The sequence below is a fragment of the Paramormyrops kingsleyae genome, chromosome 6 (genome assembly GCF_048594095.1).
Source record: "Paramormyrops kingsleyae isolate MSU_618 chromosome 6, PKINGS_0.4, whole genome shotgun sequence".
NCBI classification, from domain to species: domain Eukaryota; kingdom Metazoa; phylum Chordata; class Actinopteri; order Osteoglossiformes; family Mormyridae; genus Paramormyrops; species Paramormyrops kingsleyae.
In genome coordinates this window covers 9,371,714-9,660,071 of record NC_132802.1, presented here as the reverse complement: position 1 = coordinate 9,660,071, position 288,358 = coordinate 9,371,714, and the positions used below count along the sequence as shown (strand labels likewise).

General features: G+C 41.8%; 12 protein-coding genes and 2 long non-coding RNA genes across 41 annotated transcripts; 9 read left to right on the top strand and 5 right to left on the bottom strand.

Annotated features, from left to right (window-relative positions):
- Positions 1-16,494: 16,494 nt before the first annotated feature.
- Positions 16,495-35,213, bottom strand: LOC111855709 (trypsin). Its single transcript, XM_023834956.1, has 5 exons — positions 35,065-35,213; positions 33,595-33,736; positions 32,676-32,942; positions 30,411-30,578; positions 16,495-16,815 (listed from the first exon to the last, which is right to left on the bottom strand). The coding sequence occupies exons 1-5, from the start codon at positions 35,211-35,213 to the stop codon at positions 16,495-16,497; spliced, it is 1,047 nt and encodes a 348-aa protein (XP_023690724.1).
- An 8,457-nt stretch (positions 35,214-43,670) lies between these two features.
- On the top strand, positions 43,671-54,306 carry LOC140591870 (trypsin-like). Of its 3 annotated transcripts, XM_072713608.1 has the most exons (7): positions 43,671-43,923; positions 44,383-44,442; positions 47,287-47,437; positions 47,789-47,930; positions 48,846-49,103; positions 50,678-50,853; positions 53,035-54,306. In XM_072713608.1, the coding sequence occupies exons 2-6, from the start codon at positions 44,388-44,390 to the stop codon at positions 50,834-50,836; spliced, it is 765 nt and encodes a 254-aa protein (XP_072569709.1). In that variant the 5' UTR covers positions 43,671-43,923; positions 44,383-44,387; the 3' UTR covers positions 50,837-50,853; positions 53,035-54,306. The 3 variants fall into 3 exon arrangements, with proteins under 3 accessions (XP_072569709.1, XP_072569708.1, XP_072569707.1); XM_072713607.1 differs by lacking the exon at positions 53,035-54,306 and having other exon boundaries at positions 50,678-51,656; XM_072713606.1 differs by lacking the exons at positions 50,678-50,853; positions 53,035-54,306 and having other exon boundaries at positions 48,846-50,656.
- A 5,145-nt stretch (positions 54,307-59,451) lies between these two features.
- Positions 59,452-70,280, top strand: LOC111855719 (trypsin-like). 3 transcript variants are annotated; one of them, XR_011992165.1, is made up of 6 exons: positions 59,452-60,434; positions 61,698-62,990; positions 65,863-66,013; positions 66,365-66,506; positions 67,422-68,926; positions 69,253-69,360. XR_011992165.1 is itself a non-coding variant. In XM_072713605.1 (6 exons), the coding sequence occupies exons 2-6, from the start codon at positions 62,936-62,938 to the stop codon at positions 69,409-69,411; spliced, it is 765 nt and encodes a 254-aa protein (XP_072569706.1). In that variant the 5' UTR covers positions 59,452-60,434; positions 61,698-62,935; the 3' UTR covers positions 69,412-70,280. The 3 variants fall into 3 exon arrangements, 2 of the variants coding, with proteins under 2 accessions (XP_072569706.1, XP_072569705.1); XM_072713605.1 differs by having other exon boundaries at positions 67,422-67,679; positions 69,253-70,280; XM_072713604.1 differs by lacking the exon at positions 69,253-69,360 and having other exon boundaries at positions 61,698-62,471; positions 62,931-62,990; positions 67,422-69,246.
- Positions 62,984-65,889, bottom strand: LOC111855718 (uncharacterized). The gene is made up of 2 exons (XM_023834966.2): positions 64,680-65,889; positions 62,984-64,606 (listed from the first exon to the last, which is right to left on the bottom strand). The coding sequence occupies exons 1-2, from the start codon at positions 65,317-65,319 to the stop codon at positions 64,389-64,391; spliced, it is 858 nt and encodes a 285-aa protein (XP_023690734.2). The 5' UTR covers positions 65,320-65,889; the 3' UTR covers positions 62,984-64,388.
- A 2,096-nt stretch (positions 70,281-72,376) lies between the features above and the next one.
- Positions 72,377-75,375, top strand: cdaa (cytidine deaminase a). The gene is made up of 4 exons (XM_023834968.2): positions 72,377-72,635; positions 73,673-73,784; positions 74,301-74,355; positions 74,761-75,375. Exons 1-4 carry the CDS (start codon positions 72,476-72,478, stop codon positions 74,869-74,871), a joined length of 438 nt encoding a protein of 145 aa, XP_023690736.1. The 5' UTR covers positions 72,377-72,475; the 3' UTR covers positions 74,872-75,375.
- A 38-nt stretch (positions 75,376-75,413) lies between these two features.
- On the top strand, positions 75,414-79,845 carry pink1 (PTEN induced kinase 1). Its single transcript, XM_023834965.2, has 8 exons — positions 75,414-75,884; positions 76,175-76,450; positions 76,981-77,084; positions 77,168-77,350; positions 77,572-77,735; positions 78,021-78,148; positions 78,248-78,478; positions 78,985-79,845. The coding sequence occupies exons 1-8, from the start codon at positions 75,534-75,536 to the stop codon at positions 79,264-79,266; spliced, it is 1,719 nt and encodes a 572-aa protein (XP_023690733.2). The 5' UTR covers positions 75,414-75,533; the 3' UTR covers positions 79,267-79,845.
- A 120-nt stretch (positions 79,846-79,965) lies between these two features.
- agmat (agmatinase (putative)) lies at positions 79,966-84,004 on the top strand. The gene is made up of 7 exons (XM_023835118.2): positions 79,966-80,453; positions 80,865-81,067; positions 81,460-81,508; positions 82,356-82,551; positions 83,070-83,249; positions 83,359-83,443; positions 83,555-84,004. Exons 1-7 carry the CDS (start codon positions 80,122-80,124, stop codon positions 83,626-83,628), a joined length of 1,119 nt encoding a protein of 372 aa, XP_023690886.1. The 5' UTR covers positions 79,966-80,121; the 3' UTR covers positions 83,629-84,004.
- An 820-nt stretch (positions 84,005-84,824) lies between these two features.
- On the bottom strand, positions 84,825-93,859 carry dnajc16 (DnaJ (Hsp40) homolog, subfamily C, member 16). Of its 4 annotated transcripts, none has more exons than XM_023835113.2 (15): positions 93,586-93,859; positions 92,733-92,894; positions 92,252-92,318; positions 91,499-91,829; positions 91,186-91,370; positions 90,878-90,982; positions 90,620-90,778; positions 90,330-90,460; positions 89,893-90,070; positions 89,180-89,362; positions 88,114-88,190; positions 87,888-87,968; positions 87,713-87,802; positions 87,251-87,421; positions 84,825-86,750 (listed from the first exon to the last, which is right to left on the bottom strand). In XM_023835113.2, exons 2-15 carry the CDS (start codon positions 92,885-92,887, stop codon positions 86,306-86,308), a joined length of 2,358 nt encoding a protein of 785 aa, XP_023690881.1. In that variant the 5' UTR covers positions 92,888-92,894; positions 93,586-93,859; the 3' UTR covers positions 84,825-86,305. The 4 variants fall into 4 exon arrangements, with proteins under 4 accessions (XP_023690881.1, XP_023690882.1, XP_023690880.1 ...); XM_023835114.2 differs by having other exon boundaries at positions 93,638-93,859; XM_023835112.2 differs by having other exon boundaries at positions 93,607-93,858.
- A 3,187-nt stretch (positions 93,860-97,046) lies between these two features.
- Positions 97,047-105,089, top strand: LOC111855651 (caspase-9-like). Of its 3 annotated transcripts, XM_023834856.1 has the most exons (8): positions 97,047-97,175; positions 100,698-100,759; positions 101,067-101,243; positions 101,903-101,992; positions 102,148-102,295; positions 102,859-103,032; positions 103,977-104,086; positions 104,408-105,089. In XM_023834856.1, exons 1-8 carry the CDS (start codon positions 97,124-97,126, stop codon positions 104,531-104,533), a joined length of 939 nt encoding a protein of 312 aa, XP_023690624.1. In that variant the 5' UTR covers positions 97,047-97,123; the 3' UTR covers positions 104,534-105,089. The 3 variants fall into 3 exon arrangements, with proteins under 3 accessions (XP_023690624.1, XP_072569702.1, XP_023690625.1); XM_072713601.1 differs by lacking the exon at positions 101,903-101,992; XM_023834857.1 differs by lacking the exon at positions 102,859-103,032.
- A 101-nt stretch (positions 105,090-105,190) lies between these two features.
- LOC140591869 (uncharacterized) lies at positions 105,191-108,112 on the bottom strand. The gene is made up of 2 exons (XR_011992164.1): positions 106,661-108,112; positions 105,191-105,831 (listed from the first exon to the last, which is right to left on the bottom strand). It is a non-coding gene; the product is annotated as an uncharacterized lncRNA (long non-coding RNA).
- Positions 108,113-108,979: 867 nt separating this feature from the next.
- On the top strand, positions 108,980-119,773 carry casp9 (caspase 9, apoptosis-related cysteine peptidase). Its single transcript, XM_023835359.2, has 11 exons — positions 108,980-109,139; positions 109,320-109,458; positions 110,430-110,613; positions 110,833-110,919; positions 114,219-114,265; positions 114,432-114,608; positions 115,709-115,798; positions 115,965-116,112; positions 116,924-117,112; positions 118,104-118,213; positions 119,276-119,773. Exons 2-11 carry the CDS (start codon positions 109,327-109,329, stop codon positions 119,390-119,392), a joined length of 1,281 nt encoding a protein of 426 aa, XP_023691127.1. The 5' UTR covers positions 108,980-109,139; positions 109,320-109,326; the 3' UTR covers positions 119,393-119,773.
- A 4,512-nt stretch (positions 119,774-124,285) lies between these two features.
- Positions 124,286-146,381, top strand: LOC111855646 (uncharacterized). Of its 4 annotated transcripts, none has more exons than XM_072713599.1 (16): positions 124,286-124,435; positions 125,959-126,104; positions 128,449-128,770; positions 129,172-129,308; positions 129,605-129,654; positions 130,081-130,239; positions 130,371-130,453; positions 130,860-130,926; positions 131,366-131,452; positions 132,184-132,230; positions 133,003-133,179; positions 134,155-134,244; positions 136,153-136,297; positions 138,801-138,989; positions 139,342-139,451; positions 145,698-146,381. In XM_072713599.1, exons 2-16 carry the CDS (start codon positions 125,965-125,967, stop codon positions 145,812-145,814), a joined length of 1,920 nt encoding a protein of 639 aa, XP_072569700.1. In that variant the 5' UTR covers positions 124,286-124,435; positions 125,959-125,964; the 3' UTR covers positions 145,815-146,381. The 4 variants fall into 4 exon arrangements, with proteins under 4 accessions (XP_072569700.1, XP_072569701.1, XP_072569699.1 ...); XM_072713600.1 differs by lacking the exon at positions 124,286-124,435 and adding an exon at positions 124,462-124,866 and having other exon boundaries at positions 131,366-131,398; XM_072713598.1 differs by lacking the exon at positions 124,286-124,435 and adding an exon at positions 124,462-124,866.
- A 5,299-nt stretch (positions 146,382-151,680) lies between these two features.
- LOC111855636 (uncharacterized) lies at positions 151,681-155,317 on the bottom strand. 2 transcript variants are annotated; one of them, XR_002840943.1, is made up of 4 exons: positions 155,277-155,317; positions 153,209-153,311; positions 152,315-152,397; positions 151,681-151,929 (listed from the first exon to the last, which is right to left on the bottom strand). It is a non-coding gene; the product is annotated as an uncharacterized lncRNA (long non-coding RNA). The 2 variants fall into 2 exon arrangements; XR_002840942.2 differs by lacking the exon at positions 151,681-151,929 and having other exon boundaries at positions 151,962-152,397.
- A 5,410-nt stretch (positions 155,318-160,727) lies between these two features.
- hspg2 (heparan sulfate proteoglycan 2) lies at positions 160,728-288,104 on the top strand. 15 transcript variants are annotated; one of them, XM_023834974.2, is made up of 94 exons: positions 160,729-161,221; positions 195,292-195,427; positions 195,585-195,650; positions 206,338-206,397; positions 214,642-214,751; positions 215,291-215,349; positions 215,631-215,788; positions 216,144-216,209; positions 216,968-217,099; positions 217,769-217,924; positions 218,462-218,581; positions 219,800-219,931; positions 220,015-220,159; positions 220,880-221,031; positions 221,750-221,899; positions 222,023-222,186; positions 222,670-222,849; positions 223,106-223,302; positions 223,764-223,911; positions 224,242-224,369; positions 224,697-224,783; positions 225,223-225,281; positions 225,509-225,570; positions 225,957-226,097; positions 227,987-228,160; positions 228,781-228,960; positions 229,167-229,285; positions 229,511-229,622; positions 229,999-230,112; positions 230,274-230,401; positions 231,385-231,471; positions 235,622-235,689; positions 236,324-236,391; positions 236,769-236,909; positions 237,718-237,909; positions 238,260-238,298; positions 239,629-239,733; positions 240,847-241,107; positions 241,223-241,255; positions 242,643-242,726; positions 243,175-243,267; positions 243,398-243,487; positions 243,653-243,883; positions 244,342-244,455; positions 244,555-244,682; positions 244,852-244,938; positions 245,043-245,101; positions 245,381-245,545; positions 245,777-245,887; positions 246,601-246,701; positions 246,956-247,136; positions 252,017-252,076; positions 254,714-254,836; positions 255,254-255,406; positions 255,527-255,669; positions 255,968-256,045; positions 259,524-259,707; positions 261,364-261,515; positions 262,816-262,945; positions 263,976-264,121; positions 265,408-265,537; positions 266,560-266,705; positions 268,298-268,427; positions 268,880-269,023; positions 269,583-269,717; positions 269,912-270,093; positions 270,560-270,755; positions 270,834-271,013; positions 271,339-271,599; positions 271,874-272,036; positions 272,132-272,229; positions 272,339-272,605; positions 272,781-272,893; positions 273,097-273,244; positions 273,344-273,460; positions 273,795-273,812; positions 274,741-274,825; positions 275,286-275,430; positions 275,890-275,992; positions 276,129-276,238; positions 276,605-276,713; positions 277,438-277,536; positions 277,699-277,920; positions 278,341-278,585; positions 279,094-279,265; positions 279,465-279,587; positions 280,084-280,140; positions 281,568-281,643; positions 282,001-282,079; positions 282,658-282,699; positions 283,694-283,764; positions 284,176-284,259; positions 284,750-284,853; positions 285,160-288,104. In XM_023834974.2, exons 1-94 carry the CDS (start codon positions 161,156-161,158, stop codon positions 285,330-285,332), a joined length of 11,835 nt encoding a protein of 3,944 aa, XP_023690742.2. In that variant the 5' UTR covers positions 160,729-161,155; the 3' UTR covers positions 285,333-288,104. The 15 variants fall into 15 exon arrangements, with proteins under 15 accessions (XP_023690747.2, XP_023690742.2, XP_023690743.2 ...); XM_023834975.2 differs by having other exon boundaries at positions 240,844-241,107; positions 254,717-254,836; XM_023834978.2 differs by having other exon boundaries at positions 240,844-241,107; positions 259,524-259,659.
- The last annotated feature ends 254 nt before the right edge of the window (positions 288,105-288,358 follow it).

Here is a 288,358-nt window from a genome sequence, read left to right as displayed (position 1 = left end):
GGACCTGGGAGCCAAAGTATTATGCAACTGTTTCAGCTATAGCTGTAACTACATTAGCATCATCAACGCAACGCTTAACACAGCATGCAAATCTTGGAGTGGAGGTAAAAGTTTTAAAGATCAAAACTGACAACAAATAAAAGCATATGTACCTCATAAAATCGAAATATGAACTGAATGAGACTGGTAGCGGAGAAAATCTCCTCAGTACCACTAAATGTAAGCCACATATGCCAAATGACTATATGCAAAAGAGAAAAATATTGCAAGTGAAAGGGAATGCTGAAATATAGTGCAATATGCATTCATACGACATACTGTTATGTTATTGAAGCTATTTCTTTAGTAGTTCACAATTGTTACACAGAAATCTTCAATTGTCTAAAATTAGATTTTATTAAATTAAGGTGTAATGCAAAAAAAAATACACAGATAAGAAGGTCGAAAGGAATGGAAAGTTAGCATTTACTGTCAGGGGCATAGTGAGAAATTCTGGGGCCCCTGACAAAATGTCAGCTTGGGCCCCCTGCTTTGGTTGGCACTTTCAATCTGAAGAAATATGGGTAGACAGAATTTTCAGAACAGTGGTGGGGTTTTCCTTGGTAGGATTTGTTGAGCTGGGGGCACCCCATGCTAGATTTTGAGACCCCAAAAAAATGGCGGGCCCCAGATTCTGTGAGGATATCCATGCCTTGCCGACGCCCTTGTTTACAGCTACTTTGCAGGATAGGTATCCCCTACAGACACAAAATATGAATCACCTAACAGCTTTTTCCCTGTTTTATTCTAACAATGTTTTATTCTGCAAGCTGCTTTAAATGCATATAATTAGCAAGAAAAAATCTTTCTCTCAGGTGTACTCCATCAACTCTATTATTCTTTAAATATTTTAAAAATATGAAATTATTTATCCCAAATTATAAGCAAAGCATAACAGCATTTTTCCATGTGCTCCACTGTGGTACACCCTGATTGGCAGTGTAATATAAAAGTGGAATAAGGAGGCTTCCAAAATTGCAGTGCATGGGATCATCATGCACTCTCAATTACCGATTGCTGTGACCCACTTCCCGCTGGGAATCTTAACGTTACTTTACTAGTTCCCTTCGGGTTAAACCAGGCGGCAACAGACGGCGCACATTGATTCCCTGCTGAGTTTCAAAACCGCACTTCTCCTGTCGCTATCATAATGCGCGACATTATAAAGCAAACACGGAGTGAGACATTCAATTTAAGCGCGTAATATTATTCACTGCTGCTCTCGCACGATAGTCCATCTGTCTGTCAATCCTGCAGACTATCTTGGGAGAAACATTCGCCTGATATTTTCTACAACCCAAATATAAATTCACCTACACTCATTTCCACTACAGTGAAACAGTAATCTCTTTGTATTTCTGCATTTTCTCTCTTTGAAAACTGGCACCGTACTGAATAATAATCATCCATCTATCTTCTAACCAGTTATTCAGTACAGAGCCGTGGGGTAAATAATAATAATAGTGATTATAACAATAACAATAAGAATAATATTCCACTAAGGGACATCATGATCAGTTGTTTCTGTAGTTAATACCTTCACTGAATTAGGCGTAGTTTTGTTTTTTTCAGAATAGGTCATTTCAGGTCAGTCATTTGTAATTTATTTTTGGACTTGGTTTATAGAGGTCTAGGTGACAGTTTTCTTATTTGACTCTCACAACTACACTGGGGTCAAGTTGACCACAGAGGCACACATCAGGTGATTTCTCATAGTAACATAATTACTGTAGGAGCGCATAAGAGTTAAGTAGGTTTACACAGTATTTGAGAACCATATAAATTGCGTCCTGCTCTAGATATGCATGTATTTTAAATTAAAATACACATACTATAAACACCATAAATCATCTTTGCCATGCGGATAATCACAATCTGGCTCGTCCACCGTAGCTCACTCTGAACCTGCCTCTTATCACTGGCTCCCTAACACAGACACACTTCAGGCAATTCATAATGCAAGGCTACTCACCATCTACAACCACAGACTGCAAATATGCCCTTCGAATGCAACCGTCAACCATCGGGGACAGTATATACTGAGCAGCTAGTAAACAATAAGTCATCCTTGAATAAATGAATAGCTCATTATATTGAGATGAATACCAATTATACGTATGTCATCTGTTATGACATGATGATGTCTTTTAATATCTAGATCATAAACATTTGGATGTGGATGTACAGTAAGGGCTGTTGTATTTTCATAAAGAGCTTAGTCTATTTTAGCTGAAATTGCAGTTGCAGCATAGGTGGATGGAAAACCTGGGGAGGGCTTTCCAAATTCTGATAAGATTTTATTCCCCGTAAGGAACTTAATCCTTCTCATGTGCAGTTGTGCTCATTTCAATCCCATATGCCAACAGATGGATTAAAATCTACTTTTAAATGAGATCTGCAAGCACTGAGGAACTTAATTCACTATGCATAATTTGTGCTCCTGGAAAACAGCTATTGGATTCTAACACTCATCAACATATTTATTAATACTGTTGTGATAAAATTTGTCTTAAGTTCCATTCACTCTATTGATATTACACCAAACCAGAGTTCCCCTTTATATTGAAGTCAAATATCTGTGATACAAAGTGCTTACGTGTGCTCTGTTCATAATTCTTTTTTCTTCCTTGCTGAAACAGCAATGTTATGTTTGTTTATTAAGGTTTCTTGGTGTCCTCTTTTCTTCATTCCACCCTGAAAAGTTAGTTTGCTTCTTATTAAAGCTGGCCTATTGTGATGTCATGACATTCCATTCAGCTGAGTCACAAAGCAAAGGTTTTACCACTGAATATATCAGCAACAGAAGCAGGTAGCTGGTGTAAAGAAATGTGTTGTACAAAACAGTTATAATTAGAGTATAAAGTACTGGTTTAGGAGAAGAGTCACAGCATTATGACCAGGATCAATTATACAACACCTCTTCCTCTGGTTTCAGTCTCCAGACCCCAAACTGGGGGGGAAATGGAATGAGGCTTTAAATTATAGAGGATTTAACTCATATTCAGTCTTGTGCACCAATTCATTTTGGTAAGCGTGAATTTTTCATTCACTCCAAGCTGTAAAGAATCGCATCTGGGCAGGCTGAACATCTTCCAGTGTAAACATTGACCTTTTCGCTTTTGAATTTCAACTGCCAAGACAACTCTGTCAATGCAGAAATGGAATATTCCCATATTGCTAAATTAATCCATTAAAAATTATATATATTTTACAAAACTTGAAATGTGTAATGAATAGAATGTTCTTTGGTTGCGTTTAATAAAAAATACCAGACATATAAATAATTTCAGTGCTTTAAATACAGTACTGCCTATGATATTAAAATGCATACTTATAATAGAACTTTTAGTGCATTTGCAAAAATGAGCTGCTTATGGATACTAATATGAAAACAGCAGGGTAGCCACAGCAGTTATCTCAGTCATTTGCCAGAATTAATGTAGGTGGCATCTCTCTCAGAGAGAGAACTTAGAGATGAAAACAGCACAGCTTCTGTTAATATTGAAAAATCGCTATCTGGGCTGTTGACTGCATTTTCGCTCTCCGCCAATGGCCAGTTTCAGTAAACAGCTGTTATTTGGTAAAGCGTGCCTGGCAACCACCTCCACAGACATTTGCTTTGAATCATTTTTGCATCACACGTTTGCCACCATAAATAGACACCCACATGACAACACGCTGCATTTACTCAGTACAGTGTGATCCCCAAAAGGATGTAATATGACATGCCGGCAGTAAACAGATACGTCATGGTGCAGCTGTGGGTGTATAAGATAACCTCAGCATTGCGTGAAAGTTTATGAACATTAATGTCAAGGGTCTACCTTTCTTGCTTGATAAATTAGGAGTCTTTTCTTAATAAACTTTCAGCATCTACAGCACCAACCTGGAAGCGAATAACAATGTATAGTGAAGTAGACATTCTACTGCCTATAGAGTGTCAGTTTTAGTTAAATTTCTGTACATTTCCCATCAGAATGCTGCTTTCACTCTATTTTTGTCCATAAATCCCCCTGAGTCGCCAACATTAGGGACCCATAATTGCAGGCTATTTAGCTTTTCTCTCCTGCCACCCCTTGGTCACGACGCCTCTCGCTTCACATCCGTCTTCCTTCCCGTTCGCTGTCAGGGCACGACAGCCACATCGCCGAAGGGCCGGAGCAGATATGAAGGTTTTAGGGTGAATTTTAAGTAGCATCTGATTCCCGCCTGAAAATAAGATACGGTGACATGCTAATCGGATAACGTGTTTAAAGCCTGCTAAGACCCGATGCTGATAGGGAGCGTTCAGCTCCCTGCCCATATCACGGTCTCCTCATGAGGAGGCAGCTGCTCATCAAGCTAATTAGACACCCCTATTCCACTCCCTTCTCCCCCCCTGTCCGACCTTGCAGGCAGTGCGAGGTGTTCTGGATTGCATATGAAATGTACAAGCATTATCTTCTCTGTCTTCCATCCAGCCCTCCTCCGCCCTGCTTATCCTCCCTGTTCCTGCCCCATCCGATTCAAATAAAAAATATTCAAATAAAATTATTCAAACAAAAATTTTATATCAACACTTTCAATATACCAGCTGCTTCAGACAGCAAGGGATGTCAGATATTAGCTGAATGACCCAAACATCAACATTGTTATGCCAGTCTAGCCTGAAACTTAAGATCAGAAGAATCATATTGTACTGTATATATACTGAACAGTGAATATTACACAGGCTCACAGACTTGTTGCCCCAAATCAGAAGACTTTGCTGTCTTGGGTTTAGCATATCACTTTTCTTATTAATATTAGCATAAATATATGCAATGGACCCTTTTGTACATGAGCGAGGCGGACAGTACATTACAGGAGCCTATTCAGCATGAGAGCAGCTAGGCTGAGCTTCCAGTGATTGACCAGTAACAAGTGAAAATTAGCAAATTGTAGAAAGAGCCTAGTAAGAGCCTTTCAAATCAAAGACAAGGGAAAAAATAAGAACATTCAGGATATACAAGAGACCAACTATAAGAGATCATAGATAAGCGTAGAGGCACCAAAAGGTCAGGTGAGAAAAATAGCATTTGAGTTATAGTCTAAGTCTTGGCAATACTGTACCTTAGCTACTCGTGTTTACTAAAAACTCAAACCTAACAGCCCATGAACCTTGAATAAAATCATTTTAAATTATGAAAATGTTGCATCTCTAAAATCCAGTTGTACCATATGGGAAGTCACTGCAACTGTCAGCTATATACTATACCAGTCGATGGTGTATTTCAGTCATGTCTGAGGTACGGGTCTCTCTTTCAGTCAAGACTAAGGTACGGGTCTCTCTTTCAGTCAAGACTAAGGTACGGGTCTCTCTTTCAGTCATGACTGAGGTACAGGTCTTTCTTTCAGTCATGACCAAGAGGTAACCTGTCTGAGTCTCTCACTCACCTACTGATTCACATGATGAATCATTTGCAAACATCACACCATGATGTAGATTGAACAGGTTAATAGCTGGAGGGAGAGTTGAGTTTTTTTCTGGAAGAGATGAGTCTTCAGGCATTTCTGGAAGGTTGAGCAGGATTCTGTGAGGATGTGGATGTGCAGCTCATTCTGCCGTCAAAGAACCACAAACAAAAATGGATCTCCAAGCGCATTAGCTTACTGACTGATGAGGGCGGGATGACATGTAGGTTCTGATAAGCAACTTAGTGGGTGCCAGCATCAAGGACTTTTGGCCAGTTGAATGCCATACATACTGCCAGTTTTTCAGTCATATAGTGTGATTTACTTGGTTCTTTGTCTTTTAGGTCAGTGCCCTAGTTTTTTTTTCTCTCTGGCTCTGTCTGCTATTCAGACATGCCTAGTAGGATAATATCATTCCTTCTTCACTCCAGAACCTCCTATCCGTCAGTATTTTGTCAGTATCCTGTTTGATGGGATCATTGGACAGAAAAAAATGCAGTATGGATTGGATGGTTCTTGTTTGAACATGCTATAATAAAATCGGTGTCTATCAAATAGCTGCAGTTGCATTATGACACCTATACTTAGGTCCAGTTTTACTTGCATTACATGTGCGCTTTCTTAACTTTATGTTACAATACACCTAGTAGGCATTCAGAGACAAAGAAATACATAACCACACCTTATATTTAACTTTATAGCAATATCCAGATGGGGAAATAAAAGATATCGACCTTAGCTTGCGGGAAGTTGCATCATGCACTCTGGCTCACTGCTGCAGGCAAACAGATCAAGAGTCAACAGCCGCTAGAATACAACTGTTAGCTAAACAGTGAATTAAAATGCCTTTCAGAGAGAAAGGGAGAACCTTGAATGTGAAGCAAGATCCTTTACTTAATTTGCTAGGTAGCATTTCACCCGATGGTACAAGATTGCCAGACTGGTACTTATTTTGTCACCACCTTGAGTATGGAAAGCTAAAGCCCTTGAGTGCCTAGAAGCATTTAATTTATGATTTTTTAATACCATTCTTTCCTTATCTATGACCTCACTACAAGCCAAGAAGGGAATCTGTCAATCAGAGTGCAGTTCAAGCAACTTGAAATTAAAATATTTTATAAGAAATAAGATACAATGTTCAAATGAATGTATTCACAGCATATTCAGCTAATCTCCATTAAGATTAACACTGTGAAAGCATTTATAAATGCAGATAAGCAGACTTTACAAAACAAATTAGTTAGCCTTAGATTACCTTGACCTCGCTTTCCACACATTTCATACTGTCGTATCATAAAACAACTCAAATGAGTAGAAAGTAAACCAAATGTAACAAGTAATGCATACAGTAAGATTTGCATGATACCTTTATATCAGCAGAGGCTTCTTTCTTTTAAGCTTGACTGGTCCTAACAGCAGGCTGAAATACAGTTGCAACCAACTGAACAAAGCACTAATTGCTAAGAAACCAAATAAAATTGATTTTAACATAATTATATTGCCATACGTTGCTATTGCCATCCATGACCAACATGGGACTCATGAGACAAAAATAAAACAGCGTCTGAACTCGGCCACATTTTTCTTTCTAATATAAACTGCTGCATGCATGCATGCAATCACTGTTAGTCAAGCCAAACACACCTTATGGTGATTACTGTTTCAGTATTTATTTAGAATTTTACTATTTATTGTCAGTGCTAGGAGTAGCAAATAATCATAATATCATCTAAATATGTAGCTGATAAATCAAGGATTATATGCATGTATACTATTCTTATGTCACCTATTGTAGTACAAATTCATCCACAGACTAATAAAAGCAACAATTTATGAAAATCTATCACATATCTGTGACATTATTCGCGTTAATAAATCTGAAGCACAGCTGCCATCTCCCTGCTGCTTTGTTTGTTAAGGTTATACAAAGACATGCATCAAGTAAAATAAGCCACAGCTCTGATAGACAAAGATATTTCTTTATGATGGATTAAAATATAGAGAAGTGAACTACTAATTGGAATAGAAACAGCAGCAGTCATGGTGAATGATGTATATATTTCTTTCTGTCGTATGGTTGAATATATAGAATAGATTCAACGACTTTTATGGAATCTAAGGGTTTTACAGTTTACAATCTTATTATTTTAGACTGTTGGGACACGATCCATTAGGCAAATTTGCCACTAGGTAGCTGGGATTAATAGGTTTAAGGGTTGATTAGTGGCTTGGCAGTCCTTCTGGATTGATACACGAACATCATCAGAACATTGCAGCTCATGTTTAGTATATTTCCATATGGCATTACAGTGATTGTTTTGAGCTAAGCAAGACCATCGGGATGGAATTAGCATGGACTTTGGCAGTGGAATAATGCATTTCACAAGTGCAGCATTAATTCATAATTTCACACCCTCAAGGCAAAATAGTCAAAGGATGTTGCATTTGTTTACTGGCTGAAACGGCTCTGTGAGAGAAACTTGTAACTCGCCTACATATTGAAATCACTTAATACCTTTTAATATACCCGCCATTATTATCAATTTAGCATCATGTCTGGTTAACTATTTAAAGTGGTATTTTCATTGGCCATCAGGTCTAAAAAATATTTAACAACCGTCCTTCCATCAGTCTTCTAACTGCCTGTCTTGGTCAAGTCGCAAGAATAAGTTAATCATGAATAAGTTAATCATTAATATTTTAAACCTGCAGGGAAGCCCAGGATGATCGCTGAGTGGAGTCAGCTGCTGGACGGACTTTTAATACACTTCAACAATGTCAGATCAAAGATGAATTTTACACATTCACAATAACTTCCTGTCACCTTTCAAAGCCAAAAAGTCCTATTTTCTTGACATTTTTTAAAGTGTGCTAAAGGTCTATTCAACAACTGGCCCAATTCAACACTTTGTCTAAATCTGTTTATTATCATATATGTCTGTGTATTGCCTATAGTGTGTGTTTGGATGTACCTGTATGAGTGTCTGTGCCGTATGATGGACAGGCATCCCATCCAGGATGCCCCCTTGTGCTCCTTGGGATAAACTTCAGCGCGACCCTGTATTGGAATAGAAAATATGCAGATGAATAGATGTGCACACTGGGCTTCTTTTATCTCAAATGAGAAAAACATCGGTCCTGAAATTCTATGATAACGGCCCAGCTGGTAGATTTAAGATACTGGCCTGGTTAGTCCAGTAACAGTTGTGCCGCATAAACTGTCAAACAACCCTCAACATTCAGAAACGATGTGGACAACTACATTAGTGCCGAGGTTTCAGATGTGTAGACATTCTGTAAACATTTTTTTCAAAGCAGGAATTAGATGGAAATGCTGAAAATTAGGTTCTTCTAATCTTGATGGGTTGGGTTTGTGTAGAGAGAGGACTCTTTTATTGTAAATCATCGTGTGTTAAAGGTTGCCAATATTTCTCGCCATAGATGTGGTTTGTTTGCATTGTCACACACTCAGTGCAGCTAATAAATTATTTTTTATGTGATTCATTGTCTGGCCTGGATGGAAAGAGACCAGGGCTGGATCAGCCTGGTGAGAAAAGAATCACATTTCCAATATCTGGATCTATTCGGTTATCAATCAGGCATTTATATGCCGTTCACGTACACCGCTTTGCCTGTTCAAAACCAGAGCGTTTTGAACCCATCTGCCATCACTACAACATTGGATTGTTGCCTTTCTGGCAAAAAAAAAAATGGCTGAACCTCTTGAATATTTGATGATGGTGAGGCTTGTTGGAAGGTTATGCTTGTGGAGTGCTGTGTAAACATCTTTGACTTTTTTCAGCATCGAGTTACGTGAAAATATGAGATGTATATTTAGCACATATATAATACCTTTTTTATTAGGAAATTATGATGTCTTATTGATAGTAAGCATTCCTCAAATGTCTTAAGTAAAGATGGAAATGAACCACAGGCAATGACAGAACGAAGCTCCTAAATTTCCGAGCTACATAATTGGATAAGTGAGGATTAATGCACAAGCCGTACATTATACTGTATGTTTTCAAATGCAGAACTGCATTTATTTAATATTTAATCACTGAGCACAAGTTCTGGCACAAGCACTTTTGTTGTCTAAGTGACTTTTAGCCATTTCTTTGCCGTTATAGCATCTATTAAGTTAAATTAGATAGAATTAAAGATCATGATCACAAATTGATCGTTTACTACTGTGAAAATTGATCAACATTCTACAGATTCAAGAATGTGACAGTGCTGTGGTATAATATTAATTAACTGAATGATCGATTGATTATCGACTGATTGGTTGATAAAATCGAGAGAAAAGAGGGATTAACAATTACACAAAACAGACTAGAATAAAGGTGTGCGAGGGCTAGCTTCACTGTTTGAGGACGCAGCCGTGGCGGATGAAGGCCCCAGTCACATTTTATTGTGGCCTTAAATTTTTCACAAAGCTGAGGCTGATCTCTTCTTTGTATAACTGAACTCCCTGGCATTTCGGCAATAGCGAGACCTCCTAGGGCAGCTCCCACATTAAAAGTCAGCAGGTGGAAAATGAGCAATCTGAAATCAAGGAACCCATGTGAGACATTAACATGCCGGAAAGAGTAATGGCTTGTAATTTCCTAAAGCCCACCCCTCTGCTCCAGATTCGCACCCACCCACTAGTGCACCATGGCAGAATGTAATATGTTTTCATTGCTGGCTTTGGGGCAGAGCTTGGATGATTTTCAAAAGACCCTCCCCCAACTACTTACCTAATACCAGATTCTGTAATTAAATAAAACATCTAAAATGTTTTTTGTTTATTTTCCAGCAGACATGTAGGCTCTTACTGGGCCTGTGTGAATACAACTTGCTAAATGGATAGACTGAATATACTTATTGTGTCAATAGAATGAGCCAGCCATATAGAGAAGACTAGCAATGGTGTGGCTCTGTACTCAAAGGTTACAGACTCACATTCAGGAGAGACACCACTGTTTTATCTATTTGTCATACCTAATGTGACACCTGGTGCCAAATATCAGACTTTCTAAGTGGGCAGAGTGTTAGATCAATGAGGAGACTCCACTAAGAAATGCATGAGAAGTTAAAGCAAATAGTTGAATTGTCTTGCTGGCATTTGTCCAGCATTGTGGTTTGTTTTTGGGACATGGTTACTTTATCGACCTTGCACTGCACCCCCCCCCCCCCCTTGTTGTACCCATGCCAGACCTTCAGTCCTTCTGAAAGGGGATTGGATATGTCAGATTTGCCCTTGCATTAGGACTGTGTCCACATGCCTTTCATTAGAGGCTAACAGCACAGAATTAGAGCTTTCTCATTGCATTTGTCCAAGGAAGAGTCATGGCTTCATACTATCCAGACCATAAAGTATAATTATAATGAAAAATGGAGGTGAGTTCAGAATGGCATTGTGTTTTTTTTCCATCTTTTTTTTTCCTTTGAGGCAAAATGATCTGAGGTAGAGGTCATCTGGAAAGAGGCAGGGTGTTTACAGAATGCATCATTCTCTGCATACAAGCATGTGTAACCTTGTGCTCGCTGAGAGCTTTTGGGAGTTGCATATCATTTCCCAGGGCATGAAAGATCACAGCTACCATTATTACTCATGAAAGAATGACACTCACTGGGCAAGTGAACTAACTGTCTTAACTCTTAAATTGTGATTCAGGATGCTCAGGAAAAGTCACTCATCCCACATGCATACATAACAGAATTTTGCATATTGATCCAGTACTAAAAGCCATCAGCATCAATGTTAGTGCAGACAAATAGGTTAAGACCTTCCTGCTTTGGGGACACTGTAGCACACAAACCGGAGTCTATATTATCATGGATGCGGCAGATCGTCCGATCGCTCCAGCGCCTCACAGGTTGACCTCCACTATGAAAGTGATGAGGCGAAAAATATTTGTGTTATTCTGAAGAGGCAGAAGTTCGAGGGATCAGGATAGATATATGTGACAGAGAGCTGTTTAGAGATACAAAAAAGGAAGATAACTGGGGTTGTATGTGAGTTGCGTTGATGATGATATAGGTTCTCAAGCACAGAGACATGATGATCAATAAATAATAAATAAATAAACTGGTCATTTACTTAATCCGAAGGTTTGCTCACTTTTCATTGTTTATACATTCTACATGTATAGCGTTCCTAAATTAAAATAATGTACGTGTAAAATGTATGTACTAACAGTTCTGACAATAATGTCAGCCCGGCAGCCTCTTGTATAATAACCGCCGTAGGTATGATTCATACCAGACGATGGCACGGGCCTTGTATTATTCTTCAGTTATGTTTCTCTCCATAGTTGTAGAAATATTGTCTTACACATGTCTTTGTGATTCATTACCTAAAAAAAAGTGGCATAGCCAAATATTGTATTGTACATTGTTAAAGATGTATATTTGTGTCTGTATGACCTACTGCCTAAATATGTGTGTAAATATGTGTATATGAATTAATACTGAAGCACTTCATGACTTCATACTAAACCACTAATTATCATTATTTCAGTGTGAAATTTTAAGAAACAGCACATTATTTCAGAAGCAGTAAGAAAGGGTATTGTAATGCAGACTATGGCTCATGGAATAAAATATGTGTATTGATTTGTACAATGGTGGTCTTTAACCAGTGTTATACCAGAGAATTATTATTGAGGTCTGTACATATTTTATATAATTAAATGCTTAATGGGATCATTCATCGATGATGTAGAATTGACAATGTTATGGCATAATGAAACCTCTTACCACTGCAAGCCCATTAGAGCCTATTTGACCATATTACCTCATTCATACTAGGGTATAGCCAAAACATCTTTCCAGCTCATAAATTTAAGCTTCTGAAAATGTGGCCCTTTGTCTTTCCTTGATTCAGGTACTCAGCTTGATCTTCAGCCGGCTTTAAAAACATTATTCCAGAAACAGGCTCCCTGTGAGCGGTAGAAAAGCGTATATATGCTTTTCTTATCTCTCCAGTCTCCCCTAATTGGCACATTGAGCTCAGAGAAAGAAAGCAAATTGGCAAGTTGACAGCTGTTTCAACAAACTGTAGTCTCATACCTTAGACCTAGTACCCAACCTTTCAGCAGATGGTGTTTTTTTCCAAAGCAATTAAACAGTTTATGTAAAAAAATATATACAATAATAATCTATCATCTATCTTTAACACCTAGACTCTTAAAAATTGAGGACAAATTAGAGAGAGTTGCAAAAGAGCTGACTACAGGTAATGACTAAGGGTTGTTTGGGGTATAGTTAAGCTTTGACAATGATCATTACTTCAGAAATAGCCCACAGTAGATTTCTGTAATTGGCCGACCACAGCTCAGTAGAATAATGATCGCAGCCCCCACGTGTCTGTACAGCTGTATAAATTTTCTGCACCACTGAAATCCTCCGTTTCATAATCCTCTACACATGGCCTCTGTTGCGAAAAACTTCACAGTGATCCAGAGACAGCTTTCCAGATTAAAAAATAAAAGATAAGCGAGTTGCTATGGAACAGGATAAATCAGTGCATCGCTGAATATTGCAGAATGAGTCACCACTCACTTGATCGCTTGCCGCTTCATAGTGAACACATTTTCTGACATGGAGACTGAAACAATAGCAGGAGTGACCCAGACTGCCTTTTTCATAATGCTGTGAAAAGTTTATGCTTGGTGTTCTTTGACCAGTGGCAGCAGGTGGCTAGAAATCACCGAGGAGGTAAAAAGATAATGCATTTTGCAATATTACAAGGGTGATTTTTTTTCCTGAAAGAAAAGCTGAGATGTGTTTTTGAATGACAACAAAAGTATAATAATGAATTGTTTCAAAGTTATTTGTTTCATACTTAAATCTCAAAAATTGAATCTCAAAATAATCTACTTCTCTGGATTAACCACCTCTGTAACAATACAGTAGCGTTTTTCCTCCAGATGAAAATCAGATGAGATGAGGTCTTGACAGTTAAACCAACACTCGGTTTCTGTAAACATTTGTCGCCTGTTATTTAGTGACTCATGCCTGCAAGACAGCATGTGGGCCTGTATTTTTGCAGATAACCACTGGTGTACAGAGTGGGCTGAATTTAAATGATCGGACATTTCGCGCTGAAGCTGAAGAAACTTGTTAATGCTACATTTTTCACCAACAATGGCATTAGCCTCAGCGCTAATGCATGTTTAGGCTATGGGTGGTGCTGTGAAGTCCTCAGCCATGCCATGGCTAAATTAATACTAACAGCCTGCGGTTCTTCTTCCTGGAAATTGATCTGACATTGAATCTTGATTAGTAGAGAGATCAGACAACTCAGTCTGTGTGATAATGCAAACTGTGAGGAGACAGTTTGTTTGCCCAGAAACACCCAGTATGAGGTTCAGTGGGGTTAGCCCCGTCCTTCGCAGAAAATCTCATTTGGGCCCTTGAGAATGGTCCTTAACCCCCAAACATGCTTCAGGAGTGCCAGATAAATGACCTGACCCTGCGTTCAGACTCCAAGATTTCCTCTGATTGGAAAACACTACTCTAAACATTCAGGCCAGGGACCAATGCCATGCTGAATCCTGACAGACACATTGATCAACGTGTGATTTTCACCACAGACAATGATATTTAAAAATGTAGTCAACATAGTTTTTTTCCTCAATCAGATCAGTTTGCTATGGACACAAGGCGATTCTTTCTACAGACATGTTTGTCCATGTATGGACAGAGGGATGAGCCTTGATCTGAGCTGAAGATTACTGCATGAAAGTGTACATCCATCTGCCCATCATTTTGACAGAAAGTTACAGAAATTGCCCAAGTGTGATTATACTGAAGTTTTTCTTTTCCCTATAACTGAAAGATAAGTGTGACATTTGACTTCCATAGTTCTTCCAGCTGTAATTTAAAATTCAGAAGTACATCCAAGTCCAGGAACCTTCAAATACAAAATCAATCATACGTCTGTAAAGTGGACATTGTTGCACATAGTGATTCCCTAGTTAGATTTATCAGTGTACTGAATTAACAGATAAATGTTCAAAATTTGAAAAAAAAAGTTTCACAATGTTCAAATGTTATTTCATTTTGCTATTATTATTACGTCAGGCATTACGTTTATTATTTAAAAAAAAACTAAATATATACATTTTAGATTGGACCAAGCATTACTGTATAAGGCATAATTTTGATAAAATTATAGGTAAAAATAAACAATCTTAGTTCCACTGTGCAATTATACAGACGCATAGGATTTTGCACAGTGCTAGGTATTATGATATATTGTATGTGATCAAATGTGTCTTGTTCAGAGCAGGCACAGAGTAGGGAAACAGGTAAAGGGAATTTATTAAGAGGTAACACACTCAGGAAAAACACAGCAATGTCAAAGAACATACTGGGGAAATATGCTCTAACGCTGACTTAAATACACAGAACTAATGAAACAGAACGAGAAACAACTGATGACACAGAGATTCCACACAAGATAGCGAGGGGGGTGTGGCACACAGGAGGATCATCACGAGCAAGGCATGACAGATACCCACCCACCCCCCCAGAGGTTCGCACATCAGGCGCGCCTAAAGGGAATGGAGGGACGAGACCTGGGACACGACAGCATCTGGGGAAACAAAAGCAAAAAGCATGAAACCCATGGGAATAGGGTTTCGCAAAAAAGAACAAAGACATCAACGAACCAAGGGGAACAGCAAGGGCACAAGAGACAAGCAAGACAACAAGAACCCGGACAGCAACTGATAAAATGCAGACACAAACAAGGACACCCAAGGAAACACAAGACCCAGAGACATTAAGGACGGGGACAACAGATGAACAACAGCAGAGGGCACTAAGACAAAAGGAGGCGTAAAGGGACCAAGATGGAGCAAGGGAGAACCAAACAGACGAGGAGGGAACACAGGGAAACTACCCACAGGAGGAACCAAACTGGCGGGCAAGGAGGTAAAGGGCAGGGGGAACCAGGGAGCCAGAGGGAACCCCAGTGGGCTAAAGGCGGGAGCGGCAGGGGGCACAGGCGACCGCGAGACCGGAGCTGGAGGGACCCTCGGCGACTGCAAGGTAGGAGGTGGAGGGGACTCTGAAGGGGGCGAGGAGGAAAGCACAGGGACTGCTGGAGGAGTCGAGGAGGGAGGCGAAGGGGACACCGGAGGAGGCGAGGAGGGAGTAGAAGTCACAGAAGGCGACGGTGAAGCCACAGCCGGCAAAGGCCATGAGGTGGAGCTGGGGGAACCCCAGGTGACCAACGAGGCGTTGGAGGTAGGACCGCAGGCGCCCAACAAGTCACCAGAGGGGGAATCGCAGGTGACCATTGAGCCGGAGCCAGGGGGACTGAAGGCAAACCCGGGGGCAGGGTGGGCAGGGCCCGACCCCGGAGCAGGTGTCCTCTCCCTCTGTGGGACACCGAGAGACGGGGCCCTGGCCGGGATCTTCCATGATGGGGACGGGGTTGTGACCCACCGGAGGGGTTTTTAGGGGCTGGTGTCAGGGAAATTCCTAAGGGGTCCCACTCGAACTCCTCCTCTATCTCCACCAAAGGGGGAGGAGCGGTGGTCCGATGATCAGGGACCTGGGGAAACAGGAACTGGGGCCAGCGGTTGCACCTCTGTAGCAGGTGAAGCGGCGGCGGGGAGACGAGCCTCAGGAATATGCAAAGTGGTGGCAGGAATTCGAGCCTCGGGCGCAGGCAAAGCGCCGGCGGGGAGACGAGCCTCGGGCGCAGGCAAAGCAGTGGCAGGGAGACAAGCCTTCGGGCACAGGCAAAGGGATGGTGGGGAGACGAGCCTCTGGCGCAGGCCAAGCGGCGGGGTTAACAGACGAGCCCCTGGCACAGGCAAAGCGGCAGCGGGGAGACGAGCCTCGGGCGCAGACAAAGCGGCGGCGGGGAGACGAGACTCAGGAATATGTAAAGTGGCGGCGGGGAGATGAGCTACTGGAACAGGGGCAAGGAGATGGAGAGCACCAGGAGGTGCGCTTCTGGGACGAGTTAGGAACACTGCCGGGTCTAGCACTGTGAGGTGAGTTTCCCTTGGAGCTTCAAAGACGCAAGCGGGTTTCACGTCGGGCTTTGGCAGGTTTCCTGAGGGATCCGCCCCTCTGCGATTCCTCCGCTTTTTTGTGTGATGACACGGCTGGAATCGCAGAGGGTTTGGGTAGCCCATCCGATGGGGGGAAAGGCAACCCACAGTCCAGGGCTACTTGCTTCATCATTGTCTCTGTCACCCCTCTCCTTTGCTGCCGCAAGTTGTCTCGCACCTCTTCAGCGAGGTGCGAGTCCTCGGACAGCGACTTCTCCTCCAGGATATCCCTCGTCCAGTAAGCGAGGGCTTGAGCTATGGGGTTGTCCCGGACTTCGGGCTGACCAAGCCAGTAAAATTTCCTCGGTGAGACGAAGCGTCTTTGTCCAGAGTCCGGTCATTCTGTCTTGTTTGGAGCAGGCACGGAGCAGGGATGCAGGCAAAGGGAATCATGGAATCGGGTAAACACCGGATTTATTAAGGGGTAACACACTCAGGAAAAACACAGTGACATCAATGAGGACTGGGGAAACATATTCTAACGCGGACTTAAATACACAGAACTAATGAAACACAACGAGAAACAGCTGATGACACAGGGATTCCAAATGAGGTAGCGAGGGGGGCATGGCACACAGGAGGATAGGCATGATAAAATGTATATTTTATGTACATTTTATTAATAATTATTTATTTGTGTTTTCCTGAGAACTTATGCATCAGTTACAGTGAAACTATATAATTACTGATAGATAATATATAACCATTATGTAGATTGATAAATATAAATTGCTGCAGCATTCATGTAAACATTATAGTCTTTCAGCTGATATTAACAGCACCATAGTCTTGCTCAGTTATTAGCTGAGTATGATATATGAATGACATCATTTATCTGCTTCAATATTGCTGTTATTGTTTGACATGTCAGTTATGTCAAAGAGTGTCACAGTAGTATCTTGAAATAGACCGGCATAAATTTCTCTCAAAAATTGTAATATATATTGCAATGGATCACTGCCTGATAATTTTATTCTATGATTTTTATTTTGGATTTCTTTTTAAAATGCAGCAACAAACATATTCAATGCAGTTGATTTTAGTTGCTTTTTACAAATTACTAATTTGCAACTTTCTTATTTATTAATTGCTGTTTTTATTTATTGCATAATAATTACACATCTATATACAGTACACTCACCTAAAGGATTATTAGGAACACCATACTAATGCGGTGTTTGACCCCCTTTCGCCTTCAGAACTGCCTTAATTCTACGTGGCATTGATTCAACAAGGTGCTGAAAGCATTCTTTAGAAATGTTGCCCCATATTGATAGGATAGCATCTTGCAGTTGATGGAGATTTGTGGGATGCACATCCAGGGCACGAAGCTCCCATTCCACCACATCCCAAAGATGCTCTATTGGGTTGAGATCTGGTGACTGTGGGGGCCATTTGTCATGGTTGCGGGCATCTCGGGCACGGGAACGGAAACGGGGCATGATGCACAAATAAGAGGCGGACGACCCACTTGCGGCTCCAGGAACAATAGAGGGGCTTATTAAACAAAGACAACAAAAACACAAGAAAACCAAAAAGACCACGAGGGGTCAAAACTAAAACAGGGAGGAATTTACTAGACTAAAACACACAAGGAAAACTAACTAGCACGACACTAAGGTAAACTACAATCAAGGGAAAACCAGAGACAAGACTAGACAAGGGCATAGATGACTTAGACAAACCATAGACGAGTGTAGACCTCAGAGACAATAGTCCAGACACGATGAACCAGCGGGGAACAGAACAAAGGCAGGAACTAATATAGTACAAGGGGTAATGACTAACACAGGGCAGGTGAGACTGATTAACAAGGACTAGGGAAGCAAGACACAGGTGAAACCAATTAACTCACAGAAACTAACAATCAGGGAAACTAAGAACTAACCAAGAATGCATATAATCAACACTAAGGAAGTACATAGGAATAACACAGGCAGGGGAACATGAAACAAAACCAAAACCGATTACTAAATCAGACACCAGGGTCTAACAAGCACAACGGAAAAGAACCAGGGAGCTAAATACAAAAAACAGAGAAGGCGGGATTCGAACACAAGACAAGAGGGAACTCAGGACCGAGGGGCAAACAGACAGCACATGCTAAATACATTGAGCCACGAGACCAGTGACAGGGGAGAAACAAGGACTGACGTATGGATGGGATGACCAGCACCACCTGCTGGTCAAACGGGGAAGGGGCACGGAAGGACCACAGCGGGAGGCCGACCCTGACACCATTGTAGTACAGTGAACTCATTGTCATGTTCAAGAAACCAATTTGAAATGATTCGAGCTTTGTGACATGGTGCATTATCCTGCTGGAAGTAGCCATCAGAGGATGGGTCAGGGTGGTCATAAAGGGATGGACATGGTCAGAACCAATGCTCAGGTAGACCGTGGCATTTAAACAATGCCCAATTGGCACTAAGGGGCCTAAAGTGTGCCAAGAAAACATCCCCCACACCATTACACCACCACCACCAGCCTGCACAGTGGTAACAAGGCATGATGGATCCATGTTCTCATTCTGTTTACGCCAAATTCTGACTCTACCATTTGAATGTCACAACAGAAATCGAGACTCATCAGACCAGGCAACATTTTTCCAGTCTTGAACTGTCCAATTTTGGTGAACTCGTGCAAATTTTAGCCTCTTTTTCCTATTTGTAGTGGAGATGAGTGGTACCCGGTGGGGTCTTCTGCTGTTGTAGCCCATCCGCCTCAAGGTTGTGCGTGTTGTGGCTTCACAAATGCTTTCCTGCATACCTCGGTAGTAACAAGTTTTTATTTCAGTCAAAGTTGCTCTTCTATCAGCTTGAATCAGTCGGCCCATTCTCCTCTGACCTCTAGCATCAACAAGGCATTTTCGCCCACAGGACTGCCGCATACTGGATGTTTTTCCCTTTGCACACCATTCTTTGTAAACCCTAGAAATGGTTGTGCGTGAAAATCCCAGTAACTGAGCAGATTGTGAAATACTCCGACCGGCCCGTCTGGCACCAATAACCATGCCACGCTCAAAATTGCTTAAATCACCTTTCTTTCCCATTCTGACATTCAGTTTGGAGTTCAGGAGATTGTCTTGACCAGGACCACACCCCTAAATGCATTGAAGCAACTGCCATATGATTGGTTGATTAGATAATTGCATTAATGAGAAATTGAACAGGTGTTCCTAATAATCCTTTAGGTGAGTGTATGTAAAAACAATGTAATAACTACAATCATCTGCATGTGATAGTATTGAAACTACATTTCCTATTTTATTCCTTAGATATATTAGAGGACAAACTTCTCATATACTCCTATACTGCAACAAGGTTTATACAGATAAAATAAATATTATGCGGGAAATTATACTGAAGTAACAAATGTTGGTAGTTAGGGATCTGCAGTAAAACATCACTGAAGCTCTGCGTGTTTTAATTTCTTTTAAATAAATCAAAGTTTTCTACTTAGAACTCATCCATTTGTAATAAAGATTACCAACTGTTACGGTTCATTAACAGTTTGTTGTCAGCCCTATCATGTATCCACACTTGCCCCATGACACCTATCACCAGAAACACCATCAAACAGCACATTCAAATCAGCCTTTTACATCAAACAGCATTTATATAAATCTTAGAGGCAGCTCTGCCGTCACATCATCCCCATATCCGGCCTCATTAGTACACGCTGCTGCAGTCTCACTGTCGTCACTACTCTTTCGTATTGATTTTCCACTGCTCCCTTATGGGTAATCAGGGACTCACAGGAGGTAAGAGTGACAGCAGCACTGACGTGTTCATGGCAAACAGATCACAGGAACCCCGACTGAGATTTCCGGAGGGAAAGTGGGTGCTGTTTACTATGTTGCATTCTGGGAAAATTACCCAGCTGGAGTGGATCAGTGCCTGGACTCTGGAGGCCATTGATGACTGAGCTGGGGAAGTGAAGGCCCTATCAATAATGACAGTGATTTCACCTCTGAGCAATAATCACCAAAACAGTGAGCTATAAACAGAAATGGCTCTGATAGGTATTTGGCTGCTCCCTGATGGCAGGCCAAATGTCTGCTACAGAATTGATTCTGGGAACCATTGAAAAATGTCAACAGCTTAATTTGGTCAAGATTAGGCCATATACTACAAAGTTTCTTAATTAATGGGAGAAAGACAGTCAGCAGCTTTGCCTCGACTGAACATGACCATGTAGAGGGCAGAGATCCCAGGTGTCATCCATCATTGTTTCTGTTTATTCACTTATGCAAGAACCATTTACAGTAAATGTATTCCTAATGGATTCCTTAGTTTCCTGTGTACATAAGTCAGTTATTTTTTGTTTTGTAATAGATGAAATCACACGGTGGACATTTAAGCCTTACTAGTGACTACCCTTCCAGACAAGGCAACAAAATGCTCATATACCCAATAAAAATAAAAACTCTACAGGCCAAGTGTAAATGAGAAGTCACAAATGAATGACCTTTCACCTCTGTGAGCCCTTGTGGCCTGTCAGCCTGTGTCAAGAGACTCCCAGGTAAGCATCGCTCAAAAGGCCTCCTTCTTTAATTTAATAACTGTTTCAATCCCCAGCCTCACTCAGCATCTGGGAGGTCTTTCCAGAAGTCTAAGCTGAAACTATTTCTCACGGAAGCTTCAGCCAGATATTCCCAGCAAAATGCTGACATCTTGCCCAGGTCTTCCTGGCCCTGACCTCCCCCCGATATACCCAATCAAGCTCTGCTCCTTTGTTCAAATGAGCACAGCTTGGTGGTAGGGTGATGTAGCTGATGTGCCTCTTCAATGATGCACAGGCAGGGGAAAAGTACCTTTGGGCTGATAAAAAGGGGACCAGAAGCTATGTGCCAACTATTGAGAGAATCATACTTCTCGATTTTCATGACAATATACTAGAAATATATATATCAAGATCTATATATTGTATATATATATATATATATATCAATGATCAAACCTAGGATTCAGGAGGAATAACGCTGATTCCGGCCTGGCAGTGGAACAGTGGACCAGTGGTTTGTGAAAATGTGCTAACACGCCCTACATGTGAACTGTTGATTTTAAGAAGGCAAATGATTACAAATACTATGGGAGATGCTGCAGTAATATGGGATACCACGGTTACTACTGTATGCTATTCAGTTCTTGAAAGAATGTAGTGAGAGTTGTATCCACATCCTTACGACGAGGTCAATGTTGTTTAGATTGGGTAACGGCCTATTTGCGGATGATATTGTTCTTTTGACCACAGTCCGACTTGGATCCCTGGCATACACTTGAGCAGTTCAGGGCTGGCTGTGAAGCAGCAGGGAATTAGAATTAGAACCTTCAAATCAGAGGCTATGGTGCTTGCTTGGAAAAGGGTAGGTTGGTCCGTTCAGATAAGGGGAGAGACTCTAGCCTTAGTGAAGGAGTTGACCTCAGTATTTTGTTCATGAGTGACGGTAAGAGGAAATGTTAGATTGAGAGGAAAATCACTTTGTTGGAGGCGGATGGTGCTGAAGCCAGAACTGAGTCATCAGATGAAAATAGTGGTTTAATAGTGAATCTGTGTCCTGTCCTCATGAGCGTTTGGGATGGAGCAAGTTCAGAAGTACGAGCGGCCGATACTACATCATTTTGCAGGGTTACCAGGCTCACTCTTCCTAATAGGGTCATTTGTTAATAGGAGTTAAGGTGGTTCAGGAATTCCAGAAGGATGTCTCCTAATTGGCTGCAAGGGGAGCTTTTCCAAGCACGTCCCACTGGGTAGAAACCTTGGGCCAGACATTGGACATGCAGAAGGGATTAGATATTGCAGTGAGAAAATTCTGAGATCCCCAAAATAAACTAGAGTGGCCATGAAAAGGGAAGGCTGGTATGATCTATTTGGCATCCTCACACCATAACCCTCACCAGAAGAAGCTGAATGAAGATGATGATAAGCAATTTTTTTTTTTCATTTTTAAAACAAATTGGGACTAAAAATAATTCCCATGTCAATGCATGATTCAGTTACAGTGATTCATTTTCATAAAAGAGGCTTACAGTGAATTTACTTACCACCCACCCCCCCCTGTGACATCACTGTCCTGCTGTAATTCTGAAAGTGACTATTTTGGTCCTCCCCTACTTTAAAGCATCCTGATCGGTGAATATGACTGTTTTGGAAGTACAAAAAGAATATTACTGAGATTATATTTTTTAATCATGATATATACAGTATCTCTTCCCCTTCATGCTGACCTGGTTCAGTGGTTGGAAGATAGAAAAACATATTGATCTTCCATTACCCTTAAATATTGTTATGCAATGAGTCTTAGTCATGGTCACTTTGATCAGAACACGCACACAGTGGCTGTTTTTTTCAAGACATAATGTCCCAAAACTTTATTCATCAGTTTCATTTATGGTATCCTAAGGGCTTCCTCGATAGTTTAAGATTTAACCAAAACAACACCTCAACATATTTTGATGCAACAAAATGATGGATATGCAGTTTTGCTTGTACATCTTTTTATTTATAGACTGTAATAACAATCAAAACAAACCTCATCAAAACCTAACCTTCCCTCTTATTACAGTATATAGAATTCAACAATTATGGTCCATCTATCCATTCATCCATACTTATTCTGTACAAGATTAGAGTGGGACTGGATAACCAATCAGATTGTAGATGAAGTAGGTCCAAGCAACTCGAGGAGGCAGGACCAACCAATCAGATGTCTTTGGCCCACCTCCTCTAGTTGCTTGGACCCACCTTCTCTACAATCTGATTGGTTGTCTCTCTGAACCAACTCCTACAAGCACACCAATCCTTAAGACACACACCCTCATTCAGACTACCACCAACTTTGGGCAATTTTGAGATAGCAATCAACCTAAAACACATGTCTGTGACTGCTTGAGAAAGGCAGAGTACCTGAGGGAAACCCGCAAACACAGGGAGCCCTGGAGGTGTGCAGCCTCTGTAATAACACAGGAGTCATTGCTACACCCTCTATTATTGTCCAGAAATGGCCGTACATGAAACACAAACAACATCCCCGTTGTAGGACATGAAACATGCCTCACACATCTTAGCCGTCTGTCATGTACCGGATTGAGAATATGCGGGCATTCCATTGTTGCCCTTAGCAACAAACATGAGATACCTGACGTAGGATGATGATGATGAGGACAGGCGTGACCAACAAAATGAATCACAATCAATATACATATGTCACCTGCATTTTAGATGCTTCTCTTTGGATGGACGATAAAAATTTGTCATGGAATATCAGTGTCAGAAATGAGATGGCTTGCTTTTGTAGCATGTACGGATGACTGAAAATGAGCAGAAAGCCTGTAATGTCTTTATGAGTGTTGTACCTTGATGCTCTGTTGCAAACAAAGCTGTCACAAGAATTTTTTTCCTGCTGTCTGTACAGCTATGCCATGATAATGTCACAGCAAGTCCCTGGATTAAATGTGGGCAATACAGAAAAGAAAGGAAGATCTGTACATGAATTTGTGTACCTGCATATGTTTTGAGAAAACATATTGTGTTTATGACCACTTTCCATTACAAAATGTGCTTTTCATTACAAATGAAGACATTCACAAAGCAAATAAATGAATACTTTGAATAAGCTAATTATCAATAGATGTGCAATAAATCAGATGCAAATACTGATCCAGTCTCTGTCTTCATTTTACTGGCTCCTTCCTTCATTAATTAATCAGTATGTAGCAAAAGCTATATTAACAGGTAATGTTATGTGCAGGTATTTGAAACATGATTATGTTCTTCTCAGTGTAGCACAAAGAGGAGAATGCAGCAACATTCGCTGTAAACTCTACAGTGCAAGATCATTCTCATGTAAACTAGAGTTCATTAGAAACTACTCATAGACAAGTCATGCAAAATATGTAAAAGTTGAACTGTGAATCTATTTTTCTATCTGCTTTGTCTGTAGATGAATCTGTGGATCCAACGATTAGCCTTGGGGGGGTGCAATTATTGCCTGTGTCCCCCCAAATATAATAACTCAGAGATACTAAAAATGAAGGATTAAGGCATACTGTGTCAGCAAAAGTGATGTGTCTTCCTCCCCCCCCCCAGTCGACAACTTTTACTGTCACAACACACCACCCGTCAACAACTTTTACTGTCGCCACTCATCCATCTACCCGTCCCCCCACCAAACAAAATGTACCACCTTTTATCCTTCTCCCAGCCATCAGATGTGTTCTGGCACCAATACTGTGGGGAGGGGGGAGGCTAGCAACAGACTTGGAGAGCAGTACAAATGAGAATGCCACAGAGAGAAAAAGCGACACGTCTGAGCAGAGAGAGAGAGAGAGAGAGGAAGAGACAGACAGAGGGAACGTATTTTTCAAAGTGCTCAGTTCTCCATTGAAAAGGAAGTGATCTCCAAGCAGAACAAAGTAGCCACTCTGTCAGATGGCAGCGCTAAGTTAGGAAATATCATTAAAACATGCCAGTTCCTGTCAGTCCTTCCACTGGTAAGCTCAGCACTGCCAGGTTCTGACAAGAAGCCAGGAGGGAGGGGGGAGGATGGGGGGAGGGGGGGGGGCAGAAAATCAGCAAAACTGACAGCCACAGCAAAAGGCTTTCTCTGAAATAATGCCACGTTCATTACTGCATTGTTACAGCAGAGCCGGGTGAATCTGTGTCTCTCTGCTAAACATGTGAAACAGGGAAGCATTTCCTGCTGTGTGACAACTCTGCAGTGCTTCATGTTGTCTTATGTCAGTGTGGGACTCAGAAAGAAAACATATAGGCATTTCATTATGACTCCCAGTATAAAAAAGACTGCGTCGATTCCTTTACGGATTAAACTGCTCAATATTACTGACCTTACTGGCAATTAACAGGATAATGTGTAATTAATTACCATTTTTATCGATGCCTTATGGATTTTTCTTCCTAACTCTATAATGGTAGCTTTGATAGCTGAATACGTTACACACTGGCTCTAAAAGCTCTGAAGAATACCTTCCTAACGAAAACTGGTAATTAAACTTTAACTGAGATACCTAATTAAATTTTAATATATATATTTAAAAAGCAGGTTTAATGGCATGTGGGTGGCATGGTGACTCAATGGTTAGTGCTGTGGCCTGACAACCCCCCAGTAGGGGCATTCGGTTCCTGACCCTGACAGATCTCCCTGTGCTCCCCCCCCCCCCCGGTATTCTGATTTCCTCAAATAGTCTAAAGCGGTATTTTCCAACCCAGTTCTTGGGGACTCCCATGTTTGGATGTGGACTGTCTGGGGGTCCGCAAGGACCGGGATGGGGAACACTGTTTTAAAGCAGTGCGGTTTAGGTGAGTTAGTGATACTAAATTGTTGTGACAGAGTGGCATACTGTCCTGTGCTTCCTGGCATAAATGAAGCAATGCTTTATTTGCCATTTGCACAAGTACATTACAGTGCTTATTTTCACACGTAGAATCTTAATTTCCTTTGAGACATAAACACATATACTCAGTTGAAAGTGAAGTTTGGATTCCAAGACTGGGGTCCAATCTGGCCCTGGAGCCCAACAGTGTAGGCAAAAATTATTTGCACACTGTGAAAAATGGTCAAAAAAAGACATGAAATTGAGGATATTGAACTTTAAAAATGGTATAAATGTTTCAATTATGTGTGCTATGTAAAGAAACAAGTACATTTATTCAAAACATATTCTGGAAATGTTTTCAAATTATGTAATTTATTGCCTTTTTTTGTACACCTGGCCATTCATAGAAGTGAACAAATATGTGACAGCGGGAGGAGTTCCCAGTCATAATAGACCCATAATTAATTAATAATTAGAGTCATAACACAACACATAACAGCAGATGTTCCAGATAGCCAGGTAATTGGGAGCCCTTTGTTTGTACAAGTGGCCTTGGTGGTCATTCTCCACACAAGCATTTGTAGGGTTAGTTGAGTTTCCCAACATGAGTAAAACTGCTGAAATACCAAATGCACTGAGGAAATGAGTCATAAAATTTCACAATCAATATCCTCAATTTCATTTCCATTTTTGACCATTTTTTTCCACAGTGTTCAACTAATTTTTGGCTACACTGTATATTTTGTGTTTGTATTCTACTGCCAAAGTTTAACCAGTTCAATGAAATTTACCATTAAGTCTGGACAAATTAGTTACGGGAAAATTATTAAAAATTTAGTTTTCGTTCTTGTGATTAGCTGATGCAGATTTAACTTTAATTTGCACATGGCTTTTCATCCAAATAAAAAGCTTGCATTATATTATTAAATTCCAGGTATGTTGCTCTCCAAATCAATACAGGAAGAGAGATGTGGAGCGCATGGTGATTTACAGGAGATAGTAAAATGTTTCATCATCCAAAAGCTGGACCATCTCATCCAGGAATGAGAACAAAGTTTCCTCTTTGTCTCCACAAACAGTGTTTAATAGCTGTTATAAATTTTGCCATAAATGTCACTGCAAGGTACGTTTTTGTGCCTCGAGTTTATCTGCCAAAACTGGCAGAAGTATCCCACTAGGCAATTTCTCGTAGTCTTGCCATATCGGCGGCTTTTTACAACCCTCTGAAGAGGACATGGCCTCGCTTTATTTGCGGGATTTAACGCTAAACTGTTGTGAACATTTGGGCCTGTCAGCTAAACATGAAAAACAACACTTATTAATAGATGGACACCATCCAGTCTCTACAATATGACCTTCTGAATTAAAAAAAAAAAGTCCTGAACTCATCCTGACAATAAAAACAATACAGTAAGTTCTATATAAAAAAAAACAGACTACAGATATTCCAAAGGTTACATCTGAAACACACTATATACTATAATACTTTTTTTCCCTTTAGAACATTTATTGTGTTCCATATTCTAAAAGCGGGCATATTATAATTGCAGTGTGAGATTAAGAGCGCTTGAAAGCCAGACCTGCTCTTCGGCCTTCTGCACACTTGTCTTCATCCAGAAAACGATTCTCCTAATGTAGACTTTTAACACCGTAGGGTTAGAAAAAGGTCTTAAATACTGGGAGCTGAAGGGTGCTATCTGTCTTAATGAAACAGCATAACACATGGTCAAGATTTACCAACCAACTACTATTTTACAAGGGATGCACACATTGCTTTCCTCCAAGTAATGAAATTGAACAACAAAGATGTCAAAAGAGCATTTAAAGTGGTTAGTCCCTTTTTTTTTTAATTAGGCCAGCTTTTGTCCATCACAATAGTTGGTTTTAATGAGCTGGGTAACGGGAGAATATTCTCTAGTTTCAAAAATTGCCTTTGTAAGATTGAAGCGGGCTGTACATGTTCTACCTGCACCACATCACCTCAAGATGGCCACCCTATGGTAAACACAGGCCTGTACCTCATTGTTACCCTTCCCACAATCCCATAATATTCTTGTGTGCTTTTAACTTGCATTACTGCCAAATCAGCTGTCTTTAAAAAACATATTTTTAGGACATGCACTGTTAAGTTTTTAAGCTTCTTATGATTGCCCTTCAAGCTGTTAATTTTTTCAGTCCTGTCTCATACTTCTCAAGAAGACATCAGAAGACGACAGCTAATAACCAAGCTGTGGGATTGCAGTTCCCCAAGGGAGGAGATTATCTCAAACTTAAAGCTAATGGACAATAAATTTATTTTTCACAAAGCTTAGTAGCACTCCTAAGTGAAAGACAAACGATTCATCTTTGCATTCCTTCTAAGCGTTAACTGCAACAAATGTTACGAGTGAGTGGAGATGCTTCTTATTATACATGCAGAAAGGCTGGGGGAGAGTTTCAGGTTTTTAGACCTGGAGGTTAGCTCTGTTGTCATGCTGGTTGGGCATCCTACGGCCTTGTTACTCAGCAGGAAGATATTGAAGGAGTATTAGTCCAAGGGGAAGAGTTATTTTTCAACAAAAATGTATCCCTATGGTGTTATACCTATAAGTTTACATTTATATATTATTATTTTATAATATTTAATTCAGGGAACTCATGTATGTATTTTTCATTCACTGAAGTGGACATTTTATCTAAAGAAATCGTGCCTTGTTCTTTGTGTGTGTATGTGTGTGTGGATTAGGTTTATTTTGACGTTGTGGGGACCATTTTTAAGGTCCCCACAAAGATCTGTGAATGCAGTCAAAAAGCTAAAAATGCCAGAAATTAATGGAGAGTCCCCACAAAGATATAATTACATACCTGTGTGTGTGTGTGTGCGTGTTTATGTTTGCAGGCAGCCCAGTGTGAATGGGAGCTGGGTCTCGTTTTTGGTATAGTAGTTATGTGCCCCCTTGTGGTGGCTTCAGTGTATAACAGAACATCATTTCTGTTTCCTGTTTGAGGGAAATGCTCAGAAAATTGCAGGGCTGGTTCTCACATCATGCCATTATTTTCCCAAACACTTAGTAAGGAAAACTTTTCAACTGAAGCATCATTACACAAGCATAATACATTGAAAGCTTAATGAATAGCCTTTTGTGGGCATGTAAGACATCTGATTCTAAATATGAACCCAATACAGTATAAATAAACTTAAGTCAGGCATGGACACACTACACAAACACCTGGCCTACTTCAATGCAGATTTAAATTTCATTTCTTATTCATCTGCTATGACTTTCCATTTATTACATTTGTCTTTTTAGCAAAAGATTCAGGTCCCTTGGGAATGACATTTTAGTCCATTTGCCTGGACTAAACTGATACTGTGCGCGAAGTGTAAAAGAACACATTTGCATGCCAAAAAAATGACATAAAAATCCTCTGGGACCCCTTTGGATGGAGGTCTTGAATAGGAAGTGTAACAGAATATGTCCAGCAATTTCCTTGATAAAGTCAGCCGATCATTGAGACAAAAAGAAAAAAATATATTTTTAACCAATCATCTGCCTGTAAGCTCAGTCAGGACAGTCACATGGTGCTGAATGTGGACACCATTTTATGAGGATGGCCGAGTTGGCGAAACCAGAGAGTGGGGCCATAAACTATTCATCTCATGGCCCTCTCGGGTTTGCAGGAGTCTGTTGAGATTTCTGATACTATCAGCTTTCGTTTGACACCAGGAGGTACATTAACATTAATCCACGGAGTACTGGAATCACAGCAGCTCAGGTTCTGTACCATTACAGTGTAATGGAGTGGAGACAGACAGCCATGTTCTTCCAGAGCTTTGAGTATATTCCAAGAAATCTAACTGAACAGTGACGACTATGTCATCCTAAAGTCGGGGAACTGCTTTTTAATAATTGCTTTTAAATAATAAAAATTATTTATTTTTAAATCATTTATTATATTTCAATATCCCAGATTTACGTTACAGAGGCAAGGGAAATTTTACTGCGATCCAGTGAGTTCACTATACAGAACTGTATTTACTCTGCTCTGAGGCTCCCAAAGGCGATATTATGGCCTGTATCTCTTTAATTGTTCTTTGTTCCACAGGAGTCTGACAAAGCCATCCTCTCTGCCAAATCAGGCTATGCGTGTGCGGCATTTCCACCCCCGGTGACACCAGCATGGCCTGCTGGTGACCTTCTTCAGAAGTTTCATGAACTTCTTTCCAGCTCTGGCTGAGGATTGTGCAGCAGGGAATCTCTGCTGAATAGCACAGGCACTTATAAAAAACAGTCTAAAGTGGGAAAAAGAAGAATATGGTTCAGGTTATAAAAAATAAATTAAATTTCAATTTTAAAGCATTAAAATTACAAGCCTCGAACCCTCTGTGGCATGGCTGGGATACCAAACAGATGGTTTTAAAAAATAATGAGCTGTATTAAATGTTGAATATTCAAGTATAATTTGATGCCAATGAACCAAAAGGGTGAAAATGTAGCAAATGGATGTGACACCAGAAACCTCCCTTACTGCAGCTCCTGATATAAGCTAAGATTACTGTGGTTATATACTTGCCGTAGAAGCTGTTAATAGTCTGGTCGATCCAGCTCCGATACTGGGAGACAGCAGTGTAGACGCCTGGATATTTGGCACTGGCGCAGCTGTTCCCCCAGGACACCACACCGTAGACACGGCCCTCACAGACCAGGGGTCCGCCAGAGTCGCCCTGAGACGACACCACAAATCTCTCAGAGTCACCATCTGTAAGGCCTAGGGCAGTCACCCCCAACACAGGATAGAGTTACAGACAACTCATACTTAAGAATTCCTGCTACAAAGCCTATTATACAGCATTAAAGGTTTAAGCTAAATAAAATTGTTCGTAATAACGAATTTACGTGATGCTCATGAAAATATTGCGCAACTTCAGCATCATGATCTTTTTTCCTTTTTTCTATCTAAATTGTTTTAAGAACAATTTGTTTTTATAGTAACGTCTACCTACACACTGACATACATAGATTCACTCTCTCTTCCTCTCTCTCTTCAGTATAGTACTGTACAGTATGTTGTTACTTTAATTATTACTGTATTCTTATTATTATTATTGTTATTATAATCGTTGTTATTATTATGTACTGTATTACTTTTTAGAATATTTGGAAGTGTTTTTTATGTATGTTTTGAATCAGAAGTTAAAATATATATTTTATACTGAAACAAACATTACATTTTTTGAAAACGCCAAATACGAACCATATGTACCTGTTCCGACTTACTTACAAATCCGATGTAAAGACAGACTCAGGAACAGATCTTGTTTGTAACCGGGTGACTGCCTGTATAATTAAAAAGCTACTCATACACTTAGCCCTTGGTTTACATTTTATTTACTTAGCAGATGCGTTTGTCCAAAGTTACATGCATTTTTGAGAAAGCAGCGTCAGATGGGGGTTCGGGGCCCAATACTTAAATCACTCTGCCGACCAGAGGATTTGAACCAGCAACCTACTCATACTAACAGTGTATTGTGTCATCTAAATAAATTGTGTCAACAGAGGCCTGCTATATTATCATAAACGTTCTGCTGGGTGAGGACATTGACTAGTGAATTATATCATACGATGCGACTTATACTAAGATAGTCTCATCGGCTTATAAGAGTTTTTACTTCCAAACATGGTCATACAGTTTTGAGATTTTGTGACTGGGTGGAACAGGTCCGAACCAATCCATTCAAGTTATAGATTCCATTCCAGTACTAAATATGTGTAACTTCCTGATAATCTCCCATTAAAGTCATGCTTTTGGCCTGTGATTTGCAGCTCTTGCTCCTTTCCCACTGTCCTTCACTGTATTTCCTGCTTCATGCTGTTTCAATGATGCAGCCAAGACAGAATAAATGTATCACTCCAGCCTTGCTCCACAAAGTAGTATATTCAGTAGTACACTATAAAATGTATATTATCTTGTTAATCACTGATAAAGCTCTATAATTGGTGGTATGTGTTCTTTTCAAAGTGTTTTGTCATTTTAATGTCCTGTCTTTAGTATGCTTCTGGCGAATGGCATCTATCAAATGTATCTATGATATCATGAATGAAAATGTCCTTTCATTGTGTTTCTCTAAATGACTGCTTCTTTTAAACATATTGTAAAGTTATTCATTTCATTATTCAAATAAATGCATTCATAACTACTGTTCACAATACCCTTACAGTGAACACAATGCATAATACAATGCAAAAATTTCCCCACAAGCAACCAACATATAACGAGTAAATTTCTAAAAGTCATTCAGCCCATTTTTTGTTGTTCTGGACAAGGGTTTAGATTTGAGTACGGATGGTAGGAACATGTCTGTACCAATATTGTGGGTAGTGAGTATTGTTTAGGGGGGATCAGGGTTGGTTTGGCCCCTACTATCTGAAATAAAAGCTATACCCTTGTTTTTGGAGATGAGGCCACCAAATAGCCTAAAGTCTGGCTTCCTCATTATATGCTACAGTATTGGAATCCAAAACTACTCAGTCATCATGTAAGCGATCAAAGAACTTACGTTAAATTTCTAAAGTCTTTGAGTTTTTGAAAAGCACTATATAAATAAAATGTATTATTATTATTATTATTATTATTATTATTATTACTATTATTACCATTGTTGTTATTAAGTCCTCAGAAATTTTCTTGAAAACGTATTCCGTGGACTGGATGAATTTTCTATGTTCTTCAAATGGTGAAAGAAACAAAATCATGATATATTGAGAATTAAGAGATTTTTACATTTGGACTTTTGTAAGACCAATTGTGAGTCCCCTCCTACCTTACAGGCGTCTTTTCCCCCCGCAGAGTATCCAGCACATATCATATTAGCCGTGATGTTACCCCCGAAGGACTGGCTGCTGTTGCAATGGACAGCAGAGACGATAGGAACCTTTACGGTACGGAGGGTGGCAGGGATCTGGGCCCCAGTGGAGCTGGTGTAGCCCCAGCCAGAGACCCGGCAAACTCGCCCCTCTGACACCGAGGCTCCTTGGCGTGGCAGGGGGGCCACTGTCACAAAGCTGTTTAAGTGCACGGGGACCGTTAACTGGAGAGGGGAGAGCAAGCAGGCAACTCAGGTGACATCTTCTCTGCGTCGATGGCGTTACAGCAATGTTACGACAGCATTATGACCTGCCTGGGTCAATTTCCAAGTGCAGGACACGGTCAGTAGTTTTCATTTACACTGCGATATGTGTGGATGTATTTGCATTTCACAGACTCATTCGGTCATTGTTTGCATATTATCGATCTATAAACCGGCTTCCATTTGCTGACAGGATTTGTAAATCTTTGTATTTACACTTAGCAGTGTTTTCTGTGCTTGTATTGAGTGATTCCATTCTTCTAAGGAGCACTTTTAAGCCCCTGGAGTGACTCAGATGAGTCTGACAATGAAACACTGCTGGGTTGTAAGTATGACAGCTTTGATCACAAAGTGCACCTCAATATGGTGACATGTCAGGCCATCTGTTTTGATCAATCAAAAGTTGATCCTAAGAAAGCATTACAATGTGGGTGTACATATGGCGATGCCTTCAGAATATCATGCACACAACCTGATAAAAGCCATATAACACAACCTAAGAGCAAACTACGAGTCCATGTTTCATAGCCTTCATTTCTGCGATGACCTACTTCTCATTCTCTACATTAATAAGAATGACATCTTTTCATGACCTTACAGGTTTATCTCCCACCCTTATGAGCATGATGTCTGCGTTGTTGGTGCTCTTGTTATACTCTGGATGGGGAACCAGGAAACGTGGAGTAAAGAATTGCTCTGTTCCTTCATACACTGACAGGGAATAGTCTCCTGCCACAATGACCATCTGGCTGGACCTAGGAGGAAAAAAGAGCTATTTTGTACCCCCAACCCAAATTAAATATGTAGCATTCGGCTGAACGAAACATTAAACCCTTTGTTCCTACTAAACCATTGCTCTTTTCTTTGATGTCTTTTAAGGGGAAATAATTTATTCTTGGCTGAACCAAAAGTCAGCTTTCATTTCTGAGCTGTATGTAACTGCTGGTCTTGGCTTTTGTGATCTATTAGCTCCCCTTGTTACATTTCCCCTCTGTGCATTTCCCCTCAGTACATTTCCCCTCAGTGCATTTCCCCTCAGTACATTTCCCCTCAGTACATTTCCCCTCAGTACATTTCCCCTCTGTGCATTTCCCCTCAGTACATTTCTTCTCAGTATATTTCCCCTTGGTGCATTTCCCCTCTGTGAATTTCCACTCAGTACATTTCTCATCAGTACATTTCCCCTTGATACATTTCATTTCCCCCGGGTACCTCTCCCCACAGTACATCTCCCTCGCTAGATTTTGGCACCCAATTGAGGTTCCCCACAGTACATTTGTCACAATTAACCGGTTGCAGATGCAGATAAAATTGATTTCTTTTCATACTATTTCTTTTTACAATTTGATTAACATTTTCTGAAACTCCTCTCACAACCCCCCTCCCCCACCAGTGTCTCTGCAACCCCCACTTTTTGGACCCCTGTACTGGCCTTTAAGTGGGATGAAGCTTGCAATAGATTTTGGCACAAGCCTTCTTTTGAGACACTGCAGACACATTCTCCAGAAAGGTTTCTGTGCCTGTTACTAACTAGAGTTAGGGGTCTGAAGGTGAGACAGTGAGCCCTTTAAGTATGAACATGGAAGGGGTTAAGGGCATAAAGTCATCCTTGTTTTATGTCCCCTGTGCTTCAGATGGAAGGCTGACAAATAATTTGTTGTTGAAGGAGCTACCAGAGATTCTGCTGATAGAGCTCAGTTAGATTACAGCAGGTTGTGTCTGGTGAATTTTACAGTGTTCTTTTGTGGTTTTATGAAATGGTTCTGCACAAATTTAATGAAGAGGCATATGTCTCGTGAACACCCCTTTATATATTAGTGTCACTCAAAATCTTCACTAAAATCAAGTAGACCTAGTATAATTCTATTATAAAAAGCAATGGAAGTTAATGACAAGGTTAGATACAAGCAGCAAAGCAGTGACACAGCAAATACCTTCTATTACAAGCTATATAAGCCATAACATAAGAAGTGCCAGCAAATAAATGATGTAATTCTGAAAATATTGTAAAAGCCCTAATGTAAAATATTGAATATTGAATTGCATCCACTGAAAATGCACATAAGTAAAACTTGCAGCTCACCCGATGTTACAATGTGCTGCCGTCAGCAGCCAGTACTTGTTGATTAAAGATCCCCCGCAGAAGTGCTGCCCTTTGTCATTCTGTATTGACACCATGTATTTGATGGAATGGGGTGCTGGGGCGTATCCTCCCACTATGCGGCTCTGCATGAAGTCATAGCCTGGAGCAGAAAGGGAAATGGACAACTTGGTACCCAGGCAATGTGATCGATGGTCAAGAACAAGATAATGACATCATTTTGAATCAGATTTGACTTTAAGCTAAAGACCGCATTAGCCGGACTAAACTGACTAATATCTTCTGAACAAATAAAATGAACTTTCAGCAGAATGTGAAAACATACCATTCACATTCTCCTCAATGAAAACACATACTTATTCAGTTTAAATTCAAAAGGTAATGAACTTGTTATAGGTCTGTGAAACATGTACATTAGAGCACGGTACTACTAATAAGTAAAGTTATACATAGTTTGTTCACTTCCATGAAGAGTGCCTGTGTATGGCTTGTGTAAGACACTCCTATTTATTAATGAAATCTGCAGTTTCTTTCTGGATTAACAAAGTGCCTATCTATCTATCTATCTATCTATCTATCTATCATCTATCTATCATCTATCTATCTATCTATCCCTCCTCCATCCTTAAATGTTCCTAGTTTATTCCATTACAGGCAGCAAACATATCAAACTCATTTATATTTAATAATCCATTGCTTTCACCAATAACTGTCACCCCTATTTCCCTACAGCCACATACATGAACAGTTACATCATCTCACTTTCCTCATGTCATATGTCTTTCCTTTCAAAATAGTCTTTTTAGCTTTTGAAAAAATGTTAAGGCGTTATATGGTTCTGTGGGTATAGCTCTGATCCAGCTTTTACTAAACTTTTACAACAATTAATGTCCTGTCTTGTGAGAATGTTTTCTTGGCATATTCGGCCGCCTTGGTCCCCATAGTGCAGATTGGGTCACTGTCTGCCTATCATAGTAAAAGTCACAATTTTACACACTAGATTTATAGTGACAAGAACAAAATGGACAAATGGACAAATAGCAAAAGTTAATAAAAATAGGCTTGTTTCCCCTCAGTACATTTCTGCGCTAAATTAAAACCCGGTGCTATAAAACCAAGGACCAAATATATTCACACAGTAACCAACTTACAGACAACAAAACAACGAGTCAGTATAAAATAATTTTCAACGCTCTGAACAAACACAAGAAGAGATTTCTGCAGGACAAGCTACTTTTCAATTGTGTTGTATTCCAGCACAGAGTCATATACAACAGGCTGTTCAATAGAGAAATTTAAGTTGAGAAACTAGTGACGGGCACACATACACACAAATGTACTTACAGCTGACAACAATAAGCTCCAAAAACATACATTTCAGTCCCAACAAAAGGTTCATGGTGAAACAATGGCGGAGAGCAGGTAAGTGATGCACAAAGTGTCTTTGTTGGCACTAAGATTCCTCTGAGGGAGAAAGGATCACATCAGCAAAGTGACTCGGGTTTCTTAGTTCCGATTTCCGTCTCCATGGTCACCATGCCATTGTACAATATAGGATTCATAAGGTGTCCTTTCCCACTCCAGCCTCATTCTGGCTTTGCATTACCCCCCACAGAACCTTACACCATGTTCCCTTACAGATATTTAAGAGACTCACTAAAAATAATTTACAACAACTTTCTCTTTCCTTCCCTTTTAGCACGAGCATCAAACTATAGTTACTGGTAAGAGGCTCTTATAGTGTCACATAAGGGTTTTGGTGCCACTCAGCTTCAATTCAGATGCATTGATGTTTTCTTAAAGAATTAACTCTTATTTTAAGTACAACCTCTCAATTGGAACTAGGCCTGGACTAGGCCACTCCAAACATACATAGTCTTGCTTACCTGTTTTGAAAGATATCATTCTGTTAGGCTTCAGATCATTGTCTTGTTTCACTAATGATACCACTAATGTATAGGTGGTTAATTTTAGAATTGTTTACATGATGCAGAATTTATCGTTCCTTCATTGATGGGAACTCGTTCAATGCTCTATTGCTAAGAGGTTTTTACTACGGGCTGCAGGGTTTGTCACATGATATACTGAGGCCCATATTGCCTGCAAAGTTCCACTCTTGATGAACCTTTCCAGAGAAAATGGAGGTATTTACTTGCTTCCCTCTGAGCCATTGTTCCTGTCTAGTTACTTGATGTATTGTTCAGTTACATTCTAATGGAATAATTATGAATGTTGAACGCTGGTCCCACCACCCCTCAAGGCACAAGGAAGACACACCTCCCGGCTCTTCTCTGTTCTGGCACCAAGTTGGTGGAATGAACTCCCCCTAGATGTCCGAACAGCTGAGTCACTGAATGTCTTCAAAAGACGACTTAAAACACACCTTTTCCAGAAATACCTGAATTAGCACTTCTGGCATTATACTTTCTGGCATTCCTTAAAAAAAAAAAAAAAAAAAAAAAAAAAGCACTTTTCCAACAGAGTATTAGATCGATGCTATTCATAGCCTTGGTTTTATTGAGCTAGTATCGGGAAAAATTCACTGTGGAGTCTTAAAGCACTTATGTAAGTCGCTCTGGCTAAGGGCGTCTGCCAAATGCTGTAAATGTAAATGTAAATGACAGTAGTTGAGTATGATCCCTGGATGTTGTTTCAAGCTGTTCATGTCATGTCAGGCTCAATGCCCATCTGGCCCAGGTTCGGGTGTCTTTTCCCCATCTGGCTAGTAGGTGTCGCTGGCCGTTCAGTTTGCCCTTGTGTGTTTATCCCTGCTCCACAGACGGCCTCATAGCTCTGTGGGCTGAGAGTGCGACTTTGTGGCAGGTGTGCCTTCAGTATTCATTACTTGTTTATTTTTCCCTAGCGTTTGGTATTATTTTCTATGTTTTGCTTTGTGTCTCTGTTTAAGTTCTACCCTGCCAGTGCCTTGGTTTATCATTTTGTCTGGTGTTCCTAGTCTTTCCTAGTATTGTTTGTCCTCAGTGTTTGTTTATGTTTCCTAGTCTCCAATGCTTGTTCATTGTAATACACCCCACCTGTTCCTTGTTGCTCCAAGTCCTTGTGATTGGTTATTTTGGTAAATGGTAAATGGACTGCATTTATATAGCGCTTTTTTACTACTCTTACGAGTACCAAAGTGCTTTACAGTTATGCCTCACATTCACCATCCACACTCACATCCACACACCGGTGGCAGAGGCTGCCATGCAAGGCGCCAACCAGCTCACCGGGAGCAATTTGGGGTTCAGTGTCTTGCTCAAGGACACTTCGATGGGGTCAGGAGGACCCGGGGCTCAAACCTGCAACTCTCCAGTTGCTGAACGGTAGCACTACCTCCTGCACCACCATCGCCCATTTTGCTTAAGGTTCTCACCTATCCTGCGACATGTCTCATTTATGGTGTATTTAGTGCCTGCTTCCGTTAGTTCCTTGTTGGTTCATTGTGACTGTTTTCCTTGTATGACTGTTACCCTGTGTTCTGCTGATTCCTGGTTAGTAGTATTCCCTGTAATGTATTGTAGTTCCTTCTTGCCTTTAGTATAGTGTTCTTGGTGTTGCTCCCTAACTTAATTGCTGCTTCGTCAGTTGCTTTTTACCCAGGGGCGGATCTAGAAAATTATTCATGGGGTGGCATTAAAATTATGAGGGGTGGCAACACTGAAGCAAGCATCCTTGCATGGTTTTTGTGGATTCAAGGAATGCTATTCTTTATTCGGTGTATACACTAGGGTGCACATTTTTACATTGTTCTATAAAAATGAAATGAAGGCTGATTTGTGATTGACTTGAATCTGATATCTGGATTGGAAAGTCAGATAAATTAAATGAGATAGCATGGGCGTAAATTTCATTTAACAGTAGGGGGGGACAAAAAATATAAAATTTCTCATGAGCAATTTTTGAAGGGGACACAAATAATACAGTCAAATTGTACTTATATAGATATGTCCCCACAATGAAAAACTTTGCTTCTATCATTATTATTGTAGCATGGAGACTGCGTCATTATGGTTATTTTCAAAGTTTTTCTCAGGTTCAATGACAAAGCAGATTTTTCTTCAAAACTATTTATTGCATTGTTTGTTATGTTGTTTACAGTCAAGCCATCAACATACAATAAATTTTAAACATGACTGTTTACATGCATAATAGATATTGATTATACAAAAAAAATACAGTGGGGTCAGTTCGGACGTAGCACAGTGCTCATTTAGTAAATGCACAGCTAAACAATATGCTAATTGTGGCCGTTAATGTTAAGTTAACATTATGCCAAGTCGTCACAAATAAAACAATGCATGGGAAACGGCTTTGGCGTGTTAGTTGCAGTGCACTATGCAACAAGCTATTGTAAACAAGCTAACGTTAACTAGATAAGTAATATTTTAATCGCTAATAGGCCTATAGCAGATTCGTGGAAAATAACATCGGTAATCAGCATTTTTGCCGCAACTAATTCATGAATGAGTCTGCATCAACTACATTAAAGAGAATCGCTTTATTTAAAGTGAATAAAATACCCTACTTACTGCAGTCCAACATTAATTGAGCCGCAGCCACACACCTGATTCGTGTGTGTAGAGTAGGTGAGATGACCTGGGAAAGCAGGCAGTTGGCCAAACCACTGTGAGGAAGGGGAGGGGGAACTCAACTGTTTCTAAATGCATTTTTTGCGTTTGTTTTTTTTTTCTTCTTACAGAATTATTTTAGGTATACATACATATATTTTTCATAATAGATAGTGCGATTTTTTTTTTTTATAAATATTTTTTTTTGGGGGGACAAGCCGGACAACCCTCGGATAGGGGGGGACATGTCCCCTCCGTCCCCCCCGGGATTTACGCCCATGTGAGATGGTACGTTAAATAGAACTGATTAGACATACTTGCTGTTTAGTTGTCATATAACTAGCAAGCATCTACCTCAGGCAACACTAAGACATGTTTAATTAAACATTCATTTGTTAAGTATGAAAGTAATTCAGTACCTGGTTTTGTTTCTTAACTCCAGCATATCGATGGACTGGACACGGCGTTGTTGTCATGTGACGCCACTTATCAAAGGTTCGAACAATCTTGAAGATGCAAGCTACTGAACAACATACTTTTGAAAATAGTTTACAGTTAAACTGTTAGTCATTGATATACGCGAAGATATCAAAATTAACTGCTTCGGTTTGTTAAAAATGCCGGAATTTGTCTGTGATGATCCCGCTGGTTGCACTAAATGTCTTTGATTCACTAAAACGAAGCAGTTCATAAGTTGTCGTTTGTTCGGACTACGCTTTAATAGAAAGACGATTTCGTTCTATTATTTACGGGTATATGCTATTTTTATGTCATCATAATAGAGCGTTGCTGCTGTAAATCGGTCGAGGAAACTTTTATTTTTAGAACACTGAGATACTAGTGCTGGGGTGGCAAATGGGGTGGCAAGGCTTTTTCTCAGGGTGGCAATTGCCACCCCGTGCCACCCCGGTAGATCCGCCCCTGTTTTTACCCCTCATGATCTCTTATTTTCAGTATCTTCCTTTCTGTTTGTTTTTGTTAATAAATCCATGATTTAACTGAGCCACTATGTGGATCGTCCCTCCTTTCAACATGCCCCACCATAACAGTTCCAGCATGCGTGACCAGATAAATTGTACACCTTGGTTCTGGAGAGATTGGGGAGATAAACTGCACACATTTTGCCCATTTCATATAACATGATTGTATGAAGGCCCAGAGCTGAAGAAATGACTCCTTAATGAGTCTCCAAACTATTATATATGTATTTTTAAAGACTTAACTCTTATTTTAAGTATAACCTCTCAATTGGAACTAGGCCTGGACTAGTGGTTCGAGTCTCCGCCTGGGTTACGTGTGTGGAGTTTGCATGTTCTCCCCGTGTCGTCGTGGGGTTTCCTCCGGGTACTCTGGTTTCCCCCCACAGTCCAGAGACATGCTGAGGCTAATTGGAGTTGCTAAATTGCCCATAGGTGTGCATGTGTGAGTGAATGGAGTGTGAGTGTGCCCTGCGATGGGCTGGCCCCCCGTCCTGGGATATTCCCCGCCTTGTGCCTGTGGCTTCCGGGATAGGCTCCGGAACCCCCACGACCCAGAAGGATAAGCGGGTTGGAAAATGGATGGATGGATATATATATACAGTTGAGGCCAAAACTATTAGCCTCCCAGGAATTATGGAACATTTTCCTAAACTTCTCCCCAATGTTTGCAACATTGATGAAACTTGATATAATCAAACATTCACCAGTGCTATTTAGTAGCTTTTGGTACATTTTGTAATATAAAATACATCAGCATAAAAAGACTCCAAGGAACAGGAGAGGGACTATTGTTACTCAGCATGCCAAAGACAAAGGAAATCAGTCTGGAGCTCAGAAAGAAGAGGCTCATGATAAGGGGGAAGGCTACACTCGTTTATATATATATATATATATATATATATATAATATAATATAAACGATCCATTTATTTAAAATGGAGGTGAATAATTTTATCACCTGCATGTTTGATTATCCTGGACAGGGCTGACTCTGGCTATAGGTACCATAAGTAGGCAGTTGCTTAGGGCCCCCAAATCACATCCAATGTGAAGAAAGCGAAATGGTCATCAGTTTTCTAGTTAGGGGGGGGGCTTCTAAGCAAAGCTTTGCCTGGAGCCCCTGAACATAGTGCTAAAAACCCAATAAATGTCAGAGTAAATCCATATCGTCTAAGAAAAATGTGTAAATATACTTTAAAAAGAGAGTAAATCCCTCACATTTCTGTATATTACATATAAATTAAATGACTGGACTCTTAGGGGGAGTATAAATCTTAAAAATTCGTCAAATCAATTAGTATCTACCACCCTGAAGCACACATTGGTGGGGGTGTTGTCCAGATTTGTTGTCTTCCTTAGCTTATGTCTTGAGTCACTGTACCCTGTAGTAATGACTCCTTTTAGGGCTGACTCCTCAAAAATCCCAGCCTTTACACTCATGTTCCACACCTGGGTGCTGACTGAGTGTTTTTTCTTTATTCCAGATCACCAGTCCGACCCTGAAGCCGTTTTCACAGCTATGTCTGCATAAAAAGGGGTAATGACTGCTTTGCATATAGTATAGTCATCCTGCTATATTTCTAAGCTTTTACGTTCAAAGGTTACTGAGGCAGTTTCGTCCATTCTGAAAGCCCACAATAGGATCATTTTACTGGGTGTCACGTGATCAGGATATAGGGATTTCAGTTATGCTGTTTCCTCCTACAGGGGCATGTCTTTATGTTTACAAAAAGGTAAGAAAATACCGTACAGCCACAGTGGACACAACACTACAGCCCATGACCTTCTGCAGGTCTAGAAAGTCTCAGACAAAAGTGATATCGAAAGGGGAATCCTTTCAACCCTGACTGAATTCAAATTTTTATTGTATCCCCAAACAATATCTGTTTTGGCCTTTGAATTTACCTGAAGTTAGTATTAGATTGCTTTGTTTGCAAGACCCTTTACTAAAACACCCTTCTGTTACATCCTGCCCATCACATCCACCTGACCCTCCAGTCTCCTCCCTCACGTGGCCCTGATGGGACACACCTGATGCCTCTCATTAGTCTGTGTATAAAAGTACCTGTTTGTACCATCTTCATTAGGCTGGCCTAAACCTTCTTGTTGCATGTTCCCTCTTGGTTTTCGGTCCTCCATTTTGATCCCCCTTGATCCAGTTTATTTCCAGTCTTTGTTTCGTTGAGTTCAATAAAACCCCTTTTCTTTCACCACAACACCTGCTCTTGAGTCATTCGTGGTACAACACCTGCTTCATAGTTAAGTTAACTGGTTATTCAATCTTTGTGAACAAGGCTTTGAGAAAATGTTGAGCACAGCTGGCAACTTTACTTTTTTGAATGTGTTGTTGAAGATGGTGAGCATTTTCAGATTCCATGCTGTTGCTTTTACTATTATTACTATTATCATCAACATCATCATCATCATCTCCGGCTCCACATGATCTTGTTTTTGTGGCAGTGCAAGTGAAAGGCTTGGAACGACACTTAATTTACATTCTCTTTTTCATGTAACCCAAAAAGGATCATTTAGACACACCAATTGATCAAACCTGGTCTGGACTATGGAAGGAAATGGAAGCACCCAGAGGAAACCTGCATGACAGAGGGAGACCATGAAAACTCCACTGAGCATACTGGAACCCCCAGCCCCGAAAGGGCATAGCAGCAATGCAACCCATTGACCCACCCAAGCTTAAGATTTACAAGTATCCAATATTATTTTGCCTACCTCAATTATTAATTTGTTAAATATACCAATAATGTTGGCTGTTTGTTATCTGTGTATTGTCTGTATATATAATTAGATGACAGTGTCGAAATAATACAGTTCTCACAACCAGATTCCTGCTATTGGAACTCCCATGACGCTACCTCTCATGCAAATGAACTTCCCTGTGCGATCAGTAAAGGGTATCTTACCTTAATTCATTTCTTTAAAAAAGGATGGCACAATATTGTATTTTTAAGCACACAAAATTCTTCACATGCCACAAAAAGCACTTTGTGTTGTGCGCACGGAGAAGTGTCAGATTTCTTCGTACCACTAGTCAACAATGGAAAATAAGGAGAAATCAAAGGACGGTGTTAAGTTGCTGGTGGGCATATAGTCTCTTTATCATTTAAACCTCCTTCCTATTTCTTTTGTTCCTGGAGAAGTCCATGCATTTACGGAAAGCAATAGTGTGCCAGGCAAACATAGATACCTCATCATTCTTGGGCTACTTTATAAAAGACAAGAAGTCGTCTGATGTCCCATATGTGCATGTTGTGCAATAAGGGTCCAGAATCTTAGGTGAGTTTAAATACTTTGCTGTCTTTATACTTCAACTGGTCCTTTAGCAATATATATATCTTTTTGTTTAGCAAATATGTTTATTGTTTAGAGTGCATCAGAATAAAAAAAAAAAATGAAAATTTCCAAATCTACTATCTAACAACCTTATAGTACCAATACATAATGCTCATAATTGATGTTGAACTTATATGTTGTGCTGAATTCACAATGAAACTTGGTAGAACATGATGAAATTGTTCAGGTACAAGTCCTGTTTGCCTAACATCAAGCCTAAATCAAGCACAAAAAGATCCCTAAATCATGGGGCCGGAACTTTGGATGAATTCCTAATCGAACATTAAATTTAGAAACTGTCACTATGGCAACTTCTTATTGTTAGAAGCTGTTTGAAGTAATTTTGAGACTAGTTTTTTGCATCTTTCTTTGTTTTGCAATCATTGTCTGTGCTGGGAGAAGCAAACATGACAAAGACCTTCCAGTCTGTAGTGCTGCTTGTCACAATTGTCACAATTGGAGGTAAAGACATCTCTTCCGCACACCAACACTTCGTGGGCTTTTATACATATGAAGAATTTAACAATGTTACCATGTATTAATGCTAAGATAGCCATTGTGATTTTTTTAACATTCAAAAAAATTAGATGCTTGCATCAAAAAGATGAAAATATTTTGTCTCATTGAACATACATTTCTTTTCAGATAGATATATTCTCAGATACTTCTGTTGTTTTTTTTTAATTATCCTTTCAAAAGGAATCTGTCTTAGTGCAGTAATGTGAAAAGTGAACGCACTGCATTTACATGCTCTGTGAAGATACAACTGTCACGTCTTAAGGTGAGCGAAGGGCAACAAAGACAGAACTGGGGGAGACAGGACTGAGAAACATGTATATACCATAGTAACGAGTGACTGATATAATTGAGGCATTGACATTTACCACTTGAGGATTGGGGATTGTGAACAGGACACACCTGGGAAGCAATGGAAGGGTTCTGCCGGACCTGCAGTGACCCCAGCTGACAATACTAGAGGTTGGACCAGACAGGTTGTGACAGAGCCCCCCCTCCCAAGATTTTGACTTTGGTCATAGGAGACCCTACCACAACCAGGATGGGACAGGCGGGACCAAAGACTGGACAGGACATGGCCAGATCAGAGCACACAGGACAGAGACCAGACCAAGAGGGACAGAGACCAGACCACAACGGACCCAAGAAAACAAGAAATACATAGGACTGGACTGGGTACACTGGGTAACACTGAGCACAAAGAGTGGATTCCAGGTAAGACACGAAGGGCAGAACCACAATACAGGACATACAGCAGGACTAGGGGCATAGAACTGGTAAGGGCAAGAGAACAGATCAGAAAGGCATCATGAGACACCACAAACTCCAAGACAAGTAGATGGACAAGAGAGACTGGTATGGAGAGACAGGCAGAAACACAGGACGTAGGCTGAAGGCAGACGGTGACACGAAAGGGATCCAGGACAGGGAATCAGGCAAGACCAAAGGGAATGGGGAGCGTCTGTGGAGTGTTGGCCATGGCGGGCCAAAAGTCTGGTCACAGGCGGAACAGTGGGACTGGAGGAGATCCAAGGGTTGGAAGGGCCGGAGGGCATCAAAGAGCCAGAGGGCACCAGGGGGCAGCTGGACTGAAGGGAGCTGAGGGGGCAGCCAGACCGGAGGGCACCGAGGGGGCAGCTGGGCCGGAGCTGGAGTGTGCGCCGGGTCCCATACCCTTTACCTATGCAGCAGAGCGGCCCGGGTGGGATGGGGTGCACCTATCTCCCCCTCCAGGAGATGGAGACTCAGACAGCTCCTCCCTTGGGCCCACTCTAAGTCATCTGGAAGGGTATTCTCTGGATGTACCCAATCTAACCTGGTAGCAACCAGGGAGTTGGGGCGGCAGGCTAGCGGTAACCTGCAGGGACTGAGGAGACCGCGGGCGGCGAGCCAGGAGACTGCAACACGGGAGCCGTCAGGTCACCAGGAGACGAGGCAGGAGCTGATGGGATGGCAGGAGATGAGCAGGGCACAGCGGGGCATCTGGAGGCAAGCAGGGAGCAGCCGGGGCACTGGGAGCGACCACTGACATTCCCTGCAGGACAGCAAACGAAACAGAACTGGCTTTGCAGCTCAGAACAGTATCCCAACCAGAAGCATGGTCTCACCTGGGTCAGGTTCGGGTGGCACGACTACTGCAGGGCCAGGTGTGGGCAATGTGGCCCTTCCGGGGACGGGAGCCTGGGACTTGGGCAAAGCGGCCCTCTTGGAACTGGGAGCCTGGGCAGCTCTCACTGGGCAGAACTCCGGAGGCACCAGGTCAGGCGGTGCAGCAGCTACTGGCACAACTATGTTCCTCTGCTTCTTCCTCTGGCAACTGGAAATGGCAGCCGGGGCTGTGGCAAGCTGTGGAGAGCCGGCGGGTGGAACTGCAGCGAGCTGTGGGGAGCCAGAGTGCTGAGTCATGACAAGATGCAGGGGGCCGGCAGGCTGAGTGGCCTCATGGTCGACTAGCCTCCACACATCAGCCATTAGCTGCCGGACCTTCTCCCCCTTCTGGAGATACTGATCTGGTGATCTGGGGTGAGTCCAAACAGCACCTCCCCTCGCACAGGAAGAGGGTTCTGGCCTCTGGGATCCTCCATACTGCGGGATTTCTCCTCCATGCCAGCTATTCATCCAATAGGACAAAGAAGTCCTCTGCTTGCAGGCAAGGTGGTGCCAGTGGATTCCACGGCCCTGTTGCCCTCTTGTCCCCCGGATGAAGGGCAGCCTGGAAGGCAAGGGCTGCTGTGGGAGTTCTGTCATTCAGTTGCATCCTAAGGTGAGCATAGGTGGAAGGATCCCAAGAATGCAGCCACGAATGGAGGAAAAAACCACAAAGGGGGCAACAGGGAATAATGACAGAACTGGCGTGACAGGACTGGGTAACACGTATATAACAGACTAACGAGGGACTGATACAATTCAGGTGTTGACGTTTACTATTTGAGAATTGGGGATCACGAACTGGACTCAACTGGGAAGCAAAAGGTGGGCTCCGAAGCACCAGCAGTGACCCTTGCTGGTCATACCGGGAGATGGACCAGATAGGTCGTGACAGCAACCTTTGAGGGAATCAGAAATAATCATAGCTTGTTATTTATTGAATTATATCCATAGCTCCTCAGTGAAGGATAAAACCAACAATATTATTTTTGTAAATGACTTTTTGTGTTAGAACTGGTCTTTCTACTAACCTGAATTACGTTTCCAGGTAAACTATCAACGTGGTTACTTCTAAAAACAATACATTCATCATTTAGTGGTCTTAATTTATGCAATATACGGTATCTATACTATCTTCTTCAGAAACTTATAAGCAGAGGATAATTGGAGGCCAGGTTGTGGTACCCCACTCCATTAAGTATCAGGCATCCATCCAGTATGGCAAGCAGCATTACTGTGGGGGCACCATCATCCAGCCTCAGTGGGTTTTGTCTGCCGCCCACTGCTGGAGGCCGTGAGTACTGCATGCTTAATATAGACAGACCCACAAAGGGCTTGTTTTGAAAAGGAGGACATATTAATTAAATCCCAGGGGTTTAAAATATCAGTTGGGAGAATATACCTGCCAGCATCTACAGTGGTCACACAGAATTTGTAAAATAGTGTTAAACAGTGAAAAACTACAGTAGCATATGTTTCTATGCATTTTATAGGAGATACAGTGCTTAGTATGCGACAGAGGAGATCTATTCTGATTATTGACTAACAAACATATTGTATAAAATGATTCTATAACATCTACAAGAGCATTTCATATAAAAGCACAGAAAAGATACTGACACTGATTTACCTGCATATTTCAAAGGAGTTTTTTGATCAAAGTGGTTCTGGGCGAGCATAATCTTTATGTCGCGGAGGGATTTGAACAAGAGTCCAACGTCTCAAGAATCTTCATTCATAATAACTACAACTACAAAACCTTCAACAACGACATCATGCTCATAAAGGTAAATGGTGCCACACATTGGTTTGGGTTTTGGCCGGATTATGGAAGCTTTCATGATGAGGCTATTATTTTACAGCCAGCATTGCCACCTAGAGGCAGGTGGGGTTATGACAGGATACATTGTCACTGTACTGTGCTCAAAACACAAAATTTTATCCAATATGATTGTGTTTCCTTTATTTGAAAAGATTTAACCGCCCTATGTCTACATCATTATTTTGAGAGAGAAGGCCGCCCTGGTGAAATATCTGATAGGCAATAATGACCTGAAAATTAGGCCAAGGAAGTATAGTTATGGTCTGTATGGTGGCACAGTGGTGAGTACTGTTGCTTCACATCTCTGGGATCAGGGTCTGAGTCTCCGACCCTGGCTCTGTGTGTGTGGAGTTTGCTGTTTGTATGTTCTTCCTTGTTGGGGGATTCTCTGGTTTCCCCCCATAGTCCAAAAACATTAATGAGAATAGAGTTGCTGAATGGTTTGTGTGTGTGCCTTGTCCTGGGTTATTCCCTGCCTTGCACCTAGTGATGACCAAATGAAGCTTCATCAACCATATTACCATATTCTATTTTGTTTACCTCAGTGGATGGTGTTCTGGGTTTGCACTGGGGCATGTATTGAGCCCTTTTTTGAATAGGAGAGCACCATCTAGTGGGGTCAGAAAATACAGCAAATGGTTCATGAAGTTTCATTGAAATATCACTACTTGTACCCATAGCATCTGGGATAGGCTCTGGCCCTCCACAACCTGCATAGGACAAGTGGGTATAGAAAACAGATGGAAGTATAATCCTTAAAAAAATGGATTGCAAATTATTCTCTTTCCTCATTGTTTTAAGGATGTTGTCACAATAATCTCTCCTTTTGATTCCCACTGGCTGGAATCTAACTGTGTTGCATTTCACTGTCTTTCCCCAGCTTAGTCAGCCTGCTAGGATGAATGCCAACATCGGGCTGGCAACCCTGCCTGGTGCCAACACTCCCCCACTGTCTAGGGGGGCCACCTGCAAAGTGAGCGGCTGGGGAGTGACACACGTGAACAGCTACTACCTCTCAGCAGAGCTACAAGCCGTGAACATAGAATTCATCCCTGATTGCCTAAACTACTACAACACAAGTGTGTCTGAAAATATGCTCTGTGCTGGCTCACGCTCTGGGGGCAAGGACTCCTGCCAGGTAATGACCTGTGGGTGTGAGTACACATCCCCATCCCTGGCTTCCTCATGGCAAACTGAAAAATGCAGCATTTACTGTACTCTAGAGTCTAAGGCAGTGTTCCTCAATCCGGTCCTCAGGGACCCACAGCCAGTCCACATTTTTGCTCCCTCCCAGCTCCTTACCAGGATTCCTCAAAAACGTGGACTGTCTGTGGGCCCCAGAGAACCAGACTGGGAAACACTGGTCTAAGGCAAAGACATGATCCCTTAGCTGGATTCCATATGGTGAGCAGAGTTAAGGCAAACTGGAACAGGAGTAGAGCTTTATTCTGTTCCTAGATAACTTAATAATCACCAAATACACTGCCTGGCCAAAAAAGTAATCACCATTTGAATTGAACAAATACTTAACAGCCAATGACTGGATCATTATTACAGCTCAGCAACGTTATGCAGGAGTAAAGTCAGCTGAGTACCTGAATCTACTGAATGGCCAGGTTACACCTCCATCCGTCATCAATGGATTTTTTTCTTCCCTGTTGGCATGGGCACATTCCAGGACCAGAATGCCAAGATTCTTTGGGTTTGAATTGTCAGGGTGGTTCAGGGAGCATGAGGAATTATTTTCACACATGACTTGGTCACCACAGAGTTGTGACCTTAACCCCACTGAAGGACTTTGGGATGTGCTGAAGGAGGCTTTATGGAGGTTCAACTCACTTGTCAATACAGGATCTCGGTGAGAAATTAATGCAAATCTGGATGAAAATAAAGGGTGAGATGTTGCATAAGCCTGTGGAAACAATGCCATGACAAATGTGCGCCATAATCAAAGCTAAAGGCGGTCCAACGAAAAATTCAAATGCCAACTTTTTTTTTTGGCCGGATGCTTTTGTGCACAACAGCACAAGCCTAATCACTCCAGCAAGGGTACTGTCATTCTGCTCCTTCTCCCCTTCAGGCTTGGAGGTGCTCTGATTTCTTCCTGTGTGAATAGTCCATACCTAAATTTTCGTGACTGTGGGTGTGGCTACCCTACAGTAGACTTCCATTCCTGATAGGTTCTTCCTCCATCATGTGCTTTCTGGAATTTGCTCCAGGCTTCTTGCAACCAAATAGTACAGTGTTTCTGAAGCTATGATAAACACTCCCTTTAGTGGTATGCAAAGGTATTACCCTTTGTGATGTCAGTCATAATGGTGGTATACAGAGAATCTAATATTTTCATGACAGTAGCAGGCTAAACAGCTCAGAAGGCAACAATGAGGATCGGTAAGTCTGCATCACTGGACCGTATGATGATAAACTATCTTTTTCTTCCTTCTATACACCTCCTGGTGGTTTGACTGGAGGCAGGGAAGACACAAACATCTAACATTCAACTTTACTTCTACTGTACATCTGTTTCTTGAGCATTAGCTGATCAAAGCAGAAAAAAAACTTTTGAGTTCAGTCAGAACGATGACATAAAAAGGCATTGTTTAGTAGTGATGGGCAAATGAAGCTTCACGAGCCATTTGCTGTATTTTTTGTAGGAGCTTCATAGGGAGGTATCTTCCTAACTGGAAGACTTTTGCATTTTTGCTCCTGCAGGGAGATTCTGGTGGCCCCCTGATCTGTGATGGCTTCTTCGAAGGTATTGTCTCCTGGGGCATTGGCTGTGGCAATCCCAATTTCCCAGGCGTCTACACTAAAGTAAGGAATTACATCCGCTGGATCAACTGGACCATCAGCAGTGAACCATCCAATTGAAATAATACAGAGTGGAGGTACAGTAATGCAGTGGTTCTGAAACAATGGTACCAGTGATGTTTAGCTAGTTCCCTCTAGTGTTATGAGGAGGTATCTTCCTTATTGACGTCGGTGTTAATGTGGTATACGAAGAGGCTTTCTCAGGTGGTACGTGGAGTTCAACATGTGCGAAACACTGCAGTAATGTATTTGACACTGAAAACTTACTTCCTGCCTGACCTCTGTAACTTCCAAAAGATTACGCTCATAATTCCTCAGATGCAAAGAATAATTACGGGATCCACATTATTTTGTTCATATCAGCACAAGTAACACATTCCAGCAGACTGATTTACAGATTGTATTTGCGTATTTTAGGAAGTGTATTTTAATAAAAGGTTTAACGTTTTTTAGTCCTGGCATGGGTGTAAATTACGGGGGGATGAGGAGGTTCTAACCCCACCTAATAATCAAAACTGGCCAATACACCCCCACCCCCAATAATCATGTCTCAAAATCATGGGTGAAGATCGCCCCCACTCCACCCGCTCCCACCACTCCCAATGTTCGAACCAAAGTGACGCCCTTGAGTCCTGCTATTGAAACACCAGTGCTGTGCATGTTGAAATGAGTGTGAGCAATTTCAATGCTATGAACGAAGAAATGGTATTAACCAACTGGACATTCAACTGCAGGAAGCATGTCATTGTACCACATTAAATACTTGTGACGCGGAAGCTATGAATATACATTGTAATATACAATCTGTATTCTCCAACTGCTTACTGCAACAATGGAATGTAGAAGTAGTTCATTTAAAACATTTATTAAGTCAATTTATAAGTTTGTTTTAATAAAAATAAATAAATACATAAATAAAAATTATTTAAAAACAATGGGTCATGGGTTCTTCCTTCCTGGGAAATATAGTTCTGGGCCAATGCGACCCTGCACAGAACAAGCGGGTAGGAATGGATGGATGGAGGATGGATGGATGAAGGAACTACCGTCCAACTTTTGCCAAAAGACTTTTTTGATAAACCTTTTGGGACTGTGCTATAAATGTAAGCTATATTACCAAGTATTATAAGTATAAAATAATAAGTATAAAATCCATGTACCTGTTTCAATGTTTAGCAATGACAATGTTCCAGTAGAATATTGCTGGTAATGACTTTTGTAACTATTGCATCACTAGTCTTGAATTCATGTGAAACAACAACAACAAAACTAAAAATTGTTGCCTCGCCTCTGTCAAGATTTGGGATTAAGACCGTTCCCAAGGTATCATAAAAATAATGCAATACACAATACATCACAAGTAACGAAGTACAAAACCTATTTAATCCTTGGAATGAAACACGCCGCCTCTGTAACTTCCAAAAGATTACGCTCATAATTCCTCAGATGCAAAGAATAATGATTATGATGCACCACATGTGCATCATAATGAACGCTACAGGCGGTCCAACGAAAAATTCAAATGGCAACTTTTTCTTTTGGCCGGATGCTTTTGTTCACAACAACACAAGCCTAATCACTCCAGCAAGGGCACTGTCATTCTGCTCCTTCTCCCCTTCAGGCTTGGAGGTGCTCTGATGTATTCCTGTGTGAATAGTCCATACCTAAATTATTGTGACTGTGGGTGTGGCTACCCTACAGTAGACTTCCATTCCTGATAGGTTCTTCCTCCATCATGTGCTTTCTGGAATTTGCTCCAGGCTTCTTGCAACCAAATAGTACAGTGTTTCTGAAGCTATGATAAACACTCCCTTTAGTGATATGCAAAGGTATTACTCTTTGTGATGTTAGTCATAATGGTGGTATACAGAGAATCTAATATTTTCATGACAATAGCAGGCTAAACAGCTCAGAAGGCAAAAATGAGGATCGCTAAGTCTGCATCACTGGACCGTATGATGATAAACTATCTTTTTCTTCCTTCTATACACCTCCTGGTGGTTTGACTGGAGGCAGGGAAGACACAAACATCTAACATCCAACTTTACTTCTACTGTACAAGCCATCTGTTTCTTGAGCATTAGCTGAGCAAAGCAGAAAAAAAACTTTTGAGTTCAGTCAGAATGATGACATAAAAAGGCATTGTTTAGTAGTGATGGGCAAATGAAGCTTCACGAGCCATTTGCTGTATTTTTTGTAGAAGTTTCATAGGGAGGTATCTTCCTAACTGGAAGACTTTTGCATTTTTGCTTCTGCAGGGAGATTCTGGTGGCCCCCTGATCTGTGATGGCTTTTTCGAAGGTATTGTCTCCTGGGGCATTGGCTGTGGCAATCCCAATTTCCCAGGCGTCTACACTAAAGTAAGGAATTACATCCGCTGGATCAACTGGACCATCAGCAGTGAACCATCCAACTGAAATAATACAGAGTGGAGGTACAGTAATGCAGTGGTTCTGAAACAATGGTACCAGTGATGTTTAGCTAGTTCCCTCTAGTGTTATGAGGAGGTATCTTCCTTATTGACGTCGGTGTTAATGTGGTATACGAAGAGGCTTTCTCAGGTGGTACGTGGAATTCAACAAGTGCGAAGCACTGCAGTAATGTATTTGACACTGAAAACTTACTTCCTGCCTGACCTCTGTAACTTCCAAAAGATTACGCTCATAATTCCTCAGATGCAAAGAATAATTACGGGATCCACATTATTTTGTTCATATCAGCACAAGTAACACTGTCACACCCCGCTCCATCTGCTCCTGATGTGTGCCACACCCACCTCGTTACCTCGTGTTCAGCCCTGATTGTGATCACCTGTGTCCTGTTATGTCTGGCTAGTCTTTTGTATTTAGTCCCTGTCTGAGTTAGTCTTCCCAGATTAGTCATTGATGTTGTCCGGCGTTGTGCCTGGTCTTGTCCGTGTCTGCCTGTCTGTGACCAATAAAACCACGTGTATTGGACTGAACGGCTCCGCTTGCCTGGTTCCCCGTTCGCCTGCACGCCGGATCCTGACAAACACATTCCAGCAGACTGATTTACAGATTGTATTTGCGTATTTTAGGAAGTGTATTTTAATAAAAGGTTTAACGTTTTTTAGTCCTGGTATGGGTGTAAATTATGGGGGGATGAGGAGGTTCTAACCCCACCTAATAATCAAAACTGGCCAATACACCCCCACCCCCAATAATCATGTCTCAAAATCATGGGTGAAGATCGCTCCCGCTCCACCCCCACCCGCCACTCCCAATGTTCAAACCAAAGTGATGCCCTTGAGTCCTGCTATTGAAACCCCAGTGCTGTGCATGTTGAAATGAGTGTGAGCAATTTCAATGCTATGAACGAAGAAATGGTATTAAGCAACTGGACATTCAACTGCAGGAAGCATGTCATTGTACCACATTAAATACTTGTGACGCGGAAGCTATGAATATACATTGTAATATACAATCTGTATTCTCCAACTGCTTACTGCAACAATGGAATGTAGAAGTAGTTCATTTAAAACATTTATTAAGTCAATTTATAAGTTTGTTTTAATAAAAATAAATAAATACATAAATAAAAATTATTTAAAAACAATGGGTCATGGGTTATTCTTTCCTGGGAAATATAGTTCTGGGCCAATGCGACCCTGCACAGAACAAGCGGATATGAATGGATGGATGGAGGATGGATGGATGAAGGAACTACCGTCCAACTTTTGCCAAAAGACATTTTGATAAACCTTTTGGGACTGTGCTATAAATGTAAGCTATATACCAAGTATTATAAGTATAAAATAATAAGTATAAAATCCATGTATCTCTTTCAATGTTTAGCAATGACAATGCTCCAGTAGAATATTGCTGATAATGACTTTTGTAACTATTGCATCACTAGTCTTGAATTCATGTGAAACAACAACAACAAAACTAAAAATTGTTGTCTCGCCACTGTCAAGATTTGGGATTAAGACCGTTCCCAAGGTATCATAAAAATAATGCAATACACAATACATCACAAGTAACGAAGTACAAAACCTATTTAATCCTTGGAATGAAACACGCCGCCTCTGTAACTTCCAAAAGATTACGCTCATAATTCCTCAGATGCAAAGAATAATGATTATGATGCACCACATGTGACAATAGCAGGCTAAACAGCTCAGAAGGCAAAAATGAGGATCGGTAAGTCTGCATCACTGGACCGTATGATGATAAACTATCTTTTTCTTCCTTCTATACACCTCCTGGTGGTTTGACTGGAGGCAGGGAAGACACAAACATCTAACATCCAACTTTACTTATACTGTACAAGCCATCTGTTTCTTGAGCATTAGCTGAGCAAAGCAGAAAAAAAACTTTTGAGTTCAGTCAGAATGATGACATAAAAAGGCATTGTTTAGTAGTGATGGGCAAATGAAGCTTCACGAGCCATTTGCTGTATTTTTTGTAGAAGTTTCATAGGGAGGTATCTTCCTAACTGGAAGACTTTTGCATTTTTGCTCCTGCAGGGAGATTCTGGTGGCCCCCTGATCTGTGATGGCTTCTTCGAAGGTATTGTCTCCTGGGGCATTGGCTGTGGCAATCCCAATTTCCCAGGCGTCTACACTAAAGTAAGGAATTACATCCGCTGGATCAACTGGACCATCAGCAGTGAACCATCCAACTGAAATAATACAGAGTGGAGGTACAGTAATGCAGTGGTTCTGAAACAATGGTACCAGTGATGTTTAGCTAGTTCCCTCTAGTGTTATGAGGAGGTATCTTCCTTATTGACGTCGGTGTTAATGTGGTATACGAAGAGGCTTTCTCAGGTGGTACGTGGAGTTCAACAAGTGCGAAGCACTGCAGTAATGTATTTGACACTGAAAACTTACTTCCTGCCTGACCTCTGTAACTTCCAAAAGATTACGCTCATAATTCCTCAGATGCAAAGAATAATTACGGGATCCACATTATTTTGTTCATATCAGCACAAGTAACACTGTCACGCCCCGCTCCGTCCACTCCTGATGTGTGCCACACCCACCTCGTTACCTCGTGTTCAGCCCTGATTGTGATCACCTGTGTCCTGTTATGTCTGGCTAGTCTTTTGTATTTAGTCCCTGTCTGAGTTAGTCTTCCCAGATTAGTCATTGATGTTATCCGGCGTTGTGCCTGGTCTTGTCCGTGTCTGCCCGTCTGTGACCAATAAAACCACGTGTATTGGACTGAACGGCTCCGCTTGCCTGGTTCCCCGTTCGCCTGCACGCCGGATCCTGACAAACACATTCCAGCAGACTGATTTACAGATTGTATTTGCGTATTTTAGGAAGTGTATTTTAATAAAAGGTTTAACGTTTTTTAGTCCTGGTATGGGTGTAAATTATGGGGGGATGAGGAGGTTCTAACCCCACCTAATAATCAAAACTGGCCAATACACCCCCACCCCCAATAATCATGTCTCAAAATCATGGGTGAAGATCGCTCCCGCTCCACCCCCACCCGCCACTCCCAATGTTCAAACCAAAGTGATGCCCTTGAGTCCTGCTATTGAAACCCCAGTGCTGTGCATGTTGAAATGAGTGTGAGCAATTTCAATGCTATGAACGAAGAAATTGTATTAAGCAACTGGACATTCAACTGCAGGAAGCATGTCATTGTACCACATTAAATACTTGTGACGCGGAAGCTATGAATATACATTGTAATATACAATCTGTATTCTCCAACTGCTTACTGCAACAATGGAATGTAGAAATAGTTCATTTAAAACATTTATTAAGTAAATTTATAAGTTTGTTTTAATAAAAATAAATAAATACATAAATAAAAATTATTTTAAAACAATGGGTCATGGGTTATTCCTTCCTGGGAAATATAGTTTTGGGTCAATGCGACCCTGCACAGAACAAGCGGGTATGAATGGATGGATGGAGGATGGATGGATGAAGGAACTACCGTCCAACTTTTGCCAAAAGATTTTTTTGATAAACCTTTTGGGACTGTGCTATAAATGTAAGCTAAATACCAAGTATTATAAGTATAAAATAATAAGTATAAAATCCATGTATCTCTTTCAATGTTTAGCAATGACAATGTTCCAGTAGAATATTGCTGGTAATGACTTTTGTAACTATTGCATCACTAGTCTTGAATTCATGTGAAACAAAAACAACAACAACAACAACAAAACTAAAAATTGTTGCCTCGCCACTGTCAAGATTTGGGATTAAGACGGATTCTAAGTTATCATAAAAATAATGCAATACACAATACATCACAAGTAACGAAATACAAAACCTATTTAATCCTTGGAATGAAACACCTCGCCCTCTTGCCAGAAATATAAATAGAGGTCGCCCGTCTGCTGATTTAAAACACTCTAGCAGGGCGCTGCGGTCTCTTACCGGCATACACGAATAACTTATACAGCAACACAGAACACAGCAGAATGGCAGACATGCAAGACGGTGTTACTCAGAGAGGCGTATGTGCTTGGATTGACGAGTTGATCCGCAAATCCCGTGAAGCGAAAGAATTCGCATATTGTCCCTATAGCAACTTCCATGTTGGGGCAGCCGTGATGACTCTGGATGGGACTGTGTTTACAGGTAAAGACTTGTCGTCTACTGTAGGGTTTCTGTCATTCAGGAGTGTATCTTGGTTATGAACTAATCTGATTATGTGCCGAAAGGTCTCGGGACATCTTAGGTTGAAAAATATACAGGTACAGTGTACATGACTCGGCAGTTGCATCTACATTGTTTGTTCAAGTTCCTGCTGAGCAGTTTAGATTATTTAGTAAACAGTTCTCGTTAATTATTAACTCGAATTAAAAAATAAAAATTCAAATTGTGCGGATTGTATTCCTTTTCTGTCATATTGTAGAAAGAAAATGGCTGCAATGAATTACTGTTTAAGGTCAGAGCTTATTTGACTGTCTAGCCAAAGTATTATTGAATATATATATAAAACAATATTAAATAAAAATATTCACAAATGGTGTAATGGTACAAAAGCTGCTAATCTGCTTGTTGTTTGGTTATAATAAATAGAGTGCACAGATTTAACTGGATACAACAGAATAAGGGACACCCTCCTTTTGTGTATGATAAAAACCGGGTGGACTTTAAGGACAAGACCAAGCAATGGCACATTTGGAAATTACTTACACACATGGCCGGGGAATCACTGCTTTGCCCAATAGTTATCATTTCTACGTTAATCATTTACTTGGCTCCAGACTATACAGAGTATCTACTTTGAGATGATTTCTTTGACTGAACTGGCATAATAAAAATGGTAATCGAGGAGTGTAAGGACAGCATTTGATAAGTCAAACTGTATGCAGTCCAATTTATTTGTCTGGACACGTCAAAGAAACTTCAGAGACATATATATTGTTTTATAGGGGATTTTAAAAGTAAGTCAGTGAATGGGGGAAATGAAAAATATGATAGATAATATGTTTACTTAAATAATACTGGAATGTATAGTAAGAATTCTCAATGACTTCATGTCTTACTGGAAGGGACATCAGTGCAGGCCTTTTTCATCAGTACATAAGCAAATTAGAATGACACACATAGACTTGCGATTTCCAAGAACTTTAAATATAAATTTCCTCATACATAATATACATAAATATAAATTTCCTCAACCTGATACTAAAGGTTTTTTGTGTCTTCTTCTGTAGGTTGCAATATGGAAAACGCTTGCTATAACCTAGGCATTTGTGCTGAAAGAAATGCCATTTCAACAGCGATCTCGAATGGCCACAGAAAGTTCAAGGCTATTGCTATTGCTAGGTAAAATCTTTTGAGTTTCTTGCAAAATGTTCTATTTCCATACATTGTTTTGTTAGAAGTATATTTTATTTGGTGATAAAAATAATTTCAAACAATAGTATAAAAATATTTACCAACAAAGTATAATAAAGAGCACTATAGTGACCTCCGATTTCAGTGGATACTTTTAGACAAGTAGGCAATCAAAAGTTTCATAGTAGAAATTTTCAAGCTCCTCTAGCAGTCAGTACTACAGAGACAGTAAGAGAAATATATTAGTTCCTTATAATTCACTTTCGCTATTTCACTACCAGTGATGTATCCTATTTTTCTAATTATACCTTCATGTTTTTAGTGATTCAGCTGAGTTCATTTCTCCCTGTGGAGGTTGCCGTCAGGTGATGAGAGAAGTATGTTCTGTTATTATTATTATTATTTGTGTGAAAAATAAACACAGGGTGTACTATATACCCTTATAGACACTTCTGCAGTGTTTTAGTTGTTTAACGTTCTTTTTATTCACTCTTATTTGTTGGTTACATTTTAAATGCAGGGCTGCATTCTAGAAATGCACAATTTCTACTAAGAAAGTCATAAGTATATACTTTAGTAACCACTGGTAAATGATGAACCTGTAAATAAAAACTTTGGAACATGTATGACGTCTTACACTGTCTCCTCCCCTTTTACACTCCCCCAAGTTTTATTTAGTCCAGTGCAGTTGGTAACCAATAAGTAACCACATGCAATAATAAGCACCTGTACTATTAGCTACACTTTACACCCTGGCATTATTTTTTTTTCCCCCTGCAGTTTGGTGTTGACTGGGACGTTTACCTGACCAAGCCTGATGGTTCTTATAGAAAAATGTCCGTGAAGGAGACACTACCAGCTTCATTTGGACCTGATGATCTTGAAAATTAGGGAGTGCATATAATGGCCTTTAATGCAAGTTTTGTATAATCTTCATAGCCCTCCAGAATTAAATTATTCACCAACTGCAGAAAGATCAAAATTCAGCACAAAAGAATGGCCGATACATTAGCTTTCTTTGTAATTGATAAGAAGATGGCTTAAGTTGAAGCACTGGTGCCAAATATGATGAACATTATCAATGCAGTGTGAATGAAATTTCATTTATTTGCCGTATATTTCCTATTTACTTGGCTGGCTCATAAAGCAGCAATGACAACTTGTACAAAATCAAAAATGACAAAATATTTTAATACGTTATTATTTGTTTTTATAATCAGGAAGGCCTGTAATATTTTAGCTGGGTTCAGTGTCTATAGATAATTACATTTATATTATTACGTTGTCCGTTCAGTATACCTGAATCACGCGTGCTCGTTTTCTTGTAAATGTATATTTATTGCACTGAATAAAAACAAATCAAAAAGCGCAGCTTCGTCCTTCTTTCACTTACAGGGCAAACGGACATGTTATGCCATTCCCCAACACTAGGGGGCTAGGTTGTTTACATTTTGACCTTGGTCGTGTGTTTTGATCGGTAAAAGTTGCTGCGGAAAGCGGCTTCACGGGAGGAATTTTAAGGCAACCATGTCCGTAAGAAATGTAATAAGTCGTGGGATGACATTGGCGAGGTCAGTGTTTCAGACTTGCTTTGGGAAACCGGCTGTCTGAGTAGCAGCGAAGGTCCGAGGCGAGGGCTTTCGCGTAGGCCCGCCGGTCCGCACCGTCCAGCCTCGGACTTTCCTGCCGTCTCACTACCGGCATTATCGCACGTCGCTCAGCGGCCTTGCTGCCCAGCTGCATTCCGGCAGTTTTAGGAGAATGTTTGGCTCCCCCCGGAACAGAGCCGTGTTTCTGGCTTTCGGGCTCGGTGTGGGATTAATTGAGCAGCAACTGGAGGACGACCGAAGGAGCACCGCGGCTTGTCAAGAGATCCAGGTAATGGTGCAGACTGTACACAGGCAGTACGACGGAAAAATGTTCTTATCTTTACAGATGTACTACATAGTCAAATTAAGGATAATATTTAAAAAATAAATACAATTTAAAATGAAGGATGCGACTGTATGCTGTGCATGTGATCAAATGTCAGATCGCCCTTCAAAAGACATAAATTGTATGATGCACTAATTAGTACGGTATGTGTATTGTAAAATGCTGACCTGTTAATATTAAGATTAAGTTGTGAAGATTAAAGGCTTAATACCTTCACCCCCTCCCCCAATTTAAGGCGCTATTCAGTAAGAAGACTTTCCAGAACCCTCTGAAACACTTCACCTCGGGGTATAAACTGGAGGACTATGTGATTGGAAAGCAGATCGGGAAGGGGTGCAATGCAGCCGTGTATGAGGCTGCAGCTTCCTTCGCTGTCCCCAGGGAGAGTAGGACATCCTCCCTAGTGAGGATGAAGCTGGGCAGCTACAGTGGACACAACACTACAGCCCATGACCTTCTGCAGGTCTAGAAAGTCTCAGACAAAAGTGATATCGAAAGGGGAATCCTTTCAACCCTGACTGAATTCAAATTTTTATTGTATCCCCAAACAATATCTGTTTTGGCCTTTGAATTTACCTGAAGTTAGTATTAGATTGCTTTGTTTGCAAGACCCTTTACTAAAACACCCTTCTGTTACATCCTGCCCATCACATCCACCTGACCCTCCAGTCTCCTCCCTCACGTGGCCCTGATGGGACACACCTGATGCCTCTCATTAGTCTGTGTATAAAAGTACCTGTTTGTACCATCTTCATTAGGCTGGCCTAAACCTTCTTGTTGCATGTTCCCTCTTGGTTTTCGGTCCTCCATTTTGATCCCCCTTGATCCAGTTTATTTCCAGTCTTTGTTTCGTTGAGTTCAATAAAACCCCTTTTTCTTTCACCACAACACCTGCTCTTGAGTCATTTGTGGTACAACACCTGCTTCATAGTTAAGTTAACTGGTTATTCAATCTTTGTGAACAAGGCTTTAAGAAAATGTTGAGCAAAGCTGGCAACTTTACTTTTTTGAATGTGTTGTTGAAGATGGTGAGCATTTTCAGATTCCATGCTGTTGCTTTTACTATTATTACTATTATCATCAACATCATCATCATCATCATCATCATCATCTCCGGCTCCACATGATCTTGTTTTTGTGGTAGTGCAAGTGAAAGGCTTGGAACGGCACTTAATTTACATTCTCTTTTTCATGTAACCCAAAAAGGATCATTTAGACACACAAATTGATCAAACCTGGTCTGGACTATGGAAGGAAATGGAAGCACCCAGAGGAAACCTGCATGACAGAGGGAGACCATGAAAACTCCACTGAGCATACTGGAACCCCCAGCCCCGAAAGGGCATAGCAGCAATGCAACCCATTGACCCACCCAAGCTTAAGATTTACAAGTATCCAATATTATTTTGCCTACATCAATTATTAATTTGTTAAATATACCAATAATGTTGGCTGTTTGTTATCTGTGTATTGTCTGTATATATAGAATTAGATGACAGTGTTGAAATAATACAGTTCTCACAACCAGATTCCTGCTATTGGAACTCCCATGACGCTACCTCTCATGCAAATGAACTTCCCTGTGCGATCAGTAAAGGGTATCTTACCTTAATTCATTTCTTTAAAAAAGGATGGCACAATATTGCATTTTTAAGCACACAAAATTCTTCACATGCCACAAAAAGCACTTTGTGTTATGCGCACGGAGAGGTGTCCGATTTCTTCGTACCACTAGTCAACAATGGAAAATAAGGAGAAATCAAAGGACGGTGTTAAGTTGCTGGTGGGCATATAGTCTCTTTATCATTTAAACCTCCTTCCTATTTCTTTTGTTCCTGGAGAAGTCCATGCATTTACGGAAAGCAATAGTGTGCCAGGCAAACATAGATACCTCATCATTCTTGAGCTACTTTATAAAAGACAAGAAGTCGTCTGATGTCCCATATGTGCATGTTGTGCAATAAGGGTCCAGAATCTTAGGTGAGTTTAAATACTTTGCTGTCTTTGTACTTCAACTGGTCCTTTAGCAATATATATATCTTTTTGTTTAGCAAATATGTTTATTGTTTAGAGTACATCAGAATAAAAAAAAAAAATGAAAATTTCCAAATCTACTATCTAACAACCTTATAGTACCAATACATAATGCTCATAATTGATGTTGAACTTATATGTTGTGCTGAATTCACAATGAAACTTGGTAGAACATGATGAAATTGTTCAGGTACAAGTCCTGTTTGCCTAACATCAAGCCTAAATCAAGCACAAAAAGATCCCTAAATCATGGGGCCGGAACTTTGGATGAATTCCTAATCGAACATTAAATTTAGAAACTGTCACTATGGCAACTTCCTATTGTTAGAAGCTGTTTGAAGTAATTTTGAGACTAGTTTTTTGCATCTTTCTTTGTTTTGCAATCATTGTCTGTACTGGGAGAAGCAAACATGAGAAAGACCTTCCAGTCTGTAGTGCTGCTTGTCACAATTGTCACAATTGGAGGTACAGACATCTCTTCCGCACACCAACACTTCGTGGGCTTTTATACATATGAAGAATTTAACAATGTTACCATGTATTAATGCTAAGATAGCCATTGTGATTTTTTTAACATTCAAAAGAATTAGATGCTTGCATCAAAAAGATGAAAATATTTTGTCTCATTGAACATACATTTCTTTTCAGATAGATATATTCTCAGATACTTCTGTTGTTTTTTTTAATTATCCTTTCAAAAGGAATCTGTCTTAGTGCAGTAATTTGAAAAGTGAACGCACTGCATTTACATGCTCTGTGAAGATACAACTGTCACGTCTTAAGGTGAGCGAAGGGCAACAAAGACAGAACTGGGGGAGACAGGACTGAGAAACATGTATATACCATAGTAACGAGTGACTGATATAATTGAGGCATTGACATTTACCACTTGAGGATTGGGGATCGTGAACAGGACACACCTGGGAAGCAATGGAAGGGTTCTGCCGGACCTGCAGTGACCCCAGCTGACAATACTAGAGGTTGGACCAGACAGGTTGTGACAGAGCCCCCCCTCCCAAGATTTTGACTTTGGTCATAGGAGACCCTACCACAACCAGGATGGGACAGGCGGGACCAAAGACTGGACAGGACATGGCCAGATCAGAGCACACAGGACAGAGACCAGACCAAGAGGGACAGAGACCAGACCACAACGGACCCAAGAAAACAAGAAATACATAGGACTGGACTGGGTACACTGGGTAACACTGAGCACAAAGAGTGGATTCCAGGTAAGACACGAAGGGCAGAACCACAATACAGGACATACAGCAGGACTAGGGGCATAGAACTGGTAAGGGCAAGAGAACAGATCAGAAAGGCATCATGAGACACCACAAACTCCAAGACAAGTAGATGGACAAGAGAGACTGGTATGGAGAGACAGGCAGAAACACAGGACGTAGGCTGAAGGCAGACGGTGACACGAAAGGGATCCAGGACAGGGAATCAGGCAAGACCAAAGGGAATGGGGAGCGTCTGTGGAGTGTTGGCCATGGCGGGCCAAAAGTCTGGTCACAGGCGGAACAGTGGGACTGGAGGAGATCCAAGGGTTGGAAGGGCCGGAGGGCATCAAAGAGCCAGAGGGCACCAGGGGGCAGCTGGACTGAAGGGAGCTGAGGGGGCAGCCAGACCGGAGGGCACCGAGGGGGCAGCTGGGCCGGAGCTGGAGTGTGCGCCGGGTCCCATACCCTTTACCTATGCAGCAGAGCGGCCCGGGTGGGATGGGGTGCACCTATCTCCCCCTCCAGGAGATGGAGACTCAGACAGCTCCTCCCTTGGGCCCACTCTAAGTCATCTGGAAGGGTATTCTCTGGATGTACCCAATCTAACCTGGTAGCAACCAGGGAGTCGGGCGGCAGGCTAGTGGTAACCTGCAGGGACTGAGGAGACCGCGGGCGGCGAGCCAGGAGACTGCAACACGGGAGCCGTCAGGACACCAGGAGACGAGGCAGGAGCTGATGGGATGGCAGGAGATGAGCAGGGCACAGCGGGGCAACTGGAGGCAAGCAGGGAGCAGCTGGGGCAACTGGAGGCAAGCAGGGAGCAGCCGGGGCACTGGGAGCGACCACTGACATTCCCTGCAGGACAGCAAACGAAACAGAACTGGCTTTGCAGCTCAGAGCAGTATCCCAACCAGAAGCATGGTCTCACCTGGGTCAGGTTCGGGTGGCACGACTACTGCAGGGCCAGGTGTGGGCAATGTGGCCCTTCCGGGGACGGGAGCCTGGCACTTAGGCAAAGTGGCCCTCTTGGAACTGGGAGCCTGGGCAGCTCTCACTGAGCAGAACTCCGGAGGCACCAGGTCAGGCGGTGCAGCAGCTACTGGCACAACTATGTTCCTCTGCTTCTTCCTCTGGCAACTGGAAATGGCAGCCGGGGCTGTGGCAAGCTGTGGAGAGCCGGCGGGTGGAACTGCAGCGAGCTGTGGGGAGCCAGAGTGCTGAGTCATGACAAGATGCAGGGGGCCGGCAGGCTGAGTGGCCTCATGGTCGACTAGCCTCCACACATCAGCCATTAGCTGCCGGACCTTCTCCCCCTTCTGGAGATACTGATCTGGAGATCTGGGGTGAGTCCAATCAGCACCTCCCCTCGCACAGGAAGAGGGTTCTGGCCTCTGGGATCCTCCATACTGCGGGATTTCTCCTCCATGCCAGCTATTCATCCAATAGGGCAAAGAAGTCCTCTGCTTGCAGGCAAGGTGGTGCCAGTGGATTCCACGGCCCTGTTGCCCTCTTATTCCCCGGATGAAGAGCAGCCTGGAAGGCAAGGGCTGCTGTGGGAGTTCTGTCATTCAGTTGCATCCTAAGGTGAGCATAGGTGGAAGGATCCCAAGAATGCAGCCACGAATGGAGGAAAAAACCACAAAGGGGGCAACAGGGAATAATGACAGAACTGGCGTGACAGGACTGGGTAACACGTATATAACAGACTAACGAGGGACTGATACAATTCAGGTGTTGACGTTTACTATTTGAGAATTGGGGATCACGAACTGGACTCAACTGGGAAGCAAAAGGTGGGCTCCGAAGCACCAGCAGTGACCCTTGCTGGTCATACCGGGAGATGGACCAGATAGGTCGTGACAGCAACCTTTGAGGGAATCAGAAATAATCATAGCTTGTTATTTATTGAATTATATCCATAGCTCCTCAGTGAAGGATAAAACCAACAATATTATTTTTGTAAATGACTTTTTGTGTTAGAACTGGTCTTTCTACTAACCTGAATTACGTTTCCAGGTAAACTATCAACGTGGTTACTTCTAAAAACAATACATTCATCATTTAGTGGTCTTAATTTATGCAATATACGGTATCTATACTATCTTCTTCAGAAACTTATAAGCAGAGGATAATTGGAGGCCAGGTTGTGGTACCCCACTCCATTAAGTATCAGGCATCCATCCAGTATGGCAAGCAGCATTACTGCGGGGGCACCATCATCCAGCCTCAGTGGGTTTTGTCTGCTGCCCACTGCTGGAGGCCGTGAGTACTGCGTGCTTAATATAGACAGACCCACAAAGGGCTTGTTTTGAAAAGGAGGACATATTAATTAAATCCCAGGGGTTTAAAATATCAGTTGGGAGAATTTACCTGCCAGCATCTACAGTGGTCACACAGAATTTGTAAAATAGTGTTAAACAGTGAAAAACTACAGTAGCATGTGTTTCTATGGATTTTATAGGAGATACAGTGCTTAGTATGTGACAGAGGAGATTTATTCTGATTATTGACTAACAAAATATTGTATAAAATGATTCTATAACATCTACAAGAGCATTTTCATATAAAAGCACAGAAAAGATACTGACACTGATTTACCTGCATATTTCAAAGGAGTTTTTTGATCAAAGTGGTTCTGGGCGAGCATAACCTTTATGTCGCGGAGGGATTTGAACAAGAGTTCAACGTCTCCAAAATCTTCATTCATAATAACTACAACTACAAAACCTTCAACAACGACATCATGCTCATAAAGGTAAATGGTGCCACACATTGGTTTGGGTTTTGGCCGGATTATGGAAGCTTTCATGATGAGGCTATTATTTTACAGCCAGCATTGCCACCTAGAGGCAGGTGGGGTTATGACAGGATACATTGTCACTGTACTGTGCACAAAACACAAGATTTTATCCAATATGATTGTGTTTCCTTTATTTGAAATGATTTAACCGCCCTATGTCTACATCATTATTTTGAGAGAGAAGGCCGCCCTGGTGAAATATCTGATAGGCAATAATGACCTGAAAATTAGGCCAAGGAAGTATAGTTTTGATCTGTATGGTGGCACAGTGGTGAGTACTGTTGCTTCACACCTCTGGGATCAGGGTCTGAGTCTCCGACCCTGGCTCTGTGTGTGTGGAGTTTGCTGTTTGTATGTTCTTCCTTGTTGGGGGATTCTCTGGTTTCCCCCCATAGTCCAAAAACATTAATGAGAATAGAGTTGCTGAATGGTTTGTGTGTGTGCCTTGTCCTGGGTTATTCCCTGCCTTGCACCTAGTGATGACCAAATGAAGCTTCATCAACCATATTACCATATTCTATTTTGTTTACCTCAGTGGATGGTGTTCTGGGTTTGCACTGGGGCATGTATTGAGCCCTTTTTTGAATAGGAGAGCACCATCTAGTGGGGTCAGAAAATACAGCAAATGGTTCATGAAGTTTCATTGAACTATCACTACTTGTACCCATAGCATCTGGGATAGACTCTGGCCCTCCACAACCTGCATAGGACAAGTGGGTATAGAAAACAGATGGAAGTATAATCCTTAAAAAAATGGATTGCAAATTATTCTCTTTCCTCATTGTTTTAAGGATGTTGTCACAATAATCTCTCCTTTTGATTCCCACTGGCTGGAATCTAACTGTGTTGCATTTCACTGTCTTTCCCCAGCTTAGTCAGCCTGCTAGGATGAATGCCAACATCGGGCTGGCAACCCTGCCTGGTGCCAACACTCCCCCACTGTCTAGGGGGGCCACCTGCAAAGTGAGCGGCTGGGGAGTGACACACGTGAACAGCTACTACCTCTCAGCAGAGCTACAAGCCGTGAACATAGAATTCATCCCTGATTGCCTAAACTACTACAACACAAGTGTGTCTGAAAATATGCTCTGTGCTGGCTCACGCTCTGGGGGCAAGGACTCCTGCCAGGTAATGACCTGTGGGTGTGAGTACACATCCCCATCCCTGGCTTCCTCATGGCAAACTGAAAAATGCAGCATTTACTGTACTCTAGAGTCTAAGGCAGTGTTCCTCAATCCGGTCCTCAGGGACCCACAGCCAGTCCACATTTTTGCTCCCTCCCAGCTCCTTACCAGGATTCCTCAAAAATGTGGACTGTCTGTGGGCCCCAAAGAACCAGACTGGGAAACACTGGTCTAAGGCAAAGACAAGATCCCTTAGCTGGATTCCATATGGTGAGCAGAGTTAAGGCAAACTGGAACAGGAGTAGAGCTTTATTCTGTTCCTAGATAACTTAATAATCACCAAATACACTGCCTGGCCAAAAAAGTAATCACCATTTGAATTGAACAAATACTTAACAGCCAATGACTGGATCATTATTACAGCTCAGCAACGTTATGCAGGAGTAAAGTCAGCTGAGTACCTGAATCTACTGAATGGCCAGGTTACACCTCCATCCGTCATCAATGGATTTTTTTCTTCCCTGTTGGCATGGGCACATTCCAGGACCAGAATGCCAAGATTCTTTGGGTTTGAATTGTCAGGGTGGTTCAGGGAGCATGAGGAATTATTTTCACACATGACTTGGTCACCACAGAGTTGTGACCTTAACCCCACTGAAGGACTTTGGGATGTGCTGAAGGAGGCTTTATGGAGGTTCAACTCACTTGTCAATACAGGATCTCGGTGAGAAATTAATGCAAATCTGGATGAAAATAAAGGGTGAGATGTTGCATAAGCCTGTGGAAACAATGCCATGACAAATGTGCGCCATAATCAAAGCTAAAGGCGGTCCAACGAAAAATTCAAATGCCAACTTTTTTTTTTGGCCGGATGCTTTTGTGCACAACAGCACAAGCCTAATCACTCCAGCACTGTCATTCTGCTCCTTCTCCCCTTCAGGCTTGGAGGTGCTCTGATTTCCTCCTGTGTGAATAGTCCATACCTAAATTATCGTGACTGTGGGTGTGGCTACCCTACAGTAGACTTCCATTCCTGATAGGTTCTTCCTCCATCATGTGCTTTCTGGAATTTGCTCCAGGCTTCTTGCAACCAAATAGTACAGTGTTTCTGAAGCTATGATAAACACTCCCTTTAGTGGTATGCAAAGGTATTACCCTTTGTGATGTCAGTCATAATGGTGGTATACAGAGAATCTAATATTTTCATGACAGTAGCAGGCTAAACAGCTCAGAAGGCAACAATGAGGATCGGTAAGTCTGCATCACTGGACCGTATGATGATAAACTATCTTTTTCTTCCTTCTATACACCTCCTGGTGGTTTGACTGGAGGCAGGGAAGACACAAACATCTAACATTCAACTTTACTTCTACTGTACAAGCCATCTGTTTCTTGAGCATTAGCTGAGCAAAGCAGGAAAAAAACTTTTGAGTTCAGTCAGAACGATGACATAAAAAGGCATTGTTTAGTAGTGATGGGCAAATGAAGCTTCACGAGCCATTTGCTGTATTTTTTGTAGGAGTTTCATAGGGAGGTATCGTCCTAACTGTTAGACTTTTGCATTTTTGCTCCTGCAGGGAGATTCTGGTGGCCCCCTGATCTGTGATGGCTTCTTCGAAGGTATTGTCTCCTGGGGTATTGGCTGTGGCAATCCCAATTTCCCAGGCATCTACACTAAAGTAAGGAATTACATCCGCTGGATCAACTGGACCATCAGCAGTGAACCATCCAATTGAAATAATACAGAGTGGAGGTACAGTAATGCAGTGGTTCTGAAACAATGGTACCAGTGATGTTTAGCTAGTTCCCTCTAGTGTTATGAGGAGGTATCTTCCTTATTGACGTCGGTGTTAATGTGGTATACGAAGAGGCTTTCTCAGGTGGTACGTGGAGTTCAACATGTGCGAAACACTGCAGTAATGTATTTGACACTGAAAACTTACTTCCTGCCTGACCTCTGTAACTTCCAAAAGATTACGCTCATAATTCCTCAGATGCAAAGAATAACGACGGGATCCACATTATTTTGTTCATATCAGCACAAGTAACACATTCCAGCAGACTGATTTACAGATTGTATTTGCGTATTTTAGGAAGTGTATTTTAATAAAAGGTTTAACGTTTTTTAGTCCTGGCATGGGTGTAAATTACGGGGGGATGAGGAGGTTCTAACACCACCTAATAATCAAAACTGGCCAATACACCCCCACCCCCAATAATCATGTCTCAAAATCATTGGTGAAGATCGCTCCCGCTCCACCCCCTCCCGCCACTCCCAATGTTCAAACCAAAGTGACGCCCATGAGTCCTGCTATTGAAACACCAGTGCTGTGCATGTCGAAATCAGTGTGAGCAATTTCAATGCTATGAACGAAGAAATGGTATTAAGCAACTGAACATTCAACTGCAGGAAGCATGTCATTGTACCACATTAAATACTTGTGATGCGGAAGCTATGAATATACATTGTAATATACAATCTGTATTCTCCAACTGCTTACTGCAACAATGGAATGTAGAAATAGTTCATTTAAAACATTTATTAAGTCAATTTATGTTTGTTTTAATAAAAATAAATAAATACATAAATAAAAATTATTTAAAAACAATGGGTCATGGGTTATTCCTTCCTGGGAAATATAGTTCTGGGCCAATGCGACCCTGCACAGAACAAGCGGGTATGAATGGATGGATGGAGGACGGATGGATGAAGGAACTACCGTCCAACTGTTGCCGAACGATTTTTTTGATAAACCTTTTGGGACTGTGCTATAAATGTAAGCTAAATACTATGGAAGCCCGTTTCCGCCAGGTGGTAAAAAAAATATAAGCCACGGAATCTCGCAATTGCGACTTAGTAAGTCAGAATTCCGACTTTATATCTCGCAATTGCGACTTAGTAAGTCAGAATTCTGACTTTATATCTCGCAATTGCGACTTAGTAAGTCAGAATTCTGACTTTATATCTCGCAATTGCGACTTAGTATCTCGAAACAAGTTTCTAGCTTTAATAACTTTTCACGGAAGGTGGGGTGTTTTTAATGACAGAATTGTGTTGTCCAGTACACATACAACGATGCACACCGATTATTTTTGTGCTTCAAACCATTTCGTGATTTGTGCAAAATCGTGTTAATAGCTAATATTATAGGTGCTGTCAGCTGTAATGACATGGTGGTTTAGCATTTTGGGCTCATGGCGACTGATGCACACCCCTTTGTTTCCCAGATTGCTTTACGTACAAATTTTAATTAATTTCTGAATGTTTTAATGTATCCGTATAATGTGCAATGGGACAATACATGAATGGGTTAATAACTTTAAAACTAGACAAGACAGGCACTTCTAGTGAAGTGTGCTTTGATCAGTGGACTACAGGGAACAATGCACACCCCTTGGATTTTCAGAATAACTTTCTCTCTATCAGTTATTAATTATATATTGTATCTATATTACATGGCATAGGGGTAATGCACTAAAGGGTTAATAGCTCCGAAACAAAATGAGACAGCCATGTCCTATGCAGTGTGCATGGATCAGGGGAACCTGGGGGACAATGGACACCCCTTGGATTTTCAAGATCACGTTCTCTAAAACAGCTATTAATTAATACACTGTGTGCATATTACATGCCATAAGGGCAATGCACTAAAGGGTTAATTGCTCTGAAACAAAATGAGACAGTCATGTCCTATGAAGTGTGCCTTGATCAGTGGAGTCAGGGGGCAATGCACACCCCTTGGATTTTCAAGATCACTTTCTGTCTAACAGTTTAATTATTACATCATATCCATATTACATGCCATTGCTTCATTTCATACATATTGACAGTTAATTGATAACACAAATTAATCCATAAGTAAGTTGTAAAGTGTGATTTAGGCAGTGCACCGTGGGACAAAGTAAATGTATCACAGCTGAATTGCTTGATTACGTGTTTCGTAATCGGTGTGCATCGTTGTCTGTGTACTGGACAACACGACTCTGTCATTAAAAACGCCCCACCTTATTTCCGTGAAAAGTTATTAAAGCTAGAAACTTGTTTCGAGATACTAAGTCGCAATTGCGAGATATAAAGTCAGAATTCTGACTTACTAAGTCGCAATTGCGAGATATAAAGTCGCAATTGCGAGATATAAAGTCAGAATTCTGACTTACTAAGTCGCAATTGCGAGATATAAAGTCGGAATTGCGAGATATAAAGTCGGAATTGTGACTTACTAAGTCGCAATTGCGAGATAAAAAGTCAGAATTCTGACTTAGTAAGTCGCAATTGCGAGATATAAAGTCGGAATTCTGACTTACTAAGTCGCAATTGCGAGATTCCGTGGCTTATATTTTTTTTACCACCTGGCGGAAACGGGCTTCCATAAAATACCAAGTATTATAAGTATAAAATAATAAGTATAAAATCCATGTACCTGTTTCAATGTCTAGCAATGACAATGTTCCAGTAGAATATTGCTGGTAATGACTTTTGTAACTATTCCATCACTAGTCTTGAATTCATGTGAAACAAAAACAACAACAACAAAACTAAAAATGGTTGCCTCGCCACTGTCAAGATTTGGGATTAAGACGGATTCCAAGTTATCATAAAAATAATGCAATACACAATACATCACAAGTAACGAAGTAAAAAACCTATTTAATCCTTGGAATGAAACACCCCGCCCTCTTGCCAGAAATATAAAGAGAGGTCGCCCGTCTGCTGATTTAAAACACTCTAGCAGGGCGCAGCGGTCTCTTACCGGCATACACGAATAACTTATACAGTACGGCAACACAGAACACAGCAGAATGGCAGACATGCAAGACGGTGTTACTCAGAGAAGCGGATGTGATTGGATTGACGAGTTGATCCGCAAATCCCGTGAAGCGAAACAATTCGCATATTGTCCCTATAGCAAATTCCCTGTTGGGGCAGCCCTGCTGACTCTGGATGGGAAAGTGTTTACAGGTAAATACTTGTCGTCTACTGTAGGGTTTCTCTCATTCAGGAGTGTATCTTGGTTATGAACTAATCTGATTATGTGCCGAAAGGTCTCGGGACATCTTAGGTTGAAAAATACATGACTCGGCAGTTGCATCTACATTGTTTGTTCAAGTTCCTGCTGAGCAGTTTAGATTATTTAGTAAACAGTACTCGTTAATTATTAACTCGAATTAAAAAATAAAAATTCAAATCGTGCGGATTGTATTCCTTTTCTGTCATATTGTAGAAAGAAAATGGCTGCAATGAATTACTGTTTCAGGTTTTTTTGACTGTCTAGCCAAAGTATTATTGAATATATATATAAAACAATATTAAAAAAAATATTCACAAATGGTGTAATAGTATAATTACAAAAGCTGCTAATCTGCTTGTTGTTTGGTTATAGTAAATAGAGTGCACAGATTTAACTGGATACAACAGAATAAGGGACACCCTCCTTTTGTGTATGATAAAAACCGGGTGGACTTTAAGGACAAGACCAAGCAATGGCACATTTGGAAATTACTTACACACATGGCCGGGGAATCACTGCTTTGCCCAATAGTTATCATGTCTACGTTAATCATTTACTTGGCTCCAGACTATACAGAGTATCTACTTTGAGATGATTTCTTTGACTGTACTGGCATAATAAAAATGGTAACCGAGGAGTGTAAGGACAGCATTTGATAAGTCAAACTGTATGAAGTCCAATTTATTTGTCTGGACACGTCAAAGAAACTTCAGAGACATATATATTGTTTTATAGGGGATTGTAAAAGTAAGTCAGTGAATGGGGGAAATGAAAAATATGATAGATAATATGTTTACTTAAATAATACTGGAATGTATAGTAAGAATTCTCAATGACTTCATGTTTTACTGGAAGGAACATCAGTGCAGCCTTTTTCATCAGTACATAAGCAAATTAGAATGACACACATAGACTTGCGATTTCCAAGAACTTTAAATATAAATTTTCTCATACTGAAACTAAAGGTTTTTTATGTCTTCCTCTATAGGTTGCAATATGGAAAACGCTTGCAGTACTCTAGGCATTTGTGCTGAAAGAAATGCCATTTCAACAGCGATCTCGAATGGCCACAGAAAGTTCAAGGCTATTGCTATTGCTAGGTAAAATCTTTTGAGTTTCTTGCAAAATGTTCTATTTCCATACATTGTTTTGTTAGAAGTATATTTTATTTGGTGATAAACATAATTTCAAACAATAGTATGTTTTATAAGCATTGTGGAAAATTATTTACCAACATAGTATAATAAAGAGCACTATAGTGAACTCCGATTTCAGTGGATACTTTTAGACAAGTGGACAATCAAAAGTTTCATAGTAGAAATTTTCAAGCTCCTCTCGCAGTCAGTACTACAGAGCAGGGGCGTTGCTAGAGATTTTGGGCCCCATGAAAGCATATCATATTAGGCCCCCCAGTCCAAACCAATCCAGTTATTTTCCTAATTTTTTAGGGCCCCTGTCGCTCAGGGGCCCTTGGAATCGTCCTAGCTTTCTTCCCCCTTACGGCGCCCCTGCTACAGAGACAGTAAGAGAAATATATTAGTTCCTTTTAATTCACTTTCGTTATTTCACCACCAGTGATGTATCCTCTTTTTCTAATTATACCTTCATGTTTTTAGTGATTCAGCTGAGTTCATTTCTCCCTGTGGAGGCTGCCGTCAGGTGATGAGAGAAGTATGTTCTGTTATTATTATTTTTTTTTTGTGTGAAAAATAAACACAGGGTGTACTATATACCCTTATAGACACTTCTGCAGTGTTTTAGTTGTTTAACATTCTTTTTATTCACTCTTATTTGTTGGTTACATTTTAAATGCAGGGCTGAATTCTAGAAATGCACAATTTCTACTAAGAAAGTCATAAGTATATACTTTAGTAACCACTGGTAAATGATGAACCTGTAAATAAAAACTTTGGAACATGTATGACGTCTTACACTGTCTCCTCCCCTTTTACACTCCCCCAAGTTTTATTTAGTCCAGTGCAGTTGGTAACCAATAAGTAACCACATGCAATAATAAGCACCTGTACTCTTAGCTACACTTTACACCCTGGCATTATTTCCCCCCCCCCCCTGCAGTTTGGTGCTGACTGGGACGTTTACCTGACCAAGCCTGATGGTTCTTATAGAAAAATGTCCGTGAAGGAGACACTACCAGTTTCATTTGGACCTGATGATCTTAAAAATTAGGGAGTGCATATAATGGCCTTTAATGCAAGTTTTGTATAATCTTCATAGCCCTACAGAATTAAATTATTCACCAACTGCAGAAAGAACAAAATTCAGCACAAAAGAATGGCCGATACATTAGCTTTCTTAGTAATTGATAAGAAGATGGCTTAAGTTGAAGCACTGGTGCCAAATATGATGAACATTATCAATGCAGTGTAAATGAAATTTAATTTATTTGCTGTATATTTCCTATTTACTTGGCTGGCTCATAAAGCAGCAATGACAACTTGCACAAAATCAAAAACAGCTCAGTGTCACTTTCATTTAATGAAGTAATTATATGACAAAATATTTTAATACGTTATTATTTGTTTTTATAATCAGGAAGGCCTGTAATATTTTAGCTGGGTTCAGTATCTATAGATAATTACATTTATATTATTACGTTGTCCGTTCAGTATACCTGAATCATTTCTTGTAAATGTATATTTATTGCACTGAATAAAAACAAATCAAAAAGCGCAGCTTCGTCCTTCTTTCACTTACAGGGCAAACGGACATGTTATGCCATTCCCCAACACTAGGGGGCTAACTTGTTTACATTTTGACCTTGGTCGTGTGTTTTGATCGGTAAAAGTTGCTGGGGAAAGCGGCTTCACGGGAGGAATTTTAAGGCAACCATGTCCGTAAGAAATGTAATAAATCGTGGGATGACATTGGCGAGGTCGGTGTTTCAGACTTGCTTTGGGAAACCGGCTGTCCGAGTAGCAGCGAAGGTCCGAGGCGAGGGCTTTCGCGTAGGCCCGCCGGTCCACACCGTCCAGCCTCGGACTTTCCTGCCGTCTCGCTACCGGTATTATCGCACATCGCTCAGCGGCCTTGCTGCCCAGCTGCATTCCGGCAGTTTTAGGAGAATGTTTGGCTCCCCCCGGAACAGAGCCGTGTTTCTGGCTTTCGGGCTCGGTGTGGGATTAATTGAGCAGCAACTGGAGGACGACCGAAGGAGCACCGCGGCTTGTCAAGAGATCCAGGTAATGGTGCAGACCGTACACAGGCAGTACGACGGAAAAATGTTCTTATCTTTACAGATGTACTACATAGTCAAATTAAGGATAATATTTAAAAAATAAATACAATTTAAAATGAAGGATGCGACTGTATGCTGTGCATGTGATCAAATGTCAGATCGCCTTCAAAAGACATAAATTGTATGATGCACTAATTAGTACGGTATGTGTATTGTAAATGCTGACCTGTTAATATTAAGATTAAGTTGTGAAGATTAAAGGCTTAATACCTTCACCCCCTCCCCCAATTTAAGGCGCTATTCAGTAAGAAGACTTTCCAGAACCCTCTGAAACACTTCACCTCGGGGTATAAACTGGAGGACTATGTGATTGGAAAGCAGATCGGGAAGGGGTGCAATGCAGCCGTGTATGAGGCTGCAGCTTCCTTCGCTGTCCCCAGGGAGAGTAGGACATCCTCCCTAGTGAGGATGAAGCTGGGCAGCGATGACAGGCAGGAGGATGACCGAGAACTGAGAAATTGCTCTGTGACTGACTACCCACTGGCTGTGAAGATGATGTGGAACATCGGGGTAGGTGGTGCTCTTAACATCTAATGGACGTTCTTGGATAGTCTGGCCAAGCTAACCCACACAGCTGAGATCCACGTTTTTATATCAGACCTCTGCAGTAAAGTTTGACTTCTAAGGACAAATACAAACACGTAATCTACTCTTAAAGTAATTTTTTTGATTAGGTTACTAACGAGTCGTTGTGGGGTTTCCTCCGGGTGCTCCAGTACCACCCCACAAACTAAAAACATGCTGAGGTTAATTGGAGTTACCACATGGCCCGTAGGCGTGCATGTGCTAGTAAATGGTGTGTGTGTGTGCTCTGAGGTGGGTTGACGCCCCATCCTGGGTTGTTCCCCGTTCCCTGGGTTGTTACTGAAGGCTAGCATTGTTTCACGGATGGTACCTTGAAAACTTTGCTGACTCTCACACAGTTTAATCTTCAGTGGCCACAGCATCTTAAAGCCTTATTACTTTCTGAAGGCCTCACAACTGGAGTTGTAAGTACCACACTGAGACTTTCTGCTTTTTTTCCTCCTGGTGTATTGCAGCCTGGTTCATCAAGTGATTCCATCTTGAGCGCCATGTCGCACGAACTGGTCCCAGCAGGACCTCTGGCTTTGAAAGAGAGAAATGGTGCAGCTGTGGTGGATGGGTGAGATTTTGCAGCAGTTCATGGTTTGTGCCTTCGAGCACAGAACAGCCTGGAAGGTCTGAGGACTCTCTTTGTCTTTGCAGGTATTTTGGGGATGTGCCCAGAAGGGTATCTGCTCATCCCAACGTGATCACATTGTACAGGGCATTCACAGCAGAAGTCCCTCTGTTACCTGGGGCAAAAGAGGAGTATCCCGATGTCCTGCCTACCCGACTCAACCCTGCAGGCTTAGGGAGGAACCACACCCTGTTCTTGGTCATGAAAAAGTAAGAAGATTCTGATCCTTCAGTGTAGCTATCAATAAGCTTTCAGCACATTAAGTAAAGCAGCATGTATGTAACCAGTATCACGAATCATAGTCTAGACCTTTATATGGAAAGTCATTTGGAGAGGGTCCTATATTGTGCAAAGAAGTAAATTTCATACATGTTGCGTGAACTTCAAAGAGATTGATTGGCGTTTTACATGGGCTGCTCTTTCCCTGCAGCTACCCGTGTACCTTAGGGCAGTTCTTGGAGGATTCTCTGCCCTGTGCGAGGACAGGCTCTCTGATGGTGCTTCAGCTCCTGGAGGGTGTGGACCACTTATGTCGACACGGCATCGCGCATCGGGACCTCAAGTCTGACAACATTCTCCTGGAGTTTGATTCTGGTCAGAGCCACATGATCTATGATGTCAGATGGTGTGGTCCCAATCATGATGGTGTCTTTGGCTTATTTTGTTTTGGATTCATCCTGCCAGCATTTGCATAATAATAAGACTCCCCCAACGTCTATTATGGTTTCTGCCTGTTGATTCAAGGTGCATGCTTGTTTTAATGGGGGTCAAGAGGACCCACATGACTGTGTTAATACTAAAGAACAAGATCTTGTATATTTTACTTTCATTAACTCAGTGCCTGTGTTATTATACCAGTTTCATATCTCTCTCTTGTAGGGGGCAACCCTCGCTTGGTGATTACAGATTTTGGCTGCTGTTTGGCAGAGAGGGACTGTGAGTTGAAGCTGCCCTTCAACAGCCGATGGGTGAACCGAGGGGGGAATTCTGCGCTAATGGCCCCTGAGGTTATTCACTGTCATAAATAGAGATAGTTAATAAATTGATCAACAAATTGATGCTCGAAACATCGGGCTAACACAACCGTTTCTTTATATATGTTCAAGATTGCCACGGCCATTGCTGGGCCCAGTGTTGTCATTGACTACAGCAAAGCTGATGCTTGGGCAGTTGGAGCCATTTCCTATGAGATCTTTGGGCAGCCAAATCCGTTCTACGGCCGCAACGGCCTGGACAGCAGTAGGTACCAGGAGTGGCAGCTGCCCCCGCTGCCCCATTACATGCTCACTGACACCCAAGTGGTGGTGAAGCTGCTGCTGCGTCGGAACCCCAAAAAGGTAGGTGGCCATGGGATATTAGCATTTCTTCCCACATCTTCCATATCTTTTTTCATTGGATGTCTTGTAATCTCAATGCATAGACACAAAACATTCAATAAGATATGTACACTATAGTAACTATCTGTGGGGAAAAAAATATGTTAATATTGCATTCCAGTGAAGTCGGAGGTCAGAATTTCCAAATATGTTCCAAGCTAGAGATTTTTCACATGTATATATTTTATTGCAACGTAAAACAAAGAAAAATCACTCTCTGTGGCCGTCACTTGATTATTTGTCATTGACTTTAATCGCTGCCATGTTGTCTGACGTCACAGCACCTGTTTCTCAGTTTAGTCAGGGTTCATGAAATTAGCGCACGTTTCCCAGGCGGAGATCTGACTTCAACAGGTGTTCCATAGTACCAAGTAGGAGGTCGGACATTTTTGAGTTCCGAGTTGTCGGGAACGCAGCATTAGACCTGATGTTTCTCATTAGGACTCATGGTGTTGCTTTACTTTCAGCGCCCCAGCGCCCGTGTTGCTGCCAACATGCTGCATCTTAGCTTATGGGGCGCACAATCCCTAGCCGACCGGGATATCGGCAGTACGAAGGAGATGGCTGATTGGCTGCTGTGCCGGTCCGCTGTGGCACTGCTCACGGATCGTTACCCAAACGGCAGCACTGTGGAGATGGAGCTGCAGAAGAGCTTCCTGTCCAACGTCACCCTCGAGGAGCTCCGTACCTCCATAGCGTTCCTTTTGTTTGGACGTGAAAAACACATGTTTCAGTCTGGCTTTGCTTGACTTCCACAGACGCAATTCTTTTGAATGTTTTGGATTAGCCTGCAGTAGGAGGTACCTGTGGGGCATATCCAGGATTCTGTCTCTATTAGGGCATGCACTTTAGCATTTTTCGCACAATCCTGCACATAGCAAGTGTGAAACTTGGTTAACTTGGCATAATTTCATCTATTTTCATAGAAAATGCACTATGTGAAACATTGCACACACTAATGATGTAAAAGTTTCTCATGTCAAAAGGTTATAATTTTGGAGATGAGTGGAAGCTGCAGATGCATCTAGGTAACTATTTATTTGTAATTTAGTCAGATGTGTGCAGCTGCTTGTGTTTTTGGATGTTTCTGAAGTTATCCAGAGTTTCAAATGGATTGCAACTTTCAAGCATTCATATCTATACCCTTAGCCTGCTCATAGTAGGATTCTTTACCATGTATAAATCCCGAAAGACTTGTAACACTACAGATGTATTTGAACGGGGAAAAGGCTGAGTTTTGGTTCAATTATGAATTGACTCTTGTTAAGGTGGAAGAACTGAATGGTACAAGCTTGACAATCACTGTATAAATAAATGTCTTGCGCTGATATGACTGTGGTGTATTCTTGCTTTGGAGTCTGAAGTCACCTTATCTACAAATATTACTTTCCTTGACGCATCTCCATAACAGCTGAGGCTGTCACGTGTGCGTGTTCACTGCTCCACTTACTTGCAGAAAAATACGTTTCCCATGATCTCGGCAACACCGGAGGGTTTTAACTGCTGCACTTTATTCTTCAGTCTGGACTTTGCTTCTGCTGTCGTTTAGTTGAGAAAATTTCTCCTTCGATTATCTTGTGCCGAATTTACAAAAAGAAGAAGCAATGTTTGCTATTTTGAAACATGCAAGCAAAACTTCTCCAAATTCTTTCGCACTACTAGGTTTGCGGAGGATGAAATCCCAAATGCATTGCTCACCCAAATTGACGGGAATAGTCTCTGCACGCCGGAGTGAGAGACCTGACGGGGCGGCGGAGCCCAGAAGACGGCTGTCGGCGAAAAGCTACAATGTTCCGCCCAGCGCCGAGTTTGTGGCTAGAGTTTCTGGAATTTCTACTATGGGAAAGCTGCCTTTCAAGGAGTCAGCTGAAGGTCTAGACGCTGCTTTTATCGGTGTTCCCATCGACACCGGCACTTCGAACCGTCCCGGGGCGAGGTACAGTGTCAGTCTGCCCGGAACCCGCACGATGAGTGCGCCCGTCGCAATAAGCTCCAGGACGAAACTTGCAGAGAGCCATGCACAGAATAATCATTATGCAATTGCAGCAGCATTTATTATGAATATTGTTGTTTATCTGTTTGTCGAAGTTGTTCACATCACCGTCAGTACTGTCACGTTTAAATTTCACTTAATCTCAGCAGAGTAGTTGCAATTTACTGGAAAAAAATTTGCGAATTATTGATTTCTAGAATAAAGTAAGTTTACATTGAATGTTTGCAAAGGCGAATGTCTTCTAGCTTCTATCTATATGTCTACTTTCGCAGATTTCTCTTAACTCGAAGAAATAATATGTGCAAGGACAAATTTGCGTTATACGTGTTTAATTACGCAGTGTGTGTGTTGCAGGTTTGGTCCTCGGCAAATCAGGGCGGAATCGGCCATGCTGCGCGCGTGCAACGGGGCCACCGGGGCTGCTCCTTACCAGTCGCTCGTGGTCGCCGACATTGGCGACGTAAACGTCAACATGTATGACTTAAAGGATACGTGCAAACGAATCCGTGAAGCTTACAAAAAGATTGTGGCTACTGGTTGCGTACCATTAACCATAGGTGAGATGTATATTGTGCTCAGTATATACGGAATCCTTTCAGAGACTCATATGATAATGAAATATGTGGGAGTTCACTAAGCATACATCACAATAGCACGTTGTTCCAACAGTTTGCAACTGATTCCCTGAATGAACATTATTGTTATGTCAAACTCCAGGGGTTTCAGGGAACTGTTTCATATCCTTGTTTGACCAGAGAGGAACCTGAAAATAAACAGTTATGTCACTTTGCCCAGTACTTCAGCAATTATTAACTACAGCTTGAAACCTGGGATAAAATTTTGCTAATTAAATAGATACATGAAGCTGGTAGCAGTAAATAATAGGAATAATCTTCACATGCCTGTGATGGTGCTTCTGCCTTAACCTTTACCGTATCGCTCCATGTAGGTGGCGATCACACCATATCGTACCCAATTCTCCAAGCCGTTGCTGAGAAGTAAGTGTGTAAGTGCAAGATGTAGCATCACAAGTGTGATCGTGTAGAGTAACGGCAGAGGTGTGCAGAGCGGAGACAGATCATTCAAATTAAACAAAGATTTAAGATAGAAATTGCATTCGTTCTAATTTCATGTAAAAAGCATGTAAAACAATATACAAAAGTGTGGTAATAGTTATGCACTATATAGGATTCGAATGAATTGGTAACAACGCATAATGTGATGATGCTGCATTATGCACCAACTCCACAGAATATAACAAATTTAATGATAATAATAATAATAATATGGTAATGTCGCTATATAAAATTATAATGTCGTCTATAAATTTGTAACATTTTTTGTTTATATTATTTATGTTTATTTTATTTATTTATCCTTTATTTTACCGGGAAGGTTCCACTGAGATAGAACATCTCTTCTTCCAGGAAGTCTTGGCCAAGATAGGCAGCAAATAACAAAATAAGACAAAGGTTCCATATACATACATACAGAGATGATTGATATGATTAATATGAACACAAACTAAAACACATACAAACACTCTCCAAAAATACTTAGAATTAAATTTATTTATATGAAACAATGACACTGTTCTTTAAGCTCAGAGTTTGAGATTTCTAAACACATTCAGAGAAGACAAGGAGTTTAAATTCAATATATTTTGTAATATGTTCCACTCATGGGGTGATGAGCAAGTATTAGTGCAGAATGTCAGCATTTATTGATATTGGATAGATACAAACTGGATGTAGAGGGTACTAGTATAAGATTATTAAATGACATACACTTATAATATGGAAAATGTAATGCCGTTTCCGTTCTTCATGTGTGCCTCCCTGATAGACATGGCCCAGTAGGCCTCATCCATGTGGATGCACATGCAGACACTAATGATGTTGTCCTGGGCGAGAAGATTGGACACGGGACACCATTCCGTCGCTGTGTGGAGGAAGGGCTGCTGGACTGCAAACGGGTGGCACAGATCGGCCTTCGTGGGACAAGCTACTCACCTGATGCTTACCAGTGGAGCAGAAAACAGGTTCCTCTCATTCTCTCGCACCTACAAGGATGGTTGCTGCCTCTCGATTAATATTTGCTGTGTCGTGTTCTTTACTGACATTATGCAGAGGTGGAAATTTCAGGTCCAGAAAGTACAAATCCAGACCGTGATTTAGTTTCAACCAACCAGTTGAGCATAAAGAGTCACAGTTACAGAGTACTCCACTGGTTGGTTGAAACAAAATCCTGGTCTGGATTTGTACTTTCTGGACCTGAAATTTCCACCTCTGACATTATGCCAAGACCAGGCACAGTGACTTTGTATTTCTGATCATTACCTGTTTAGTAGAGCACTAGAAAATCTTAGGTACAGGGGAATTTCAAAGATTTTTTTAAGGTTGGGGGCATAAGAGGGGCCAACCTAATCATTAGCCAATGATAAGGTTTGAGTGACAGGGGAGGGGTACTCCAGGGGCCAATCAGCTTTCAGCTTGGGTTAGTCCCCGCCCCTGTATACACCCATTATCATCTTTACTGAAACAGAGCGTCTGTGTCTAGGGGTTTCGGGTGGTGCAGGTTGAAGAGTGCTGGTTCAAGTCCTTGACTCCCCTCATGGTGGAAGTCCGGAAGCAGATGGGGGAGGGGCCAGTGTACCTCAGTTTTGACATTGACTCCTTAGACCCTGCCTTCGCACCCGGGACCGGCACGCCTGAGATCGCTGGACTCACTCCCATCCAGGTTCCAGATATTTAATAAATAGCCATCAATTGTGTTATTCAGTTTTATTGACAGAAAGCTCAAACATGCATAATCTTGTGTTTTATACTGGTTGTGTCTGCCCCCATAGGCACTTGAGATTATACGGGGTTGTCGTGGCTTGAAGCTGATTGGCTGCGACTTGGTAGAAGTATCTCCACCTTATGACACCACAGGTACTGGACGTTGGTGTAACAGCAAACCTAAAATGCAGATATGCTGTTAAATATACTCATTGGTGGTGTGTGGTAATAACTCCTGATTCCACTTGTTTCTTCTTTCTTTAGGCAACACGGCTCTGTTAGCTGCCAACCTGTTGTTTGAAATGATGTGCGTCCTTCCAAAGATAAAATACTACTGATGTCTTGTGCTTCCCCTCAGTGCAAACAAAATTAAAGTTATAAGCAAGGCCCTCATTTCTGCTAATCATCAAACTCTTCTGCAGTCCTGTTAAACACCATTGTCAGTTGCCATTTGTTGATGAAGACCCTTTATGAAAATCATTCAGATTTTGGATAAATGCATTCATTGCTTGTTATAAATTCTTGCACCACAATAACTGGAACATCTCCAGTGTATTACATATTTAATGTATGAATACAAACATTGCTGGCTGGCACGGAAAATTGCTATTGTGGAGATAAAGAGCATTTTAGATTAAGTGAAATATTGTTGCACAAATCATCATATTCCAGAATTTATATTATCCCTCACATTAAAGCTAATTCCAAAGCTGATCAGCTAATATAAATTCCTTTGTTTATTGTATGATTCTACAGCTTTGTCATAATTTAAGTATTGGAATGATGGCTGGGCGGAAAAACCTCCATTCTTTTGTAACATTACAATATCAAAATCCTGTGAGCTGTAATGTTACATATGCCTTACTCCCACTCCCAAAGCCAAAACTGGATTTTTCTAGTATAATTTCATTCCCCATTTATTTTTTTTCATACTCTGTCAGGGTTTCTGCAGGTTTTCTAAGAGTAAATTTAAGACTTTTTTTAAGACCTTTTTAAGACCAAATAAAGAAAATTTAAGGAAAAAATATCGTAGGGAAATTCATACGAATATATTATAATCATAAGAATTATGATATATTATAATCATAAGAATATACGTATTCTTCGGCCTTCCAATCGCACTACATGTCTAAATAGCGCGCTTTAGAAGAAAGGGTTCATCTGCGCATGCTTGTCAAGTTCTTCTTCGGGTTACTGACAGATGAAGCAGCACATAACGCCATCTACCGTTCAATGAATATTGAGCGATCTAAGCCATGTAGCACACAAATTACGCTTTCGCTTCTCTTTAAAATCAAAACACACGAGGAAACAATCCCTCACAAAAATTAATGCCATGATCATATGAATTTAAGACTTGCTGGTCTGATTTAAGACCTTTTCAAGGCCTTAATTCACGGAAAAGTGATTTAAGACTTAAGACTTTTTTAAGACCCGCGGAAACCCTGTCTGTATACATTTGGAACATGAAACTTTTGGTTAAACCATTCCAGTTCAGCTTTGGCATTTACCTTAAAGTTGTCAAAATAAGTAATACACCTTAAAATTCACCTTTATTATAATTACATAACATATGAAATAAATAAAACTACTTCAGTCTTTATGTACATTATTCACAACGTTTCAGAACACACAAATATAAATTATAATTTTTATTGTTGAAAATAGAGGGGATTGCTTGTTTAAAATCAGAATCTCCAATGAGCAGTAGAGCATATTTATGCCAACTTTCAGAGTACTGGGAGAAGCGGGCACAGCCTGAGGATTTACTCTGTACCCAATGCTCTCCTGCCAAATAATCCCATGTAAACTCAAGACTCCAAATCCTGCGAAAGTGCCCAGCCAATGGGACTCAAGCACAGTCGGGGTAAAACTTAACAGAAATGGATCGTGATCCTGATGTAGGAATCTGTTCCACGGCTTCAGCACAAGCATGAATTTAAGCCAAGGCCCGTTTCCACCTGGCTACTGTGTAACAAGTACATGCCGCTGTGAAGCAGGAGCTGCTGAATCAGCAAAGTACAGTTGATATTTTGGAACAGATTTACAGGAGACAACATTTCGTTACCTTGGTTACAGTATATACAAATCATACACTAGGAGAATTAACAATAGTACATTAGTGGTTATAGTGTGTTTAAACTCAGTAGCCATAAAGGTTTAAATTAATATTTGAAATGCAAGTAATCTTATTTCAAAGAACCATTTCTACTGGGCGGATCATAAGAGACATCAATGCTACATAACGCCGCTGGCCAGAAGGCGCCTGTCAGATAAGTTAGTTCAATAAGCAGAGATATGGAGAATTGGTAGCTTGGAGATGGGCTACCATGATGCATGCTAGATGATAAGGGGAAAAAAAGCTTGTGCAGTTAAATTAAATAACAAAAGCCCACACTGGTAATTTTTTTTTTTTTTCACAAAAACATTTTGAAATGAAAAAATGAGCACCAAATCATACTGAAGAAGCAGCAAAACACACACAAGAAGGCATGTTTTAAGCAGAACAAACTGCATGGGATCTGTCATCCAAGTCAAACAGACCGTGTTCTGGTATGGAGTGACCACTAGGGGGCAGAGCAGTCAAGTCCAAGGAACTAAAAAGGGAACTCACAGTGATTCCAGTGCTTTGTAAATGTGTGGATGGGCTAAGGAAGGACACAGCGTGCAGCGGGGAAACATTATAGCAAGGCAGGGACTCTAAAAAGCAGCAAAAGCACAATGGGTTGCTCCAAAGCGATCCCAACACGGGGATTGAAAACATAACATGAATGGAGGCGGCCGAAAGTGCTGTGGGCAGATGGATCGGTCCATCAGATCTCACTGGCAGCTAGTGCTGCTGCAATGGTCAATTTCGCCGTTACTGGCTGTGTCTTTGAGCAGCACGTTACAGTGAATCCCTACAGAAGCTAGGCAGAAGAGGCATCTGGCTTTCTCAAAAAAATGCCAATCCTTCCAGACACAGCAATCTTTATCTGTGGGCCTAACACAAGCACAGCCAGCCATAATGTCATTCTATTTGTTGGCTGTTATCTTCTCCAGGCCAGGCCAAGCAGGGATGTAGTACCTGGGCAAGGTTCCCTCCATCAGCCGCTCCATCCACAGGCCAAGCCGGTCCAGTTTGTGGTGGATCTGGAGGGTGGAGGTGGATCGGGACCGAGGGACAGTCTTGCGGGCAGCCTGCTCCTCTCGTGACCCGGACCTGCTCCTCCCCGCAGTAGCAGGCGCCTCCTCAGCGGACTTGCCGTCCAGGTCCTCGCCCGTATAGACGGGTTTGAAGAGGCAGAAGTACTTTTTGTGGCCATTGAGGGCCAAGACATATCCGGTGTAGTCCACCTTGTGGCCGGAATCATCCTCGTCATTATCGGCGCGCATGGCGTCCTGGGCAAATTCCAGAAGTGCGTCCATCCATTCGCTGTGCTTGTCCACATTCAGGAAGGAGAAGTGGAGTGTCAGGCTCCTGTGAGGACAGAATCCATTCGGTCATCACTGGTCACATAGTACCACAGGTCAACCAGGCAGTATCTAATGTATTTGCCCAATTTAGCTTGCTTGCATTACGGAGGAATGGACACCAATGTCAGCATGCTTTGAGATGTTTAAATATTATAAATATATTTTATTAGTGACATCATTATCAGAAAATGACTTAAAAGGGACAGAAACTTAATTTCAGACTTTTTAATTTCGACATTATATTTTATGACTTATTTTTGTTTATAGTCAACTTCCAGGACCGCTGACAGGCCCTTAGAAGGGTCATATTTTAAAATTAACAATATACCTAATAAATGCCTAATGATAAAGCTTATTTATACAGCAAGTCACGATAAATTAAATGATTTGCCAAAAAAACATGATGAAAATACCACATATCACGCTGTTGAGCCACCCTAACCCACTGCAGGGGAAACTGCTTCACCACCACAGCCAATCAGAACAATCCACCTGGCCGCTCACCCAGTAAAGGAGTACACCTCTTTGGCAAACTTGCTGAGCAGGATGTTCTTGGAGGCATTGGTGAGCACCAGGACCACGTTGATGTGCCCTGGCCTCAGCTTCACCAGATTGCTGGTGTAGGTGATGTCGGTCAACTCAGTCACCTCCACAAAGTTCTTCTTTGGAGGGCGACTACAGTGGGACAAGGGCCATCCTTATGTGGTTAAATTCGCCGGAAATTTAGAACTCTATCCTTTACATCAACATTTCAGAACGTGCAGAGATCTTGCTGGACGGTGAACAATCACACATTAACCATCAGCATGATTATTCACAGCAACATTATTCACAGATGGAAGTGGAATTTGTAGCTATTGGTAACGATGAAGAAAACATGCGACCAAAAAAATACAGACTATGATTTAGCATATAACAATGCGAGACTTTCCTTAACGGCGAGACCCGTTCACATCGTTCCCTTGCCTGGAAGTGCTGGTGTTGCCTGGTGATCCATCCTCCGATTTGGCTGAATCTTTTGCCTTCGGTTTTGACTGCTTGTCTTCGCTGGAGTCACTGAAAGCAGCGATGGATGAGGGAACGGCAAAATGAATGAGCTGGACAAGCAACATGTGGAAGCAGGAAGAGTATAAGAACTGACCTGAAAGCTTGGATGACAACTGTGCCAAATAAGATGAACAATGCAGAGAATATTAAGGATAAGAGTGGCATCATCTCTCGCCTGCAAACCAAAGACATTCTGGTTAAGAAATTCCAGATGCAAAGGGGACACTGTCCACTTACATAACATTATTACTACATCGATAAAAATAGGTAGAAGAAATTATGAATAAATAGACCTTCCTAAATTCAAGTAAAAATCTTACCAATTATTGTGAAGGAGATCATCACCAATCTGACAGAGGTAGTCATAGGCTGTATAAATCCACTGTATCAGAAACATCTGGAATTTAAAGGCACAGAGTTAGCTTTGTTAGCATTACCCACTAAAAGTCCTAATACATAAAAAAAAAAAAAACTTTTGACACGTCAGAAATAAAATGCATACATTTTCTTCTGCCCTAGAAATTCTCCACATAAATCCATTTTTACCCATCAGTCATAACATGTAGGAATGTGTCATCTATTTAATTGGCATCAATTACTCAGAATGAATCCAGAGGCTATTATTACAATGGGGAAATGTCTTGGGTATTATATCAACTACTGCTCTGTAGAAGCAGATACTGAACACATCCCTAGACAGTGATGGGCAGGGGGGGGGGGATGGGTGGCATCTGCAATGTCTGTGCCAGAAAATGTGTGACATGTTTTTTGAGTAGCTGCATCTCCATGTTGAAAAAAGCAAATTGACTGGAGCACCAAGCGTAAGAAGCCATGATGAAGCCCCCGAAAGAAGGCGGGGGGGGGGCAGGGACACGCCCTTTTACTCATGTCCGAAAGACACATCACCTTAACTGCTCTAGTAAAAACAGCTATATTATATGTTTATAAAAATATATAGATGCATGCACACACACAGGTTTGTATATCTTTGTGGGGACTCTCCATTCATTTCTATTGAGAACGCTCTAATCCCAACATGACTACCTTATCCTCTACCCAGTGCTAACCTTAATCATAAGTAACCAAACAAAATATGAGACTTTTGGCATTTTTAGTTTTATGATTGCATCCACAGATTTTTTTGGGGACCTGAAAAATGGTCAAAATAACATCAAAACAACAGGTTTTTGATCATATTGTGGGGGATATTTGGTCCCCACAATGTAATATGAACCTAATCCACACACACACATAGATGAACAATAAGCCATAACAAACCCGAGCCACTTCAGTATAGGACTGCTGTGATAATAAAACCATGTGGCCCATCTCTCACACCACCATAGATGGATCTCCTACGCAGCCATCGGCGGGTGAGGAACTTACACAGGCAAACTCGTTATTGAGCTCAGGCAACATGGCGTCGTTGTTGAGGATGGAGGGGTCCTTCTGCAGCATCTCCAGCTGCTCCAGGAGCCGATACTTGTCGTCCTCGCTGCCGTTCCAGCCGCCCATTACGGGCTTATACAGAACCTTTCCGGCTGTGTTACGTCGCTCCAGGATAACCACCTGACCCCCCCCCACAGCCCCAATCGTAGTCAGTTTGTGTTTGCACAGAGGAGGCCATTAAAAATCAAGCAGTTAGAAATGAGAGGGGGAGGACAGGGGATGGGGAACTTAGTATAAAATGTCTCCTTAATCAATTAAAGTCAAAGCTAAGTAAATTAATAGAAATTACCAACATTTAGCTCAAACATTTCCTACGTTTTGCATGGCAGCCCACAATAAGAGTGTTTAGCCCTCACGCTCCAAGGGTGATTAACTCAGTCAGAGAGAAAAGCCCTTGAAATACCATGGTCAATATACAGCTTCCGCAAAAGTATCCAGACAAGGTAAATAAATATTCCGCAAACCAATAGGGTTTCATTCCTATCTAGAAAGTATGGATTTCAAGCCAACCGCTGCCTGTGTCATTCACTGTGGGGACCAACCACAGCGAAATGAGAAAAAACATTAAATATATATGTATGTTTACAATTTTGTACATTTTGTGTAACAAATATATGTGTATCTTGTTTGGTCAGCTCCTGGTCCCTGACCTGAGGTGGAAGGTTGTCTCTGTCCTTTAGCAGAACATCACACAATGGTTGCTGCTGCCTCTGGTAGACATAAGCGAACCTCAGCACCTCCTTGGTGTTGGTGGAGGCAAATGAGAGGAACGCCTTGTTCCCCGTGACAAAGGCTTCTTCTTCTCCAGTAATCAGTAGGACACAGTACCTGTCAGATGGAGGTTAAAGACAGAAGGTAGGCGACCGTCATGGTAATGTTGCTCTACCATGCTCAGTTTAATCTGAAGAGCATCAGAACATCATAAACACAATTATCTCACGTCTGAATGAAAGAAACCGATTTGGAACATAATTGAGCTAGACCAACATGCCTTAAAGGTTTCAAACGTGAAACTAATGTTCTCAATCTTCTTCATATATTTTGTCAAGGATGACAAACAAGGTTTAGATGAATGAAAAGGTCTTACTTTCTGCGCCGATGAAACTGTTTTACAGGACAAAGTTCATCAAAGAGCTTCTGATTCACCAGGCGAGGGACAAGGAGGAACTTGTTGTTTGAGATGAACTCATCGATAATCTGCTTCTTCATCCCCTTTGACTGAAATAAACGAAAGAAAGTTTTCAAATAATGCAGCAAACGCAGCATTGTAAGGGGAAAAAAACATACATTTCCATTTAAATGCTGCATTTACATGTTATCAAAAATAAAACCACAAATAATACTAAATGACGATCAAAGTTTAAAAAGAAAATCCACCTGAATGATATCAGTTGGATTATCTGTGTTCTCCTTGAAAGCCAGCATGGTCGGAGCGTAGGTGTTAATGTTGAACTTTCTCAGCAGGTTCACCGTCTCAGTCAAACCTTGATCCACATACCCAAACTGGATGTAGTCTTTGTTGGCGAATGCAGTCAGCTACAGAAAATCATAACATATTTTGAACATTACCAGCAATGTCGCCAATACTATCAATTATAGATCAAGCTGCAAGTTCAATGCTGGATTGCTGGGTACCTTGTACAAGAGAGGGAGCACAGGAACTTGGTCAAACAACAGCACATGTGGCTTGTTGTACTCATGCCAGTTGTTCAGGAACTCTATGTAGTTCCTGTCTGTGACCTAAACAGAGATTCACAACCAAACAACAAAAACCTAGACAACATAATTCTCACCAACATAACTTGAGCAGTGCATGAAACTAAACACATTACAAGCTATATATTAGCCAAAAATAACCCAAAGATTAGTAATGTTCAGCAAATTTTCCCTAGCAATAATGTTCTAAGTAAAGATTGCTTGTATGCCGTTTCTGTAACACATACCTTTTCAACCAATCTTTGTGGAAGCAGATCTTCTATGAACTGCCTCAGATGTTCCCGTGCCACAGCATAGTGGAAGATGGTCACCTTGCCATTAATTACTCCAAGTATGGAGGGTGTCCGGTGAGCCCCAAGGTGATTAGCCAGACGTCGCTCATAACCAACATCCACAACACCAATCCCAACACCTGAAACAGACAAGCTCAAGTGGTATATAGCTATATAATGCATACAAACTCACTGAGTGCTACTGCTATAACCCTGAAAACGTACTTCACATCTGAGAAGTTTCAAATACTGCAGGAGTCTATCATACCCAGGGTGTCTAACTCCTGCACTGCTTCCTTCCAAACAGGCTCAATGTGGATGCAGCTAATGCACCAATCAGAGGTGATCTTGATCAAGTAGGGTCGTCTGAAGCTGTCCGGCACAACGTCATTCATATACTGGTTGAAGTTCAGCAAATATTTGTTATCAGCAAAGTCTCGACTAGTCTTGCCATTGAAGGGGAAGTGGAAAAACGACTCGTCGAAGTAGAAACTGTCATGGAAGTGGCGGAAACCCGGCTGCGGTTGTCCATATTGTGCATTCTCGTCCGTCTGACCATATCGGTCATAGTTTGCTCTTTTCTCCTCGTTGGATAAGATCTGGGGAATTAAGAAGATGCACAGATACACTGAACTGTGTGCACAGCAGTGACTAGCTCACTGTACTATATATTATTTTGCTTTTCTAACTTAATAATAATAATTAATACTACTACTAATAATAATTAATACTAATAATAATAATAATAATATTTGATAGTTTATTGTCCCTGTGGGGAAATTGTTTTTACACCTCCCTCAACTTGCTCTTTGTAGAGTAAGTTGTGTGCGAAGGGCAGCACCCATAGTAGCGCCGAGGGGGCTGGGGGTTAAGGGCCTGCAGACACGCTGAGGCTGGGTTTGAACCAGCGACCTTCTGATTACAGGCATACAGGCTTAGCCCACTGAGCCACACGCTGCCCCCTACTGGAGAGAAAAGATGCCACACTAACTTGAAGAGTATTAGAAAGTCAAACTATTACCTCATAAGATTTAGTAATTTTGATGAACATATCTTCAGCTTCTGGGTTTTTGTTCTTGTCAGGATGCCTTCAGAGGAAAAACCACAAACCATAAATTAAAAGTTACTGTCTGCATAATCTGCAATCTTGCAAAGCCAACTCCGAACATTTTTACAATTATTAGACAGGGTACATCATGGATGGAATGTCAGTCCATCACATGGACCACGCAAACTCAGACCATCTTAGAGATGCCAATTAGCCTAACTGCACGTCTTAGGACTACAGGGGAAATTAGAGTACTAAGAGGACAGCCTCACAACGCATGCAACATGCAAACTCCATGCACATATAGCAAAGGTGAGACTCGAACCACCCACTTGTTGGAAATGCAAGTCAACCATGCTATCAACTGAATCACCAATTTCTCTACTAGAGAACAACAAGGACAGATTCACAACACACGGCCATCGTAAAGGTATACAATGAAAACTATTCTCACCATTCTTTAGCTAGTTGCTTGTATGCTCTTTTGATTTCAGTTTGGCTGCTGCTCCGAACAACCCCAAGAATTTTGTATGGGTCAAATTCTGTCGCACTTTCCACAGTACAATACACAAGCAGCAGGAATGTGAATATGTAACTCATTCGGTCCATCTTTTCACTGTAAAAGCAAGTTTCAAAATGCAAAACAGATGAAGTATTAATTTTAGCAAGCACAACATTTTATCTGACACAGCAATCTTTAGATGTATGTTAAAGAGCAGTAAAATAACGATCGAATTAATTGCACATATTACACAAACAGCAGCAAACGTTTGATTGTAAAGGCCCGTAATATATGAACTTAAGAAACTGCATGCAGATACAATGATGTATATGTGAAAACGACAAAAGAAAAATCATAATTTGTCGACGTAAAACGATGTGATAAAGTGTCAAAACTGCAAACGTCTTTTCTGTTCAAGTTATGAGTGTGTATCAATCTAGACACTGCATCAAAATAAACTTAACAGAGGTTACCTAGAAAACTAAACAATCCTTTTAGTTTAACCATAGATATTTTAGCAAAGGAGCTGAAATTTTGACTGGCGTTCGCAAAGTCGACAGCGATAATGTTAAACGGCAAACCATCTGACTAATATAACAACAAAACACACACACGCCCTGCTCGGGTAGGATATATTCAAAATGAGCAAATATCGCATATCTGCTGTTTCATCGACCACTTCTACTAACTGGTCTCTAATATTATAACCAGTTACCTGCCCTGTCTGTTTTTCTTAGCTACGTAGCGCGAAATCAAACCGCACGGCAGTTATTTCGCCAGATCCGCTAGTCCGAAATCAACGCACCATATTTGTTAACTCACGCACCGTAAATAACATAACCTTTTATGATTCATACATCGCCAACACAACGGCTTTCGGCACGGCGATCCTATTGACAGCTACATCCAGGCTGCGCCGCAACGATCGCACTCGCGCTTCCGGTTCTGTCAACGTACGCCGGCGTCCAATGTTTACGTAAGACGCACGGCGTGTCTTCGCTATGGAAGTGCGGACCAGAGCCTGGGAGCGGAGCGGTGATCATTTCCGCTCCTCGCTCACAAGGCTGTTGGTGCCGCCCGCTCCTCTTCTCTAATTCGCACTAAGCCGCTCCGCTCAACATCACTCCTCGCTCCACTAAAATTTCCTCCCGGTCCAGTCAAAGAGGGACATACTGTATAATCTGCATGCCTAACAAATGTCATCTTAAACCGAAGCCTTATATCATAAAGAAATATGAGCAACGGCAACATTGCCACTCAGAACAGAAAATATTTATTTTTAAACAACATATAGGCAACAACGGACAGGATTGGCAATGGCATTCCACACAAAAATAGGCTTAAAAATAAAGGAATCAGTGGGCTTAATACCCTAAAGAATATACAGGCTAAGCATCCACATTTTAAATTCCTCAAATTTTTTCTGTTTGATGCTGCTGCGTCTCTCTATAAAATTAAATTTCACTGATAACGTTACGTGAAATTACTATTTACTTTACAGGCTTTTATACTTTTTACTTTATAGACTTGATATGCTACAACCATATAACTTTCTCACGTTTTGCTCTGGCTTCCGCCTGTTCGCGTAGCACTCTCATGTTTCTGAGAAAAGTGATTCCAAAGTGAATGTTTACTCACCAGTTTGCTCTACATTATTGTCATCTATACGTTTGATAAGAATATAATACACTTGCATGATCTATCAGTTTCCTACGGAAGAGGATTAAGGCCACCATGAAAATATTATTTGAATTCTGACTTTTTTCTCAGAATTCTGACTTTAATGTCAGAATTCTTCGGAAGAGGATTAGGGCCTCCATGAAAATATTATTTGAATTCTGACTTTAATGTCAGAATTCTGACTTTTTTCTCAGAATTCTTACTTTAATGTCAGAATTCTGGCTTTAATGCTTAATAATTTGTTTGCGGTTTTCAAAATTTTGAGTAATACTTTTGGCACAAAATTAACTCAATACGCTCCACTCCGCTCACATGCTTAGATACGGACAGAATGGGACGATGTAGCGGCCGAAAACAGCCAAAGTTTGAAATGTAGCGCAGTACCGCTTTGGCAACACCAAGGATAGAGTCGATTATCTTTATCTTCTGTGTGTGTGTGTGTGTGTGTGTGCGGATTAGGTTAATATTACATTGTGGAGACCAAATCAGCAAAAATTGTCATGGGGAATCCCCTCAACCCCCCACCCACCCAAGTAAAATCCATGCATGAGCTGGTCAGTGAACCTCATTACATTCGAACATGTTATACAAATTTATTTGGACTTTTAATAAAGATAATTTTAGAATGACAGACAAATTATGCAGAAGGTGGGAGCAGTAGGGATTCGATGGTGGGGGGGGGGCTTACGCGGGGAATAGGCCTACCTTGTTGTCGTTCTAACTATAGGGAACTTACATAGTTAGAACCGCACACGTGAACTGTTCCTACTATGTCAGTTGCTAATGGCAGCTTTTGGCAAATGTACCCATGAACCAAACCTATACTTGTTGTTTTGAATTTCATTACCAGCTTTTGGGTGCATTTTCTGCCTTATTTAATTCTGTAAAGAAAAAAAAGATACTCATCTTGCTCTGTTAGATTTCTAGGGTCATCAAAATGAAAACAATAAAGTGACGTTAAATGCTAGCTGCCTAAAGATTATCAAGGAAATTCCAGAAAACGGGTTCAGCGAGTACTCCCAGATTTACGGTGGCCATGAAACGTAATTTCTTTCCTGGATGACTTTGAACTTCGTTAGAGGTAACTGGGTTTCCTGTATCACAAGGTAGGGTTGTACACAAGTCACCCAAGTCACCAGTCATGAGTGCTCGATTCCAAGTCCAGTTGTTCTGTGCTCAAGTCCAAGTCATTATATACAAAACTAAAAGTACAAACACAGAGACAAATTCAATCTACAAAATAAGGTTTTACTGTTTTGTTGAAATGTTTTGTACAATTTGAAATGTGATAAATAGCTAAACTTATCTGTAAAAGTACTGCATGACAGTTGGTATTTAATACTGTGCTAGAGCAACAATTTCCTTTACTTTCAGGGAGCCTGGAAAGCAGAAATATGAAATCTGCCACAATTAGCATTTTGGAGGCTGACATTTGCCTCCCGATTCGATATTATATCGATATTTTCTGCCAATTCGATATGTATTGTGATTTTTAAATACTTTTTCCTGAATAGCATATTTATGGAGGGTGTTTTGGTGACAATACTCAATAAACAAATGTTATTTAAAGTGTTATTTAAATTATAATCATTAAAATTGTTATTGCAAACTTAGTTTAATCGATCTTGCATAGTCGATTGAATTCACATTTATAACCGCATTTTGTCTGTTCCGTCCTGGTGCTGTATTATTGAAACTTCCTAACTTGCGGATCCAATCGTAACTGGTAACCAAGGTAACTACAGTCAAAACCAATTTAGGAAAAAGCCATTAGAGATTAACAGTTCTTAAGTCATTGTTCATGTCCTAACTTAAAACAGTAAAAGTGTATTACACAAGCTTCCTAACTTCCCAAAATCTTAAATTAACACTCTTAACTCCTAATTTAGAATAACTGCACAGCTCCGATCATAATATAAGAATTACAATTATATATAACGTGACTACTTTTTACTACAGTAGTCCCCCAACATTAATAATGTTACATACAATAATAATAAAATACATTATTGTACAATACGTACTGTACTCTCTCTAGAATGAACTGGACATTGACGATTTACTCTAAATCTCAAAAGATGATAGAGCAATGAAAATAATGCTTTTTATGCCCAGGACGAAGGAACTATGAAAAAACATAATGCCATATTGTTACACAAGTAGGATGTTTAGGCTCACGGATTAGTAACAGCGCTTGGACCAATCAGAGAAGACAAGTCCGTATATTCCCTGACGTAATACATGTATATGTTTTCAGTGGCTTTCCATTCATTGAGAATCCTGTGACGTAACCAGTCTTCGAAGCAGGTTAGACATGTAGCGTAAGTTACCACGGCGATGTATCCCAGTAAGAAGCGACATGACATAAATCCACTCGTTTAAATTTGTGGCCGGTCATTCTTAGATATTTAAATTTTATTCTGTGTCTGCTGGGGTATTCATCATTATAGGTTGTCATACATGTGCGTGGAAAACAATACAAGCTCTATTTTTAGTCGGTAAATTCTGTTTCTGCCTCAAAGAGGCGTGCCTTTAGATATATATGATACTGTGATGACAATTCGGACAGTTTCTATTACCGAAAGAACTACGTACTTGTTCGATGAAAAGGAAAAAGTGATTCTCTTAAATTTTTACTCAGTAGCCTTGTAATATTTATAGACATGGCAGATTCGAAAAGGACCAAAAGTGACTCCAGTGACATTAACCCCACAGGTAAAACTTAATCCCGTCCTAATAAGGCTTTTATAGTGCAAATTCTTTGTTGATGTTAAGCGTGCTACGTATGTGTATGATCAGGATATTCTGATCATACACATCTGACGGAAGTCGTAATATAGTTAATATTATACGAAACATTGTAACTTGGCTAATTTCCATTTTTTATTGTCAGATGGCTCAGAGGATAAAAATATTGCAATTTACAATATATGTTTTATTTTATTGAAGGCTAATACATACACAGGGAATCTTTCCTGGTATCATAAGTGCATTTTCAATGGTTGTCAGGCTTTTTTTTTTTAGAGTCATTTGCCGAATAGATTTAAGATATAATTTTTTGCTAACTACTTGAAGGGGCACAAACAATGTACTATAATGTTAAATAATCATGAACCAAGTATTAATGTACTAACTGGGGGCAGTTTGTGGTTCAGTGGGCTAAGCTTCCATGCCTGTCACCAGCTGAAACCTGGCCTTGGTACATCTGCAGGTCCTTCAGTAAGGCCCTTAACCTACAGTACAGAGAGAGCAAGTCAGAGGAGACATATGGATAATTTCCCCATGACGATTAATAAAGTATAATTAATTATGATCATAGGCGATGTTTAATGCCTTTTTTTCCTTTTTATTAATATGACAAAAGCTATTGACCATTATGTAGCAATTATGTAGCCTTCAAAATGGGCACATATTAACAGAATATATCGGTACAAAAAAACATGTGACCTAAAACATAATGGTAGTAACCAGGGTTATTATAGGGCTAGGGTTAGTGACAAAGGTAAAAAAAAAAAATATTTACAAAAGGTAGTTTTGTTAAAATACGAGACTACTGCTAGTGTGGTATCAAAACATCATACTGAAAACTAATACAGAAAGTAAATAAAAACTAAACCAAAACTAAAACTAGTTGTACACTCTTAAAAGAATCTGAAACTGAACCAAAACTGAAAATCAAAATGGGAAATCTAAATGCTAATTTGAAAAACCCTGGCTGTAACTGAGTTACTATTAAGTTACTAAGGAACTGTATTGTAAAGTGTTACCATTTTTATTTGATATTTCTTTAGATTTTGTTTGTTATTAAACATTCACTTTCTTTTTTGAGAGCAATGCCATAAACTGAGGGGGGGGGGGGGGGGGGGGGGGGGGGAAGGAGTCCATTGGTGGATATAGTGGTGTGAAATGCTTTTATATCTATCCTGATCCTGAACACAGGGTCACCACAGGGCTGTGTGCTGAGCCCATTGCTCTTTACTTCATTCACTGATGGTTGTACCCCCAAACAAAATAGTCAAATTTGCAGATGACACTATGGTGGTGGGCCTGATTGTGGACAACAGTGAGACAGCCTACAGGACGGATGAGGGTCACCTAGCTGAGTGGGGCACCAACAACAGTCTAATCCTAACACAAGCAAGACTAAGGAGACTGTCATAGACCACAGGAGAGTAAAAGAGAAAGACCACAGCCCACTCATGTGAGCATGTGGAAAGTCTGAAGTTCTTGGGAGTCTATATAACGAATGATCTCAAATGGTCTCTTAACACCACACACCTGAAGGACAAAGCCCAACAGCGTCCACATGTCCTCAGGAAATTGAGACAGTCTCGTCTTCTGTAACATCTCCTGACAAGCTGACTACCTCAGTATGATATAAAGCATTCTGGACTTGGCTGAACTGCGTAGTATGGAAGCTGCACTGGGACTGACCTCTTGAACTTTGACAGGGTCTCCTCCATCCTATCTTATCTTATATTATCTTATCTTATCTTAATCTTATCTTAATCTTATCTTAATCTTATCTTATCTTGTCTTAGTTTATCTGGGTTTTTTTTGACACACGCAGCATTGATTTACGCATAATTTATTTTTAATTTCATGTTGAGATTTCTGCTTCTGCTTTTTGCAGTGCCCCTCTGGTGTATGACTGTTTCAGTCCACTGTGACTGTTTTAGTCCTTTTATTTACCACGTGAGTTTGCTGGTGTTGTTGGCAGTGTCTGTTTCTCGCAGCATGATGAATACCAATAAGGCTTTAAGGGTACTTTACAACAGGGACATAGTAATGGGGGGGGGGGGGGTTGTATTTAAATCCCCTCTGCTGTTGCTTTACAACAACTCACAAACTGCACATTCGGGCGATTTATTTATTGTAGCTGTGCATTTTACCTATACCAACTTTATTATTATTTTTTAATTTAAGCTTTATTTTTCTAGGCAAGAACAATTTCTTATTTACATTGACAGCCTAGCAAAAGGCTAAAGAACTACCTCTAACCACATCATAAAGTATGCAGGTGACAACACCATGATCGGCCTAAGCCAATCACAAGTGGCGGTGATGAGTCAGCATACAGGCAGAAGGTGAGAGAGCTGGTGGAGTGGTGCAAGGCCCACAATCTGCTGATCAGCATCAACAAGATGAAGGAAATGATTGTGGACTTCAGAAGAACTCTCTATACCAGTGTTTTCCAACCTAGTGGTTGGGGAGAGTCCACAATTTTGCTCCCTTCCCGAGGACTGTGTTGGGAAACACTGCTTATACATCAGAGCAATAAATATCTGGGTGTGCACCTTGCTGAGAATCTCTCCTGGAACCAACTTGTATCCTCCCTGATCAAGAATGGCTAGCAGTGAACTTCTCTCCAGTGGTGCTTGAGACAGAGGAAACCTGTCATTTTGTCCGTCTTCTAGAGAGATGGTGTCTTTACACACTGCATCCCAGCCTGGTTCAGAATCTGCAAGGCCTCAATCTGCCAATCCTCTCAGGTGGGCATTAAAACAGCAGAGAAGATTCCTAGTATCACTCTACTTTCTGTGCTAGATAATGACCACTACATCCATAGGGTCAATGGCATGACCCATCGCACCCCACTCACAACCTCTTCGCTCCACTGCCATCTGCTATGAGCTTCTACAGCCTCAAAGCCAGAACGATGAGGCTTTTTTTGCAGTTATCCTGCTGAACATTCTGGCCCCTCCAGTCTATGACTTGATCTCCTAAAAAGACTAACTCTTCCCCTCTCTGGATTGCATGACTACTGAATGAGTTTTGGTTCCCAATACTGTAACATATGATGAAGAAGCCGTCTGGTCTTTGGCAGTATCATCTCAAAATGAATAAAAAATCAACAGTTTGTTTTGGAATTTTGCTCTTTGACCTGTTTCAGCTATGAGGAGAATCTGGAGTACTTTGAGGAAATCCCCCATAAATGGAAAGCACTTGCAAATTTGTAATACACTCAACTGGATTTGAACTGAATATGACAAACTGAAAATAATTTGTGGTGAAAGGTGCAGTGCCCTGCAATGGGTCGGTGCCCCATCTTTGGTTATTCCCTGTCTTGTATGGCTGGATGTGTCACAGAGGTTTAAATATCTGTATTAATTGTTGTTAGCTAAAACGGAATAACTAACAATATGATTTGTTTTAGATTCTGATGACTCCAAACTAATCAATATAGAACAGGACCCACCCATCCATCCATTTTCTTAAACAACTTGTTTTTTCCAGGGTTGCAGGAGGTCCAGAGAGGATCCGAGAGCCACCAACCCAATAAACAGAACCCACTTCAGGTAACTGCATAACTTTTAAGCTATATCTGCTTCGATAGATTTGTTTAAATAAATTCAGATACTGGTTATTCTTCTACTGAAACAACCTGTCCAAATCTTACCCATCAGCCATCCTGAGGTTTGATATTGTGATTCTGCCAGCCTGCATCCCAATGCCACCCTCATACTTGGGTGTTTTCGTTTATTCTAATAAGACATGTGCAAATACTTTCAGACACACAAAGGTGTTTTATGTTTAATCCTCTCTTGTTATTTAGCTGAGGTCTAAAACTTGCCTTAAATGCAGTGTTTTTTTCCCATCCTTCAGAGTTACAAGATGGATGCCAGCCATTGCGGACTCTGTTTGATCATAAATAATGTGAAGTTTTTACCTGAGTCCTACTTAAGAAGCCGCAATGGATCCAACATAGATTGTGATAAACTTGAAAAGCGATTCAAGTCCTTGAATTTCATTGTTGATGTTCAGCAGGACCTGACTCACGAGGTTAGTTGGTCTCCCATTGCTGTGTGTGGCAAAGCATAATCCTATGGACTGATTTAACCAGCATGTACCACATAGGATGCTATTTTAGTTACTGAAAACTTTGGCTAACTTGCATCTAATATTAGTTGGTATTTTGGGCGGCTTACCATGGATTTCATGCTAAACACTGTGAGGTACAGTAGCGCAACATGAAAAGAAAAGAATATACACATAATTCAAGATTCAAGAGATTTATTTGTCACATACAGTACAACATGCAGTGAACATAAACATTCCATTTTATTATTTTATTATATCCATCTTTCCTCTGACTGGTTATCCTATTCAGGGCCACATGGAGCCCCATAGTCTATCCCAAGCAATATAGGATGGGATGCCAGTCCATCACAGAGCACAAATATGCAAAGATTCACACAGTCAAACTCCATAGCGAATTTCAAGATGCCATTTAGCCTAATTGCATGTTTTTGGACCATGGAACGGAAGACTCAGGGAGGACATACAAAGTCCTCATAGATAAAGCAGAGGCAGGACTCGAACCCTCAGCCCCTGGCTGTGGAAGGCGACAGTGGTATCTCATCATTTAATGATGCTCTGCTTAATTTCATGGAATATATTACAGTTTTAATGTAAATGTTTATAGAGTATCCTTTTTTTAGCAAATAATTCAGCAGTTGTCAGCCCTTTCTAAGAAGGACCATACGAAATATGACTGCTGCATTGTGGTCATTTTGTCTCATGGCTCTAAGGTAAGGTGGCTCCTCTCACTTCTTTGTTTCCCCAGAAAATACTTAATATTAGTTTTTCTATCTCTTGAATGAACAAGGCAACAGTGGCCTTCTCTGTTTCTTTGGTTGTCTTTTAGCCTTCTTAGACATCTCACCTCTGTGTTCTCTGTATTCAGGCAACTAAGAACCTCATCCCTGGTGCTGTGCATGGAGTGGACGGGCCTACAGTTCCAGTTGAGGACATTACCAGTTTCCTCAATGGGGAGCACTGTCCATCTCTCCAGGGCAAGCCCAAGATCTTCTTCATCCAGGCCTGCGGTGGAGGTAAGCTGAGCCAGATAAGTTGGCACCTTACCTTAACTGTGCTTCTGTGTTGTTAAAGGAATATAGTTATTATAGTGGAGTGGGGGTGGTGGTAAGGCTGTATTGTAAAAGAGGTGTTGGAATTTAATTGAACCTTGGAGCAAGCTGCTCTTCCCTCATTGAATCGCATTGAATGGCAGCCAAGGGTTACATTATGTGCAGTTACTCACCATTTATATATTCCGAAATAATTCATCAGTTCACACGGCTCTGTTATTTGCTGTCCTTTCCTACAGGAAAGCATAATAATGAACACATCTCCTGTTCATCGGTGAATTAGCAGTTTGCCTTCTTGGAATAGCTCTATTAGTGGAGTATTGGTTTATAATATAACTTCAGAGCAGTAAACAAAGATAATTATATATAACATAATTTTTAGGTAAAGTATTCCTCATTATTTAAATCAAAATGTATAGGTTTCATTGATCAAACTTTAACCATGCCTTAGGTCTAATCACAAAAATGTTATATGAAACATTTGTGAGAGCACTATACATGGAAAATTTGCCCATATGCTTCTCAAGATGAAAAAGACAAAGGACGTGAAGTGCCTATTCAAGAGTCCAGCGACCGCTACAGTAGGGATGCTGTCCCTGTATCTGGGAGTGACACACTAACGGACAAGCCAGACAAGTTCAGTGTTCACACAACACTGCCAGTGCCCAGTGACATCCTGGTGTCATACTCTACTTACCCAGGTATGAGTATCTAAGGAGTCAAATCCATAACACTGTCAGTACCCAGTGACATCCTGGTGTCATACTCTACTTACCCAGGTATGAGTATCTAAGGAGTCAAATCCATAACACTGTCAGTACCCAGTGACATCCTGGTGTCATACTCTACTTACCCAGGTATGAATGTCTAAGGAGTCAAATCCATAACACTGTCAGTGGCTTAAGAAGCAACCAGTGTTTAGTGTATTATGAAATACAGAAATTCTTATTTTGGGCAGCTAGTACTACAGTTTGAAGATATCCGCAAAATTATATGGAGTGTTGGTCAGCAACATGGGAAAATGCAATGCAAATGTCTCTCAATATTGGCTGTCATCAGTGTTGTGCATGAATGCGCTAACTGAGCGTGCTCATATTTTTGGTGAATAATGATCTAAACGAATCAGTTTGCAACAAATAAAGATGAACATGAGCATCGTTCATTCTGGCAAGACTGAACGACGCTCACACACCAGAGGTAGCAATAATAGGAAAAATATTACCTTTCATATTATGATATGAAATATGATATATTAGTGAAATTACTCAGAATCGAGCCTTGGAAAAATATTACGTTATGATCTTAAGTTTCTTGTGCTTTCCTTGTCTTGATCAGTATTGATGTGATCCACTGCAATGCTTGTGATGCCAGTAATTTATATTAATAAAGTAGAGCTTTCTAAAGGTATACAGGTGACGCTAGTGATGTTTTAATTACTGATCAAAAATTTCACTTTGGATTCAGAGGAGCTCAGTAAAAAAATCAGAAGACATGAACATGAACTAGTTCATTTTTGGGACTGTGAACTTAAAAATTAAAAATTGTGAACTTTCAACATGAGCTAGTTCATTTTAATCTGTGTGAAGTGAACTCTGGGATAGTTCTTGTTGAGTGTGAACTTGCAGAACACTGGCTGCCGCTGCAGGGTATGTCTCATGGAGGGACAAGGAGACTGGCACCTGGTATGTGGAAACCCTGGACCAGATCTTGGCAGAAAATGCAGCATCAAATGATCTGGTTACCATGCTGACGATGGTGGGTGTCTCTCAGGAATGACTAACTATGGATCTGCCTTTTGCAAACTATCTTTATCACTCAATCCCTGCTCCCAACATTGATCCATCTTACCCCCCACCCTGAACTTATACTGATTAAGAAGTTGGAATATGGATGAATAGTAAAAAATCTTCTGCTTAAAGTGCTTAAAACTTAGTGACACATTGCTGTATTGTCAGGTTGACTGTTTCGTACACCATGATAAGTGGTTAAATGAATAGCTCATTGCATGGCTGCTACTATTACTATTACTATTACTATACTAAATACAATTAACCTCACTTTCTCATGTGTGTCCAGGTCAACAACAAGGTTGCACAGAATAGTGTTAAAGACATATCTACAACCTACAAACAGATGCCCTTCTTCTTATCTTCTTTAAGAAAGAATCTCTACTTCCAATGTTCTCCCAAGGGAGACAGTTAGAGACTCCATGGAACATCCCAGGATGTTTCTACAACGCTGTCTCTTCAATACAGGACTGATACAACCCGGATTCCATATTACTGGGCCTGCACATTGGACTCAGATTTATAGATCTTTATTTGTTTTCTATGTGTTCTTCAGTTTGTGGATCAGGAACTCATAGTTTAGACACTTACAAAACCTAATTAGTAGAGCCATTTATGATGTACCTAATTATTTTGATTCACTGATTATTTATTAATTATGAATATTTGATGGTGGAATATGAGATTTTTACCAATAATTGTATCTTCAAGATGTAGTTAGTGTATTTTAGGATATAAAGTGTATTTTAGTACTGTTTGTCCTATATTGCATTGTTGTTTATCCTGGTGTCCCCCACAGCACCTGTCCCCTCCCCTGAAACTGTGACACAAGAATTTCAATTTGGCTAGTAATGTGAATATGTAACTCATTCGGTGAAGCTGCTCACTATAAAAGCGAGTTTCAAAACAAAACTGCTGTGTTGACACAAATTATAACATAACAAATAAAGCCACCTATTCAATTAAATATATCATGGCAGTTTGCGGGTCATGTTTATAAAAAGGAGATTACAACTCTTTTCAAAGGAAGTTCTGCCTCTAATGACAGATCACTGCCAGCGTGAGCAATCAGTGACATAGCAAAGGGGGTCATTTTACTCTACATTCACATTCAGGGTTGAATGATGTCAAAATACACATTCCATGGCAGACATTACACAGTCACTACTTTCATTGTTTACAACACTAATGCACAACAGGGTTGTGCAAAATTCAGAACTGATTAATTGTTCCCCATTACATTTATGAATTGGCATTTGAATTGAATTGGCCACACCCCTGTATGTCCTTTACCATGGACACAAATTTATGGTTTTTCAAATTGAACTGTTTATGTATATTAGTAAGGTCTTTCCATTTTAATTTTAAAAAGTAAAAATTTTGATGAAATTTGATGAAACAATGAATTAAAAGTGTGACATCTGTAAACATCTGCTAGAAGAAACAGACAGACCGAGCTTCCCCTATATTTAAGAAGATGATAAATTAATGATACAGAGGCTCTGTAGTGTGATCAAGGTGAACAAGTTTTGATGCAACGTCTGATAAATGTGCATTTGCCAGTCACCCTTTTCTATGTGCTAAATATCTCCTTGTGTTCTGCCAACAAAGCAGCTAATTGCACCTGCTGCTGCAGACTAGCTGGAGATTCTGCTCCAGCTGCACAAGTGGCACATCAGTGGATGAAATGGGGGAGACCGACTCAACTGGGACCTGTGGAAGCAACACGAGCTCAGATTCATCCACGGAGATCATCCCCCCCCCATGTGCGCGCCCTCTCTCATGTCCTGATCTGTAGGGTTTAACACACACGCAGTAGCAGCCCCATCCTACACCAACATCGCAGTGTGAGCCACAACACACTCACTTCTGTTTTGGAGACTGGACATTAACCGGCCCACAAAACCAGAGGGCTGATCAACGGGCCCAACTGGGGATACACTGGGGATACACTGACAGGCACCAGCATATTGTGTCCCATAATTGCAGTCTGTCACAGACAAAATCCAAGTGGGTGTGGTTAGGGACAAGAAAGTCCAGGCCTGGCGATGCTGCTTGTGCAGACCCCATAAGTACTTAGAAAACATTCTGCCAGAATTCATTACCTAAGTGTCAGGTGGCAGATATGGTACCCAACATGTTGAGCATTTAGTTGTTCGTAGCACATGCAGCAATCATTGAGCATTTAGGAGCCGCCTGCGCAGTGCTGGAACAGAGGTGCGGAAATCGGCGTTTATAAATGATTCAGTTGATCCTGAATCCACTAATTTGACTTCAGTCCCCTCAGCGCTTCCCCTCACGTATGAGGTACGCTGCCACTCTGTTGTACCTTATATCACTTATTGAGGAGATAAGCGTTTCTCCCTCCAATGGATCCATAGGTGCTGTAGCTGGTGTTTGGACCACAACAACAGTGACATATCTTTTCCCAACTGGTTGGTTGGCTCCTCTCTCTTGGGGGAGAAAATGCACTTCTCACCACCCTCATCATTAAAAGGAGTCCTGGGAGTCCCCCCCCCCCCCCAAGCACTCTGACACTGACCTCCATGCACTGGAGGAGAGATTTTCCATTCATCTTTCCAGCCACTTGGTCTCAGTTGGTTATTTTCCTCTGCCAATCGTCTCATTTCCATCCTCATTTCCCTCATGTCTTCAGTAAGTCTTTACATGGCCCTGTACAAACCACCTCCATAAGGTATGGAATGTACTATTGCTGTTGCAGCACTTCCCGTAGGAGGCTGGCAAACATAAGTGTCCATCTCTTGAGTCTCTCTGGCCATCTCACATCAGCCGGCCATAACCAGGGCCTCTTCCAAATCAGTAGCCCCCTGCTCATAACATTTAGGTCTTAGAGTTGGGCCGAGCCCAACCAGAAATCTGCTGCATCAGCCTGAGAATGTTTCTTAAACTCGCTTGCTTGTTTTTGCCGCATACACTTCCAAACATTCACCTGGAGCACAGAGACAAGCACAGAGATTCCCTCTGACACAGCCCAGAAAATGGTTTTGTGATCCTTGTTAGTATAGTGGCTTAGTTTCCCCTACTTATAACTCGGGAGACTAGGGTTTGATTTCACGACGGGGAGGGGGTGTGATTTAAAAAGAGGTTAAATGAAAATAAATGTAATTCAAATGACACATGTTGGGATACAAATTTGTTTTTTTCCTTTGACCTCATCACACCAGTTTACTTTGCACACTGATTGGTCTACATGTGTCCACTCCAGGTGTATCTGTCCAGTCTCACAAGCACGCTGCCTCCTACTACTAACTAGTACAACTGAATACTCACTACTAGTAACTGCGTTATTATCATCATCAGATACTTTACCCATTTTCTTAATATAAAACAAGAAATCTGGAGTCCTAACTCACAATTTAAATATTTCAATATTAAATTCTAAATAATTAAAGTTTGACAAAAATTAGTCGTGTTTACCTCACGTTCAAAAAGATACAACTAAACGAAATAAGCCCATTTTAAACAGAACCGAAAACAAAATCAGAACAGAAAATGGCATAAAAACTACAATAATAGTGGTTTGACGAAACGATGAAGGAGTCTGTGTTGCACCATGTCCGGCTCTAAGCTCTTTGGGCCAGCAGGTGGCCCTAGTGAGCATGCGAAGTCTCGAGAATTTAACGGCACTTTTCAATGCAACTGCCTGGAAAGCTCCAATGCTTCAAAAGAGCATCATCTGTCCATAACCACAATAAATATCGCACACCTGCTTTTTATCGACCTGCTCTAATAATATTATTAATATTTAAAATAACATTACAACCAGCAATCTGCCCTTGGTTTGTTTTTCCTAATTACATTACGCCAGATCAAACCGCACCGCAGTCAGCTCGCCGTATCTGCTAGTCCGAAGTCAACGCATCATACTTGTTAACTCACGCATCATAAATAATATAATCTATGATTAACGCACCGCTAGTCACAACGAAGGGCAGCAGACTTCCTACATCCAGACTGCACCGCAGCGATTGCATTTACGTTTCCGACTCCGTTAAGGCGACGTCCTATGTTTACGTAAGACGCACAACGTATGATCGCTCTAGAAATTATACACTAAATAGAAGGGAAATACATTGTGACGCAGATTAGCCAAAGTTTGAAATATGGCGCAGAGCCGCTTTATTAGGGTGACCAGATAATCCATGTCAGGGAGGACACTTTGAGCTACTTCAGGTTTTACAAACTACTTTCAAATTGAAAGGCTCCTGTGCTCGGCTAATTAGTTCAGCTCTTCTTGTGCTTTGACTGGTTTATTTCCTTGACTGAAAGACTCATCCAGCTGTTTCACATTAACATTAGTGACACATGCATGATTATAGGAGACTGACCAATCAGCACACAGCAAGAACTCAGTGCTCAAGTGAAATCCAGGTCCGTTTAATTGAAATGGTAATTTACAATTCCTGTCCTAGCTCAGAGTGTCCTCCCTGACATGGATTATCTGGTCACCCTACGCTTTATCTACACCAGAAAAAGCATAAGATGTTTTTTGTTCATTATTGAAAGGAATGGATTGATAAATGGGATAGTAATAATATCAATACACGATGGTTTTGTTTACTTTAAAAGAAGTAAATTAGTTTGTAAAATGAGCTCAAATGAGTTCTTGGGAAACGCATAGGCCTATATTGGATCTAAACAAGAAAGTACTCATTGGCAGGGTAACCACCAACAACTTTTGACATGCTACTATAGTGTGACACCAAATCATAAAAATCCATGGTAAAATATGGCAAGTTACACATGCTGTTTTTGGCACTGAATTTCGCTGCCATGTTTTATGGGTGCAGTTGCCGCCATATTGAATTCTGCGATTTTTTTTTCCGTATACCTATCTGGCTTTGATAGATTTCTATGGTCATCAAAATAAAAACAAGGAAGTGAGGCGAAGTGGTAGATATCTAGTTAGAGATTTTTCGGATTTACTTGGGGGAAACACATATTATTTCGAAATTCATATATTGGATTCATATTTCCTAAATACACGAATTTTATTAGTGGTAAGTTTTATTTTTTATTGCTGTTTTAAGACAGATACCAACAAGTGAGTTTTTCCACCAGTTGTGTAAAGTAATTTGTGGGTCCGCAGATAAGAAATAGATTTATTTAAATGTTTAATATGAACAAACTTTATCATGATGCCATAAATGGCTGTATTCTATTGTCTTGTCCACTTGCAGTCTCAGAATGGACCCCGAACAAAGAAACAGACTCCATATTAAAAGGTCCTGTCTTGTAGCGAAACTGGAGCCTTCGAAGCTCTATGATGGACTTTTGGCAAGGGGGGTCTTCACGCAGGATATGATTGAAGAAATACAGGTACGGACAGTGATGGAAAAAGTGGGCTACTCAATTTTCAAACTAAAGTAGAAGTATATACGCATCTCCAAAATGTTACTCAAGTAAAAGTCATCCAGCGAGTAAATTAATTACTACTCAAGTAAAAAATAGTTTAAAAATATTCGAAGTAAATATCGAATATTATAAAGTAGTACACTTTCAAATCAATTGAAAAGCAGCCTATTCTTTTGAATTCACTCAAGGCAAATTTCGTATAATGATGGTCTCGTGTAGAGTGTATCGGAATAATTATTTTGCTCAGAAATGTTGCTTAGTGAAAGTAAAAGTTGCAACAACGTAAAATACTTAAGTACAAATCCGAAAAATTTACTTAAGTACAGTAACCAGAAAAGTATCACTGTTTAAATTTAAATCAGCAAGTACTAAAGAGCCAATGATTGGATCATTATTACAGCACATCCACGTTATGCTGCAATAAAGTGACGTCAGCTGAGTATCTGAATCTACTTAATGGCCAAGTTATCGATACGTGGGCATATTCCAGGACAATAATGCCAAGATTTGCTGGGCTCAAATAGTCGGTTAGGGAGTATGACGAATCATTTAAGTGCCAATTCGCCACTGAAAGTCTATGGGATGTGCTGAAGAAGACTTTATGGAGGGGTTCAACTCACCTCTCATCAATACAAGAACTTGATGACAAATTAATGCAAATCTGGGTGAAAAAAATGTTGAGATGTTGTACAAATACGTGGAAACAATGCAATGACAAATGTGCACCATAATCAAAGCTAAAGGCGGTCCAGCAGAATATTAAAGTGTGCAACCTTTTTTTGGCCAGGCAGTGTACTTGTTACTTTGCATCTCTGGGTGTAAAAGCAGGAATATGCTAAATGTAAAATCTGTTATGTTCCAACATTAATTTAACTGATTCTGGCTTTGTTTTATTTAAGTAGCTTGTGTCTGATTTATCCTTGATGTTTACTCAGAGTGCTGGTATCCGTCGGGATCAGGCCCGGAAACTATTGGCAGACTTAGAAACTCGCGGAAAACGTGCGTTTCCTGCATTCCTGGAGTGCCTTCGTGAGGCCGGGCAAGAAGATCTAGCCAGTATCCTACAGAATGGGACCTCATCCCATTGCCCTCCACCTGATATTACTCCCACACCAGTTTGTGAGTGCCTTTTCTTTCATGTATACTGTATATAATGTATATATTGCTGTATTCAATACTTTATGGGAATGAATGAAACCAAAATAAATATTGGGGGGTACACTTCCCCCACTCCCCAGTTCCTATGCTGCACCTGTAGAACATGTTGTCTAGCCCATCTGTAAAATATACTACTGTACAGCCATGTATTTATTGTTTTATACATTCTTTATTTGATAGACATGCCCAGCGACACCAGAAATCATGATAGAGGTGATGGGGAAGTGATGAAGGTCCCACCCATGATGAGTGTCACTCCTGCTCAGAGTGAGTCTTCATTTGTAGAATAGAGAATAGAGAGTTTTATTGTCATATGTACAGATAACAATCAGTTTCGCTGTACAATGAAATTCTGACTTTGGGCATCGTCCTTTCACCATGGAATAAGAATATAAATTAACATAAATAGGTAACAAATAAACTGGTATGGTGTCTCTGTGTGTTTTCAGAGGTAGAAGTGGTTGGTGTTGTTTATAGTGCAGAGTCGTTCACAAGCCTGATTGCTTGTGAGTAGAAACTGTTTAACAGTTTTGTTGTATGGGATTTCACACTTCTGTAGCACTTTCCTGAGGGTAGAAGCATGAACAGGCTGTGCTGGGGGTGTATTGTCACTGATGGTGCTAGTTTGGTAAATGTCCTGTAGTGGGGGGAAGGCTGCTCCAGTGATGGACTCTGCAGTTTTAATCACCCACTGGAGAGCTTTCCAGTCCTGGGCAGGACACTCTCAACGTTACCCCTGTAGAAGTTTCTTAGAATTTTGGCTGGCATGCCAAACTTCCTTAATCTTCTCAGAAAGTACAGTCGTTGTTGGGACTTCCTGATGATGTGCTGTGTGTTTTGAGTCCGGCTGAGATCCTCATTGATGTATATGCCGAGGAGTTTGAAGATTTTCACCCTTCCCACCTCCGCCTCGTACATGTGCAGTGATGCGTGCAACTCCCTCCTCCTCCTTGGGTCCGCAGTCATCTCCTTGGTTTTATCTGTATTCTATCTGTTGGTTTTATCTGTTGTTTTCGTGACACCAGTCCACCAGATCTGGGGGGGTTCCTGTGCTTACAGTTCTTGTGCTGGATGTGCGGCCGGCGACTCTGACTGACTGGGCTCTGTCTGTTAGGAAGTCTAGCACCCAGTCACAAAGGGAGGGTGTCAGACCGAGGCCGAGCAGCTTTGCAGGGGGTCTGTGGGCGATGACGGTGTTGAATGCTGTGCTGCGATCGATAAACAGCATCCTCACGTAGGTGTCGTTGCCCTCTAGGTGAGTGAGGGCCGTGTGTATAGCCCTGTTCACTGCGTCGTTTGTGGACCGGTTCCATTGGTTCTCAGACTGTTGTGGGTGTAGGGTGCCAGGGATGGTCTCCTGGGTTTGGCCATGACTGTCCTCTCGAAGCACTTCATTACGATCAAGGTTATTGCCACGTCAGCCAGTTCCACTGAGCATAACCTGAGTGCGCGCCCTGGGACGCTGTCTGGGCCTGCTGCCTTTCATGGGTTTGCTTTCCACAGAGCCTCGTGCACCTCTGCTAATGACATTAGCAGATAATGCTAATAGGCCAAGATACTTTATTTGTCACATACATAGTTATACAAGTACAACTTGGATGAAATGTACCCTGAACGACCCTTAGACTGTGCAAATCAAAAACAGAATTACGAATAAGTCAACAAGTTAAAAATCTTACAATAAACTAAAAGTAAAAACAACTAAGAATAAAATATACGCATAACATATAGAAATATAGTTTTTCTAATATATACAATAATCTTAAGTTTAAATTGTACATGTGCTTATGATTTGAAGTGCAGTGTACCTTGTTACAGTGACATAAGTATAAATATATTCAAAGGTGGGTGGATATGTAATTTACAGATTGTTAAAATAGCAGGTTGGTGACAGGTAGGAAGAGATTACATGAGTTGTGTATATTCAGGATGTAGTGGTGTCATGTCCTGATTAAGGAGTCTTACTGCGTGAGGATAGAAGCTCCTCCTGAGTCTCTCTGTTTTTGCCGTAATTCTCCTAAAGCGCATGCCTGATTTCAGCAGTTCAAGCAGACAGTTACTGGGATGAAACGAGTCTCTGATGATCCTGATTGCTCTGTTCCGGCATCTCCTTGTATAAATGTCCTGCAGAGAAGATAGAGAAGATCTGGTGCAGCGCTCTGCTGCCCGAATCACTCTCTGTAGTCCCTTAATGTCCTGTACACAGCTGTTTCCATACCAGGGTGTGATATTCTGGGTCAGGACATTTTCCACATCACTGGAGTAAAACGTCCTAAGAATTGCTGGAGATACCAGAAACTTCCTCAGCTGTCTCAGGTGGTAGATGCTGCCTCGCCTTGCTGGACTGGGCTTGGACGTGTTCTGTCCATGTCAGGTCCTCAGTGATGTGTGTAGCTGCTCACTCTCTCCACTGCAGTCCCGTCGATGTAGAGGGGGAGTAGGAGCGCTCCTTACTCCTCCTGAAGTCCACCACCAACTCCTTGGTCTTGCTGACGTTAAGTTGGAGGCAGTTCTCCTGGCACCACGATGTCAGGTTGTCCACCTCCTTCTTGTAGGCTGTCTCATCGTTGTTGGAGATGAGACCCAGCACTACTGTGTCATCAGCGAACTTGATGATGGAGTTGGAGCTGTGTGTGGCCACACAGTCTCTAGTGTAGAGTGAGCACACATCCTTGAGGAGCCCCTGTGTTGAGTGATGGTGTTGGAGGCACACTGGCAGCTGTTCAGTCCTAGCTCCCTAAGCTTGGTGTACAGTCTGTGGGGAACTATTGTATTGAACACAGAACTGTTGTCTGAACAACAGTCTCACATAGTTCCCTTGCTTCTTGTCCACATGGCTGAGGGTGGTATGCAGAACGTGGGAGATGGCGTCCTCTGTAGATCTGTTGGGGCGGTAGGCGAATAGGTTTGTAGTGCTCGGGGTGGAGGATATCTTAAAGTCTTTAATGAGTCTCTCAAAAACCTTCACGACCACTGATGTTAGTGTGACTGGCTGGTAGTCATTCAGGCAGGAGGGCTTACTGCTCTTAGGTACCGGTACAAATGTGGATCTTTTAAAGCAGGTGGGGACCACAGACTGAGCCAGAGACTCGTTGAAGATGGAGGTTAAGCTGGTGGGCGCAGCAGCATAGCAGGCGCCCGGAGATGCCGTCCGGCCCCGGCACTTTCCTGGTGTTGAGCTGGTGCAGCGCCCTCCGCATGTCACGCTCTGCAAAGCTGATGACTTCACCGCGCTCCGCTAGCAGGCTGTGGCTAGCGTTAGCCGAGTAGCCAGCACTAGCATGATTAGCCTCGAAGCGGCATAGAACGCATTGAGTTCGTTGGCAAAAGCAGAGTCGACGCTTGAAGCCATGGTGGACCTGCTTTTAAAGTCCGTAATAGTACTGTCAGAAATACATACAGATATGTAGATAAGCACTCACTAAGGGTGAGTTAGATTCACCAGTTAACTTGCCCTGTTTTGGCCCATGGAGTGAAACTAAAGTACTTTAAATATCCAAATTGATTATATTAATCAATTGATTGATTATATTAATTGATTTAATAACAAACATTATTTGTGTCAGATGCTGAAGACTCCAGACTGACCAATATTAAACAGGACCCACTTCAGGTAATTGCATTACTTTTAAGCTTCATCTGCTTTGATAGATTTGCAAAGATATTTTTTGTTGAATCCTCCCTTGTTAGTTATATTAGATGAAACAGATGAGGGAGATGTTACTGTAGCTGAGGTCTAAAACTTGCTCTAAATGCAGTGTTTTTTTCCGATCCTTCAGAGTTACAAGATGGATGCCAGCCCTTGCGGACTCTGTTTGATCATAAATAATATGAAGTTTTTACCTGAGTCCGGCCTGAAAAGTCGCGGCGGATCCAACATAGATTGCGATAAACTTGAAAAGCGATTCAAGTCCTTGAACTTCATTGTTGATGTTCAGCAGAACCTGAAGTACAAGGTTAGTCGGTCTCCCATTGCTGTATGTGACAAAGCATAACCCCATTGGCTGATTTACCCAGCATTTAAAACACGTGTTTCTATTTGTATTCCTTGGACAGGGAATACATGTTTTGGGACCAGTTCACCACTGAGACACTTTGCTTTTTAAGAAAATAACTCAAAACTGTCTATTGGATCTTTTTCAAACTTTGCAGAGGCATTGTATATATGATGAACTGGGATTGATTAAATTCTGAAACATATCTTGCCACAAATGAAGCACCACCACATAGTGATAAGGGGGAAATAGGGTAGTTTCAGACTTTGATCTCATAACTCACAAAAACTCAAAAAGTATTTGACAGACCTTTTCAACCTTTGCGGACCTGTAATGCTGGATAAATAGCCTGACCCTGTACTTGGACCCCCAAACTTCGCTCTCAGTTGTGAGTGAGTGAGTGAGTGAGTGAGTGAGTGAGTGAGTGAGTGAGTGAGTGAGTGAGTGAGTGAGTGTGTGAGTGAGTGTGTGAGTGAGTGTGTGAGTGAGTGTGTGAGTGAGTGAGTGAGTGAGTGAGTGTGAGAGTGTGAGTGTGAGTGTGTGTGTGTGTGTGTGTGTGCATGCGCTCACCAATAAGGAATTGGTATACTCTAAGCAAAAGAGCCAAGAGTTAAAAAGACTAAATGATGTCTGAATACTGTTCTTCTTGATTCTAGCTAATCCTGTGTATATACTGTATGTTAATTTTTGTTCACTTTTTTATTGTGCAAAAGGAACGTCAGTGAATTCATGCAGTTAAGTCTATTCGGGAATTGTGAGGATTAGACTTTGCATATGTCCTTTATTCCTTTATTTGATTCCTTTATTTTTGGGATGCCAGTCCATCACAGAGTACATATATGCACATTCCCATACACCCTAACTTCATGTCTTTGAACCGGGGAGGTGAATCAATGTACGCAGAGGAAACAGACAAGTCTCAGGCAGAACTTGCAGACCTCTCATTAGACCAAGCAGAGGCAAGATTTGAACCCTCAACCCCTGGCCAACAGTGCTGTCCCATCATGATTTAATCAATTTTTAATGCAAATGTTTATACAGTTATACGTTTCTTTTTCCAGCAAATAAGGTGCCAGTTGTCTGCTCTTTCTAAAAAGGACCATTCAAAATATGACTGCTGCATTGTGGTCATTTTGTCTCATGGCACTGAGGTAAGGTCAATGCCCTCACTTCTTGAAATAAGTCTCCCTCAAAATTCCTGTATATTACTTTTTCGTCTTTTGAATGAACTAGACGACAGCGGCCTTCTCTGTGTCTTTGGTTGTCTTTTAGCCCTCTTACACTCCCCCTGAGATCTTTGTGTGCTTTTGCCTTCAGGCAAGTCACAACCGCTTCCCCGGTGCTGTGCATGGAGTGGACGGGCCTACAGTTCCAGTTGAGGACATTACCAGTTTCCTCAATGGGGAGCACTGTCCATCTCTCCAGGGCAAGCCCAAGATCTTCTTCATCCAGGCCTGCGGTGGAGGTAAGCTGAGCCAGATCAGTTGGCACCTTACCTTAACTGTGCTTCTTGGAGCCAGCTACTGTTTCTCATTGAATCACAATGAATAGCAGCCAAGGGTGTCAGAGGCGCATAGATACCCTGGCAGATTCAGGGGGCCCAGTGCTTGTCAGGGGCCCCAAAACCTATATTTGGGGGCCCCACTTAGCAAAATCTGCTGAGGTCCAACACTATTGATTGGATTGATTGGATTCTGCTAGAGTTTGTTTTGGCTGCCGTTTTTTTAATTATTATTTTTTTGAACCACTGTTTACTATTAAGTGATTATTTGTTTTACGTTTTGATTTCATTTTTGTATCTGGAGAGCCTCTTCACTACCAGAAGTAACTGGAAAATTGTTTAAACACAATTATGTATGCAGGCAATGATGATTAATTTTCTAGCTAGAGATTTCTTGCCACCTCTCTGTCATTTTAGCTCCTGGTATTTAAAGTATTTCCTAGATAATATTCCCCATTATACATTATGTGCATTTACTCAGCATTTATATATTCCAAAACATTGTTAGTTTTTGTTTATTTTTAAATATAGTTTATTTTTCTCTCAACATCCGTTACTTGCAGTCCTATTGTGTATTTCCTACAGGAAAGCATTATACTAACAACAGGTATGTCTTTGAAATGCTAGCCTTCATGGATTAGCTCTTATAGTGAGGAAAAATGCAATGGAATAATGGGTTGTAACATATTGGTGTACAGTGTAACTGTGATATAAAATAATTGTGAGAGTATTAGCCATGATGGAGCACTATACATCTACCCATGTGCTCCTCCAGATAAAACAGACAAAGGAGTTGAAGTGTCCCCTGAAGAGGCCGGCCCGTCCCTTGGTGGGGCGGATGAGGAAATGGATGCCATTCCCACATCATCCAGCAGTGACTCCCTCAGCGCGTCAGATGAGCTTGATGCCCGCACAACACTGCCAGTACCCAGTGACATCCTGGTGTCATACTCTACTTACCCCGGTATGAGTGTCTAAGGAGTCAAATCCATAACACTGCCAGTACCCAGTGACATCCTGGTGTCATACTCTACTTACCCCGGTATGAGTGTCTAAGGAGTCAAATCCATAACACTGCCAGTACCCAGTGACATCCTGGTGTCATACTCTACTTACCCCGGTATGAGTGTCTAAGGAGTCAGATCACTAACCCTGTCAGTGGCTTAAACAGTATTGGGGGGAAAAAAATCACCTTGCAATATTTTTGGGTTTTGCCATCGCCATTCATAAAAGTGCCTTTTGCTATTTAATGTGTTTCTCTCTTGATACAGAAGAAACAGATAAAACAAATTAAGGTCATATTACTTATCTTTCATTATGAATCCATACATTATTGACGCCAGTTTCCTGCACAAGCAGAGCGCGAAGACGAAACATATACTTAAGATTGTAGTCCTATATCAGACAAACTAATTTTATTATATAGATCGGTTATTTTTTAGTTATGTTTAGTTGGAAACTGCATCCTAACAGTGTCAGTTTAATTTAAATGATGAAATCTTTATTATTTAATTTTATTTTAATCTTTCTTGCCTCACATCCTTTCACAATGTGACTATTGCATTTGTGCCCATTAAGATGTCAAGAGACGACATAGCCATGAAGAAATTTCATGTATCTAGGGATGACTGAGTAGTCTCACTGCATTTTACAATGAACAACATTGTATCATGTACCTGTACATGACCTGTAATGAGAACAAAAATTGCTTAAAAATATCTTAGTATATTGTGGCTACTCACCATGCTTGCTTGGTACTCAGTTTGCAACTTGTGAACTGTTTCTGGAATTTGTACCTTGGATATGGGGTCTCACTGTACTACAGTTTGAAGATTTCAGCAGGTCATCATCTGTATGTAGTGGTGGCATAGTAACATAGGAAAACGAAATGCAAATGTCTCTCAAATTCAGTATTGCTGCTTAAAACATGTACATGATATTGGCTGCCACTGCAGGGTATGTCTCATGGAGGGACACGGAGACTGGTTCCTGGTACGTGGAGACCCTGGACCAGATCTTGGCAGAACATGCAGCAACACGTGATCTGGTTACTATGCTGACGATGGTGGGTGTCTCTCAGGAATGACTAACTATGGATCTGTCTTTGCCAAAGTCTCTCCTAGCATTACTATTCATTAGATTTAACTTCTGTTTTACTGAAGGGTGCAACTTTCAGTATTCATCCATATTGCAGGAATATAATCCGGATAGGGTTGCTGGGGGTCTGCAACACTCCTCAGCAGTGTTACTATAGTTTTGTTTTCTAAGTTTGTTTTTATTTTTATGTTTTTTTTGTTTTTTCATTTGAAATCTGGTATGGTTTTAGTTACTTTTTAGTGTGGTTTTATTGGTTTTCATTTTAAAGATACATTTATGTTTAGTTTTTTTATATTTTAATTTCAGCTAAAGTTTCAGTAAATTTTTAGGGATAGACTGAAAGTTGTAAGATGTCACAGCTACTAAAAAAGAATTATGTTTTGGCTATTTCTATGGTTCAAGTGCATTGTTCTATCAAGGAGAAAAGATTTTTTAAAATCAGTACTTTAATTTAATTACTTAAAAGATTTAATGAAAAGTATTTTGAGTAGTTTATTTTCGTATCTTATTTCAGTGAATGAAAATATTTTCTTACAGTTATAGGTTGCTTTTCCACTGCACAAGGTACCATACTTTTGATACTTCAGTATAATAAAAAATACTTTATTTCCCGTCATGCCATCCTGATCTTGTATCTGTTCTCCTGACCAGGTTGCAATTTAAGCTTAGGTCTTTCATTTGTCCATGCATCCTTTTTTATTACTTTTATATATTTACTTTGTTTATTGTTGTTTTCTTTGTTCACAACTTTTTTCAAGATGGCCGTTGTTCTGTGTTTGAGGCAGGTTATTTGCATAACCAATCAACATTGAAAGTGTTTTAAGTTCAGTATGATACCTGGTGTGGTGGAAAAGCGCCCTTAGTTTCCATTAATGAAAATACACCCCCCCCCTGCCCAGTATTTGCCATATACTGTTTTGTATACCGTGATAACGGGCAAATGAATAGCTCTTTGCATAGTTGCTACCATTATGGTCTCTATACTAAATGCAATTAACCACTTTCTTCACTTCTTCATCTGTGTACCCAGGTCAACAACAAGGTCTCTCAGAATTCTGCTAAAGGCATCTACAAACAGATGCCTGGCTCCTTCAATTTTCTACGAAAACTTCTCTACTTCCAAAGTTCTTCCCAGGTTCACGGTTAGGGACCTCATGGAATGCACCAGGAGATTTCTACAACATTCAGCATGGATAGAACCTGAATTACAGATTACTGGACCAGGACATCGGAGTCAGATTTGACTCATATTCTGGGATTTTACAGATCTTTGTTTTCTGTGTGCTATGTTTTTCAATGTGTGGATCAAGAATTTACGGTATATAAATGTACAAACCCTTATTGGTTAGTAGAGTAACAGTGTCATTTATGATGTACCTAATTATTTTGCTTCAAACTTGCTGTGCTGTATAACAATCATAGGCTGATGATGAATAAGCCATGAAATGAGCAATATGAGCTGATGACCAATAATGGAATCCTCACGATTGTGAATGAAATGTATTTTAAAATTGAATTTGTTTACCCAGCTATCTTGCATGGAATTGGTTTCAGAATATCCATCCATCCATTACCTATACTGCTTTATCCATCACAGGGAAGCTGAAGCCAATCCCAGCATCATCAGATGAGAGATGGGGTACACCCTGGGCAGGTCACCAGTCCACCACAGACAAACACACTCGCATTCACACCTATGGGCAATTTAGAGTAGCCAGTTGACCTAATGCCTTTGGACTGTGGGAGGAAACCAGAGCACTCACACATGCATGGGGAGAACATGCAAACTTCACACAGAAAGGTACCCTGGGTGACTCAGGGATTGAACCCAGGACCTTCTTGCTGTGACGCAACAGTGCTGACCACTACACCACCATGACACTGTTTCAGAACATATACACTCACCTAAAGGATTATTAGGAACACCATACTAATACGGTGTTTGACCCCTTTTCGCCTTCAGAACTGCCTTAATTCTACGTGGCATTGATTCAACAAGGTGCTGAAAGCATTCTTTAGAAATGTTGACCCATATTGATAGGATAGCATCTTGCAGTTGATGGAGATTTGTGGGATGCACATCCAGGGCACGAAGCTCCCGTTCCACCACATCCCAAAGATGCTCTATTGGGTTGAGCTCAGGTGACTGTGGGGGCCATTTTAGTACAGTGAACTCATTGTCATGTTCAAGAAACCAATTTGAAATGATTCGAGCTTTGTGACATAGTGTATTATCCTGCTGGAAGTAGCCATCAGAGTATGGGTACATGGTGGTCATAAAGGGATGGACATGGTCAGAAACAATGCTCAGGTAGGCCGTGGCATTTAAACGATGCCCAATTGGCACTAAGGGGCCTAAAGTGTGCCAAGAAAACATCCCCCACACCATTACACCACCACCACCAGCCTGCACAGTGGTAACAAGGCATGATGGATCCATGTTCTCATTCTGTTTACGCCAAATCCATTTGAATGTCTCAAGAGAAATCGAGACTCATCAGACCAGGCAACATTTTTCCAGTCTTCAACTGTCCAATTTTGGTGAGCTCGTGCAAATTGTAGCCTCTTTTTCCTGTTTGTAGTGGAGATGAGTGGTACCCGGTGGGGTCTTCTGCTGTTGTAGCCCATCCGCCTCAAGGTTGTGCGTGTTGTGGCTTCACAAATGCTTTGCTGCATACCTTGGTTGTAACGAGTGGTTATTTCAGTCAAAGTTGCTCTTCTATCAGCTTGAATCAGTCAGCCCATTCTCCTCTGACCTCTAGCATCAACAAGGCATTTTCGCCCACAGGACTGCCGCATACTGGATGTTTTTCCCTTTGCACACCATTCTTTGTAAACCCTAGAAATGATTGTGCGTGAAAATCCCAGTAACTGAGCAGATTGTGAAATATTCAGACCGGCCCGTCTGGCACCAACAACCATGCCACGCTCAAAATTGCTTAAATCACCTTTCTTTCCCATTCTGACATTCAGTTTGGAGTTCAGGAGATTGTCTTGACCAGGACCACACCCCTAAATGCATTGAAGCAACTGCCATGTGATTGGTTGATTAGATAATTGCATTAATGAGAAATTGAACAGGTGTTCCTAATAATCCTTTAGGTGAGTGTACATACATATATACATGCGGTTAAGTTGGGGGTTACACAATGCAACCAAAATGGGTCACAACCTGTGGAGTGGGAATGGGAAGCCGTGGGAATCACAGGGCCAGTATCCGCCTTATGGGAGCATCCCTCACCAGAGGGTCGAACCACCACAGCATGCCAGTCCAGATGCAGACGAGCAGGTTTCAGGCAGTCCACAGAAATGCGGCCCATTTTACTCTCAATGTCAACAACAAATAACTTGTCCCCAGGCTTGAGGAGTCCCACAGAAAGCATCATATCACACAAACGTATAACCAAATGACAGTGACAAGTTGGAAGACTGTTGACTAGGGAACTACAAGGGAGTGGGCAAAGCCAAGAAGTCACCCAGCACCTGCTAGGGTTGTATGTGATCAGGTCAGCCAACGAGGTGCAGCAAGACCCACAAAATGATGGGACAACAGAGCAAGCAACCTGTGTGCTGATGAACATCTGTGCCACATCTGCTGTTGATGTCAATGACAGTGGGATAGCTTTGGTACGTCAGGTTGTCCTGTCAACAACTGTCAGGAGGTGAATGAACCTGTGAGAGCTGGGTAGAGGCTCAAGCAGATCCACATGTATGTTGCTGAAACACTATACAGGTATCTCAAATGCTGTCAACGGTGCTTTAACATACCACCGCACTTCACTTGCTAACAGATGTAGGAATTATTAGCTCAGGTAAATTTTAATATCTCCACCAATATGTTTTGAAATTAATTAAATTTTATTTATTATTTAATTATGATTAATAACTAATTGTTATGCTAAATGGTTGGTTCCTCCAAACTCAATTGCGATATCCCCGTGAGTCTGTTAATGTGAGATTCACATGGGATTCACTAATTACCAGTATCGCTTAGTAACCTGGGTTAGAAGGCTCGTCCAGCGAGCTGCATCACCAGGTAATGTAAACGATCGGTAGCGAAGCTTCCCTCACGGCCGATGAGAGAGTCTCGCGATATTTCAGGCGAGTTTTAGGTTTCAGAGCGTAATAGACAGATCGCACAGAGGCAGGGACTATTGCGAGCACCCAATGAACGGAGGCTGAAGTTGTATAAAAGACATGCACTTATAGTCTTATGTTAGTTGTAGTTATGAATAATATTACACTTAACACAAACAACAAACACAAAATAACGGAATAGAAACAAACATAATGTAATTATGGAAATGCAATGACCAGATTTAAATAAGTAACCTTAACAGGGAAATACTGTTCTGCAAAGCAAGCACAGTTTGTGGAAATACGACCCTAAAGTCATATAGCAGGTTAACAGAACAACTTAGGTTGTTAGAATGAAAGGAAGTTGGTTTACTTGGTTGCAGAGTGGTGGTGGTTGTCTTGGCAGTTGGTTGCAGAGCTGATGAGCTGATGGGATGATGGCACGGTGTTTGGAGCGGTTGTTGGAGTGGAGCCCCTTGGATTATCTCTCCTTGTGAAGCTTTAAGGTGAAAGGCTTTGTCTTGGTTGCAGTTCTCTGTTGGGTAGCAGCCTTCACCGGCAGGTTTCAGGATGGCTTCTTGTGGGCTTCTCTTCTCCTGGGCTGATGTTCTCCACCTCTCTCTTCGGGCTGATGTGCTTCCTGCTCTCCCCCAGCTTTGTTCTGAGGTGCCAGGTCTTATGGTCTAAAGTTCATGAATTGGGATGACCAGGAATTCGACACCTGAAACAATGGCTGACCATCCATTTGGCGGGCTTTCGGAGGGGTGTCTGTGGCAGTCCTTTTGGGATTTATGACCAGAATGATTCCCCTTTACTGATGATTTTCATTAAGCTGGTGTAACTTTTGATACATACGCTTTCATAGTAACCACTGACCAGATTTCGAATCAGGAGTGATTGTCCATCAGTCTGACACCAAACATGCCATACCAGCCTGGCGGTTCACACCTCATACCATCTGTATTAATTAATTAACAGTTATTTATATTATGTATGTTACTGACACATCAGTATACGGTATAGGCGTTTTGGGTTACAAGCTAGGCCTTGTCTCAGGCAACCTGCAATCTCAGCCCTGTCATATGTGCATGTGTGATCCTAAACAGACCATGCCTGTACTGGCTTAGGCCTGCATGTTTCTCTTGAGACCATGCAAGACAAATTTATATGCTACTAACTGCTACAACACCCTCCTGGCTGGGGCGAAATTCCATGCACAACATCAAACACTTCTGACCACGTGTGATGAATATTCTTTGTCTACCTTAAAATGTTTGCAATTTCTTGTTGTTTGACAGTGTTCAGTCTTCCAGCTTCTTTCCACATATCTTTCCAAGATAGTTTTGCTCCGTTCCTATATCACCCCATGGTAGCAGAACTCCTTAATACTACTCTGTCCATATATTAACTCTCAATGTTTATATACAGTGGATATAAAAATTGTACACAGCCCTCTTAAAATAACAGGTTTTTGAGACCATGATAAATAATTTCAAAACTTTTCCCATCTTTAATGTGACCTATAACCTGCACAATTCAATTGAAAAACATTCAAATCTGTCAGAGGAAAAAACATGAAAATACAAAATGTACAATAAGCTGGTTGCATAAGTGTGCATTCCCTTAAACTAATACTTTGTTGAAGCACCTTTTGATTTAATTACAGCATTCAGTCTTTTTGGGTACACACCTGCCATCAGTTAAAGTGATTCTGATTAACCCGAATTAACATTTAGTTATGACCAAGAAATCTGATTGGACAAGAGGCGTTCAGTGAGTGCGGTTATCAGAATATTTCACATCAGATGTATCACTTCGCTTTGCAGGTGTATCTAACAACTGTCACAGTGCCTCATATGATACCAACACGGAGTCAATGCTGGTGCCTTTTGAGAACCTGCCGGCGGTTCCACCGGTTTCAAAAATTAACGTAGGCGGAAGTAATTGTAAAGTAAAGGTTCATATGTATTCCGCTTCGTTCGTTTCGTTTTGATCTGTTTCGGATTTTAAGTTTTTATGAGCTGCCGAACCGAAAAAAGTATGACTCGTTGCACTGTCTCTACTGCCTGTATCCAGTTTTGTCTCCTTAAAGACTCCCATAATGTGTGTCTGAGTAAGTTTATTCCTTTCTGGGTTTTATCGCCCTGCGTTTAAGGATGGCGCAATAAAAGTGTCTGCCAATAACTGAACTTTGCTGCCGCTGTTCTGTCGATTTATGCTGCCTTGTCGAAAAATGCTACCATAGTGCTAATCGATAGCCCTAACCATAACTCTTACCCTAACCCCCCAAAACCCCCTAAAATCCTTACCTCACCCCTAAAACCTAACCCTAATCCCAAAACGGTGGAACTGCACATGAGCAGAAAGGCTCGATAGCACGTCTCGATAGGTAGGATTTTATGACAGAACACTTGCCCCTTTTGGGGCCCCGATGGGAGTGTCGCCGCTCTGTGTCTGAAAGGGAAAGAAGCTACTGCTGTACGGTCTACACCCTTTTCTTCGTGAAGTTTAATTTCGAGCCAGGAGCTTCCTTGCAAGGGAGAGGTATTCAGAGTTTTCTACGTTTTATACATTGTCTTCGACAGCGTCGCATTTTAGTTGTAATGGAAGACCTAAAACAGGGAATGGGCTTACGGTAAAGAGGCGAGGACTTCCGAGCACCAAATGTATACAGTATACTGGCTAGATTTATGGGTTATGTCCCTTATGAAAAGGTTTCCTATGGTTTCCTATGGTTTTTATGCAGTAACCATAGTTTTACTATGGTACTTTGGTACTATCCATAGTACTACCATGGTTTATCCATAGCACTTCATGCTAGCTGTGGTACTACCATAGTTTAAACAAAAACCATGGTTTATGACCAAGATTACACTAGGGTTTAACTGTAGCGAAACCATGATAAAACCATAGTCATGGTTTCCATAGTTACCCAAAAAACCATGAAAAACGGCAAACCATTGTCAACCATGGTTATTTAATCATAGTAAAACCATGGTTAATTTTCGTAAGGGGTTGTATACTGTTCCCATTCCTTTTACTTTCAACTACTATCGATAGATTCTGTTATGTGTTACCGCAGTCTTTACTGTACATATACTGTACTTCGTTGCTTTTACCGTGTGTGTGTGTGTGTGTATGAAAACAACGAAGTACAGTATGTACAATGAAGTGTGTGTATACATGTGCTATGCATGTCTTTTTGTAGTCTTTTTTTCTGTCTGTTCTCTGCACGTACATTGAGATCAACGGGGAAAAGTCATATTCTATTTATGAGTAAATATACTTGGCCAGTATAGTTCATTCTGATACTACCGTTAAAACAGTTTATACTTTTATTACGTTATTGTATACTTTCTTAACAATCTCACCCAGGGTTAGATTTGAGTACTGACACCTTTTAAGGATTTCCCCCCGATTTCTTTCACACTTACCAAAGGAAAAAAAGATGCTGAAATATCCTAAATATAACGTTATCGATGTCGCTCGTTTAAGTATTCGAAACGTAATGTAGGCCTTAATACTTTTGTGCTGTGGAGTCCTATAACAATAATAATAATAATTATTATTAATTCATTCATCTATTTATTTATTTGAATGTTTTGCTGTATTACATTATGTCCTTCTTTCCTACAGTGAAGAATGGAATTAAAGTTAATTAATGACTCTGTTCTGGAGTCATGGAAGATGATTGGCAAAGGCGGATTTGGGCAAGTCTATAAGGCCAGACATAAAACATGGGGAAAAGATGTAGCTGTCAAAGTGTTGCATCAAAGTGACAGGTAATTACTTTCACGGATTACCTTGATTTAATTTGACTAATCCATTATGTGATCATTTTGATAACCGAAATTCAAACTGTTAATAATTTAAGGTTTCAGGAACATCAAAATAGGAGCTTCCACACACTATTAATGCAATTCAAATAAAGTAGAATTTCAGAAAATTATTTTTTTATTGTTATTAGATTTGTAATTGGCGAAAACAAGACGATAATAAAAAATTATTTAAACATTAGAAACAGCTAGATCTTGGAGTCTAGGCAGGTCCAGGCTCATTCTCTTAGTAGCTGATAGCCTATTGGAGTTGAGCTGAATCTTCAGAGTAGCAGCAATAAGTCTGAGGTCACAATTCACAAACTGGGCACTTCTGTAGACCCTGCAGTTCTGTGGAAGCTTCCAGCATCTGCCCAGGAGGATGTGATCGATCTTCTTCACAGCACTACCAGTACTGGAGTACCAATTGCAACCATGTGGCACAGGATACTGGAACCAAGATCCTCAGTCCCTGCCCTTTTAGGACCCACTTTCACCACAATGGCCAGACCCCTGGACGCTGACACAATCCTCGTAACCAGCCATGTTAGTACCAGTGGTTGCATTGAAGTCAACCATGACCAGAGGAGTGTCACCTTGTGGATACCCATCAACCACCAAGTGAAGTTGCAAATAAATTTAACATGTCCCCCTCTTTGAGACATCACTCAGACCATATGCTGAAACAACGGACAGGAGAGTGCTTTAATCGATGTCTCATAATATGTTGAATGGAGTGACATTGGGCACAGCAGCAGCCACTCCATGAGTAATGCAGCCATCGGAGCAACCAGACCGATAATAAGTATACCCACCTACTGAGATACGGCCACTCCCTGGTCTGCGTACCTCTTTACAAAGCTCCTCCAAAAAGAGAGGAAGATGATCATCATGCTGGACAGACAAGATATTTCGTGTGCCTACCTGGATGGGCTGCCTCAAATTAGGGCCAGAGTGCTACCATGCAGTGGGCCGCACCTCATCACACCAGATGCAGTCCCCGAGAGGCTGACCCCAAGGCTCCCAAGCGCCTTCCCTCATCCCCTTTATGATGTGGGCGGCTGCAGCAGAGTTACTCCCATGGAGAGCAGAAAAAAGGCCTGTCTGCCATTTGGGAGCTTTATTAAGTTTTTGCAATGGTTGGAATGTCAATCCCACCACCAGCCCTCAATTTTTCTCCCCTGCAAGTTAGAGAACCATTTGCCGGGCCGGATGCAGTTTAATGTCATACCCAGGACCTTTACAACAGTTAGTACAGTCTTTATGGTCATGGATTTAACTAACTGTCATAATAACCGCCTTAAATATGTTTCCTTTCGAAATGTAGAGTGGACAGAGGTAGTCCAATCTGTTTTTTGTGTGTATGTGGCGGGTATACCTATCCTTATGGGGACATGTAAGGATTTTTTTCCCTTATGGAAAATCGGTACTATGAAAAAACAGAAAATGCAAAAACTCTTGTTTGGTTACTTATGGTTATGGTTAGTGCTGGTTAGGGGTTAAGGTTGTCATAGTTCCTGTTAGTATTTTTCCCATAGAAGTGAATGAGCAGTCCCCATAAGGATAGGTATACCTGACGTGTGTGTGTGTGTGTGTGTGTGTGTGTGTGTGTACAGAAAGTTTTAATTTTCTAAGAAATGTGAGAATGATGTATTACACAACAACTAAACCAATTAGATTCAGTAACTGCACGTACTGCAGATTTGCTGGACTAAATATTGTGTAATTTTCGTAGACTAAAATAAAAAAATCAGATGAGTAAAATATGACTGAACTGAAATGCATTTTCATCAAAGACTAAAACTAAATCAAAATGTGCTGTCAAAATTAACACTGGTGTGAACATACTTCGCCAGATAAACTTGATTCTACTTTCTTTGTAAAGTACTACATTAATAGTGTGTAATTAAATGTCCATGGCCATATTTGTGATTTGTTTCAGTGACGTTAACCTAAATTCAAACTATCATAAGAATCTAATAATTGACTGATTTAATTTCTACCACAATTTGATTCAAATTTTCTGATACATTGAATCATTCCCTAAATAATCACAATCAAATCAAATTACCTTGGGGCCAGTGATGTACACCCCTAATTTGCAAACATTACCTCATTCATCATGTGAAAGTTCTTTGTGTATTTTACTTATTTGTATTTTGCTAAATATGAACAAGCTTTGTTCTTTTGATAAATATGTAAGAAATTTCCTGCAGTGTCATAGCCTCTTTCTTCACAATGATAGCCGTGTGTGTTTGTACAAGCCTCTGTCATACCCCTCCCCTATGCATACATTCTGCTTTTTCACCAGCTCGGCTTTGAAAAAGGAGGTGCTTCTGATGTGCAAGGCCAGCAGTTTTCATGTAGTCCAAATCATTGGGGAGTACAATGGCTTTCCTCCGGACACTAAATCAGTTACCTCACTGCAAGGCTTGGTGATGGAGTACATGGAGAGAGGATCTTTAGAGGCCCTTCTGAAGAACCTGGATGGACCTCCACCGTGGCCCCTGGTTCTCCGCTTTGCACATCATGTGGCTGTTGGCCTGAATTTTCTCCATGGACTCATCCCACAAATGCTTCACCTTGACCTCAAACCCAGCAATGTATTGTTAGATAGCAGCCTCAACGCCAAGGTAAGTCCAACAGTCGGGTAGTTGAGAATATCAGTAGGTTCTTTATTGTCTGGGGTTCTTTATTATAACAAATATTGTTGCCATTATATGAATAACACTGTGTTGTGTTTTATGTTATATTATGTTATGTTACAGTCCTACACAGAGTATGTAAATGAGAAACCTGCATTAACTTGTTATTAACAATGCTGAGTAGAACAATGTCAAGATGCACTTTTGGAACAGAAGTTATTAATTATAATATTATTATTTAACTTTATTAAATGCTTGCATTTTATACTGAGGAATTAGTTGCATCCAAATGTATGTCCTGTCTGGAAAACACAACCCTTAGTAAGGTGAGTACTTAGGTTTGACATTATTAACTTACCTCACCTTTTTGCATTTCTGTCCCTTTGCAGGTTACAGATTTTGGCTTAGCCAGGATTCTCAGTAGCACTTCCCTTTCCAAAAAAAGTGTAGGTGGTACAACAAGCTACATGCCCCCAGAAGCCTTCAGTTTGTCTTACCAACCCAAACCTGCTTCTGATGTTTATAGGTACCCTAAAGCTCGTACGACCGCCCAACAACCAGATATAACAGAATATTACTCTTACTTACGTCAGTGACTTTCATGATAATAGCAAACCATTTGACAAAATAAAACTACACACTGACAACTGACGGGTAGAAGCACAGATCTGCTACTATGAACCAAGCATGTAAAGCAACAATTGACAGAAAAACATTAAACCAGATAATTCAAAGAATGATATGTACAACAGTTCAGTTTTCATACTGAGAGTTAAACTGGCTTTCTGTATCTCTAACACTTTCTCTCTGTCTTTATTGTAGCTATGCTATACTTCTGTGTTCCATTATCAAAGGAGAACAGCCCTATCCCCGTGAGTGCACAGCTCAGCCACAGACACAAAGAAATATAGATGTATTCACATGCTTGTGGTGCCGAATCTGATCACATTTTGGGGTGAACAGCCTTGCACAAGGGCTTGACAGCATTATCACCCTGCGGGCTTCAGGATTCAAAATGGCAACTTTCCGATCATGTGATCCTAACCCGCTGAGCCACACACCACCCCATTATTCACGCTCTAAATCAGGGTTCTTCAACTCTGGACCTCGATTCCAAATCCAGGCCGTGTTTTCAGTTCTCCCAGGTAGTTGTTTAATAATTCTGATTCTGATTGGTCAGAGGCTTCACACCTGACTGACAGGTAAAGGAAGGCTGGAAAACCAGCAGTGCTCAGACCTCGAGGACCGTGAGTTGAATAACCCTGCTCTAAATAATTCTCTCATGGCCTCCCATCTAGACGCTATGTCCTCCGTGGTGAGGCTTTGTATTCCTGGAGGAGGTCGGCCTGATCTTAATAAACTGCCTTTCAGTAGTGAGGCAAAGGGACTTGAGGATGTACTGCACCTCATAAAGAGATGCTGGGATGGAGACCCTCAGGAAAGGCCCAGTATCTCTGGTAAGGGATTGGAGGTGTCATTCTTCCATTCTGTTAATTTGTCAGTCTAACAATCATTCAGTTATTGTGTCTGAGAATTTTAGTGTCTTCATTTTGTTCATGAATGAAATTGTGTTCTGTCTTGGACATAGTTTGCATGCAAGAGACTGAAAGATTGCTGGAGCCACTGGAATATGAGGTCATCAATGCTGTCCATGAGGTTTTGACATCATTGGTATGTGCTGTTATCTTACTGTTTTGTGGATTATGGTAATCCTGTTATTCCCCTAAATAAATCACATTTAAACTATTCATACATCATCAAGAGCAACAGTAAAAATCTACACAGCATGACTGACTTATTATAGAAAACAAATCGTAATACATATGTGTTTATTCTAGACCACTGGACTGAAAGTCTTGGGACACAGGCTTACTGTAATTCAGTAAAAATGTTGCAAATGTATTGATTCTATAACAAAAATCATTACTTTATTGATTTGATTGTTTACAAAATACATATCACATTAGAAATAGATATAAATTTGAGTTTATTTAAATGTTTAATGTGAAAAATGAATATATTTAACTTGCTGCCATAAATCGCTTTATTATGTTGTCTCATCCATTTGCTGTCTCAGACTCGTGGAAAAAGTGTGTTCCCATCATCCCTGGATTCCCCGCCTGTTACTACTCCCCCACCAGTTTGTGAGTGCAGGGCTTGCTGGCCTTTTCTTTTATATATACTGTTTTTATTTGGTGCTGACCGTCATTTTCCCAGAGCTGATTCTAGTCAAGTATGGGGGTGTCTAGACGATTGTAATGGATGTCCATTTTAGAAGAACCGTTTCACAATATTGCTGTAGTCAATACTGTAGGAGAGAATTTGGTAACACTTTGCTTAAAGCAGTCATCATAATGCATTATAGATACCAAAATAATGCATTATAATACATTCATAAAATTTAAATACAGCTATAATTATTTATAAAAAGGCATAAATTATAGCCATGTTCATTATGCATTATGAATGCTCTATGAAGCTGTCATCTATAATGCAGTATAGATACCTTTATAATGCATCATAATGGTCAGTACATGAATTATTGGTTTGATTTTTACTTTTTATGCAATCTTTGTTTGATAGACATGCCCAGCAAAACCGGAAATCACGACAGAGGTGATGGGGAAGTGATGACGGTCCCACCCATGATGAGTGTCAGTCCTGGTCAGAGTGAATGTTCATTTATCATTATGTTTTAAAGTGCATATGTAAATATGGCACCCTGCGATCACAAGAACAATACTCTTTAACTTGGTTATTAAGACTGTCACAGAGAGTGACAAAGGACAAAAGGGTTTAAATATTTTGGCTTTAATAAACAGAAACCGCACAACGCTGGAATGAGGCTCGTTTCAGTTGAGACAGAAACACTCCCATACAAGAAAGTTGAATTAATTCAATTCAGCTTTACTTGTACAGAGCATTTTCACAAAATTGCATTTCCTCAAAGCACTTTATACTGTATTATCCCTGCCCAAGGGCCCCAGAGCTGTATGGGTAATTTCAAGGTGTCGTTTAGACCTAACTGCTTAAGGACTAGCCAGAGCCAACAGTGGAAAGGGAAAAACTCCCTACAAGGAAGAGACATTGGAAGGAACCAGCACCTACAAATTCCAAAAGCATTTAGCTGGATTTGAACTCAGGGTATGATGAACTACAGGCAGTGCCCAGGTTATGAACATGAACATCACATTTACGCTACGTGGGCGTTTGTTTTTACAAGCCATTGTATTTATCCTGAATTTTTTATGTAATAGGCTTTATGGCAGTCCGTTCATAAGTTGCCCATAAATCGGGGGATCTTAACCCAGAGACTGCCTGTAATAATAATAAAGTGTTATAAAATGAATACTAGTCATTCTTCACAAAAGCTAATTAACTAACAGTATGATTTGTTTCAGATTCTGAAGACTCCAAGCTAATCAGTATAAACCAGGACATACTTCCGGTAATTACATAGTCTTTAAACTGTATCTGCTTTCATCTACTATCTCAACTTCCCAAGGTTTGATATTGTGATTCTGCTGGTTTAATCCCAATGCCATACTCACAATTGGATATGTCTTCATTAATATTAAAAATAAGAAGGCTTGTAGATAGTTGGACCCAAGGTGATTCAATTAATTTAACTGATTGTTTGATTATTTTGATAACATAAATTTTGAACCTTTAACTTCACAAATATGATAATGAGAATTGCATAGAATAGAAACAGAATAGAATATCTTTCATGTCATTGTACATGTACAATGAATCAGTGTTCTTCCCACTGATGATATAAAAGATAAAACAGAAATAAGAAAATAAATGGACATACAAATATCTCAAAACATTTATTTTTGTTGTTATTATTAAACAAGAAGAACAACCCAGTATAAATTGTCAAAATGGTCAAGTACTGAGCTGTATAGAATAAAACAAATATAAAGGACCCGACTGGCCCCTTTAACCCAGGCTAAACCAGTGGTGTACTGGCAATGTGGAAATTTTGACTGATACCAATAACACTGGTCAAATTTGACCTTTCTTTTTGTTTCACAAATTAAAATAGGTGAATGTTACAGTATTGCATGTGCTAAATTCAAATATCTAAACAGAATTTACCTATCACACAAGGATTTTGAATGACACAATTAAACCTTACGCAGGTGAAGGGGATGCTGTTCGTACCTGAGGTCTAAAACATGCCCTAAATGCAGTGTTATTTTCCCAACCTTCAGAAATACAAGATGGATGCAAATCCTTGCGGACTCTGCTTGATCATAAATAATGAGAAGTATTTACCTGAGAGTTGCCTGAATAGACGCATTGGATCCAAAATCGATTGCAAAAAGCTTGAAAAGCGATTCAAGTCCTTCAACTTCATCGTTGATGTTCAGTCTGACCTGACGGATAAGGTTAGTTGTTCTGCCATTGGCATATTTACCCATCATTTACCACATCCATCCATTTTATGTAACCCCTTGTTCTATTTAGGGTCACAGGGGTCCAGAGCCTATCCTGTAGGCTACGGGCACAAGGCAGGGAACAACCCAGAATGGGGCACCAACCCATCGTAGGGCACACTCATACACCATTCACTCACACTCGAGCCCTAATTCCAGAGGTGTGAGGCAACAGTGCCAACCACTGCACCACCACACTACCCCATTTACCTCACACATTTGCTTATTTTAGTTCCTGAAAATTCACTACTAATGCTAGTTGGATTTTGTGTGAGATACAGTACTGCAGCAAAAAATACATTTAAAATTCCCATTTATTGTTTAGTGTTCCATCCATTAATCCATCCATCATCTAAGCATGGGGGCTCTGGGATCTATACCAGGCAGTATGGGGCACAAGACCAGGATACACCCTCCTTGAGATTACAGTCCATCACAGGGCACATTTAGACACACACACAGGTTTGCTATTATATCTTTGTGGGGACTCCCCATTCATTTTTGTGGGGAAAACTCTAATCCCAACATGACGGTCGTAACCCAGAAAACCTGAAAACCGTAACCCTGAAAAATGGTCCCCACAACATCAAAACAACAAGGTTTTATCAAATTGTGGGGGACATTTGGTCCCCCACAGTGTAATATAAACCTAATCCACAGACACACAAGCAAACTGTATGGGTAAATTCAAGGTGTCGTTTAGCCTAACTGCGTATCTTTGGACCGCAGTACCTGGGGGAAACTCACAAGACTCGGGGAGAACATGTAAAGTCCTCATAGACAGCAGAAGCAGGATTCGAACCCTCAACCCCTGAGTGTTGGGAGGCAACAGCGCCGCCCCATAATTTGATGATATTATGTTTCATTTTATGGAATGCAGTTTCAATGCAGATATTTATACCATATACTGTTTTCTCTTTTTTTAAGGAATTAAGGCAGCAATTGTTAACCCTTTCTAAGAAGGACCATACGAAATATGACTGCTGCATTGTGGTCATTTTGTCTCATGGCTCTAAGGTAAGGTGGCTCCTCTCACTTCTTGAGATACTGTATAGATTAGATTAGATTAGATTAGATTAGATTAGACTTTATTAATCCCACAATGGGGAAATTCTTTGAGAAAATATATATATAGCACTCATATAGCACTATGCAGAACTCTTGGGCAGTAAAAGAAAATGATATTTAAAGAATCTTTATGATATGTCTGTCAAAATGTGTCAGCATAGCTATTTCAAAAACTTTCCTAAAGTCACCCCAGTATTTGCACTTACTATGCAATACAAACGTTTTTTTTTTACTCATCATTGGCACACTTTGTTTGGCTAATCAATTCCACACCGAGTTGCTTAGCTGATTAATTAATTTATTGATTTGGTGGTGAAAATGAACAAATACATGGGGCACCCCAGAGGAGAGGGCTGGGACCCAGTGCTGTGTTCATTGAGCAGTCCAACAAGATATCAGTAACTTTTGGAGAACAGAAGAAATTCTAGTTATGCACTGACTACCCAGAAAAATAGCTTTAATCATTTTCTTTGACTGCCTAAGAGTCAAAGTGCTGCACTGTAAGTCTTCCCCAAATATTAGCTTTCCTTGATTGTCTTTTAACCTTCTGAGGTGCCTTTCACATAAGTGCTGAGCATCAAAGCTCTGTTTTTATACATGATTGCGATTTTCCTTTACAGTGCTTGAACAATATATTTCTTTTATTAGCATTCCAAAATTCCCGTCCAATATTTAAACTTTATCAATAACCAAAGTTAGCAGCACATGAGCTACTACACTGAAAAAATGGTGATGGCAGCATTGGAAGATCAGGCATCTTCCATAGTGGGGGATGAGGGTTTGGCTCATTTGCTACTGATAAGAGGTCTATTATAAGAGGTCATTTATGGTTATTTGAGTGCAGGATTTCAGAAGTTCTGACATTCTGACATTTCCAAGGGGAAATACATATATTTCTTTCATAAGGATTGATAAATCCATTTTTTTTAGGATATGCATATAACGTTTTGTGTGCACACATCTTTTCATGATGAAATTTACGCACAAATTTCAATAAATTGAGGCCCCGAGTATTTTCTTACTTGGGTAGTATTTTAATGAATTACTTTTACTTGAGTAATATTCTGGTCTGGTATCTGTAATTTTACTTAAATATTAAAACTGAGTAATTTTCCAAACCCTGAATTTCATCCATATTCAAAGTTAGCACCAGAACTAAAGACAAAAGTATTGAAATAATGGGCATGATCACAGTGGAAAATCAGCCATTGGTTCATTCCCCACTTATAATAGGTTTAAAAGTACTGACATGGTGATACAGTAATATTTCATTATTAAGTCTGGCCCATAGACCAGTCTTTTCCACAAAATATAAAACGATGTAATATTATTCCGCTACCTGCGTGGCAAGCTCCACCGCTTTTTCTGAAATGAAAACATCCACTTATCCACTTGCAACTCAGTTTTCCTTATTGTGATGCACAGTAACTTAAAATGTTATATTCAAACCTGTCTTGAGTGAATTTAAAATAATCTGTTGGTAGGTAAAAGAATAGGTAATATTAATAGATATGAATATGTAGTAATTTTTATATTTGATACTTAAGTATTTTTAAAAACAGGTATTTTTAGCTTTAGTGGTATTTTAGTATTACTGGTCACTTTGGCTCTCATAACATAGAGCTATTCTCTCATTGGCTGCCAATCGGAGGGGTCAAGCAGCAGAAAGGTCAAAGTTGAATTTGGTTCAAATTTGAGCACAACACCAAAACAGAATATCTGGCATGACGCAAGGCTGCGAGTCAATGCTCTGCTCTCTGTAGACTATAATAGACCTACCTAGTGCACCTCTTGATGCTTATCATGTGAAATCTCCCTTACACACCTTCTGAGATCTGTGTGTGCTTTTGTCTTCAGTCAGGCCGCCACCTCTACGGTGCTGTTCATGGAGTGGACGGGCCATCGGTTACCGTTGAGGACATTACAAGGTTCCTCAATGGGGATTGCTGTCCCTCACTCCAGGGCAAGCCCAAGCTCTTCTTCATCCAGGCCTGCACTGGAGGTAAGCTGAGCCAGATCAATTGGCACCATGTACTTCTGTGTTGTAAGGCTGTATTGTAAAAGAGGTGTTGGAATTTAATTGAACTTTGGACCAAGCTGCTCTTACCTCATTGAATCTCATTGAATGGCAGCCAAGGGTTTCGGAGGCTCATAGATACCCTGGCAGATTTAGGGGGGACAGTGCTTGACAGGGGCCCCAAAACCCACCCTTGGGGGCCACCTGGCAAAATTTGAACCACTGTTTACTGTTAAGCTATTATTTAAGCTTTAATTTAGTTTTCCTTTCATTCTTCACTGTTAGAAGTAACTGGAATCGTTTTGCACACATTTTTCCTGCCATCTCTCTGCCATTTTAGCTCCTGGTATTTTAAATATTGCCTCAATAATTTTCCCCATTATACATTATGTGCAGTTACTCAGCATTTATATATTCCAAACATTCAGTATGTATATAAGTTTATTTTTAGTTATAGTTCATTTTTCTCTAACATCTGTTACTTGCAGTCCTATTGTGTATTTCCTACAGGAAAGCATCATACTAACCAGGCATCATGTGTCTTTGAAATGCTAGCCTTCTTGGATTAGCTGTTATAGTGGGGGGAAATGGCAATGAATAATTAATTAGGCATACAGGCCAAAGATAATCACAGGTGTGATATATTGTAGTACACCCGCATGACTTTGAGTATGTTATTGCTTTTATACAACAGTTCATCGATATCATGCTTAAGTTAGCACTAATAAGCCACAACAGATAATACTTTGCTTTATTATTTACTTAAACATTCATAGGCTTCTGCAACAAAAAAAAATCATTCCCACCACCCAACTGTTGACTTTTAACCAGCAACACAAACATTCGCTCCTAACTACTTTGCATGATATAATAATTTGCAAAATATATTCATATTTTACTGCTGTACTGGGGCACATCTCCCAAAGGCTCCCATTTGCAACTTAGGTGAAACCATTCAGTTGCATAGTTCCAAATGTATAAGTCATTAACATAATGAGCAACGACGCTTTTGGGAAATATGCCCTCCACTCTGCTTTTAGTTTTTAATTTTGCGTCGCAACTTCACATCTTTGGTTTTTGAACAGACAGAGAACACATAAGTTGCATCATTTATGTGAATTGTACAAGTGTTTTTAGTGCAAAATTTAATATTTTATGTAAAATGTCTTATTTTCAGCAAATACAATCCATTCTATTTTGAGCTATTTTGTGACGTATTTTGAGAAACATAATACGTAAACGATTGCTTTGTAGCCTTATACTTGCAAAAGAAGTCTCATAAAGGCAGTGAAAAAAGCTAAAAGAACAGCCTAGTTACCAACAGTTTGCATATAATTATAAAGACATGTTTTTGCAGGAGTGATCAAAATTAGAAAACAAGTGACATTTGTCATTTACACTGTTACTGCTTGTTTGAATTTGCCGTTATCCATGAATTGAAGAGATGTGTTTTTATAGTATTTCCTCAGGGAAAACTCTCTCATATCACTTAAGAAAAGGTTACAGCTCCTCAGTCAGTGTAAACAAAACGCAGACGTGCTCTTGTTTATTGGAGTTTTCATGTGTTCTATTGACCCAATAACAATTGGCGGATTACCATATCATTATCATATCCTCCTGAGATCCCACCCATTCATTTATGTCCATTGTAGTGGACTTTTTGTTTTTGCATCTATCGTTTCACTGATGTAAGGAAACATATTCATTCCTATTGTACACTAAAGAGGACATGCTGTGAAATTAAAAATAAAAATAAAATTTAAATTGTAAGATGTCTTATTTCCTCCAAAGACATAGAAAATCACAAATAACCTAAAATTGAAGGACACTTTTTTTCCTTGGGTCTCAGGAGGATATGAATAGGGTTATTTGCAAATTGGTGGGCGATCTGTGGCCTGTACTATGAAGCGGGGTTACTGGCTTATCGGGCTTATATTGTAACTTGTCAGATTTAAGGTACCACAGTTTAAATGGACTTCATATTCGTTCACTTACATTTTACCCAGACTACCTTAAATCTGACAAGTTACCCTGATAAGCCAGTAACCCCGCTTCATAGTACAGGCCACTGCTCCCTAGTTGTGTTTGCAAAGCTCAAACGGTTTCTTCCTATGTATATATATTTCAAAACTGTTTTCTGGGGGGGTTTCTTTAAATGTTTCTTTGACATAAACTCACGGAGTGTTTTAGACGGTTTGGTGAGATATATGTTTGATCCTGCAAGGGGATTGACTCCAGGGGGTTAAGTTTAAATAACATTTTTAAAATACACCTGTAAGCTGGAGTGATACATCTGATGGAAAATGCAGTTATGCTCTGATAGCAGCACTCATAGAACACATGTTGTCCAATCAGATTTCTTGGTCGCAACTAACTGTTGTATAATGAGTTGCAACATATTGTTGTACAGTATAACAGGCATCTAAAGTGAGAGTATTAGCCATGATGGAGCACTATACATACAACATCTGCTCATGTGCTCCTCCAGATGCAATGGACAAAGGAAGTAATGTGTCCCCTGAAGAGGCCAGCCCATCCCTCGCTGGGGCGGATGAGGAAACAGATGTCATTCCCACAACATCTGGCAGCAACTCCCTCAACGTGTCAGACGAGCCAGATGCCTGCAATTCACTGCCAGTACCCAGTGACATCCTGGTGTCATACTCTACTTACCCCGGTATGAGTGTCTAAGGAGTCATATCACTAACCCTGTCAGTGGGTTAAGTAGTATCCAGCACGGAGGTGTTTTCTGAAATGCTGAAATCCTGATCTTGGGTTGCTAGTACTTGTTTAAAGATAAAAGATATCAGTATATTTGTATATGGTGATGGTCAGCAACATAGGAAAATGCAGTGCCAGTCATAGCCTATGTGCCTCTCTAGGCAAACATCACTGCCAGCACTCCCTGTTCAAGGCAAAGTGAAATCCGTTGGCAAGTCAGTACCTATGTTGCCCATAGAACTGACTCGCCCTGGTAACCCGCAGTGTAAATGTCTCTCAAAATGTACTTGATATTGCTGCCACTGCAGGGTATGTCTCATGGAGGAACCCGCAGACTGGCTCCTGGTACGTGGAGACCCTGGACGAGATCTTGGCAGAGCATGCTGCAACATCTGATCTGGTTACCATGCTGACGATGGTGGGTGTCTCTCAGGAATGACTCACCATGGATCTTCCATGCAGCAGGTCCACCTCGATAGAGGCGCAGGGATTGCTGGGATTGCTGCGAGGATTGCTGGGATTGCTGCGAGAGAGTGGTGTTGAGCTGCAGCGATTGTTTGGGATTGTTTTTTGGAGTGTTTTGAGTGTTTGTGTGCTTTACCTGTTTACGTGGGTGGCTGTTTATTTCTATTTATTGTTCTTATTTCGGTCAGCGTGAGTGCTTGTCTGTCCTGTCTGTTAATCAACAGCGCGATTATTACCGACAGAGAGCTGCGGGTGTCGCGTGCGCGGCGTTTTTCTGTCCGCGTTTAAACTCCGTAACAAACACCCGCGGGGCGATTATAACTAATAACATCTAACGTCGGTATCGCTACCAAGCGTCGGAAAAGGACAGTTGCTCCTGAGCTTTGCTCGGTCGCCAGTCGGGGCCGGGAGGACATTTTCCACTTTTTTCCCGCTCCGGCAGTAGCCTGCTGTGAGGGGGTTTTTGTGGTTTTTCGACCTCCCAAGAGCAACTTCGATTTCGCCTTGTTTTTAGTTCATACTTGGTTCAGGCAGAAGTTCTTCTGGTAAGTAGTAGTAAGTTTATCAGGTTTAAAATTTTTAATAAAATAATAATTAAGTTCCGTTTTAACACAAGTAATAACTTATTTTAGTGTACTCCGCACGTTACTGCATTTATTGTTACGCAAATTAATCTTTATAGTTAAATACACTATATAAATTTACTGGGCTGGGAGTACGGGGTCATAGTGAGTTAGTTAATTATGGGGCCAGCTCAGTGTTGCGTTTGCAAGATGTTTGCCCTTCTGGACGTTAGTGTCCAGTCGGACTTCATCTGCGAGCGATGTAAGCTAGTGGACTCACTCATGGTCAAGGTTCGCGACCTTGAGGAGCAACTGGCTCGCATCCAATGCAACAGTGAGTTAGATGAGCTAGTTGATACGCCGTTTAGGGAGACGGTGTGTACGCCACTAACGGGGGGGAGGGAGAATGAAGAGCAGAGAGGTCGAGAGAGCTGGGTGACCGTAGGTCGTAGACGCAGGAAAAGGCGTACACACGTTACAGAGGCGGCATCACCTGAGGTGTCTGTGTCTAACAGGTTTCAGGTGCTTCCAGCTTTAGAGCCGGAAGGGACTGGGGAAGCAGGTGGGCCCTTGGGCACTGAGGAGCCCCCTCCCCCCAGAAAGAGGGAGGTTGTGGTAGTGGGGGATTCAATTATTAGGGGAGTAGACAGTTATGTGTGCACGCGTGATAGAGGGTCCCGTATGGTGTCTTGCCTGCCTGGTGCCCAGGTAGGAGACCTTCCAGATCGTGTGGACAAGCTTTTGGCCCCAGCTGGGGTGGATCCAGTTGTCGTGGTGCATGTTGGCACCAACGACATAGGCAAGGGTAGAAGGGCTGTTCTGCAGGATAAATTTATAGAAGTCGCCAATAAGCTTAGAAGCAGAACGTCCATGGTGGTATTTTCCGAAATACTCCCCGTGCCACGCGCAAGTGAGGCTAAGTTAGCTGAGATAAGGAGATTAAATGCGTGGCTAAAAGGATGGTGTAGGAAAGAGGGGTTTAGGTTTATGGGGCACTGGAGGACCTTCTGGAACAGGTGGGACCTGTTCAAGCCGGATGGGTTGCATCTGAACCGGAGGGGAACCAGTGTACTGGGAAGGCGTATTTGTAGAGTAGTTGAGGAATGTTTAAACTAGGGACTGGGGGGGCAGGGAGGTTAGTTAAGTATGTAACTGGGGGGAAACGGAAAGCCCAAAAAAATCATATTATAAGTAGGCACTGTAATAAGCCTACCCTTTGTTGTCTGTATTTAAACGCCAGGAGTATTAGGAATAAAATTCATGATTTAGAGGCTCTTATCTCATCGGACTCTTATGATATTATAGCAATAACTGAAACGTGGTTGAGTGATAAGGATGGACAAGAATATAATATGGATGGTTACACATTGTTCCGTAAAGACCGTATAGGTAAGAAGGGAGGTGGTGTTGCAGTATATGTAAAGGAAATCTTGCAGGCAAGGGAGCTTACTGATATAAGTAAAAGTACGGAAGCTATATGGGTAAAATTAGATGCTACAAACTCAAATAGCCTAATTGTTGGTGTTTGTTACAGAGCACCCAATGTAGCTGCTGAGGAAAGCAGATTGTTATACAGTGATATTAGGATTATGAGCAATAAAAATGATGTGGTAGTTATGGGTGATTTTAATCTACCGGGGATACAGTGGGACATTGTTGCTGGCTCTTCTGAAAATGAACTTGAGATGGTGGAATTAGTACAGGATTGTTTTTTTACTCAGTTTGTTAACACCCCTACCAGGGGAGATGCCATTCTTGATCTTGTTTTGTCTAATAACCAGGACAGGATTGGTAAATTAGATGTTTTAGAACCACTTGACAGTAGCGATCATAACATGGTTAAATTTGAGGTTAAGTTTAGTGCCCGAAGAGCAAAGTCCAAATCAAAAATATATAATGTTAGGAAGGCTAACTTCAATTGTATGAGATTAAAACTAGAAACCGTGAACTGGATGGAGTTAAATAACAAAACTGTTGAAGAGGCATGGGAATTTTTTAAAAGCACATTATTGCAAGTACAAGAGGACTTCATACCTGTTTCTAGCAAGAATAAATCTAGGAAATTGCAACCTAGGTGGTTTAATAGGGACATAAAGTATAAAGTAAGGAGGAAAAGGGCTTTGTTCCAGAGATGGAAAATAACTGATGATGACATAATAAAGCAAGAGTATCTAAATCTACAGGCTGAATTAAAAAATGACATTAGACGAGCTAAAAGGAATGTCGAAAGGAAGATCGCATTGGAGGCTAAGGATGACGTTAAAAGTTTCTTCCAGTATTTTAACTCTAAAAGAGCTCTAAAAGCTGAAATTACTAATCTGCAGGATAGTAAGGGTCTTATAATTGAAAACGACATTGACATAGTAAATGAGTTCAATGATAGTTTTGCACGGGTATTCACTGTCGAGGACACTAGTAACTTACCAGTTCTTATTACTAATTCAACATCGTCTATAACTAATATATATATAACTGAAGCTGATGTTTTGCAAAGCCTAGCTAAGCTCAAAATAAATAAATCACAGGGCCCTGATGGCATCTTACCTATAGTGTTAAAAGAGATGAGGGATATTATTTGCCGACCCTTAACATTACTGTTTCAAAAATCCTTATCTGAAGGTGTGGTACCTTCTGATTGGAAGCATGCCAACATAACGCCCATTTTCAAAAAAGGGGATAGAAGTAATTTGTCAAACTATAGGCCAATCAGTCTAACTTGTATAACTGGTAAAGTTATGGAGGCTATAATCAAAGAGAAAATGGTAGATTACCTGGACTCAAATAACATTTTGAGGGATAGCCAGCATGGATTTAGGAGAGGTAGATCCTGTTTAACAAATTTGTTGGAGTTTTTTGAGGAAGCTACTCAGGAAGTTGATGATAAGAAGGCCTATGATGTCATCTATTTAGATTTCCAAAAGGCTTTTGATGTTGTTCCCCACAAGAGGCTCTCACTTAAACTCAAAGCGACAGGTATTTTAGGAACTGTAGCGACTTGGATTGATAACTGGTTAACGGATAGGAAGCAGCGAGTAGTTATAAGAGGCTCGATGTCACAGTGGGCCTGCGTTCATAGTGGGGTACCGCAGGGTTCAATTTTAGGACCACTTTTGTTCCTAATTTACATAAATGATATAGACACCAATATATACAGTAAACTGGTGAAATTTGCAGATGACACCAAGGTGGGTGGTGTAGCAGATACTGAACTAGCGGCTCAGCAGCTACAGCGGGATCTTAATTTAATTAGTGACTGGGCTGACACCTGGCAGATGAAATTTAACATAGACAAATGTAAGGTACTCCATGTAGGGAGCAGAAATATAAAGTACAGGTATTTTATGGGACCTACTGAAATAAAGGTAGCTGATTATGAGAAAGACCTTGGTGTGTATGTTGATGCTTCCATGTCTCATTCTCGCCAGTGTGGGGAAGCAATAAAAAAGGCCAATAGGATGTTGGGGTACATCTCCAGGTGTGTGGAGTTTAAGTCAAGGGAGGTAATGCTAAGATTATACAATTCCTTGGTGAGACCTCACCTAGAATATTGTGTACAGGTTTGGTCACCATATCTTAAAAAGGACATAGCGGCCTTAGAAAAGGTGCAGCGTAGGGCCACAAGAATGATTCCTGGTCTTAGAGGAATGTCATACGAGGAAAGGTTATTTGAGCTAAATCTGTTCAGCCTCAAGCAAAGGAGACTGAGGGGGGACATGATCCAGGTCTATAAGATTCTAACAGGTTTGGATGCTGTTCAACCGAATAGTTACTTCAGCATTAGTTCAAATACAAGAACTCGTGGCCATAGGTGGAAATTAGCGGGAGAACATTTCAAACTGGATTTAAGGAAGCACTTCTTTACACAGCGTGTAGTCAGAGTATGGAATAGTCTTCCTGATAACGTAGTGCAAGCTGAATCCTTGGGTTCCTTTAAATCAGAGCTAGATAAGATTTTAACAACTCTGAGCTATTAGTTAAGTTCTCCCCAAGCGAGCTCGATGGGCCGAATGGCCTCCTCTCGTTTGTATAGTTCTTATGTTCTTATGTTCTTATGTTCCCTTTTTGGCATTATTTCATTTCACTCAAGACCTTTACTGAAGGGTTGCCTTTCAGTGTCTTTTGAAATCGTGTTGAGTTTTGGTTAGTTTTTTTGTTATGGACGCGGGCAGGGAAAAGATGTGATGATCCACTCGCGGAGACAAGCATGGGTTTATTGAATTAAACAATGAACACTGGAGAACAGCTCAAAATAACAGGACTGCGGGTCAAAACAAAAACAGGAAAAAACACAGATTAACAAACTAAAAAAAACATAGCTAAACACAACTAGGGAGCAGTGGCCTGTACTATGAAGCGGGGTTACTGGCTTATCAGGGTAACTTGTGGGATTTAAGGTAGTCTGGGCAAAATGTAAGTGAGCGAATATTTAGTCCATTTAAACTGTGGTACCTTAAATCCGACAAGTTACCCCAATAAGCCAGTAATCCTGCTTCATAGTACAGGCCATGGGACTAGGGTAAGTATGCAGAGCAACATTAGCACAGGCACCTAATATAATGATTGACCAAAGAACAAAACAAAGGGAAGCACTAAAATACAGTGGTGATTGGAGCTAACGAGGATTGACAGGTGTAGAACATAGGACAAATCAACCAATCACTGAAGGTGCAGATGGGCAATTAACACAGGCAGTGGCAACAGACATGGCAGCGGTGAAATAACTAATACTAATGAGCAAAGAACTAAGAATCCTACAAGACCTAAAACTGAGAACTAGGAGATACTACACTAGAAAAAGAAATAAGAAAGCAAAGTACAACCAAAGCACAAGCAAGACAAACCTAGAATAAGAAAACTCAAAAAGGAGTTAAAAAGACAATAAATACAAAATAACAGATGAAACTGGTCTTAGCTAGCTTTGAACCCATGAATATAGACATCGTGGATTCTAAGTGACATGCTCAACCCCCTAAGCTATGCAACAGCCTAGAAAAAAAATTCTTTTTAAAGATTCATTTCTATTCAGTTTTTATATACAGTGGTACCTCAGAACTCAAATTTATTCCGTTCAGAACTCCGGATCAAATCCTAAAAAGTTCTGATCGAATTTTCCCCATAAGAAATAATGGAAAACCAATTAATTGATTCCCGGCCCCAAGAAATTACACCTAAATATGTTTTTTTAGCATTTAAACACAAAATGAAACAGATAAAACAAGAAGAGCATATACTGTACTAAACACATCTAAGCACATTTATCAAAGCAGTAATTTGTAAAGTAAGAAAATAAACGTATTCAAACAATGTGTAAAGTAAAAAAAAAAACATTGTGTCCTGCCCTGATCGTCCGCTCCTTCTGTGTGCCACGCCCCCTCGTTAACCTCGTGTGGAATCCCCGTGTGATCAGCTGTTTCTGGTTGTTGTCATTAGTCCTCTGTATTTACTTGACCCTGTACCGGATAAGCGGTTGGGATGTGGATGGATATAAAAAATTCCCATCCAGTATTTGCCAGATATTGTTTTGTATGCTGTCATAATGGGAAATTAAATAGCTCTTTGCATATTTGCTACCATTATGGTCCCTGTACTAAATGCAATTAATCTCACTTTCTTCACTGCATCATCTGTGTACCCAGGTCAACAACAAGGTCGCACAGAATTCTGCTAAAGGCATCTACAAACAGATGCCAGCCTCCTTCAATTCTCTGCGAAACCTTCTCTACTTCCAAAGTTGTCCCCAGGTCCACAGTTAGGGACGCCATGGAATGGCCCAGGACGTTTGTACGGTGCTGTTTTCCCTCAGTTCAATGCAGATAGAACCTGGATTATAGTTTTCTGCATCAGTACACTGGAGTCGGATGTGCAGATCTCAGTGCTGAGATAATCACAGGCAAATGATGAATAAGCCATGGAATGATTAATGTGAGATACGTATCATGATTGTTTATAAAGTGCATTTTAAACGTACATTTTCTGATCCAGCTCACATATATTGAAATGGTCTTGGGGGAAAAAAGGTATTTTGCCAGTGGCTTCAGCATTTATCTGGGTATATCAATTTTCAGTACCTATCTGTATAAACATAATATTTAGTACTCTTCACTTCACTGAATGAGCTGTTTTTTGGCTTTCGATCCCTTGTGAGATATTGATTTTAGTTTATTTTATTTGATGGTATATCATCTTATTTTGTATATGCGCTTATTTTATGAACTTTTATTTACCTACAATTGTTTCATTGTAAATTCTCTGTACAGCACTTTGGTCATGTGTGGTTGTTTTTAAGTGCTTCATAAATAAAGTATGGTATGGTATGGTAAGTAACAGGATGATTTCATGAACCTCTTGGCTGCAGTTTCCTTAGAGCAGACGGTGTGTTGTGCCGTTTGCAGGCGCACTTCAGGTCCTCAGTTCTGTCTCATTCGTGATCCTTTTGTAACACATTTCTGTACGATTCATGCCGAAACCTGAACTTTGTCACATTCACTTCATGCACTCCTGCACCTGCACATTATAGTAGGACACTCTCATTTACCGATTACATCATTCCCTAGAATCTGTTGTGTACCAACTGTACAGATATATAGACACGTTTGTACTGTTTTTCCCCCTTTCTCTTTTATCCCTTATTTAATATTTTGATTCTGTATTACACTGTTGAGAGATGACGTCTCATGTTTAATTCCAGTAGCCAGGAATGAGTGTGAGCCTGTTGGGAGAAGGTTTCATACAGTCTTAGGGCTTCGGGCAGAAACGTGCCCTGTTAGCACTTTCTGGAACACCATGCTTATGGATATAGCATTGCGAAGGGAATGGGCAACATTGACGGTCATGATAACCAATCCCTCTCTATCATCTTCCTTTTTGTTTGGCTGCATCCCACATTTACCGGGTCACGCTGGTAACAAAGCCCACCCACCTGATTTGTTTAGCAGGTTTTCATGGTCTGTAAATCTGTAATTTGCAGATGGTCTCGATCTTGGTCTTGACAGGTCACTCTTGTCCATGGTCAACTACCTTTTCCAGACAAGTTACCGTGGCCTTACCAAACTCACATGTAGCCAGATTGATGGTTATGTTAGCTTATGCTGGGCATGCTAATAACTCTCTAATTTGATCCAGACGATCAAATCAGGCAGATCTGTACAAAACATCATCTAAATTGGCTTCGCTGTCATTTAACCCAGCTAGCACCCAATTCACAAGATGCTGGAATATGGGAAAGGACTGAGAGCTGTTCCTTCTTCGACACCGATATTATGCAGGACATCTTCCACAAATGTGGCACCTTCTGCAAGCTCAAAGAAAGGGTGAACATGTGTTGAAAAATTCCATCCACCTGGCTACCGTGTGCTTTCAGCACCACGGGTCTAATCCCATCTAAGTCTTGCCTATCCTTACTTGGTCCGCTCAGATGCAAAGTCTTGGTGTGGAGGATTGGAGCTTGATAACTTGGGGGTGTGCTCTGTGGCATTAGGGAGACAGGAAGTGTGGATCTGAGAAGCAGTGAAGGAGTATGAGGAATCAGAATCAAAAAAACTTTTTCGATCCTGGAGGGAAATTGCTTTATTAGGAAGGCAACTATAGAGCGATAAAAGAGTTATAGATAAACAGATATAAAAAAAGATATAAACCAATATCCTAAGGCACTGAGTTTAAGAAGATGATTTGCTGCCAGTAGGTGGCGATAATGAAGCAAAAATATGAGCACTAACTCAAACCTTTTTGAAACAAGAAATCGCAAACTAAAAGATAACACATTTTCAAAAGAAATTTTATTAATTTGCTGTAAATTCTGTAAACTGTCAAAAGAAATAATTTCATTCCCTGTCAATATCGTTTACAGGAATAAAATTTGGCAGTGATTGCACTTATTTCATGTTCCTTAATGTTAGTAATAATAATGTGTTACATTTATATAGCATCTTTCACAATCCCAAGGTAGCTTTACAAGAGGGGGAAAAAAACAATAATCAGGAAGAGACAGTTCATGGAAGAGAAATGTTTTTAGTTCAGATTTGAAGGAAGAGAAGGAAGGAAGGACCTGCCACCTATGATGGAAAGTCTGGTACGTGGAACAGCAAGGAGATTATTATTAGAAGATCTGAGAGGGTGAGTAGGGAGTCAATAGTTCAGTGAGGTAGTGAGGAGTGAGGTTATGCGGAGCTTCAAAAATGAGAAGCATGTTTTGAATTTGATCTCAGACTGAACAGGTAACCAGTGTAGCTGAGACAGGATGGGTGTGAGCTGAGCGTTTAGCGTGAATGAGAACTCAAGCTGCTGAGTTCTGAATATACTGAAGCTTTTGTGTAGATTTTGCAGGGAGGTCATGAAGAGGGAGTTGCAGTAGTGAATAAAGGATGTAATGAATGCATGTACCAGAGTAAGGGCATCAGTACTGGACAGAAATGGGTGTAGACAAGCAATGTTATGGAGGTGAAAGAATGAGATTTTGGAGAGGGATTTTATGTGAAGATCAGTGTCGATAATGTGTTCTACAAAAAGGGTATATGAGTTACAGAAAGCAGCGTTGCGTTGGGTAGTGGCGCTTCTAATGGAGACTTCCAGTTGTTAGCTCTGAGCAGAACTTTCCAAACGCATAAATTCTAACTTGATATTTGCCTGAGCATGACATCTACTTCTGTAGTTCTGTAGCTGGACAAGCAAGATGCTGTGTAAGTTGTTTTGCATTAGAGCAAATACTATGTTTGCAGAATGAAAACTACTTTACAACTCATTCCATCAGTCACCCACAAATGATGACACATTTGTGTTTTGTTGGCCTTCAGTCACTGTTCCTGATAGCTAGTGTTGTAGTGAATAGTTTTTAATTGCACGTTTCACCCCGGAGCTCACTGATATCCTGCAATAAGAGTCCTCCTGGAGAACGTCCTGCAACTACAGCACTGTTGTCTCAGTAGACAACCATCAGCACAAAGGATTCCTCAGGTGGTACTTTATTCTGGGCAGAGAGGCTGGGGTTCACCATGGCACTAGCACAGATAAGCAGAATGGAGTGGCATGATCGGACAAAACGAAAATGCCGGGGGGGGGGGGGGGGGCGTCTAAGAACAGCTCAGTCAGCATCCATTACATGGTTTCATACTATTTATCTTATCCTTCCGCCTGCACTGAGAAACATATTCCTTATGTATTTTTTTGTGATCTTAGATATCATAGCTTTTGTTACTATCCCCAGTCTAGGTTTGAGGATCAACAGAAAGGTAAAGGAGAAGGGAGAGGGGAAGGCGAGACAAGCAGGGAACGGGAAAGGGGGACACAGGAAACACAGGGATCTTTTTTTGTAGTTTTTTATATTTCTTCACAGACACGAGGTGCAACAAACTTCGGGAGTGACCCAGGCCAAAATAACAACCAAAACAGCTAACGCACACGTCCCAAACTAAGCTAACTCTAAAGGTAATGAAAACAAGAGGAAACTAAATGACAAAGACTAAGTGTAACTCCCTAACCAAAACAACAGTAAACACCACGTTCACAGAAACAAAAAGACAGTCACACCTTACGCACCTAACAGACATGTACAGAAAACACACAGTCCAAAAGCACGGTATCCGAAGGGGTGAGCAAAGAGAGTAGTCAGAAGCTAAGCAAGAGTTCAAACCAGAAGACAAACAAACCGAAGGCAAAGGTACCAATAGGGCAAAGCAGAAAGTCAGAAACCAAGAAAACCAAAACAGTCATACACAGAAGTCAATCAGAAAACAGCAAACCAACACAGCAATAGCAAAAGACAAAGCTTGAGCAGTAGCTCGAGCTAGATGTGACCAGCAGGCTTTATCCTCCTCGACCGGAACACAGGGCCAGGGTCAGAGGTCAGCGGGCAGAAGGGGCGTGGCCGGAAACTGGGAGGCGGGCTGAAGCAGCAACTGGCGAATGGAGCTTGGGGCAGAAGACTGAGGTGTCCTGTAGACATATCCAAAACACTTACGGCCCATAACACCTTTTATAAAACTCACGTGCAGTTGCCCATCCAGATTCACAAATGTGACATTCACAGTTCCAGTTATTTGCAAGTTGGCCATGAACACTTCAATGGGAATATTTTTGGACGGGTTTGCCACAAATGCATAAACAATACTGAAAATGGTCCAGTCAGCACTGTTGCCTCACATCTCTGGGACTCAGGTTTGTATCTTTGCCATGGCTCCGTGTCTGTGGAGTTGCATGTTCTCCCCATGTCGTCGTGGTGATTCCTCCTGGTATTGCAATTTCCCTCCACAGTCCAAAGACATACTGAGGTTAACTGGAGTTAATGCTGATGCTGTGAGTGCATGCTGTGAGTGCATGCTGTGAGTGAATGCTGTGAGTGCATGCTGTGAGTGAATGCTGTGAGTGCATGATGTGAGTGAATGCGGTGAGTGCATGCTGTGAGTGAATGCTGTGAGTGCATGCTGTGAGTGAATGCGGTGAGTGCATGCTGTGAGTGAATGCTGTGAGTGAATGCGGTGAGTGCATGCTGTGAGTGAATGCTGTGAGTGAATGCTGTGAGTGCATGCTGTGAGTGAATGCTGTGAGTGCTGGTGTGAGTGCATGCTGTGAGTGAATGCTGTGAGTGCATGCTGTGAGTGAATGCTGTGAGTGAATGGGCTGTTCCTTGCCTTGGGCCTGAAGCCTCTGAGGCACCTGGGATTGGCTCCAGACCCCCTGCGACCTTGAGCAGGACAAGCAGTTACAGAAACTGGATGGATGGATGTATTTCAATCTTTAGACTGAGGGGGGACATGATCCAGGTCTATAAGATTCTAACAGGTTTGGATGCTGTTCAACCGAATAGTTACTTCAGCATTAGTTCAAATACAAGAACTCGTGGCCATAGGTGGAAATTAGCGGGAGAACATTTCAAACTGGATTTAAGGAAGCACTTCTTTACACAGCGTGTAGTCAGAGTATGGAATAGTCTTCCTGATAACGTAGTGCAAGCTGAATCCTTGGGTTCCTTTAAATCAGAGCTAGATAAGATTTTAACAACTCTGAGCTATTAGTCAAGTTCTCCCCGAGCGAGCTAGATGGGCCGAATGGCCTCCTCTCGTTTGTATAGTTCTTATGTTCTTATGTTCTTAACATGATATCATATTATATATCAATGTTAGTGGTATTTAATATTTGTTAGTGTACATGCATACAATATCTTTAGTAGTAAGAGTTGTTTTTGGCAAATTAGCAAACAAACAAATAAGTAGTGGGTTTCTCAGTGACCAGCCTCGTTCACAGGTTTGCTGTCTCTGTGACTGTAGAATTTCACATTTCTTACAGTAACTTTTCAGTTCCTGTTAACTTTTTTAAGTTTTCGCAGGGATCTTCTGCCCTTAATCTTTGTAAATGTGAAGAGGAGATTGTATTGTGAATTTTACAATAGTGGTTATTTAAGGAATAATTTTTGCATGATATATTATACCATAATTGGTGTAGTTATGAATATTGCTAGTACTGTCACAGAATGAACAGTACTGATTCTATTTCCCAGTTCTGAGCATAAGACTTCTCTGTCCACAATGGCAAAAAAAGTTATGTCTTTGGCCCAAGACAAAGTGAAATACCATGAATATGATAATATGATCAAATGAAATTTATGAACAATTTTTGAATCTTCTCTCACCATGTATCCAGTACCAGGTCATAATGCCCACTGGCAGACTTGGGGGGTGAGGGGGCACCTGCCCCCCCCTGGTGCACCAGGGTGCCCTACTGACTGCCCCTCAAATGGTAAAAATTAATGATTTACGAATGATTACTAATGATCCCCCCTCCCTCCCCCCAAAGTCCAGCAGTGATAATGCCATCTCTCTTTAATTACTGTCAATTAATTAAAAAGTGTACAGTGTCCTGTGTAGAGCTGGCACAGTTCTGTAGTCAAGAAAAAATGAAATACAGTGTAAATAAATCATTGAGATAGAGTACAAATAACTCACTGTAAATAAATCATTGCCAAGTGCCAGCATAATAGGTCTATTTGATATTTGCGATCACATTGTAGGATCTCCATTACTTTACATTAAAGGGAGTGAACACCTATACCTAGGCATTTTCACATTCACAACAACAACAGTCCCCCAAAGATCACATCAGCAAAACATATTTCCACCAAATGCTGCATATTGCATGTGACCTGTGCATTATACTCGCATGACTGGGAGATGAATAGCTTTGCTTTTATCCATGGTATTTATAAACTCTGATGAGCATCTGGGTGTGTCAGTATATTTGTCCCCAATTTAATGTTTCAGCAAACCTTCAAATCCTGAGAGACAAAATCAGAAGCTGCCCAGTCTGGGCCTCCATCTGTTCTCCCTAGTGGACAGGTCCTCATCGTACCTATAAGAAGCACACACACACACACACACACACACACACACACATGTAGGGTAAACATATCCTTATGGGGACCACTCATTCATTTCAATGGGAAAAATGCTAATGCTAACTATGACAACCTTAACCCCTACCCTGCCCTAACCATAACCATAAGTAACCTAATAAAATACAAGAGTTTTTGCATTTTTAGTTTTTTCATAGCAGTCACCGATTTTTATAAAATAGAGTTTTCCCTTATGGGGACCAGGAAACCGGTCCCTATAAGGGGAAAAAAATGGATATTTATCACGTTATGGGGACATTATGTCCCCATAAGGATAGGTACAGTAAACCTGCTCGCACACACACACACGCGCACACACACACACACACACACACAGGTTTGTAATTGTAATTCATTTCTATTGGAAAAACTCTAATCCCAACATGACAACCTTAACCCCTACCCAGCCCTAACCTTAGCCATGAGTAACCAAACAAAATCTTCATTACATTCACAGATTTTTTGGGGGCCTGAAAAATGGTCCCCACAACATCAAAATAACAGGTTTTTATCACATTGTGGGGGACATTTGGTCCCCCACAATGTAATATTAACTTAATCCACACACACACACACACACACACATACAGTACTGTGCAAAAGACTTAAGCAGCCAAAGAAAACTTTCAAAGCCATTTCCCTGATTTATCTGGGTAGTAAGCGTATATTTGATCAAAACAAAAAACACAATTTAGCATTAGAACATATGCAAATGAACAGTAACACAATAAAAAACTCAAGAATTTCTTCTGTTCTCCAAAAACTTACTGATATCTAGTTGGATGGCTAGATGAACACCGCTTCAGTTCCCAGACCTCTCCTCAGGGGCACCCAGCTAATCCATGTATCTATGAAATTTCACCACCTCACTCTTGGATTAGTTTAAAAAGTCAATGAGGTACCGATTAGCATATGATATGTGCTAGTAGTGGAGTCAAGACATACATGGGTGTAGTAGATAAATTCTGTAATCATTGTGGTGATTTAGGAGGTGCCTTGGAATGGCTAAGCTGACACACTTTGACAGGCATAATATAGCTTTACACCAACATGAAGATCATTTAAACATTTAAACATCTTCATTGACTGCTTAAGACTGTAGGTGCAGTGTGTACCTCTGCAACAAACATTGGTTCAAATCTCATGGCTGGTACAGTAATTACTGCTGACCCATTCAGCGAGGCCTTCAAAACCAGCTGTTTGAGGGTTGCTGGATAAATGGCTGAGACTTCTCTTGTACCAGAAGTTTCTCTGAAATTCTATTGTATATTGCATTTTGTTATACCTTTTCATTGTATAATGGGTTCATTCTGACTAGTCTCTCAATAAGGCTACACTTGTGAAATGTCTAAGCTACTAGCCATGGATAAACTGGCTCCCATATAAACACTGGGTGGTGGCACATATTTACAGCTTCTTTAGAATTGACTTCAATGTGGTCCAAGTAAATATTCACTGTCACTGAGATCTTGCAGCTCCCCTGATGTACAGCTTTACACTCCTTTGCCCTGGAGTTGTTTTGGTTTGAAAATGAGTGTTAATAGGTTATATTTGCTACAGTATGAAAGTGGAACCTTATAGACATATGTACACAAATGTACCTAATCTGAAATTACTCAAACAACTTTGGTAACACTTTACTTAAGGCCATGTTCTTAGTCATTTATAAACACATTGTCACATTCATAACAAATAATAATGCCTTCATAAAGCATTACAAACATGGCTGTAAGTATTTATAAAAAGGCATCCCACATTATAGCCATGTGTATTATGCATTACGAATACTTTATGAAGCTCTCATCTATATTGCACAATAAATACCTTTATAATGCATTATAATGGTTGGTATAAGCATTGAGGATGCTTTGCACTGAATTATAAAGGTATCTATAGTGTATTATGAATGACAGCTTCATAAGGCAGTCATAATGCATAATAAACATGGCTATAATGTGTTATGCCTTTTTTAAATTATTTATAGCCATGTTTATAATGCTTTACTAGTGCATTATAATCCATTATGAATGTGTTCATAAATTACTAAAGACATGGCCTTAAGTAAAGTGTTACCACACCTTTTATTGCACTTTATTCCACCACTATGTGCATTGTCAGACATTTCTTGAATTTGTACAACTTAAGAACTACGGTCTTTTATAACATGTTGAGGTATACAATTGAAAGCTTGGATGAAACTTTACAAGACAGACTTCCTGATTTATGTGAACACTGATTGTTTATCATTCATTCATCAGATGTCCAGTTCTGACACCCCCTCAGATCGCTTTGACCCAAATCACCATGACAGCGTGGTGGTGGTCATTAATGGCACTGAGCTCATTTCTCCTGCTGTTTTATCTGTCACACCCGGCTACCACCTTTTGAAGTGAAAGCAGACGAGGGGAGGGCTGATTGAGAGGCCAGGGATAAAACTCACAAAACACCCTAATTGGAAGCAGCTGCCTTCTGAACTCCTTCCAAGAAGGACACATGATTTGTCTCAGTTATGGAAACAACTGGACACACATACACACACATTAGGAAGCTGAACAGAGGTGGGTTCAGCTGCAACACCACCCAGTATCAACACCGAAGGGATCTAGCCGTTAGCAGTTAAAGAGAAACACAGTTGTCATGAGAAAACAGCAATTTCAGTATCACCATAGCAACTTCAGAACTAGGTCAGCATGACAAGCAAAAATATGTGCTCATAAAATGCTATTTTTTATGCACTTGATCCATTGCAAACTTCAGAACATTTCTCCCTGAAAGGATTTTCCCATCTGACCTTTGCATTATTTTCGTCAAACTAAAGTGAAAACATTATAGTTACCGTCCTTCTGCCGAGACAGACACTTCTCTTTTGCCAATGCCAGAACTAGACAATAGACTGGGTTGGGCTGCTACTGTATTAGGCCCCAAGAATCAGATAGAGGGTACTTCCTCCCTGTCTTGGATGCCCTCCAACAGGTTGTGGAGATAAAGTGGTTTCTTATCAAGATCTTTAAGCTGGTCAAGTTCCAAAAGTCCTCTAAACTTTGAAGTCACCTTGCCCGTGACCTGAAGTCTCTTACAGATTCCCTTGCAACAACTAAGGTAATATTTTTCTAAAATTTTAAAGATAAATAGCATATTTCCTGGGGTTGCTTGTCTTGGGAAACCACATAAAAATCTTTGTTTACATTTTCATTTTTTCTTGCCTTATCTGGCATGCCCAGGTCAATTATTTACTAATGTAGGCATGCTGTCATGTATTGGCACATAAAAATATTACAATGCCCCTCTGCCAAATGCGAACGTCTCGTCTCTCTTAAGGGATGTTTCCAAAAACACTGTGCTTTTCTAAAAGTGGGAGCACTTTTCGTTATCAGTGGACTAAGAGTCTTGTGCAGTAGCTAATGTTTGAATTGACTCATTCCTGTGTTATCACTGAGAGTGTAAAATTAAACTATATCTAGACCAAATAATCATTTCGCAAAGTGCAGAAGCACTAGTCAGTGCTTTCATATAGAAATGGCTTCCCAATCGCTGCAATTTGTTAAATATTACAGCTTATTTAGTTTGGGGGCATTTTGGTCAGGGAGTGGTTCATGAGGTCAATTAGCATGTGTAACATTTTCTTAATTATGCGGCAATTTTTTTCATATTTATTCATATTCATTGTGAAACTGAATCACAAGGAGTGGAATATCTATAACATGACACTTATTTTATTCAAATACCTACTTCTGTCATTTTTTTCTTTTTATTTACATTGTTTACATTTTTATTCTTTACACTCCTTTCATATTAAATTTTATATTCGATTTGCTTATATTTTGTTTGTTGTTCATACTCTGTTTAATTTATATTCTGTCTTATTTTTTTCACATCTTCTATCTTATTTTTTTGTATCCTTCCTGACTTTTTCTTTCCTTCGCCAACAAGGATAATCTTCCAATTTCGTTGTACCTTGTGCAATGACAAAGGAATTCATTCATTCATTATGGCAATAAATAAACATGCAAATTACGATTCAGTGACTTTGTTGGTTGGTTTTGTTAGAGGATGAGAAGCAACTGGCCCCTTGTCTGAAAAAATTAGCCAAATGGTATATGATTATGTGTGTGTGCATTAGGTTTATATTACATTGTGGGGACCACCATTTGGTGACTACTAGCATAGATATACCAGTTCACCCATATATCTTCTATACCTGCTTGTCCTATGCGGGGTTGCAGGGGTCCTGAGCTTATCCCATGAGCTATGGGTGCAAGACAGGGAGTAACTTGGGATGGGGTGCCAACCACCATTTGAAGTGGACCATTAATCACCAGAACACGGTACCAGCACCTCTTTGTTTCACTTCAGAATAAGGGCACCTCTCCATATCTGCTGGACAGTACATGCACCTGCTACTGAATAACAAGGGGAGTACCAGTACCTGCTAGTGAATACAAAGGGGAGTACCAGTACCTGCTAGTGAATGCAAAGGGGAGTACCAGTACCTGCTAGTGAATACCAAGGGGAGTACTGGCACCTGCTACTGAATAACAAGGGGAATTCTGGCACCTGCTACTGAATACCAAGGGGAGTACCAGTACCTGCTACTGAATACCAAGGGGAGTACCAGTACCTGCTACTGAATACCAAGGGGAGTACCAGTACCTGCTACTGAATACCAAGGGGAGTACCAGTACCTGCTACTGAATCCCAAGGGGAGTACTGGCACCTGGTTTTTTCCCCACTTCAAACACTGACACCAACCCATCTGAGAGAGATGCAAGTACAAATGCAATAATATACAGCAATGGTTCTCAACTGGTGTAACCTCAGGACCTACATTTTACCTTGGTCATTAAGTCACAACCCAAATTAGTTTCCCAAAAAAATAGTGCAGTAATGGTAAATAGAACATTGCACAGAAACAATGCCTTCATCTACTGTTAAAACACAAAATAAAACACAGAAAATGAACAATGGTTCTGATTTCACCACTTCTTTATCACTGATCACTAGGCCTACTGATTGTGCCTTTACAGTAAACACAAAATGAAATAAATGAACAATACACTATGATAAGTTAAGCTACTAACCACAGTCCAAGCTCAGTAATACTAAACTTTAAGGGTAACGGATATTTGGAGCTAATTGAAACTACTGAGAAAGTTAGGGATGCTTTTTGTTCCTGATAAGACTCTTATTGTCTGAGGTGATGGTAGACATTTTCAGTTCTAACTGACATGACCATGGTAATGGCTAGCTGATGGCATCTGCAGTCATCAAAACTAAAAAAAAAAGTAATTTAAATATTTATTTTTGACTGCACGCTCCATGACCCAATAAAATGGCCCTGCAACCCAAGTCCCACCGGTAGAAGATGACAGGGACAGTGCCTATCTGATCCTACCCTTTGTCTCTTCCTTTACACAGGACCTTGGGGATGTAAGGACAGTGTCATCGATGGACCTTGAACCCTTATGGGCACAGCCTGTCCAATACCAGATGTTCTGGGGAGCAGCAGCACTGTGTCTGGGCTGGTCAGGGGCAAAAACAGATCCCAAGGATAGGCGCTCTGATCTGGTCACAGACAAACATCAGGGAAAAATAGAAAACCAATAAACAATCAAAATAGGTGAGACTGGTCTCTGGCCAGCCTCAAGCCCATAAGCTGAGGGTTACAGCCTCAGAGCCACAGGCTCTACCCAGTGGGCAATGCGGAAAACTAGAGAGCAAGAAGAACACACTAGGACTGAGGGGCTATGAGAGAGAGAGAGGGGAAGGTGGGAAGACCAGCGACACCTGCTGGCCAAACAGGGAAAAGACATAAAGGGCATGGTCCGATGGGCACTGACCCTGACAGAAAAACTATACAATATATAATAATGCCTTTATGATATAAAACAGGATCCATGCGTCTGTTGGCTGAGAGTGGGCCGCTGCAGATGACTCTGTCACGACATTGGATCACGCCTGGATTTGCTAGCTTAGGGCTCGATGTCCCTCAGGGAGAGGCAGATGGAAAAGAAAAAAATGTGCTAGGTCATACAAAAAGATGTTAGGATATAAAGATGCAAATTTAGCTACTAAATGTCCCTGGTGAATTTAAGTATGGCGGAACAATAAAAGGAGGGGGAAAAAAAAAAGAAAAGTGGAAAAGCAGGAAATAAATGCTCCCATAAGGGAGACCTTAGAGCCAAAAGTGCTGGATTGAGCAATGACACACAGTGATTGGATGACAGCACTGACGGCAGAAATTTAAATATTGGTGATTTGTTAGAATGTGGGTACATTACTCAAAAAGCAAGCAGTAGACGGCCCTGCAGCTAACACTGTCATACCCTCACCGCTGACTTCAAGCGAGGTTCATGGTGCTCAGACCCAGAGTGTAGCCAGAATAAGGCTGGAGGTGCACTGCTGCAATGTGCCAGGATCCATTTTAGTGGAGCTGTGACTTTTACCCCAGCTGGGGTCATGAACTCCAGCCTGGGGCATTTACTGACAGACGTGCAATGAATGCTGCTTTGCAGTTAGCACAGCGGTGAGAAAGGCACTGCATCACTCTGGACCGGAGATTATCCCCAGCTAAACTGTTTATTAAATTAACTTTGCAGCTGTTTTCGGTCTTCTGAAGACTCCTGGTGCTCTGGTTTCATTCAGGCAGGTTCAGCCTTTCTCTGTCGCCAAAGGTCAGGCAGAGTGGCGCAATTCAAGGAGACACGCAAGGATGGCAGCTCATTCCAAAACCAAGCGCACAAGTTTCCGTGAATTTCTTCAAGGACCTTGATGGATTTGTTCATTGCTTGAGACAGGAGAGTGAGATTTGATTCTCAGCACAGTTAAAATAAAGAAAGCTGTTCACACATATTACAAAGTGTCTGTGTCCTATTTTAATTTAACTACAAATATAAAAAATGTAATATACTCAGTGTGTCATATTATTAAACCTAATGGTATGTTAAGACGATGCAGCAGATCATTGAACATGTAATCAACATAGGACCAATTTCAAAGTTATGACTTGAACTAGGCCCATGCAGTGCTACAAAAAACATCTCTCTGTTGGCTCTTCCTAAATGTTTTGTGTGCATTGGATGCTTTTATAGTGTAGGCAATAACTTTCGTTTTTATTGTCTTTCTAGTCGTTTACCCTTCTGTTACTTTAATCCAGGGGTACCCAATCTTATCCGCAAAGGGCCAGTGTGTATGCGGGTTTTCGCTGCAACTCCTTAATTAGATTACTAATTAGAGGACTGATTGGCTGAAAGAATCCTCACACCTGGGTTTGAACAGCTGACCTACAAGTTATCCCAAAAACCTGCATACACACCGGCCCTTTGTGGATAAGATTGGACACCCCTGCTTTAATCTATCATAAACTCCACGCGAACTCAGTGAGGCCTCGTTTTATTTATACGTGTGGCTCCTTTTTAGTTAGTAAATGAAACTGTGTGAGCGTATTGATTTTTACAAGCAAGTTAATTGTACGACGCATTACAAGTGATTTTCAGACGTGTTTCCAGAAGAAGTTGAAGATCTCCTTCATTAGTGGCACACTTCAAAGATCGAATGATGCTGTTACAGACAGTACAAAAAATTCATCACTAAAAAAGCCTCTTCCCTAGAAAGTCATAAAATAAATTGACATTTAACTCAATTTAAATAACCTACGTTTATTTTTGAAACGTTTTAAACGTGTGGCGGTAGGGGGCGCCTGTGTCTCCGTTCGCCTCTCAGTCTGACTTGCGGCAACCCCTGATTACTGCGACCCCCAGGCGCACATCATGTACTAGTACAGAGCAGAAAGTTTTTATCTTATTTGCTGTGCTAAATACGGACTACCTCGAATTATCTCCGCCGATATTAAATTAGCTTTTGGTATAATATTCAGTTCCGGAATGTTATCAAAAGGTGTGTATCTAAATTTCAATAAGAATCACTTTTAAAATAAAAGAAACCCCAAGGCTCTTCCCAAGTTTAATTGTACTGAGTACAATTACGTGTCATGAAAACTCTGGAAATGTTGTAAAGAACATCACACAAGTAGGTCTACCTATGGTGAAATAAGCTACAAGAAAATAGTTTCATTCTTCAATATTTATGTACATATTTTTTCTCAAATCGAAAGCCACATTTGTACTTTTCAGCAGCTAAGTAAGCCGTGAATTATGTACCAGCGATTATTAGAATTTCATTTATAGATGAATCCGTCTTGTAATAATTTAGGGTTTACATACTCGGGGCCCGCTAAAGATAACGCTGAAGTCACTATCTATGGCTGTTACCATTTTAATCCTATAGCGGAACCCAATAGCGGGCTGGGTGGTGTCTCGCCGCCTTTATCTCAGCCGCGCCTGATAATGGGGGTTCCACTCCGCTTTTTACCTCGGCCGTGCCCCTCATATCCCCACTCAGATCGGAGTTTTAGCGACTCTCCCTGGTAATGCAGGTTGAGTTTCGGAGAGAAGAAAGCGGGACCTGGAGTAAGGACTTCTCTCTGACATACTCCGTTCTTTAATCTCAATACTTTTTGTACGCATTTTAACAGAAACTAAAGGGAACCCGTAAGTTTTGGATGACCGTCCCCGCAGTGCTTTGGACAAGGAACGACGGCGGACTGCTGTTAAAAGGAAAGCGTGGAAAAAAGTAACGAAATAACTTTTGTCAGGAGTGAAGGACTTCGGTTTTTTTCTGTTCCCGGCGTATGAAGCCTGATCTGGGTAGAAGAGGAAAATGGGAACTTTGCATAGAAAGTCCGGACGTGCCGCCGTATTAGTTGCATTAATACTTCTCCTTGATGTAAGTGAATGTTAATCCATTTCTTTTCCTATAAACCTTAACCAGATTCGGGATGGACGGTGCTGTTTCCCCCTTTTCATTGCTGCCTGCTGAGTTTATATGCTATTATATCACATGCGGGCTTCGCTGGGCGAACTACCCACATGAGTTTGCTGCATTTGGAAAAACATGAACTGTTCATTAACTTTTTCATGTGCACAGTAGTGGTGATAGAGCCAAGCCTTTCAGTTACTAGTCTTTATTAATAATATTTTTACAGTATATTCCGGAAAAAAAAATGTTTTCTGCACTGACTGTCAGTCGTTTATCATGCAAAAGAAACATGTTGTGCTACTTTTTAACGAAGGGAAAATGGTTAATGCGTGGCTGTGGGGCTGACTTGAGCTAATTTTATCCATAGGAACAGGCTATTCATAGTTTGTCTCGCTGGCGACTCGATGCCTTTTAATTTAATTTTATTTCAGTGTCCACCCGTCCAGTCTCGCATAGAAACCCGAAGGATGTATGGCTTAGCTGTGAACACTAATACTGAAACTGCGAGTTAACTCAACTGCGGCTTTGATTTATTACCTTAGCCGGGTTAAAGTCTTACGGTGCGACGCAACCTCGGCATTTAGTGCAATACTTCAGATTTGAAACATTTGTTCCCTTGAGTTTTGGAAAAACAGACAAGCAATTCTGTTATACTTAAGCGTAAAAGGTTTCTTTCGATTATGTATATTCAGTGCTATTATTTGAAAGTTTTTATAGAATACAGGCATGTGAACGATATATATATAAATGTTATTAAACTGAAACTACAAAGCAATATCTGATATTGGTGAGATCACGTTAGTTTTGTTATGTCGTAGGCTTAATGTTAAAATAGACTGTAATTCCAGTTCATAGATCGTGTAATTTTTTTTTCGTTTGTTTTATTGATTCTGTTAGAAATACTGGACGTTCATCCATATTCTAACCGCTTATCCTGCACAGGGTGGCGGGGGAGATTGGGAATAAATGACGAATTAAATTTCCAACAGATGAATTCCTCATATTTACGTGTTATTTTCTAAAACATTATAAACAGCCACGTTTATATAATGACAGTTTAATTTTTGTTATTTCTAAAGACACTTGTTCAGTCTAATCAATGAGAATATTCCTCTAAAATTGTACTGGCAAAGTTGCAGTAAAACTTGAACTATCACAAACGATGGCTTCTAATCAGCCTTGGAAAGCACGACGTGTTCTGTGGATTTTGTCTATGCGAAGGACATGTTTTGCGACAATATATTCAATGATCTGGGGGGGGGGGGGGGGGGGGGGCGTTGTTCCGTCCTGTTGATAGTGAGGGGTTTTCTAGTAGCAAATGATGTATTCACTTCACAGATACCGCGATTTAACGAGCACGTATTTTGAGTGTTAACAGAATATAAGCCGCTGCAGATTTCGATTATCGGCGTTTAAAGGACACGTTTAGCATCGAGCCATGCAGACATATGCTATGGTATATTCTTATACTCTGCCAGTAAAGAACTGGAGAACTCTTAAGATAGAAGGAAGATTATCACATGATCATGATGAAGTAATTGTCAATGATTAAGCTTCTGATGAGCTGCGGTTTGCCCACCGCCGACCACTCCCATTGTCAAACTAGTTGCTAATGTTTTGCTTACTTACCATATTTCTTACCGGTTACTCACAACATCCTCTCATGAAAAAAAACTGTCAGCTTTATTACTGATATTAGCACTGAAGTAATTTTATCTTTGCTTACAATTGCAACACTGTTTTACTGCTTCTGTTTTATTTCTGATTTAAGTAGTTGGGGAGCACAATAGGAACATAATTGAGTTATCTAGATGCTAGAGCATCTGTTTTGGCATTTTGAATTGGCAGTGTTATGTGCTGGATTGTTCTTAATTAAGTTAAGCACAGGAATCCAATGCTATGCCTGTTGTCCTATAAAAATGTCAGATCAGTAACATAATGGAATTGTCCAACAAAAATCTCAGACAATGCTGCCATATAAACGTGTCTGAGCGACCCAGCCAGCTGTCATTCACCACTGTGCAAGCTTACTAATTACCTCTAAATTGTTTTGTCAGTGGTCTTATCAAGACATGCATTAAGGTTATGACTATTGATTTTCTTTCTTATTTTCCAATCTGCTCAAACAGTGTCCCTTAGCAAAAGAAATCCACATCCACGCTTATGAAGTCGCACGTTAAACCCTCTCACGAAGTAACCACAGCATGCAAGGAATTGATTATTGAGTGATTATTGGTTAGTTGAGTAGAATATTGCACTTGCATGGTATTGATATCTGTTTTCTTAACAGCTCGAACATTATCAAGGTGAACTAGTTAGCACCACGGAGATGAGATCGAGCCTCTGTTATTATGTTTGGCTGGTGGCAACGCTTGTAGCACCCTTTGGTTGAATCGCATCCCCTGTGAATAGCCCGATTTAATGAGCCCATTGTTTGATTTCACTAGTGTATGGCGGGTCGTGTTCACTCCAGTGGGTAGCCCCCCCCCCCCCCCATCCCCAGCTAGGCTGTCCCAATGATCTGGCGGCAGTAAGTGGAGAGATGACATAGGCCGGCCTGGATTGCGTCGGCCTCGTGGGGCTTGTGTCATTGTCGCAGCACATCGGGTCTCTTAGCGCGGCGGAGTCTGAGCCATGTGACCTCAGCCGTGGTCACACATGCTCCCAAGGCACCTCGATATAGATCCCCAGTCCCCCGAACGCTTTAGAGGGCAGTATATAAAATAAGCAATGAGATCATGTTCTGAGCTCAACTTCAGTTCACCTCGCACTTGGTATGACTTAATGGCCCTTTCTGGGCTCCACCCCCACTGTCAAGAGTGCAGTCGTCCCCCTGCTCTGTTATGTGTCGTTCCTGGAGGATAGGGCTCAACTTTTGTGGCCATGGAAACGTTGAGGCCAGATGCCTGAGGATTAGCTGGTACTAAAACGAGGAGTCGAAGCCTGTTTGATTTCTAAGGACATCGCAGCCACTTCGCTCTGGTTAACACCAGCGCACACTCTGCACCACAAATTATGGATTTACTTGTGGGAAAAAAAAAACATAATGCTTAGATTCTGTGTGCTTTGTGGCTGTGCCGTGTAGCGACTAGCCTATAATCAAAGGTTACTGCCACAAATAAAGACACGAGCCTGATTGGTGGTTTTTTTATATATCCTTCTCCATATTTGCACAAGCTTCCTTGGCGAGTCACATTTGGCTAATTTGTAACCTGGTGGCAGAGTCACACAATGAGTCAAATGAGGCCCCCAGAAGCAGAAGGAATGAAGGCAAACAGGGGGGGGTGGGGGGTGGGGCGGGAGCTAATGCAATTGGAATAGCTCACAAACGGCGGCCCTGGGATACTCACCTAATCTGGGGGAAGCCTGGACCTGATAAACATTGCAGGGGTGAAATCCCTCACTCCTCCCCCTCCCCACCCCCCAAAGCTCGGGTACCTTGGCCCTCACTCAAACGCGTCATCATGTTCGGTGTGTGGATACAGCCACCCATTTACCACCCCGCACGGGTCACCATGCACAGGGATGCCTCTACGCTGATTGTCCCACAGCAGACGTTTCTGTCATTTCAGGTTAGCGGTAATTGAATTTCTGCAGGCCCTGTCTGTGATTTCACTTGGTCAGCCGTGCATAACAGGGTGCCACCTTTAATCAGATAACATTTACCAGGCTTCTGGGCAAAAGCAATACTGGCATTTGATTTTACTTCTTCTTCCAAAAGCATAATATTCTCTGGCCCTCTCGCCCTTCTTTATACAAATACTGTATGATCAGCTGGGGGAATGAGCCGTGTGATTGGAGATGAGGTAAAAATATCTGCAAATACGGGGATAGCCATGAAAAACAGGTTGCTTAGGAACTGTTTATGGGTGGTACAATAATAAATTCCACTTGTCTTGACTTGTGTAAGCTCTAATTAAATACCCTTTAAGTACACAACTGCCTCAAGTTCCCTAAATCATTCTAATAATTATCAGTCTCCATCTGTTTGTATCTGGAGAGACACTGTTGAAACAAACAGCCTACAGAAGATTTTGCTTGTTTGTTTTTCCCATTTCCTGGTTCGATGAAGGTTGCCGGGATCGGAAGAGTACGGCATGGCGCCGGAGTTCTCAGTTTGTTTTGTGTGTTTCCACTCCTCTGCGATCAGTCCGCACAGGCCTTCCCGCACTGCTGCGGGCCCGCTGTTTAATCTGCCAGGGCGCGCTGTGCTTAAGCTGGGCTTTCATCTGCAGTGATTCTGCGGGGGTGAGGCGGTCCAAACACAGCTGCTTCCCAGCTGTGGCGGCCTGCGTGTGCGGACATGAGGCGATCATTTACTTGTTGTGTGCAGATGGGGGGGGGGTCGCATGACTGTATATGCGGGGTGCCCACCCAGACTGTCACACAATACTTCTCCGTCACTCTTCAGAAAGGGTGGCATTCTCACATTTGGGTGGAGAGGGGGACCAAGGACATTATCCCGTTCCCAGATGAGGCTCGGTTCAGCCAGTCACTTTGTGTTCAGTGTATAAAGTTAACAATCAGTTCAGTCCCTAAGTACATGTAACATATTTGCTCTCTATGCAGTGTGATTTAACAGGTGGAGTGACTATCCAAAACTCTTTCTGTGTTGCTTTGGATGTCGTCTGAAAGCAATTCTGCTCTTCTAGCTGCCAGAAGGCAAGCAACTAACATAGAAAGTAGATACCATGCTGACAGAATATCTTGAGACTAGTTCAGTGAAAATATTTCAGATTTATTGGTTTTATAACAAAAATCATTACTTTATTCATTTTTTACAAAAATATATATTACATTAGAAACATTCATTTCAAGTAGTAATCAATTGAAACCCATATTATAATTCTAAAAGAGCTCTTCTCTAAAAAGTTCATTGACCAGGATCACTGGGTGCTTTTTAATTAGTAACACCTTTGCAATAACATAAAACACCAAACATTTGTGTTTAGTATCCCTTTGGGAGCCAGTGCTAGTTGCAGTTAATAGCCAAACGGCATGGGCAGAACTGAATGAGTCAGTCAACAAAGTTGTGACACTTAATAAAAAGAGAATGTCTCTGCAGAAGATATGTGTAAATATGTTAAACATTGTTGATTGACCTGTCAATGGAATTTTGTTATGAAGCCAATACATTGCAACATTTTTACATAATTAATCAAGTGTCCCAACACTTTCTGTGAACACGATATATAAAAACTTTCGTGATAGTTCTGCTTTTAATAATAGTGTTGTATTTCTTTAATAAATGTTTTTTTCTTCCTTTAAGTTGTGCCAAATAATGGGATTCTCTTTTGAAGGAGACCACTGACATTCTATCCTTTAAAGTTACCAAAGTCTGTAGGGAAGGACTTTCAATAAAAAACAGGACAGCTATTTTGTCAAAGAATTTTACAATATATTTTTTTCCAGTTCTTTATTCTTTTTGCCTTTGTATTTTTGTTTCAGCTAAGATTTGGTTGGCCAAATAAGGTCATGAAAGGTCATTTGAGGTCACGAGATGAAGTTAGTTATTTCATTGTTGCCCTTCTAATTCTAGGTGCTACCAGCTTTAGATGTATTGAAATGCTAAATTTTAATGCTCTCTTGTTATCCAATCTATAGTTTTGTGGGGTTTCCTTAAATGGCGTATTGTGGTAGTTAAAACTGGTGATTTGTATTCCCTTGAAGTCTTTTCTTCTTCTTGCATTGTTGTGGAGATGATGGTGTTCTGTTAATTCCAAGAACATACTGTCTCTTTGAAAAGCATTAACCTACACAAATTCCTTTTGTCCATCGAATGCCCATGGCATCAAACCGTGTTTTGGCGCTTCAGTCGTACATATGATTTGGTGCCTGCGTTTCGTGAGTTTCCAGTTCAGCTCCAGCCCGCTATGCCACGCTGTGTTGAGGCATGAAGTGGACGTCCAGTGCTGAGTTCGGGCTACAGGCATGGGGGAATGCGCCACGCGATTCGTTGCAGGGGATGTTAGAAAAGCGGCCGGCCGCGAGTCACTTTGTGTCTTTTGTTTTGTTTCAGCCAGTGTGGCTGTGCCCATCATGTCCTGGTCATTCACATGTGCTGAGATCAGTCACCTCTCACTGTCTTGCACCACCTAAACCAGTGACACCAAAGCACAGGTTTAGTCTTCAGAGCTCTGTGGTTTTTTCCTTCCTTTTTTCCTTTAATCTAAGTCGTACTTGGTTGCAAGTCTCAGCATGTCACAAAGGAAAAGGGACTATTTCACAGGGCAGAACCCCAATAAGATGCAAATTCTTTCAGGTTGTTATTAACCTGCTGACTCTCAGTGAGGCAGGGAAGCGAAAGGAATTTCATTGCCTCGGGGTAATTGTGCCTTGTTGCAAAAGGGGTATTACCAATAGAAGAGGTGGCTTCAGTTAATGAATTTTTTTTCTCATCAAGCTTCTGCAGGACATGTTTTAAAACCTGCTACTTTAATTTCAAACAGAGCAAATCTTTGTGGTAAAAATAACCAACGCAATTTGTGTCGTATTCCTTGGATGAATAGCTTGATGGATGAGGGTAAGCAGGTGGGATAACCAGCATATCTAATGGGGGTCTCCATCGGCCATGATGTCCTGCACGTTGTCAGCACTGGTTCTGCACTTCAGGTCTCTCCACTGGTAAGAGTCCAACTGAGGTCATAGATAAACCTGCTGCCGGGTGGTTTTCATGTCAACAGAAAAGAGAGTCTCCCATCTCCCACTGGAGCCACATCAGAAGACGTGTGGAACTGAGGAAAGTCAGAGCGGATTGGTTTATGTTTGAGTGAGATCACTGTAGCTTACTTTCAGTTGCGGGCAGTTTATTGAAAACGTACTCTGTGGTTTTAAGCAGTGGTCAACACCATGGTGAATTCTGATTGGTCAAAATTCAATTTTCACCACGGACATGGTATCTAAAAACAAAGCCCACATTTTTTTTTCTTTTTTTTCTCAATCAACACATTTTTTTCTCAATCAAAACGTTTTGCTGTGGACACAGACATGTTTGTCCGTGTACAGACAGGTTGACGATGCCTGGTGTTGAGTACTGATGATTTTGAGTGCGTGCACGACTGGGGAGTTCCACTTTCCTCCTCTTGTGGATTGCAGAGGCTTCCTAAGTAGTTTGAGTCGCTAAGCCATAGCAACAGCAAGTAACCGTACGTGCTGGCTTGTGTTTATTGATGGCAGAGTGCAATTCCGCCTCGCATTTCTTTGAGATGACCCATAACCAGGCTGATTCATCAGCTCATGAGGGAAACAAAACTCTGCAGTTTTCCTGTTAAAAAAGTAACAGTAGCTTCCCCGGGAGCAAAGTTCCCTCAGGCTGTCCTGTGCAGATTACAGGGCATGTCCGTTCCGTTGCTCTTCCCAGTGTTTGTCCTTTATTTAAATTTTCCATTGAGATATGTGGTCTGGTTTCTCTTATGCTGAACAGTGACTTTTACTCAGCTTTTGGCTTCAAACATACCCCTTGTAGATTCCACTGATTGGCACAGTATTGGTAATGGTCTCTCACCATAATATATGTGTTTTAGTCTGCAGCATGCAATCTGACAGCGGTAACTTGGGCCTTAAGAGCAGGAGGAATCGAATCATAATTTGTGACAACCGGGTAACCGTGTTGCAGCTGGTGCATAAATAGAAAAGGCTGCCATTACCAGTTTCCCAGTGCCATTAGTTATCACGTACTGGAACCTGAACCTGACATTAGGAAGTTATGGCATGTTGCCTCCGGAAAAGAAAGTAGTATTTAGCTGAATAACAGCAAGGACATGCTTTATATATATATATATATATATATATATATACACACACACACACACACACACACACACACACACACACACACACACACACACACCTACCTCTGCTTTTATTGATGCTAATATCTGGGTCTGTGTGTAAAAGTTGTGTGACAGAGAGCTGGGCCTGTATCACAAAGTGAGATTTGTTGGCTAGCTAGATAAATTGTCTGATATTAAGGTTGCCCGGTTTAAAAGGGCTCCTTACATTTAGCCCAGATTACCTTAAATCTGATGAGTTACCATTCTAACCCCAAAATCCAGCTTTCTGATACAGGCCCGATGTTATCTAAACCAGTTGATAGGCAGTATACCTAGACTACCAAGTGATAAAAATGTAAGAAACAATTAATTTATTGTATTGATGAAATATGTCTCTCCTTAAAAAAGAATCCTGACCGCCACCAATCCAGAGACTATACTGTCTGCCTAGGTATGCTTTACTACAGTGAAAACTGCTTTAATTAACTCACTAGACCATTATGGCGATTGAGCTAAAACAATTTAGCCAATAGCAGATTTAAAACAAGATAAAAAAAAGATCATAATGGAATTTGACAAGGGTCAGTGATCTAATGTTAGTCAAGAATGAATTGATTAGATAATCAGATTGAAATGAAGCAAAGTGGTTATCTGGCTATTAATGTTTCTGGCAATGAATCAAGGAGGCTATGAGTGACTGGACAAGAATGCATCATTATAGACTAGGGCTGGGCAATTAATTCAATTTTAATTTCAATCATGATTTTGGCTTCTAGCAATTATCAAAATAAAATAATCAAGATAAAATGATTATTGTGCCGTATTTCATTTAGTTCCCAGCCTCTTCTTATTTGTTTCTCAGTTGAGTTTTATTTACAGTTCAAGGAAATGCACCAGTAAAAAGACAAGATTTTTTAGAAAGTTCAACAAATGCATGATATTTCCAAAGTCAATGAGTAATCATGTTAAATAATCGTGATCTCAATATTGACCAAAATAATCATGATTATGATTTTTGCCATAATTGAGCAGCCCTGCTATAGAGATTTAGAAACGTTTTTTTTTTTTTTGGCAAGTAGCAGTTTTTGGGTTGCAAAAATGAATCATTCCCACAACCAGGGGCGATTCTAGGTTCAGAGCTTTGGGGGTGCTGAGCACCCAGAGAGCTGCCCAGCAAGGCAAGATACACTCTACTCGTCACAATGAGACTTTTTCCCTGCCTCTCAGTGTACTTTCAATCAAAAGGCAAATAACCAAACCACGTGTACATTTAATAAAATATATGACTATTTAAACACTGATCCAACATTATTCTTGATTGACAGATCATGATCTTCTACTTTTACCTGAATGCCCGTCCTTTTTTTGAAAAAACTTCCTTATATCCATTATGAACCTGGCTGTCTTTCTGTGCAAAATACACACACACACACACACACACACAACAGAAGTTATAAAGTTAATGGGCATCCAGTCAGTTAGCTACCTTAGGTTTAATATTCGGAACATGAAAAAATAACCAGCTTCTCTCGTTCCATTTCAAAGAGGACTGGTAAAACGGTTGGCAATTTAAGTTTTTAGATTTAGGCTATATAAATTTCAATGGGAGCAACAGGACGGTCAAAATGTTGCTGATTTTCCTACAGAGTAGGGCGGATTGTAGGGTAGCAAACATCGTCAGAAAACGTGTTTTCAACACTGCAGTTTACCTGTGAGGGTAACAGGGCTGTCAAGTTTTGAAGACAGGCAAGAGTGACGTTCCACAATATGCCTTTTCATTGGTTGTTGTGTTGTATTCTACCCAGATACAATAGTACTATTTTCTGATTGGCTATTGTGTAGACCCTTTCTTTTTTTTTGATTGGCTGGTAAGTGACAGGCTCTTGGGGCAAATCTTGTCCGACTTCAACGTCATAAAAGAGGCGTGTTTCATCCGAGTTCCGACTTGGAGAGAAATAATCAAATGTGTCATAATGTCACTCAGCTCAGAATTTCCGAGTTCCGAGAGAAAAATGAACGCACCATTAGACTCCAGCGGAGACACGCTTGTTTTATAGTGAGGCGCTACTGTGCCGCGGTCTGGGGAAAAATTGGGGTCTGCGGCATATTAGCCTACAAATTATTTTTCCGCGTGAGAAATACAATGTGTGGCGGGAGTGCGTGACAAAAGAATGAAAAGAGTGACTGTCACTCTCAATGCGTGACACTTGAGAGCCCTGGGGTAATGTTTTTCAGCTAATTAGAGACATGGTCTGACTCCTACTACCTAACTATATAAAGAAAGAGTTACTGAAGGTTAAATGCAGCTAACATGTCCTGTTTTAAGCCAAGTACTCACACCACCGCTCCAATGCGTCTCAGCCACCATTGCTGGAGCCAGTCAGAGTAGTGGAGAGTGAAGCTGGAACGAACCATTTTTCGGGGCTGGGGGGTATCTATACTAGTTATTAAAATATTACATCTGAATGATTTTTCATATTTTAATACTGTCTCACATAAACAGCATGAACTGTCAAAAAAAAGTTAGAAATCTTTGGGGGTGCTTTTATTCATTTTGGGGGTGCTGAAGCACCCCCAAAAATGGGCTAAAATCGCCCCTGCCCACAACCCTGAATTGTGATCGACAGTTATAATATGGATGGATGGATTGACGTCTTTGTAAAGCTAGGCTCCGTTAAAAAAACGTGGGACAACCACTCCCAGAAATCTTGGGTCATGGCTTTAGTTCATTAACAACTTTTTTCCACGCAGATGCTCCCCAGATACGTAAGCGTAAGTTCCTTGACAGCTGGGAGTGACTTCCATTGGTAACTGTGTTGTGCAGAGGCAGACCCATGAGAAATGAGGTGAGCGCGCTCAGGAATGGAGAAAGTGCGGAGGCATGAGGGGTTACATGAGCCAGTGTGCAGAATGAAAGAACGCGACCCGGCTGATCAGAATCACCCTCCCAGCTACAACCGGCTGCCTTTGTGCTCTGGGCTTTTACACACACAGTGTAAGTGGGAGGACACTACACGTCACAGAGACGGCGGATTTGATTTCTGGAAATGAGATTGTTTCCAACAACTCCAAACGGAAAAGTACTTCCTCTACCCCCGGCTATCTCTGGCGAGGGTGGTAGTTGATGGTGCCACATGAAGACGGGAGCACATCTGACCAAATGCGCTTAGATTCATCTTAGAAGAGGAATGTTGGTGGTTTTTCAGAAAATAACCTGACAGTGTATAATTTCTCTCTCCACCCTAACCTCATGTTGGCTCTGTGGGCTGCGCTGAGCTGAGCTGAAGCAGTGTCCCCTTCTCTCAGGGAATCTGCTATGTTCTGAGAAGCTGCTTTTATCCATCTGCTATGGAACGGCAAGGCCTGGAAACAGGCATCTTGAAGCATCAACATTGACTAAATTATGAAGAACAAATGGCCTGAAGCTTTTCTTGTGATTTGAGGAAATTCCTGTAAATCTGACAGAGATAGTGAAGTGGAGAGTAGCGTGAAGATCTTCTGACTTATTACTGTGCTGATAAGCATGCATGATAGACAGTGGGAGCTCAAAAATAAGACATTTTTCCAAATATGTGGCTTCTGTAGTTCTGTAGATGCTCACCTGACCCTGCCGTTTAGTTTTAGTAGAACTTTAATTGACAGTGTCTTGGTATGACTAACTGGCTTAGCACGCACTGGCTTTAGGTTGTGATAATGATATGTTTTTCGTGGCAAGATTGTAATCAGTACATGTGCTACATGGCACGTTTTTGAGCCAGTGGGTGCTAAAATAAACAGTGTAATCTAGATTTTTTTACCTTGAAGCACTAGAGCACTTTTTACCAATCCGGTCCTAGGGGACCCATAGACAGTCCACATTTTTGCTCCTAGGAACTGGGAGGGAGCAAAAATGTGGACTGTCTGGTAGGGAGGTGGGAGGGAGCAAAAATGTGGACCGACTGTGGGTCCCCGAGGACCGGATTGGGAATCACTGCACTACAGCTAGCTCTCGACCTCTCGTTTATAATATAACAGATTGCAGTCACGCCTCCATCTTCGTTCTGTTCTTCTGAAACGGAATCCACTTTCTTTTTTCTGGAGTTCACATTCATATGGGCTTAATTTGTGTTGCTTCCCATTGACACGTTGCTGAAAGGCAGCTCTTTCATCACGCTGCACTCATCCCTTCGGGTCAGTGTCCCCGGAACAATCATTCAAGTCATTATGAGCTCTGTCCCGCTAATTAAATGGGACCACCATTGATGTGCATGTGTTTCTCTCTGTGTGTGCATGAGACACAAAGCCATCTCGAGGACCCGCGAGGGCCGGGGACCTTGGTGCCATAGTGCCCGGATTCCCATTCTGACCCATCATCGTGTTCCTCTTGGTTCTTTGTTGGCCTCGTCAACAGAACAAATGCTCCCGGGTTTGGTGAATTGGGATAGAACAGAACTGCATAGACATGCTGGCATCAGTCTCTGGGTATAGATTTAACTTTGTAAGTTAGCCCAGGATCCCTTATGCAGGGATAATGGACCTACGGCATGATAAGACGATTATGGGCCCGCTGGCTCCGCGCGGCCCCCTTTAAGCAGCTGAGAATGGGCGACTTAGTGAGTTTAGCGGGTCCCGGAGTGCGGTTTCTTGAAAGCCCACAGAGCAGCATTCATCCGCTGGGCCCGTTCACCTCCTCCTGTTTTCAGATGCCGTTTGAACTTTCATTTAATGGGTGTGTGCCAACCCCCCCGAGTACTGGGAGGAAGCTGGGGGGAGGGAGGGAGGGAGTGTGAGAAGTGTGGGGGATTTCAGAATGGTATTTCCATCCAGAAGATTGCAGCCAAGAAGACCGCTTTGTGTCCCATGTGTGTTATAAGCTGATGTGTTAATATTCATGCCATATACCTTAGAGACATATATATATATATATATGTGCGTGTGTGTATATATATATATATATATATATATATATATATATATATATATATATATATATATATATATATATATATATATACACACACACACATTTCTTCAGGAAATAGATCGTAATTTGGCTTTTTATTATTAAAAAGCAGAGAAAGTGCTCTTTGTTGGGCGTAAAATTATGTTCTCTTACACGATTCTGGGCATTTCAGTCAGTGTTTGACTGCCCATATTCCCGCCATCTTTGGACATCACCTAAATCTTTCCCAAAACTATATTCTGCTTGGCAGAAAGCCAGTGTGGTTAGCAGTAGCGGTGTAACGATATACTCAGCCCACGAGACGAGAGGAGACACGATATTGGGTTCACGTGAACGATACCTAAGCCCATTTCAGTATTAGACAAACGTAAAATACATCTTCATCGCAAGGAATGCAACTGCGATGCACACACTGTCCTTTGTACCTAATCAGCTCCGCTTGATCAAGTGGCATGGCGCAGTTCTCAGCGTCCCACAGTACATCACATTTCAGATTCCATGCGGCACATTTGGGTTGGACACAGGTCGGATTCTGTGTGCATTCCAGACATCCTTAATGCTATTCAGCCCTTCCTAAAATTAAATGAAATGTCTATACTGTAAAAACATAGAATAATCACATTCATCACTCAATTAACTAAAGAAAGGATCAAACCCATCATACCTGAATTATTTCCATTACGTACAGCTGTAGTATGGCCTTGTACAGGTGACCCCCATCAAACGCACCTTTGTCCCGTATCTCCGAAAGAAGCTGTATCCAATATTCCATACCCTCTTTTCGGAGGATGCCCCACCAACTCTAATGCGCTGGTTTGCTGTACTCACACCAGTGAGGTAGCTTCGCTCTCCAGAAAAGCCGTCTCCCTGGTCCGTGCATAAATGTACCTGCAGCTCACGTACAAGGCAGTTTTCTGTACCGTGGTCAGTCCGTACAAGTTTAGGACAGCTATTTAATGTTTCTAAGGATTCTACAAAATAGCCCCCAATAACTCTTGGGTCACTGTTTGTTTTGTAGGCATTCAGCCAAATTATCAACCGAGAGAAGCCGTCAATGCACCCGTTAATGCACACACCAAACGGTTTTAACTTGTCATGTGAATCGATGTGCCATACTGTAGGTAATTGGGTTCCTTTGAGAAGTACTGCCTCCTGTGAAGGCTCCGCTGCCGTCTGTATGTTGACGCCTCAGAATCCAGCTGGTCTAATATGATCCTAACATCTTCTTTTTTTACCTTAAGACAATTTTCTTGGCACTTTGTGTACATCCATCTATACCCATGCATTTTCCCGGACACTGCAGCTATTTCTGGATGAAGTCAATTACCCGACATATTGGTGCAGTTCTTCCATCGGCTGAGTCTGTTCTTTCAGAAAATGCATGAAATGAGTCCTGCCATTGATAATTCCATGTCGATGTGCAAGAACTGCTAGAATTTCATTGTACGACATCCCAAGGTTAAAATAAAACTTAATCAGCTGAATCCTGTCTATTATAATCTGTATGGATATATCTGTCGGGCCTCAAACACAGAGTAAATTATCTTGTGCGTACAAGTTATGTATCTTGTGCGCACACGATTTAAACAAATCACTGTATGGGACTTCGGGGGCTCCATACAATATAAATAACAAACATAAAATGCAGTGGATTTAAGTAAAGAGCTATGATGGTGCTGCAAATGGCTTTGCATAGTAGTAGCGTTAGCCGCTGCATACGGCATTATTTTCCTACAATGCTTACAGATGGTTCGTGTTTTGTCTGTCACCCTTTCGCTGTTTATATTTTCCGCCGGGTACCCAAAATGCTGCCACACGAAAGATTTAAATGTGTCTGGGGCATCTGCTATGGTAATTTCGTCAGAGGCCGACATGCTTACATCAGCTGATTTGCAGCGCCTTCGCGAGACCACTTTTCACTCTGACAAGACATGTTGTAATATCGCGAGATCTCGCGACACGAGATCTCGTTACAAACCCTAGTTAGCAGGTGTTGCTCTTACAGTGATGACTGTCAGTGTGCCAGGAGACACGTTTCGCACATCTGCGGGAATATCCTGGGAATGACCCCTATGTCACTGGCCGCATGCCATTCGAGGACATTTTCGCACAAATCCGTAGGTGACCTTACACCTGTAATTACCCTTTATTATAGTGGAAGAGGGGGGGTTTAACATCTGCTGCAAATGAATGGGCTGGTTTAGCAGTCACATTTCAGGGTGCTGTTTGACAAATCTCCCTGGCAAGCAGATGTCAGACGTCGCATATAGTGGTTATTGTACAAGTATGCCTTGAAATTAGGCATTTTCTCCTCACTAAGAGCACAGGTGAAGTCCTCTGGCCAAGGAGGACTCGGGTGGTTTTGTGTGTAGCTCAGCGTCTTATGCTGGTTTGAATCTCATGATGGGTTGAGTTATTTCCCCTTTGGGCCCCTGAGCGAGGCCCCCAGTTGCTACTGAGCCCGTACGACCCTGATTTCTCAGTTGTGTGTTGCTCTGTATGAAAGCATCTGCGAAATAAACGTTTATGCTTCTCTCCATGAAGTTTTTTTTTTTGAGTTTTCAGCCCAGCGCATAGGTCGTGATGGTTTATTTACCGCATGACGCACCCAAACGGAACCAGCGCCCAGGCGTTGCTGGGTTGTCTTCAAAACTGCTTCTGTTGCCTCCTTTCTGCAGAGTCCTGCTGTGTGACACACTGGCTCCCGGTGAAGCGTAGGGATGTTTTTGATGTCAGTGAGTAAACAAAGACAGCCTTCTGTATGACTGAGTATAAGCACCACAGGGAACATAGTTCCCATCATCCCATGAGTGTTCATCACAGAGACAAGTTTCCATTAGCTGAACTGACAACCCCGCGCTCTTTTCTCATGTATCCCACCAGTACTGGCCATCTGCTTTTATGGGAAATGTATAGCTTCAAAAAGCAAGATAAGCCTGTCTTTGATTTGTGTGTCAGTTTGTGGTACATATTATAATAAACTCTGCATTCAAATTGACATCACATACTGGGATAATCGTTTGTTATTTCAGACAACATGGAGGCACAGACTTTACAGAGAAGGTTTTCCATCAGCATGTGTTAGTCAGTGCACTGATATTCGACTGATGTACTACTACAATGATGAAGTTCGTTATTCGCCATTTGCACAAGTACAATGCAATGCTTTTTCTCACATACCCCATCTTACTCTCCTTTGAGAAACACACACACACACGCACACACACACACACACACACACACACAGTTGAAAGTGAAGCTTGTGCTCCAAGCACAGGGTCAGGCCCTTTGTGGGGGGCGGGGGGGGGGGGGGTGAGCGCCTTATTCAAGGGCCCATCACAAATGTGACTTGGCTGCTGAGGTGGACTTGAATTAGTGACCTTCTTACAGGTACAGAGGCCGAACCCACTAAGCTGCACACCTCCCCCCCCCACCTGAAACTGGAACCTGCTGGGTCCCCTTACTTAAATATAAGAAAAGGGCCACGGTTGGCAAGGCAGCTCCCACATAAACTGAACTAAGATGCAGAAAAGCACCCTAAGCAGAATCATGTCCCATTGTTCCAAAAGTGGTGCGACCTAAATATGTAAAACAATGGGCTCATCTGTTTTTAAAAATGTGCATTGTAGTATCAATTTCAGGTAGTATTTTTATCCATACTTGATAAATGAGAGATCACATCTGTTAAAAGAAGCAGTCTCAATTTAGCTTTTGGCCCTTTTCTGAGGTATTAATGAGTATGTTTGTTTTGCAGATGCTGGGAGAAGGTTGAATGAGTAAGATAAGGAATGTTATCGCAATGAGTTTTATCAGATTATGCAGGCGGGGTGCAGTCTCTGGTGAATTCTTTCCTTCTTTGTTCTTTATAATCACACTGTTCTGAGTCAGACGCTCATAAAGCCTTTATTTATTTTCTTTTCTTTTTTTTTTTTTTACAAAGATGGCCATCGATCTCCGTCGTGTGTGGACATAGCTAAGTATGATCAGCTTTGTCTTTGTAGCCGTACTTCTATAGTGAATAGACTGCAATGGCTGCACAGAAATTTTGCTCAGTTAATTTTAATTTTTGTGGCTTAGTGGGTAGCAATGTTACATCACAGCCCCGGGGGTTAAAATCCTGCCCCCTGCACTGTATATGCTTGTGTGTTCCTGCTCTGCCACTCCGGTTTCCAGCAGAAGTCTAAAATAAAATGTGGTTAGGTTAATTGACATCTCCAAATTGTCCATAGTGTCTAATAGGGGGTGTGTTCCCTGCGATGGTCTGCCATCCTGTCCCATCCCAGATGATTTTGTGCCCTCTCATGCCTCATATAGCATATGTGCTTGGATGACAGAGAGAATAACGAACAGGGACCCAGAGCTTTTATTACTGCTAATAATGTGTTTTGCAGGAAGTGTGAATTCCAGTCTATTACACTGTGCCAGTTCACAATCGTTCTGGAACATGTGAAGGAATTTTCTCACAAAGATGGCACTGTAATTAACTGTGGTCCTGAACATCAGCTGCCATTTTCATATGCTATCAAATTTATTTTCATTTAAAAGTTATTTCTATACCTACTTTGTGATTTTGCTACTAAAACCAGAAAAATGAATATTGTAAGTACTGTAGGTTGTAATGACTAACATCCATCCATCCACCTTCTAGTAGCTAACCCAGTACAGGGTTTGTAATTATATCTTTGTGGGGACTCTCCATTCATTTCTATGGGGAAAACCCTAATCCAAGTATAACGACCTTAACCCCTACCCAGCCCTAACCTTAACCACTTAACAAAGTAACCAAACAATATACAAGATTGCCATTTATACTTTTTTGATTGCATTCACAGATCTTTGTGGGGACCTGAAAAAAAACGGTTTTTATTACATTGTGGGGGACATTTGGTCCCCACAAAGTAATATAAACCTAATCCACACGTACACATTATGGCTACTCAGACACACTGGCCGACTTAACTGCGTGTCTTACAACTGCAGGAAGAGACAGGAGAACCTAGAGTATGACAGTGTGACACGGGGAAATCATACAAACTCACAAGGGAGACATTCAATCCAGCAGGCTTGGGCGTGTGTGGTGACAGAGACTGCCTCTATGCCACTGTTTACGATCTTTAATATGGAAAAATAATATCGCTTGTGTCTCAGCTTTAAAGTGTATTAGTGTATTGTTTTGTATATTTTAAAAAGCCGCGCTACAGTAAATTCCGTCGTTCAAGGGCAGTATATGACTTGCATGTATGTCACCTTGCATGGGTCTGTGTTCTTGCTAGTGAAACACATACATTTGTTAAGGGTGTGATATGTTAGTCAAACTTAGCCTGATAGAAGCAAGGGCAGATATTCCCGGTGTTACGTCACTTGTCTCAGCCTGTATGAATATGAAATCCTCAGAACAATAGCGGTATTGCTCTTAACTTATCTGGTCAAGTATGAACAATGCTTGCTGAAATAGAATTTACAATTTTTAATCAAGAGGAATAAGCTTCTTTTAGGTGCAATTTGGTAAAATTTAGATTCTGTGCGTAATTCATTAATTAGTATTAGATCGTATGGTTCTACTCATACTTTTGATTTTTACCAGATTATTCAGTGGATGGTCTTCTATCCTGGATCCTCATTCATTCAAGGAATTAGCTTTCTGACAATAATCATTTAGGTTTCTGTCATTTATGGTTTACGTTATTCAGGCTTATATGGATGTGATGTTTACCAAATTGCCCGTAGGTGTGCATGTGTGAGTGAATGGTGTGTGAATGTGCCTTGCGATGGCTTGGCGCCTCATCCTGGGTTGTTCCCTGGCTTGGACCCGCAGCATTCGCGATAGGCTCCGGACCCCCAGTGGCCCTGAAAAGGATGAGCGTTTACAGAAAATGGATGGATGGGCAGGTGCCATGTGTCTGATTTTCTTAAAAAAATAGCCTTTATAATAGCCCACAAATTGCTCTAAATCAGGGGTGGGGAACCAGTTCCATGGAGGGCCGGTGTGGGTGCGGGTTTTTGGGATGACCTCTCAATCAGCCAATAACAGTGGGTCCTCAGGACTGGTGTTGAGAACCACTGCTTTATTATTGGCTGACTGAGAGGCCACCCCAAAAACCTGCACCGGCCCTCCATGGATCAGGTTTCCCACCCCTGCTGTAAATGCAGATGGATTCCGGCATCCGGTACAAAATTAAAAAAACAACAGGATGTTCACTGAAAACTGCACAACTCACTGTTCTGAAAGGGGTGACGTTGGACAATTATAATATGGGACTGGTTTAAAGCTGATAGAAATGTTTTTTTTTTATGTTTACCCTGTATAAATAAACAGCCGGCATATCGTTTACCTGGAGCGGTGTAACTTTCCCCCTGTGCTTTTTGCTCTGGTTCCCTATCCTCCAGTTTCCCAGGGTATTTGCCCCCCTCGTGTCCAGTTCCCATCTATAGATTTACCGGGATTTCCACAGATGTCAGTATATTTGGTGAAGTCCACAAAAATCTGCATGTTCCTTTGTCCCTAAAAGCAGATTTTTTTTGCAATTATAATCCATTTTAACGTTTATTCGCTTATAATTCCGTCTGTTTTCTACCCGTTTATGCTGAATAGAGTAGTGGGGAGCTTGGAACCAGTCCCACACAGAATAGGGCAAGTATGCACTCTTTATGTGATGCTAGTTCATATCAGGGCAAATTCTCTATCGAAATTCACAGGAATTTAAATGGAGTACCCAGAAGAAATCTGTACAACATGTGGAGGTTTGAGGCACCCTATTTGTTTATAATTACCTGAATAATTATAGTATAGAGCATTTTTTACAGGCACAATAAACGGTGTTTTGGTTTTCGTTTATATGTGATGACCTATTTACAAGGTATCATATAGCTAAACTCATCCCTCTAATTTTGAACTTAAGTATTGTCAGATGATCCACTGTAGGGTCTACAGGTCAAAGATAGAAAGTGAGGAGTCTTACAGAGTTATCTGAGCAGGCCCCATCCTAGGCTGATGGCTGACACGGTCCGCTTTTTCCCAGAGCTCCCGCCCCCAGCCACCGTAAGGATAATGGCCAGTTTTGTGAATATTCAGCTTCTCGGTTCCTTTTCTCAGTGTGTGACAGCAGTTTCTAAATCTTGGGATTGAAAATGGAAATTGGTGCCGGTGCGAGACGAGACCAAGTATTTTGCACCGTTAAAGCAAAGAACCTGATCCTTTTCCACATTCTGAATGAAAGTAATTGGCTTCCAGAATGTTCGGGTCTGTCTTCTTCATGATTAATCAGGAGGGCAGTCTTGCATTTTAAGGTTACAGTTTGAAATAACTGAATTCTGTAAATTCCAGATTGGTGACGGTGGCTTGGTGGCACATAAACCAATCCTTGTGTGAACAATGCTGCTCTTTCTAAACAGTGGAAGGAATCTAATGAGTGTCTGTTGTAATCTTTCAGACAGGCAGTGTTTTCAGACATCTTCCTTTCAGATCTTTCAGTTCTTTCAGTTCTTATTAACCATGTGAGTCTTTTTATACTGCAGCCAAATACTCCCTTTGAAAATCTGCTTTGTTCTGCTTGTCATTCTTTGTGAAATGTGGGTGACATAAAAAGTTGAAGAAAGGGTGGTATAGTGGCCTCACACCTCCAGGGTTGTGGGATCAAATCCCACCCATAGCTCTGTGTGTGCAAGGTGTGCATGCTCTTCCCAGGTGTCCGAGCCCATACAGAGTGGACTGGTTGCTTGCCTGGGGTGTAAGTTTCATACCACTGTGACCCTGAGCTAAATAAGCAGATTAGAAGATTGACATAGTAGTTCAAGAGAATCCTTCATCATCAGAAATCGAACCCAGCCAAATGAGTTACCATTCGTACATACTGTGCAGTACATGTCATATTGATACCTGTCAACATTGTTTGAGAAAGTACAGTTAGAGATTCATATTTGTGTATTTACTTATTTATTAACATTTCTGCTCTTTGTTTTGGCTCAGTTCTTTACATGTTCCTAGGAGCTTACATGAATCTCAGCATATCCCACGATGCACTTTGTTTCTCGCCAACATCTCTCAGACTTACATAAAAAAAGGCCACATGATCCCCAACCTGGCTTGACCCGGCGGGTTTGGAGAGAATGAACTGCCTCACTGCAAAGTGCAGAGGCCGTGAGTAAGGGAAGCGAACAGCTGAGCAGCGACTGCATGTGTTTACCTGCCTTTTACAGCAGAGGAGTATGAAGCCCACGTTTCTTTCTTGTTTATTTTATTCTGGGCCAAAAGTAACTCCAGGGAGAGTGAAGGACTGTATTCTACTGTAGTAACAGTGCAGCTGTTTCAGCTCTTTGGTCCTGGAAACTTGTTTATGGAGGGAACGGGGAGAAGCTCATACAAATAAGACTTTGAATGTATTCAAGGGCATGGGTTTTGCCGCTGTTTTCCTGCAGAGTGTGAAATGTTCCTTCCTCCATCTGCATTTGTACCATGGGCTGCTCAGAGTGTCACTGACCTTTCAGAAATTCCTCGGTAGGTTATAGCTTACTGTCATTTCCCATTCACACTGTTTTGGCAACTTCTCTCCTGCAACTGGAGGTGAGCTGGGGTGTATTGGATTTCTATATTTCATGACAGTGTGGACTCGGATGGTCTTGGGAATGATACCGTCTGTCTGGCAGTGAGCTCAAGCCATTTTTGAGAAAGTTTTGGCTTAAAAATGGTTGCCACCTTTAATATTTTTACAGTTGGATGTCCTTTGCAGTTACAAGAATTATATATAGATATAATGATACAAATGACATTATAATATAATTTGACACATTGTAGTTTTAAATAGCAGAATATTATTACACTATAAATGTGCAAACTAGAAAAATTATAGTATGTGTCAGATTTGTTTTTCTACAGCATGCTATGTTCATATTTTACCTACAATATAAAGCACCAATCTGGAAAACTACTTTTAGGTTAAGAGTTGTGTTTCTTTTTGTTTTAAATAATTCTTTGACATGGATTTTTGAAGAATAAGGTCCTTGTATACCCTAGATAACTTGTAGACAAGAGAATTTTTGATCACTTGCCATACTCTTCTGGTAGGAGGTTGAATGCTACTAATTGACCTTTTTATCTAAGGATTATTCACTATTTCCCGACTTGATCTTTTCTTTTTGCATGGAAAAGACGAAGGATTTAAATGTGAAGGCTCCTATTGTTTGCTTAATTTAGATAGGGCTGACCCTACTGCCAGCCGATGTTTAACATTCAGCTGTTAAGGGGGAGTTTTCTTCTGAGAGGAAGGTCACACTGACATGACGGTGGGTACATTTTGTCAGACCAAGGAGTCAGAGTCAAGGAGCACTTATTTTAACTTTCTTATTGCTATGTAATCTTATAGCTTTAAATTTGGGAATTTGATTACGGTGTCCACGTGTATTCCCTGTAAGATATGCTGGCAACAGCTGTTTTACATGTTAAAATTGGTACAATTTGAGGAACACTTTCACATTCTGACTGAATGAAAAAACACCTTAACCCTGTCCTTACAATGCAGTATTTTTAAAAATATCTTTGAGTTACATTAAGGTACCATCAAGTCATACTTCCCTTCAGCAGTTAGACCACTAGGCTCCCAGCGGAGAGATGAAATATCACCTGCAGCTACAGACTGATTGTGGTATTTTCATCATCTTGTGGAATTCGGCCTTTGATTCCTCCCCCCAAGCTTTCCGTCTGGTTGGGAGGGAGGTCGGCGGCATGTTTCGGCCCAGTCACCCGACACGCCCCATTTCACCCACTCCCAGTGATGCCAGGCCACTGATCTGGCACCGTACTGGGGGCTGTGGATGCCTCCAAGGGCCTGAACTTCAGCTTGCAGCATCAGACAAAATTCCTTGTTCTTGTTCAGGACTCTCATTTGGCACATCTGCCATATTAATCATTCGGTTGAGTGATGTATTATTTCCATGTTTGTAAATAATTGTACTGTTGTCAGTATAATTCTTCAAAAATGACATATAGTGTGAATAATAATGTTACTCAGTTTTTTATTTCAGAAGCCTTAAAAAAACTGCCATCTGTAAACCGTAGTATAGCATGTAAGCCATTAAAGGGCGAGCGGTCAGATGGCTTGGTGTAGTGGATAGCACTTTTGCCTCACACCTCTTAGACGTGGGTTTGAGTCTTCCCGCTAACTCTATTTGTGTGGGGTGGGTGCATTCTCCCTGGGTGATTGTGGGGTTTCCTACAGGTGCTCCAGTTTCTCTCAATGGTCCAAAAGCATACTGCAGCTAATTGGAGTTACCAAATTGTCTGTAGGTGTTCACGTTCGTGTGTGCCCTTTGATTTGTGGGTTGGTGCTCCATCCTCTCTTGTTCCCTGTAGGTTCTGGACCCTCTGCAACACTGAATAGGACTAGGGTTTATGGAAAGTGGGTGGATGTTTAGAAGCACTGCATTTTCACACTTTACCATTGTAAAATAATTCCACCTGCAACAAAACAACAAAAGTTTAGCTTAGTATTCAGATATGTCTAAAAAAAATTAAAGCAATTTGTGGCTATTCCACGTAATCAATAACATGATCAATGATGTTGAAGCAGGCTTGTGCAGCAAAACAGTATACTGTGGTATTTCGGGTATATCGCAGTATTTTCACTGCCCCCCACTAGATGGATTTTATCATCAAGATTTCATAGCAGAATAGCATTACTTTTGAAAATACCATCAAAATACCTCATACCACAGTGTAATGTCTGAATCGCATGAAAGTATAGGAAATTAGTTACTGCCCAAACCTACGTCAAAGTGTTTAACTTTATTCAAAATTTTACATGTATAAGTGTAGATGCGTCATGTAATGATTTTGTATTAGTTCTGTGTGAAGATGTGAGCTTGTTTGAATAGAGTTGACATCTGCCTGTACCCACTTGCCCTGTTCAGGATTTCTCAGCTCTTTCCAGGCAGCACTGGGATGCTGCTGAAAGGCACAAGCATACACACACCGAGTCATGCACCACAGCCCATTCAGAGGTGCATTGTCACCAAGGTACCATGTCTTTGAACTGTAGGAAGAAACCTGGCCGGCACAGCGGAAGGATGCAAACAATGAGTGGAGATGGGATTTGAAACCTCCGGCTTGTGTGTGTGTGCGCGTGTGTGTGTGAGAGAGAGAGAGAGAGAGAGAGAGAGACAGCGAGCCGGGGCATATGCAGCAGACGGGCTGATTGGCCCCTAGAGTACTTAAGAACAGAATGCTGATCACTGTCATCATCACTGTCATTCGCTATTTGTCTGGTTGTCTCCTGTTTTTATTCTGTGTTGTTTCTAGCGACTGACAGTCTGCAGGTAAGCAGCTCGTTGTACTCAAGTAGATAAGGCAATAACCTTGGACTCAAATTCAAAGATCCTCTGTCTCAGGGGTATATATTGGGGCGAGACCACAGGGACTTTCTGAAATCTGATTGGCTCCCAGAGTGCCCCCACCCCATCACTCACTGATTCGAAGCACATCATTGGCTAATGATAAAGTTGGCCCCTCTGTATGAATTATGGTCCATCTTATGCCCCCCACTGTAAAAAATCCTCGAATTGCCCCAGCAATCGTGTCCCTACCCTCGCGGGTGTGTCTCTGTGCTTATGACCGCACTGTTTTCAGCACATACTAAGGAAGCCAGTGTGGGGAGGGCTTTCTTGCTTTCGACTGGCCCTGCCAGCTTCCTCATTGCCGGGACAAAGCCAATCTCACTAGGGCCGTGAGTGAAAACTCGGGTTCTGTGCCAGGCGGCACCAGCCGGGATCACCCTGCCATGTGTCCCCAGTAAGATAGTCAGGCCAATTAAGAAAACTCACTCTGCCTTTATATCATCGGTCGAACGCTTGGCCCTTTCTGTGTCTCTGTTTTCAAGGGGTTCAATCTGCTTATAATGCACAATTTAACAAAGATAAGATCAATTAATCATCTTAAATTTAGGGACACTAAGAAGTATCCCCAAGAGTTTTATTCAGTTTCTGAGTGCTTTTCTAATTACCTTGTGCAAAGAACAGAAATTTCCATTGTCTTAATTTAATGAACTCCAGCAGTGTCTTTTATAAAATATTTTGAAGCTTTTATTTAGGAATAAATTGTCCTGTTTATGTCCTTATTGCTTCCCTGGTCACTGAGATCAGTTCCTTGTGTCTTGATAATATAGGGCTACTTCATGCCTGGTAATCATGACCGAGTCAGATCGCTCCACTTGTTGTCCCACGGAACTTTGTGGTAAAGGAATCCACCTGTTAGGCCACTTTTTTGTTGTTGCCAAACAGGAGCAAAATAGGAGTAGTAATCAATTTAAAAGTTTGCCTTCTAAATCCAGTACCTCTCAGGCACCTGCACACACGTTCCTGTTGATACAGAATGTTTTCCCATTTGTTTAAGAGGTCTTGTTTTGACTTATACATTTTTCATTACCAGACCTATACAGGCAACTGGGTGTAAAAGATGTAGAAACTCACCGTAAAACATGACAAGTGTGATTCTGTTTTCAGCAGCAAGAGTGATTCCTCATGCCAGAAATCCTTCAGGATGTTGCTACATTGTTAGCGAGGGTTTGAAATCCAGTCATATGAAGATATTGAACTTTCAGTCACCTGAAAGTTTTTGGCAGGGATGTCTTGGTGCATTTAACTGTTCCAGGAGTGACCACCTGTCAAATCAATATTATATTAATAGAGAGTAAGATTCTGTAGTAACAGGGAAATTGCCTATTAGCAGAAATAGATTTACAACTGGAAAACATTCTTGCATGGAAGTAAATCATGTTTGGGATTTTAAGTTCAAGCAGTAGTTTTGTTTAGCACCAGTCTAACAAGTGGGTTCAGATTTAGAAAGCAGTGATGGTTTTGGACGCCCTAAAATCCCAATGTTGTTAGGAGTCTCTTCCAAAACCAGAGAGCACACATTTGTGGAGCATGACCATTTTAAATGTCTGTGTCTATTTTGATAAGGTTACTGGTAAGCAGAAAAGTGGCTATACTTAACTGTGTACATGCGTGTTTCCCCAACAGACATAGTCGTATCTGCCAGTTTAATTAAGATGCCGCTTGGGTTTGGTTTGGTTTGCATATTGTATGGTGTAATTTTAAGGTTTTGTAGCATCATTTCAGTTTCTGTCAGTACCGCTTTTCTTTCTTTATTTTTTTAGAATTTAACCTACAGTAAGAATATTTCCTTCTCAGAAATGTATGTATTTCAACATAAGGATACTTGTAACCTGTGAATGCTGGTCAAACCAAACAGGGAATGTGGTTCTGGAGTGAGAGGGAATTGCAACTTATGATAAAAGCTGAAGATTCTCACTGTTGGTGGCATAGGAAACTCGAGCTTGACTTTGCTAATCACACAGCTGCTGCATTTTCTAATCCAGTGTCAGCTTAGAAAGCCTTAACTCCCATAAGTCCTGTCACTCAGTGCAATAGTGGATTGTGTCTCTGTTGACAGTGTCTACGATAATGACACCTTGGACTTCTGACTTCCTCATGTGAATGCTCATGGATGAAGGGAATGTAGAAATTGCAAGTATTGCGTTACAGAATCAATGTGCATGCAGAGTATGGTTTTGGCCATGATTGATAGCTATTCCTGAACTGAGCAGCAGCTCAGGAGGAAGGTTGCTAGATTACTGTGATTGTCTGTATGAATTTCATCCATCTGTGCCATTTTTGCTGTGTTTAGTATGTTGGTGTGTGTTGTGTTTTGTGTACCCCAAACCAGGCAACTGTTAACTCCTCTGTCGTAAAAATAAAACAAAACAGTACATGCATTTTGCTCTTTTTTTTTCCTCTCTTCCAATTTTCCAAATGTATTTTTTTTTCTTTCCTGTCTGGCAACTTTAGTGTGGTTTTCCCCTAAGGTCATGTCTCCACCCGATTCCATTCAAAAATAAAACCCTGCTTATTTTCCTGAGTTATGGGGATCTGTTTACAAAAGTGAACAGAACTCCTGTACAGCGTTCGACGATTTTGATTGCTTCGCAGTTTGCTTGATAATTCCAGTTTTTACTCGTCAGATTGTGCTTTCAAACTGGTTACCTACTATTTCAGTAAGAATAGATGTAGACTTGGGCCGTACCATTGAGGTACCAGGGATGCCACTTATGATGGTTCCCAGTGGAAGAAAGGGCACCGTTTCTGTTATTAGTAAACACTTCTAACTCGGCCCTGGGAGCCGCCACTGCCTTTAGCACCTCAGACCTCAGCTGTCGTCTGAGAGAACAGGAGCTGGCTTGGATCACCTACAACGCTGGTGACATGTAGTGTCAGCTTACCGGAAACGGGTGGGTATTTTTGAACACGCATAGTCCTTTCCGATGGTGTATGTTTAATGATGTCAGTTTGGATTGAAGCACTGCTTTTCTTTTAGTTGTACATATACCGCATTTTACCTGTGCTTCCCATTTTGTGAAGACAAGGCTTCGTAACATACTTGTCACAATGAGCACTGCACGACGTCTTTGTTTATAAAAATCTAATGGGACTGTTTATGAAAAAAGTTGGGTTTCAAGACATAAGACATGAAAATGTGACACTTAATGAATATATCCTGCTGGATCATATATTAACATAATTTTAAACAGTGATCCCTTTATTTCGTTAGAGAACATGCCAGTTGTTTTTTAGCAGAAATCAACACCCCTGGCTTTGTAGTGAGGAGGTCTGTTAAATATAACCTTTATTAAAAGATACATTATAATCATCAAGACCTAGTAGGTCACATTCTGATACATTTCATTATATGTGATCACAGCCATAGATTTATAATGAATTTATAATGAAAGGTAGAATCCTGCTCTAATTATAGCTTCCTGACAGTGCCATCCTCACAGGTTCAAACACGCTGTGAATTCAGAGACTAATTAGGTGATGAATTAGCATGAAAACAAACATCACAGCCATGGAATTTTTTCCACTGGCTTCAGACGTCGGATAACACTATATAAGGTTACATCATTGTCCTTGGTGCTGTATTCTGTAGCCCCGAGTCATGTTTCTGGTGTGCATTTGCAATGGGATTTTATTCAGTGATTCACTTGGTTTTATTGTTGCGCTCAATCTCTGATTGCCATCCCTCCGAGTGCTGTCGCTAACACAAACCGTGAACATTGAAGGAGGAATTTTTCATGTTCGAAAGAATAAATTGTCTTGTAATGAAAGCTGACAGAATTTGCATACTTGATTACAGACTGGGCCACTCATAAACTGGAGGCATTTAAGCAAAATATTTCCCAAAATATTTCACTTGGTTGCTCTGTTAGTTGCTGAGCTGAGGACTAGTATACAAGCCACTAGTTCATGTCTTGGGCGGGTGATATTTATTATACAGTATCTTACAGTTTCCATGATCCCGGCCAGGATAAATGGTCGAAAGATGGATGAATGGATAATTAGCTTCAATATTCTACTATTATTAGCTCCTTGGAAAGGGGAAAGGATTTCTTACTCCGCGAGAATTTGGAATTCCTGGCAGCCTTGTTTCTCAGCGCTGCAGTCGAACGCAAAGAGTGGCAGCTCCACGGTGCAGTTTAACGGTAAACGTGACTGGGACAGAATCAGAGTTCAGCACTGAACCTTTTTCAGGGAGGGGTCACGCTGTTTGCAGAGACAGGCCTCCACTGTCAGCCCCCTGCCGGTGTGGTAAATGAATAGAGAAATCCTCAGAAAGCGTCAGGCATTTCCCACATTCTCGACGTCTCATTTCAGAACACCTATTAACACTATCATTACGGTTTTAGAGACTTCCATAATGCAAGACTGACATTATGGTTGTAAGTATGAACGACTAAGAGCTAAAGCTTCTGCCAGACATGGTGTGACTCTGGCATGACTCTGAAATGGAAATAACTGGGGGGTTTAGTTTGTATTTGTTAAACATTCAGTGCCAGTTGGTTTTTGATTAATAGCTTTTGGATTGTGTTTGATGGTGTTATTTAAAAGTACTTCTCCTATATTCTGATTAAAATTGCCTGGTTATTTTACAAGATTACAATTTCTTATATAGATGAAGAATAATATTTTCCTTATACATTATAATATTTATCTTGTGATGTGAGGTCAGTTTACCCTAAATATTCCTGCTATCCAGTATGCAGTATATAGAACCCAGAAATAAGTATGGGTCCTGTTTTTCTGTTGTTTCAGAATAAGCATTCTGCCCCATGATTCGTCCTCCTGTCACCGATGCAGAATGAATACCTAGCCTGAAATCCATTCATGTAAATTGGTGAAGCATTTATGTCATTGAAACAAGTAAATGAAAAAGAGAGACTTGCTCTTTGGGTGACTTGAGTAGCAGCCATCAACGGTCAGTTTTTCTTCACATCACCGTGTGCACTGATAAGTTAGCTTAGTGACCAACATTATTACTCATTATTACTGATTTCTTGTGATGCTCTGAACTGAGCTGTGCATTCCTAGGAGCTGTATTGATAGGTCAGCTTTGTCTTTGGGAAATGCAGGCATTCCACTACCTGCCAGCTGCCCTAGGGTTATGGGGGAAGGTGGTGAGTCAATGAAAGGCCAGAGGCCCCTTGGCATCTCAGTGACATATTCTGCCCTGTGGATTATTGACCGATGAATGAGAATGGCAGCCTTCCCAGCCTCCCAACCTTACAACATTCCTACATCCCTACAATGTTAACAATAAGAAACCAAGCAACCTCATGGAGCATGCCCGCAACATAAGAGTAAGGGCAGAGTAACGGGACCCAGAGTTTTCTCTCCTTCACTCATGACGGATGGCAACACCAGCTTTAACGTACCACGATAAAAAAAAAAAGAAAAACAACATCTTTCTAAAAACCACCTTCTCCCTTCCAGTCATTTCTAAATATCTTCGTGTTGTTTAGTGTTAGTGTGCAAACACATATGTAGGTCACCACATTTGCCAGCAGTCTGTTCCCTGAATGTATTTTGATACAATCTTGCAGTCTCTAAAGTCTTCAGTATGTCTGAATGCTACAGCATTAGTAGACCACAAAAGCATACTTAAATCTCAGCACCATTAAGATTCCCTTGATGGGCTGAACTTTGGTATGCCTTGGCCATTTTGCTGTTATCCAGCTCTTCCTTTACGAGATACTTCAACTTGGCCGTTTAAGTTAGCTTGAAACATTGTTGTATCTGATTTTTAAAATAACCTATGGTTCTCCTCCATCACTATAGGGAAAAACTGGAGAGAAAAAACTGTCAGTTCACGACACATAAAGGCACAAATCTTCTACCGCTAAATCCCAGATAAATACAGGGTGCAGTGACATTTCCTGATTGCACTTTGTCATTTCTGAGCATCTGCTGAACTTATCCAGCCTCCTGCTGAGTCATAGGCTGACAAATATTCAGCAAAATAAATGAGCAAAACTGATTTTTTTCTGGTACCAAGGGTACTGTAAATAAAAAGGAATCACGCCGCTGAGGGGGGGGGGTCTAGTTTCAGAGCACAAGTTCTGGCGAGTTCAGTGGACGAGAACGGACAACAACAAGTATGTGTGGCTCTTCATCCTGTTATGCAAGCATGTCATCAGATTGACATGGGCTAAAGTGAGAGGGATCTGCAGGGCTCGATGGTGGCATCTCTTGGAAAAATATGTCATTATCTTTTAATCGAGAGTGAAATGGATTTGGATGTGTCGAGCAGGAAAGTGCAACAGTAGAAGCTGAAACTTGTTAGTCATAACCCTGTTGAGAAGCTCGGGCAACATTTGATGCCTGACGTGGAGCAGCTGTTCTGGACACATCTCCGCATTTTCATGCATATCACAAAACGCTAGTATCACCCGGTGTGCATATTCTGCAGTGCGTGGCATGATGTGAAAGGCTAAATGGATTAATGGCCAGGGGAAAGATTCCTGGTGTGTGCAAAGTTTGCATTCAGATTGTTTCCATTTCACTTCTTTTTGCCATTGTGTACAGAGAGAGAAAAAAAGAAGTGTTTTGAAGGATTTGCATCCATTGAGCTGTTTTTGTCAGTGTTTTTTATTTAAGATCTGAAAAGGACAAATGTAATGCCTCCGCATGCATGGAATGTTCGCTCAGTCAAAGACTTCCTAGAGCTTCTCCCCCTGCTCCTCACACAAAGCTGAATGGTGTCACCCATCAAGATTTTTGTGTCAAAAGTGACAGTCTTTGCCCGTGTCATTCACTGCTCAACACGCACAGACTAGCCGATTCTCTTGGAAGCTCATGCTGCTCAGTGGTTTAGATATTTTGTATGCCATACGTACCACGACTCCGAGAAACTTTTTTTAAAACCTTACTCTTTCACCGGTTGCTGTCATCACTCTTGCCGTATGTAATTGCTTTATGGCTGTCTCTAAGAAACTGACAGTGCTTTCAGGGTGAGCCAGTGAAAAATAGCTCTGTTATGGTCCTATAGATACCAGCTAAGTGCTGTTGCTTCTCCACCTTTTGCTCTTTAGTCCTAGAGATTGAGTGAGTCTTATGTACCCCCTCTGTGCTAGGCAGTGCCTGGGTTCTCACAAACTCCCCCAGGAAGCTATCATTTGGAGGTGGGGGGTGGGGTTTAGCTCAGCCGGTTGGCATGCAGTGCCTGAGCTCAGAAGTCCACTGGCTCAAATCTACTGGTCAGCAACGTGATTTTGCTGTTGCGTCCCTTGAGCAAGGCCCTTAACCCCCAATTGCTCCAGGGACTGGTTGACCAAACTTTCTCACACTGGATAAACAATAAATAATTCAAATGTAATGTATTTCCACACTCTCAGCAACTTCATTCTTCTGTGTTTACGAGAGCGACCCTGCTTACATCTTTCCCTCCCCATTCATATGCCATTTATAATATCGGGCCTTCTGCTGACCTCCAGAGGGACATTGTTCTGCCTTGTCACCTCGAATGACTAAATTCAGGATTGAGGACATTTTTGACATAGTTTTCTATAGACGTTGCCATAAAAGCCACGTCCGATGAAAAGCAAGGTCTGTTGGGAGGCAGGCTGCCCACGTCTTTGCTGGTAAGTGGGCTTGGAAACCTTGGAGGAGTTTCAGAAATCTGAATTGCCTTGTAATCCTGTCCTAATTCAAGGTTATGAACTATGCATGTGACATGCTGCCGGCCTTTTCGTCACCGAGCAGCAATGGCACAGGCCATGGATGCCGGGCTCAGACTTGAGATCCCAAGTTCTGGCAGAAGTGGGGGGCCAGCTGCTGCGGAGGGTCCTTTCTCATAGTTTGTCTGCATTTTTGCTCCGAGATGGAATGGGAGACGTGAAGCCATTTGGGCAGTTCTCAGGAGGGCCTGAGAGTGGGGTATGAATCAAACTGGGAGCCAGGGAGTTCCATGCCTTTCTCGCACAGGCCACACTACCGCACATCTGCTCAACTTAATTTGAGAGCCAGTGTTTTTGGACAAGGACGAGTCAACATCCTCCGATTGTCCGTCCTTTGGGATCTGACTCAGATCCATGAATCCAACAGTTCCTTCCCGGCCAGTCTGCCCCTCCGGCTCATCGATTGTCCACGGACTGACTAGGAGTCAAGAGATTTCTATTGCTGTAAACAACAGCTGGGAAAACCTGTGTTAAGCATCCATGAGCCATTTTCTGTTTTGTGGCAGAGGAATACATAGCCATCGTTTCAAATATCTGTCTGACAACTGGACAAACAATGTGGAAAAAATTATCCCCGGGGAATAATTCTGGCTTGTTCCTCTCCCTGTTTTCATGCACTACCTTTACGTACCATTCTGACCCCACCCCTTGGTGGTCTGGAGAACAGGGACTTTCGGAGCTGGAACAAGTCTGTGTCTCGCTTTATAGATGCGTGAAACTTGAGGATGGCTGGGGGAAGGGCATCATGTTTATATGCTGTGCTGTGACTGATTTATTTTATTTTTATTTAGGTAAGCCATAAATCTGTCAAGGGGAGCAGTATGCAAAAAAGGCACTGGAATGAAGCGTGATATAATTGGCTTTTCTTTTCTTTCATATATAGAGGGAAATTTGATGTCAATTAATGTTAATTTTGCTACTCATTAGATGGCAGGCCCTATCCTTTTCCAGTTTATATTTTTCTGTTGTATCTTGACGTTTTCAGTTAATTTTGATGAGTTTTTGAGCAAAAAATGGTAACACAGTATGACCACATTGGCAAATAAAAGTAAAAATATAGCTATTTATCCCAGTTTATTCATTGTCTGTAAATATATTTCATTTGGTGATGAATAATAACAGGTAGAAAGGTCACTAGACAGAAATCTTTCCCAAAAGTCCTTCTTCCATGGCTGTTTTCCTCCCAGTTTGTCCTGGGATGGGCTTTTGCCTCCCTGTCTGGAGGACACTAGTCCGAGGGAGGGGAGAATGGGAGATGATCACAGTAACGGTTGGCTGGTCGTCTCCAACCAAAAGAATTTTGCCAATCGGCGCTTTCCTTTTGAAATAGCCCTGCGATTATTGTTACAGGGTACTCAGTCAGGGGAGAAAGGATTTGGGGGAGAGATCAAGTTATTTAATAGCTGGGAGCTTTTAAATGGGGAACTCTACTATGATGGAATCAGGTGGAAATAGAAACTGGTGTCTCGTGTCGACTAGAAATGCCAACAGTGGCAACATCCCAAGGTTGTATACAAGGGTCGGGGCCGCAGAGAGATGGGTTAGGTGACTAACAGTCATAACAGTCACATTCTATATCTGTGATGTCACACGGCGTGCGGGCGACAGGTGGGGCCCAGTCCGGTGGCAGTTAGTTTGAAGTGCATCCCTGCCTTATCCGTGATGTATGAAAGCACGACCCCGCAAAACATGAAGAACCGACAGTGACGTGATCTTTCCGAGGTCCTGGGCACGCTCGACTGCGGGCCGCCTTTGCGAAAACACGCGTCGAAAACACGCGTCGCAGTACGCTGAACCCGGAGGAGGCGCCGGTGGTGCTCGAGGCGTGCTGGAACAGATCTGTATCTCTCAAACGTCCCGCTGTCAGCTTAAAATAAAACAGCCATTGTGGGCTACGGCAATAACTGGCAGCTTGTATGAGCCCCAATAAAGCAGAGTGAGTGCACATTAAATCACTCCCGAATTGAGACTGAGAGAGAGAGAGAGATGGACAGATAGAGATAGAGATATATAGATATAGAGATAGGTATTTTAAATGGAATGATTAACATTCATTATTAAAAGTTCAAGAAAAATTCTTTCCAGAACACTTGAATTGAATGAGATTAAATGTGTAAAATGGTCCACTCTCAATGTTATAGATTTTTTCTGATTCTTTCCAGTTTCACTTACTGGTGACCATTTTTCAGTTTCACATTTGGAGAGAATGAGAGTGCAAACAAAGCTAACTCATGTACCTCTTCCTTTGTGTTTTGCTGCGTCTAGGTGGCTCAGAGCTCCAAGGTATGGAGCGAGGTGGCATTTCCAGAGGACATGGAGGCCGAACGGGGGGGAAGGCAGTTTAAGAGGTTCTTGGCAGAATCTGATGACGAGGACTTTGCCATGGATGAAGCTTCAGGAGGTGAGGGGGTTACTGTGAAGTAGCTCCATTAGGGCTATGCATAATTATGTTATAAGGGGCAACATTGTTTTAGGTTATGGGTTTGAGACATTTTGGCGGCTCTTTGGTGGTTGTTGTTTGGAGAAACTTGGTCAGAAGTTCTGTGCATTGTTTTCAGAAAGACCCAGTGGAGAAGAGGACGGAAGCACCCCAGGGTCCAATATTGACATCCAAGGAGCTACAGGTAAGAGCATCAGACTATGACTATCTCAACACCTTCTCAGATCTTCTCGAAGCTTTTTCAGCATGAAATTCTGCCTTAGCCCCAACACTGTTTGCCACGAATCCTATCCACGATTTCTCCAACTTCTTGAGTAATTGCCCAATTTCTAAAGCCCCTTGCAATGTTTTGAGAACTACGCTTCTCATCCTATGTTATATGCGGTCATATCTGTTACCAGCCGTTCATACTCTCTCTATATCGTTTTTGAGAAAAGCTGTTTTATGAGGTCATAGATTTTGGCTGGTGACATTTGTAGCTGTATGATTAGTTTTGCGAGGTCCCTCTGAGTGGTTTTATGCTCCCAGATGTTCAATGGCTGCGTTTTAGGGGGGAGTTCAGCATCCAGGCTGAGCCTTGCCACCCACCAAGGCATTTCTGAGCCCTCTTTTCACGGCGATGAGACCGATCGTGATAGAAGACCTTGGATTTCTGTCAGACATGTAAACAGTCCTCTGGCTGCCGTTCATCCGATTAAAGGCGAAGGGGAAACCAAATACTGTAGATGAAAGAGTGGGCAAGCACTGAAGACAGCGGTAGACGGCTTCCACTCCCCCTCACACACGCACCGCCACCCACACCTCCCGCCCGGTCCCATCCTTTGTTTTATCCTCTCATTCTTTTGAGGCCACAGACCACAAAACGTGCACAACAAAGGAATGCTCTCGGGTTGTTTTCACCAAGGGTGGGGGGGGAGAAGAGTGCGGATAGCACATAGTGGATAATACCCAGTGTGCTTTCGCCAGCAGATGTAAAACAAAGCAGCTATGGTGTAATCTCTGGATCTGGCTGTGTGACGGCCAGGGGTGTGACCGGCAAGGAGGAGCCGCAGCCGCAGCCTAGCATGTCACAGAGTGTTCCTCCTTACATATTTTTCCAGCTTTTAACTGTCAGTGTGGAATCTTTCTTACGGCCATTTACAGCCACCCTCGGACCTTTGGTAGGTGCAGCAGCTGTTTATATCACTGAACTTTAAATCATCACAAGGTGGGCCTGTCCGCTGTGATCTCTGACATCCGTCACTTTCCTGCGCTTGACTTCAATCCCACGCTGATGTTGCATTGTGCTGTTTCTTTTAGTTTTGTTGTTTTGTCTGAAATGTGATTTTTATTTACGCATAAAATATATGGGTCTCCACACATTAGTAAACCTAGGGAGCAGTGTATTGAGGGATGACTGCCTCTCGTCCATCCCGTGTGTGTTTTGGCATCTACCACAGCACAGTGTGCCAGCCCAGGCCATTAGATCATGACCGAATACTGTAAATGTCTTGGGCGGAACTGATCACAGTGACGTCAGCTCTGAAGCTAAGTGAGCTGTATCTACTTCTGGCTCTAAAATTACACAGCCATGAAACCTGCCCTTACTGCCTGAGGCCCTTGGGCCCCTCTTGGTTCTTGACTGGAGGTTCGGCAGTGTGGGGTAGCTAGATCTACCTTACACAGGCATTGTCGGCCTGATTGTCAGGCATTGATTCTTTACTTGGCCTTTACCAATGACTGTCTCTGCATAATGCCAGACCGCATTCACTGGTTAAGTGAATTATGAAACATTTCACACATCTGGAACCAGGGTTTGAGTCTCCGCCCCCCCAGCTCTATATATGTGGAGTTTGCATGTTCTCACGGTGTCGATGTGAGGTTTCTTCTCAGTTCTCCAGTTTCACTCCTACAGCCCGAAAATATGCTGATGTTAACTATAGTTGCCAGATTGCATAAACTGTGTGTGTGCCCTCTGATGGGTTGGTGCCTCATCCTGGGTTATCTCCTGCCTTGTGCCCATAGTTTCTAGGATAGAATGCAGACCTACACAACTCTACATAGGATAAGCGGGCATAGAAAATGGATACATGTATGAAATACATGCAAATGTAACTGTGTATATATGAGCCTTTCAACACAGAAAGGAACAAACATAAGATCTTTTTCTCTGTTAGCTTTTGTTTGTTGTTTGCTCTGCTGGCTTGAGGAGGCTGGGCTCCCCCTTTCAGTCTGACTTCTCCTAAGGTTTCTTCCCTGCCTCTGTCACTTCTGGCTTGCTAACTGGGGGCTTAGGGTAGAGATAATTGTAAAGCGCTTTGAGACAATGCAATGTTGTGAAAATGCACTATACAAATAAAATTGAATTGATATTGAATTGGATTGAAGATGCTTTCATAAAAATGTGCTATTTTCCCTCCGCATCCCCAATTCTGGTTCTGAAATTCCATGCCAAAGCCTGCTGTGACGTTTGTGTTGTTAACATTTGCAAAAACAGGCTGATTCAATCTGCTTTGAATTGCTGCCCCCCTTTTTGAACTACATGAAACCATTTTGTGTTGCTTATCTTCAAAGTACGTAATCCATTTCATCCTCTAACAACTCACACTTTGCGTAATTAATTTTAATGAAAGGGCTTGTTTTGTGTGTACAAAAAAAGCTGCACATGAAATTAGTTTTGTCTATGAAAGGGTATATCTCCTGTGAAATATGAACTTGAGATGCTGCTGTGACATGGTCAGGTCGGTCTCTTCAGACCTTTCCATCAGGTGCTTTCGAATGAGTTGTTGTGTCCCCAATACTTGGCAACGATCTGTAACTAGGAGAAACTCACAAAGGTGGAAAATTCAGGTTCAGAAAGTACAAATCCAGATCAAGATTTTGTTTCAACGAACCAGCTGAGTATACAGAGTCACATTCACAGAGTACTGAACTGGTTGGTTGAAAGAAGATCTTGATCTGTATTTGTACTTTCTGAACCTGAACTGTCCACCTCTGGAAACTCGCGTGCATATGCGTAATCACACATTGTAAGTTTGGACCTGAAGAGGGTATTATCTGTGCACGGTGACGTTTATAAATCGTAAGTGGGAAATCCGGATTCCCAAGCGAAAAACGCATGGGACACATTTGTCGCTATGCCTCGGTAATCTCTGCAAGCAGATTTTCCCTTCCTCTAACATTTCCAGGATGGGCGTGTGTGGCGGTGGCATCCCTAGCATGATATATGTATATATAAACCCCCGGCTGCTGTTATTTGCCATTTATCGACCCATACATAAGTACTGAGGAATCACATTGCGAAAGGCTTGGGGGAAAACAATCCACGGGAAATAAGACCATCCTTGTAACCATTAAGATGTATGCGGAAGGAGCAGCTGTGCATTTTTCCCAAGTTAGCGTAATTGTCTGCTATAAGCCTCGTTGAGATCAGCATGACATGGATTGGGTCCACCACCCCTCCCCCCCACCCCCCCGAGGCGTGACAGGATGGGCCCTTCAGATGTGCTGTGGAGTTCAGTTCCCAGTTTGTCTCACCCAACTCTGCTCTTCACACACATCCCCCCACAATCAACCACTTGGAGAAGGTTATGTTTTCATGTCCCTATTTTCTAAGACTGGGCGTCTGGGAGCTGCCCCAGGACTAATTTTAGAAGGGGGGCTTGAGAAATGTTCTTGTTGAAATTTTCTATGAAGTGAATCATAAAAGAGGGGAAGTGGAGCTGGGGGCGGTGCTTAGATATACTTCTCACCTGTCTTTTGTTGCAGGCAATCTTCCGTATTAAAATTAGTGGTTAGCCTGCACATTATCACTTCACTGGAGATGATGCAAACTATAGAGACACTTTTCATCCAGTTAATGTTTTTAATATGTTCATTTAAAAACATAAAAGTGAATCCATTGCTGATATTTAGGCTGATATTTATGCTTCTAGTGAATTTGTCAGAAATTTACTTGAAGATAAAACATGATTCCTTTGTGTGAGATTTTTACACAGAGCCTCTTTTTTTAGCCATAAAGTTGGAAACTCCAGACTTGGTTACTGTCGTAGTCTTGTGTGTTACCCCAGATATGTGTCTCGGAAAGACCAGACAGCATGCAAGTCTTGCATTGTTTTCTCCTGCAAGGGCAATAATGATGTTTAGTCTTACAGGAAGTTTGTTTTTGCATTAGCTCAGATAGTGTTGGAAGTTGTCACAGACTAACACTCGTCTGTGTCCAGCGGCATCTTTAAATCCATAGCAGCTTAGAAGGTACAAAAGATGGACACATTGTGCACAGTAAATATAGTTAAAGCAAGTTTAAAAAGTACATAATACTAAATTGATTAACTTATATATGAAATTATTTGTCTATTTATAAAATAATGATTACTGTTATTAATGTCCTCCTTCTCCTATTATTATTATTATTATTATTATTATTCCAGATAGTTGTTGTGACTCCAAACAACAAACATCAGGGGGTTGGATAAATGGAGAGGTTTTTAGGTAAACAGTGTAAACAGTGCTACAAAAATTGTCAGATTGTGGGCTTGGGGGGCCTAATGCCAGGCCACCCAGCCTCAGACCCCCCCCCCCCAATTCAAGCCAGCCAGATGGAAGGTTGTGTGTGTCACAGTAGAGCTAGGCTTCTGGATAATTATATCACAGGAAGTGACATACAGTGGCAGCTGTGGATTCTTTCAGCGACCTCCTTATGGTTGTGAAAATCCCTCCTTTGAGGAGGCGACGGATGCACCAGCTCTGGTGCCGAGGCTGGAAGTCAGGGAGAGGCGGGACGGGAAAAGAGTGAAGGTTTACGCTGACGTCAGGCTGAACGGGAGCCCGGCTGCTGGAGGAAAGCTGGCTGGTGAATAAAATACATGGTGACCACAACCACTTGTGGGTTCCCTCCATTTCCCTGCTCCACTTCCCAAAAGATACAAACACCTGATGCACATGACTGAATGCTGTATAAATGGGTTGTAAGTGTCATGTTAAAAGCAGAAGGACATTTAGAGATGCTCTGAGGTGTCACTGAACTGTCAAGGTTTCTCCATTCGGGCCAAGGTACATGCGTCCACTTATTCGATGTACGGATGGTACACATTTAATCAGAATTAACAAATGAAGTATTTAATCCAATGAACCAGTTCCCGTAGTTACTTAGGTCTGTAGCTGCTTAGTAGTACTGGCAGGGGGGCTGTGTGTGTGTGTGGGGGGGGGGGAGCTAGGACAATTCCAAGGGCCCCTGAGTGACAGGAGCCCTAAACAATTTGGAATGTAATTTGATTAGCCTGGGTTAGTGGCCTAAAACCTCTAATGCCACCCCAGGGCTAATGGTGACCATTTGCTGTGGAATTGATCTTTGGATTTGTGCACTGTAGATGGGATTCTTCTATTACCTTGCAGGTTGTAGTTGGACTGTATGCCTTGCATGTGACAAAGAAAACCCTTGAATCCTTGAATTTATTGGTTTGCCTCAGGCAAAGTGTTCTTGTGTTTCCACTCCTGCATCCATTCTGCTGTTGACCAGCGCTGCCTCTGGCTGTCTGCGTAAAACGGAAAGTTTTTCCATCGCATTTCTTGTCAGCCCTTGTGTTCATCCTCCTTCATTGTATTCACCAAGTGCTCTTCGTGTTTGGAGTTCATTTATATACGCGGAGAGCTTTCTGTTTTGTATAAGGACGTCTCTTCTTCCTAACACATTGTCCCTCCTCTATCAGCTCGTTTTAGCAGCGCTTAAGTGTGTCAGTAAAACAATGGGCTTATTGTTATGTCGGATCTTGAATTTCAATTCGTCCTACTCAGTGATTCAGACTATGAGCTGTAATGTTGCTATACGTCCCTGCTAAACGCAAGCGGCGTGACCATTTCCATCATTCCTTTCTGTTCTTCTCTTGTCTAGCTAAACCTTGCTGTACTGTAATGGTTTCTGTCACCATTGTTTTCTGCCATGTGTTGTCACGTCCCTGCATTGTTCATAAGTAGCCCAGCGACTGTCACTGCAGTTTTACTGCAGTCATTGTGTGGATCTGGATTCTTTGACATGATGAAAAACAGACTAAATCGAGCCTGATTTCGTTTCGCTTCACCAGTTTTGTTTGACACGACAGTGAAAAGGGGAGAGAGACATTGAGACGTTTTCTTAACTTCCGAAGTGTTTGTACGGAGCTGTACACCTGTTTGACATGAGGGTGAGTAAAACAGAGTCATATGTGCAGAATATGATTTAGGGAAAACACAGTGCAAGTAATACAGGTAGCGTATCTATAGAGATATATGACAAAAATGAAGAGATTAAGTAAGGACTGATCAATCGTGTTTATTTTATTAGTTTAAGGATAGGCGGTTTAGATCGATTTATGTCTTTTAATTGCCCTTAGTGTGTCACTGTGTGTGTGTTTTGTGGTAAACTGGTTTTATGTGTCCTACGCTATTCAAAGACATGCAGTGTGCAATGGGATATTTGTTTTGTTTAAGTGGATGTGCCATGTGATGGCCTGGCATCCTGTCCAGGCTGTACTCCAGCCTCGTGCCCTGTGATGGCCTGGCATCCTGTCCAGGGTGTACCCCTGCCTCGTGCCCTGTGATGGCCTGGCATCCCGTCCAGGGTGTACCCAGCCTCGTGCCCTGTGATGGACTGGCATCCCATCCAGGGTGTACCCCTGCCTCGTGCCCTTTGATGGCCTGGCATCCTGTCCAGGTTGTACCCCTGCCTCGTGCCCCGTGATGGACTGGCATCCCGTCCAGGGTGTACCCAGCCTCGTGCCCTGTGATGGCCTGGCATCCTGTCCAGGCTGTACCCCTGCCTTGTGCCCTGTGATGGACGGGCATCCTGTCCAGGCTGTACCCCTGCCTTGTGCCCTGTGATGGACGGGCATCCTGTCCAGGCTGTACCCCTGCCTCGTGCCCTGTGATGGCCTGGCATCCTGTCCAGGGTGTACCCCTGCCTCGTGCCCTGTGATGGACTGGCATCCCGTCCAGGGTGTACCCCTGCCTCGTGCCCTGTGATGGACTGGCATCCCGTCCAGGGTGTACCCAGCCTCATGCCCTGTGATGGCCTGGCATCCTGTCCAGGCTGTACCCCAGCCTCGTGCCCTGTGATGGCCTGGCATCCTGTCCAGGCTGTACCCCTGCCTCGTGCCCTGTGATGGCCTGGCATCCTGTCCAGGGTGTACCCCTGCCTCGTGCCCTGTGATGGACTGGCATCCCGTCCAGGGTGTACCCAGCCTCGTGCCCTGTGATGGCCTGGCATCCTGTCCAGGCTGTACCCCTGCCTTGTGCCCTGTGATGGCCTGGCATCCTGTCCAGGCTGTACCCCTGCCTCATGCCCTGTGATGGCCTGGCATCCTGTCCAGGCTGTACCCCAGCCTCGTGCCCTGTGATGGACGGGCATCCTGTCCAGGCTGTACCCCTGCCTCGTGCCCTGTGATGGCGTGGCATCCTGTCCAGGCTGTACCCCTGCCTCGTGCCCTGTGATGGCGTGGCATCCTGTCCAGGCTGTACCCCTGCCTCGTGCCCTGTGATGGCCTGGCATCCTGTCCAGGCTGTACCCCTGCCTCATGCCCTGTGATGGCCTGGCATCCTGTCCAGGCTGTACCCCTGCCTCATGCCCTGTGATGGCCTGGCATCCTGTCCAGGCTGTACCCCTGCCTCATGCCCTGTGATGGCCTGGCATCCTGTCCAGGCTGTACCCCTGCCTCATGCCCTGTGATGGCCTGGCATCCTATCCAGGCTGTACCCCTGCCTCATGCCCTGTGATGGCCTGGCATCCTGTCCAGGGTGTACCCCTGCCTCGTGCCCTTTGATGGCCTGGCATAATGATAAATCCTTTATTTGCCATTTGCACAAGTACATTGGAATGCTTCTTTTCACCTCCCCCATCTTGGTCTCCATAGCTTGAGGGTCACAACACAGGCTGAGTCAATGTTCAGTGCCCCTGGAGATGGAGGGGAAGGACCTTGGGCTCAAACCGGCAATTTTCTGATGACGGATACAGAGACTTAGCCCACTGTCCCACTCACCGATAGAGGAAGATATGAATTCAGTTATCTCTTCTTTTAAGATGAACACAAGAGGATTAAGTGCACAGAACATTTTCCTGTTTCGATCTTTAAAGTCCATTAAACACTTTGCTTTTGTGAATCAGCAAATGCCACTGCAGGACAGAAAGGAATATTTTAGTTTAGCTTCCCCCTGTTTCCTTTAATCTTACGAGAAGATGCGTGCTTTGAAGTCACCAGGGGCTCATTAACACTAATTAGTTTGGGTCACCAAGATCCGCCTGACGGGAGAAGTCTTCCCTCTTCCTTCTTTGTAAGGCAGTGCAGGAAGTTACGCGTGTCAGAGTGCAGGCAGTAGTTATGCCGCAGTGTATCCCCAGTCCCTTCAGTCTCCTTACCTACAGTATGACACCATTGTTCTTAACACAGACCCAGAAGAAAAGGGTTACAAAGGGACTGTTAGCATTCTCAGTAAAAGTTGTTTAAAATGCATCATAATAGTGGCTTGTGTGGTGAGCGAACACGTATTGTAAACAAGCATCATGTATTGTTTTGTGCGCACAGCTGGGGAACAGCTGGGCCTGGTAGACATGATTACAGAGGTGATGGTGCCCAGGCGCAACCCACAGGAGAACTAGGAGAGATCTGCTTCCACATGATTTGACAGGTTAATTATGTCAGTCAGCCAAGGATTTAATATGACATTTTTTTTAAATGGTCTTTTGCTCTCTATTGTTCCCACACTTCTTTCTTGCTTTGCAAATCTTTACCCAGTTCAGTGATTCTTGAAATAGGATGTGTGTTAAAATAGCTGTCTACTGAACCCAAAATCTGAACGTGCTCAGGGCCACAGACTGAGTAAACTTAATTTCCTGAAGTTGAACTGTATGTCCTGCTACTAACAATAACTGTTTTCCTTAAGCACGCCGCAACTTTACTTCTGTCTCTGGAACGATAACAATCATCTAAACAATCTAAACAAAGATGCTGCACATCTATTTGAGTCACTGGGTCTCTGCTTAAGTGATTTTTCATACAGTGTCTTCTATTGATGGTTTCCTTTCCAGTCAGTTCAGTCTGAAATGGGGAGAGCCTGGTATGTGCCACACTTCAACTTATTAAAAACAGACCCAAAAAAAACAGGAAATACCCCCTTTCCCTAAATGTGCAGCCAACACCGTTTTGGCTTGGAGGGTTATAAATGTAGCCAGTGCAGAGGATATCCTCTCAGAGCCAGTGGGTCAGGAGCTTCTGACCTGTCCTCACCACCGCATAGGCACTTCCTGTGGGGCAAAGGTCTAGACTAGCAACTGGTAATGATACCGCCTCCGTGTGGCCGAGGGTCTTAAGGAAGTGTCACGTGACAGCGGCCCGGTGCCAACCAGGGGTGGGCTTCCCCTGAGGGTCTGGTCCCCCCAAGGTGCCTTGCTTTCTCTGATGAAGCTTTTCCTTACCACAGGCTTACTCTTTGGAGTCCTCAAGTGCGGGTGAAATTCTTTGTGACAACGGTTTTTGTTAAAAGCACTGCAGCGTTTCCAGTGGTAACATCTCTCCATGGCGGCTCACCATGGTAAAAAAAAATTCACTTTACCATTATGGAAGACTGAGTGGGAATGAAATTCGTATGTGAAAGGGGGTCACACACCGGGAGAGACTGACTTCCCACAGCCAGCCTGCTAAGTTCGACAGTTAGACTGTGTGCAGTGCAGTTAGGCTGAGTCACATGCACTGTTAGGCTGTGTGCAGTGCAGTTAGGCCGTCACATACACAGTTAGGCTGTGTGCAGTACACTTAGGCTGCGTCAAATACACAGTTAGGCTGTGTGCAGTTTACATAGGCTGCGTCACATACACAGTTAGGCTATGTGCAGTGCAGTTAGGCTGAGATACAGTTAGGCTATTTGCAGTACAGTTAGGCTGAATCACATACACAGTGAGTCTGTATGCAATGCATTAAGCAGCTGTTACTGTACGTTGTTGAGTAAAGAACTGGAGATAGGGATACTGCTGAGGACTTAATTTAGCAACCAGTAAAAAAGTAGTTATAACTGTCACTGAAAAGTAACTAACCTACATTAATTTATATGATTATTGTTTGCTTATCGGGCGGCACCTTGCCATCACTAAACAACAAGAATAATAAAACAAATGTACTACAATGGTCTGATGTCTGGTCTGCATTTTTTCAGTAGCACCCCTCAATGTCATATTGTCCCCATGCCAAGCTCTTGATCCACAGTATACACTGCATTTTATAAGTCAATTTAATTAGATTTAAGCAGAAATGAGGAAATTAGGATATGTGGATGTATAGCTATTATGCAGTGATGCTACTCCTTATTGCAACAAAATGTACCTTTGGGAATCATCAAATTCAAACAGAATGTTCCTTGCTTATGTTATGAAGAGCAATAGGTTTGTTTTTAACATTGGAGTGAAAGCACTTTAATTTGGTGTTCATCTCACAGTTTTAGTAATATACTATTATCCAAATAGCCTTTTGGGGATCATATTTGTTGTTGGTAGAACATAATGTAGAAGATGAAGAAAGTCGGCCACTTCAGTTTGAACACAGGCCATTGATTATCTTCTGTGTACTTCCAAAACGAAAATGTTCCTTAAAAGTTTGCATCTGACATGATTTGTGTGGCCTTTTCATCTCATATCCCTTTCATTCACTGGCGGTAATACATGCCCCTAATGGTGAACTTGTTTCCAAGCTTCTTCTAATGATACTTTTCTCTTTCTCTTTTTCTTTTCTTCCTGCCTTGGTAATAAAACCTCTCCCTCCTGCTTTGCTCCTAATATTTTCTCCACTTCCCCTTTTATTTTGTTTTACTTCACTATTAAAATTTGTTTTGGCTCCAATCTCCTCACCTTCCCACCCCCCCCCCCCTAACCATAGCACCTCCTTGGGAATCGCCAGCTATCGCTGAGATACACAGCCCTGACCATCAGGAGTACAGTAAGTTGTGTTCTTAGGCGTATGTCACAGCCACAGTCTGTCTCATGCCCTCTCCTTTTATCCTCTATTAATGTGCAGCTTGCACGTCTGGTTCAGTGGGTTAGGTCAGCCAAGTGATTTCACCATTGGGCCCCCGAGCCAATCTTTTAACCCCCAGTTGTTCTTGGGATTATCTGACCTTGCTTTCTCAAAAAATGTGCATCGGTTTGGATAAAAGCATCTGTTAAATACCTGTGATGTACATTGCCTGTTACTGCTTTTTATTTTCGAAACACTTCAAGGAATAAAGGTTACTTTAGTGAGAGGAGTGTCATGCCAGGGCATGGTCAGAATGAGGAAATGAGAGTGACGATCCATTGAGCATCTCCAAGACAAAAAGGGAATTATTAATTAATTTAAACAACAAAGGGAAAACCACCAAAATAAAGGGACCATGATGGGTCAAAATTAATGGGAGAAATAACAACTAACAAAGAACCATAAGAAAACATACTAGGGAAACCAGGCAACAAAGGGAGCGTAATCAGAAAAACCAAACAAGCAGAGCAACAACGTGCAGTAACATGGGCAATAGCAGACTGAAGAACAGGATAGAACAGGGGTCTCCAACTCCGGTCCTGGAGAGCTACTATCCAGTAGGTTTTCTATCCTACCTGGCTTCTGATGAGCCATACCTGTTCTCAGGTAAATACCAGGAGCAGGTATGGCTCATCAGAAGCCAAGTAGGATAGAAAACCTACTGGATAGTAGCTCTACAGGACCAGAGTTGGAGACCCCTGGGGTAGAAAAAGTCCCTTAGACACAAACAGACAATCGGGTTAACGAGGGAGCAGGTGTGGCACATAAGACAATTAACCAACAGCAAGGGCGCAGGGAAAACAGGCAACAGGTGGGGTAGCTCACACTAATGAACACTGGATTAGGAACTCTACAAAGACTGAAACTAAGACACATTAATCACACACTGGGAATACCATTCAGAGAAAATAAACATGGAATTTACGAACATATTAAAACAAGGAACAAGCGTACAAGGGAAATAAATAACTAATAAGAAACATCAAGTAAAACAGAAAACCAATAATTAAACAAAACAGGTAAGGCTTGTTCCTGGGCACCTCAAACCCATGACCAGAGGGCTCTCAGCCTAAGGCTCATCTTCAGCCTGTTTAGCTATGCAGCGGTACAGGTAGAAAGGAGAAACAGACCAGGGTGAGAAGCAGGGAGGAGAAAGATGGGATGACTAGCGACTCCTGCTGGCCAAAACAGGGAAAAGACACAAAGGGCAGGGTTGGACCTTGCCCGCCCCATACCGCAAAATGGCGCTTTTCCATTGCTAAGTATGCAAGCCGTACCTGAGCTGTAACTGCACTGACATGGCCTAGCAAGGCCGAAAGCGTGACCAAACTGAGCTGCTTGTGTCGCCACCATTTGATTGATCGAAATGCTCGGGGATACCGGTGTTCTGTGCATGCATTATCTAAAGAAAAAATTGTATATTCTATATATTAGTCATTATTAGTAGTATTGCACGACTTGAAAACCTCCTACTTAAAGTACTATAGAACAGCTGAATGGAATGAATTCGTAATGCAAATTTACGCAATGCTGCACAGGGCTACCCAAAATTAAGTGCTACACAAAATTAAACTAGATCTGCGTAAAGGATTTAGCTGTTTAATGAGTTTCCAAGCCCGTGGCAATATAAGATTTCCAAACAGGATATGAGATGGGTTCAGTGTTCTGTGAGGTTTGTGTTTATGTTGTGGATCGTTAATACGATCCGATTCCATAAAGAGAGATCTGTGAACAGTTTTAATTTTATGAGCAAATACAGACAAAGGTTACGATGTTCCATGTCAAGATATTTCGACTTTATGGAGGGTATTCCAATTCCATTTCACTTTCAGTACATTATTCAATAAATTGCATGACATGTTCATTATGCATGACACTTTATTATAAAACAGGCTTTGTGTTAATGATTTAGCCCAGTTGCAGGCTAATGTAAGTGTTCTAAGCATGTTTAAGGTAGGCTATGGAATGATGCTATGATGTTTGTTTGTAGGTGTACTGTATTAAAATGCATTTTCGCCTTATGATATTTTCACCGTATGATTTTACTGGATCATAACCCCGTTGTAACCCTGGGAGTGTCTGTACTTGCATAACACGGTAAATCAAACATGTGCTAGTGGAAATTAGCACACAGTAAAAAATAATAACTGCGCATACTAAATAATGATGTACACCGTGTGAACAGTAAATAAGCGTCTCTTTGGTTTTATGTCACCGTCGCACGCAAAACCCAGCAATGCCTTTACTGAGACGGCCCTTTTGCAGTGGAAAACCAAAGTGGCTGGAACTCAGTGATAATTTCGTTGACGAAATATTTTCGTTATAATTTTCGTCAACGACAAATTTTCACTGACGAAAACGAGACGATAACTAAATAAAAATTAAGTGATGATGACGAAAACTATAATAAAAATATATTGACATTTTCGTTAACTAATAAAAACGAGACGAAAATGTGAGTGAGGGACGTTTTTGGAAATGATCCAATCAGAATTAATCTTGGTGCGTGGCGCGGTGAGACGCACACGCACATTTGGAAAATTAAGATACTGATTCACCTTGCGACGCGAGATGCGACAGTACATCTTGCATACATTGGTGGGTGTCTGTCTGACTTAAACTAAAATGACATGGCAATGGCTGGGAGAAAAAGAAGAGAAGATATATGGAATAATTTCACGTTTGATGTCAAGACAAACAAGACCTTGTGTAAACCGTGTGGAGCGGAAATCGCTGGTAAAAATACAACAAATCTAAAGCGACATCTGCAAGGTAATTTTTTCAGGTCATGCAGTATTTGCAATGGCATTACTGCCAAATACAGTTTTTCTTTTAAATAATTTGGAGTTGCACTTTTGCTTTACAGAATGAAGAATGTCATATGCAAGTTCTAAACAATGCATATCTAATTTTTGGTTTTTATGGAAAGACGATATTCCACATATTTAATGAGACTTGGCTTTATTTAATTTTAAGTTAGAATATTTTGTATATTACCACGGTTTAACTAAATTACATTTAAATTAAACCCAATATATTTTAGTCAACTAAATCTACAGTAGATTTAGTCGACTAAAATCTTATGCTTTTTAGTCGACTAAAACTAGACTAAAACTAAAACAAAACAGATGACTAAAATATGACTAAAACTAAAATTGCATTTTAGTCAAAAGACTATGACTAAAACTAAATTGAAATCTGCTGTCAAAATTAACACTGCTGGAACTGTGCTGTAACTAATCTGTCTTTGCATCACGGCTCGGGTACAGGTCAGTTCCTGTATGCCAGTGGAAAAGTGCCATTTGTTTAGAGTAAATGTGTGTGGACTTAGCATGGAGTACCTGGTTTCATTGGGCTACTTGGTGAACCCCATCCCTGTTTTACAACATCAAACCTGTTTTAAGAATCAGTGATAAGGAGGTGGAGGGATGCTGTATGTATCTAACATACAGTCTAGATATGTGCTGTATTTATTGTACATTGTTCTGGGCCAGTATTCATTTTAAATCCCCTTTGTGAAGGGCTGGTCAGAATTAAACAAGCAATTTGTAATTCATTTATTGTCATAGCATTTGAAATCGGAATAAATATGCCAGGACCCTTGTAGAACACCAAGAATCTTCCCACGAGTAGAACAGAATCTGACATGCTAAAAGGGATATTATGTTTACATTATGTATGGTCAGAACACTGGGTTTTAACCCTTTTTGCTAAGCTTTGACTACAGCCCACATTCACCAAACAGCAGATGTTTTTGCTAAAGTACCAAAACAATCAACAACCTGTGCTTTCTTATGAATGAACTGCTGTAAAGCTCATTGAATCACTGGTGACATCATAACACAGTATAATGAGTTATGACACTTGATTGTTTTTCATACTGTAATCATCTCATTCATAAAAATGGACTGTCATGCATGCATGTTTACTAGGCATCACTATGAGGGACTTAATTAGGATCTCACTAGGTCACAGAAAAACCAGTCATAAGAAGCATAGGGTTACCCTAGTTGGTAGCATGTTACTGAAGCTGCCTGGTGTGCAAGTTTGAGTCAGATTCAACTTTAGGGGCAAACAGTCCTCCCATAAGTCTCTGTTTGAAAGAGAAGATTCTCTCAGCTGTTCAGCTCGTCATCTTTAGACCCCAGATGGAAAATAGCATTCCGCTAGCAGCTAGTGTGTTACTGAAGCTGCGTGGTGCTGCAAGTTGGCGCCGGAGTGCTCTGTTATGAAAGAAGCAGGGTCACATCAATTTTAGGGGCAAACAGTCCCGCCATAAGTCTCTGTTTGAAAGAGAAGATTCTCTCAGCTGTTCAGCTCGCCATCTTTAGATACAGATGGAAAATAGCAGGGGTCTACACTAAAAGATGCCAAATCCAAGAATAAGTCCCCCCCCCCCCACTGATCTCCCACTACGAAAGCAGGAGAAAGGAGGTTCAGAATCGGCAGGCAGGCAGTGAGGCTGGAGGCCATTTCTTACAGCCATGCTCTGTCCCGCCATTCTGTGTTGTGGGTGGATCAGGTTTGAAGGTCGAGCTGAAAGCGACGAGGCTCCCAAAGCTGAAGCAGCCGCACCAATCAATTGGCCCTTTGTTCCCACCACAGGGCCCCGTGTGTTCCGAGGGCTTCCGGACAAAGCCACCACAGTTTCATGCACATGCCTTGATGGTAAAATAAGTTTGTGAATTTAGGGCCTGGAATGTGATTTTTCCAGCCACGCCCACTCTCGCACCCCTACGCAACCTTATACCCATCCCCGTTTCGGTTCCTTAAAGCTTGATGGGAAGGGGGTCTTCTCCTGTGGAAACAGTGACCGCTTTCCTGAAGAATTCACCAGTGGCGCAACAAAGAAATCTCATTAGTGGAGAAAAGGCGGGGAACCGTGTAATCACTGGTGTCCGCTGGGTCGGACATGAACCCGACGATAGACAGTAGCCATGAAGAGTGAATGGGGCATGCGGAACCATCATGGGGAACTCAAGAGACTGATTAGATTAACACCGGCGTAGATGGTGCCCCTTTGATGTGGCTCTTTTCATGTCCCTGGTGCTGGGTTCACATATTTGCTTCCGAAGACTCATTGCTGCCTGAATCAAACAGTTGAGATGTTGCACTCCATGCCTTTTTCATCTCTGTCCCTAACAATATTGAAACTGGTTATTACTAAGGAAGGAGTTGGCCTTCGTTTTTCTCTGCAACAAACAAGGCTTCTCCTTAGCAGCAGTGTAAGGTCCCTCAGAGGATCCAGGCTCCGTTATGTCAGCGTGCTGTGTAGTTTTGGCACCGTGATGCTGGCAGTCAAACAGATACATGCACTTATTCCACAAGGCGAGGGGTAGTTTCTGGTTCGGCTTGGCTCATTACAGATATTTCCAGTAAGGATAAGGAAATAATTATGTGCCTGAAAAGCTACTTGTTCCAACAGGAAATTTCCAGCATGCCCTGCTCTTTCGTAAGGTGGGTTTGCCCATGTTTGTCAGTTGTCTGTAAGGAAAGTTATGGTAGCACAAGCTCACTTGAAATGTGACCATGTACGTGATGTCATAGCCGTGCAGGGGACAGCAGCAGAAGCTAGCATATCAGTCTGTCCTCCTATACAACCCAGCATGGGCTTGCAAGGAGTATGGTGTCGACTGGGCCCTTGAATCCAGGTGCTACACAAAATTAAACTACATCTGTGTAAAGGATTTAACTATTTAAAGAGTTTCCAAACCTGTGGCAATATAAGATTTCCAAACAGGATATGAGGTGGGTTCAGTGTTCTGTGTGGTTTGTGTTTACGGAGTGGATCGTTAATACGGTCCGATTCCATAGAGAGATATGTGAACAGTTTTAACTTGAAGAGCAGATGGATCACAAACACTTTCTCTTTGGCCTGTGAGAAGTAAAACACACCGTGTACCTGGACCTTGAGGCCCCAGACTTATACATGGTGCTGGGTGTGTCTTGTCCCGGGCCCCTGGACTCCGAGTTGCAGCCTACTTTGAGGATTTCTGGGACTATTGTTCGAGGGGCTTTGGGCTTGGAAGATATTGATCTAGTCCATCCCCACTTACTAGACACACACACCAATGGGCTCATTGGTTGCCCACCTTTGCATTGAATGATGTACTTGCGTCTTATAAAGGAGATAAGCGGCAGTGTTTCATATCTTGCCCAATAACCCATTTCCTGTTCGGATAACTATGCCATATGAATCTATATGAATACAACATAATAACATAAATACTTCCGTAACTGATGGAATATTTTTAACAATAATGGAAAAATCTGAAAGCCGTCCATCATTTTGACAGATTAAAACACTGAGAACAATTTACCATAACTTTAGTGTAATTCACACCCCTGTCCAGTTGGTGGCGAGTTTGCCTATTAATTAGGTATTGTCTAGTCTTGTCTAGTGGATCTCAGATGCATGACCATGTTGTTTTATAGCAATGAAACTTGCTAATTGGCTGACTACAAGCACTGGCGCTAACTTGGAAGTCACATGGGGTGTGCTGGGAAAAGAGCTTGAAGTAGTGGAGCAAAAACTGAGCACATGGGGTTATTTCTGCATCCTAGTTTCTTTTGCAGGATTAACCTTTTTGCTGGTGTCTTCATATTTCTACATTGGAAAATTCAATCAATAACTGATATGCTTTTGTCTAATATCACCAGTGCCTGCGGTGAATCTTGCCAGGGCGTATTGGCGGAATAACGCTGCATCATTTTCTCATTTTAAAATGATTGATGAATCTGGTGGACATATTTAATAATGATTATAAGCATGTTGTACAAGTAAAAACCTGTGTCCCATTTTGATTGCAATTCATACCTCCAATAACTAACAAAACGACTTGTTCATCCTCCATTATTTGGGGTGGTGATTGTTTTGTGTGAAATTACGCGTAAAGCTTAACCTACAAGCTTTTTGCGTCCCTCATACTTATTTAACATAAAGGTTACAGTTTCTGTGGTAGATTGGGAAAGCAGCACAGGAGAGCGGCCGGGAGCTACAGAAGTTTGAGGCGACGCAGAACTAGGTTCCTGAATTCCGGTGGGAAAGCCTCTATACTGATAACGTGTATCAACAAAAGCACTGTGGGGGGAAAAAATCATTCATCTGCTTTGACATGTGTTGTGTTGACATGAAGAGTGACCGCATGGTTGGTGTCTCTGTTCATCTTTTCTCTCTGTCCCCACATAAATGCATGAAGGTCTGTTCTGTATATTAATCATTTAAAAATGAAAATGAATGAATGAAAATGATATTAAATATGTCTTATCATTAAAATATGCAAATTAAAATGACAGGTCATAATGGATTATGACAGAATTTTTATGGCCCTGTCCATCAAAATGACAGACAACAAGAAAATCTAAGCTATGAATTGCATCATCTTCTGACAAAACAGTTTACATACAAACTTTGATATTGTGCTTGAAGCCTGCAATATGGCAGTTTACATATACTAGCTTGGAGACCTGCCTCACAGATGGACTCACAAATGACTATGACCGTTTTACCCTTTGCTTTTGTTACTATAATATTAGCATCCCCCTTGGGGGGGGGTGGGGGGGGGGAGTGATGTGGGCAGCCAGTTGACATTGAACCCCCAGGGGATTTTTCTCCCATACTTGGGAATTTTTGGTGCCTGTTCTCCTTTGTTTTCTGGCATTCTTTCTTTCCCACTTCCCAGTTCCATGCACCATTTTTTAAATTTCATATGATGTGTTAATGTATTACCCCGCAGTGAAATGCCTTATATAATATGGTGGAAGAATCAGGGGATTATATAGATTGTGTTTTTCCTGATATATGTTAGACTGTAAAAAAATGAATGTGCAGAAATTTACAGGCAAGGGTGAGAGAGGTAACGAGTTACTACTGTAGGTAACAATGACCCTAAATACCTCATGTGATAAAACAAGTTGGTGGGACGTAATGATGATTTTCAAATTAAGACGTTGCTAGATGGGCTTACTCATTCTGCACTGAGAAAATACCCAGCCAGTCACAAAGACTATCTCACTGGAAAGAAAAGTTTAAGAAAAGTTAACAAGAAGAGCTGAAATCCATCTAGAAGGAAGTGTGGCTGTTTGCCTTCACTTTGTTCATGTCACCATGCGATGCTGCACCTGCCTAACAACTCCCCCCCCCTCCCCTCCCCCCCCCCATTCCAGTCTACTACCGTGCTCTGGTGAACTTCACCAACTCCTTTGTGTACGGACCAGAGCTTGAAGACATCAACTCCCCCCTTTTCAAGGAAATCACAGATGCTGTTGTGGACACGGTGTGTACACCGCCATCCATCAAGCAGATGCAGATGTTGGTTAGGTTCTGCCAGTTTTCACATGGCCTGTGCTGCCAGGGAATTTCACTGTTTTCCCAGAGCCTCTTGTCCCTACTGACTACATTACAGCATATTTTGCTTAAGTGTACATTATTGAGTAGTAGCGTTACATCTGTCTCTTCCCTTCCTATTTAACAGTAAAATGAGTCATATTAACATAGTAGAGTGCTGAATCATACCTGGATGTACATTAAGTTTTACTGCAAAATGAAAGAATCCAATAATAACTGAATCTTTTATTTGCTGGGCTTTTGCTGTAGTCTTTACTGGATACAAATCTGCTTTTAACTTTGGCTCTTTTGGTAATGACAGTATTATTGCATTTACATTTAATCCATTATTAAGTATAAAATAAATTTTGCATTGACATGATAATCGCTTCAGTATTACTTTTGCATTGGACGAGGTTATTATTTTAGCTGATCATTGATTTTATGTTAGTGCTAAATCAGCGTGCTGTTTCCTTGTTTTTCCTATAGCTGGAGTCTGAATACAACAAGATACCTGGATCCCAGACAGTCAACGTGATTATCATCAAGTGAGGACTTTCTTCGTACATTTGTATATTTTGAGAGCATGAGTGATTGTCAAAACACTGGTCAGTGGTTCAAAACATTATAATACTGTGCTCATGCACTGGGAATTGTCATACTGATGTAATGCTATCAAACTGCAACATGATTCGATAACATCATCATAAAGAATGTGATGTCACCGCTAATATGTGTATGATAAAACCTGCCGCATCACGGCCCCTGACAATGTTTGAGGTTCCATAAACATGCACAGCCCTGACCCACACGGTCCTTTGCTCTTCAGAAAGCTGGGGAATAACGTGTTTGTGGAACTGGACGTGGGATCGGAAGTGAATATGAACACAGAGCAGATCCGCAACGTCCTGTTCTCCGTGGTTAAGGAGGGCTCCATTGCGTCCTACGTCACATCCGTGCACGGATTCCAGTTCCGGCGTCTGGGAGGTGAGAGTTGGGGGAGGTTCCGGGGACCTGTCAGTGGGTCTCTGCAAATGAAGAAACCCTCTGAACACTGCAGGTGCAAGAGTGAACAGTCAGAGCAGTATGAAATTTCCAATACAGAAGACACTAAACAGGACATTTAATTTTTGATGACCTTTAATTCAGAAGCAAAAAATGCTGTCAGTTTAGTGTAATACCACTGAAGTGCTCACCACATCATTGCTTTGTGTAGTTTTATGAAGTCCTTCAGGTTATTTGGGCATAAACCGAATTTGACTGTTAACAATAACAAAGGTGTGATTGCACACGTGGTACAGAGTTGTTTAGTGGTGAAATGTTCTGATGAATGAAACTGCAGGTGGAGATCTGGAGAGTTCTGTTGACACGCGTCTCCTGGTGTCAGTAGAGCCCATATCATTCCCAGGTTTGTGACGTCTGGAGTGCAGCTGACAGAATCGCAGATCATTCCCTGTCTGCTCTTTTGCATCCGCATGACTAATATTGGCCTTGATGTCTGCTCTTCTGAAGCTCACTTGCAGACAGATGCATTCGATAACTCCACGTAACTGTATGCCTGGGAATGTGAAGACTTTTACTTAAACAACTATAGTGTTTAAGGTGATAGTACAATGACTCAGTAAGTAGCATCCTGCCCTAACATGTAGAGGACTATGGATTTGATTCCCACCTGCCCAGTTTATATAGGGTTTGTATTGTGTCCCAGTGTTTGTGTGGTTTTCCTCTAGGTATTCCACATGCAGAGAGGGGAATCGGTCTCCCCAAATAGCCCTTTGTGTGTGTGCCCTGTGATGGACTGTCATCCCCTCTGAAACTCTTTGCCATGTTTTGTGGATTCTTTGCGGTTGAAGCTTGGTATTCATCACTTACAAGCAAAGATGTTGTATGTGGCTGTCCATTAACTTGAAGCCTGTCTAGCCACAGTGTTCAAAATTAACCATAATAAACAGATTGCTGGGTTCATGTGAGGGATTAGACATTCTTTACCTTTAGAAGGTATTTGAAGAACTTGTGGCCAGAAAGTTCTCTATCCTGAGTCAGTTTGGTCAACCTCATCTGGACCCGAAAGGCCTTTTAAAATAATGCATCCTTGCAGATGATGGTGTTGCACTTTCCGCAGCTTGGCCACATGTTCGTGAAGTGAGACCTCTGTCTTTCCTCCAGTCCAAGTTGATGACAATCGACAGCCCTGCACCGATTCCGAGTTTACCTGCCGGGATGGTGAGTGCATTCCATCAGAGTACCGCTGTGACAAGAGGCACGACTGCAGGGACATGAGCGATGAATCTGACTGTGGTGAGTCATATGGATGTTTGATGTCTGTGGAGTAGGTGCTTCCAACCACTGGTCTGCACTAAGTACTCCACTAGCCCATGGAACGTTATACATTTTAAGCCACACCCCTTTTTATGACCTGTGAAGCTTGTGCATTTTGATTGCATTGGATGTGACCGGATGTCAAAGTTAACCAACAGATGATGCTGAGTAGTGCTCTATAAATAACATATGCCTTGATATTGATACTATTGTTATTACTGTTGTTCTGTAGCTGGTTGCTACTGAATCATTTATAAACTATGACATTCAGAATTGATCAGTTGCATATTTATTAAGATTAAGATAAACATAGTGTTGTTGTCCAGTTGCATAGTCATTAAGATTAAGATAAACATAGTGTTGTTGTCCAGTTGCATAGTCATTAAGATTAAGATAAGCTTTATTCATCCCGGTGGGAAATTTTGTGCAAACAGCAGTGAATATGTAGAGCACAGACGAACTTACATATAATGCAAAACAAAGTGCAACGATGGTACACGGAGTGCTAATGAAAAAAAAGTATGCAGTATATAAATTGTGATATCTAAGGGAAATTGCATTGTTTTGAATGCATCTGTTTCTGCTGTGAGATACATTTACGCTGTGAGCCTGATTTTCCGCTGATAAAATCATCATCATGTGTCCCAGTCTTAGCAGGTCCACGGCCACCTGTCCTCAAGCCTCCTGTGCTAAGGCCCTGCAGAGCAGACCAGGCCACCTGCCAGAGCGGACAGTGCATCCCTCGCGACTACCTCTGCGATGGGGAGCGGGACTGCTCCGACGGCAGCGACGAGCTCTCCTGTGGTGTGTTGCCGTGATCAAGGAGCCACGCCAGCTCTGCTTGCCGCCACAACCTTACATGCCGTAGACAGAAAGGACACTTTACACCAGGGTTCCCCAACAGGAAGACTGCGAGCTGAATCTAACGTTTATCCCGCGCAGAATTTTTACGTGCATCAGTGTAATGACGTCTAGGCTACACTTCACGTGTAAGTCTGACAATAATGACGAAAAGAAAAGGCCACTAAAAAAACAACGTAAAGTCAACAATAAAAAGAAACTATTCAAGTCTGACTGGATTGACCAATTTAGTTTAATTTTACCTGAGCGTGCCACTGCTAAGCCAACTGCAAGTAATGTTAGCTAACAGTCATTCCAGCATAACATCGGGGGCAGTGGTCTTTGGCTTTGTTCTGTTCTTAATGTTTCCCCAAGGGCCAAATTCTATTGGCAGACCCAGGCTTATATGTTCACCCGAACATAACGCCTTGATTGCCTTCACGCTCACAGGAAAGCATGCATTAAGGTTGGGTCACCCATGACGTCATGTGTCACCCGCAGGTACCCCATCTCCCTGCGAACCCAATGAGTTCAAATGCCAGAACGGACACTGTGCCCTGAAGCTGTGGCGATGTGACGGGGACAACGACTGCGGGGACAACTCCGACGAGAGCTACTGCCGTGAGTCTCAGCCGCGCTGCCGTAGTCGCTGCCTCCACATCAACACCCAGCACAATCTGGGCATCCAGTCGTCATTTTCAATCTGCTTTTGTCATTTTGTCATTTTAGCATTAGTAAACTGTGAAAAGTACAGTGTCACTTGGTAAAAATACAGGATTATCGAGTCAAGTCAAGTGGGCTTTGTCATACCATCCATATACCGGTATACAGTAGCCCACCCATATCTGCGACTGATACATTCCTGTGGATGGCTGAATCCACAGATAACAGCAATCCCATGGACCCATATATAGCGTGATTTTCATGTACATACGTATGGTAAAGTTTAACTGATAGATTACGCACGGTTAGACATTACCAACATTAAATACGGCAGTAATAAAGTACGTTCTACATTATTATAGAGTACTGTACTCTTTCTCTGGAATGAAAGGAACTCATTTTAGCCTGATTCTCAAGAGATGATAGAGCAATAAAAAAAACTTTATATATCAATGGATGGCGGAGTAATGAAAATAACGCTTTTTATATCCCTCAGAGGATGAAGGAGCAATGAAAAACATATTGTTACACATTTTACAATGAAAAGTATTATATAATGTACTTGTATGTAACCTGTACTGGTGGGCTGCTGGATCTCACCATGTTGCAGCCTGTACTTGCTTCATGCACAGTTTGAAACTTAGGAAGTGTTTATTTCTGGAATTTTCCAATATATATATATATTTTTGGACCTCAGTACACCACAGATAACTGAAACCATGGTTACTGAAACGGTGAATACAGGCCTTCCACTGTACAGTGGCATGAACTAGTGCTCCCCCAGGACCACATTGCAAAGTACAACAGCAGTGATGGGGAGGATTCCACAAAACTTAAAGTGCAAAACACAAGACAGCTTGAAAACAGGGTAGGGGGGGGGCTGGACACCAGGGTTTATACAGACAATGCAACGTATAATATGGAAACAAGAAGTAAGTAACATAATGGTGATGACTGAAAATGAACAATTAATGAATAAATAATAATAAGTTAAAGTTGGGGAGAGTAACCTTTGGAACGGGAGGGAGGTGAGGTGGACAGCAGTGAATTTAATGTCTGTAAGCCTCGGGGAAGAAGCTGTTGCTGAACTTGGCAGAACTGACAGATCAGAGTAAATGTTTAACATGTACAGTGCGGGAGTTTGCGTTAAAGCTTGGGGTCCTTTTGCTCATGCAGCCGTGAAGAGCCCTGGGGACACCTGTGCCCCGGAGCAGTTTGTGTGCGTCAGGGATCGTACATGCATCCCAGCCAGCTACCAGTGTGACGAGGAGCCTGACTGCCCCGACCGCTCCGACGAGATCGGCTGCAGTAAGTGTGTCAGACCTCGGCACTCGACCCCCGCCCCCAGCTCTCGCGCCGGTATGCCGACCGCTATGTGTGCCGCTCCCCAGCTCCACCGACGATCACCAGCCCCCCCGAGGAGTCCGTCATGGCCGTGCGAGGGGAGACCGTCACCTTCACCTGCAAGGCCGTCGGGGTGCCGACTCCCATAATCACCTGGAGGCTCAACTGGGGCCACATTCCCAACAGCAGCAGGTTTGTCCGGCCAACGGTTGGGCTTCCATCTAGAAGTAATAAGGGCTGCTCCTGAGTGCACTGCTGCTGTACATCTGGGCAAGAACTCAAATTCCCCACTAGAAATCCAGCAGGAAGAACTAGGAATGTAGATCAGCCATTTTTCCCAAATAATATCATGCGCTAATCTTTCATAAATAAGTTAAAATGTAAACTTGGGTTGGCCAATTTAAACAAGCACAATCCAAACAAGGCCACTTGTCAGATAACTTGACTTGTTGCTAACCACACAAATCCTTCCATTGTTCCATCGCAAATGCTTTAATATACTAATGTTAAAACTGCATGAAACATCTTTGAATAACAGCATAGTGAAGATAATAAAGAGAACATTAATCACCAGGTAATGAACGCATTTAACTAGGGATTTGCTAATGCCATTTTATTTATCGACATTCATTTGATGTTACTAAATAATCAGCTGATTAATGTTATTAAATAATCAACTGACATCCATTAAACCCACAAAAGCGAGATCTGATAATATGCTGCATATTTAAGGCATTGTTCTGTGGGTAATTTTCATATATTATGGTGCTACTTAATAATAGAGCCTTTTCTCTATTCATGATGTAAACATTAGCATGTGAGTGATATTTGTAATTTAATATTTGCTCGGTTCTGAGTAGTCAGTGGCCCTCCAGTTAATTTTGACGTGATGCTTGGTTGCTGTATGCTCAGGATCAGCATGACCAGTGTGAACGGGCACGGCACCCTAACCATCCAGGACGTGAAGGACGGTGATCAGGGGGCGTACACCTGCGAGGCCATCAATGCCAAGGGAATGGTGTTCGGCATCCCCGATGGGGTCCTGACCGTCAAACCAAACACCGGTAGGCCACATAGCCACTACAGAACAGTATTTGTATGCTACCTACTGAATTAATATCATAATTTACTTCAACAGTAAAGTACAACAAAGTATGACAAATGTACCACAGCCTTTGATGATAATTTAGTAAAACAGGAACAAATGTCTAATAGAAAGGAATGATGCATAAAGAAAACAGATGCTTTGCATCAAGGGAAAATATCTGCAGTATGTTGGGCCAAAACAAACAAATAAATGCATCACGCACAAGGTCCACGGTGCTTGTGTGGTTTCTCACAAGTCCCAGTTCATGCGTAGGAAGAAGAAACATCTCTAGTAATATCGAATCCAAGGACAAAGCTGTAAAAAAGGACTATAATGTTCAAAGCTCCGTGTTTGTGATTCATTGTCTTGCCCATCATTTAGTGTTGATGGGCACGCAGAACTTCATTACCGGGTGCACGATTTGCATTCTGAGACACAAACATCGGTCTTATGACATACTGCTACTGAAAATGGTCGCACAATGCATCGTGAAATGAAGGGTGTGCTGACCAGGAAAATTGTTCAGAACTACTGACCTTCTCGTGTGAATATCACAACGTGATTCTTTTTTTAAAAACCAAAAACTGCCTGTGTACAAATGAATGTGTTTTTGGAATGAAATCTGATTGATAACCCTTAATAATAACTCTACAGAATTCTGAATTCTGGATTCTTCTTTAATCTTCTTATCGTAGCGGGCCACTGTACCGCCGGCCACTTTGGTGCGGGTGACGGCTCCGCCTGCATCCCCTGCTTCTGCTTCGGCATCACCAAAAACTGCCAGAACACCGGACGACACCGCAACCAGATCAGGCTTCGATTCACGGAGGAGGACAATTTCAAGGGTACGGGGCTGTGACGAGACGAAACTCCTAATTATGATGGGATTATTATGACCCTCGGACGAACTTCAAAAGGCCATCGCAGCTTTCAGTCTGAGGGCATAAAGCACTTCTTCCCCACAACAGGTGTTAACGTCTCGTTCCCGTCCCGGCCCGCCTCACCTCCTCTCTCCTCCACCCAACTTCTGATTAATACTGAAGTGGAGGAGTTCCAGCTGGTGGATCTATCCCGACGCTTCCTCAGCCTGGAGTCCTTCTGGACATTACCGTCCCAGTTTCTAGGCAACAAGGTGGACAACGTGTCCCTCCGAAGGGGACAGGGGCTGGCTGCTCAGATAAAATGCTCCTAGGGCAGGAGTGACTATAGGATTTTTTTAAGGTGTGGGACATAAGAGGGACCATAATTCATACAGAGGGGCCAACCTTATCATTAGCCAATGATATGCTTTGAATCAGTGAGTAACGGGGCAGGGGCACTCCAGGGGCCAATCAGCTTTCAGCAAGCCAGTGTCCCTGTGGTCTCGCCCCTATATATACCCCTGAGACAGAGGATCTTTGAGTTTGAGTTTGAGGTTATTGCCTTATCTACTTGAGTACAATGAGCTGCTTACCTGCAGACTGTCAGTTGCTAGAATCAACACAGAATAAAAACAGGAGACAATGAGCCAAAGAACACAAACAAATAGTGAATGCACTACAGCTGTTAAAGCTCAGATTTATATGTTGTGCTGCCCATTACCTGAAGAGTGAAGGCAGCAATTACCTGTGTTAAGGTGGACTCCTATGGCGGATCCCTGAACTACAAGGTGCGTTTCACCCTGGCTCGAGGGGAGACAGAACCCGTGCAAAAACCAGACGTGGTGCTGGTGGGTAACGGCCAGAAGCTGATCTATCGCCGGACCAGTCCCACAAGTCCTAGGATAACCAACGAGAGGGAAATTAAGTTCACAGAGGTGAGCTTTGAAAGCTTTTTTCTCTGTAGAAAATAACCATAAAGACCCCCTTTCCTTGACAGGGACACTTCTGGCAAACAATGAAAGTCAATCTCTTAAAGTTGTACTAGGCTGTCTTGTTTTGGGAGTATTAATTAATGGCAGTACCTTTGTTTTGTTGGAGAGAATGTCCTACCAGATGATGATTTTATGCTGCAAATAGGTGTTTTAAGGTGTGCGAGCTTCATTTCTAACAGTCGATTATGTGACATCTTAGGAAAACTGGCAGCATGCGTCAGGACGACTGGTCACTCGCGAGGACCTGATGATGACGCTGGTTAACCTAGAGAGCATCAATATTCGCACCACCTATGACAACCGCATGGTGAGCGTGGCCCTCCGTGACATTGTCATGGACACCACTACCGTGGAATTCAGCGGCCAGGGCCCCGCCAATGACGTGGAGCAGTGCAGGTGAGTCTCTTTTCTGTCACACGGGCGAGCTACGTGTAACCTCATTGGACACTAGAATAGAATAGAATACAAACTTTATTGCAGCTGAGTCTGGTGGAAATTGGTGCTGGTTGAGTGACAATAGTACAGAGAATACGAGTTGGAAGCGTTAGAATGACTTGAACTTGATAATGTCTGTGAATGATGTCCAGTTTCAGGCCTGCCTACATTCATCAGAAGGTTTTGTACTAAGAGCTATGAAGCCTGTTTTACTCAAACTGATATTGGCTAGGATTTACTTGCTATTTCCTTTACTGGTTAAGCTATGCTGTGGAGTATTATGTAACAGCTCTTTGGTTTTTTGACTGTCAGTGGTTAGGAAAACAAAAAAACAAACTGTTGCATTTTGAGCACCCCTGTTGCTGGATTTTGCATGTTCTAAGAGTATGGCATCCCAGAGACTAGTGTTTGCCTGCCCACAGGTGTCCCCCAGGCTATTCGGGCCTGTCCTGTGAGTCGTGTGCCTCTGGTTTTGAGCGGGTGTCTGGCGGTTCCTACCTCGGTAGCTGTGCTGGCTGCAACTGCAATGGACACGCCAGCGCCTGCGACCCTATCAGCGGACACTGCTTGGTGAGGCCTCTCTCAGAACACAGAGTCAGATTTGCAGACATTTTTTAAGGTGAGGGGCATAAGAGGGGTCGTCATTCATACAGAGGGGCCAATTTTATCATTAGCCAATGACATGTTTTAAATCACTGAGTGAAAGGGGAGGGGCACTTCAGGGGCCAATCAGTTTTCAGCAGGAGCTTGTGCCCCTGTGACCCCGCCCCTGGATGTGCCCCTGCTTGCAGGTCATGACCTATTTCACGTATTCTGCTGTATATAATGCCTTTAGCATTTATCTCAGTTTATACTTCTTGGTGAGACTGAAACTGAGGTTGCCGACTTGGACTTCCTCAGAGCTGCCAGCACAACACTGAGGGGCCACAGTGTAACAAATGTCGACCGGGCTACTTCGGCGACCCGACCCGTGGGCGATCGGATGACTGCAAGCCCTGCCCATGCCCGTACATCGAGACCTCCCGTCGGTAAGTCCCCACGAGCCCAACACACAAGGCCAGAGTGATATAGACCAAAAGTCAAAAGTCTGAAAGCCCAGACACCAGATAGAATCAACAAAATAACAAAATCATGTTACATTGAACTATCTTTGAATGTTCTTTAATGTTGTGCTGTTTAATGCTATGTTATTTGACGTTTTAAATGTTATTTTCTTGCAATAAGTTCGTCTAATACCTCATATCGCGTGTGCATGTATACATTTACAATAATGTTGACTTCGCCTGACTCTTCACGCTAAAATGTGACCCATGATTGTGGCAGACAGTTTGCTCATGTAATTGTTTATTTTCCAGCTTCTCGGATACCTGTTTCCTGGATTCCGACTCCCAGGCAACATGTGATGCCTGCAGGCCGGGATACACGGGCCGACGTTGTGAGAAGTAAGGAAGTCGGAGTGCAAATGGCTGCCTCAGTCTGCCTCCTGACTCATGAGTCGTATTACAGCCTTATGCAGGGAGGCAGTGTGTGGCTTATAGACTCTGTGCCCATGATGGGAAGGTCGCTGGTTTGAATGCCAGAACTGGCAGACCGATGCCGCCATTGGGCCCCTCAACAAGGCCCTTAACCCCCAGTTGTTCCAGGGTGTGTTGCAAGCTGGCTGACTCTGTGCGGTCAGACCCAAGTTACTCTCACCTGTATGTGTGTCTCATGGAGAGCAAGACGGGGTAGGCAAAAAGACAATATCCCCCATGGGGATCAATAAAGTGTCTGTATTCATAATTTATTCATAATAACAGGATGCTGGTGGTGTGGGCTGGGGTTTTGTATTATTGATCTGATTGATTTATGTGCTGTTTTCTCTGCGTCTGTGTTTCTCAGGTGTGCACCCGGATATCACGGTAACCCACTTCAGCCCAACGGCAAGTGTGTTCCCCAAAGTGAGTGTATTTCTTGCTTTACTGGTCTTACATTTAACGCTACAGAGTCGTACTGAGGCCAAGTTCTTATGGCTGCATGGAAAACACACGCAGTGGCTCCCTGGCAAGAGCCCACTCAGTACATTCTAGGGTTAACGGCTATAACCGCGTTCCAATGTGAAAGTATGTGAATTATCTCTCTAGCACAAGTCAGCCCTTAACCCCGCCCTGTTTCCCAACATGGTTAGCTCAAGGCCAGTGCGACAACAGAGGGACTATATCCTCAAGCAGCAGACCATGCAGATGCAAGGTAATTGCGGCAGCTGAAGTGATGCACACATAATGGTTTTAATATCTACTCTTATGTGATACATTCTTCACACAGCCTAGGGAAAGCTCACCAAATCCTTAGCTCTTATAAGTGCACTGTAAAGCGGGAACTAAAAAAAGCAGAGCTCTGACGCATAGCACTGATGAATAATTACACGTCTTGTGCTTTTTGCACCCTAAAGCAGTATTTGCTTAAATGCAGAGGAGGCATAAATCATAGATTGAAATCATTCTGTTTATAAATGAGTCAGTAAGTCACTGTCTCCAGACAGACAGGGGATGTTGTCCTCTGCTGCAGATATGGGGAGTGCCCCGTATGTAAGGGACCCCTGTTGTTGTGAGGCTAAGCGTGACTCTGCCCTACAGTCCAACGTGGTGGGCGCACTGTGCGACGAATGTAGGAGCAGCTCCTTCCACTTGACCGAGGACAACCCAGACGGCTGCTTGCAGTGCTTCTGCATGGGCGTGACCAAGCAGTGCACCAGCTCCACATGGAGCAGGGACCAGGTCAGTCTTGAACTCAGCACATCTGTGATGTCACTGGGTGGTCAAGCCTGGATTAGACCACATGAAGCACACTGCGGTGGTTCACACATAGGCTGGTTTGCACCAACATTGATTAAATTAATCCTGGTTTAGACTTAATCTAGGGTTAGTAAATCAAGGATTAAACTGGTGTTTAATTAATCAGAGACGAGTTGCTTTTCTTCATTTTAATCCTGGATTAGTTAAACTAGTTTAAACTACGACTAAAATAGGATTCATTTAGGTGCAGTGTCCACCATGATGCATTCCGACGAAACGTAAACAAATTCACAATGCATCCTAGGTTAAATGAATATGGCCGTAACTGTCTTGTTAACTTTTAAAAAATAAAAGCCGCTACTTTTACCACACTTTTGCTTGAGTTATGCTTACCTTAAATTTTCTCTTGGACATTAATCGAGCAGTAGTCCCTTCAATTACAAAAAATTCCCCATTTTCACCACCGGGGTTAGTAATCAAAATAAGCATAGGAGAAGGGAGACAGGTTAGACGTCATACATTATTTCATATGAATCATGAGAACAGTGGAGGACAATAAAGTTGTTTCATTAGTTCTTTGTTAGATATTGGGGGGATCGATCGCAATCAAAACAAGACACAGATTGTTATTTATATTTTACTAAGGTGACCCGCGCCATGTTCACGATTCTTATTAAATCTGGCCAGCAGATCGATCTTTCGTGCAGCCTTATCCTGCTAATAAGTGTTGGCAAGTTTAACTGGGTGCACCAGCAATATTAGATAAAAATATATTGGTTAGTGATCTGATTTTCCAATGCAGAAATATGGAAACACAAGCAAAAATTTATTAATTGATCCATTAAATGTAACTGGGGTACAAAAATAATTCAGTCTGTTTTTCTGCATTTCCGCATAACTTCCATGTAAGCCTCGGTGCTTGTGGTCAACCAATCAACTAGCTATGGCAGTGTGAAAGTGAACTCCCAGTCAACCACCTGAAAACCTAAAGCTGCTAGAAGCTGCAGAAGTGGAGGAACTGCAGAGCTCCTCTCACTTCCATGCATGATAGCTGGTCCAACCTTCCCACTGAGGTACATGACTAAGTCTTTTATAAGGTTCTACCACAGGGAAAACTCACTATTGCTCTTTAAAAATATTCAGTAGGGTTTAACCTACATGGGACTCTTTCCTCCAATCCCATCCAGCAAAGAAATGTAGCCATATTGTCAAAAAAACTGAAACAGACCTAACATAAACCTCTTCAAGGGGTGGTTTAAATATGACTGCTAATCCAGCTTTATGCTCTATTTAAATTCACTGTGCAAAAGACTTGAATTTAATCTAGGTTTAGTGGAAATTAAACTAAAATTGACAAAGGTTTAGATTTAACCAAGATTAATTGTAAAATAAATTTAAACTAGGTTTAAAGTTTGGTTCAACAGGATTAGTACATAAGTCTTGATTTAATCCAGTTTAAAAGTTAAACCATGTTGGTGCAACCCAGCCATAAAGCATCATCTTATAAGGATCTAGAACAGATCATGTTAAGATAGACGTTCTCGTATCCAAGTGTTAAGCTGATGCCTGGACTTGTTCCACACCTGAGCCATTCTGTTCTAGGGAGTAGCAGGTGTAGTGCATTAGTCATCAAAGTGAATTAGTCATCGTGTCTGCAGACACATCCTTTCCTTGCTTAGACATGTTCATCAGACTGTAGTCTGGCCATGGTCTTATATAGCCTGTTATACGAAGGTGTTGTAAGAATTATAGGTGATATTAGAAGATTCCAGACTTTGAATTGGCCCTGTTAAAATGTGCAGATGTCACTCAGTGCGGAAGCAGCTGTGGCAGATTCCATGTGAGTAAGAGGCATTCTGTTGGGGTGTCAGGTGCGGGGGGGCGTGAATGGGCAGCTCTTCAGCCTGGCCAATGCGGCTCACACGCGCACCATCAGCGACGGCATCGGCCAGCGCGGCGGCTCCGAGGTCATCTTCCGCTTCTCCACGCACGTCCCCCACGACGTCTTATTTTGGGTCCTTCCTGAGAGCTTTCGGGGAGATAAGGTATGTAGATCTTACCTCCGCCCCTCCGCCTGCCTCGTACTGTCCTCTCTCTGCTCGTGTCGACCTCATCATAGAGGGCGCATTACAGATCGCCTGTTTCCAAGGCCGTAGCTGGGAATTCTGGGCCCCCGACAAAATGTCACCATGGACACCCCCCCCCCCCCCCCCACTAGGGTTGCCACTTGCGATCTGAAGAAATACAGGTTCCCAACAGTAGATGGAATTCGCCGGTAGGGGGGGGGGTTGCCCAGGGTGGAATTTGTAAAGCGGAGGTATAATGTTTCCCAAATGTACCCATGCCCCCCCGAGAGCCCCTACTTCTCACAGTGTAGTTTCCGAAAGATATTTAGTTAGTGACTAAAATATCCCAATATGATGTCAAATAGGGTTGGGTGATTAATGCATTATTACAGGATGTGAAACGATAGCTATGATTGACTCAACTGAACAGCTTGTATTAAGATTTTGTACAAAACAAAAAGCATTAAGCAGATCTGAGCACATCTTCCTGCTTGGGCCCCATTCCACTCATAATTATCTACTATGTAACGTCCCGTTTTAGTCAGTTTTCGCTCTTAGACCATCTGTGCGGTGGATGAGTTTGCCGGGGTCCTTGCCAGGTCACGGCCTACGGCGGAGAGCTTCGCTACACCGTGAGCTACGTACCGCGCCAGCACTCGGCGCCGATCGAGGGCCAGCCGGATGTGGTCCTCCAAGGCAACGGCATCATGCTGGAGCACTACTCCAGCACCAAGCCCACCCCCCACATCGCCACAGTCATCACTGTGCCCTTCAGAGAGGTGCGTGCACACGACCTTCAGGCTTAGATAGCAAGGATGCATCATATTCTTCTGGACAATTTGCTAATCTTTCTCCACTTATTATTTTGTAATTATTTTGATCGATAAACTTATTTTCTACCATCTACTCCATCTTCTCTGCTCAATAAAAGTAACACTTATTGAAGTGTCATTGCACATGTCCCGTTTTCTCATCTTCCATGCAGTCGGAATGGAAACGGTCTGACAGGCAGCCCTGCACACGCGAGCACCTGCTGATGGCCCTTGCTGACATCACAGTCTTTATGATCCGGGCCACCTACGCGAACAGCATGACGGAGACTGGGTATGGGCTTGGGACAGACTGCAGGGGGCCTGAGGCGGATTGAAAGTCCCAAGACTAGACTGCTGACATTATGTGAAAGGCTGACATTTCTCTCTGCAGACACATGAATTCTGCTCATTTATATATCTTATATATCCGTCTTATTCAGTCCCTAAATGTCCACAACGGCCCGTTTGAGTTCTTGCTAGTGCTCCTTCATTTATCTATTTTTGGTTTTCCCTGTAGTATTGCAGATATTTGGATGGACATTGCAGTCCCCCACTCCACAGGAAATGAGCGTGCTCTAGAGGTGGAGGAGTGCGCCTGCCCTCAGGGTTACAGAGGTCCTTCATGCCAGGTGAGTTTCATCCCCAGTTCAAACAAGATTATAGAAATGTATTGAACTGTTAGTGAAATAGGCTTCACTCAGCCTTTGTGTTACATTTACAGATAAAAGATGATTCTTTACAGATTTTTCTGTTGTGCAGCAATACAGTGTTTCTCAGTCCGGCCCTCAGGGACCCACAGACGGTCCATGTTTTTGCTCCCTCCCAGACAGTCCGCATTTTTGCTCCCTCTCAACTCCCTACTTGGGGACCCCTAGACAGCTCCTACCGCAAGCTGACAGGGAGCAAAAACATGGACTGTCTGCAGGTCCCCGGGGGACCGGATTGGGAAAGACTGCAGTAATAGGATGATGTTTGTGACGGACTTGCCCTTTGCCACCCCTGCAGGAGTGCGATGTCGGGTACATCCGCACGGGGTCAGGACTGTACCTTGGGACCTGTGAGAGGTGCAGTTGCCACGGGTATGCTACTGCTTGCGATCCTGACACCGGGAACTGCCTGGTAGGTTGCGTTGCTGCTTTCCGCTGTCAGCTATAACGTGGTGAATCTGAACACATTTCTCTATACGAATTATGTACTTTATTACACTTCACATGCCATTCTAATGGCTGCTTTGTTTCCCTTTTTCCATTTCCTTTGGTTTCCATCCTTCTATCTCTCAGCAATGCCAGCATAACACGGCTGGGCCACACTGTGATCGCTGTCGGCCTGGTTACTATGGCAACCCCAGGAGTGGCAGCCCAGCAGCCTGCCAGCCGTGTCCTTGCCCTGGCACCTCCCCAGACATCCAGTAAGTATTCTTCCAGACTATGCCAGCCCAGTGTATTGCTCACACACCCAGTCAGTCCATGGCAGTGTTTCCCAATCCAGACCTCGGTGACCCCCAGACAGTCTACATGTTTTAACCCTAATCCTAACCCTAATCCTAACCCTAATCCTAACCCTAACCCTAACCCTAAATACCTGTACCAGGTATTTAGTGTGTGGACTGTCTGGGGGTCCCCAAGCACTAGGTTGAGAAACACTGGTGGTTGATTATAACAGTTAGTGACTTTACTTAAGGTTCATTTCTTTAGACTAAAATGGACATTTGGAGTTTAGACCATGATGCTGGCCATATTGTTCAAGGGATGTGTCCATATAGGTCGATGTCACCTGGAGCCCATCCCAGGCAGCACAGGGCACAAAGCTGGGCTACACCCTGGACGGGATGCCAGCCCATCACATGGCACTTATACTCACATACAAGAGGCAGTTTAAAGACTCCAGTTAGTTTAATTACATGTCTTTGGGCTATGGGAGGAAACAGGAGTTCCAAAAAGACAGCCGCACAACACAAAGGCATGCAAGTCCTCAAAACCCTCAAACTGAGCAGAGGTTTCAAACCCCAGATGCTAGAGACACGTGGCAGTGATGGTGCCAACTGAGCCGCAGTGCCACCCTGATCTATGTGGTTACTGCCTTAAATTCCTATTCAGAGAAGCTGTTGGTGACCCTCTTAATGTCATCATGAAAGCATATTGCAGCTGGCTGCTGTTGAAAACTGTAATGAGAAAATCTGTATAAAATCCCCAGAAGATGGTCAGTCTTTTCCAAAGCAGTCATACTTATTGTACGGGTAAGCCTGCCAAACTAACCATAACCCGAATCCTAACCCTAACCCTAACTACAGCTAGTGAAGAGCTTGTGTTGTGTCAGACTCCAGTATAAGACAATGTAATGGAAGTGGTCAATCCTTAATGCCTCAGGTTAAAAAAAAATCACTTTTCGCAGATTCTCTCGGACCTGTTTCTTGGACTCTGACGGCCAGCCTACTTGTGACGGTTGTCCACCAGGCTTTACGGGCCGACGCTGTGAGAGGTAAAATCCCTACTTCACCCCCTTACACTTTTTCTGGGTACACAAAAGGTCTGAGGAGTCAAAGCCAAGGGGAATCAAAGCCAAGGGGGGTGTGGTTTTCCTTCCTTTCCTTTGTGAATCATCGGGTGGAGAGTCTTTTGACGGCTGTGCCCTCTGTGTCTCTCACCATCTCCATACTCACTGAGACTAAGAAGCAAGCCACAGTCACTGCCACCCAGTCCACATGTCACATACATATTTTATGGGGTACAACGTGGACTCTGATATTGTTCCTAACAGTTTCTTACACCCATCTGATGTATTTTTATGGTGAATTGTGGGCATAGTCATTATTACGTGCTTTAAAGCACTGAAGTGGCGATTCTTGTATTTTTTTGTTGCTGGGGGAAGCTGGTCTGAACTGGTGCACCTTTTAATTAATAGGTAATAATGCTGTATTTTCCAAGTTCATATTAATTTCATCTATCCACAGAAACTTATTTATTATCTATTAAATGCATTCTTACTTAGGAGCAGAAGCACATTCGTTTTTCCTTATCTGATGAAGTAGCCGTTTCCTGTGCATGATGAAAAATCAAAACAATAAAATCTCAAAGTGACAGGAAAGTATAAAGATCTCAAGGGGAAATATACCAAGAATGCTGCACTGGTACACATAGGCATGTGTGTAGCTTTAGAAGAAGCATCTTCTGAAGTGGTGATATGTCACCCATGAATCTGGTGACATGTGGCTTCATATGGCTTCTGACCTCATGTTTTTGTAACGCGGCTCTTGTATGGACAGTGCTGTTTCCCATATTGCTTTGCATGCTTTCAGCAAAGGACGTATTCTGCCATTCGCAGCAGAAATCTTTGCTTCTGGTTAAGCACTAGTGTTTGCTAGAAGGCTTTTATAACTGTTTAGTCAAACTGCAGTTTGCTTTAATAACCATGAATTTCTTATTTGTAGAGTTCAAGCAGCCTTCGGTATTTATGCTAATGATAAGAGTTTTATAGTTTATGTGGGTTCTGTTGCTTCAGATACACGTTGTGTTTGGGCTGCTTGGTGGCATAGTAAATATGGAGGGTGTGGCAAGCAAACAAACATGGGGAAACGGTGAAATTTTCTGCATCACCATCTGGGAATGTTGATACATTGAACCTATTCTGTCACTATCCTGGACTCTCAACTTGAAAATGAAGGTCTGAAATCACTGATACCAGCCAGGACCCATTTCTGCATGGTTGCTGGTGGAGTCCCCTGCCAATCTGATGCAGTCAACCAGTGCTGACTTCAGTAATAAAGAGAACAACATGCTTCCAACTACAGCATGAAAAGAAGCTCTTCACCATAGGGCCTGCTAATGTTGACCATTCCAGAGTTCTGTCCCACAGTTTGCTGTCCTTAACCTATTACACCCCAATGCCGAGGCAGCCAACAATGCTGATAGCTCTCACAAGCCCCAGAACAACAGCTCCCCAAGTTCCTCCCCCAATAATACATTCCCAGAGGCCAATTACCTCAGCGTCCCCTTCTTGTTGAGCTTGCATATGAGCCATTTAAACCTCAGTCTCAACACACTGTCGAGAAACAGCTTGGACATCAAAGAGGTCCTAAGGAGCATGATGACCCAGCAAGTCAACCTCAACTCCCAGCTGGAGAAGCTGGTTGATAAGCTGTCCAATAGTCAAAAGCAGCACAGGACTGCTCAACTAGAGAAGAGGTACAGCAGCATAAGAGCCAAGATAAATCAGCTGGAGGAAAGGCTTGAGACCCTTTTCGGTGGCTTTATATGAGTCCATATAAAGACTCATAGCTGGAAACAGCTGCCCTGCAATGTGGTCGATTGGAATGTTGAATGTGGTCTGTTACAAATATGCTTATACACTATAGCCAAAAGAATGTGAACACCAGCTTGTCCAACATCTCATTCCAAAACCAAGGGTATTAATATGAAGCTTGTTTGCCCTTTTTTTGCTGTAATAGCCTCTCGTCTTCTGAGAAGACTTTCCATTAGATGTTGAAACATTGCTGGTGGGATTAGCTACCATTCAATTTTGGTATTGAAGTTGGGTCCCTTTTTGTGAGTTTGTGTGGCCTAACAACTTCATAACTAAACCTGCTCCCAGACGTTTCAGACTTTCAGTCACCTCACTAGCGGTTGACCTAAGATGACGTCCTATCATGGTGGCATGTGGAACAGTCACTCTGCTGCTGTTTGTTGCAGGAGATTGTGTGACTTTGTGCTCAATTAGACACCTGTGTAAACAATGAGTGTGGCTTCATTAAGCAATTACTTGGATTGTTAGGAATGTCCAAATACTATTGGCCATATAGTGTAATTTAAGGTGATATTTGAAAAATGCTATTAATACATTTATACATTTATACTTTAAAAAAGCTATTAATACATTTATACATTTTTCTGGACTTTTTTCAAAACATTGCTGTTTTTCCTGTATAGTAGTTTGCCCATAAATATACATACATCACAACAAAGCTAATAGCATTCATGCTATTAGAAGTGTTATTTTCCAATTTTTATCTCCATACTGTGAAGTGTGTTAAGTATGGGTGTCTTTCTAGAGGCTCAATGAAATTTACGGGCAATCAATGGTCTGGTGTGTCTTGAAAACAGCCCTGTTCAATAAAACACAAAAGATGCTTGTTCAGTGCATAATTTTAATACTCATGATTGTTATTTCAAGAAGTTCTTGATATAGAACCCATCATACTCTTGGATATTGTAGATGGGTTTTCCAGCCTCCAGTGGAAGTAGCTTGATGTTATCCCAGGCCAGTATAACCAATCATGGTTCAGTATTCTTTACTACTGGTACTAGTGCTTTTGACTTGGTTTTCGAGCTTAAAGCCTCTTTGAAGACCCATCTGAGCTGTACCTTGGATGGTCAGCTTGACCACTGGAGGAGCATCCAGCATTTCAGGTAAGACCCAAGGAGCAGATCTTGGGTGTAGTGTTGGTGGCTTTTGCTGGGTCAAGCTTTGGGATGAGATGTTGGTGCTTGCAGTGGTAGCACTTGTTATGTAGTCTCTGTAATTTGGGGAAATTGAGGAGTGGCCTTCTCTGGAGTCGACAACCACGAGCTTGACATCTCATCAAGCTTTCTATCGGAAACGACTGTCCTTTTACCCTCTTGGTCCGGATTACCTTAGGCAAGCATCTTTGATGGGACTGCATATGGGGCATGTTAGTTTCTGAAGCATCACACGAAAAGGTGGTTCAGTCCCATGACTGATCAGTCCTTTTTGGAGAGATGGTTTCAACATATGATAGATGTTGAGTGGCTGCTTTATGCCATCTCCAGGCAGCTTCTTGCTTTCTTTGTTTGTGTTCATGGGGCTATAACCCATGCTTTTGCAAAGGGAAAATGCAAATATCTTTACCCATATGTATGATTTTATGTATATACCTGCTGACTGTCCTAATACTCCAGTATGTGCACCTAATGTTGGGGACAATTTGGGACAATGAAACGTTTCTTTTCTGCTTTCACAGATTTTAAGTAAAAAACACTGTTTCCGTACATGCCAACAATGGGCTGAGCTCTGCTTTAGCCCAAAAACACTGATGTGGGTCATCAATTTTCACTTTGCTGGTTCTATGCCATGTATGTAAACGATGTGTTACATAAAGATATTCACGTTTATATTGTATAATTAACCTTAGATTTCCAGAGAGCTCAGTTTCAAAGACGTATTGAATATGTTAAAGCAAATGTGTTCAAAGTCATCTTATTTCAGCCTTTCATTCTTGTAAATACACCCCATTCTGTGGTGGCATGTTGTGGTTGTTTAATGGGCTTACAGTATGGTTTGGGGTTTTATTTCCTGTCAAATCTGGGGGCTCTCTTAACCGCATTGTTATTGCTGTAATTGAGACCATATGACAGGCTATGTAACAGAAAGACTGTGATTCATGCCTTAATACACTATTCCAAAGGCTTATTTGTAGCTGTGATGTACAAAATAGATGTTTGTCTAATGATAATATGCAGCCAGTTTCTAATCAAGATGGGTAGTACTCGTTGATTGTAATTATAAATATTTTTGCCTGTTGATTCTGAGTCATAGACATTCTTTTGGGGGTTATAATCTTAACCTGGATGTATTTTTCTAAGAAAATGTTTTTTTTTCTTTTTGCATTTTTCAGGTGTGCGGCTGGATACAGTGGCAACCCACAGCTTGGTCAAGCATGTGTCATTCGTAATGATCTGAATGGTATATGTCAAACTGTCATTGGCTCTACTTTTGAAATTTATCCAGAAGTAACACCATATATCTGCAGATGAGCCTATAAATGTCACCTTTCTTTTACATAAAAAAAGTAATTCAAATAAATACATATCAAAGGTAAACATATGAATATTACCTTTACTTCTGATTTGGCAAATCTTATTTCTTATTTTGAATTGCAAAAACAGAAAATGAAAGGTTCTTGGGGTCATTAGAAATCATCTGCAAGAGTACTGACCTCTGTTTTATTTACTGTTAGGTTACCCTGGTCAAAATATGTCCGTCACGAGTTAAGGAAAAGTTTCCTTGATGAGCTAATATGTTTTAAAAGATGTTTCAACTAATTTTGCTGAATAAATTGATCAAAGCTGACACAAAGACATTTTATTGTTTAGTTAATTTTTTAATTGCCCAGGAACAGAAAGGAACTTATTATACAGTAGCAAAAGTTAAGCTTGCAGTAGCTTCAACAATAAGTCCAGCTTAGCTTTGAATTAAACATTAGGGTTTACAGTACCGTCTATTTTTTAGCTGATTTGTAGTTGATTGTATCTTATGAGTGAAGAAAATCTCAGTGCAGTGGGCTGCTGTTAAATGTATACATTTTTTGTTTTTGAAGGAAACTGCTACAGTTGCGATCAGAGAGGAAGTGACGGATGTGACAGCAATGGAGTTTGTCGCTGCAAGGTATGATGGTGGAACTGCTGAATTCTAAATCATATCGATATCCTATAAACAGAGCATCAGAGTTACTGGTTTAAGTTCACAGCATCCTATATATAATAATATTTGTTGACAATCTATACTGGTAACATTGTAATTATGTTATTGCTTTGATGTAAAATGGTATTAATTTGGTAGACGATGGGTTCAGTACACTCCTGAAGATGTAAATCTGATTATCCAGTGGAGTCTAACTCCACACATTGCTCTCTACTGTATATTTTTGTATGTGTCTAATAGGAGAGCAAGTTTGAATATATGAAGATTGAAATTTCATTGCATTGCTTGTCCAAAGACAACCAAGACATGTTCTAATAACTCTCTACCTGCCCCTGTCGCAGGCATATGTGGAGGGTCCCTTATGTGCCCAGTGCAAACCGGGCCATTTCCACCTGAGCCCTGCCCACAAGGATGGCTGCCTCTCCTGCTTCTGCATGGGCATCACCCAGCAGTGCTCAAGCTCCAGCTACTACAGGGACTTGGTAAGGGCCATCTGCCGTTGCTCTCGACCCTTTTCCATAAAGGACATCAAGTTTTCCAGATGCAGATCATAGTGTTGGGCGGCATATCGATCATCTGCTATCCCGATTTTAAACTCCCGCAGGGTATGAATATTTCATATACCGCTATACCGTAGCACAGCTGAAATAACAGCTGTAACACTTCAGTAGGCAGCAGACTATACAATACTGTTCCCTGCTAGAAGTGCTATGGATCGCTGTGCTGAGTGTACCGAGAGGGGACCCCTGTTAACTGTGCGAACCCTTCTTACTCACAGTTATAACGTTATAACAATAATTCTCCATACCGAAGTCGTGTTTGCATTTGAAGGAGGGACAAATTCCACTCCATATCAGTATGCCTAAAAATCTGAATTACGTGTAATATAATCGGTCTGCAATTAAATGCATACTGGTAAGGAAAATTCCTAATATTATCAATTTATCATGGTGATAATTATTAAAATCATGCCGATTAAGTGAACCTGTTGTTACCAAACTAAATATTCATTCATAAACATATTGATGTAAACGCTTGTTGCTGATAAAGGTAAACTTGGGCAAAACAAATGCTGCGATATACCATGAAACCATTGGAATCTTAAAAAATACCATGATACAAATTGTTGGTCATATCGCCCAGCACTAGCAGATCAACATCTTATGTCATGTTACCCATCAACTGACCCCAAAGATGAACTTCTCTTCAGTTCTTTGCTGGGAAATTGGCTTCCAGTCTGCTGCAGTTTACTTTCGGAGACCTGTCTGTAAGTGTAACTGTTACCCCCAGGTGTCCTCGTCCTTTGCCCCCGGCCACTTCCAGGGCTTCGCCCTGGTGAATCGCCAGCGCACTAATCGCATCGCCACGGGTTTCACGGTGGAGGTGTCCACTCAGGGCACTCAGCTCTCCTTCAGCAGATTTGGAAACCTTGCCCAAGAAGCCCACTATTGGCAGCTGCCGGAGGCCTACCGCGGAGACAAGGTAGTGTGCTCTGGTCATGTGACTCGCCATGTGGGGTGCTCACGTGACTCACTTTCTCACCCCTTTCACATGAACGTTTCCTCTAAACTTCAAAGCCTTTTTTCTGCTCTGCAAGCTTGCAAGTCTGTCCTTTAACAGTATATTCCCTCATAATCAGAATGGGTTCATTTTTGTGCATTTTAATAATTGTAGTATTTCATTTAGAGGCACTTTTAATATTCTGTGGCAGCTGTGTGCTAGGTTTATTACTTTGCTTCTAGTAGAGATTATACCAAATGAATTCAGCATTATTAGAAGTGTGTTCGTTTGATAATGAATGAAATATTTGTCTTTCCCTTGTCAAACTTTAGAGTGAAGCTTTCTATGCTCGTATGAGACGGGCACACAAGGTAAAGCAGAATGATGTTATATAGTTGCAGTGATACAGATGAAATAAACCAGATGTTTGGTCACTGTTATCGCAGATTGTTGCCTGATACAATACTGAGATTTTGGCTAGTCGAAATACGGTGTTTCGATACAATCCACTAGCTTTTGTCCACTAATGCCGATATGCATGCTAGTGATTTTGCTAACTAAATTTTAGCAATTTAGGTTAAGGTTGAGCCACAATAAAATGGAGTGCATGGTTAAATCTGTTTTAGGCTTTTGAAAAATACTTATTGTTTTAAAAGTGCTGGATTGGTCTGCGCAATGCAATTTTGAATTATTGTCTCGTATCCTTTATACTGACATCAAATCTGTTCTATTTGTGTAAAAGTGTGGTCTGCATTGTTTGTTGTAACCACATGGTATAGAATGCATGGTATAGTATGGTATAGAATGCTAGCGCATTATTCAGTTAAGGCAAGAAATCCAGTTACTTAAATTTAAATAAAACTGTTCAGTTACTAGATAAGAAAAAGATACTGCTGTACCTAAATATACCTGCACTTACATAACATTTATTTAAGTGATTCTGTTCTAATATACTGAGACAAACAAACTTGATAGTACTTAGAAGTTAGCAATAAACTAGTTGAAGACAATGTACTGAAATATATCTTCCAACTAGTATAGGGTTAGGGGGCTTCTGGAGCCTGTCCCAGGCCACAGAAAGCACAGGTCTAGACAAGCCATTATCTGCATTATCTAATAATTTAATAAGCAACTAAACATACTACTATATGTTAGTAGAAATAAGTGGTACACTTCTTTCACTTTGGACAGGATGCCAGTAAATGGTACCTCTGTTTTTATATATAAAACTGAACGCAGAAAATCAACTCATCACAGCTTTAACAGACAGTAGTAAAGGTTGTATAAAACTTAAGCTTCCTCTGTTCTTGTCAGTATTGATTCGTACTACTCAGGAATGAGAAATTCAGCAAACGTCATATACTTTTTTTCCAAAAAAAGCGATACCGTGAATACAAATATCTATGGACATTTGCTAAACAGCAGTGCTGATATTAGTGCATTAATTGATTAATGAGGAGTCATTTTCAGATAGGGCAGTCATTTGGCAGATTATAAGAAAATAGATACAATTTGAAGAGTTGATTCCTAATGTGTGTGAAAACAGCAACCTTTTGCAATTGTCTGGATCCCAACCCCCCTACCCCCCCACTCAGGGGATGCCATACGACCATGCACGTTTTAGACATGGCCGAATGCAGTGTAGTCCTGTTAACTACCACGGACACACTTTCATCCGCCTCGCTTTGTTCACGTAACTAGAAAGACTCCCTGTGGACAGAGGAGCAAATGCGGAAAGATGCCTCCATGTGGAAACTCATGGACTCCATGATGAAAGGTTCTGGCAGGTTGAAGCGGGCCGTCGAGGTATCCGGCTGCATGAGTGCATCCCATTTGCCTTCTGTCGTCATTGGACACACTGCAGCACTTGCAAGGATAAGTGTGTGGATCCCCTCCCATAGTGCATGGTCGTGCTTTTAGCAGTGCTTTGATCCGTAGTTTTCATTGAGCAAGGTTTTGCTAAGAAAAGTTGAGTAGCTAACATGGATATGTCATCATCTGGTGTTAATAACTACCGGTATGGTTGTGTGCAATGAAACGGTACTAGACATCTGTACAAATATGGTTTATTCTCAGTGTTCGTTAGTTCAAAAACATCATTATTTTATATAATATTTCTGTTTCATTTAACCTCTACAGTCTACACCAGGGGTGGGCAATCTTATCCGCAAAGGGCCGGTGTGTATGAGGGTTTTTGGGATAACCTGTAGGTCAGTTGTTCAAACCCAGGTGTGAGGACTCTTCAGCCAATCAGTCCTATAATTAGTAATCTAATTAGGGAGTTGCAGCGAAAACTCACATACATACCGGCCCTTTGCGGATAAGATTGCCCACCCCTGGTCTACATCAAAATCCTGTAGACAGTGACTAATAGACCGATCTGATAAACTGCCTTTGCAAACAGTCTTTAGCATTGGTTTGTAATTGTTATATGCAGATGTTGTTTTCCATTCGGTACTGGCCCAATACTACTGGGAAAGACCACTGATTGATTGCTCATTGTGATTGTACCTTGACGTCCATGGTAATGACTCTGTCTATGCAGAAAGCAATGATGCTACTGCATGTATTAATCAAAGCATGTGGTTTGTATGGTGAAAACATGGTTTGATCAGATACTCATTTGGTGTGATTGTAAACGATGAAGTATACCTGCATGTTAGATCTTCTCAGTAATGCAAGATATTGTCTTGAGTAGTGTACAGTAGCTGTGTGCTTGTGTTGTAATTTTGTTTACCAAGGTTATTTAGGTGCTTCTAATTTTTAAAGTTGGTAAAACTTCTCTGTGGTCTTATTTTGCTCCCACTGTATTTTGGCATGATATAAACGTCTTTGACGCAACATAGTGACACTTTAAAGGTAGTTCTGTTTGGGCCCCCCCCCTGCTCAGTCTGTTTCATCCACCCTGCTCCCCAGCAGTCACCCAATGATATCCAGCAGTTGGACGAGGAGATATGGGCGTTAATTTCCAACTTCTCACGCAAACCAACCAGTCATCGCCCTTTCTCACTTCCTGCGTCCCCTGCTTCCCTCAAACCATGGAACTCCCCATTACCTTCTGCTCAACATGCCCCCACACCTCTGAATCAGCCTTCTGGCCTCCTGGCCTCCAAATCCAGCAGGGCCCGTGGGCCTCATTCCACGCCCCCCGGGTATTCCTCTAAGCTCTCAGATGCCCAGGTATTATAATTGATCTTGCCCGTACTACTGATGTATACGCAGTTTTGTGGATTCTATGAGGAGCTGTTGTTGTCTCATCTCACTGGTTCTGTTGTTGTTGGGGGGGCATCGACAGGCTCTGCCTCAGACTCGCCGAGACGTGAATGTGGTAGGTTCACATATGACCGGGCCTGACTCACACTCGCTTGGTCTTGGAGGCTTTGTGAAACCCCACCTTACAGTTTATCTGTTTGATTGTGAAGTTAATCTGTGTGTGAGTATGCAAAGAGATGACTAGACTGCAGCAGTTAGATAGTTAGTATCATGATAAACCATTTGCACATTTCAGTCATTTTTTTTCTATTGATTATGAGTTCTTCAGCCAAAATCAGTTTTAAATAAAAGGGAACCTTAATGAAAGGTAACGCAGTTGAGATATTTGTTGACTTTTATCTATGGTATTTACGTAACAACAAACCTTGTTGTATGTATGTATGCATGAATGAGTGCATGTCTGTGTGTGTGTGTGTGTGTGTGCGCATGTGGATTATGTTTATATTACATTGTGCAAACCAAATGTACCCCACAATGTGATAGAAACCTGTTATTTTGATGTGGTGGGGACCACTTCTCAGGTCCCCACAAAGATCTGTGAATGCAATCAAAAAACTAAAAATTTCAAAAGTCTCATATTTTGTTTGGTTACTTATGATTAAGGTTAGAGCTGGGTAGCGGTTAAGGTCACCATATTGTGATTGGGGTTTTCCCCATAGAAATGAATGGAGAGTCCCTACAAAGATATTATTTTGTGTGTGTGTGTATATAACAAAAAAAAACCTAGTCCAGCACTGAAAGATTCGTTGCTCAAAAAACTTCAATGCTCTTCTTCAGTATGAAGAATAATGAGTAATTTCATCAGGCCATATTATCTTGATCAATCCAAACAAATGAAACAAAATAAATAATTTTTCCTTCAAACTCCCTCTCTGTTCTTTGAAAGATCTATCCAAATGTAATGTGACTAATGTGCAAAAATTCTGCAATTCAGTAAGGGACATGCCTCCAATGGTACGTGCGATTCAGTTTCATTCATCCTTTCATGATTTGCAGTTTAGTTATAATTTATATTTGAAGTCCTAATGCAGACTTAAGGCAATGATTAAAATCATTATTAAAGCATAAAAATCACTACTTTCTTGAAAAAACGACTGCTTTTCTTCATAAATGGATGGAGGGATTATTAGATTTGAGCTCAGACAGTACAAATCGAGCTACTGTAACAAGTTTATAGCGTCAGCAAACAAAGTCCTGCATGTATGTAATACGTCAGTGTTTGATATATTGTTACATTTAGACTATGTAGTTCTAATAATCTAATAATGATTTTTTTGTGGCTCTGCTGGTTTTGTTCAGTACGTGTTCCTTGAGTATGGGGGGGGGGGGGGGGGGGGCTTTCTGCTGTGACGCTGCACCCCGCCGTACTGCTCTGCCCTCCCATTTCCCCTGTCGCTTCCCTGCCTCTGCCTTACCTTCCGCTCCTCCTTCCTCCACTCCAGTATGCTCTGGTCTACAAAGGTTTCAGCTTGTACCCAGAGGAAGTCCTTTTCTGGCAGCTGCCTCCACAGTATAAGGGGGTCAAGGTAACCGTACCGTGGCCGAGTCCCCGCGTTTTATCGCAGTTCCTGTTCATTCGTGCTCATTCTGCACTTAATGTAACGCAAAACAAGCATCGGAACTGGATGAAGTTTATTTTCCGTCCAGGTATTTCATCTTGAAGTCACCATCCATATATTCCAGCTAGGAGTTATCTGCCTACACACATATATTTATCTGTTAACTATTAAAACAATATAATATAAATATAAATTGAAATATTTTTTCAGTTGAGCTCCTTGGGGTATTTGACAGGGTTTTTCAAAATAACTTTAATCGTGTGTAGCTGTAGTTTCTAGACAGATGCTATAATGCTGTAATTATTATGCTTAACTATCTGACTAAATGGGCCGTGACATTAGCTTCTTCTGCATAGAGGTGATGTTTTTCAGCTGCTGACAGGTGATGCCTGACCAGCTTTCTTCATTTCTGCAGGTCGGCTCCTACGGCGGCCGCCTGAAATACACCCTCTCCTATGTGTCAGATCCAAGGGGCTCATCCATTGAAGATGTTGACGTTCAGATTATCGTAAGTAAAGGCTGGAGTTATGGGCACATTGTCCATCCAATTAACATGCCCACCTTAAAATGCGAACCATGAACTGCCTCCCAAAATTCCTCTAATCAGGATTTTTTTAAACTCTTCCTAAATTATCCAGGGCAATGACATCACCCTGGTCACTCGACAGCCTTGGCCTAGAGGACAGGGGACGCGGGAGTCCCGTCAGTTTGAGGTCGTCTTCAAAGAGGTGACTGGGGCTCTTCCATCCGAAGGTCTCTTCTGCATGTAATCTGTCCATTTGTTGGGTTTTTGTTGGGTCAGCTAAACAGAATGGTAGGCTGTCATTACTGTTATTTTGGGTTCTTTTGCATTACTCCTAAAACGTGTTTTTCTTGCATTATCCATGCTGCAGGAGAACTGGCAGCGGCCGGACGGCATGCCCGCCACGCGCGAGCACCTCATGATGGTGCTGGCGGACCTGGATGACATCTTGATCCGTGCGTCCTACTACACAGACATGCGCTCCACCAGCATCTCCGATGTCAGCATGGAGGTGGCTGTGCCAAACTACACCGGCCTGACACAGGCCCTGGAGGTAGAGGAGTGTCGGTGCCCACCTGGCTACCGGGGCCTGTCCTGCCAGGTGAGGTGCCTGCTGGAAGCTCTACTGACTCTGGAGCTATGAATGCTCTACAGATTCGATCATTGGCTCTCAGTCCGAAACTTCAGAGATTTAACCAATCGGAACCCAGGGCAGTGTATGATTCAGGATGCTGTGCATGTGACTGGATGGTTGTTGGTTCAAATCCCGGCGTCAGCAGAGTGATTTGACTATTGAGTCCTTGAGCAAGGCCCTTAACCTCTAATTGCTCTGGTGATTGTCTGACCTCGCTGTCTGAGAAATTGTGTGTTACTTAGATGAAAGTGTCGGCTAAATCACTATACTATAGATTAGAAAGAAAGTACCTGTTTTGACAGTGCATTCAAAAATATGTCACTGAACTGCTCTGAGAGCTATACGTAGTGTTTGTTATGATGGTGCTCCATACGCAGAAGGTGTTTCGTGTGGACCTTCATTGTTTGTGTCCATTATATGTGCAGGACTGTGCTGCAGGGTACACCAGAACCGGAGGAGGACTCTACCTTGGTCACTGTGAGTTGTGTGACTGCAACGGGCACTCCGACTCCTGCCACCCGGAGACGGGCGTCTGCACGGTAAAGACTCCACCCATCTCCCCGTCTTTATAAAGCTTGTACAGCACGTGGCGAACATGCAATAATGTGCCTGTTACCTTTGGGTCATTCTGACTGTAGAGTTGCCTCCATAACACCATGGGTCAGATGTGTGAGCAATGTGCCGCTGGGTTCTTCGGCGACCCCACTGCAGGAACACCAGAAGATTGCCAGCCCTGTGCTTGTCCACACACAGATCCAGAAAATCAGTGAGGAAACTCTCGTCTCGTCTTTCATTTCGTCTCTGGACATGTGCACCACAGACTGCTTTAACCAAATTTCCACCCTGACTTCAGTTATTTGCAAGATGCGAATCCCAGTGCAGAAAATTCTTTCTCGAATAATAATCATGAACACTGATGTTTGACCTCCTGAAAGGTTTTCTCATACCTGTGAGAGCACTGGCAATGGAGGCTATCAGTGCACGGCTTGCCAGCGAGGATACACCGGCCAGTACTGTGAACGGTAAATGACATCAACCCTGCAGACTGTAATCCAATCAGCATGAAGCAATGTTGTAGCTCCTATCACTGACTTGACAAGCACTGTCACTCTTTTCCTCTCCTTAGCTGTGCACCAGGATATGTTGGCAACCCTCAAGAGAGGATTAAGTGTCATATCCACAGCGGTGAGTACTGGCATTTAACGGGGAGATGCAAAAGAAGTGTTTAAGGAGAAAATGTAAGAGTTATTCAATTTAAAATCACAGATGCGTAGAGCCCAGTTTCCAGGTCTCCAACCTTTATTACAATAGGATGTACCCTAGAGCCTTGCATCTTGAATGTAGGTGGTACCATCCCTCAGTCCCACCATAATCATTATGATCCTGATGATCATGAGTCTGTGCTCCTCCATGTGTTGTTGATGAGCCCATGTGTTGTTGATGATTTCCCAACTGCCGCATTAGATGCTGTTTCCCTGGTGGTGAGGATTCAGCCAGAGAGAGTGCAGGTGTCCCAGGGTGGCTCTGTGACCCTCCGCTGTCAGGTTACCAGCCTTCCGCCCCACAAGTTCCAGTGGTCGAGGGACGATGGACGGTCCCTCTCGAGCAATGCGGAGATACACAGACATGGTGCGCTCTGCTTGGGGGTTGAGTGGAGGGAGAAAATTTAGGAGACAAACTGACTATATCGAAAAGTTCACACTGGATAAAACTGTAGAGCCAACTTCTGTACTGCACAGTTGAAAATGTAAGGAGTGAGTTTTACAATTCTTGTAAGAAACCTTATACTCAGAGTGAGCTTCTTGTTCAGTGACATTGTGGGCTGCAGTGAAGGGTGTAACTACCATTTGTGTGGCCCAGGTGAGGAGCTGCACTTCTCGAGTGTCCAACCTCACGATGCCGGTGTTTACATCTGCACCTGCCAAGACCAGCACAACACCAACCGGAGCCGTGCCGAGATCGTCGTCACCGGTAAGCCCCTGAGCCTGGTGTTCGTACTTTTATGGGCCTATTAGTAATGTGTTCTTTATGTCATGCTATATCTTTTTAAACCATATTCCTTTGGTTGCTCAAAATAATGACTACATACTGTAAACAACAGTCAAGTGTTATAAAGTCAGTTAATCTATAGTGCAAAACTACAGTTGCTCAATGGAAAATTACTGAATCTTAGACTATCTGCTTTGTATTCTCCTCCTTTACTACCTCACCATCCTAGTAAAACAGACTAATATTAATTACCAAAAGATCTGATATGATGACAAAAAGTTGCAGTATATCATAACAAACTTTTTTTCGTGTTCTTTAGCTATGACACTATTACATCACACTCCTGGGAGTTTTACTTATACAAAATTGTTTTGTGGGCAGAAGGAAAAATGATTGCTTCAGAGAGATAATCAATCAGATAGTAGAGGAGGTGGGTCCAAGCAATTAGAGGAGGCGGGACCAACCAATCAGATGTCTTAGTCCTGCCTCCTCTAGTTGCTTTAGACAGTAAGATTTTTGATTCTGCAAGAGCTAAGGTAATGTATTCAGCAAGCTGTAGATGTAAAAATATATACATAATACCAGAAGCTGTTTTTTTGCATAGCTGCTGTTTTGAAAATGAATTGCAGTCTTACCCTATATGTAAATAATGCATGCTTGGAATATAATAATACCTCTTCCCTGCGTGTTGGTAGCTGTTTCCACCAAACCTATTGAAGTGACAGTTGAGGAACCCAAAACTCAGAGTGTAAGAGTGGGATCAACCATCCATTTCATCTGCACAGCAAAGAGCAAGGTAGGGTAAAGCCTTAGGGCCTTTCACGATGGCCTTTCACGAGGAGGATGATCCTGATTTTCAAATTTCAGGTTCTCTCTGAATTGTGACATCTTTATTTTATTAGTTTGCGGCTTGTTTCTTAACAAAGTTGGATGTTATACTGAAGCAGATCAGCTTGAGTTCCTTGCTCCGGTTATTACAGTCTAGACCTTGAAGAGTCAGCTTTGGTGTCCAGCACTTCCTGTGACATATGGGGGCTTCCTGTTTCCCAGTCTCCAGCGTACACCCTCGTGTGGACCCGTCAGGGGAGGGGCAACCTGCCAGACCGGGCCGTGGATTTCAACGGCATCCTCACCATCCATAATGTGCAGCCAGAAGATGCCGGCATCTACGTCTGCACGGGCTCCAACATGCTTGCCATGGATGAAGGCACAGCCATCCTGCACGTCCCAGGTTTGTGACGACACCATTCAACCACCCCCACCCAAATTTCACCACCCACCCTGTGAGGTGCATGGCCCCACCCAGTCTGTCCACATTACTTAACTCTCCTATCCTTAAAGCATGATCATTGCTCTTGCCATTTTGGGTTTAGATAACTCTCCTGTACAATAATGATACTTTCCTGTCCTCATCTAATATCTTGCCTTTTCTGCTGTTTTTTTTCATACCTCTAATTGCTTGGCTGTCTGACTCTCTCTGAAACATTAGCAAAGTCAGCAAAAGGCTACAATACATTCTGTTCGGATATTGTGAACATAAAGACTGATCTGACTAATCAGCATATCCAGTATTTTCCTGCAATAAACACAACAAGTACTTATCAGGATAACTATAAGACTGCTTTTCAGTCTTATAACACTGAAGCATTAATGAATGTTCGTTCTCTTGTTTACCATAGGTAAGTAAAATTAGTAATCTATATGTTGGCACACATATTGACAAGAAATAAATTTGTAACACACGGCCAGATAAAATATTATGCGGATTATTTGGCTGGTATGAAGGAATACACTTGGTAGATAGGTGTGGCCCAGAAAGTCAAAAAAGTACAGCTGATTTAGTTGAGGGAGGTTAACTAATGCTAATGATAGTTATTTTTTATTTAAATTTTGGCAAACTTAGGAAAGTTTTAAGACCTGATATGATTTTGGGTATTATTTGAGTCACCAGATACCGTTAAAACAATCAGTATTTTGTTGAAATTACTTTCCAAATGTGATTGAACTATTTACAGTCTAAAACAACACCTTGTCAAAGTATGAAATGGCCGACTGTCTGAGCCTCTCGTTCTCTACACCAAGTCAGTGAGCTTAGGAACTGGAAATGATGACATCAAGCCTCTAGGTGCTTCCTGTTATTTTACAGTACAAAACTCCTCTGTCATTAATTTTTCGTGTTTTCACTGGTCCTTAGAACCTGCTTCAGTTGTAGTCTTTAATCTGATGACACTTTTTAGATTTTTATTCTGTAGAGGCAGTGGCACTTGCTTCTGCCAGCACTGATTTGTGGATCATTCTCGGAATATAAAAGGGGTCTTTTGTCTTATCTTTTTCCTTTGTTTCTCTTGTCTTAATTAATCGGTGTTGGCTTTCCATGGGCTATAAATCATTTTGATATAGTTTTCAATTTTTACTTCTAGTAGAGTGTTAGCGTTGGATCTCTTTGTATCAGCTTATGGAAACGTTCCCCTTTTCGGGACTGGGAGAGTCTCTGTTATTCCTGGTCTTTGTCTCTTGCCCTTTAACCTTTGGGGTGTAGTGGCTGATGTGGTGGGGGTATGAGGATGGGGTGGCAGAGGCCTGTGGGGCCGAGTTCAAGCGAGGATGGACATCTGCTCCAAGTCGCCATCAGCCTTGGAACGGAATTGTACGACATGTAGTTTGGTATTGATATCATGAATGTCAGTGTCTAACAATGGTGCTCTTTACTACTTAGCAGTAGATTATGTTAACCAGCAGCCAAATGTTTCTATCAGGTCTCAGTACTGTGGAGTAGCAAACGTTTTTTTGTTTTGTTTTTGTTTTTACAGTTAACAGACAAAAATTGTTATTTGTTGTCGCTCTTCTCTGAACATTTTTTTCAGGTCATTTTAACATTAAATAATATTTTGAATATTAAATAAAGGATTTGGAATATTCAGTAGTAGATATATCTCCCTCCTCTCAACCATGCAACTCTAAATCTGTCAAACTTAGGATGATTAATGGAGTGCACTGATATTTTTGGAATCTGATATTTTTCTAATAACAACAAATGTAATATTTATCAACAGAAGTACAACATATTAAAAATGAGGAGTCAATTGACCAGTATCTGTGTAATAACTCAGAATGGGAAAAACTGAAAATGGAAGATTAGGGAGACTGTAAATTTAAGAAATTGTGTCCTCAACTTGCTATTGGCTTTTATTATGTTAAAAAACTAATAGTGCCATATTTAGTTTGTATTACCATTACAGAGTAAAGTATTATCAGGGCTAATGTAATGACTGCTATTGATGTGTTTATTCATCTAAATAACATCAGTGTTTACTTTATGAGAGTGTTAGATGAAATTCAGAAGTAGTCTGAAAGAAACACAAATGTGGACACAGTTTCTGTTTAAAATGCACGTTGACTTTTATTAACTGAACTCACAGTTCATTTGTGGGTCACAGTTCGTTTGTGGGTCACAGTTCGTTTGTGAGTCACCTGGAAGAAAGTTACTCAGTTTCATTAGATGTTAAAGACAATTGATTTCATTTGAACTTAATGGACAAAATATAGTAAAATACAAAAATAGTCTAAATTGTATTAATGTTGACTGAATGATAATTTAATCAAACATGTATAGTCACTTAAAATATCTTTCTAAGGGGTTCTTTTGGCACCTCAAGTGGTAGAACAATTTTGATGCTTTTTTCTTTATGTCCAAGGAAATACCGATGGTGTGTACTATATATATATATATATATATATATATATATATATATATATATATATATATATATATATATATATACTCCAGTGTATGTTATTTATCTGAAGTGTGGTTCCTTTATCAAATGTACAAACTATGCTTTTAGATTAAAGACAGTAAAGGATAGTAGCCATTAAGTAAATCATTGTTTGCTTGTGTTTTACATGTACACTTCCAATTTAGAATGACGTCATGATTTTGATTTGGCGAAAGTGTTCAATGACAAATGCAATAAACCTTACTGTCAACATGTACTAGTTAAAGAAGCAATGTGCTCCATGTTGAATGTTGTTGACATAGCTTTCATTCCACCTAAAGTGTACTTTAGGTTGTTTCCTATACATTTACACACAAGTTCTGTCCAGTGTTACAATCCACAACACACCATGGGAATAAACACGAGCTACTGAGAGAACTCATATCAGAAAAGAGTGTCAGCTGCTTATTTAAATATGTACTAATCTGCATGCTGGTTTCACCTGCTATCATTTCATTGTAAATTCTTTGTGTTCTAAGCTCCAGCTGTGTGTATGTGTTATAATACCTTCCTTCTACAGGTGAAAAATGTACTTTATAAATCTGTATAATTATAAAAATGCTGTTATTGCAGGAGCTCATGCAAAACATGTGATATTTATTGTTCTGCCAGTATTTTTTATGCCAAAGTAGTACATAAAAAATTGTTGTACTACACGAATAAGGAAAAAGGAAAATAATATGTAATATTAAAATTATTATTAGGAAATTGTGAATAAGTACAGTAATTAAAAATTGACTTTTAGTAACTGAAGAAATTAAGCTTTGAATGTGAAATGGGTGGGTTTGCCGTGCACTGTGAATTATCAGTCAGGAAACCAAGCTGATATAAGTTGGGTGCCAGAATTATAACCAACAGCATGTAGGTTAATCGAGTATGTTGACAGTGCATGATGATTCCTCTGTTGTCCTTATTGCATAATTTCTGTTGTTACTAAATATTACTGAACAACTATAACACTCAGCAGTTATACATGAATCTTCTGAACATGCAATTCAGATTGTTTAATTTGGCTGCTTTTGGTGATGATATTTCGTGATCCTAATCCTGAGCAGTGTGGTCTCTGGATGCACAGAAGTGTAAACAGAATGGTCCGGCAAGTCAACTTCAAACATGCCTCTGAGGACATTGTGGCAAACACAAGAAATTTGTTTTTCAAATATTAATAATGTGCCTGGCATCTCAAACAAATATAACTTATTACTCACCACAAAAGCAAAACAAAATTAAATGATCCTGCTCATTTTTTGCTGATGTTCCCAGAGATGACAGCAGAAACAGCCAGTTAGAGGCCCTTCAGGGTGCAAATGCAAAGGCACTACTTGTTTGTCCATCTTCTCAGGTGAACTGTAATTGTAATTCTTTTTCATAACTTTACTTTCCTGTTTGTTTGTGATTTCAAAGAACAGCAGCCAACATAAATAAGTTGGTATATTACTGATAAAACTTGAGTGAGAATCTGTGCCTTTGGTTCACATAAATTGATAAATTTCCCAAATAGGAAAGAAGTGTAACTCAGTGTCAAGTACTGTCAAAAAGTTATATGACTATGATTTTGTAAAAGTCTGGACACATCTGCTTTGAATGCATTTGTCTCTATGTTATTTGTGTTATTTACCTCATAGTAAAAAGAATGAAGTAATACATTTCATGTATTGCAATGACCAAGAGAAGTATACAAAATTTGACAATTTTCTCTAATTTTGGACTCTTCACAATGGCACATTGTGAGGACATTGCCGTTGGCATTCTTATAACCAGCTTCCAGATGTAGCCACCTGGAATGCTTGGCAAAAAGTCTGGAAGAAGGTTAAACAAGTTCTGGCCACAAGTTGGGTTCCTTGTTCTTACTCTTTGATCCAGCTCATCCCGAACCAGCTCAGTAGGGTTAGGTGGGGGACATTGTGAGGGCCGGGTCACCTGTCACAGCACTCCAGCTCATCCCTTGTTTACAAGATAATACTTAATACATATCCTTGAGGTGTGTTTTGGGTCATTATCTTGTTGAGAAACAATTGATTTTCAGTAGGTGTGCCCAGACTTTTAACTGGTACTGTATGTATAAAGCTTGTACTTTTTTTCCCATGGTGCACTGTAGCACCAGGAGTCTAGATGATGGGAATATCAGACTTAGCAAGGTGAAAGGCAGGAACCACTAAAAACCAGCAGTTGTTTATCCATGATGCATGCGGATATGAAGTGCCAAGTCCAATCTGACCAGTCCAAAATTCCGTCAGTCAGAAGATGCCAGTGCCACTTGTGTTCCACAGAGGGCCGTACCTCTGACCGCTGTCCGAATCTCACCTGCCAGTCTTTGCCTGTCCCTCATTCACAGAACCCTCTCAGACTCAGATGTTTTACACGGCCTATGAAATGTTTGAAGGACATAGACTGCGTAAGTCTCCCTGGCGTTCTCTCTACCTCGCCTCCCCAGAGAGCCTCCTGTTTTACGCATGCACTTCATTCTTCCATCTTTTTTTAAGTTCACCTCCTTTGCAGAGCTGAGCATGGGGTTTTGGGGACCTTAATGTTCACGTACAGGATGTGAGCGATGTCCAGTCAAGCAAAAGGGAAAGAGATCAGACCAAGTTAATTTTATTAAGAGTTCATTTTATATTACTGTAAAATAGTTATTTACAATTGGATTTTGCTTATTGAGTGTACACAGCCAAAAACACAAATGCCAAGATGTGTGTGTTATTCACATAATGAGATCTAAAACAGTCTAAAATAGTGCTTCCCAAACTGTGGTACCTGCTGTATCAGTGGTACTCCAAGTGGTATGCGAGAAGACCGTGGGCATTTATAACTGTGATTCAGGTTCATTCACCCATGTGGCACTTGACTGCTTTGGTTTGATCCAAAGTGGTACTTGGTCTGTAAAATTCGAGAGCCACTGGTCTAAAAAATTTGATTGTTATTTCATACATTTAGTTGTTCTGAAGCATATAATAGCAAAATTCTAGAACCTGAATAGGCTCAGACTGTACGTGAGCATTGCTAAGCCCACACTGGCCTAGTTGCCTCATACCGTAGACCCATCGGAGCGGGAAAGTTGCATGCTCATCCACATGGGACGCTCCTCTCTGTGCAGTTGACTGAAGTCGCTGGAAAGTCCGTTGACACAAATGAGTTGGAGATATCTCACTCATTCCAGTTTCACACCAACTGGTATTTACTCACGACTGTGAAGTTTCTCATTTACATTCACCATCAAAAGAGCGCAGACACGATTTCTCTGTGTCACGGGTGTCACGGGTGTCAATCACACAGCAGGAGGAGCCCCCAAATTCCATCCACAGAACTCTGAGCTTACATGCAATGCCTCTTGCCAACATCTAGGTGCACCAGCTTTCCCAAATGGCCCTTGCGGCCTGCCATTCCTGGACACTTGTCTGTTGCACGCCAGCTGTGTGAGATGTAGCTGCCACTGTCATCAGACCCTCATTCCACTGGAACTTCTGACACAAAAATGCTGCTTTGGCTTGTTGACTCTGCCTGAGTGAAATGTTTGCTGTGGGATTGGTGTCTACTATGATTTTCCCATTTAGGAACAAGAGTTGCTGAGTAGAGTTCTAGTCATAGTTAGTACTGTCCTCTCACAGCAAATACGATTGTGGGGCCAATAAAAATAAGAATTGCACTGTGCTATGGATCTGATGTCATTCATAAATATTTTATTCTGGGTTCGCCTACGCTACTCATGAGTTGGCTTTCCCAGAAGCAGTAGTTGTCTGCCACAGCTGCATGGACCACTAGTCATCATACATATTTGTTCTGCTACACCGCACTGCATAACTTAGCTGATAAAAGGCTGATAGAAGTAACTAATTTGCTGGTGGTGGATCAGAACAAATGTGGTTATGGCTAATGGGCCACACAGAACCTGCTGAGAGAACATGCCTATGAAGAATAATCACTGCAGCAAGGTCCAGACCTCCTCTAGGCCCAAGCAGAAAACAAGAGAGATCCATGGAGGAAGAAAGCATTTGACTTTTATAGTCAGTGTTGGCCACTGTGTTACAATAAAACAACAGACATTTTTAAATCGCCTTTTTTCAGATGTTGGTTTGCAGATCAGAGCTCAGATGGGCCAGTAGCCCATTAGATTTGTAAAAAATGCCTTTATTTGGTTATGTCACACTAGTGCAGGGGTGGGCAATCATCCGCAAAGGGCCAGTGTGTGTGCGGGTTTTTGGGGTAACCTTTAGGTCAGCTGTTCAAATCCAGATGTGAGAACTCTTCAACCAATCACTCTTCTAATTAGTAATCTAATTAGGGAGTTGCAGCGAAAACCCGAACACACACCGGCCTGTTGCAGATAAGATTGCCCACCCCTGCACTAGGGTCACATCGTATCAAGTCTAGGTGTGAATTGCACTGTGCCAAGCCCATTCCGTCACTTCCCATCCTCATCAGGGATCGGAAGGGGGACTTGGGCCCCAAGCAAGGCGTCCAGTTACGGGCACCCAGCATTTAACCCTCACATGCATGTACTCTACGCTACAGGTACCGGAAATCGTTATATAGGTCCCATGAAATTCCACTGTTAAAAAATAGTTTCAGCTTTGTAGGACGTCTGAAATGCTAAACCTGAGTTTACTACCACAGCATAGATAAATAAGAAATAAAGATTTACAGGTTTGGAAAGCAATGTATTTTAGTACGGAAAGTCAAAGGAGATATCAGCAGGTGAGTGTTAAAATGCCTTTAAATATTTATCAGATACTGGTTTTACTGGGTATTATTATTATTATTATTATATTTAAAGAGCAAAATTCTTAAAACAGAATGATAGCATTGAGTGTTTTTCCTTTGATCACACGTCTGGGATTATACTAAGCCCTCTTTGTAGTCTCCTCTCTCTCTCTTCAGCTTGTAGTCAGTACACAGTGAGTCTCGGTAGAGCGTGAGATCCTGTCATTATGGCTCCTCCTGTCTGAATGAATGCTGCCCCAGAGGAGTCTTTTTTTTTCCCGACTTCGTCCTCGTTGCTCCAGACTGAGCTGTCTTGACCTCTGCCTTGCTGTAGCAGCTGATGGTTCGCAGCCCGTAGCCACAGTGCACCCGCCGGTGCTGAGCGTCCAGCAGGGACAGCGGGCGGAGTTCCGTTGCACCGTCACGGGAAACCCCCCTCCTGTGATCGAGTGGATAGGTAAGGCAGAAGCTTGCTCAGTAAGCTACTCCAGTGGCTTTGCTGTCTCCGATCTTATGCTTCTTGGGGTAGCCTGCACTGCATGAGCAGTTGTGGAAAGTGGAAGGATGGATAGATGAACGAATAAATTACATTTTGATAAGATGTTCAGCTCAGTTATGTTCAGCTCCCATGGCTCAGCAATGTTGGTCATAGTGCAAAAGTGTGTTCAGATCCAGATACCCATGAAAACTGCCACCTTTCACTGTGCCACACATTGCTTTGGATAAAGGTTGTCAGGCAAATTATATTGTACTACTTTTAAAATAGGAAACTTATTACGGTTTATTAAATAGCTGTTTAATTTTGTTTTGATTTATTAATTGTTTGTTATTTTAGTTGAATTGCTGATCTGCTTAACTGATGTGCTCAACACAGGAGGGCCAGGCGGCAGGATTAACCGCAATGCCGTCATCCGTGGGGAGGTCCTGAGCATCCCGGCTGTGGAACGCGCAGACGAGGCCGAGTACATCTGCAAGGCCCTGAACGTTCACGGGGAGCACGCAGCCCGGGCCATGCTCTACGTTCACAGTGCGTCCCCAAAATCTCTGCTCTTGTGTCATTCGTAGGATTTCAGCTATGATGCTCATGAGTGTGTATCTGCCTGTGTGTGTGTGTGTGTGTGTGTGTGTGTGTGTGTGGGACCTCTAGGTTCCAGCCTACCCCAGGTTCAGGTGAGCCCGCAGACTGTGGACATACATGAAGGGGAGACGCTGCGGCTGTACTGTCGAGCTGGTGGGACGCCCACTCCTGGTCTAGATTGGAAGAGAAGGGAAGGTCCTCTTCCCCAGCAGGTGAGTCGGCCCTTTACCTCAGAACCCCAGTTAATCTGAAGATATGCTTTGAATAATTGTATTTTCAAAGTTTTTGCATGGCTTCCACTTTGATCATACTGAATTCAAAACACATGTTCTAGCATTCACCTTCATACTCTGCTCATACTATACTGTAGTTATTACTGTCTTGCTGATAGTACTATCAAGCTATTGAAGGCCTACCTGATGCCTGGATAATTTTGTTTACCTCGTTTTTTATTTATTTCTTTTCCTCTTTTCCCATCCCTTTTACCCTTCCACGGCATCTCTGCTTCAGGCTATCCCCTCTCATGGTTTTCACCAGTTTAAAAGCAACAGTCTCGATGTGTTACAGAAACGCATAGAGGAGCTTCAGGTCTGTCTGTCTGTCTCACCTTAACTCACCATCCTCAGTCTTTCCCTGACTAAGTGCATGAGTTCAATCTGCCCTCAGTCCTTGTAACATGAGTTCCTTTAACACTGGACGAGTTGAACGTGCTTTATGTTTTGCGCGTCCCGTCAGTTCGTCAACGTTTGATTATCCTGCCAGAATTCGGTAAGAATTGTGGTGTTCTCTACTTCTCCATACTGTGCCTTGGGTCTGTTTCTGCCCCTCAGATCTGAGTACAAACTCTCTGTCAGCCACTGGTTATTTATTGACTCTGGGTCTCTGTTAGCTGTAGTGTCGTAACGTTGGTCTTCCCCACAAGCTTGTGAGCCCCCCAGTGTCCCTCTCCACCCCCCCTCCCTGCGAATCAGGAGCCAAGCTGGTGTGCTTAAAGCCCAGCAGTGCTGTCCTCCGCTTTTCCCATGGTAGCCTCGATGAGTCCACGCGTTCATGCAGAAACTGCCTATGACCGGCCGGCCCACTGTGAGAGTTTGTGAATGGGCATCGCCTGCCCATTCAGCAATGCGGCTCCGTTTGTGTCTGCCACGCTTGACAGAAGCTCCGTGTGCTGAGCAGCTCTGACTGCCGAATCCATACCCCCCCCCCCCCCCCCGCATACCATAATGCCTCATTTGGCACTCTCTCAGTAGGTGGACTGTAAACATGGGACTCCTCTGCTTTGTTCTTTATCCTATTTGTCCATCCATCCATCCATCCATCCATTAACTTCCGCTTATCCGAGGTCGGGTCGCGGGGGCAGTAGCCTCAGCAGGGAAACCCAGACTTCCCTCTCCCCAGCCACTTCCTCCAGCTCCTCTGGGGGAATCCCGAGGCGTTCCCAGGCCAGCCGAGAGACATAGTCCCTCCAGCGTGTCCTGGGTCTTCCCCGGGGCCTCCTCCCAGTGGGGCATGCCCGGAACACCTCACCAGGGAGGCGTCCAGGAGGCATCCTAAGCAGATGCCCGAGCCACCTCATCTGGCTCCTCTCAATGCGGAGGAGCAGCGGCTCTACTCTGAGTCCCTCCCGAATGACTGAGCTCCTCACCCTATCTTTAAGGGAGAGCCCAGCCACCCTGCGGAGAAAACTCATTTCGGCCGCTTGCACTCGCGATCTCGTTCTTTCGGTTACTACCCAAAGCTCGTGACCATAGGTGAGGGTAGGAACGTAGATCGACTGGTAAATCGAGAGCTTTGCCTTTTGGCTCAGCTCCTTCTTCACCACGACAGACCGATGCAGCGCCCGCATCACTGCTGACGCCGCACAGATCCGCCTGTAGCGATTGCAATTCAAACAGGAGAGCTGGTGGGTTGCGCTTAAGGTGTGAGTGGGCTTCGCTTGGAATTTGAACTTTGAACAGTTGTAAATAATTGTAAATTGTTGCTATCTGTAACTTCACTGAAGCCTGAAGTGCTTATTGGACAATGTAAAAAATATTTAAGCTGCTCGTTCCTTGTCCTCCCTACTGACTAGTGAAATGCCAAAGACTATGGTAAAAGGCTCCCCCGCTTTCTATACAGTAGCAGGGAGAATGACTGATGTGCTAAAATTATGAACAAAATGTTTCAGCATTTTGGGGTTTGTGTTTTCCCATCTCTATTAACATCAGTTTAAAAAGAAGATCAGAATTTCATCACTGATGGCTTCCTGCAGCTGCCATAGTTTTTGGCCCAACACAAAAATGATGTATTTGTCGATAACAACTGTTATTTCCCAGAACCCCTTATTAATCATGAACAATGGCCGTGATATAAATAATAACATCAATGGAATATTATGCTGATAAAATTAATAAAACTAATACGTGGATCACTATCAGGATATTAACATATTGTTAGCATATTTACAAATATAACAATGATCAGTATTTTAGAGATTATAACCAGGGATTGACATAACCGGTACGCAAGTATGCATTCACCTTTAAAATTGATACATGCGACAATCGATTGTGGTAACAGTGTAAATGCGTACTTATTTTACGTGATATGAAACCAAAATATAATGCATTTTGATCTTTATATGCTAACTCTACTTCATTTGCGGTAAGCAGGTTAAAATGCAAGGTATTTTCTTGTCATAGCAGCTCAAATGCACATAAAATAAGTTCGCATTTGCGCTTTTACAAGCAATCGATTGTCACACGTAGGTAAATGCGTACTTGCATACTAGTTATGTCCATCCCTGATTATGAGCAATTTCCATTTTTAGTGTGTATTCATTTTATTTATTCAGAAGGTAAATGGATGATATTCCAAAGAGAAGTCATCATTCATTGAGCTTTTGAAATACACTGCCCGGCCAAAAAAAAGTCGCCATTTGAATTTTTATAAACAAATACTTAAGAGCCTATGACTGGATCATTATTACAGCTCAGAAATGTTATGCAGCAGTAAAGTAAAGTCAGCTGAGTATCTGAATCTACTGAATGGCCAGGTTACACCTCCATCTGTCATCAATGGGGTTTTTTCTTCCCTGTTGGCATGGGCATATTCCAGGACCAGAATGCCAAGATTCTTTGGGTTCGAATTGTCAGAGTGGTTCAGGGAGCATGAGGAATTATTTTCATAAATGAATTGGTCACCACAGAGTTGTGACCTTAACCCAATTGAAGGTCTTTGGGATGTGCTGAAGGAGGCTTTATGGAGGTTCAACCCGCTTGTCAATACAGGTGAGAAATGAATACAAATCTGGATGAAAATAAAGGGTGAGATGTTGCATAAGCCTGTGGAAACAATGGCATGACAAATGTGCACCATAATCAAAGCTAAAGGCGGTCCAACGAAAAATTCAAATGGCAACTCTTTTTTGGCCGGGCAGTGTTAAAGTGTAGTGTTAAGTTAAATATATTAAATTCTCGTTAATTTAAGTAAATGTAATATCTGACAAATATATTATAGACCATATGTTTGTAAATTTAGCATGAAATATAAAAAATACATTTTTTATTATATATATTTACACTATTTTATATTAAGTATATAGCAAACTAACACATCTCCATGTTAATTCTCAGGTATTACGTATACACTTGTATGTAACATGTATTATTACTGTATTTTGAGTTATATTCATGTGTTATTCTGTATGTCAGGTAAGTCTTGTATCTGTTTTTTGTGTGTATGGCCACATTTGGCTGCATATTCAAATATATTTGCCAGAAACTAAAAAATTAACATTTACAGTTATCAGTGTTGGTTTCCTAATAATCCATTTGCAGAGCTAATATTGCGCATTCATTAGCATGATGTGTGCTCCAAGGGGATAGCGGGGTTATTGTTCAATCCGTTTATCTTGACTCTTGTTTGGAAATTAAAGGTGTTACCACTTAGAGAGGGAGACTGGACTAATGACTGATCTAGTTCAGACAAAGAGAGATTATCTGGTTGATTCATAGCGTGGCTTCTGGGATATTCCCAGCGGTTTGACTGCAGCCTCCTAACTCACATCGTGTTCCTCTGCCCTCAGGCACGCATGGAGCGAACAGACATAGGTACTCTGCTCATTCCCAACATAAAGGCCTCCGATGCCGGCACCTACCTGTGCGTGGGCACCAACTCCATCGGCTCGTCTGAGGCCAGCATTAAGGTGAAAGTGATCAAAGGTGAGGCGTACGACCAGAGGCACCTGCTGAACAGTGGACAAGGAACAGGTTTGAGTCATGACAGGAGCAGCTTGTGGTTAGACTTTGCAGTGCAGTAAGGAGTGGCTTGTGGTTGGCTTTGGCATTGCTGTGAGTAGTGCCCTGTGGTTAGCTCTGGTGTTGCAGTGAATAGTGGCCTGTGGCTAACTTTGGCGTTGCAGTGAGTAGTGGCCTGTGGTTAGCTCTGGTGTTGCAGTGAATAGTGGCCTGTGGCTAACTTTGGTGTTGCAGTGAGTAGTGGCCTGAGGTTAGCTCTGGTGTTGCAGTGAATAGTGGCCTGTGGCTAACTTTGGTGTTGCAGTGAGTAGTGGCCTGAGGTTAGCTTTGGCAGTGCAGTGAGTAGTGGCCTGTGGCTAACTTTGGCGTTGCAGTGAGTAGTGGCCTGTGGTTAGCTCTGGTGTTGCAGTGAATAGTGGCCTGTGGTTAGCTTTGTCGTTGCAGTGAGTAGTGGCCTGTGGTTAACTTTGGCGTTGCATTGAGTAGTGGCCTGTTGTTAACTTCAGCAGTGTAGTGAGTAGTGGCCTGAGGTTAGCTTTGGCAGTGCAGTGAGTAGTGGCCTGTGGGTAGCTTTGGCAGTGAGTAGTGGCCTGTGGTTAACTTTGGCGTTGCAATGAGTAGTGGCCTGAGGTTAGCTTTGGCAGTGCAGTGAGTAGTGGCCTGTGGTTAGCTTTGGAGTTACAATGAGTAGTGACCCGTGGTTAGCTTTGACAGCGCAGTGAGTAGTGGCCTGTGGTTAGCTTTGGAGTTACAGTGAGTAGTGGCCTGTGGTTAGCTTTAGCAGAGCATTGAGGAATGGCCTGTGGTTAGCTTTGGCAGTGCAGTGACTAGCGGCCTGCGGTTAGCTTTAGCAGTGCAGTGACTAGTGGCCTGTGATTAGCTTTGGCGGTACAATGAGGAGTGGCTTATGATTAGTTTTAACAAAACATTGAAGCGCAGCTTACGGTTTGCTTTAGCACTGCGTTGTTGAATGGCCTGTGGTAAACCTTAATGGTACACTGAGGAGTTGCCTGTGGTTAGCTTTGTCAGTGCAGTGACTAGTGGCCTGTGGTTAGCTTCAGCAGTTTACTGTGGAGGGGTCTTGGTACTGATTTAGCACAGCTTAAGGGCATAAAGGTGAGACATCATCATATATGCATGTATTACATTTGTATGTATCGGCCTATATTTTTCCTGCCTCCTGTCTTGGTCATTGAAAACAATAAACAAAGTAACATAATTCTGATACAGAGATATAAGCCACAGTTTCGGCACAGGAAATGAATCACAGTAAAACTTTGATCGGTGCGCAGACAGGCTGAACAGACCAGTGAGTCTTTAGCAAGCTGTGTATAATAACCAGCTAAGCCAGGGTGTGAAAGGATAGTGGTGCAACTTACCTTCGCATGTTTCTCATTGCATATTCCTCACAAAGGGAGTGGGTTAGACACAATCTGCACCATTGGCTCAGTTTTCTTGTTACTTAAATGTGTTTGAACAGGCTTTTAGCTTTCTTACATGCTGGATAAATGGCATAATTGCATGGGCTTCCTCTAACTATCAAATTAATTTGTGAAATAGTGAACAGCTTTGCTTAAAATGGCTATTGATTGTTGGAGGGAGAGGCAACAGTGCTGCACTGGTGTACCAAGACGTATAGATGCGAATTTTGTGTTCCTCCTTCTCCAGCGGACCCTATACCCACATGGATCACCATCCTGCCCCAAGTGGCTACAGTGCAGGAAGGCCAGTGGCTGGACCTCAGCTGTGTTGTTCCTGGAAACTTTCCAGCCTCAGTTACCTGGCGAAGGACAGATAGACCCCTCTCCTCCAATCATCAGGTACTCTTATACATGCTTACTCTCAGCCCTTATTTGTTTGTTAAATTTATTTGATTGCTGCAGTGGTCAGATTACATGTGAATCAGTTACCAGAGGGGCTTGACTCTGATCCATCCATCCATCCATCGTCCATGGTTGGTTGAGGGGGGGGGGGGGGAGAAGGAGCCTACCCCAGGCAGAACCGGACATCATCCTGATGCAATGCCAGGCCATTGCATGACACATCCACTCCCACACAGAGTCACACATCACAAGGGATGTTCAGAGATGTGGTTTCAGCTAGTTTAAGAACATTTTTCCAAAACTCACTCAGTCCCCAGATACGTTTTCGAGAACATTTCAGTGGAGTTTTACAAATGTAACGAAAGTTCTTCGCTGGATTACATGAGGACTAAGTTTTGGTTCTCAATACTGTAATGTGATGAGGAAGCTTGACTTCAGGCCATTGGTGGTCTCATCTCAAAAGCAACAAAAAATGGACTCAGCGAGTTGCGTGGTTTTAGACTGCCGAAGGAAAGTATTACAGTGGTGCCTGCGGTTCACGAACGCAGTGGTCTACGAACAATTTGGTTTGCGACCAAAAATTCCGTCGCCACAATATATTGTGTTTTTCTTTAAAGTTTTTACTATAAAAACTAAAAAATTAATTAACAAAAATTATTATTTGGTAGACTTGTGAACGAATTAATCGAATTTCAATGCTTTCTTATGGGAAAAATTGCCTTGGTTCACGACCACTTTCCTGGAACGGATTGTGTTCGTGAACCGCAGGCAACACTGTTCATGAAACACAAGTATAACTCTTAAATTGGAGTTAAATATAACTTTCTTTTCCATTAAGTACACTATCATTGCCTAATGATTCAGCTGACAGTGTGAAAAACATTACACTAAAATGAAAAAATAATTTTACAAGAGATTATGCTTTATTTTCCATTTGTAGGCCTGTCTTTGCATATCCTGTCCTGCTCTCCTTAGAGAGATACACGTAGAGAGTGTCTTGGGGTCCAAACACAGGGTCAGCCATTAATACGACCCCCTGGAGCATTTTGGACCTTGCTCAAGGGCCCAATAGACATGTGGCTATTCTGCTGAGGTCTTGCTTCGAACCGGTGACCTGTCATACACAGACATAGAGGCCTAACCCATAGAACTACACATCTTTAGCCCATGTTAGTGCTACAGGGAGCCATTTTTTCTCTACTTGTCTCTAATAATAGTAAAAATAAAATCCAGAGGTAGAAATTTCGGGTCGGCAGTAGCTGTGACCAGCTGTCTGTGTGCCTGTGTGTGGCCCCAGGTTCGAGGCACCATGCTCCGGATCCTCCAGGCTTCTCCAGATGATGCCGGGGAGTACATCTGCCGACTTGAGGGCAGCTCGACCGTCCAGCAGGCCTCTGTGACCGTCACAGTGACCTCCAGCACATCTCGTAAGTGGAGGCAGGGAAAAGGCTCTGCTTTATACCTTTTTTCATCACACGTCACCACAGTAATTCGCCTTCATTCTTTTTTTCATTTAGTCTAGAAGAATATTATTTTAGTTCAGTCTAATGTCATAAACAATACAAGCGACCAATAAAGACTAATGTGATTATAAAATTCTTAGAGCCATAAGAATCTGCTCTGAGGTGGCGGGGCGAGGGCAGGGTGTATTGTGACAGTGGTGACATATTGTGACAGTTTGTCATCGTGACAGTTCCTGGAGCATCAGCCACTATTCACCATTTTCACCATTCATGACACGTAAAGTTGGAAAATAAACGGGAGAGACTGTCAATAAATCATGCAGGATAATGTGGGCTCAAACCAGGGCTCTTGGATTATGAAAGCCATGCACGTCTCTTTTCAGCAATAGAAGCTGACCAGGGTTGTAGATATTGCTACTTGCACGAAGCTATAATATTTTAATTCTCCTCTCGCCCTTCCTGCCATCCTCTCTTTTAAATGCCACGGCTGTTTCAAAGACTGACCTGTCCCATTTTTATATTTGTACAAGTGAGGGAAAGTGTGCAAATCTTTAATAGGGAAATTATTATGAGAAAATGCTAATTATTGGCTTAATTTAATGACACAATGAGTAAAAGACAGCACAACTGAAGGTCGGCTTAGGCAGATATATTTGACATCATTAGCAGACAAACTGTAGGCTACATACGACTTTCCAATATTAACCGAATAGCACCTTAGATGCTCCCAGGCTTCATATAATACTTTAATATATTATATTCAGTCAGACAAATCTGGGCTTGTCAGTCTGCTCTGTAAAATGAGTTTCTGTAGTACGTAAGTGGTGTAAAAATGTGGTATTTCCTGGATGTCCTTATATCATTAACCTTGCTACTGAACAGACCGCTAGCTAACTTACAATTACCGCCAATTGAAAAATGCTGCTTGAATGTAAGTCCTGATGTGCATGTGGGAACACATGTGACTACAGCTGTGTTCCTCTCTGGCCACCAGAAGCCATTACATCGGTCACCATCCAGCCCTCCATCGCCACAGTACAGGAGGGCAATTTGCTGGATCTCACATGTATTGTCCCTGGACCCTCTTCAGCCTCAGTCGTCTGGCAAAGGGCAGGAAGACCCCTATCCTCCAATCATCAGGTACACTTATACATGCTTACTCTCAGCCCTTATTTGTTTGTTAAATTTATTTGATTGCTGCAGTGGTCAGATTACATGTGAATCAGTTACCAGAGGGGCTTGACTCTGATCCATCCATCCATCCATCCATCGTCCATGGTTGGTTGAGGGGGGGGGTGGAGAAGGAACCGGACATCATCCTGATGCAATGCCAGGCCATTGCATGACACATCCACTCCCACACAGAGTCACACATCACAAGGGATGTTCAGAGATGTGGTTTCAGCTAGTTTAAGAACATTTTTCCAAAACTCACTCAGTCCCCAGATACGTTTTCGAGAACATTTCAGTGGAGTTTTACAAATGTAACGAAAGTTCTTCGCTGGATTACATGAGGACTAAGTTTTGGTTCTCAATACTGTAATGTGATGAGGAAGCTTGACTTCAGGCCATTGGTGGTCTCATCTCAAAAGCAACAAAAAATGGACTCAGCGAGTTGCGTGGTTTTAGACTGCCGAAGGAAAGTATTACAGTGGTGCCTGCGGTTCACGAACGCAGTGGTCTACGAACAATTTGGTTTGCGACCAAAAATTCCGTCGCCACAATATATTGTGTTTTTCTTTAAAGTTTTTACTATAAAAACTAAAAAATTAATTAACAAAAATTATTATTTGGTAGACTTGTGAACGAATTAATCGAATTTCAATGCTTTCTTATGGGAAAAATTGCCTTGGTTCACGACCACTTTCCTGGAACGGATTGTGTTCGTGAACCGCAGGCAACACTGTTCATGAAACACAAGTATAACTCTTAAATTGGAGTTAAATATAACTTTCTTTTCCATTAAGTACACTATCATTGCCTAATGATTCAGCTGACAGTGTGAAAAACATTACACTAAAATGAAAAAATAATTTTACAAGAGATTATGCTTTATTTTCCATTTGTAGGCCTGTCTTTGCATATCCTGTCCTGCTCTCCTTAGAGAGATACACGTAGAGAGTGTCTTGGGGTCCAAACACAGGGTCAGCCATTAATACGACCCCCTGGAGCATTTTGGACCTTGCTCAAGGGCCCAATAGACATGTGGCTATTCTGCTGAGGTCTTGCTTCGAACCGGTGACCTGTCATACACAGACATAGAGGCCTAACCCATAGAACTACACATCTTTAGCCCATGTTAGTGCTACAGGGAGCCATTTTTTCTCTACTTGTCTCTAATAATAGTAAAAATAAAATCCAGAGGTAGAAATTTCGGGTCGGCAGTAGCTGTGACCAGCTGTCTGTGTGCCTGTGTGTGGCCCCAGGTTCGAGGCACCATGCTCCGGATCCTCCAGGCTTCTCCGGATGATGCCGGGGAGTACATCTGCCGACTTGAGGGCAGCTCGACCGTCCAGCAGGCCTCTGTGACCGTCACAGTGACCTCCAGCACATCTCGTAAGTGGAGGCAGGGAAAAGGCTCTGCTTTATACCTTTTTTCATCACACGTCACCATAGTAATTCGCCTTCATTCTTTTTTTCATTTAGTCCGGAAGAATATTATTTTAGTTCAGTCTAATGTCATAAACAATACAAGCGACCAATAAAGACTAATGTGATTATAAAATTCTTAGAGCCATAAGAATCTGCTCTGAGGTGGCGGGGCGTGGGCAGGGTGTATTGTGACAGCGGTGACATATTGTGACAGTTTGTCATCGTGACAGTTCCTGGAGCATCAGCCACTATTCACCATTTTCACCATTCATGACACGTAAAGTTGGAAAATAAACGGGAGAGACCGTCAATAAATCATCCAGGATAATGTGTGCTCAAACCAGGGCTCTTGGATTATGAAAGCCATGCACGTCTGTTTTCAGCAATAGAAGCTGACCAGGGTTGTAGATATTGCTACTTGCACGAAGCTATAATATTTTAATTCTCCTCTCGCCCTTCCTGCCATCCTCTCTTTTAAATGCCACGGCTGTTTCAAAGACTGACCTGTCCCATTTTTATATTTGTACAAGTGAGGGAAAGTGTGCAAATCTTTAATAGGGAAATTATTATGAGAAAATGCTAATTATTGGCTTAATTTAATGACACAATGAGTAAAAGACAGCACAACTGAAGGTCGGCTTAGGCAGATATATTTGACATCATTAGCAGACAAACTGTAGGCTACATACGACTTTCCAATATTAACCGAATAGCACCTTAGATGCTCCCAGGCTTCATATAATACTTTAATATATTATATTCAGTCAGACAAATCTGGGCTTGTCAGTCTGCTCTGTAAAATGAGTTTCTGTAGTACGTAAGTGGTGTAAAAATGTGGTATTTCCTGGATGTCATTAACCTTGCAACTGAACAGACCGCTAGCTAACTTACAATTACCGCCAATTGAAAAATGCTGCTTGAATGTAAGTCCTGATGTGCATGTGGGAACACATGTGACTACAGCTGTGTTCCTCTCTGGCCACCAGAAGCCATTACATCGGTCACCATCCAGCCCTCCATCGCCACAGTACAGGAGGGCAATTTGCTGGATCTCACATGTATTGTCCCTGGACCCTCTTCAGCCTCAGTCGTCTGGCAAAGGGCAGGAAGACCCCTATCCTCCAATCATCAGGTGCGATTAAGCATAAGCATACGCCCACACAAGCATACGCCCATTCCAGTGGCGGCTGCTAGTCTTTCAAACAGGGGAAGCTCACATTAGGCCTACATCATAAAATTCATTGTTATTTATGCATGAATTCAGCCCTCCGTTCCTTTTGCAGAAAATGGTCTGTGACCCTGTCGAACCAATTGGCCGTCTTTTCCAGGGACTTAACCAGCTTCCTCTCAATGGCCAGGAGAGCAAGATTGCTCAAACAAACTTGGGTCGTCATGTTGCGGGTGTATGACTTGACCCGTTTAAAACAGGAGAACAGTTACCCAGATCCCCAAAATCCACGTTTTACCAAACAACACATCCCATTCCCTGAGAAGGTTTCATCAAGAGGCATGGTCAACAGTACATTTTCTTTGTCACTTCCAGTCAGTCAGTTCACCTTGTCATACCAGGAGAGCTGAAAAGACCTGTTATTTTCCCCTGATTTTTGCGCCAAATCAATCTTGGGCGTTGGTCTGCCCTGCTGTTTAATTCTGAGTCTCTCCTTGTAAGGAAGACTATTAAATGGCTTTGTCAAAAGCAGGTCACCAATATTAACACCGTCTGCCATTATGCACAGCTTGCTAGCTGGCTAATTCCCCCTTCCAATTATATGAATGAACTAACTTTATAATGCTGAAACAAGGGACAATGTCAAAAACGCTATAATATTGTTTTTATAATATAATATAATATAATATTATAATATAATATTGTTTTTTTTTTATTTAAAGAATGATTTGTACAAACAAAAATGGCTTATATCACCAGCAAACAACACATAGTGCAGCAGTTTGTGTTACGACTTCGCCTGCAAATCCGCATGGGACTGAACTCGAATCTCTGTAGTGCCTATGTATACTTAAAATATGCTGTCAATCAAAAAGGGGTTCCTCCCTTTAGACAGCTCCTCCAATCATCATGCAGCATCCCAGCGTCCTGGCCTGCCACTGCTCCATTCATCGTGAAGTTAAACGCGTTCTAGTGCACTTTTATTAAAACCAATATTAATACGGCAGTGAATATATGAGCATTTATTTTCTGACATAGTAGAGGAAGCAGAGCTTCCCTTGAAGTCTTAGAGCAGTCGCCACTGGCTCATTCTCCTTTTACCTACTATGTGTGTTTTATACTGTAGCTGCATTTCCTAGCTGTCCACAGTGTCAGCAAGCCTTGTCCCAAATTTTCTTAATTTACGTGTTACAGGTGACTTTACAATACAAGGCCACACCAAAGTGCATAACCTAATTCTAAAAAAATGCATGATATTTCACATTATGTACCACCTGAAAACAAAAAAGCAAAAAGCTTTTTCACAAAACGTACTGATAAATTTCCCATGGGAAATAGATTTGTCTTTCTCTGAAAGCACTTATTTGTTGTTAAATAAGTTGACCGCTGATGTATCGAGCTTAGTTTTTAAACCTGTGCTAGTTTGGCTAACTGTATTAGAATAATTGACAAACTGTATGTAAATAACATTTACAGTAATTACTTTTAACAGCGAAAAAGGTCCAGAGTTGTGGCTGAATATGTTGACCAAAATACATGCTTACATCTGGTACCAGGTCCATGGCAGTGTGCTCCGGATCCTCCAGGCCTCTGCGGACGACGCCGGGGAGTACACGTGCCGGGTCCAAGGTGGCCCAGCTCACCAGCAGGCTTCTGTGACTGTATCTGTCACCTCAAGCACATCGCGTAAGTGGGGCGAGAGAAGCGGCTGAGCTTTATACCCCAAGTCTGCACATGCAACCAAAACAGTCCTCCTCCACTTTTCTGGACAATTATTTAAGACTGTTATGTGATTACTGTGCCATAAACAAAGCAAGCACCAGTTAAAGATTGGACACTGGTCCCAGCTGAAAGCTGATTGGCTAGAGTGTCCTCTCCTCTGTCACTCACTGATTCAAAACATACAATTGGCTAATGGTATGGTTGGCCCCTCTTATGCCCCCCACTGTAAAAAATATCCTAGAATCTCCCCAGTTCTTACCTGCATCATCATCACGATTCCTGGAGTAGCAGCCACCATTCGATTCATGGCACTCAGAACTGGGAACAATCGGGGAGAGATGATGTGTACGTCATGCTTCTTAATATGCAGCAGGGGGCGCTAACCATTGTGTGACGCCTTTTCTCACTGGGAGCAGGCTTGCAGACACCCATTATCTCCATCGAGCCCCATAGTACCGCAGTGCGACTGGGTGAAGCAGCCAGCTTCAGATGCTACATCTACAGCGGGGCTCAGCCTGTCCACCTGGAGTGGAAGCTGGCGGGCAACCAGCCATTGCCAGGTGAATCAGTATCAATTTCTCTTTTGTATCTGATATATGTATTATATTATAGGCTTTATTAGTTATGTATCTTTATGTCAGATTTAGAAATCTAAACGCCTGCCCTGTTGATTCATTCGATAGGAGTTGACAGCCAATAAACTTCTGGGAAGATTTCTCTTGCAGAGTCTCTAGCCAATGTGGCTTCAGCAAAAACAATGATTTTGCACCAAAATAAGTATTATGATACAGTGCAGACATACAAGGGGTACTGACAAACAACTAAGATACAAAATAAGGATAGGTTATACTGCATAAGACCCCATATATCATGAACTGATATGATCAAAATATGACATGATCAGCACGCTACTGTTTGACCCGGAGCCCCTTTCTGTGGCACAAGAACTTCCTCTGAACACGTGACAGTAAATCTTGAAGTCCTCTGAAACATATTTATCTGCTCATGAGGTGTCAGCCACTGTAAACCAAAAATTGTAGGGTTTTTTTTCCCACTTATCTTTTTTCATAACAGTGCAGAGGATGAATCTTCCTGAACTGTGTTGTTTGTTATTTCCAGACAATGTAAAGGTTGGACCTGACAACTCAGTCATCACCATAACTAATGCCCAGCCAAGGAATCAGGGCCCCTACCACTGTGTGGCCAGTAACCGCTTTGGAATTACCCGAAGTATCGCCTCCCTGATTGTCAAAGGTGATCACACATTTGATTTTGCCAGTTACAAGGTCTAATCGATGCAGATGCTATTGAGATGACCACAACAATATATACAACTGGAATCACATTCCGGTGTGGCTGTGTACTTGAAAAGCAGTTATTAAAGATGTATGGATGAACCTATCGACCGATCAGTCAATTTAGGCAATATGTAACCTTGTAAATCACAGATTCCCCCAAAGTGACGGTGACCCCCGAAAGTCCAGTTCGGGTGTGGGTTGGTGAACCCATCAATCTGGAGTGTCAAGCCAGGGGAGATCCACGCCCATCCGTCAGCTGGCATCGAATGGACAACAGCCATAGGATTGTCCTGAACAGTCCTGTGCCAATGGAGTCAAATGCAGTGATGCAGGTCAGTTTGGTGTGGATATATACACGTCTGTTATCTCTTCCACTGGATAATAATTATTACTAACAAATGAAATACAGTGTATGCTATTCTTTGTAGAGATGGTGGCCTCTTCTCTATTCTAAATTCTATATTTTGTTCTGTCAAATGAAGTTGGCCTCTTATATTTAGCCAGATATAATTGACCATCATTCTCTCAACTAGGAAATGTATCTGTAGAATACAGCAACAATAACCTTTATAGGCCTTGTAGAAATGAGCTAAACTCGATAGAACCTAAGTTGATTATTGCTTGATTAGCACTTGCAAAGGAGTTTCTTAGCCAGGTTTTTATCCAAGCATTGACTTGAGTAGCAGCAGGCAACCAACTAAACAAATGTTCATTGATGTGACACTAGGCAGAGTTTGAGAAACAGTGGAAGATGTTGGGTATTAGGATGGGCCACAGAATCCGTGCCTCTTCCCCCAGGTGCTGGTGGCCCGCCCAGAGGACGCTGGTACCTACATTTGCACAGCACAGAGCAGTGAGGGAACCTCTGAAGCCAGGGTGGAGGTGATCATTGAAGGTGGCGCACAGGTGCCTTCTTTCCCCATAGCTTCTGTGCCTGAGACGTTCATGGTGGTAAAGGAAGGTCAGACTGTCACACTGCACTGCAACGCCCAAGGTAGTATCCATCTCCATCAAAACAGCATTCTTCAGCTGCCACCCTAATTTAATTTAATGGCTTTTAAATCATTTTTAGGATACCCGACTCCCACCATCACATGGTCTAAGCTTCGTGCGCCACTCCCTTGGAGTCACAGTGTGGTCAACAACACCCTGGTCCTAACCAGTGTTGGGCGCCAGGACTCTGGCCAGTATATCTGCAATGCCACCAACAACCTGGGAGTCTCCGAAGTCCTCATCATGCTAGATGTGGAAAGTGAGTTTTACCAGAAGGCTTCTCACGATAACTCATGATAATTTACTTAATGGTCATAAAGAGCATCATACAGGAATAACTTGTTCATCCCCTCAACATTACAAAAAACATCTAACCTCTGTACCTATACTGTAGCTATATAAAATGGTTTTTAACTTACTTATTCAAAGCTATAATTCTATAGTATAGAACTTTACTCGAATGCATCATTCGAAATGTTCTACAGTATATATGGGCCACAGAATTGATTGAGATTTGCTTCCAGACTGGGTTTCAGGTCAGATTTTTTGCTAACCATTTCCCCAACCCTTTGTCCTTAAAACAGCTCCCCCTTATGCTACCACTCTGCCGGATGACCTGTCTGTCCGGGTGGGCGAAGTGATCCGGCTACAATGTTTGTCACACGGGACGCCACCTCTGACCTTCCGCTGGACTAAGGTCAACGGCAGCATGTCAGCAAGAGCTGAGGTGCGGGGTGGGAACCTCCAGATCAATCTGGCCACAGCGAATGATGTTGGCACCTACAAGTGCGCCGTCAGCAACAAAGTTGGATCCAGTGAGGCGTTAGCAAGAGTCATTGTTAGATGTGAGTCAACCCAACATTTTCTCATTCTAGCTGAACTATGCTAACTTAAGTGATGTGTTTAAACCATAAGTTATTCTGCTTGACTTCTATTTAGCTAGCCAGTACTCCACCTAGAGCTTATATGATCTTAAGATTTCATCATAATCTTGAGTCCCATGTTGTATCATGCAAAATGTGGGTGTTCAAACGGATCTGTATCCATCCTTGTCTTAATTTGTGGTTTGAGCGTGATAATCTTGCTGTTTCAGTCTGAGTGACATACCCCACCCCTTAGCACCCTTAGAGGTGCGTGTGTACCCACAGGTAGAAGTGAAGGCACCAGGAAGTGCTGTAGAGTTCACTTGCTCAGCAAATGGGGGCATCCAGACCACCGTTGAGTGGCTGAAGGAGGGAGGCTCCTTGCCTGCTAACCATCACATCAAGGATGGCATGCTGAGGTGAGGGTGTGGCACCACAGCGCGTATTGAGTGTGCAGATGTAGATGATGGTATGTATTATATCCTCCTTATGCTCTTTGGGGATGTATCCTTAGGATTGAGAACCTGGAGAAAAGTAATGCTGGCATATACATCTGCAGAGCCACGAGTCTGTATGGGCAGGCTCAGGACACCGCTAAGCTCACCATACAAGGTCTCTTCTTCACTGACGAACTTTGACCTCTTTCATAGACTGTCATGATTTGGAAAGGCAATCAATTCTATTGATGTCATTCTTGACACTCTCCTCCTGCTACCCCCAGCACTGCCCAAAGTGATGATCAACATACGGACCTCAGTGCAGACAGTTATGCTGGGCAGCTCCGTGGAGTTTGAGTGCCATGCTACTGGCGACCCCGAGCCCACCGTGCAGTGGAGCAAAGTGGATGGCACGTTGTTCTCTCATGTGGTGGTGAAAGGTGGCATGCTGACGATCAACAGGGTGACGGAGGCCGATGCTGGGAAGTACCGCTGCACCGCCACCAATAACGTGGGCTCAGTGCAGTCTGAGGTGATACTCAATGTGCAGAGTAAGTAAATGTTACCTGCTTTAACAATCATCTTAACAACAGCTGTTATTCGGTACTCACGTGGAGTATTTAAGAGTAGTAAAAGTACTCTTAAGAGTAAGAGCAGTCATTAGCTACCTAACTGCTTGGTTGTCTGGTGGTAATGTGGCTAGCTTGTTGTGTTTTGTCTCTGAAGCCCTTCCTCAGATCACTGCCCAACCTGAAGTAAGAGAGGTGACAGTGGGCTCCAGTGCCGTCTTCCCCTGCATGGCCTCGGGTTATCCTCTTCCACAGATCACATGGACCAAGGTGACCCCTCAACATTTTGTGTGGCAGCTTTAGCACGTCTTGTCAGCTAGGGATCTTTTCACGTTTTATTTTAATTCGTTAACATTAATCCTCTTTCAGACTTCAGATCGGTTTTGTGTCATATACCTGACTTTCTTCAAATCACCACAATACATAATATTGTGCTGAAAACTCCATGCTAAAGTCATACCCTCTTCTTCTAGCTGGAGGGACCACTTGCTCCAAAAGCTTCTCAAGAAGGCCATGTCTTGACTATCACCAATGTCACCTTTGAGGACTCAGGAACATATGTGTGTACTGCCTCTAATAAGCAAGGAAAAGTCCAGGCCTTTTCGATGCTGAAAGTTCACGGTAAGACCCAGCATGGAGGACTGGAACTGCCTGAAATGATTAATAAGAAGCTTTGTTTCAAGTCTCCAAACCATATGTCTGATCTTCTCATTCCATCAGAGAGAATTATGCCCTACTTCACCCAGACTCCACTGTCCTATCTTACCCTGCCCACCATAAAGAATTCATACAAAGCTTTCAATATCAAGATCACCTTCCGGCCAGACAATGTTGATGGTAAGATTTCCTGATTTGATATCTGGCGTTTTTGTCTCTGTCTAAAGTGACTTAATACATTTAAAAGCTGTATCCTTATCAAGTAGGAGCTCCCTCCAAAGCACGCAGATCAAGACATTTGAGCATATCTTTGTTCTTTTGTTAACTTGGCCTCAAATACTTGTGTTTGTGTACAGCCTTTTCAGTAATTAAAATTTAACTTCATTAACTGTTATTGAGGCCTTTGTAGAACACGAGTTGCCTGATGTCAGTTGTCTGCTTTACGTTCACGTGCTGTCATACCTCTGTTCCTTCTATCTCCTCGCCTACTTTCTGTCACTCGTGTGATGACAAGGCGTCATTCTGTATGCCGGTGAGTTGGAAACGAGTCAGGCTGCCTTGAGTCTGCCTCGGGCGTGGCTTTCCCCCATGCTGTGGGTCCTTGTGGGACCAGGCATGTGTAACCTGCCAAGTAACACATCCTGATCGATATGATCAGCCAGGTCACTGCAGGTTTACAAAAAGACTGGCTCGTACTGCTCTGAGGGCTGGATGGTCTTTTGGGCCGCTTCGCTTTAGGCTTTGCAATGGAGGAGTGAAAAATCCAAACAAAAATATATATTCCACCACTTTGGAATGTGCTGTGTTTCCCAGGAAAGTTTGCTTTACTTCTAAGAAGATGCCTTTATATAGGGAATGGCATTGGGAATGGATATGTGGTTGTGAAGCCTATATGGTGTTCTGCAGAGTATCCATGACGAGCCACACATCCACATTTCTTGCATTGGTTGACGCTACAAAAAAACTAAAGTCTTCTAAAGTGCTTCCTTGAGACACCAGCAAATATAAGAACGATCAGCTAAACCACCGTTAGCATTCCTTTAAGAACGGAAATGTGGTCTGTTCAGCTGACCTCTTTTAAGGACAAAGCAGACTTGATTGCTTTAGATTATAGGTGGCATGGTTTCAGATGCGCGCTTCTTTGGCCGCGTTTGTGGCCCAAGCATGCAGCCTGTGTGAAGAGCCTGTGTGAAGGGCCTGTGTGACGGGCCTGTGTGAAGAGCCTGTGTGAAGGGCCTGTGTGAAGGGCCTGTGTGAAGAGCCTGTGTGAAGAGCCTGTGTGAAGAGCCTGTGTGAAGAGCCTGTGTTGGCACATGGCAGGGAAGGATCACCTTCAAGCTGGCTGCACCTAACCTGGCTTGGCCCTTGGATCTCCAGCAGCATGGCACTCGCCCCCTAAGTAAGGCTAGCTTTTCTCTGTTAATCGGGCCCCTCAATAACTCTTTCCATCCATCCTCCAGGCATGATTCTCTACAATGGGCAGAAGAGGACCACAGGTGCCGACTTCATCTCGCTTGGCCTTGTCGGTGGCCGTCCTGAGTTCAGGTGAGCAGTTGGCCGTGGCTGTTGCCATAAGAATCATCACAGCTGTTGTAGGAGTTTCATATTTCTCATCCCAAACAATAGCATGGTTGGTTTGCTGTGACTTTAATGCACACAACCTATGATAATGGTGTTGCAAACACCATTGGCTTTGTGCATTGGTCTTGCTATATTTTGTAATTTTGAATAGCTCCTGCTCTCATCCTAACTTACACTACTTACCAGTTACTCATAGGAAGCTCAGCCTAGCTAAGCTTATGCCTAATTGACTTCTGGTCTGTGATTCTGGGATGAACTCTTTGCCTTGCATATACGGCACACTGGGCAAAAGCATCAAGCAAATGTAAATGATTTAAATGTGATGAAAAAACACCATCCGTGTACACTCAGTGATTATTTGCAAATTAAAAAAATGTGTAAATACGGCAATTTGTTTGCCCTCACTCTGTGCTGCTGTTTCTAGGTTTGATGTAGGCTCAGGTATGGCCACCATACGCTTCCCCACTCCCATCAAGCTAGGCGAGTTCCACACAGTAGAACTGTATCGAAATACCACGCAAGGGGCCATTATCGTGGATGGACAAGCTCCAATCAACGGCAGCTCACAGGTACAATGCAATCAATCCTGTTTTAATGCAGTGTTCTTAAAGTTTTGATAAAATATCAAATTTTTAGAAGTAAATAATGTGTAATTTTACAAAAGTCATATTAGAGTTCTTCATGAAATCATTCGGTATAGCAAAATCATCTATGCTAATGGCCAAAATTGGGGAAACATTTCCAATTTGTAGAGATTGCAGAACTTTATTCCAGTTGCTCCAGTTACTTATTTAATCGCCCAAAGTATGATATTTGTAACATTGCCGGCAATATTTGTGTAGTTTTTTTTCTACTTAACACCAAAAAGGCTACGTGATTCCACAATTTTGACCACTAGTGTACATCAAAATCAGATAACATAAATTATGCTTGTCATCATTTAAGAACATTTGAAATAGAATTGTGAATAATTAACAACGATAGTGTGCTTATTTGTGTCTTTGCTTGCCTTCTGCCGTCTCATACAGGGCAAATTCCAAGGACTGGATCTGAATGAGGAGCTCCATGTGGGTGGTTACCCAAACTACAGTATTGTTTCTAAAACCACTGGCCTTAAGAATGGATTTGTCGGTACGGATCATCCTTTCCATTTACTACAATTTCTGCACAATACATTTGCAATAATGACCACATCGGGGGTATTCTCTTTTTGATATATGTGGATCCATTAAATGAAGATGCTAGAATTGTCTTGTCTCCTGAACAGGCTGTATCCGTCAACTCATCATCCAGGGGGATGAGGTGATTTTCAAAGACCTGGACCGTAGCTCCACAGGAGTCTCAAACTGCCCCACCTGCAAAGACCGGCCATGTCAGGTAACCTCAGCTGTTTGTTCACATTGGCTGCCTCCAAAGTGACCACCAGTGTTTCTGAACCTTGGGTGCATCCTTCATCTTAGCATGAAGCATCACACACCATTTTTATCCTCAAAATGTGTTTCTGCATGTTTAATTCCTTTTTTCAGGCTCAGAATTGCTGTAGAATGAAACTTGCTTATCAAACAATGCGCAGTGTTAAAATCTTGATCTGGTTGTGAAAGCCTGGATGATTTGTGGTTTCTCCATGGTGGGTTTAATGTCTCAGCCTCTCTTTTCCTAAAATCTCCTGTGACATTCCTTGCCTGAATGGTATTGTTGACCCCCTGATGACTGCTGTTGCCATGCCATTGTTCTTTACTGTAGAATGGAGGAGTCTGCCAAGACTCAGAGACCAGCAACTACAAATGTGAATGTGTGCGCGGATTCACTGGCAGCAACTGCGAGCACCACTCCTCTATGCACTGCCACCCAGGTGCCACTGTCTGCTGTATTTATTACACCTTTAGCTCCACACAGTGCAGAAACACGTAGAGTGATACCCATAAACCCAGTGATACTCTTGATATGTATACCGTCTTTATACTCTACAGAGGCCTGTGGTCCACACAGTGCAGAAACACGTAGAGTGATACCCATAAACCCAGTGATACTCTTGACATGTATACCGTCTTTATACTCTACAGAGGTCTGTGGTCCACACAGTGCAGAAACACGTAGAGTGATACCCATAAACCCAGTGATATGTATACCGTCTTTATACTCTACAGAGGCCTGTGGTCCACACAGTGCAGAAACACGTAGAGTGATACCCATAAACCCAGTGATATGTATACCGTCTTTATACTCTACAGAGGCCTGTGGTCCACACAGTGCAGAAACACGTAGAGTGATACCCATAAACCCAGTGATACTCTTGACATGTATACCGTCTTTATACTCTACAGAGGCCTGTGGTCCACACAGTGCAGAAACACGTAGAGTGATACCCATAAACCCAGTGATATGTATACCGTCTTTATACTCTACAGAGGCCTGTGGTCCACACAGTGCAGAAACACGTAGAGTGATACCCATAAACCCAGTGATATGTATACCGTCTTTATACTCTACAGAGGCCTGTGGTCCACACAGTGCAGAAACACATAGAGTGATACCCATAAACCCAGTGATATGTATACCGTCTTTATACTCTACAGAGGCCTGTGGGTCCGATGCCACTTGCATCAACAACCCAAGTGGCCGAGGCTATGACTGCCGCTGCCACCTGGGCAAGTTCGGGGAGAAGTGTATGCATGGTAAGTGCTGCCGAAGTTGACTTTGCTACGGGTCCCTTCAGAATGCTGTGTCCTCAGAACCAACACAGACGTTATTTGATGTGACCCAAAATGTTGCTAGTCCAGACAGTGCAGGGAATTAGAATGAAACGGACATTGGTGCATGTTCTATTTCTGCTGCAGGCACCTTGGTGACCACGCCCCTGTTCAATGGCGAGGACTCCTTCGTTACATACCCACCACTCACCAACATCCACAACGACCTGCGTGTAGACTTGGAGTTCAAGCCGATGGAAGCCAACGGGCTGATGTTCTTCAGCGGGGGGAAGAAGATGAAGGTTGAGGACTTTGTGTCTTTGGCAATGGTGGACAACCACGTCGAATTCCGCTATGAGTTGGGGACGGGTGAGTGTTTCTCCGAGCGCCCACACATCACACTCCTGTGATGTCACTGTGGCACCTTATGAGGGCATTAAGCAGTCGTTCTAGGGGTTTTCAGAGCATCCCAAGAAGGTCTCAGCTTCCGAGTCACTTAATTGCGAATTAATGATGAAGATTTGGTGAAATATGCATGTATGTAAACCCCCTTGGCCTTGTATATGCATTTAGTCAGTAATTATCGGATACATCTACTGCATGTTTTTTTATTATTCTTAAAGAGCAATTATAAGAAGAAACTCTTCTTATGTCCTTGAGTCTTGTTTCTTTTGTGATTGACATTACCCAACATATTCTGTTTAACCTGCAGAAACCCTAGACCACAGTTTCTTATATTAGCATATTGCTCTCCAGCATGACGCTCTTCCATCTCCCGGCTCATCACAGGCATGGCCGTGCTGCGCAGCCGTGACCCTGTCAAACTGGGCCAGTGGCACCAAATTGAAGCCGAACGCATCGACAGGGATGGCTCTCTAAAGGTGGACCAAGCCCGTGAAGTGCGGCGGTCATCCCCGGGAAAAGCCCAGGGCCTAAACATCTACACTCCCATGTACCTGGGTGGCGTACCTAGTATGGACATCCTGCCAAAACCTGCCAACATCAGCATGCTGTTTAAGGGCTGCATCGGGGAGGTATGTTACATCGCTTCACAGTGACATCATGTGACCTCTTGTTAGCACCGTTCATGCAGGGGCGATTCTAGATAAGAGTTGCCATAATTCATACAGAGGACCCATCCTTACCTGCCAATGAAATGCTTTGAAATGCGGATGGGACAATCCAAGGGCCAATCGGCTTTCAGCTGGGGCCATTGCCTCTGTGGTCCCACCCTTGTATATGCCCTTCATGCGTGACCCTACCCGCTGTGTATAACATTATTAAATTATTTACACACCAGATGCCTTTCTCGTTGGTAATATACATGAATGTTTGAAAATGATAATGATCAGTCACAGAATTGAAAAGATCGAATTTAAAAACAACTTCAAACAAGGCAAAAACTACTGTGAATTGTCCTCTCATGTCCGTTAAGAGTCAAATTCCGATAACCCAGTCGAACTGGACCGTAAACAAGCTGAGTCCCAACATGAAAGCCTTGGTGCTGATCCTCTGGCTGCCGTGACCCTCCCCCCGGCCCAGGTTTCCATCAATGGGAAGAAGGTGGACCTGTCTTACAGCTTCACGGAGAGCCAGTCCATCTCGCAGTGCGTGGACGCCAACCCCTGCGAGCGCCGGCCCTGCCGGAATGGCGGCACCTGCCTGTACAGTGCAGAGTATGAGTTCCAGTGCCTCTGCCAGGATGGTTTTGAGGGTGAGTTCCAGAATGTTTGAGAGGAACTACCATACACTGCATACATATACGTATATTTCAGTGGAAAATTCTATAATTGTAGACTGTGGTAGAAAGTCAAAGTTAGCCTTTCCTCGCTGTGGTCAAAGAAAAAATAGCGTAAAAGTAAGAAATTCCCAAAGCACATTGTTTCCCTTGATTCACCTCCCCATCCTTGCAGGCGAGCTCTGCGAGGTGGTCAAAGATACATGTCAACACAACTCCGAGTGCCAGAATGGGGGCCGTTGCCTTGCCAACCGCTGTGTGTGCTCCTCTGGTTTCACCGGCCTCTTCTGTGAAACGAGTGAGTCTTACCCCGCCCTCTGAGCCTCCACCACCAAAGTGGGGTCCTCCTGGCACTAACATACATCATAACAATCCTTATTCAGTAAATGTCAGAGAATGAAAATTGCACAGGAAACAGCTGTTGTAATTGACGTTTTCATGGATACGCGCCGTCAATGAAAACAGAGAAAGTGACTGAGGAGCGTGTTATGGAAGAAGATGCCAGGTGGTGGGTTGTGCATGAGTTCTGCAGATTGAGGCCCACTATTTTTCAGGGGGGGGGGCAACTGAAGGAGGTGTCCTGGGCCCAAGGGGGTCCCAGGAGAGGGCCCATGTAGGATGGGCTGCTTGTCTTGTAGGCTTGGTAAAAGTTATTTTGTCCCGGCCTATGGAATAATGCGCAGACGTCCCGGTGCATGCTGTCAACTTAAGCTGTGCGGCGCCCCAATCGATCCCTGACGTGATGACATAATGTCTCTCCCATTCGCTGTAACCACTATATTCCGCACACACAGGACACTCTCTGAGCTTCCCCGACGCCATGTGGGATTTGGAGGGTAGCGGGGGGAATGGTACAGTATCCTGCCGTTGAGCTTGACACCCCTTGATTAACGGGAGGAATGCTGAGAATAGGTCACCTGCCTGCCTAACCGCCATCAGTCGGCACTCTATTTACCTGTACTTGGGAGTCCTTGTCTTTCTTTGTGGATTTGCACGGAAATGGGGAATTCTACATAATAGCTATAGAGGGGTGTCCCATTGTGGTCGGCACCGATTTATTATCGGGACAGTTCAGTCTCTTCCAAACCGCCAAAATGTAGAATTCCCCTTTCAAACCCCCCAGAACCAGACCTCAAATCTGTGGCATAACTACTCACCCCAACATGTCATCCCTTTGTCGTCTTTGAAACTGTCTGCTTGAGAAAAAAATAAAATAAAGTCGACTGTCATTCTCCATTGTCTGTTGGAAGCTGAATTGTTGATATGCATTATGATGCTCCGACCGACTAAACCACTAAAACGTATTTTAAAAAGTGTAGTTGCATCTGATTTTCCATGTGATTTTCAGATCCCTTCAGGTATTCCTGTATGTATGCATGTACACTGTTTGTCAGAAAAGTCCTTCTTTTACTATTAACATATTTGTTAATATACATTTGTGGAACCTTTGTATTTTAGGAGACTTGATGTCCAAGCAATAAATTCAGAGATTTTCACAAAGTGATTTTATTTTTACATGTAAAATTTAACCGACATTTCAAAATATTTTCTGTATTATTTGTGCTACACTGACATGCTTCATATGAACATATATCATAATTATACAGTGGTACCTTGGAACACGAACTTAATTCATTCCAGAAGGCTGGTTGAGTTGTGATTTGGTTCGAGGTTCAAGTCAAATTTCCCATAAGAAATAATGTAAATTTAAATGTAAATGTTAGATTAAATGTAAATTTAATCTGTTCCAGACCCCCAAATGATTGCCTGTTGAAACCTATCTGCCTATCTAATTAATGATAAAAACCATTAACAATCAATATAAAAGTAATAGACACATGAAACAGCTCACATACAAAAGCAATAAACATGGAATAAAATTTATGAGCACGTTACCTGTATTCTGGTGAGCTGATGATATACTGGAAGTGGTGGGTGGAGAGGAGGAGGGATGAAGGGGTTATTGTTTGGAAGGGGACATGCAAGTTTTAGCAGTTCTGTTTTCCTTTGTCGTGTTTCGAGTTTTCGGTTGAGTTGCGGATATATTTTTCTCGAGAGTTCGAGGTCCAAATTGGTAAAGTTGAACAGTTAATAGGCATTTGAGTTCCAAGGTTCTACTGTATGTACGCATATATAATATCAGCCTTTTTTTCTGTGCTCTCAGGAGAAGTTAAAGGAGCACAATACAAAGCAGCCCTGATCTAATTACTCTGAGTATGGAAAATAGCAGCAGATCGACACAGGAGTAGAGTCAGTGCTTTATGTGTCCCTTTTACAGATTCCCCCGCTGAATATGCAGCCTATTTCCATGACAATGGGTACCTAGCACTGCCTAAGTCGGTCTTCCCACGAAGGTAAGGCATTGATTAAATCATATTACATTCATCTCACATCTATCACCAACTTTGAGAATGAGATTTTCTTTTTCTTGTAGGTTTATGTCAATCAGAATAAAGATTTCTGCCTGTGTTTTGGTAGTGAACGTTCGACTTTTGCTATTTTCGAATTTCACAAGATAAACTAAATAAGCAGAACGGTAAACTGGTGAGTAGATGGATGCGCAGTTGCTCATGGACGTAATCTGATCAGTTTCAGCAACACTGCAGAATTCCTGCAGGTTTAACTGAGTCTGGGAAAGGACTCTCCCTTTAAATGACTCTGTAGTCAGCATTGTCCTTCGTCAGGGTTATTCGCCATTTCTTTTGTTTCAGCTCTCTCGATGCCCCTGAGGTCATTGAGCTGGAGATCCGGACAGCTTCCTCAGAAGGCCTGATACTGTGGCAGGGAGTGGTAGGTCTATGGGCTCAGGAGAATGCAATGAACCTGGGGGCATCAGCATCACGCCACCTTTAACGCCTTTCACTGTGCCTTGCTTGCAAACATACAGACCAATTGCACTCAGCATCTGTGCAAATCTTACCATAATATAATTTGTATATAAGTTCACAACTTTTTTACCTTTATAAAACAACAACAATATCATTATTATCATTATTATTATTATTATTATTATTATTATTATTATTAATAATAAGAATAATAATAGCAAACCATTGCTACAGCGAATTATTCTTTTATTGGAAAAAATGTATTCTGTTTTTGATTGTTTTGTTGTAGAGTAAAATGATTCATATACTATGATATATGAAGCATTATCACATCAGCTTTTGGTTTCAGCATAGGACATATTTCATTGGTTTAATTTCAGAAATTATTAATCTTTGTTCCTGCTGATCTTATCAAAGTTCAGATCTGCTTAGCATGTTGAAGCTGCAGTCTTGCATGCGACACTTTGATCCCACCGTTTGCCTGAGTCGCATGTTGCCCTGTTGGCTTTGATACACTAATGCACCTTCCCTCTTTCCCAGGAGCGGAACAGCGCTTTTCCTAAGCTGCATGCTAATCGAAAGGTATTCCCTCCCTCTCATGCAGACTCCCCATCCTCATGCTTTGGGGGGGAGGGGGGGAGGAATGTTTAGTACTGCAATGTAGACGGCATGTTTTGAAACATGAAATGTGTTCCTTGTTACAAGCAGCCTTGCCTTCAAGATCGTTGCCATGCAGTTATTATATTCATTCTGCTCAGAGCAGTTTAAAAACCAGTCTCACAGTGTCGCTTTACTCATCTTGTTAACACATTTTCTCTTCTTTATTTATACTGCTTTTGTTTGTGCCACACTGATGACTTTGCAGGGACATGCTTGCTTGGTGCCCTGATTCAGGTCCCTCCCACAGAAAATATGTGAAGAAAATGTCTCAGTTATAATTAATTTAGCAACACGTGCACGTTTGTCCATACAAAATTTGCAGTAGTAAATGATAAATCAATAGAAATTAACCATGAATCTATTTATAGACATTAAAAATAGGTAATTGCTCATTGCAAAGGGCAGTGGTGGCTTAATGGTTAGGGAAGCACCCTTGTAATTGAGAGACTGCGTGTTCGAATCCCTGACCAGCAAGGCACCACCGACGTGCTCTGAGCAAGGTACCGCCCCCAAGCACTGTTCCCCGGGCACTGAATTAGCTACCCCCTGCTATGTCATAGGTATGGCCTTGATGATGACACTTTGAACATGTGTTTATTACTTTGACATGTACTTAGTTTATACGTTAGGTACTGTCTCGATTGACCTCAGGCAAAACAACCAGCTGTACTCTGATGCAACAACTGTTTATAATACGGCTAAATTATTGCTGATCGTTATGTGTGGTGGTCGCTACCCCTGAAAATGTTACATTTTTCGAGAGCTCTATCGATTATTGCATATCTGCATAATGGTGCAGATCCAGTCACAATGGCCACAGAATTGCTTCTAGACTGAAATAATAATGTTTTTTATACAGTTGAACATTTGTGTTCTTCATAAACTTGCAAATACTTACAGTGGATTTAATTCCCAGGAACTTGGAGATCAGGGAAAAGGCAAAGACTTCATTAGTCTTGGTTTACAAAATGGACACCTTGTCTTCAGGTATAGTCTTTGAAAATGTGCAGAATTTTCCTATTGCCCCTTGCCTGTAAAATAGTATGTAGCTATTGTGTACATCTGTTTATCTTTGTTTGTTATATGGTGCATACACATATCCTATGTAGCAATTTAAATTTAGAATGGGACTAGGGTAAACAATGCACACACACATACTCATTGGCCACTTAATTAGGTACATCTGTTTACGTTATTTGGGACTATGAAGGTGTACCTTATAAAGTGGCCAGTGAGTGTATGAAAGCCCCCTAATTGCAATATGTGACTCTGCCATTTATTAATGCCTGCAGAAAACATTTGTTGCTCATATTTTTACCATAAACAGTTTCTACACGTTTGTGTTTCCGTATGAAGTCTGTACTCAGAGCAGCTGTGCGTTTTTTCTCCCGTTCACAGCTACCAGCTGGGAAGTGGGGAGGCCAAGATTACTTCCAAAGAGCCAATTAACAATGCCGACTGGCACATGGTTAGAGCCGTGAGGTAAAGCCACAAACCCCTAACCGTGTCTGAATTTCATCAGGATGTGCTTTAAAATGCTTAAAAGCACAAATGTACAAAACATGCAGACAAAGGGGTCAAAAAAGAATACAAAACCCAAATGATCTGTTTTCATACATAATTAAAATGAGCATAAAATAGAATAAGACTAATTTGTGGACACAGTTTTAGTGTTGGTGTGGTTTAAGTGTACTTCCGGTAGAGGTATCACTTTCAGTGAGGAAAAAATGTAATGGAACTATTTTCAAACCTGTTGCTCATAGCATATTTTAAATATAACACTTTATTTATGTAATATGTCATTTGAGCATGTCTGATCTTTTTATTAGTCAATAAATCAACATAGATTGATGACAGATCATACTTTCCGAACTGAGCTGTACCACTTCCACGGGATATGAATTATGGGGCTGTATTAGTTATATATACAACTATATTATTTATATAACTGTATCGTTTTCCATTTGGGCAGAACTGGCAAACAGGGCTACATCCAGGTTGATGGAGGACCCATAAGCAGAGGATTGTCACGGGGCGAAAGTGTAATGGTGAACACGAAAGGCGATATCTATCTTGGTGAGGACACACTAATGGCCTAAAATGGGTTAGCTTTAACAGCAATGTAGTTTCCTGATTTTCTGATAGTTTCCTGAGGTGTTTTTTGGTCTCTATGGGTGATGATGCAGAAGGCAGCTTTTTGAGCAATGTTGCCGGGCAACTGCCAACCAGATGAGAAAAAGGGCAACTCTAGGATGATCACGAAAACTTGCCCACTGCAAATCAAAGTTTTTTCAAATAGAAATTTGTTGCCCAATATCAATGGTAAAGTGCCCGAGCGCCAGGAAGAAATGTGTGACTGACGTTTCTCTGGTGTTTTGCTAGGTGGTGCCCCAAACATGGTGGCACTTACAGGAGGAAAGTTCTCCACTGGGATCACAGGCTGCATAAGGAACTTGGTCCTGGCGAATACCTTGCCCTGGGACAGGCAGTTGCAACCCATCGATATACTGGCCCACAGTGGAGAGGGCATCAATGTTGAGCGTTGCTCATCGTAGGCATCACAGCCCATTGACTTTGGAGGGAAAACAAATGCCATTCATATACATATACAAACACAAATGTGGTGCTTTGCTGCTACCCAAAAAAAAAAAGAAAACAAAATCACAAAAACAAATGGATTGTCTTTTCTCTGTGTTGCATTAAAGCAAAAAAAAAAAGAAAAACACAAAATATTAACAAGTCTTTACAAAAATCTCCCTCAGTGTTATATCACCAGTGAAGGACTATTAAGCAAAAGATCGAGTTCAGCTTCAGTTTACATACTCAGTTAACTTTTAGCCATGAAAAGAAAACAAAGATAGGCCTTCTGTGACGGATCCATGTGGAGTTGGGAGATTTAACAGCACTGAATATTATTTATATACATATATATTTTTGTGGGGGGAGGGGGGATGCAAACTAACCATAACTTGCTCCTAGAGTGTATTCTGGGTTCTAATACTGTGTCCACGGCTCGGTTGCCAAGTTGTGTTAATACTTGAAAATGTTTGGGCCTCCTCTGTTTATCATTTCTCTGCTTTTCTTTCCGGAGACCATTTGGGCAAGCTTGCTCAAAGCTTTGTTACACGCAGGGTTCAAAGGTCACGGCTCAAAAGCAGTATCAAGACACAGCTCAGGTGAAGAAATGATGCCGAAGACGACGTGAATGCAGCGGTGCTTTTCGTCTATCTTGTTTCTTCTGGGAGATCATCTGCCTTCCATGCACATCAGCTTTTGTGCATTTTTTTTTTCCGGAAAGCAGCCAGGTTCAGAAAAATGGTGCGAAATGGCAGTGCAAAAGCTGTGCTGAGATCGTTTTCAATCACCAAAGTTTTTCATAAAAAAAAAAAAAAGTTTTCTTCCTGTATAGCCACCATTTCTGTTGTCTTTGCACAATTCATTGGATGAGCTCTTTCCTTAACCATTTATCATCTGAATATCGATATTATTAAGCTGTTTGAGCTTCTGTCCAGCTCCTTCTAATCGCTGAAATCTTATGGAATTGAGTGGATCTCAAATGCTTAGATGTGAGGTGAATTGAATAGTTATGTAGCAGTTTTTTTTACCTAGTTATTTTTATGTACAACCTAAAAATTCTTAAAAGGCCATTCATCTGTGTTCAGTTACAATCATGATACCTATCTGCTAGTCAGGTAAACCCATAGTCCAGACCTTTGTATTTGTCTAACTTTTTAAGTGATAGAAGTGCCTTGTTTATACATTATTTTTAGCCTCCCATCCCACCACTGACCACCACTCTGTCTCTCTACTTAGCACAATGTCTTTTGTTGTAATATATGTTGCCCTGTGGGCATTTCTTTGTCCACCGGAGGGTTACTGCAGAGCTGCCTCAGGAAGGACGCCATTTCCATTTAGACATTATCAGGGCTGGCTCTAGCCAAAGGCAGAATAGGCCCCCTAATTACCTGCACTGCAGAGAAAGTGGCATGATCATCAGTTTTCTTGGTTGGGGGGGGGGGGGCACTCCTGAGTTAAGCCTGACCTAGGGCCCCTGAAGAGGTCGAGCCGGCCACGGTCACTAGCCTTGCCTTAGATTCATCATGATAGGACTGGGTCCTAAGATGACACAGCATTGACCGTGTTAGCACACTGGATAGGGCTGAACAAAGGAAAGGTCTTTACGTAGCAGCTAGACGTGGCGTGTAGTGCAACAGTCTCACGAACAACCACCAGAGGCTCCCTCGAGCGTGCTCGCCAACATGGGTGAACCACAATGGCGTGGCAGTTCACTTCAGAATGTCACCTACTTGTCACTTTTAAAAGCTTTACATTTTGAAAAATAAATAAACAAGCACCATCAAAACAAAAGTATGTCATTTTTAATTTATTTTACTTCATTGCCAATTTCTGGGTTGATTCTGCCGTTTTCAGAATGACTGAAAGAGTTTCACCCTTTTTTTGTCTTTGGATATTAAATGCATAATTGCTTTCCTCCCTGTTCTTCTCGTAGAAAAGAAAACTGAGTTAATCAAAGTTCCCTAAATGATTTTTGCCCACTGTCCCTCCATCCATCCAAAGTCATACTGTGGAATAGTAACTGACAGGAAGATCCCAACTTTGAATGGAGAATTAACCTTTTTATATAGTAACCTCAACAGTCATGTTATTTTTCAGATGTCTTTCTTATTAAACATGATGTTCTGTTCACTTTTGATCTTGCTGAAATGTCCTTGTATGTCACAGTTCCTGTAATACATCACGGCACGCAATAATGCAGATATCTTTAGTTTCACTTGCTGAAATATTCATGACTTATTACACTATAATGTGAATTCACATTTTATTTCCTACCATGCATATAGAATATAAGCATATAAAGTCTGCTTTGACTTGTCACATCTTTTGTGGACCGGCACAATATGATATGTGCATGGTCAAGCTGAAAAACTATTCATTTCCTGTGTGAGTAATATAATTTAGCAAATTAATCATCCAAAGGATTGCGCATTCTCCATAATAAACCAAAATAAATGTGTGAGTCAAATTCACAAAAGTGTAAAATAAGTATATATATTTTTTAAAGGGGGACACTGCCACTCTGGCTTTTCTGCCATTCGAGAATGTTTTGTTTACATGTTGATTTTGGAGAAAAGGCTAAAACAAACAAAAAAAAAAGTATAATGCAGTTTTTGCAATAAGACATCTTAAACAAGATGGTGACAGACCAGTCAATAATAACTATTGCTAATATCTGTACCATTGCCCATTGTGTGAAGGACTTACTAAACCCCCCATGTTTCCTAATTAAACATTTCATGTGCTATTTATAGTTTTGTTGGTTGTGTTTATTTCTGACATTTTTTTTTTGGAATTGTGTTTATTATATAATTTAAATGTGAAATGATGAAGTAAGATCCATTACTATTTTAGGATCAATAATAAGACACTTGATAAAACAATTGATAAATGAGAGTGGATATGATGCTGGAGTTTGCTCCTGATAAAATAAGCCCAGTGGTGTCTGTTTTAGGACCACGGCCATTGATCCCTGAGCGAACTGATTCTGGACTCTCCTCTCTCT

What these genes read in the sequence shown, in the direction of transcription:
- LOC111855709 (XM_023834956.1), bottom strand. Translation starts at nt 35,213, where the DNA reads ATGCAGAGCCGCATAGTGGGAGGATACGCCCCAGCACCCCATTCCATC. An exon ending in GCAGCACATTGTAACATCGG is followed by an intron (nt 33,737 to 35,064) that starts GTGAGCTGCAAG and finishes TTTTCCTCCTAG; the next exon opens with GTCCAGCCAGATGGTCATTG. An exon ending in CAGACATCATGCTCATAAGG is followed by an intron (nt 32,943 to 33,594) that starts GTGGGAGATAAA and finishes TCCCCTCTCCAG; the next exon opens with TTAACGGTCCCCGTGCACTT.
- LOC140591870 (XM_072713606.1), top strand. Translation starts at nt 44,388, where the DNA reads ATGACAAAGACCTTCCAGTCTGTAGTGCTGCTTGTCACAATTGTCACA. An exon ending in GCCGCCCACTGCTGGAGGCC is followed by an intron (nt 47,438 to 47,788) that starts GTGAGTACTGCA and finishes CATATTTCAAAG; the next exon opens with GAGTTTTTTGATCAAAGTGG. An exon ending in ACGACATCATGCTCATAAAG is followed by an intron (nt 47,931 to 48,845) that starts GTAAATGGTGCC and finishes GTCTTTCCCCAG; the next exon opens with CTTAGTCAGCCTGCTAGGAT.
- LOC111855719 (XM_072713604.1), top strand. Translation starts at nt 62,936, where the DNA reads ATGAGAAAGACCTTCCAGTCTGTAGTGCTGCTTGTCACAATTGTCACA. An exon ending in GCTGCCCACTGCTGGAGGCC is followed by an intron (nt 66,014 to 66,364) that starts GTGAGTACTGCG and finishes CATATTTCAAAG; the next exon opens with GAGTTTTTTGATCAAAGTGG. An exon ending in ACGACATCATGCTCATAAAG is followed by an intron (nt 66,507 to 67,421) that starts GTAAATGGTGCC and finishes GTCTTTCCCCAG; the next exon opens with CTTAGTCAGCCTGCTAGGAT.
- LOC111855718 (XM_023834966.2), bottom strand. Translation starts at nt 65,319, where the DNA reads ATGACAGAACTCCCACAGCAGCCCTTGCCTTCCAGGCTGCTCTTCATC. An exon ending in GCCACCCGAACCTGACCCAG is followed by an intron (nt 64,607 to 64,679) that starts GTGAGACCATGC and finishes GCTGTCCTGCAG; the next exon opens with GGAATGTCAGTGGTCGCTCC.
- cdaa (XM_023834968.2), top strand. Translation starts at nt 72,476, where the DNA reads ATGGCAGACATGCAAGACGGTGTTACTCAGAGAAGCGGATGTGATTGG. An exon ending in AAGGCTATTGCTATTGCTAG is followed by an intron (nt 73,785 to 74,300) that starts GTAAAATCTTTT and finishes TCATGTTTTTAG; the next exon opens with TGATTCAGCTGAGTTCATTT. An exon ending in GCCGTCAGGTGATGAGAGAA is followed by an intron (nt 74,356 to 74,760) that starts GTATGTTCTGTT and finishes CCCCCCCTGCAG; the next exon opens with TTTGGTGCTGACTGGGACGT.
- pink1 (XM_023834965.2), top strand. Translation starts at nt 75,534, where the DNA reads ATGTCCGTAAGAAATGTAATAAATCGTGGGATGACATTGGCGAGGTCG. An exon ending in CGGCTTGTCAAGAGATCCAG is followed by an intron (nt 75,885 to 76,174) that starts GTAATGGTGCAG and finishes CCCCAATTTAAG; the next exon opens with GCGCTATTCAGTAAGAAGAC. An exon ending in CTGCGCTAATGGCCCCTGAG is followed by an intron (nt 78,149 to 78,247) that starts GTTATTCACTGT and finishes TATATGTTCAAG; the next exon opens with ATTGCCACGGCCATTGCTGG.
- agmat (XM_023835118.2), top strand. Translation starts at nt 80,122, where the DNA reads ATGTTTGCTATTTTGAAACATGCAAGCAAAACTTCTCCAAATTCTTTC. An exon ending in TTGCGTACCATTAACCATAG is followed by an intron (nt 81,068 to 81,459) that starts GTGAGATGTATA and finishes CGCTCCATGTAG; the next exon opens with GTGGCGATCACACCATATCG. An exon ending in ACCAGTGGAGCAGAAAACAG is followed by an intron (nt 82,552 to 83,069) that starts GTTCCTCTCATT and finishes GTCTGTGTCTAG; the next exon opens with GGGTTTCGGGTGGTGCAGGT.
- dnajc16 (XM_023835112.2), bottom strand. Translation starts at nt 93,635, where the DNA reads ATGAATCATAAAAGGTTATGTTATTTACG. An exon ending in CACAAAGATTGGTTGAAAAG is followed by an intron (nt 90,983 to 91,185) that starts GTATGTGTTACA and finishes ATCTCTGTTTAG; the next exon opens with GTCACAGACAGGAACTACAT. An exon ending in CAGTTTCATCGGCGCAGAAA is followed by an intron (nt 90,071 to 90,329) that starts GTAAGACCTTTT and finishes TCCATCTGACAG; the next exon opens with GTACTGTGTCCTACTGATTA.
- LOC111855651 (XM_023834856.1), top strand. Translation starts at nt 97,124, where the DNA reads ATGGCAGATTCGAAAAGGACCAAAAGTGACTCCAGTGACATTAACCCC. An exon ending in TTTTGTCTCATGGCTCTAAG is followed by an intron (nt 101,993 to 102,147) that starts GTAAGGTGGCTC and finishes CTCTGTATTCAG; the next exon opens with GCAACTAAGAACCTCATCCC. An exon ending in TGGTTACCATGCTGACGATG is followed by an intron (nt 104,087 to 104,407) that starts GTGGGTGTCTCT and finishes ATGTGTGTCCAG; the next exon opens with GTCAACAACAAGGTTGCACA.
- casp9 (XM_023835359.2), top strand. Translation starts at nt 109,327, where the DNA reads ATGGACCCCGAACAAAGAAACAGACTCCATATTAAAAGGTCCTGTCTT. An exon ending in TTAAACAGGACCCACTTCAG is followed by an intron (nt 114,266 to 114,431) that starts GTAATTGCATTA and finishes CCGATCCTTCAG; the next exon opens with AGTTACAAGATGGATGCCAG. An exon ending in CATCCAGGCCTGCGGTGGAG is followed by an intron (nt 116,113 to 116,923) that starts GTAAGCTGAGCC and finishes GTGCTCCTCCAG; the next exon opens with ATAAAACAGACAAAGGAGTT.
- LOC111855646 (XM_072713599.1), top strand. Translation starts at nt 125,965, where the DNA reads ATGGAATTAAAGTTAATTAATGACTCTGTTCTGGAGTCATGGAAGATG. An exon ending in ATAGCAGCCTCAACGCCAAG is followed by an intron (nt 128,771 to 129,171) that starts GTAAGTCCAACA and finishes GTCCCTTTGCAG; the next exon opens with GTTACAGATTTTGGCTTAGC. An exon ending in AGTCTGACCTGACGGATAAG is followed by an intron (nt 133,180 to 134,154) that starts GTTAGTTGTTCT and finishes TCTTTTTTTAAG; the next exon opens with GAATTAAGGCAGCAATTGTT.
- hspg2 (XM_023834973.2), top strand. Translation starts at nt 161,156, where the DNA reads ATGGGAACTTTGCATAGAAAGTCCGGACGTGCCGCCGTATTAGTTGCA. An exon ending in CTCGCCGAGACGTGAATGTG is followed by an intron (nt 241,256 to 242,642) that starts GTAGGTTCACAT and finishes CCTCCACTCCAG; the next exon opens with TATGCTCTGGTCTACAAAGG. An exon ending in AGCAAGAGTCATTGTTAGAT is followed by an intron (nt 271,600 to 271,873) that starts GTGAGTCAACCC and finishes CCCACCCCTTAG; the next exon opens with CACCCTTAGAGGTGCGTGTG.